The sequence below is a fragment of the Aplidium turbinatum genome, chromosome 17 (assembly GCF_918807975.1).
Source record: "Aplidium turbinatum chromosome 17, kaAplTurb1.1, whole genome shotgun sequence".
In the NCBI taxonomy this organism is placed as follows: domain Eukaryota; kingdom Metazoa; phylum Chordata; class Ascidiacea; order Aplousobranchia; family Polyclinidae; genus Aplidium; species Aplidium turbinatum.
In genome coordinates this window covers 9,593,192-9,851,004 of record NC_137488.1, presented here as the reverse complement: position 1 = coordinate 9,851,004, position 257,813 = coordinate 9,593,192, and the positions used below count along the sequence as shown (strand labels likewise).

Here is a 257,813-nt window from a genome sequence, read left to right as displayed (position 1 = left end):
GAGAATTAGCTTTCTGTTTGCCAACACAAATAGGCTAAGTACGAAAACAACAACTTGCACGAAAACAGTTTGAAACAAAACACTAATTTTGTAAACAGTAAATTTGATGTGGACGTTTTTCCTACTTACAAAACATTCAAAATTAGTTCGTGGAGTGTTCCATATCATGGAGTGTTCCTATTGCACAGATCGAAAATTCTCTGCCGACTCATTTAAAATTTTACGCAAGGGCAAATTCCAATTTGATACCAAAATTCAGGAAGCGCTGTTAATCAAACGCTACAACCCAAATTTAAACAAATAATTATTTGCTGGAGGCGCGTCCATTCTCGTCAACATTTACTTGATGTAGGCTATCACGTTCCCTGTGGTGCAATTTTTTGTCTTTTCCTAATGTAATTTTACGTTTAAGAAGTTGAAATTTATTGCGTTTTTATAAATATTTTCAGGTTCCTGATGAGGACTTAAGTTAAGTTGAAAACGTTAGACTGTTAAAACTATTTGTAAATATGTAAAATATAGGCTATTGTTATATTGCTCAGCTTTGTTGTATTGGTGTGTCTTATTCATATCTAATCTGTGAGCAAAAAGTATAAATGGAGAACATACGAAAGCTTTATTTTTGATGGCGGTGGTCACAGCGGTAAACCATAATCTCTTCGTGGGAAAATTGTAACATAAGATTCCCGAATCCGTTCGTCTGTATGTATCGACCGAAAAGAAACACTCCTTGAAACGTCTATTCAATAAGTGTATTCCTGTAAAATTAGCCCGCGGCTATCGAAATCGAGATGCAACGCCGTACACCTCTAAAAACTGTCACTACGATACAGATTACTTGGATAAAAGACGGAACTTTTGTCCAGCTAGCAAGCACTAAGCCAACAGTTAAATGTGCGGCCAACTTTCAAACAATCATTCTACGAATGACCAGAATAGATAGCAATATCTCAAACTCACATATGCAGTACTGTGACGCAATAATGAAAGACAATTATGAAGTCATTCAAACAGGTGTTTAAAGCTGATGTAATATTTCCTGTTTAAACAGGTTTCAAACTGAAACAGGCCCAAACAGGTCCAAACAGGTTTGACACAAGTCTTATGAACGATGGTGCAATTTTGGCACATTTTCTAGCAACTTCCATGACGTAATATTCAGTAGACTTGAACGGTTTTTTATATGACGTTTGATTAGGTGAACCATTGTCTGGAACATAGCGGCCCTAGTTATGACAGTCTGACATGGCATAACTAAAAAAGAATTGACGACAATTGTGAGCCAATGAATAAAAACACATGATACACAAATTGTTTGAATCACTCACGTTTAAGTTAATACGCAAATACAAAGGGCATGCAAAGAATGAACAGCAATAAGAATAAACACGACGATACATGAAATTGGTACCATAGGTACACACTAAAATGACGCTATATACAATGGTTGCGATAATAACCGACTGTTCCGGGCTCAGACAAGGGTCGGCCACCGCAGACAAAACCAGGCTCAAACCCTAACACTTAGGTGTTCTTTACGGGGGCGAGGCACGAAATATCCCTCAACACATAGTCTACTTTCACTTTCCCCGTACTCTCATCATAGTTGCAGACGGCAACTTTAGCTCTACGAACCACAGGCTTCCCTTTCCTAATTTGTGGAACTACCTCATGCACCCTCCCAAGTTGATACTTCCCACGTTTACCAATGTCCTGGAGAGAACCTACCACTACAAGTTGACCAGGCTCCAAATTCTCGGCCATTTTTAGCCATTTTTTCCGGCCCTGAAGACCTGGCAAGTAAAAATCGATCCATTTACTCCAAAACTGCTGAGAAAGTGACAAATTGAACCGATAATCCCTTCTTAATTGGTCACGATCATGTGGTTGCCCAACAGCACAGTATGGGTCTAAGTATGGGGTCAAAAGTGAGGCAGGGGTGATGACAGTAAAATCCCTAGGGTCGTCACTCAAAGGTACCAAAGGGCGTTCGTTCACGATCCGAACGGCACTGCCTGTGTACGTAAGCAGTTCAATAAAATTGGGCTTACGAATTGAAGAGTCCAAAATGTGAAAAAAGTACTTGGTCATATCGGCCACGAAACCAAATCTACTCAGCCGAAATCTAGCCAAGAGATCTGCCATAGGGTTTAACAAATCAGGACACGAAAACATTACATCATTAACACAAGTTCCTCGAAATTCAGACTTGCCATCGTAAACAATACGCTTTTTTAATTGTGACGTCACAAAGTATGGTAAATAGCATTCAAATCCCTTGACATTTCCTGCTTCACCAGCACGCTCAATATAGCCATTAGATTTAAGATCTTTCATGGTGTCAGTAAGGAAATCACGAAGTTCAGGTTGTTTTAAAGCCTTCTTCCTTAAAGCAGCAGCTCTATCTGACGCCAACACAAAATTGTTAGGTAGATCAATATCTTCCTTCAACGGAACAGGTATTTCAAATCGACCATCTTTCAACTCAATATTCGGTTCAACAAGTTCTCTAGCCAAAATGTCATTGCGAGACAATTCACAGGTTTCATTTTGCAAGGTCAAATCCTGAATGACTTTATTCAGGTCTGCTATTTCCATATCACGAGACTCAATTTTACGCTGAAAGCCAGAGATGACATCCGACTCTGAAGACGTCTGCACTCTGCACACGTTAGCAACACTTTCATCTAAGGGTGACTTACCACCACAAGCCAACCAGCCGAGAGGAGTGAGTAAAGCATGCGGTTCACTACGATTTTCACCAACACGTTCTTCTTTTGCCCACATCAAATAAGCGTTGTCGTTGCCAATCAGTACATCTACAGTACTACAATCATTCAAATGAAACATATTCACGTCATGAAAATGACGGAAACCATTTAAATCTTGTTTATGCGGTAAAGTTTTAACATCGTCAGCCCAAGCTGGGTTAACCACCGAAGTTATATCACAAAACAGTTCATCTGTCTCTAACGATTGGATGTTGAGTTTGACAAGGTCAGCACAAGTAGGTTTCTGACCAGCCAGAGTATCCATTTTAAACGACGCTTTATCGTACGGTTTAAGACCAAGTTCGCACACCAAATCACTCGAAACAAACGTCAACTGCGAACCAGGATCATGCTGACAATACACCAACTTCGATTTGCCAGTCATTGGATTCAAAACACGAGCAGCAGTAACGCGGTTAAAAGCTGCTTTAACATTTCCAATCTTAACATTACGCACAGGAACTCTGGCACCAGTATCATCTTTGCCGACCGAATCCAGATAATCACGTGACGTCACATAAAAATCATGCAGAAGAAAATAGTGTTTCCTATCGTTGTTAGGCCCACACTTACGACAGTTATTTGCATGAACGCAATCCCTAACCATATGCTGGCGCAAACAATTCAAGCATTTGCCAGCTTTCACAATGACATCTCTCCGATCTTTAGGTGTCAAGCGCAAAAATTCTTTACAATTAGACAAAAAATGATATTCAACTTGACCACGTGACGAACAACAAATACATGCCGGCAGGTCTTTACGTCTAGCCTCACCACCGCGCGGTGCGCCAACAACAGTCGAGTACTGCGAACTCCCTGACATCACATCATCATGGGGTTTTACGGACGTCTGCCTAACCGGACATGAAGGCAATTTTCCTTTGCCAAACTTTTTAAAATGCTGCGACTCACCAGAATCGCCCATTAGCATAATGCTAAAATCAGTCGACTTACGCGTTTCTTCTCGAACTACAAATTCAAACAAACTCTGAAAAGTAGGTTCCTCAGTGCTACCATACTGATCACCTAAAAAGTCAAGATAACGCTGCTTAGCGTCAAACGGGAGTCGCTTAGCCAAATCCAAAACAAAACGTCCTTCTAATTTATCACGCTGACCATAAGCTTGCGCGTAAAGCAGACACTGCGACAATTCATCTTTAAACTCTTTCAAATCACTGGAAGAGATTGAATTCAATTTGCTACCATAACGATACTTTCTAATTTCCGGTTCGGCGAAAAGACCTCCACGAACTCCAAAACGTTGGGACAAGCGAGCTAACGACATTTCTATCCTGTCTTCCTCTGACAAGCCAGGAGTGTCGGAAACCAAATTAGCAATCGTTTGCGCAGCTGTTCTAACACAAGCTGCTTGTAACAAAGTCAAACGAGTTCCTTTAAAGGGCGAAGCTGCCATTAAGGCCGTAACACGATTTTTAAAGAAGATAAATGGCATATTATTACCATCGTAACCAATCAAGGCCGCCTTATCGAAAAACGTCCTACTATTTTGGTACCGGTATTCAAAAAAGCAATCCTGCTGTTGAGAACTCGATTTAGCGGGAGAAGACAAGCTATATCCCTTAAGGGGCTGAGTGGGCTCAGTCACATGCACAGCCCGATCACGATCCTCACACACGTTAAAATCAGGAGACACGATACGCCTCTCACAACCACCCAAATTACGTGTAGCTGGGCGATCAACAACTAGCGGCGCAGAAAACTTTGAAGGGGGCAAAGCATTACTGCTAATGGCGGCCCCGTGATCTGTACGCTCTGGGGAAGGAGTTCGGTTGTAATTTGCAGACCTTGGCTCTACAGCCTTCGGAAGACCCTTAGCCGCGGCCCCGAGACCTCCTGAAACAGCTGGAAAACATGTGGATTGTACAGGTCCACTTACGGATTCAACAGGCGTCTGGAAAAGGTTAGGTAAATTAAACTGCGATTGATGTTCACTTCTGGAATGCCTAGAAGAGCCCTTCCTAGAGCTACGCCGGGAGCCCAACTCAGAACGACATTCAGCTAAAACTACCTCTTTACGTTGTTCGGCCCTCAACTGAGCGTCTTTGAGTGCGAACTCAGCAGCTCTAGCTTCAGCTTTCGCGGCGGCCTCAGCAGCTCTCGCTTCGGCCTCAGCTCTCGCGATGGCCTCAGCTCGTACGGCCTCAGCAGCTCTCGCAGCAGCCTCAGCTCGTATGGCCTCAGCTCTCGCGATGGCCTCAGCAGCTCTTGCTTCGGCCTCAGCTTGTATCTGGAGCTCCTCTCGTTTTAACTGTAGGTTAATTTGTGTAACTATCCGTGACGAGCTCTCAGACATCCTAGTGCTTACATTTGAGGCGCTATCCTCAGGATGTATGTCAGCATCCAACCTATCTGAGAACTCACTTTCTTTTTGTTCGAAGCCATTTTTTAACGAGTTAAATTCGGGATCTACCCTATCACGAAGTTCTGCCAAGATTGCAGAGTTAACAATTTTACTCAAAAGAGCATGGAAATGCCTTAATTCCTCTTCTAAAGTAGAGAACTTAGATCGAAAAATTAACAGTTCCTGCTTATCACTCAAAGAACCTAGGGCTACAGAAAGTTTCCCAATTTGAGTCAAAATATCCCGTCTAAGATGCCGGGCCTCTCGAACTGACTTAGCCTCATCGTTACTGGGTCTGGGTCCCTCCCCAGAATGGCCTGCCCAACCGCAAAGAACATCATCAGGCTTAAACTCAGTCGAGTCGACGGCGGTCGAGTCCCTGTCGCCACCGAGTGTAGACATATTAAATGTTGGGGCTAAATTTAACAATTAAAAAGTTAAATTACACAAACACACAAATTTAAGTTATAAAAAACTTAACTGTAAAGACCGTAAAAAATACAAAAAAGAATTTAAATGCACGATACCGTAGCTGTACGAGTATATGAAGTCCAAAAGTCCACAAAACTTGCTTGGATTCGCCCACTTGAATCTTCAAGCACAGATGGATTGTCTTTAATCTTCTTTCTTGCCAATGGATGTCAAAGTTAGTTTTCTTCAGTACCAAACTGTCCACAAAACTTGCTTGGATTCGCCCACTTGAATCTTCAAGCACAGATGGATTGTCTTTAATCTTCTTTCTTGCCAATGGATGTCAAAGTTAGTTTTCTTCAGTACCAAACTGAGAAGAAATGTCTTTACTTTTCCTTGCTTCTGTAAGAGTGTAGACTACCAACCAACAAATCTTCTTTTATTATTTTTTGTACTTCTAAGTAGTTCTTCTGCACTAGCTGACAACAAACACGTCTTTTATTTTTTTATGTGCTTTTGCAGCCTACCAACTGACAAGAACTCGTCTTTTATTTTTTATGGTCACAGCGGTAAACCATAATCTCTTCGTGGGAAAATTGTAACATAAGATTCCCGAATCCGTTCGTCTGTATGTATCGACCGAAAAAGAAACACTCCTTGAAACGTCTATTCAATAAGTGTATTCCTGTAAAATTAGCCCGCGGCTATCGAAATCGAGATGCAACGCCGTACACCTCTAAAAACTGTCACTACGATACAGATTACTTGGATAAAAGACGGAACTTTTGTCCAGCTAGCAAGCACTAAGCCAACAGTTAAATGTGCGGCCAACTTTCAAACAATCATTTTACAAACGACCAGAATAGATAGCAATATCTCAAACTCACATATGCAGTACTGTGACGCAATAATGAAAGACAATTATGAAGTCATTCAAACAGGTGTTTAAAGCTGATGTAATATTTCCTGTTTAAACAGGTTTCAAACTGAAACAGGCCCAAACAGGTCCAAACAGGTTTGACACAAGTCTTATGAACGATGGTGCAATTTTGGCACATTTTCTAGCAACTTCCATGACGTAATATTCAGTAGACTTGAACGGTTTTTTATATGACGTTTGATTAGGTGAACCATTGTCTGGAACAGGCGGGTTTTGGGGGGCTTGAGCCCCCTTAGCCTCATGCTGGGTGCGCTATAGACGCTTGATATCTGTAAGACATAGCCTAACTTCCCTGTGTAGGCTATATAGGCTAATTAGATTTCCGCAAGATGATGACGTTGTTTTTGCTTGTTTGCTTTTATTTGTTTTTGTCATTGTTTTGTATCGTCAAGTTGACACTAGCCTATTTTGTAAGTCGTTTAAGGCCTGCTGGTGCATTGCGCTTAAAACGGCTTTGCCCGTGGTAGGATTTCTTTGTGAGGTTTTCTTTGCCTGCCTTGCTCTTTTTTGCTATGAGCTTTGCTTTTAGTATCAGGGTTTAAATTAGCATGTATTTTTTGGACAACCATTGTCCATTGATCATTTGTGTGAAAAATACGCCAGATTGTACATTATTTTCAATCAAGCTGTATCCCCTCACACAGGTTTGTTTGTTTGTTTTATTATTATCTTTATCCTGCATTGCGGGAAAGCGGACTTGAGCGCTATGCATCGGTGTACGCCTTTCGACGTACACCTGACCCACGCTGCAGCCGACGGCAATGTCTGTTTCCGGTTGTCTACTCTACTTATGACTGAAATTTGGTACTACTCATTACTCGAAATCGATCACTGGGTAGAGGCAATTATCGTAAAGTTTCTTGCCCAGAGAAACAACAGCAAGTGCGGATGGCTGGAGTTGAACATGCAGGCTTTCGACTGCGAGCCCAACGCGCTAACCACTCGGCCACTGCTGCCGTTAACAACAAGAGCTCTAGCGTATGATAAAGTCTTCTGCTTTTGCAAAGTTGATTACCTTGGTAATTATAGGTTTAGGATCCCGTTCAAGACACCCTTCATTGCTTTACTGGAGGCAAAGTTTTGGATGCTAAGGCTCTTCGATAAATAACGCAATGAGTGTTAAAGAATTTTACTGTTCGTTTTCACCTGTAACGAAACCAGATTGCAGAACAAAGGCAACAAAAGCTCCTCTGCATAACAAGGCCGGATTTAGCCTAAGTGCTGCCCTAGGCAGATAAGAAAAGTGGGTACCGGGTCAGTTGGTCGACAGGACAATTGGTTGACAGACAATTGGTCGACAAGACAGTTGGTCGACAGGACGTTACGTCGACAGAACGATTCATTTTAGGGTTAGGGTTAGTTAACTAACCTTAACCCTAACCTAACTCTAACTCTAACCCTAACCCTAACCCTAAAATGAATCGTCGTCGACCTAACGTCCTGTCGACCAACTGTCTTGTCGACCAATTGTCCTGTCGACCAAATGTCTGTCGACCAATCGACCGTGCACCGAAAAGTGCCGCCCCAAAAAAATTTTGCGATGGTAATTTTCGATACAACACAGGCACTTGTTCTCATTTGTCCTCAATGCCGCCATTTTTATAAAACTTCATGAAACTAAAGTTCTTTCGTATACTAGTCTTACTTTTTGGCTTCTTTACATACTTTAAGCATCAAGGCAAGTACATAAAATAGCCTGCAACTTTTCCATCAACCTAACATAGACTAAAAACATTTTTTTTTGGCTTCTTCAAATTTACTAACAATGAAACAATCAAACAAACCGAACAAAGATTAATAAAAATTGCACAGACAAAGCCTAGTCCTCCATACTAAGCGAGACAGATAACTAAGGTGCCCTTCCCTAATAAGGCCCGCCTTTTTGATTTTGTCGCAAATTGATCATGAAGTAAAAAAGCGGGTACCAATGTGTGTTTTATTGTGTTTTAGCATCCTTAAAGCACTTCTTTGGAACGATTTTAATAACATATTGACCACAGTTTTAAAATTATAGTTGATTTGCTAATTACTTCTGAGTGGGCCTTAAAAGGGCACCATTGCCTTAATAAAGCCAGCCTTCTAAACTCAATTTTTTGAACCATAAATTGAGAAGAAAAAACAATACACAACATCAAAACAGTGAAAAATCCCAAAAACAATTTAGTTACCATAGTTTATTACAAAAAGAAATGTTAGACTTCACGTAGTGAGTTCATGTAAATTCTTTGCCAATCAATCGGAAGTTCGTGCAAACAAGGTTTTTTTCAATCACAAGTTCAAATAAATTTCTTCAAAGAAATTCTTTTTCAACAATAACTTAATACATTTACACATCACAATCAGGGCATACAAATTCATCATCATCTTTTGTTAAACCAACAAAGTCTTCATGGTTGCCTACCATATTGTGCAACTTTCACGTTGCCTCATGAGTCATGTCGGAGACTGTAGTTTCTAAAATACTGGGCAACGCCAATCTCTTACACTTGGACGTCTTTGCATATTTACTGTTTTCCCCTTTCGTTTTGCCTTTTCTCTCCCTTTTCCGTACGTGTCAAACAGAGACTTCGATACAGTTGTTGCTCGATAATTAATGCTCCTTTTTCTTTGCCCCCAGCTTCTTGCTTAGGGTATTTGCTGACGGTGTAGCCATAATGCTATGACAAGGTGTTGATATGAGGGGCTGTGTTGAGATCCCATGACTTCTTGATGGTTGAGGAGAGATCCCATGACTTGTTAACGATTCTGGAGACATCCCATAACTTGTTGATATTTGTGGAACCATCTCATGACTTGTTAACGATTGTGGAGACATCCCATAACTTGTTGATATTTGTGGAGACATCTCATGACTTGTTGACGGTTGTGGAGACATCCCACAACTTGTTGGTGGGTGTGAAGACATGTCATGACTCGGTGATAGCAGCTGAGATTGGTCACCGACTGTAATATGATCAATGTTGGTGACATCACTTGGAGCAAAGACATGGTCAGCAGTAGCCTTGTTATCAATAGAAAAAATTCCAAATCCTAATAAAAGCGAAACCCATTTTCGCAAAACTGGACACAGGTAAGTTATTTTGTGCCCTAACCACATGGTGGCGGTATTTCGATCTGAGGTTGTGCTTGTTAGCTGCCAGTAAGGGAGTATCAACTGCACTGTCTTTCTCCTGACAGTCCTTAGAAGCCCACAATTAAATGCCAAGGGTACCTGCCCTAATAAGGCCCATGGCTGATTTTGATGGGCCTTGTTAGGGCAACTTTTCACAATGAGTTTAACGTAAACTACCCAAATACACTATCCAAGAAAGGTTAATATGTCAATACATGTTGAAACTTTAGACCCTTTAGCATATTCTAAACCTCTAACAAAGGTAGAAAACAAACACCAGTTACGAAAACACGCCAATAGATTAAGTACTAAGCAAAATTTTATTCCTGCAAGATAGCTTTCAGAAATTTACAACTAACTCTGCTGGCATGTGGTTTCTTTTAGGAATCCAAATTACTTTTCTGTTCATTCGCATGATTATCGCAGCCAATTAGATTACAACAGCTGTTCCTTGCTTGCTTTGGTTTTTCAGATATGAAAGGGTGGGCCTTATTTGGGCAGAGTAGCCTACGTTAAAAGAAGCGCTAAGCAGCACATATTGTTGAAAAACAATCAAGCGTGAAGTAGCCTACTCTAGGGGCGATGACTTGCCATACATGACTTGCCGCACTGTTTATAAATGTGTGTGATGTGATAACATATTTATTAATTGCTATATATCTGAACATGGCCACCTGGAGATGCGGCCTGATTTGTCACATTTTGCAGATTTTGATTACAGCTACTGCTAGTGTTTGACTAACCTTTTCTGAGGTTCTATTACTTTTTGCTGTCTCCTAATGATAAAAAAGTATTTTGTTGCCTTGGGGAAGCAATAGCAAATGAGAAAAAGTAAGTTGAAAAACGCTAAATCAGACTGTTATTTAAAATTAACAGTCTGACTAAAATCTTCGAAATCATATTTTCTTTGTTTTTCAACATGTGAGGATGTTAAAACCTATTGTGTCATCTGGGGAAAGCAGTAATGAAAGTGTAGAAATATAATTTTAAGAAATGTTTATTTAAACATTCGCCCAAAGTTAGCAAAACCTGGAAATTTCTGCAAAATGTGACAAATCAGGCCATATCTTTAGGTGGCCATGATCTGAATATATCTGTTGTGAATTATTATATTCACGTACAGTATTATCAATGTAATATATTCGTATATTTTGCCGCCCCCAATAATTTGCCGCCCTAGGCAACTGCCTACTCTGCCTACTGGTAAATCCGGCCCTGTGCATATAGCCCTACTTGCAATTTCCAGTTCTTAAAAATATAAATGGCAAAAAAGATAGTTCATGAGATTAAAATTACTGCAAAAAGATTGAATATCGTTGGAAAGCTCCCCTCCTTCTGAAAAGTGGTTGACGCACCCCAAGGAGGCGTATTCCCGTTAAGAACCACTGCTATGGTTAGTGGCGGATTAAAGAGTGAGGGGATTGGACCAAACCCTTCCACCCTAAAACACAGAAAAGTAACTTCATTTACGGTGGATCTATTAAGCGTTGAATTCTTACAAATCATTGCATTTGCACTAATAGTCTTTTCATCATTTCGCAGCACACACGCAGGAAAAGTAGATATCGCCCTTAACGACACCATGCGCATAATCACTGGATGCCTGCGTCCAACCCCCACAGACTTACCACCAGTGCTTTCAGGCATCGCCCCACCAAAACTACGCAGAGAGAATTCCACCATACGGCTCGCATTAAAGGTAGAGGTCAATGATCGCCATCTCCTCCACAATGTAGTCCTTGACGCACAACAGCTCACACGTCAACGCCTGCCTTCCAGGCACCCTTTTTCCAGACCGCTGGGAAGCCATCTCACGGCCCAACCAGTTCCAAGTTACACCAGACACTACGGTAGCACCTGGCTTAGACCTGCCAAGAAATGAATGGGTGACTCTGAATCGCCTCCGTACTGGTGTTAGTCGCTTCAAACACAATATGTTTACCTGGGGATTGTGTGACTCACCAGCTTGTGTTTGTTTTTCATACCTTTATCCTGCATTGCGGGAAAGCGGACTTGAGCTATATGCATCGGTGTACGCCTTTCGACGTACACCTGACCCACGCTGCAGCCGACGGCAATGTCTGTTTCCGGTTGTCTACTCTACTTATGACTTAAATTTGGTACTACCCATTACTCGAAATCGATCACTGGGTAGAGGCAATTATCGTAAAGTTTCTTGCCCAGAGAAACAACAGCAAGTGCGGGTGGCTGAAGTCGAACATGCAGGCTCTCGATTGCGAGCCCAACGCGCTAACTACTCGGCCACTGCTGCTGAGTGGTTAGATGTGGTGACTGTCAAACAGCACAGCACATCATTAATAGGGTGGGCCGTTTTTGACTTTTTTTCGAAATTTAAAAACGGCTAGTCATAAAAAGTGGCACATGCATGAAAAAATTACGTGTGCAAAATTTCATCAGTTTGGGGGTACATCTTCTGCCCCCGCAGGGGGGTCAAACTTTCAATTTTTTGAAAAAAAATGGGAAATTTCACTTTCCGTTTTAACATATATTTTTTTATAATTTTTCTTCTGGCTAGTTATAAATTGTAAGTGGGATGTACCCAGAACTTTTCTATGTAAAGGCATCTTTGAAGCTTAAGGTTTAATGCCCCCGCATCGACGACCAAAATGCTGAATTTTCACCAATTTGAGATGCAATTTTGTCATTGCTCAATAAACAAACTTGTCGCAAAAGGGCGAGATAGTGTTAACGCTGTACGCTCATTTATGTTCTGTCCACTACCTTTGCAGCATGATACGAACTGACAAACTATAAGACGTAATCTTGCTTAAATTAAAAGCAATAGTAGGCTACGTTAGATCAGTTGCAGCTATAAAACGCAATACTATAATTTACTTCAGAATAAAAGCAATATGATCTGCAGGTTCCGTAAATGGAATGTACCGTACTGTACTGTTCCACGTGAATTGTTATCATGATTTTGTTTACACAAATTTGTCATTTACAAACCCTTAAACGTTCACTTGATAGGCTACTACAGAACCACATACAAGAGTAAACTTTGTTTGACAGCAATGTAACGATAAAAAACAACTTGTGTTAACAAAAAAAATCGAAATTGTGTCAAAAATGCAACAAACAACAAGGTCTTTTAGCCAGTTCACCAGATTTTGCTCAAATTTAGTTCTGGCTGAAGTCTCATGAATCATAAAATCTTGTTTCGACTGGAACCTAGGATTTTTTTTTTCTTGATTGTAATATTGCTTTGATGTAGGCTACCCATCTCTTTCAACGCTGTCCACCACATGTGATGCGCATCTGTTGTGTGTGGCAGAGAAAACGTAGAAAACAACTGTTGTGAAGGCATCTTTGTTTTGGTGTGCTTTTTTATCACATTGCTGTTAACACCACGCATCGCTTGGGAGTTCCGTAACTGGAATATTTTGCCAGTCTATCATCTCAAAGTAACGTTCGGAACTGAACTGCAATATTGACAGGGTGAATTTTTGCTGACGAGTGCTGTGAGGTGATAATATTTTTGCATTGAAAATTGTTCTTCATCCTAGTGCCCTTACATACTCTTTGGTATAACATATGATTGCAATCAAAATGTTTTCAGGATGGGCATAAAACACATTCCTCTATATTACTTTGTTGAGGATATTGCGAGCTTTATTTGATAGCTTCTGAGCAGAGTGTAGAATTTTAACCCTTTGAAGGTTGGGGGGGGCTGTCAATTCAACTTTTTTGTATCAACAGTTGTATCTCTAAAGCCACTGAGGCTGGGACTACGAGATTTCTTGACTTTTCCTAACTTTTATTCACCTCTATTGAGCTGAAATTTTGAGCGAATAAAGGTTATAAATTGAGAGATATAAGGCATTTCTCAGCACATCCTCTGAAATATTTCTAATTCTATTGTTCAAAATTTTCCCACCAGTTTGATGAAAGCAATTAATTTGGCCCATGTCTTGTTAATCAAATGATTTAAATTGAGATTATGTAAAAAAAATTTCATCACAACATTGCAATGCATGTTTTTCATTACTCTATCAAAAAATACCAAATAATTCAAACGTCATAAGTCACATCAACATTTCAACGTATATAAGCAGTTCTAAAATTTGCATAGTTTTAATTTTCGGATATGCTCTGCGTGAATAGTTTTACAAAGTGAATCCCAAATTTTGAAACCGTGCCTTAAAAAATAACAGAGATATCACTCCTAAAGCATAAGAAGAATCGACAGCCCCCCCCCAAACTGAGCAAGACTCCAGGAGCCCAACCGCCTAAGGGTTAAAGAAATGTTTTTGGCCATTAGTGAAATTGCTTTCCTTTATAATGGCAAACCATACTGGAATATAAACATTCATAATATAGTCCACACGTTCCACCAATACAGCTGACGCGTTAGATGCAACATATAAAAGTAGAATTCTACTGGCTGTGTTCAACCATCTTGAGTGGTTCATCAATCATCATACCTAGACTCCTATATGCGAAGTGAATTGATATATCTCCACTTTTCACTGCTCTGTGCATGTGTAGAAGATATTTTTGGTCGGGGCTGAGGTCATTTTCATCAATTTCAATCTCTGGTGCCGGAACTGCTCTATATTTTACAACATCTAATTGTGTGACAGTGGCTAGCTGCTTTATAATGGGCCCAGTGAAGCTATCAGGTCTGCTAGCATTGCCATATCTTTTATAAGATGCCTAAGAGGCAATTCATTACTATGGAGTAGGCATATTAACCATTAAAGTGGCTTTTGGAAATGATCTTCCAGGAGCTTTATCACGACGCCTTTTTGACCTGTGTTTATTGCGGTTCCATCGCATCCAATTGCCATTACATTATCGTAGCTAATTTTATTGGATCCAAGATATTCAAGAATCCCGGTAGCTATTGACACATTAGATCAGTTGGCTACAGTAAAATGACCAACGAAATGAGAACTTGGCTCCTCAGGTAAAGTAGCCTATTGTGCTCTTCAACTGCGAAATGTTTTCGAAGTTGCCCATCAATATCATTTTGTTTGATGGTTTAATCTTTTCGGCCATCAAAATATATGCTTTGCAAATTTAGGCACATGATAGGCCTACGTTGCATTTGAGTTGTAAACTACAATTTTTTTCTCGCCCTTCTCACTTTGCTTTTATCTATGACTGATTGAGATTCGCTATCCGTTACAACTCCCGCATCTTGTAGAAGTGATGAAGCAATAAGTGCTGCAGACCTATCTGAAATACCAGTACGATCGCATGATTCAGCAAATACTACTAAACTGGAAGTAACCTTGCTTTTTCTGGGGTTTTCCGAGGCAAAACTGGGTTGATAATCAAAATCTTCGCAGCGTTCTTCATTGGATCACAAAGTTTCTGAGATTGAATAAGAAGTTAAAGGTGTTTTAACCAAAGCGTTACTTGTGCCCAGGGCCTCTGAGAGAAATTTTCACTAGGGTTACGAAGAGTCATTCCGGGCCCCCCTCTCACTCCGGCCCAGAATTGGACATCTGTGCGCAATAATAGTATCAGGCTGCAATAAAACTATTATTTTGTGTTGTGCATATCATGTGATCTGTCCCTCTCCAACTTGTGTATCCTGCATTGAATTCGTGTGTCAGTTGTTGATGGTGCTGTTGAGAGGTGTCGCTTGTAGCCTACATCTTTAATGAAAAATTTTTTAATTCATTTTTTTATTTCTCTTAGATGTAACTTAACTTATAATTATTTCTGAAGAGGACACAACGTGGTGTCGAAAACGTTGGATTTAGTATCTTTTTCATGTTTTTTTGTGTGTTTAATGTTAAATCCGTTAACGTTATTGAGTGTTATATGTAGGCTATCTGGTACAAGCCAAGCTCTCTACCAAGGCTCAAACATAATATTCACCACATGCCCAGCACTAGCAGAGGTGAACGAGAGAAGTCACTGTTTTTTACTCCAGCTCCGGTCCTGCTCCGAAAGTATTCTCCGGCTCCTGTTCTAACCCCGAAATTCATTTTGAAGTGAAATAAGCGTGAAACTACCTTCGTCAAATAGTTGTTATAAAACACAAAAAAAACACCCGGGCTCTTTGCCCGGGCTTTTCTCACACCTGCTTTTGCTACACTATGCTCCTCCCCCCCCGGACAGGAGAATAACTAACTTTTATGATTTAATTTAGGGTGCTTTTAACAGAACACCTTTGCACGTAAAGCATTAAATTACCACTTTGGGCCCCTAATTCGCTCGCAAAGCACTCGATTACCTTTCTGAGCCCTTTTGCTAGATTACAGGCCCCTAGGACTAAAGAATAACAACTTTTATGCTTGAAATCAGTCATTTAGGATGGTTTTAACCAAACATTTTTTGCTCGTAAACTATAAAACCACAATTTTGGGCCCCCCAACAAACACAGGCCTAAGCCCTCAAGGGTACGCCGTACCCTCCGTACCCCCCTCTCATAGGCCCTGCTTGTGCCTGCTTTTGGGTCTTCACGTAAAGATCGCAATTGTTCTGATCTTGCGACTCTCCTCGGAAAACGTTTAAAATTAGATTTTGTGGCCGATTTATCATGTTTATCAATCACCATTATGCGAGTTGTTCTTTGATCAAGAAGGAACTGTTATTCTGTAACAGGCAGAGATGTACGTATGCGCCGCAAATTCTACGCCGCATACTTGCGGCGTATACTTTTTGTTTGCGCTAACGCTTGCGGCCACATTTTTTTGGATAGTTTGCGCTTGAGGATGCGCCGTAAAGTTTTCGCGGTTTTTTAGCGCATAGCGTCAACGCATACTTTTTAATGTCTTAGTTGTTGTTTGCAATTTTTTTTTGCCAAACTGCGAAATGTTGACGTCTTGCAATTGCCCATTGTTCTAGTGTTGTGTCACAGTGTCATCTATTGTTCAGTCAGCTGGAGTTTGTTTGTATATCGCACTACTGCCTTTGACGCTAGAGTCCCACGTGGAGACTGAAGTCTTGCAAAAAAAAAGAAAGAATTAGTTAAAACAACTTAGCCTTACTGCAAAATTACTTAGTAAATTTCGGATCAGAACAGGAATGTAATGTAAGCAAGCAAGTAGGTAGATTGGTAATGTCGCTCCATGTAAAAAATGTAAACAATGACTTGGCTTCGTAGTGTGAAGTTTTTTTAGTCAAGCAGTGTTGAAGGCGTTTGTAAGCAATTGTGAGCACTTTAATTTATATTAGTTAAGTCTTGCATTTTGGGGCAAATCAGAAACTTCTCAGGCAATGAGCACTCATTGAGCAGTGCAGCCTATGTATCTAAACAAACTCAAATATTTGGTCTCCGACCGTGATTGCTTGCATGATGTTGTACTCTGTATGTTATATGTAGTACATTACTTTGCCTTTGCCGGTTATTCTTGTTGTAGGCTATGTAGCGTAGTAATGTGTAGGCCTACATACAGTAGGCTATCAAGCTAAGGTAATTTTTACTTGACAATTTATACAGTCTGTTGCGTAAGTATGTAATTATATATGTTTTGTAACTTGATGAGCAGTTTAGCAAAACATGCATCCAGGGGCCAATTGTGAGAGGCTTTTGAGTAGCCTACTGCTAATAACACTAGTAATGCTAACTATCCCTGAATGCTAATAACAAAGAGTTGTGCAGTTCAGAATCTAAACTTGCTTGTGTCTGGCAGTTTTGTCTTCCATTAACCCACTTTTTAAAAATCTTATCAGAAAAAAGAATAGAGCTTACTTAGAGAATTATGGCATTAAAAGCAACATTAGTCTCATTCAAACGGAATCATTTTAAAAATAGTGTTTTTTATAATGGATTTTTAGGGAGCGACAGTTAGTATATTACTAGGAGCGACAGTTAGTATAATACTAGAATTTTCTTGATGGGCATATGCTACAGTTTCTTACACTACACTATTGTATTCAAGGAATAGCTTACGGTAATACTCATCTCCAAGTGAAATGGAGCATGATAATACAAATCCATGGCCCTACATGAAAAAGTATTTTAAGCTCTCTTCTTCGAAAGGCAAAAACTTATATTTTCAATGCCAGATGTGCCTTCAGGCCAAAAAGATAATTTCTTGTAACGAGAAATCGCGAAATGGCTTGAAAAGTGTGTTGTTTCGAGTGGTTTATACCATGTGAATATTTGGCACCTAGCAAACAAAATGAGTTTGCGCTAGAGTATGCGCTAACGCTGACGCCGCCAACTTTTTTTACAAGTTGCGTTGACGCATGCGGCGTATAGTTTTTCGAACGTTTGCGTTTGCGCTGACGGCGTCAATATTTTTTGTATGCGCGTACATCACTGGTAACAGGGACACGATTTTCCTGCGGGAAAGTACATTGCAGAAAATTGGAACACTCAGGCTACAACAACCGATTTCAAATATTTTTGCTTTGCAGATATTTTCATTTGGTCCAAATTTTGCTGAAATTTAGGCCCACCTCTAGAATTTGACTTCAAAAGGTTATTCATTATTTTTTTGTAACTCTTTATCATAAATACGTAGGCTACTGATGTTCGTACTTCATTCGTATCATCCTGCAAAGGTAGTGGACAGAACATAAATGAGCGTACAGCGTTAACACCATCTCGCCCTTTTGCGACAAGTTTGTTTATTGAGTAATGACAAAATAGCATCTCAAATTGGTGAAAATTCAGCATTTTGGTCGTCGATGCGGGGGCATTAAACCTTAAGCTTCGAACATGCCTTTACACAGGAAAGTTCTGGGTACATCCCACTTACAATTTATAACTGGCAGAAAAAAAAATTATAAAAAAAAATATGTTAAAACGGAAAGTGAAATTTCCCATTTTTTTAAAAAAAATTGAAATTTTGACCCCCCTGCGGGGGCAGAAGATGCACCCCCAAACTGATGAAATTTTGCACACGTAATTTTTTCATGCATGTGCCACTTTTTATGACTAGCCGTTTTTGAATTTCGAAAAAAAGTCAAAAACGGCCCACCCTAATCATTAATCACTGTCCAGTGTTTCGACCTGCAGAACATGTGGATCTCATAGACCCTGATATGAAGACATTACTCTGGTTGCAACAATTGAGAGATGTTGCCTGAATTGCTGCTTCATAAGCAAGAAGAAAAATTATTTCTCAAAAATTCTTTACATAATGTAGGCTATGTATAAAACAATAGAATTTAATCAATAGAATTTAATTTTGCGCTTTCAAAAAAAAAACAAAGTTATACAAACTTATACAGTGACTAGTGATGTATTTAATAATAGTTAGCTTTTTACCAGAGCAAAAGGTTGCATTATACAGTATAACAAACGAAAATATATTTTATAATTTCCTGAAATCGCTCTTGCAAGATACTTAATACTGATTGCTCACTAGGTTGTAGGCCTATTAATAGAAAAAATAACCTGGTTCAAGTAGAATACTCACAGAAGTATGCTGTTACCCTCTTGGTTATACTGCAGGCTAATTATATCATCATTAAATTAGCACTACATCAAGACTTGTGGCAAGAACAACAATGAGAAAACAGTTTGATACTCGACGAAAATCGACAAAATGAAAATAGTAAAATGAAAACCTCAAACTAAAATCAATAAACGAAAAGAAAAAGAAATATTGAATCAAAAAAAAGAAAAGAATAGGCCTACATCAACAATGCTAAACACAGTTTTTATCACTTGAAAAAATATTGTGCAGGCGAGCCTATTTTATCACCTGCTGAATTACATAAAAAAATGAAAAGTATTTGAAATAAACACGAGATTGGTAACTATTTTAATAATACTAAGATCAAACACAGGGTTAAAATTTAACTATAACAAGTAAATTAAATCAATCAGGTGCGGAAACTTGTATAATTTATTGATAAAGTTTTGGTCGCCATAAAAGTGGCTTCTTCCGTATCTGTAAAAGTGCCAGCAAATAAAAACATAAACATTTAATAATTGCTGAAATCAGCCGTGAAAATGTTGTTTACACTGTGAAAATTGTTTAAATCAAGAATTTCTAAACAGTGATAAAGCTGCACAATATTCTTTGCGAATTTTTATAAAATATTTTTCATAAATTTGAATCTTTTTAAAACTGCTTAGAAATAAAACCCAATTAAATGCTATAAAAAATTATTTTTTGTAAAAGAAAAACTTAACAAAAAGGCTAAAAAAATCTGACTGAAACCAATAGCCATAAACGTAATAACTAATTGTTCCGAGTATTCGTTTCGAAAATTAAAACGCTCTTTTCATCTGTTTGGAAAACCAAACTGTCACCGTATAGGCCTAGTAATAGCATTCAGCAATGCATTGTGGAGTGGAATTATCTGTTGTGGTATCGCTAAACTTTGAGTTTAAATACGATTGACGCCAGGAGAGTTAACTATACAACAACACGAACAGTGATTTTTCATATTTCAATCTTAAATGCGTTATCGTCAGTGATTAAAAATCAGGGCTATGGAGTCGAAGAGTCGGAAGAATTTTTGTGCGTTTGGAGTGGAAATCGGCCAGTTATAAACCGAGAAGTCGGGGTCGTATATTTTTCGCCCGACTCCACAGCTCTATCAAAAAGGCAGCGCACATCATCATTTTGACTGAACAACATATACGTCGCAAGAAAAAAAGATATGGCAAAACGAAAGTTTGCAATCAGTCTATACAACTATAAAGAAGCCGGGTAAACAGTGTAACCCAAAGTAACAGCTACACGTTCATTAGTTTCCACATCTATGGACACTCGCTTTCTGATTTCTAGTGATTTTTTAAAATAATCCTTGGCTTCTTTGTATTTGTTTGTTTGCAAGCAACAGAAGCCAATCTGTCTCAGAGTACAAGCCACATGTTTATCAGTTTTTTCATCTATTGACACTCGCTTTAGGATTTCCAGTGATTTTTGAAAATAATCCATAGCTTCTTTGTATTGGCTTGTTTCTAAACAACAGCGACCAATCTGTCCCAGAGCGATAGCCACACTTTGATCAGTTTCCACATCTACAGACACTCGTTTCGTGACTTCCAGTGATTTTTTGAAATGATTTATGGCGTCTGTGTATTTATATGTATTCAAGCAACAGACACCAATGTGGCCCAAAGTGACAGCCACACTTTTATCAGATTCCTCATTTATCGACACTCGCTGCAGGATTTCCAGTGATTTTTGAAAATAATTCATGGCTTCTTTGTATTTGTTTGTATTTAAGCAACAGACACCAATCTGTCCCATAGTAATAGCCACACTTTCATCAGTTTCCGCGTCTGTGGACACTCGCTTAGTGATTTTCAATGATCTTTGAAAATAATCCATAGCAATTTCGTATTTGTTTGTGTTTAAGCAGCAGACACCAATCTGTCCCATAGCAACAGCCACACTTTTATCAATTTCCTCATCTATTGACACTCGCTTTTTGATTTCCAGTGATTTTTGAAAATGATCCATGGCTTTTTTGTATTGGTTTGTATTTAAGCAACAGACACCAATGTGGCCCAAAGTGACAGCCACACTTCCATCAGTTTCCTCAACCATCGACACTCTCTTCTTGATTTCCAGTGATTTCTGAAAATAGTCCATGGCTTCTTTGTATTTATTTGTTTCTGAGCAACAGCGACCAATATGCCCCAAAGTGACAGCTACACTTTTATCAGTTTTCTCATCTATTGACACTCGCTTTTTGATTTCCAATGACTTTTGAAAATAATTCATGGCATCTTTGTATTTATTTGTATTCAAGCAACATACACCGATTTGACCCAGATTGATTGCCAAACTTTCATCAGTTTCTTCATCTATTGACACCCTTTTTTTGATTTCCAGTGATTTTTGAAAATAATCCATGGCTTTTTTGTATTTATTTGTAATTAAAAAACATAGACCAATCCACCCCAAAGTGACAGCCACACTTTTATCAGTTTTTTCATTTAGTGACACTCGCTTCTTGATTTCCAGTGATTTTTGAAAACAACCCATGGCTTCTTTGTATTTATTTGTATTAAAGTAACAGCGACCAATCTCGTCCAGACTGAAAGCCACACTTTCATCAGTTTCTTGATCTACTGAGACTCGACTATTGATTTTCAGTGATTTTTGAAAATGATCCATGGCTTCTTTGTATTTATTTATATTTAAAAAACAGCGACCAATCTCCCTTAGAGTAACAGCCATACTTGCGTCAGTCTTCTCATCTATTGACACTCGCTTCTTGATTTCCAGTGATTTTTGAAAGTAGTCCATGGCTTCTTTGTATTTATTTGTGTTTAAGAAACATACACCAATCTCATGCAGAGTAACAGCCACGCTTGTATCAGTTTCCTCATCTATTGACACTCGCTTCTTGATTTCCAGTGATTTATGAAAATAATCCATGGCATCTTTGTATTTGTTTGTATTTAAGAAACAGCAAGCAATATCATGTAACGATTCTGACAGACTTTCATCAGTTTTTTCGTCTACTGAGATTATTTTTTTGATTTGCAGTGACTTTTGAAAACTTTCCATGGCTTCTTTGTATTTATTCGTGTATAAGAAGCAATAGCCTATCTCGTGGTAGGATTCAGCCACACTCTCATCAGATTCTTCATTCATTGACATGTGTTTTTTCATTTCTAATGATTTTTGAAAGTTTTCCATGGCTTGCTCGTAATTATTCGTATATAAGTAACAGCGACCAATCTGGTGGTATGATTCAGCTGCACTTTCATCATTGTTATTATCTACCGAGATTTGTTTAATTTGTAGTGACTTTTGAAAATGTATCATGGCTTCTTCGTATTGATTTGTTGTTAAGAAACACTTACCAAGCTGGTAATGTGCAGCAACAACACTTTCAAAAGCGTTTGGATCTTCTGTTTGTTCCTCTTCGATTTTTAACAGATGTGTGTACTTTTCAATCGCATTATTATATTGATGTGTTTGGTAATGATCGTCTGCCATTATTTTCATTGCTTGTATTCTTTTGGATTCAACTATGGTATTACCTGTTGATGAATTTTCAGTTAACTTGAGATACTTCTCACCATATTCCAATGATTCTCTGTAATGCTTGTTGTTATGTAAAACTTCACACATATCAAAATACACATGGATATCTTCTTTGAATTGCACTTCGTTGGTTTCATTTTGAGTACCGGTAGTTTCAGTGTTTCTGTTTAATCTTTTGAAATTTTCTTCAAGCAAACAAAGACACGTTTCGAAATCCATAAGTCTTTCATCATTAGTTGGATTGTCAACAAATAGTTTCATCAGGTTTGAGGCTGAGAGTTCTAATTTGAGAAAGTTGCAAATTTGCACATTCAACAAAGTTATGTTTGGATAAAAATGTAGTTTACGCATTTCAAATTGTTTACAGATGTCACATTGCAAAGAATATGCAACTTGAAAAAAATTGATGCAACTCCTTTCTCCAACAGTACCAACCAAAGAAAGTGAATCGTTGCCTGCGACGTTGCTCGAATGAGTTTTTTCTAAGAAGTCGACTTGCCTTTTGTTCTTCATGTAAACCCTTAGTCGTATCTCACAAGCAGTAGCGACTGAAACTGATAACTTGTGTTTTGCGTACTCGCTGAGAACTTGTTGCTCATGAAGTTTAGTGACAATATCGAAGCAAGAATTTGCTGAAACATTGTGTAGTCTTTTCAACGCTGATAAAAACAACGTGACACTTCGATAGACAACTCGCTTGTGGTTAAAATTGTCTTTATCAGAAAACGTTGAAAGACTGGGCTTCGTTGCAAAATTTTCCAAATCTTCCTTGATTTGTTTGATGATGTTGTCACGATAAGATTCATCTGAAGTTAAATCATCTAATAATTTTTTCACTCCATCAAAGAATTCATCATATATTGTTATTTCCCCAGCAACAAAAACAGTTTCAGTAAGAATATCACCAAGGTGATAGCCATTCTTTAACGATTCTTTGGTGTTCATATATTGCAACATTTCAGTTACTGGCTTTATGAGCTCAGTCTTCCATGGTTTGTTTTTTGTAAGTTTTTGGCGACCCAGCGGAGATTTGCAAGCATGCGGCATCATGCCGTCAAAAGATACTCCCCTGGTCGTGAAAGCATCAAAAAACCAATAATCACCTTTATTGGATTTACTTTTCAAACTGTCAATATCTACACTTGGTAATATAGTTTCTTGTAAATTGATTAAAATAGTTTGATACACAACTGCAAACCAACGAAAGTATTCCAACACATCTTCATAATTATCAAGATTTTGGCAACCCTCTTGTAAAACGATGACATTTTCAAAATCCGAGAAAGGAGTGATCTCCTTTCTCGCCAAAGATCCCATCCCAACGATAGAGTACTTACAAGGTGGTTTTCCTAGCACGGATTCGCAATAGTCACTGATTCCTTTCATAATTGATGCATATTCATCACTTATCATGTCTTGAATAGATTTGATGGCTTCTGTTTTTTCAACTTCCAGTTTATACAATACGTCATCTTCAACTGTATTTGGAATTTGTTTTACGTCAAGCAAAAACTTATCTGTCGAGTCTCTCAATATTGTGAAGCGTGTCTTTACATCTCTTGCTTTTTCAACCAAATCAGCATCCTTCGTTTCTGCCTTAGATTGACAAAGAATATGTAAACACAATGTTTTTAAATCAGTTTCTACTTGAGATACATTGTCAGGATTTCGCGCGATAGAAGCGTTCAGTAGAGCAGCACTTTGTATCAAACTTACCTTGTCGGGAGTCCGTTTTTGGTAAAGGAGTCCCATTTGATGTAACACATTTGCTGACTTTGAAATATCTCTTTCCTTTCCATTTGCATAACAAGCATCCCTGAGAACAACAGCAAGATCGAATTCTTCTGCTACTGACATAATGTAGTTTCATTTGTGCCTACTCAATCCAAACTCTTAATCTTGACAGTCTTTTCATCATTTCACTTTTTTTTTTACGTAATGTATGTAAAACATATGTCAATAGAATTTAGCATTGCGCTTGTAAAAATAACAAAAAAACAAAGCTATAAAAACTAATAGTGACTAGTGATGTACCAGATGTAACATTTTGGCGGATGGAAAGAGAGAGAAAAGATGAAAAAATCACAGATTCGCAATCAGCACCTCACAAATAGCTATATTTGCATGTTTTCAGTAACAATTTTTTTTTTGGAGTTGAAAAATGTAGGCCATTGTAATCAGATGCAAACTCAAGCTCCAAGTTTTGTAAAATCTAGAGGGACTAGCCACTTCAGAGGAGCTAAAGAGGCGCATGCACTTCGGAGCTGCAGGTTGCCGATCCCTGGCCTAAAGCAAGACTTCGCTCCCATATTTTAAAATTATTTTTTCCCAACATCTTTTGCTTTGGAGTGTTTTGATTAGCCTATATTTTCCGATTTAACAGCTACCAACTCCAAAGTAAAGGGATTATAGGCTACGTAGCCTAGCCTAGGCCTATGTTTTGATGATCATCATGAAAGATATAACAAATTAAATATTACATGAACTTGTAACAATCAATGTAGACAATCTCAAAACTGCAATGAAACATTGAAAAAAAAATTGATGAAATAAAAATGTTGGCATAAAAACGAATTCTGATTTTTTTGAACGGAGTAATTTTCCAATACTTTGTGAATCCCTGGGCGATAAATTTTACTACTCCCTTGTCTACAAATAAGCTATAAATGTTGCTAGGAGCTGTTTATAACCTGCATCTGCAAAACTACTTGAGTTCAATCTTTGCATTTTAAGCTAAAAACGAAAAGTTATATTTGCCAAAATTAAAATAAGACTTTTCATGCCTTCAAGCAAAGCTATCTTTAACTTTACAGAAGGTCTTGCTTCAAGCTATAGACTAAGTATAGAGCTCATACCGAAGCAGTTTTCACTGTTATCAGTTTGGCCACTTTTTACAGCAGCAAGATGAGCCTGCAATGACCCTTATGATATATAGTAGCAATAGCTAGGCTACTTTTAGTTGTGTGCACTTGCAAAGAATAGCACTGGAACAGTTGCTTTAGACAAAGGAACGTTTGTCAATACCCTGTTACGATTGAACAATCCGGAATATGACACCTTATTTACACCGCGTTTTACCATGTAGCTTTTCCAACTCATTCATTCTGTTACAAAACATTCTGTGTTGTGTGTAGCCTACATTACAGACACAATGACTCTGCATGTCGGTTTTATAGCTAAAGACCAGGCTAAAGACCTTTAAACAGACTTGTTCCTCATAGAAACTTAATATGAAACTTGTTCAAAACTATACAGAAGAAAACAAGTTTCTATTTAAAGCAATTTAACGTCTTTGACTTTCAATAAATTTCCATTGTCATTACATACATGCAACCGTCCGTATCTTTCACTTGCCATGTCGACAAGTGACGTCTCTCCTCACAAGGCTTCAACAAATAGTTTTCGCAAAGGGTCGCTAAACAGGTCTCCATACCGGTTGAAAATGTAAGCATGACAAAATTTGCCCTAAGCATAACAAGATTTGATGGAACAATAAAAATGTTTGCTGAATTAAAAAGGAACAGTTTCTAAACATCAACTGAAATGCAAAAAGGCTACAACCACATGTTAGGTGAGCTAACCACGTGGCAGTAGCTAATCTAGAAAATATTTTTTCGGGGGAATAGCATCAAAGTTTAACGAAGTTAAACTTGTGAAACAATGTGAAAAGTTGCGGTCCGAAGAAACAATACAGTATGGTAGGAGACATAATTAATTCTAAGTCGCAGTAATAACCATTTTAAGCAGTGACAAGCCAAAAGTGTGCAGTCATAAACTGCAAAATGCGTAGTGATAAAATCAGGAATATATAAAGTATTTAGATATCCCTTGATAAAATAAGTATTTTTTGGCAGAATAATAAACAATGATAAAGCTTTGGTAGAGAGTTTGCTTTGTTGAACCATAGAAGACAAGCACCTTCACGTGGTCCCCCCCGTCAGTAACATACGAAACATAAATGAAACGTATGCGGAACGAAGCTTGTCAAACAAGAGCTAACGAGACTGTTCAGCGCAGGGTGGATAGGGAAATGCCCTTTTCAGGGCACAGCAGTGCTCGCACTGTCGAAAAGTACCGACGACCCACCGTACTGCAGCTGAACACTGAGGGCATCACGGCCAGCAAGCTCAGCATCATCGAGCACCTGGCTACCAAGCACCAAGCCCTCATCATCCTCCTCCAGGAGACCCATTGCACATCTGTGGATAAGTTGGTACTAACCAACTTCACACTCGCAGGCGCAACCTGCAGCAGGAAACACGGCCTCGCCATGTTTGTCCATGACCAGCTGAGCTGGTCCTTGGTTGATCAATCCCAAGCTCAATTGGAGATCGAGTGGCTTTGTGTAGATGTAGCAGGCTACAACATCGTCAATGTATACAAGCCCCCACCTTCATATGGACCATGTGCCTGTCAGGAACTTGTGCAAAACCGCAGCTTTACCCTTTCCACCGGTAGCGGCCGACAAAGTAGACTACGTCAACTCAGGAACGGCGTCCCACAGGGCTCTGTCCTGGCCCCCTTCCTCTTTAACACTTACATCTATGACCTGCCTGACACCATCTCCAGAAAGTATGCTTACGCAGACGACCTGGCTCTCCTACATCCAGGACATGTCAACTATATTAACATATCTCCAGAAATGGAAGCTACAGCTCAGCAAGGCAAAGACAGTGTCGGCGGCCTTCCATCTAAACAACAAGGAAGCAACACGTGAGATCAACATTACCACCGATGACGAACGCCTGCCATACTGCGTCGAACCCACCTACCTCGGCGTAACCCTGGACAGGTCACTCACGTACCGACGACACCTGGAGTCACTGCGCAAAAAACTATCTGCGCGCGTTGCAATTTTGAGGCGGCTGGCGGGTTCCGGCTGGGGAGCTGACGCGAAAACCCTTCGCACAGCTACCTTGGCCCTCGTCCATTCTACCGCCGAGTACTGCGCACCAGTGTGGTGCCGCAGCTCTCACACCCGCCGCATTGACACCGCCATCAACGACGCACTACGCACTGTGACTGGATGCCTGCGTCCCACTCCAACGGAATGCCTTCCTATCCTTGCAGGCATCCAACCGGCTGAGCTTCGCCGTAAAGGAGCCATGATTTCCCTTGCTCGTCGCGCACTGGACCCCGACCACCTCCTCCACAGTACATTCCAGCGCCTACCTGGAGAACAGCAGCGACTGAAATCAAGACGCCTATTTGCGCCGCCGCATGACAGCTTCTGAACAACGTTGAAGATCTTGGAATAAGTGCGGCACACTGGACGAACTACACATGGAACACGGAGTGGCAAAACAACACCTCCCGACTCCGTGATTTCCTACCCGACGTCGATCCCCACCCTCCGGGAATGTCCCTCGCAAGACTTGCGTGGGTCCGGCTTAACCGCCTACGAACCGGCGTCGGTCGCTTTCGTTCAGACATGTGCAGATGGGGCCTGGCTCCCTCACCGGGATGCGAGTGTGGTGCCACAGACCAGGCAGTAGACCATGCCGTCCATGACTGCCCAATCCATCAACCACCACATGGAACGCTTGGACTGAAGGCCCTGGATGATGAGACTGTCGAGTGGCTGATAACTGATGACCTCATGCCCAAACATATAGTCCGGAAGAAAGCTCATACGACGAAGAAGAACCATAGAGAAATAAAACAGAGTAGGCTAACCTTATCGGGTTCAACATACTTTTTTATACTTACTTACTAAGTATACTAACATACTTAATAAACAATGCATTCAAAACACAAAGTCGATTTCTTTTATGTCGTTAGTTTCTTTTTTTTTTCAAAAAAGTTTTACTAAGTTTGTTGCCACCGACAAAGAAATCAGACATATGCATAAATTTACTGCTCCGGACCTTAATTGACTTGGTAAATTTGTCAATTTAATTTCGAGAACTTCAGGATTGTGTTGAGAATTGAGATAAGCTTACTAAAAGAAAATCTTTATTCGGTTCTACGGAGTAGGCTATTGGAGACCGTGATGAATATAATACTTTAGCTCTCGTGCTTGGTCGCATTCTAATGTGCAAGCCTCATTGTGCTGATTGTGAGCAAGTCATCTCGCTGTACAACAAAGTTAAGACTACTTGCAGACAACTGCTAGTAGTCTACGTCAAACTATCAGTGACTGCTTGTACATCAACACTGTATGTATACGCTCTAATATTATCCAAAACCTGCTATTTTGAGGTGGATAAACGATAAAGATCGCAGAGCTAAAAAACGCCAAAGGCAGAGAAGCAAGAGTGGTTTGCAAAAGTTTTTCATGATAATGACTATGGTGCGATTTCAGACTAAGGAAAACAATTCAACGCAAATTTTGAGAAAGTTAATTTCCTCATTCTTGCGTAGGCTACAATAGGCTACCATACAATGTTCATTGACTTGACATCCGTTTCTTGACAACTGACCTATATAGTTCTTCTGCTGTAAACCTTTTTGCGATATCACATCAAAAGCAGTTTTAATTAAACCAATCAGCGCTTTGGCTGGCTTCAAACATTTTTTTAAAAGTAGCCTATTCACTATCATCTGTTTTACTTTTACTAACCAAAATGCAACTTGATTGGTTGTGACCTCTCCTCAATTTCACAAAAGAGTTGGATTTTGCACAGTAGCCTAAATGAAACTGTGATGCAAACAAAACCAAGAGCGAGGTAACCGGAAAAGCCGCTTTTGCTGAAGTTTGCAATTTCATAGTTTTCATGCCATATGCCATGGCATTATGCAGGCTAACTGTTTTTTTTTTAAATGTGAAGTAATAAAAATTCCTTAGAATTAAGTAGGTTATGCTAAAGGATCTGGAGGAAAAGGCCGTAACTTCGTCAGTTGGGGCTCCAGTGCACACATCTATTATGGGAATTTTTTCTGTGCATAACACGCGATTGGACTATTTTTCCCAATACAGGTATCGTTGTGTTTGTTCGTTTTTTCTAACAACTCCGCGGTTTAGTACACTTCCCAACTAAGTCATTGGCTGATTAGCAAAATTGCAAAAGCTTTTTACTAAAGAAATCTGGAGCATTAAACTCAAGTTGTAGGCAATGTGGGCGGAGACTTGCTGTGCACAAAAATCAAAATAGACGTCGTAGCCCGGTTAGCTGAGTGGTGAAGCGCCCGACTTTAGATCAAGCGGCGTTGATTCGGCTCTTAGGGTGAACGCATGAGCATTGAGCAATGGCATTTTAGGACTGCTTTCCATTCAGCGGCACTTAGTGGATAAAATAATTCCCCGGCAACAACACTTTAACAACTATCGGAAACTTCACACTGCCAATCTCGGTAAGGGAACGTTCAAATATTACGGAACGCTTTTTTTCCGAATTTTCGTCCCCCCCTTCCCCCATGTAACGCCAACGTAACGCTTTTTTCAATCCCCCCCCTCCCCCATGTAACGCTTTTTCACTACGAATTCAGCACAAAAAACTACCATTCCGTACTCGAAAGCGTTACGTAACGTTTTGCTTGAACCCCCTCCCCCCCGATGTGACGCTAACGTAACGCTTTGCATAAACCCCCCTCCCCCTCGAAGGCGTTACGTAATATTTGAACGTTCCCTAACTGGCCCTGCGCCAGTAGTTCAAAGCTTCTACAAATGCAACGGCAGGAATATCCCATCCGACCTGCTGAGCTTCGCCGAAAAGGAGCCATTGTTTAACTGGCTCGACGGGCAGAAGATCCTGACCACTTATTCTACGCAAAACTTAGCGTCCTACTTCAGGAACCTCCCCGGTGATTAAAGTCAAGACACTCCTTTGTACCAGCTGCCATTGAATTACTAAAACCATTCAGTAATCATATCACCAGTGCAGCACATTACATGGAAGACACTTGGAACACAGCATGATGTGCCACCGATACCAAACTCCATGGTTATATACCTCACCCTGTGGCACGCCCCTCTGGTGTGGACTTGGCCCAGCCGACACAATAGAACAGAATTCGGCCGCTTCCATTTCAATAGACTATGTACAAGTGAGGTTCGGCTCCCTCATTGACCTGCGAGTGCGCCGCGGAGGAACAAACTGCTAACCATACCGTTCTTGAATACCCAAGTTACAAAGCGCCAAATGGAATGCTTGGCAGAGCAGAACTGGACGAAGCCACACTTACCCGGCTTTCAATCACCTGCCCTAAAATTTGAACACTCTTATCTTAATCGAAAGAACCCACCCATCTAAAGCTTTGTCAGTCCGAGGATAAAGATTTAAAACCAACTAGATTCGTTTACATTGACAAAAAAAAAATAAGTAGGGGGAGATGTTGCACTAATGGAGCATTTTTCACATAGTCCTATTTGTTATTTTCTCTCCATGCTCATGCGTCCTCCTTTTCTGGTACAATAGTAGATCACATATTCTGGTATATTCACATTATTCAGTAATTTTTTTCTAATTTCCCAACTACTAAACAGCCAAAAATTTACTGTTAAATTAAAGCAAAAAGTGACCTGCGCTGCAGTGCTGTATTCGTAGGGTATACGGCGGTATACGCCGTATACTCTCTGCTTTTTCGAGCAACTTTACTACCCTCTGGTTTTCCAAATAGAGTGCGTATGTTATCCTTAGGCTACTGATTCTCAGTGATGTACGCGCATACAAAAAATATTGACGCCGTCAGCGCAAACGCAAACGTTCGAAAAACTATACGCCGCATGCATCAACGCAATTAGTAAGAAAAGTTGGCGGCGTCAGCGTTAGCGCATACTCTAGCGCAAACTCATTTTGTTTGCTAGGTGCCAAACGTTCACACGGTATAAACCACTCGAAACAACACACTTTTCAAGCCACTTCGCGATTTCTCGTTACAAGAAATTATCTTTTTGGCCGGAAGGCACATCTGGCATTGAAAATATAAGTTTTTGCCTTGAAAATATAAGTTTTTGCCAAGAAGAGAGCTTAAAATACTTTTCCATGTAGGGCCATGGATTTGTATTATCATGCTCCATTTCACTTGGAAATTAGTATTACCGTAAGTTATTCCATGAATACAATAGTGTGGCGTAAGAAAATGATTCCGTTTGAATAAGACAAATGTTGCTTTTTATGCCATAATTCTCTCTGTAAGCTCTAGCCTCTAGGGCAGGGATGGCGAACCTTTTTTAGTGCATGGGTCACAAAAGAGACCTAAATCTTGAAAAAGCAAAAGTGGGTCATACATTTAATGTTAATGCGAAACTACATGTTAATGCGAAACTTGCTGCTGCATCTTCTCTGCAAGTCTTATTATCCTTGGTTGGTAATCCGTAGTTTTTAACTTCACACATGCAGCACTCATATCTGAGCTGAGACGATTCGTGTGGTTGATTGTATAAAATTCATGTGCGAAAATAAAGATTCGCACAAATATGAAGAACCAAACAACGTTAACAGAGCTACCGCAAATCTTTTCATAGTTTCAAACGAATTTGGCAGGGAGTTCCACTCTGCAAGAATTATATTTTCAGCATGGTTTTCAACAGCAGGAAAGTCACAACCATCCATATCCGTTTTCATTTCAATTTTTTGTAGGAGATGATTTAAGTCTACAAATTTTGTTTTCCAACTGCTTCAACAACTGAGGAAAATATTTCATCTGACCTTGTTCAAGGTCTACAGAAAAAATAGCGAGTTTCTCAAATGCTTTAATGTGCCCAAACATGGATAGTACAATATTTCCACAGCCTAGCAATTCAGTATTTAACTTATTGTAATGCATTGTGAAATCAGCGAAAAAATGTGAATCATTCAACCACGTACTTTCGCTTAACTCTGAATATTTTTGATTTTTTTCAGCTAAAAAAAGTTGTACTTCTTCCAACAATTCAACAAATTGCTGTAAAACATTACCACAACTTAACCACCTTACACTGTTGTACATCAGTAAGCCATTAAATTTACATGAATAAGCCATTACTAGATTAAAATAGGCAATAGGGTAGGGCATTATTACAAATATTTAGTGAAACATTTATTCTTTGCTGAAATATTTGTTTAAATTTCATTAGACAAGTGGGTAGACTTGTTCAAAAGACAAGTGGGTCACTGAAAATCTGTGATGGGTCACTTCGTGACCCGCGGGTCAGTGGTTCGCCATCCCTGCTCTAGGGCTAGGCTATGCTTTTTTCTGATAAGATTTTTAAAAAGTGGGTTAATGGAAGACAAAACTGCCAGACACAAGCAAGTTTAGATTCTGAACTGCACAACTCTTTGTTATTAGCATTCAGGGATAGTTAGCATTAATACCGTACTAGTGTTATTAGCAGAAGGCTAATCAAAAGCCTCTCACAATTGGCCCCTGGATGCATGTTTTGCTAAACTGCTCATCAAGTTACAAAACATATATAATTACATACTTACGCAACAGAATGTAGGCTATAAATTGTCAAGTAAAAATGACCTTAGCTTGATAGCCTACTGTATGTAGGCCTACACATTACTACGCTACATAGCCTACAACAAGAATAACCGGCAAAGTAATGTAGCCAACTACATATAACATAGAGCTTCGGTAGCGAGTTTGTCTTGTTGAACCATAGGCATACGAAGCCGAGCAACGTGATCAAGTTTAACATCTTCAAGTTTATTACATTTACATAAACATAAAACTACGCAACAAATTAAGTATCGAACGTTTTCGACATCACAAGATGTCCTCTTCAGGAATAATATACATACAAATTAACTACATCTGAAAAAAATACAATGGTTAACTAAATCTATAAACAGAAAAAGACAAAAAACTGCACAGTACTTCTGACTAGCTCAAACTCAACGATATAGGCTCCACGAGAATCAAAGGTAACTGCATCAAAAGGTGTTAAACAGATCACATGATATGGTAGAAAGGCAAAGTGCGAAAAAACTAATTTTAAAATACAGAGAGCACTCGTTTGACACACAAATCTGGAGAAAACCCACCAACACTGGCCTACTTTTAAATTACAATGCTTTTTGCCCAAATAAGTGGAAATCTGGATTAATCTTATGTCTTTTATCTCGTGCCCGTTTGGTTTGCTCGACGGACTTGTTGTTCCACAATGAAACTAACAAGTTGAAAAATATGCTACATTTAAATGGATACCCGTCATACTTTTTTGATAAAATATTAAAAACTTTTTTGGATACGAAACCGAAAGATAAACCCGAAGAAGACGATTTTAGCAACTTTTTTGATATACCATTCTTGGGAAAAGATTCGGTAAGATTTTCAAAAAATCTAGCTAAAATTGTCAAAAAGAAATTTGATTGTGACATTTACCCTGTATATAAAACGTTCAAAGTAGGCAGATATTTTCAGCTGAAGTCGCCTACGCCCTTTGCTCTATGTTCTAATGTCGTTTATAAATTCAGTTGTTTGCGTGATGCAAGCCTGACATACATCGGTATGTCAACAAGACATTTATCGACTAGAGCTGGGGAACACCTGAATTTGAATTCTAAACAGAAAAGCGCAATTAAAGATCACATTTTTTCATGTACAGAATGCCAAAATAACGTTTCTATCAAGCAGTTTGAGATCATGTCTAGAGGCAGGTCTGAGTATCAAACTAAGATCTTGGAAGCCTTGTACATAAAACGTCACAATCCACTTTTGAACAGACAATTGTATGCTTGCCGCTCGTCTTTCTTGCTCTCTGTATTTTAAAATTAGTTTTTTCGCACTTTGCCTTTCTACCATATCATGTGATCTGTTTAACACCTTTTGATGCAGTCACCTTTGATTCTCGTGGAGCCTATATCGTTGAGTTTGAGCAAGTCAGAAGTACTGTGCAGTTTTTTGTCTTTTTCTGTTTATAGATTTAGTTAACCATTGTATTTTTTTCAGATGTAGTTAATTTGTATGTATATTATTCCTGAAGAGGACATCTTGTGATGTCGAAAACGTTCGATACTTAATTTGTTGCGTAGTTTTATGTTTATGTAAATGTACTAAACTTGAAGATGTTAAACTTGATCACGTTGCTCGGCTTCGTATGCCTATGGTTCTACATATAACATACAGAGTACAACATCATGCAAGCAATCACGGTCGGAGACCAAATATTTGAGTTTGTTTAGATACATAGGCTGTACTGCTCATTGCCTGAGAAGTTTCTGATTTGTCCCAAAATGCAAGACTTAACTAATATAAATTAAAGTGCTCACAAACGCCTTCAACACTGCTTGACTAAAAAAACTCCACACTACGAAGCCAAGTCATTGTTTACATTTTACATGGAGCGACATTACCAACCTACCTACTTGCTTGCTTACATTACATTCCTGTTCTGACCCGTAATTTACTAAGTAATTTCTCAGTAGGCCTAAGTTGTTTTAACTACCGGTAATTCTTTCTTTTTTTCTGCAAGACTTCAGTCTCCACGTGGGACTCTAGCGTCAAAGGCAGTAGTGCGATATACAAACAAACTCCAGCTGACTGAACAATAGATGACACTGTGACACAACACTAGAACAATGGGCAATTGCAAGACGTCAACATTTCGCAGTTTGACAAAGAAAATTGCAAACAACAACTAAGATGAAAATTGAATGAGGCTGTTCACCAGGCATTAAATAATAGGAGATGTTCTACTGGTGCAAATTGAGCTAAACTATCACAAGATGTATACAGTGACAGTTTACATTGATTCAACGTCTGCGGACGTTGGGTAGATGTAAAAATGACAGATTTTTGTCTGGGTTGTTAATTGTTAAAATTTAAATCTTTCCTTTTTTCTAACTTAATTCAAACTTTGCGCGCGATAATTTTGTCTAGAGTTGAATTTTCATTTTGCGTGTTTAGTTGGTTTCAACAACATGGTCCTGTGTTTTGCCATGCTAGACAGGTAGTCACTACCTGGTCTAGCCCCTGAAGAAGTCAGTCGTGTCTGATTGACGAAACGTCGGAATAAAAGCAAATTGTCACTGTATACATCTTGTGATAGTTTAGCTCAATTTGCACCAGTAGAACATCTCCTATTATTTAACAACTAAGATATTAAAAAGTATGCGTTGACGCTATGCGCTAAAAAACCGCGAAAACTTTACGGCGCAGCCTCAAGCGCAAACTATCTAAAAAAATGTGGCCGCAAGCGTTAGCGCAAACAAAAAGTCTACGCCGCAAGTATGCGGCGTAGAATTTGCGGTGCATACGTACATCTCTGCTGATTCTTGACAACTAGCCTACTAACTAACTACTTAACCCTTTGAGGACCAATGGTATACTGGTGTACAATGGTACATGGGTGTACCATGAACCCGTTCTGAGAGTTTTATCATTCAATCAATTCATTCAGAGCATTGTTAGCAGAATGCAAATGAGACTTTGTGCATATGCCGACACTAACAATGGTCAGCTACTGGTTGATATTGCTAACTTTGCAACCTGAAAAAATGATAGAAGGAAATTTGCGTCATGGAGAAGCAGAGGTGAGAAAAATTTGTACACGCTTTGACATTGATAAAATAGTCAATCCAAGGATTAAGAGACTTTAGTGAAAAAGTTGAAATTGTGCCCAATAATTTGAAGCCTCTCTTGACAGCTATTTCAACTTTCCTTGTTCTACAGCAGAATGTGAACGTGGTTTCAGTTTATTGAACGACATTATCACAAGTTCAAGAGCATCTTTGCTTATTGATAATGTGGGCTGTTCGATGTTTACTGAACTTAATTGCAATGGACCACCTGTGGCTCAATTTACTGCTAAAAATGTGTAAGATCCTGGCTGCTAAACCACCGATCAGCTAAGAATGCTAAATCCCAAATTTGTAAAGAGGATAAAGATGTAGAATTCTCTCGGCGGGCTGTTTGGAATGTAGGCATATTCATAAAAAATAAACAATTTTGTACCTCTCGTCCAATTTTGATGTTGGTAATTCATGTTATGGCAGAATAAAGATTAGTATTTTGCAAGTTGTGTATTTATCATTTCATCAAATCTGAGACAGTATACCCTGTGCTTTTTTTACGAATACAGCACTGCCTGCTGGTTCAAGTACTTTACCACCAACGGGCCACTGCTATTGGACAAACCGGCCACTTACTACATGGTAATAAGTTGATGCACTGAGGCTCAATTTAAACATTTAATGAATTAAACAACATACAAACATCACAACAATTTAAACAATGGACTAATAGTTCTTTAATATTCTTCAACATAACGAACCAACATTGTTCCTGGCATATCATATTTTTTTGCCGACTGTCGAACTGAAATAACTTGTTTCAAAACATTTTTGAGATTTTCAGAACTAAACAACCCTGTTTTGTTGTTATTTACTTTAATTGTTAACATCTTTAATCTCAATACAAAAAGGAAGACGTTGTTGAATAATCAACTAGTGGCCTGTTCGGTGGGACAAACGTTAATGAAATTTTTTCTAACTTTGAATTTATGATCAATATTTATCAACACAGAACCAAACAAAAGTCAAGCTGATTTTGGGACGATCGAGGCGTGTGCAATACTCTACTGTTGGTCAAACAAGGGTGGCCCGTTGGTCCAATGCATGATAATTCTTGGATTTCATGGCCTAGTTCAATGATGGATAAAATGCAAACAAACGCAAAAAAAAGTTCACAGGTTCTAGTCAAGAACATTTCCCAAAACTACAAAGTTTAATCTCGATACCACAACAACATTTCTCCTGTTTCCGACTTTTATTTTAAGATATAGTAGGGTGACCTGTTGGTCCACCCTTGTCCATTGGTGCAACATCTCTCCCACAAACCGGATTAACTTCATTTCGTGAACTAATTTAACCATAAGTTTTAGAATTTTAATTCATCAAACCAATTTGTTGGGACAATTGGAGCGCCATGTAGACCTTTCTAAACCCGGATCTATAATATATTGTATATTCCTGTAATTAGCTTCGCATGGACGATTGGACGTGGAGCTTTTCGTTTATCCTCTGAAATGGGAATAGTCCAACTTTCAGACAGATGTTTCTGATATTGGAGCCAGGTACAAGGGCCGAGTGATTCTAATAATTTAGGTACCAACCTGGACGAAAGAAAAGAAATGGGATTGAAAAAACCACAAATATATTTCAATTTTATTGGTCACGGTTTGACACGTGACTCTCTAATTTATTAAATGTAGTAGAAAAAACAACGCACATAAAAGACGAAAAACAGTTACCTACCGGCACTAACAATGACCATAGCTTTCAAATTTGATCAGTGTTTCACACAAAACAAACAGCCAGTAAGATACAGAGTGACTTAATTGTACGAAACCTTAATGTTTTTTTTTCCTAGCCCATACAATAATAGACAAGCTTTGTTGTGCAATTCCAGCAAGGATAAATTTCACCAACTTTCCGGAAGAAATTATGTGCTTTTCTATGAGAACGCAACGAACAGTATCGAAGTTAATGTTGCAATATCTTCATTCGGGATTTGAGGAAGACATTTGCAGAACCAGAAATTTAAAAAAAATGCTGTTTTGAGTACTTTGCAGCAAACGATTTGAGGGCAGAGTCCCAGACAGACAAGCAATCGTTTTTTACATTGAGTTGCTGTCTGGGGTAAAAGCTCCACGGAAATACCGTGTTGTTCACATCATTCAATTATGTGTTGCCTTTCTGGTCGGGTTATGCAAAATAAGAATCGCAAGCTGCTGTGCTCCAACAATCATATGGGATGTTTCAAGTGTTTGAAAAATAGGGAAAGGTTTGTTGAAAAACGTTGTTTTGACAATCGCACAGTAGGCTACAATAAACATAAACGCCAAGGCCAAAGTTTGCAACAGCAACAACATGCCTTGTAAATTCAACTAGATGCTTTTAAGGCTAATTCGTCAACATGGCAATGGATAAACGACAAAACCGCAGCATTACTAACCACTTGACTAGCTTAAAGTCTCTTTGATGCTTTATAGCTACTGCATTTGTACTGTAGATGTCAACATGACAATAATCACCTAATCGATGAAAATCTAACGTGCTATAGTTTGTATAGACAGGACAGAGAGCAATCCGCTGCATGTAACTTACTGTTCCAAATTTACGAGCTTTGTCCATATCATTCTACATACAAACATTGTCTGTAAACATATTTTAAAAGCAATTATGAAATTTAAAAACCGAACGCATCGAACAGTGCATTCCAGTGGACTAGCAGTTGCTTTGTATTTGCACAGGGAATCTTCAAAACCAAAAAATAAAAAGCTGCAAAACTTCCTTTGTGTGAGCGCTATTGTTTAACGCAGGGGTCACCAAAATTTTTTCTCTGAGGGCCGGATTGCTGCGAGATTAACAGCTGCGGGCCGGATGAAAACTGCGAAAAGATACAAAACTATTTAGAACCTCCATTGACTTCAATTGAGCACAATAAATAACAAAGTCAGCGGTGGAATAGCAAACTTGTGATGAAAATCGAAAGTTTGCTGGAAAACTTATCCCCTGCTGTGATACACTACAGGACATCGTGCTCTTGAAAAAACATTACATCTTTCCAAATTTGGCCTAGGCTGTCACCATTTGTGGTGGCCTAATGATAAACAGCAACGTCAGTCCTTTACAACAAGTTTGGTCACTTTTTTTCCTTAACAGTTGTAGTGCAGCTGTTATTTCTGCAGCACGTGGCGGGCCGTAGTTTGGTGACCCCTGGTTTAACGCATGCACAATTACCATTCAAAGCAAGACCGGCTCGCTAATCATGTTAGCAGACCAGTCCAAGCGAGCAAAGTTGGTCCTTTTTACATAGATTTAACGCTTGCAGACGTTGAATCAATGCTAAAAGGGACCGAATTGTTGGCTGGTTTGGCATAAAATTTTGAAAATGGACGATTTACATCCAGTTGTTAAACTTTTTTAGAAAAATACAGTATTCTCAAAACGAAACATTTTACAAACGTCAAAATGCACGCTGGCAACCACGATTCATGATTTAGCATCAACATCGGCAACAACTGGACTTGGATCCGTTTGTGCGGGAACTTCGAATGTAAACAGCACTCTGCTTTGTTTTTCAAAAAGTCTGCGAGTCACTTTCACCGTCACGTAGAATCCTGGTATCAAATCTTGTCTCGAACATGTGCACTGCACCGCGCCACACATGCTGCTATCTATCTAGTTGCGACAAGAGTTTGGCAAGCATCGGCGAGCAATCCATACCACTCATGGATAAATACGAAAGCAGTGGCTCGTGGCGTTGTAGTTTACTGTTGAAAAGATGAAGATTTAAGATGACATTTTTAAGCATAAATCTGATGTAAATGCATTGGAATAAAATTCAACCTACAATGCAGCAACCAAAGCATGCAGCATTTGCTGCCAAACAAAATTTAAACGTTAATTTGAACCTTGAGCTTCATTTCCTTTGAAATAATAACCTGTTGCAGACGTTAAATCAATGTAAAAATGGAGAACTTTGCCGTCTGGAAAAATGCTTTTTGAAGTCAAATAAACAATTAAAACGAAACTACCAAATTGTCTCACCTTCTCCCTTCGTCCGAGTAATTGCCTATGTTGATGAGGATTAGGACGGCTGTTAGGCGTACACTTCTGCTTATAGGGTCTTCTTTTTCATCCTACAAGATACAGATATGCATTACCAACAAAGATGGTATATGATACATCTCCATTCATACGAAAGAAATTACCAACCTTAAATAGCAAGCATGTTGATTGTTGACATTGACAGTATATAACGACATAGAGCGAAATCACATTACGAAATTATCAGTTAGGCTAGGCAGTAGGCACGCAGTGGTTCCCAAACTTTTTTAAGTGTGACCCAAATCTGAGTTTGGTGAACATTTCGCCACCCAAGACACAGACAACCTGTATGAACAGGTTCAGCACTCTATCGTTTTATCAACCTCTTTTTCTATCTCACTTAGGCGAATTTGAATCGTCCGTGAACGACCCATTTTCGACCATTTGCGACTCGACCCATAGTTTGGGAACCACTGGACTATGGTGACCCAGGAGAAACCATTGATAGTTTCAATGACATTTGATGTTCACAGCCGTTACTCACAGTTGCGTCCTCGAAGATGCATTTTCCGCTGTTGCGGTACAAGACCAACAAGGATGCATTCGGAGCCATGAGGTCAACTACAGGAGCTTTTCTTTGCGCTTGAACTTGAGAAGTTGGAGGAGTGGGATCTTCCGCAGCAGCAGAAGGATGTGATACGCTGGGAGGAAGAGCTGACGCCGCGGGATGATGGAAAGTAGTCGACGAGGTAGGGTTGGCAGCAGAACTGTGTACTTGTGGCAGAGGAGGAACCGCGGAGCAATTGTTAGTCGTTGGAGCAGGAGGAATCAGTGGTTGCTTTGTCAAAGGAGGGATACGGGGCTGTTCGGCAGTTTTTTGTATTTTGGCGGAAGGAGCTGCTTCAGTTGTACACACAGACGAAGGATGATTGCGCTTTAAAGAAACATTTTGATCAGCAGATAACGCTGTTGTCTCTGGCACATCTGGAACAGCAGCTTTTCCGGAAGTCACGGGAGCTGTTTGACCCGATGTGACGTTCGTACTTGGTTCAAGCTTTATCTGACTTTTAAGGTCGACCGATTTTTGACTCTGAGACTTGTAATGTTTCTGCAACTGATCTGGGTCAATGGGGTTCATTTGAGGAGACACTCCAACCTGTAAAATAATATAAGGATTTAATATCGGCCCAGATGGGCTTAGAACGGCTAAGGGGCTTGTAACACAAGAAACGCCAAGATCGTCAAAGCTGTTTCTGCTCTCAATATGTGCGCTTGAGAACACGACTTTAAGGACATCTTTCTAAACAGTAGCACCTGATGGAAGGAATAATGAATTGGCAAGAATAACAAGAAAAACGTCATACTAGCCTCGATACCAGGCCTGTGCCCATAGTCAAAGCCTTTATTGAATATGCGCACTTGCGCATCTATTACATAATTTCGCAAGTGGGTTTCTTAGTGAATGGTGATAAACCTTTGGCCAGTCGATCGATCATTACAACCGAAATTTGAATGAAAACTGAAATCAGAAAGTAACCAAAGAATAAGGCTGAAGGTTTTACGACACTTTTGACATCAATCATCCACTCAGCTTTCGTAACAAATCAAATCAAACTCGTTGCTACCTGGGAGGAGTTGGGGTGATGGTGCATAGAGACGGGTGGTTGATGGCTGATTTTCTGTGGCGGCAACTTGATTTCGTTCAATTTCCAATGAGCTACGCAATGATCTTGAGCGGTAGAGTTGTCATTAAGCACAGTTTCCTTGCAAGCTTCTGGCAAACCGTTCATATGGACCTTCCTTGTCGAGTCAACGTACGTCGTGTTTGGACCTTTGACAGGTAATCTGGCAAACAAAAAACCAAATAATTCAATGCTGCGTCAATTAATTAACAACACAAATTATAACTAAAAACAAACTCACTTTCTGTTGACTTCTGCGGACGACGGTAACTCTCCGTTACATATTATAGCTTCACTGGGCTGGGAAGCTGAAGAATGTTTTGAAATCGCTGGGGGAAAATCGTTTTCAGGCTTGAAAGATGCATTTTCATCTTTCTCTGAAACGTCACAGTTAAGTTTACCATTGTTGAGTTTCTTAGTACCATTATCATCACAGTGGTTCTTCTCAGCTAAACTTCCTGCTTTCAGGTCTACCTCCATTTTTTCAGCTGCAAAGGAATTTGAGTTGTTTTGAAGAGCACATTGGGTTGCATCTGGAACAGCTTTCGCACTTTCTTTGGGCGTGTGATGAGGTTGATGGTTTTGTTCGCACGAATTCTCTATAGCATCATTTGCTGTTGTATTTGACTGTGAACCGTTGGTAAGTGAGCTACTTTGTGGCTCTGAAATACTGTTTGGTGTCACTTGTTCTGTAACGTCATTCGAACCTGAAGGGACAGACGGTGCAGAAGCCGATGCTGGAATATGCGTTTCATTGACTTCTGCAGTTGGTCGAACACTTGTTTTAGTTTCATCGTTATTATATAAATGAGATGTTGTTGCAACCGATGTTGTGGCGCCTACAACGTTTTCAGAACGTGAGGAGGTGGACGCATTGCTCAGTGCGTCTGAATGAGGTGGTGCAGGAGTTGATTTAACGGCTGAGTTGGTAGGACCGCTGGGCGCTTTTAAGGCCTTGGAATGGCTTTCTGAGGTAATTTGGTTTGGTAGTGGCTTTGCACCGTTGGGTGGGTTTGAAGCTTGAGGGTGATGACCGGGCACAGGAAAGGGAGTTGGTCGTTTTCGAATCCCAGTGATGTGGTACAAGGGTTGGCCTTTTTTGTCTTTAAATAATCTAAAAATGATTCGAAGTTTTCAAAATCCATATGGGCTATCATACACGTCAAAATTTAACATTCGAAAGGACAGTGGAATTAAAAAGCTACGTTTACACTATGTACCTTGAAGCAGTGTGTGGAAATACCCTTTGGAGGCAACGACCGAATTCTGAAGCAGGCAAGACTTGTTTTGCTCCACACATCCCGTACCGGCTGGCAGCAGCGGCGTACTCAGCAAATACTTCAACTCTCGGCGTGCTGCCCTCTTCATTCTGACAAGACTCGAACGTCGCCCACACCCTATGGAAAACAGCATAACATTTCAAAGTTGATCTCGAGTTTCCAGTCATCATGCATTTGAGGAAATCACTGTCTAGCATTTTTAACGCGGTGTTGAATAATTTTTACTGAGCACAATTTAAAGGACAGATTTCCAGAGTACTCGCGAATTTTCGTCTTGTCTTGTCAGCAATTCCACGAAACCGGCACACAACTATTAGTTTTACTAAAAAGTATATCACAAAAAGACTTGGGCGGCTACCAAGGTACAGAAAACTTCAGTCATACCACACGGTGCGAAATGAACTAACAAAACGAGCAACTTTTCAAGACTTACCAGAGTTGAGCAAAAGATTGCGGACTTTTGTCAAGCACAATATCCGAGGGAGGGGCAGGGATATAATGATAAACCGGAGGAACAAACTGATGCTCTGTGTGAGTATACACTGGCACTACGTCAGAAGGTTGCGGTGTGGCATTGTGGTTGGTCTTTGCTGAGGAGGTTTGTGGGGTCGACGGACGGGGTTTAAAAGGTGGTTGGGGCTTGGGTTTGTGGACTTCTACTTTCTTATTATGGCTCGAGGTGGCTTCTGATGGCTGTTGTTTGTGTTGAGACAGCAAAGGACTTGGTTTTGGATTCGATCTTTCAGGTGGAGGATGAGGTTTTTTCACTTGCTGCGGGGTTAGATGGGAAGGAGGATGGCTGGGAGGTTGATGAATTGGAGGAGGATGATGATGCTGATGTTGATTTATCGGTGACGGTTGAACGTTCATTTGTTGTCGTGCGTCATGCATAGGAAACTGCTGCTGATGAAATTGCAAGTGGTTTGCAGGCTGAGTTTGCACTCGTGGAGGAATTGGGGTATGCGGTTGACTGGCAGATGGAATTTGTGAAGGGTGCACTGAACTTGTTGCGCCTAAAAAAATTATGAGTTTAAAAAGACTAACTAATTTGTTCTTTTTGGAAAAAAGGTTCTCCCAATGAAAGAAATGTAAACATTTGTTCGAAAAGATATCTGACTAAAATAAAAACAAGTCGTTTACCTGGATTATGATTTGGCGGTGGAACACCACGTGCCATTGACGGGGGCGCGGAAGGGTTTGGCATGACGTGTCTTGCTACTCGAATTTTGGACAATTGGTTTTGATCGAAGGTTCTAATGTTGATTGTGATGAGGCAAATGAGAATATCTAAACAATAAACGTAAATATTATCATCTAAAAAACTCTTTTCAACAGACGTGAGTTATATTTTACAGTTTAACATCTAGCGCAGTGGTTCCCAACATTTTTCAAAGCGCTAAAAGTTTCTAAAAAATGAAGTCTAAAAAATTTTGCGACCCAATAATAAACTGATATCTTACTTTAAAGGCATGCAGAAAAAATTGATGGCAATATTATGTGTTGATAGTGTTTTAGGTCAGTCAAAGCATCATGAAGTAAGAATGAAGGGAGGTACAGTCAATCCCGCTTAAACGGACTACGCTCCCACCAAAAATAGGTTTTATAGTTATCATTTTTCAATTTTTCTCAGTGTCTTTGGGCGAGAATACACGTCCAGAGTTGATGTTGGGCATTGTGCTATGTTCTCGCAAAACATTTGTGGCAAGGTTGCCAGATACTTGTTATATTTCTCGCCCAATCCTAACTAAACAGTAGCCGAAAAGTAGCCCAATCTATTTAAAAGTTGAGAAAAGCCCAAAAGTAGCCAAAAATTGGAAAGTTTCACAAATTAAGTCAAAAGCGAACTTTTGGCCAAAAATTGTATTTTGTGAAATTTGATTTGAAATAAAACTAAACAAAATCAACCACCACACAAACTGCGACTGCTAATATTTTCCTGACTGCTAAAACTTTAAGTTTAGTTTACCTCATCTTGTGCAATTAAGCAGCACAGAGAAGCAAGGGACAAGAGTTCAAGCTGTACTAGATAGAGGTATGATAGCAACACGAGGACGTTACAGCTCATAAGTCATAAACAATGAAGTTTGTTTTCATAATCAAACCAGTTTAGCTGGGTCCGACTCCCGATGAGGTCTGATTAAGCGGGGTTGACTGTAGTCAACTTTCAAAATAAGAATGATCAACGAACGCAGCTTCACTTGTAGGATTTCGCTTTGTTGCAATATATTATACTAAACAGTTTTCTTGTTTGAAGAAAAAACAAGAAACCCAGAAACTTTTTCTGGCAAGCCAACTTTAGGTCGTGACTAGAGATGGTTAAAAACGTTTTTTTAATCGTCTTTTTACGTTTTATTTGTTTTTATTCGTTTTTTATACTATTTCAAATCCTTTCATACATTTTTTCAAGTAACAACTGTTTTCATTTATCATAACAAAGAACTGCAAGAGAAAGTGTTCCATTATATACAGTTTGTAGAAAAAAAGATCGTTTTTTTTAAATTCCTTTTTTTAAATGTTTTTCTTTAAAAAAAAAAAAAAAAAAACGACTCACATCTCTAGTCGTGACTCATAGGTTGGGAACTACTGATCTAGTAACACTCAAAACCAATGATAGAAGTCAAGCAAAACAAAGCAATTATCAAAAAAGCAATGTAATATTTACCAATACTGCCAGGGATTAGCATGATACGGGTACACGATTCTTCACCCAGCTGTGACATGCCATACAAAGCATCAAGTGCAGCAACTAGCAATTCGATGTCACTGAGTGTAAGCAGATGAAGGGCGTGGGAATATACTTCATCACTGATCGTGAGGTTCAAGCATTCCGTGTTAGATGCACAGCGACATAAGTTTCCCAAAATTTCAAACCCTGACAAAGAAATTGAATATTCAAGGACAAATGTACGACCAAGTGCAAATAACAAATTATCATGCTGCAGATCGCGATTTAGGATATTGCATCCTATTCGGTACAACTTCATAATCAGTACAGACAAATTTACAGCAGTCCAGCTCAGAAAGATACAAACAAATTTAGTCTACGAGCAGTAATCACAACAGTTTTCATACAAACTATGAAGGGAATTAGGTCATACATCAGTAAACAGGAGTGGCAAACGTTAGAGAGGGATACTAGAGACGGCAAGCCATCTTCGCACTAAAGTGACTCAAAATTCTCCTACAACGTGATCCAAAAGAGACAGTCACTACTATCCAATCCATTACAACAAAACAATGGGGCAGGCCATTTATCGTATTAGAGAACTGCACGCCCAGTCAGTATCTTGACAGGTTGCAGTACAAACTCTGACTGTGACATTGATTCTGGGAAAAATGTTGCTTTGTATAAAGAAGATTCTCAACATTGTGTGTATCGATGATGTGATCAGAATTTGATTCTTGTTTCTGTTTCTCTCGACAGTCATTTTACATTAAGATAACGTCTTTCAAATTTCAACCAAAAAAATAAAGCCAAAATACCGGAATAAACTCACGTTTCATTAGTTATTTTTATTTCCGGTTGCACATTTGTTTCTTTTAAGTACAAACACTCAAACAGTCTACTTTTACTGCCGTTAATCGTCACTGTTATGAGTTTAAGAACCTTTTTCTATACCTCGGATTTGGTCAAATTTGTTTGCAGACAACACACATTGCTGTAGCGTTTTGTAAGTACATTCCAATATGCTGATGCCCAAATCCAATAAATCCATCTGCAAAACAGAAAGAGGAGTCAAATTTCCAGCGTAATTTATTCATAAATAAAGGATTCAAGATTGTCAGGGTATACGCTGCAATAATTAAATTACTGATTAAGAGGTTTTAGCACACAGCTGGAAGCGTGGAGCAAATAGTGGCAATGGGCAGGGATGACAATGAAGTACTGCACTATTTTCAGTAAACCTACCTTAATCATAAAAAAACTGAAGAGTGGCAACAAAAAACTCTCGGAAGTTGAAATAAACTTAGATAAAACCAATTTTTAATTAGGAAGTCGAGTTTCTTTCTGTGCTATGCCTGTCCCAGGATCTTGATACGTCAAGTTTATGAATTCTTTCTGAAGACAGAGGCGCAAAACTAAACGCTTACGCATAAATTTGGACTCACCCGAGACGATATATTACCAAGAATGTCCAACCCAGTTTGCCTCAATGAAGAGTAAGTCGAGTGGATGCAGAGAAAAACAAAGCGAAGAAGAGGTTTACTATGAGCCAGTATTAATACATTGAACTCTTCAAACGATAAGTTGAGCAGCACCAATGAGATCTGTAGAATGGGTATTACTGGTTAGTTTTTGCGACTTGCTTGGCAAATGATTGTTTATTGTTTAAGTACAAAATCATATCATTTCAAACACATTAAACTCAATACAAGAATATTACGATGTTATTGCTATATGCTGCATTCGTAAGCTTGGAGGGTGGAGGCAACGCGTTGTCTGAAAGAAGCATGCAGCGCCGAGCAGAGTACACTAATACATAGCACAGTAATAAGAAAACGTTTTACCTGCAGAACACGTTGTCCTTCATAATCTTGCACTCCAGAGGCGCGTTTGGACTGAAACAGTGACGACCACTTACGTGAATTGCTAGAAGCTTTGCCTGCAAAACAAACCAATTCGAATCGAAGAAGTCTTTTTGAAAATTCTGGGATAAACAATCCCAAAATGTAACGCTATGGACAAAATATCTTTCTTCAGCATAACGCAGTGGTTCACAAACTTTTTCAGCTTGTGGCACACTAGAAAAAATTATAAAATGCTCGTGACACACTTAGGCTACAAAAGAAAAGTTGCTTTAATTTTTTTTATTTTCATGTGTTAATAGGATGGATGTGCTTGTTTATATGACTGAAACGAGGTTGCATTGTTGACAAATATTACTCGCATTTCATCGTCAATTCAAAGCAGTCTCTCTCGTTTACAGCTTTTAATTTCAGTCAAATCAGAAAAGCCATGTTCAAATAGCCATGAAGATGCAAATGGCAATATAATTTTGATTGCTTTTGCACCGATCATGGAATAGGATTTGAAAGCAGACAGCCAAAACTCATCCAAGTTTTTTTGTGGAAACAGCGTTTGAAAAAACGGGTTCTTTCGTAAATCAATGAGCTGTTCTTCTTCTGCAGAAGGATTGCTTGATTCATTGCTTCCATATGGTGGGAAGTAATGTTGCAGTGCAAGCTGAAGTCCGGACAATGTGCTCATAATTTGCGGGATGATTTCTTGTTTATGAGTTGATTTATTAAGAGCAGGAAACGAATCAAAGACTTTTATCGAGACCTTTATTTTTCCCCTGCATTGAAGGACAACCATCAGTACAAACAGTCACGCAGTTACTCCATTTCAACTCAGAAAGCAAAATATTTTCATCTACCAATTTGAATATGTCTTCACCTTTGGCTGTGCCCTTCATTTCTTTGCAAAACAAACATTCATTTACCAATGTTTCATAGTTAATGAAGCGAATAAAAGCTAGCAGATGAGATTTTCCAGTTCTGTCAGTAGATTCGTTAACTTGTTAAGACCATAGTACAGATAGCTCCCTGTCTGTAGCAACAAAGTAGCCGCAAGCTTGATTCTTTTAGTTTAAATCTGAGGATAGCTCTTCTACTGTATGCTTCGTGAAATGGTGTTATTTGACAACGGAACTCCAACTTTTTCCGGGGCAGCACTACCAAGCATTTCTTCAACAACAATGGCTAATGCTGATCCAATTACTGATTCTGCATCTGTTTGTGATTTTTTACGGTTTTCCAACAAGTGTGCCACTTTGTAACTTGCAAATTGCAATCAGTCCTTTTTCCTGCAGCTTGAAGTAGACTATTTTAAATATTTATACAGTTCTTTTCGAAAATTCCAAAAAGATTCGCGGCACACTTGAGAATCTCTGGCGGCACACAGTTTGGGAATCACTGGATAACGTATAATCATTATTATACATTATTATTATGTTAATGAAAAAATATACATTTTAACCATACCGTCGCTGTTTTCATTGAATTGCCTCTTTTCCTTCGAGGAACCTAATTCGGTAACGTCGGAATTATTGCAGTTTTGTTCGCTACGACCATCTTCCACAGTCAGGCTGGGCAGAACATAACCATTACCAGTCTCTTCTTGATGTGGAAGTTGGATACTCTGTTGACATGAGACAACATATTTTTTCTTTATTAAAGCGAAGTCGAGAATGTTCTTGTCGGGAACGGTATCTTGCCAAAACTTGGAAAAATCGTGTCCAGTCTTACTGCTCCATTCATCCACAACGCCACCAAACGAATTGTGATCTGCACAAAATTTAGTTATTTTATGGAGCGAAAATAAAGTTAAAAGACAAACTAGAAACATAGCCTGTGTTCAATTTTTAAATAAGCATGCCTGACAATCTCAAAATTCTTCATGTAGTCACAGTGAAAAACTTTTAAAATTTCATGTCATTTAAATAAAAGCAAATTCAACAACACACCTTCAGAAGCAATCCCAGCATGTAGAAGCAAGGCCTCGAGTATTTGTGGGCACCGAGAAAGTCGGAGGACGTGACGCGATTCTCCGGACAACAGAGTACAAGCATTGATCGCAAAGTCAACTTCGTTGGGAAGGCATGAAGATAATGAAAACGCAAGCCGCTCATAGTTGCGTGACTCCGATGAAAATCTACCGTCAGTGAATTGAGTCAAGTTGAGTCCATACTGCTTTCTGTCGTTTTCTGAAAAATATTAAAAAACATGTTCAGCAAGCATCTCGTTTGAGTCGTTTGAAATAGAACATTTAAAATTTGACTCTCGGGGTATGCGCTTGAGCAACGCGTTTCAGGACTGCTCTCCATTCAACGGCATCCAGTGGATGGAATAATTCCTCAGCAACAACACTTCAACAATTGGAAACGTCACTCTGTCAATCTCGATGACCAGGCTTGCGTCAGTGGTTCAAAGCCTATACTGTACTACAAAGTACAAGTATACAAAACCGCCAGGATCAAGCTCTCAAAGAAACCTTTCCAGTCAGAGGATAATGATCAAACCAATCAATTAAAAAATAAAAAGGTGAAACTACGTATAATAACTTTACTTTTATTCAAAGCTGTAAATTCAAGTGAAATCTGAGACAGCACATATCAAGAACTTACCTGAAATCATGGTAGGTCTTCTGGACATTCGTATGGAAACGTCGTATCTTGGCTTTTTAGAGCCTTCATCATCTCCAAAGAAATGAACACGCTCATACGCAATAAGAAATCTAAAAACAATTATGGGACATGACAAGCAGTTGTTATGTCAAATCTACATCAACAAGCATCACAAATGACAAAAGATGCGACAGTGACATTTGTGATAAAAATAATGTATGTTGTAAAAATTTAAACATTGAGAAAAGATCTCCACAGCTTTGAAATAATCTCTTTAACATGTTACAATAGCAGTCTGATTCATCAAGAATAATGTGAAAAAGAACAGTTCATCTGCAGTCAGAAACACGTTGAATCAAGTTTTTTAACTTGTATTGTGTGACAAACAAGTCCAGCGAAATAAAGGTAACAAATAATAAATATACTAAAAAATTACATAATAAAATATTTATAACCTGTTATGATACAAGGTTTTAATTTGTTAAAGTTTGTACAACAGTATCTATGTTTAATCAAATAAAAAATTCTACAATTTCTCTGATAAGAAAATCTTCATCAGCAAAGGTTTGTGACCACCAGAGATGAGCAGGAGCCGGATTTCCGGAGTAACTGGAGCAGATGCAAAGTTTAGTGTTATATAATATTTTCTACCATATTGATATTTGATAAGCACTGGATGCAAAGATACATTTTACTGTAAACAACAGGAATGAGTTCGGCCAGGGGTGGAGCGAACGCAGAGCATGCAAACCCAGACTCCGATCACCTCTGGTGACCACACGTAGGCAAGGTAATATGGGTCTGCTACTATTCGGCGAGTCCGATTTGGCGAGTCCAATTTGGCTAGTCCGATTCGGCAAGTGCCCTATTCGGCAATTTTTTGAATTTTTTTTTAAAACTATCGAGTACCGTAGCCAAATTATCATTGCCGCTTTTACATCGTTTTAACGACGCTAAACGTTAAAGTAAGACCCTAACCTCCAACCCCTAACCTCTAACTCTAACACCTTACCCCAACCCCTAACCCTAAAACGGCAATGATAATTAGGCTACGGTACCCGATAATTTTAAAAAAAATTCCAAAAATCGCCGAATAGGGAACTCGCCAAAAAGGGCTCTCGCCGAATAGGGCACTCGTCGAATCGGACTAGCCGAATTGGACTCGCCGAATTGGACTCGCCAAATCGGCCATTTCGAGGTAATATACATTGTTGGGTGAAAAGGTGGCTAGGAAAGCTAATGTTGGAAGGTAAGGTGAGTAGTTCACAAATTAAAGATTATTTCAGACTCATATTAAACGTTTTGATCAGATCTCTTTTAGAGATAACTATAAATAAAATAACATTAATCAAACGAAAAGCGAACTTAGAATTTTCTATTGATTGTTTGAAAATTTAATAAGAAATTTCATTTTTTCTTCTTACTGCCCTATCATTGGTTCCAGATAAATAGGAATTTTTTATAGGTAACACCCGATTTGCAGGCCAGCATATATAGAGCTAGTGACATAATTCTCAACCCCAGTAACTTGGTTGGAAAAGTCTGTTTTGAATAAAATATTACAACTGCACATGATGAACAGTAGTAAGAATGAAAGTGACACAGAGGTGCTTTAGCATATATCAAAGTACACTTGCATATCGTCAGTTGACTAGTATGATGAACAACTGAACATTCAGCACTGTGCAATTAGCTACTAGAAATGCCATAAAATTGTCAGTACTTTCGATAAATGGTCTTCAGTCCATAAGACAATGTAGCAGATGAAGTTTGAAATTTGTATTCCTTCAGAAAGTCTTCCCAAAGCTCTTTTTCTGTTACCTGAAACATATCAGTGAAATTCACTACATAGAATTCAGTTACACAAATACATAACTTTGCTAACAGCATGGTAGACATCCCACTGACCATTTACAGGTTATTCATTTGATGCCAATCAAGAAGACAGGCTAGAAGTCTTAGAAGGACTTTTATGGCATGTCAAAAATTGGAGCAGCTGACTCAATTATTGTCTAGTGAAGTCTTTTGGTGCAGCTGCATTTCATGAGCTGTTGGAGTATTAAATTATAGTACATGTGCAATTGTGCACTTGTTGTACTGAAATATGTTGCCACAAAGAATGTATAGTAAGATGACTATTATCAATTTCTGAACCTCAAAAATCAATATATATCCACTCCAGTGATGTTACATTAAGCAAGAGATTTGTCAATTTTAAGCACAACATCCATAAAGCAAATGCCTGTTTCAAGACATTGGCCAGAGTTCAAATCTTAAAATTGAACCATATTATAATTAATCATTACTCAAATATCATCTATATACATTCTTCTATTAATACCCTCACCTTCTGATATCCTCCCAAAGCAGTTACTTTATTATACAACTCATGGAGATCTATCACTTTTCCTGCCAGCTTTGGATACGGAATAAGAATTTTTCTGAAACAATAAATACACTGTAGTAGTGTAGAATAAGCTGAAACCACAGTGAACATTTTTTAGTTATACAGTAGAAGCATAGTGCATCTTGTGAACCGTCAACAAATACATGTTTCAATATTATAGGCAGCAACATCTGTAAAGAATTGTTTCATATTTAAACCATGTTTTAAAATGACCCTACCTTCATTCCTTCACCTGTCAGTAATATATTTCATACAACTGCAAAATGACCTGTGACACTTTGACATAAATTATGTGATCATTTAATTTAGTGCAAAGGATTTTAATCAGGGGTCTTGACTTGTTCTTTGGGGAGGGGATGAATGCTGAAGCATTGAGGTTAGGTGTAAAATGGCAAAAGAAGCTCGACTTTTTACAAAGTTTCTAACCCACATTCTGCATTGCATGTAATAATCTTTTTTCCATCTAGACAGGGGTGCAATAATTGGATGGTGTTATGACAACAAAATTAAAAGTCAATGATTTAATGCCAGCCCAGTTACAGCAGTTCCTTAGCTTCGGCAAAAAATCAAAATAGCCTGTTTGTCAAGAAATAATGTTTTGTTTATGTATGCAATTGACACAATGCACGAAAATAGTTTGTTATAACTCTGACATTAAAAAAGTGCAAAGGTACCCTTTGTCTTCCAAATATTGCTTCAGTCCATTCAAAAATGCAATCTTCTCCCCTTCTGTACTTGATCTTTGATTCATATTAACCAGGCTCTTACATAAACACCACAACTGTCTTTCCACCTAATGTACAGCAATCTACATACAAAAAACATCTAATTTAATCTATTACAAAAACAATAGACCACAATCTTAAAATTCACACACATAACACAAACTTATTATTTCAACAAAACGTAGATTCAAATATGACTGATGGAGTAGCTTGAACCCTACTACAGGGGTTTTTCTAGCCTACAATCTTGCTGTATCAAAGCAGGGTTAGCAGAAGGCGGGCCTAAAATTCGGACAAAAAACGATCAATTGATCTAATTTCATATGCTACCATACCGTCTGATTAGCAAATCATTTGGAAATTAATAAAAGATTTTTTATTTTTTCTATACTAGGGGGGAGAGGTAATTTTAATTTCAACTTTAGCCTAGTTTTAGAATACAAGACATTCTTAGACTTCTGGAAAAATTTTTGAACTTTAAAATGTGTCAAATGTGCATTTATGAATAAAGGGTCAAGGTAGTCAATATCCATGACTGGCTGAGCTATAGAATCAAGCTGTCTGGGCTTCCACCTGTGTATATAGGCCTACAGGTTAACTAAAAACTGTAGCCCAGTGCTCTTCTGGGCTTGTGGGTCTAAAAACAATTGGGGGGGTCTGCTACCATTCGGTGAGTTCCTAACCTTAAAACGGCAATGATAATTAGGCTACAGTACCCAATAATTTAAAAAAAAAATTGAAAAAATCACCTAATAGGGATCGGACTCACCGAAACGAGCCATTCCGCAATTGGGGAAACACAGTAGGTTTCAAGAAAAACCAGTTTATTGATTCCTTTTCTTGCCTGGAGTGCAATATCATGCATTGCAAGAGGAAAAGGAAAGACCTTCTGAAAGTTCACCTCACAAGGTTAGCGCATTGTGTAGTGTCTTTTTGGTAGAGCATTCTCAAACCGTTTTTTTTTTTCGCTTTATCGGTCATTAACAAATTTTTTAGCAATATGTCTGAAAAAAATATAGTCAATTTGATCAAAATGTTCGAAAAAATATATAGTCAGTTCGGTCAAACTGTCCTTTTCGAAATAAAACGCGACGTTTCTCAGCGAAATTTAATGTTGTAGCTAGCCAGGAAGTGCAAATTTTGGTTTGTATCAGCTTGGCCTACTTGAAAGAAATTATTTTTATCAGAAAAAATGACCGAAATAAATAAAACATGACCAAATTTTTTCAAGTCATTTTGGACAAATGAGCAAAAAGTCTCAGCGAAAAAAAACTCAGATTCTCAACTACCACCTTGCGTCAACAACCATCCATTATAACAACTTGCTGTTGATAAGCATCTTAAGCAGCAGTTGTCAGTCTGGGGTTTTGATTAGGTTGTTGCAGCAAAAGCATCACAATATCAGACAATTAAATGCGAAAAGTAATTTTTGAGGTAGGGGGGGGGGGGGGGGGGGGGGTTGGACGAAAGTTTCAATTTTCTTTTTAAGAGGTCTTAGACTGTCTTGTTGTATTTTAAAACCAGGGCTAAAATTAGATTTGAAAAAACGCAGATTAATCTCCCGCCCTATCTATACGATTTAACGCCTTGTGTTTCCCATATTGTGAGGGTCGTACAATTGGAGGTTTGTCGTAAAATATCTGAAATTCAATTCCAAAATTAGGCTACTTGATAACCTTATATCAGACGATGAAGTGTCTACTGTCATATAAAATAACAATGTTTTAAAATAAAAAGGGCAGTGGCTATTTGACCGGCTCCGGTCTTTGAATCTGAAACACTATTTGACCGGTCATGACGTCACTACATAAGCACTTTTTCTCTTTCAAAGCAAAAAACGATAAGCGCGTTAAGTTTTAAATTCAACACGTTTTCTTCAACTGAGTCCGTGGCGCATACGTAACGTCTCGGGCTGCCATTTCAGAGGGAATGAGTTCGATACTATCCGGAAGCGTTCTTTTTTTTTTTTTTTTTTTAACTACAAAAGGATACAAACTGATATGAATGAATCAACAAGTGAATAAAAAAGTTTCAAAACGAATTAAAAAAGTTTTTTCTAGTCTTTATTTTTACAAATTCCTTTCATTTCTTAGCACAATTTCTCTGAAAAAATCACACCTTCTAATAGGCTGTAAGATTACGTTTCGCTGAAGTCCGAAGTTAAAAATTAAATCCAGTCTCATTGTCGCACAACAATCAGTCAAGTTTCAAATCATCATCTCAACCAACCCTTCAAGACAACTTTCCACTTTCAAAAATTTAGTTAAAAAAAAAAAAAAAAGAACGCTTCTGGATAGAACCGAACTCATTCCCTCTAGAATGGCAGCCCGAGACGTTACGTATGCGCCACGGATTCAGTTGAAAAAATCGTGTTAAATTTAAAACTTAACGCGCTTATCGTCTTTTGCTTTGAAAGAGAAAAAGAAAAAAGTGCTTATGTAGTGACGTCATGACCGGTCAAATAGTGTTTCAGATTCAAAGACCGGAGCCGGTCAAATAGCCACTGCCAATAAAAAGCCTTTAAGTTGTTTATTTTCAGAACACAAAACTGTCCCAAAATTCGTCAGAAAACTTAATAAAAAAAACTCAAAATTCCAAAAGGTAAATAACAAATTCATTTGGCTGTGCTTACCACAGGTATTGGCTCAAACATTCACCTAGGTTCTCATCAGAATAAAGTTAATTTCACTGCAATAGTTGACAAGAAAATAACTATGGCACATTATACTTTTCAATGTTTAAGTGAGTTTTCATGCTATGTTACAAAAAATCTCCTAACTTCAACACTTACTTGTTTGAGGATCTATGGACATACCAATGTTAAAGCGAATGTACGGTATCAACGCAAACAGCAAGAACTCAGAGCATAAACACTAACGCCAGTAAACACATGCGGTGAAACGCCATGCTAACTATCGTTCCATTTCTTTTCATCAGCAAAAGCTGTCTGCTGATCACCGTGACGCAAGCCTCTCTGAAAACACGATAACTTTCTAGCCTACGCTGACAAAGCTCTTGGTTCGAGACTCGGTGTCACTTCGCATTAACCGAAACAGCGGAAAGGTTTATTCTTTGTCTGGTGTTAACGCGGCATGCTCCAGCAAACTTCCTCGGCCAAACGCCCGCATCATGAAAGCGCACCTCGGTTGACAGTAATGGCGATTGTGTCACGTGACAATTGACGCGAGGTACGTCGCGCCATTAATCGCTTTTTAGTTGAAAAAGAAAAAAGGCAAATTTTTGATCACCCAACCATACAGTCTGTTTGTCTGTTTGAATTGCGGCTGTGCAACTTCTCTGGGACAACACGAACGAAGACAATAACCTACACATGTCACTGACACTGAGCAATGATAAAATAAAAAGTTGAGTGGCTTTGTTAGGTTGTCATTGTTATATTTTGTTACAAATATTCATATTTAAAATCTGAACACAAAAACAATATTTAAAAGTTAACATGAATCAAAGACTCAAAAGGCAAGACAAGTAGTCACTAGGCCTACTTGATCTAGCCCCCTGAAGAAGTCAGTCGTGTCTGATAGACGAAACGTCGGAATAAAAGCAAATTATTACCTATACATTTTGTGATAGTTCAGCTTAGTTTACACCAGTAGAACGTAGTCTATCATGTTATTTAACTAAATGGCTGGTGAACTTCCTTATTCAATTTTTAGTAAGCAAACCAAACCAGTCAAACTATCGCTCGCCCCGCTAGCTCAGATGTTTAGCGCTTGACTTTGTGAACGAAGAAGCTTCAAGATCAAGCGGTGCTGGTTCGACTCTTGAGGTGTGCGCTTGAGCAACGTATTGTAAGGATTGCTCTCCATTCTAATGGCACCCAATAGATGGAATAATTCATTCGCAACAACACTTAAAAATTTCACTCTGTCAATCTCAGTAACCGCACTGGGTCAAAGGCCTCTAGTCTAGAAGAATGCAAAGTTACCAGTAGGCCTAGTAACCAATCAAGGCTTTGTCATTTCGAGAATAAAGAAAAGATTCGCATATCCATACTTGCAGAATGTAGAGGCTTTTGACGCAAGGCCGTTTAGCCTACCAAGATTGACAGAATGAAATTTTCTGATTGTTGAAGTGTTGTTGCCAAGGAATTATTCCATCCATTTGGGTGCCACTAAATAGGCTACATGCTCTTTAGCGGTGTCGAACCGCAGCGCCCTTTCGAACGTCAAGCCAGGGCTCTCACCACGTGGTTATGCAACTTGGCCGTGCCGTGCTAATATACATACATAATAATAACTACATACATACCCGTACTCCATTAACCAGAGGTGTAGCCTATTATTAACAGGAGCCGTAATTTTGGAGTAGCCTATTGAAGAGCCCGAGTGTCGGTTTTCGGTCGGAGTGGAGCAGAAATTTAAAATTTTTGGCAAAAAGCGGAGCCGAAATCTGATTTTTTATAAGATGATAGCCTATTTTTAGCACAAATATATTTATGCTCTAGCCTACTTTTCGGTTCATGACTGGGGATAGGAAGGGTGTAGCCTAGCCTAAGTGTTAGGCGTTGTAGATTATAAAAAATCTGTATTGTGGCTATCTATGTTTTGCGTTTGAAGTCGGGTTGGAGTTTGGAGTCAATATTGCAAAATATTTGGAGCAGGAATGGATTTGGAGTCGTAAGCTTCGGAGTGAGAGTGGAGCAGGAGTACAGAAAACTTGACTTTGTACACCTCTGGCATGAACTACTATTCGGGCACGTTTTAAACCTTTCAAGATTTTGCAAACTTTTCCCATTCGTTGAAGTGGTTGCGTAACTAATAGGTTCGGCCCATTATAGCCTAGGGTAGCTATTTAGTAGGCTACAGTAGCCTATCTTTTTCGTCTAGGACGCGTTACTAACAAAAAATAAAATGATAAATTTGTGAGATAAACACGTTTGAGCTATAGCCAAAGTAGGCAAACTGGCAAATCATAAAGCTTGTGGAAAATGGTCGTCCGCTGCGTGAACGAGTGATGAAAATGTCTGATAAACGTCTTCACGAGAGCACAAGGCTGTGTCTTTGCAGGTGGTCTTTTGTTTCGTGCAGTTGTGCCCCTGAGTTATGCTTGTGTTTCAATTGAAATTAGAAATGATTATATGTAGCCTACTGCTACTAGGCCATGGGCGCAAAATGAAATGCTTATCTGAGGAAATTTGTGCCTCATGTCTAGAGACGTCATGTCTTTGTGGTTTGGGTCTAATCATAATAATTTATCTGCGTTAAACTTCTCCACATTTTTTGGGTTCGTATTCGTTTCTTTTAATTGTTGTCACACCATCGTGGTGTCCACTGTGTTTTTTCGTATTTTGTTGAAACCTATAGGCACTTCGGCGACCATCGTATCTTGGTCCTCAATCGTTCTGCTTAATGTTCATTGCTTTTTATTCAGAATGTCATCAGCTAATGGTTTTTCTGTCATGAAAGTGTAGGGTTTTATGCAAAAGTGCGATTTGCGAGTGATCCACATATTGCATTTAGACCATGATTTAGACTCAATAAGCTATGATTCATTGTGAGACATTAACAGTTAAAAAATATCTCCTCATCGAAATTCGAAATGCTGTTGCGCAAGATCTGCTGTGAAATTATTAACTGTATTAAAAGTCGCGCACTCCATTCCCGTGCATTGGTAAGTTATGTAAGGTGGCTGTGGCTCACAAAACCAAAGCTTTAAAAAGGCTTAAACCATATGTTATTAAGCCTGTGGTTATATCGACCGTTTGTCAAATCTGTTGAAACAGTTTTAGAAGTATTTTCTTCCAGAATTAGACAACACAAAATTAGATTGAATCCAAAACCCATTTGCAATACAAAAACAAAGTAGGCCTACCGAGCAACTCTCTCACAAATCTCAGAAATAAATTGCTGATCTATTTTCTGACACTAAGTTGCGGCTTGAAATTTCTGTAAAAAATTGTCACACTTTTTGGTTCGTTAGAGCGGAATATCTACAACTCTACAATTATCTCACTTAGGAGTGACGACACTCCTGCCATTTGTCCACGCGTGTCTGTGCAAATTAACGTTTTCAAAGTTAACGCAATCGCAAGAAAATAGCTTTCCAGACGGAACAACATTGAAACCGCTTTGAGAACAGCAGTGACAAACATTGAGCAACGGCTGGGTTTGCTCTGCAGCATGAAAGCAGTCGCATTCATCACACTAAATAAAGTGAACGACAAACCTCGGCGACTGAAATCGAGACACCCATTTGTACGTGCCGCACAACTCCTGATGGAAACTGCTGAAAACCAATCCATCAGTGCGGCTACCTGGGCGGACCACCAATGGAGCTCGGAGTGGAAGAAGAACTCCTCAAGACTCCAAAGTTTCATCTCCGACACCAGCCACCACCCAACCGGAATGCATTTATCAAGGAAGGCCTGGGTGCGGCTCAACCGCCTGCGTACTGGCGTCGGACTATTCCGCTTCAACATGCACAAATGGGGGATGGCTCTATCCGCGATCTGTGAGTGTGGCATGGAGGAACAAACCGTAGACCACACCATCTGTAACTGCGCCATCTACCATGCGCCAAATGGTGTGCGTGGTCTGCGCGAATTGGATGACGAATCAATTCAATGGCTGCTCGACACCTGCCCAAACATCTAGACCGCGTCGTCGCCACTGCCCAAGGGTGGTAAAAGGCAGAGCTCCTTGACCCCTGGAGTGGCGAAGAAGGTTCAAACGAAGAAGAATGTGTTTTCTGTTTTGTTTCCAATAGGCTAGTATAGTAGCAGGTTTCGAGTAGCCTACCGGTAGCTTATTTTTACTTTTGTTTTTTTCGAATTAAACTTTTGAATAAATTTCACAAATGCAGGCTACATTTTGCACTAGTTATCATTTCAACTGTAAAGCATCGCGGAAAGTTTTAGGAGATTAAAAGGTTGGGGTTGGAAAATAGTGAACCAAAAGGAAAGTAATAAAGTTTTAAATTTCTTTTTTTGTGTAATAAAAGTTTAAATCGCCCTTGCACTTGCAAGTAGTTTTTGTAGGATTATTTTCACAATTTTTTTTAATGTTTTCTACCTCTCTTGTAGGTTTGGTGGCTGCACAACTTTTAGATAGTGGTAGGTGATGGCATTGTTTTATCGATGTATATTTTAAACGTTTGGGTCTTTCCATCTTTCTCTTTTCTTGGTGTCAATTCTTTATCTTTAGTTTGCCGTTCTGTAGTCTACATGTTTGTGCCAGCAGCAAAAATTAAAATAAAAGTGGGATTGGGTTTCAAGCAAAGAAGTTTGGGAAGCCCTGACCAACATTTCATTAGGTAACAACTAGAACATCACACAACTAAGGCAAAAAAGAAAACTGAAAAAAGAAAACTAATCGGGAAATAGTTAAAACATCGCACTTTCGATTTTATTGGCGCTAAAAGTAACTACTTTCAATTCTCTTATTTTTGCAAACCATGATACCATCATTGTTTCCGATTAGTTTTCTTTTTTCAACTTTCTTTTTCGCCTGAGTTGTGTGATGTTCTAGTTGTTACCATTTCTTCAGTAGGCCTCTGGATCTGGATTTGTCAATTTTTTATTTTTTTTGTTCAATTTTTCAAACTAGAACAAGTGAACATTAGAACAATAGCTTTAAGCTTTTCTCCTTGTATCTTCAGCCAAGTCACATGTTGACAAGTTAATTAGTTTTCCAGAATTTTTTTTGTATGAGGGTAGCCTACACTTCACTTTTTCCTTGAGATTAATGGACAATCTCTAGCTATGTTCTACATTGACGTTGTTCAGTTCAGTTTCAGTTCAGTTTGTTTTTATTTCTGACCTTGAATGCATTCAAACATGACCAGCAAAACAATAAACTGAACTGACTATCACCAGAAAAAAAAACAACTGCGAACTCACCTACGGTAGGGTAGCTTACCGGTAGTTCATAAGTGTGTGTATGACAGCTACGTCTATCAAAAAATAAGTATATTGATTATTGTCAAGCAGTGGCGGAACCAGGAGGAGGCCCTTTTCATGTTAGCTCTTTTCAAGTAACCAACTGACTGATGTTCTTCATAAATTGAAATAACAGATCTGATCTACATACCGGTACTTTCAATTTATGAGGAACATCAGTCAGTTGGTTACTTGAAATGGGTTAAAATGAGTAGGCCTATGGCTGAAAACGTTCGTAATTTTTATTTTTACGTTATATTAAATGACGTCTGGTTGTTAGGTTTTATTTGTATATTACCGGTAACTGGAATTTTTGCTCAAATATTTTTACAAATAACTGCATTAGTAGGATATAGAGGAAGCAAAAAACTTCATAAAGGTTATCAGTGCCCAGCAGGCTTTTGAATCCTACCCATGAAGAAATGCAGCCTACAGCCCTACAATGTTAGTGAATAACTGTAATAAGCTTACCTTTGCTCGCCAATTGTGTACTTTTACGTTTACTTTTTAAAGATGTTGAATCAAAACTTATAATTCTGCCCAAATTGCAATATGGTACCGCCAGGGCTGCGATTTTTTCTTTCTGGTCAAACGACCAAAAATTCTGCGTTTGTCGAATAGTGGTATGACATCATAAGAGTCAGATTATAAGCGTTTGGCCACGAATTATGGTACTGCGTGATAGAGAATTTTTTCTTTGGTATCTCTTTAGTCTCGCTTAGTACGTTAATGTTTATGCACGGACCGGGTACGTCGTACCCGCATGCAAACACAGTTAGGAGCGAAACATGCAAGTTACCAAAAAACACAGCAAAGATAAAGCAAAAAATGAACTGCAGATAAAAAAAAACCGGAACAATACCACAATAATACAAAAAAACGACGTAATGCTACAGGCCTACAGCGTTAAAGGCATAGCCGTAGGAGAGTAAAACATTTTGGGGGGGCGAACAAAATTTGCCCAAATTTTTCAAATTTTGCCCAAATTGTGTCTTTGCGTAGGCTATATATTTTCAAAAACATAAAATTACTCACAACCTCTGAGATAGTGCAGTCTAAGAACTCCACAGTCATCAACTTGGCGGTGTACAAAAACACAGGCAGCAAAACGTTTAACTTAGCAAAACAAGGCTGAATTAACTTTAAACTAAACAAACCATCAAATTGAAATAATTTTCTTGTGGCACAAAAATATGTATTATATATATATTAAGCCTACCTGGATTCAACAACAATTTTAACTGAGAATTCAACAATAACTGGACAACAGTGGCTAAATATCCATGTCATCAGATCATTTCAAAATCTCTAGCTCAATTGCAATAAAAAGCCAGACAAAAAGTAGCTGAATCTTTTCATTATAATATAAAGATAGTTCAAAGTCAAGATTCGTAAATTTGCATTGAAAAAATCTCAAATGACAACCTATTTACTTATCAAACTAGTAACATTACTTAATCTATGCTACTTAAAACCTTACAATCTGAAAAGAATTCTACAGTTTATCATACTATGCACATCAAATTTGCACCTTTGAACAAACCTAAGTTGCTATTAGTATGAATATTGATCTCATATTACAGTGAAGTTATAGCCAATGTTTTTTCATTAACATTATTACTGTACCAACTACCAAGATATTCTAAGTTCATGATGATGCAACTACTGAAATCGCAGGCACTGAACTAAAATAACTCATATAGGTAATAACTTCAAACTCAATCCTTGCCAGAAAATACAGACAACATCATCAATACTGTCTACATTGCCTGATATTTTAACTGCATGAATTGGATGCCAAAGCAACATAACACTTGCCTATATATTTGATCATTAATTACTATAGTATGTACTGTGTCATATATATATATATGGTAAATAGCCGTGCATATCAACTCTAGGACTGGCAAAGACAAACAGCAGTTAATACAAAAAATAATCTTTATAGAAAACATTTCAACTGTAGCCCACAAGTTCAGTTCAGTTCACAAAAACATGAAAGCAAACACTGGAAAATTCACAGATACTAAACGAAGCATAGCATTCTCTACAAATTGCAACATACCAAATACAATAGTTTCCAAAATTGAAGATGGCACAGTTTACATTCATGGAAAAATTTTAATGTATTTTATACAAAATATTACAAGCACCTGCAGCTAATAAGGCCCGGCCAGTAATAAGGCCCACCCCCTGGATCTCCATTGTTACAAATCTTTTAAACAAAATTGGAAGCTCTGATTGCTGCTATGGTGAATTGAGACTAACTGGTAAAGTTTTACAGCCTAAAGTTGAGAACTTTATGAGTTATGGAAAGTTGAAGTTTGGGGGGACTGAAATTGAGTGGTTTTATTAATTTTCACATAGACTGTTCTGCAGTTAACAAACCGCTTTGACTTTCGTTTTTTTTGCATTTTATGTGAAAGATATGTGCATGCTGATGCAGTAAAACCAATAAACTTGAACTTTTTTTCTAATTAAAGCAAGACTGATAGTGATGATCAGACTAGGCTAATTTTGGTAATGAGGCCCATGGGCCCCTGGGATAACGTTGTGCACCCCTGGTTAAGAAAGTGAGGGTTAAAGACTTGAGTGACCTAAAAAAATCTTGTTACACCATTAATCCAATTTGTTATTGCAATGGAAATATCATAATTTCAGAATCAAAATACTTTATCATCCCTACCATATCTAAAAACACCATGTCGCTTTTTAAAAAATGGAGCATGGGGCGGGGGAGGGAATGGTTGTCTCTGTGTATTTAATTATATTAGTTATGTGCCTGTGTTGTCGATTAGAAGTTGTTTTGTGGTGTTGTTATTGCGAAAATACACCTTTTCCATCACTTTTGGTGCAAATTCAAACCGGGCCTTATTCACAACACGTGCATCTAATAAGGCCCGCTTGAGATTTTTTTTATTTTTTTAATATTTTACAACTCCTTTTACTTAGAAACTTGTTTCATAGATATGTTGTGTAGATAGACCCAAAGTATCCTCATTCCAAGTTTCGTTCAAAATTATGCAGTATTTAGAAAAATATTGAGGTTTGAAAATTAGCGGGCCTTATTAGCTGCATGTACTCACTATAACAAATATATATACAAAGTTTTTAAACTGGTAAGATGTTGAAAACTCATAGTAGCCTAAGCTTGATTTGCCCAATAACTGGTAATTTTTGCCCAAATATTTTTACTATATTTTTACTAAAAAACTAATAAGTAGGCTTTATTGTGTTCTTTTATTGTGTGCTTCGGCGATTATTTTCTCCTGTATCAACCACCTGCTTTAAGTTATATAACGGAAAGGAAATCTTAAATTTGTTTTCGTCATCATGCACTGGCTACATAAATCCATCATTGGTAAATCTTTCAAAGGATGGCATTGCAAGACAAATTTCCTGCAGATGTCCAGACTTCCCAGCCAGCAAACTTGTTTATACATGTCATGCATTGTGATGTAAAAACAACGGGTTTTGCTAGCCGGGTTGTGTGCTTTTGTGAATGTGCAAAATCGCCCATTATGTAATCACAGAAACTCTTTTAGTGGAGTTGCAACCGTGTTTATCTGTCTATTTTTTATTCACATTGCAAAACATTTCTGCAATCTTGGAACAATAAGTGCATAAGTCAGACATAAATACAAACTTGCAAACACGTTGTCAACTACAAGTAACCTACTTCAGTTATTTTAACTATAAAAGAAACCCGTTGTGTCGAATAGCATGAAACATGTGTGTCGAAATGTTTGATGGCAGGCGTTAGAACTTCGATCAAAGCATTTTTCCGCAGTGTTCAAAATGTTCTGGAAGAGAACTCCTTTCATAAAAATAACAGCTTTTTTAATCTGTATTTCTGAACATCTGGTCGGAAACTACCAGATGTTACCAGAAACTACCAGGCAGCCGTGGCCGAGTGCCTAGCGCGTTGGGCTCGCAGTCGAGAGCCTGCATGTTCGACTCCAGCCACCCGCACTTGCTGTTGTTTCTCTGGGCAAGAAACTTTACGATAATTGCCTCTACCCAGTGATCGATTTCGAGTAATGGGTAGTACCAAATTTAAGTCATAAGTAGAGTAGACAACCGGAAACAGACATTGCCGTCGGCTGCAGCATGGGTCAGGTGTATGTCGGAAGGCGTACACCGATGCATAGCGCTCAAGTCCGCTTTCCCGCAATGCAGGATAAACATAAACAAACAAAACTAGGCTGTTTTCTACATGTGAAAAACTTTCATAGCAAGTATCCAACAGTCATTTTACCAGAGCAGTATTGTTAATTGGCTCAAACGGTGAAATACAAACTGGCATAGACGTTGACAACTCAACGTAGCCTAGGTTATTTCATCTATAAAAGAAACCCGTTGTGTGGAATAGCATGAACCGTCTGTTGCGAAATGTTTGATGCCAGGCGTTGGAACTTCGATCAAAGCATTCTCCCGCAGTGTTCAAAATGGCGGCGCTGACGCCTTGGGAGTTTCTCGTGTGAAGCGTCGTTTTTAGACCTTGCTTTGAAGTACCTGGCGGCTGGCGCAAGAAAATTTACGTGAGTTGGCACTCTTATGATTGAATCACAGAATGCCCCCCCCCCCCCCGAATGTTCCTCGACCTGACGACGTTTAGCCCTTCCTCTGTTTTTTCCTTTATATTTTCCTTATTTTCCGTTTTTTTTTTGTAATGCACGGCGTTTGTCAAATAGTGATGGTGCGTCTGGGTTTTTTTTTTTCGCTGACACTTTTCGGTCATTTGTCCGAAATGACTTGAAAAAATTCGGTCATTTTTTATTTATTTTGGTCATTTTTTCTGATGAAAATATTTCCTTTCAAGTAGCTGATACAAACCAAAATTTGCACTTCCTGACTAGCTACAACATAGGCGCCAACTTTTTATGCTGTATTGATACATAAAACAATAGATGAACTAGCGATCGGCAGCAGGACAACATTTTTTGAATGCAAACTGCAACAGCTTCGCGATAAATAATCACAAGAACGAGTAGGATGCTACAATTCCACACAAGACAAAATCTGTCATTTTTACATTGATTTAATGTCTGCAGACGTTGAATCAATGTAAAAATGACTAATTTTGCTGCCTATGACATAGCAAAAATCTACCATTTTGTGTCGATTCGATGTCATCAGATGTTGAATGCACCCAAAAACAACATAATTTGCTACGTAGACGGAGCGTGCGTTTAGCTTTCTGCGCTTGCAAACAGACTCAATGTTGCTTTCGAAAGTCGAAACCTCTCACAGTGAATTGTCGCGGCAGTGAATCACTCGCTGTGAAAATGAACTTGAAGTCTCGGCACGACGTAACCACCAACCAACGCAACAAGGGCTGGTACAAACCGCATTGCGCACATGCGGAATAATCAACGCAACAACGGACTCGCGCAAACTGCATGGCGCACACACGACCGTTGCCATAGAAACCCGATCAAAGTCGGGAATGTGCGTATCTTTTGTTTCATCTGCAACACGAAAACAGGTCAGCCATAAAGTTGAAAGCAGGTCAGTCATAAGTTGCGATATTGTAGTGAAAAGGGAGCTATGTCAAGTTGAAAACTTAATCAAACGTCTCTCCGTAACTTTTTCAAGGGCTGTTTACGGAAGTCAGCAACTTTTAAATTTATTCAAGGTGACGTGCTGTTGAATTGATGTAAACGTGAATGATTTTACTTTCAACAGGTACATTTTCAAGCGTATAATCAAGTTAGTATTTGCATTCCATTTTCAAGACATTGTCATTCCATTTGCAGTATACCTTTTACTTTTTAGTAAACCTTTTCGTCTCTTGTTTCATGGTAATAAATCTAATTCGTTGCTAAACTTTATGTTGTGCTTAGCTTAAAGAGTCGCATTCCATCAACCGCTAACCTACGCAGACGCATGGCATGTGTTTGCTTAACCGAAGTGGTCGAGTTTGTTTATAATAATTAACGGTAGGTCGAACGTAGCGATAACTCCAAGTGTGGCAATAAAAGCAATCCTAGTGTGACGACATAATTATGTCATCCATCTGCGTGACATTTTTCTGAATTTACGTTGCTGCTGATGAAACAAGCTTTCGCCCCCACGGCCAAAAAAATAGTTAGGCGCCTATGAGCTACAACATTAAGTTTCGCTGAGAAACGTTGTCATGTTTTATCTGAGAAAACTTTCTTCAATGTTCATCAGCGAAACTCGACCTTGCAACACTCGATTTAACCATATATTTTTCGGACATTTTGACCGAATTGACTATATTTTTTTCGGACATTTTGCTAAAAAGTCGGTCAATGACCGAAAAAAAAACCCAGTGGTGCGTGTCGAGTGACCTCGTCACTGAAAAAGGCAAAAATCGCAGCCCTGTGTACCGCATGCAATAGTTTTCAAAATAGGTAATAATAAATTTTACATTATTTGGAAAATATCAATGTATTTCATAAATTGTTATAGGCAGTGGCTATTTGATCGGCTCCGGTCTTTTAATCTGAAACATTATTTGACCGGTCATGATGTCACTATATAGGCACTTTTTTTCCTTTTCTCTTTCAAAGCAAAAGACGAGAAGTGCCTATATAAGTTCTAAATTCGACAATTATATTCAACTGGGTCAGTGGCATGTACGATATTTCTCGGGCTGGTGTTCCAGAGGGAATGAGTTCGATACTACCCAAAAGCGTTTTTTTTTTTAAACTAAATTTTGATCAATATATCTTTATTAAACATAAATTCTAGGAATATATCTTCATTTGTTTTGTCAACCTGTTGTACTATGCCAATGTACCAATTTTTGTCATACAAAGCTGAAAACATCAATTATATATAGTTATATACCATGGTGAATCTTGCCTCAACGAATATATGAGAGTGTGACCAGAGTCAGAGCATAATATCACAAAGTGGATCTGATCACATTATAGATTAATATTTATATAATTCAGTTCTCCTTCTTTTAGCATTTCTTCTGATGAGCCCCTATGGGCGAAACCAACAGAAGAGAACTTAATAAAATATGAATCTATAATGTGATCTATTTCACTTTGTGATGTATATATATCTGATATGATTGCCAATACTGTAGATTCAGATTGCTCAATCATGATATAATCAGAGCGAAATACTGTATAGTTCAGCAAACCAGTCAGTTACATCATATGTATGTATATAGCAGACCATCAATGACAGGTAGTGTATGTATGCACACATGCAACTTATATGCATGTGTGCAGTATGTGTCTTCATATACGAGGTCCGGCTAAAAAGAAACGAGACTGGTGAATTTTAAAGTTTATTAAAATCCATAGCAAGTGAAGTTCACTTTGAATACGAAGTACAACTCTAATGTGACCTCTAACGGTCACCTTCAAAATATTCGCCATCGGCTTCCACGCACTTTGTCATTCTTCTTGACCATGCCCTGAAGCATTCTTCAAATTCCCTTTTTTCTATGGATTTGATGTGTGCTGATTGGTGAATTCACAGTTTTCCAATGCCACTCTGTCTTTTTGTCTCAAGATCGTATTGAAAAATCCACGATTCGTCTCCTGTGATGACCTTTTCTAATATTTTTTCATCTGCATCTGCAGTTGTCATTTTGCAAAATTGAAAACAAAATCACTTTATTCAATAAAAAAGTTTAATGGAAATTGTTTACAGATACTTTACCACCTTCACTTAACTCTCCCTAAAAACAAACGCAACAATGTCATTGTGACAACACATCTGTCGAACACTCAACAGATGTTATGAAACTCTGTGAAAGCATTGATTCGAGTGAGACTTTTGTATTATGCAATCTGTGGCGTCAGTCTCGTTTCTTTTTAGCCGGACCTCGTATAATGCCTGCATTATTGCTCAATGTTCTGACTGAGTCTCTTTCCATATTTCTTTATATATATTTAACTGTTATTTCGCTGTCCAATTACCCGATTCCAACCCTGAGATAACCATTTGTGAACTCTTACCTATGTTATTATTCAGTGTATTGTTGTAGGATATTTTTGATGTGTTAGTTTTGTTGTGGAAAAATAGGTCAAGAAAGACTATGTACCCGAAGTGACAAAATGTTGTTCTGGAATTTAGAATTTATCATTGTTGCTCAGATGAATCTATGGCTTAAAATGTTTAAGTAGCAGGACTGCAGGACCCATATTAGTTTAAAAACATAATTTTTTGGCACAATCTTGTTGTTGGCTCCTCTCCCTCAAAGTCATTGAGGAGGAGCCATTCCAAGTTGTTTAGTAGTCAAGCCATGGCCTCCCCCACACAGCCACAAGCTTGGTCGCTTTTGTGGGATTTGTCCATATGGTGGTTGTGTCCAGGCAAGTTGGGAGTTTGGGGCATTCAAATGGGTGTCTTGGAGGTGTGAAGGGTGGTTTTGCATTGTTTGGCACAATCTTCTTCAATTATAATATTTAATGAGCCTATTTTAAATTATAAATATACAAAACATCATTAGGGGAACTGGGCATAACACACTTGCAATTAAAAATAGTACTGATTTTCAGACACAAGCTTTTGTTTTCACTTTGAAGGTGAAATACTCAATAAGCCATTAATTTTATTTCTGATATCAATTCTCCTTGAAAATACCTTTAAAATGATGCATTGCATGTGATTGTAACTAGTGAGCACCATGAGTTATTCTAGATCAAAAATTATGTTCCGCATGATTGAGCACAATTGGGGCTACTAATAAATATGAGGTTAAAGGTCAAAGGTGATGGTCAAGAGCTTTAGTTTTGAGTGATATGGCTGAAGAAATATATGTCCTACAATACCTGAAAATATCAATCAGTACCATTTCTTATGAGCTGAGAAATATCTTCCTATAGTTAATCTTGTGAAAGCGAAATGGATTTTACGCTTCAGCGATCACAAAAAGCAGTCAACTTTAAGTGGCCGTAACTTTTGTTTTAGTTGACCAATTTAAAAAAAAACTAGTTTTTTGAAATCAGGAAGAAAAGTTTTATCAGTGTGTGAATTTTCATTAAAATCTGAGAGGGTGGGTTACAAAATCCCATTTTTCTGGATCACTTGACATGGAATGACCCTACTGCATTTTTGTGGTCAATTTTTAATTTGAGTAGCCTACAGCCCAATTTTTTATCTCTTTTCAAATATAAGTAGTAAAATTAGAGTTTTTTTTAATTTGCTGGAATTTGAGAATTTCTTTGGGTAATTTTCCGTTCGTCATAAGAGGATGTGACGGATTTTTGCTCTCAACAAGTTAGTTTGGTGGCTGTAAATAGTTATCTAGCTTACAATACTTCTTTAAAAAAAATGGTTGGTCATCAATGTCAAGTTTACTTTTAGGCAGTTTTTTAGCAGGCAATTTAGTTTGAAGTAAAATGTTCTGGGTAGGCCTAGTATCTAACTCATACCCTTGGAGATACCCGCCCGAGAAACATTGTACGCGCTGCTGATTCAGTTGAATAAAACTATTGAATTTCTAACTTGTTGAGAGCAAAAATATAATGCATTGTTCGGCAAACACGGTCACATCATCCTCTTATGACAAGTTCACGGAAAATTACCCAGAGAAAAAATTATTAAATTCCAGCAAATTAAAAAAACTCTAACTTTATTAAATTGGGCTGTAGGCTACTCAAATTAAAAATTGACCACAAAAAATGCAGCAGCCTTACGATTGAGTCACTTCGGGTCAAAGTTTAGTTGAAAAAGGAAGAACACTTCCGGGCAGTATCAAACTCATTCCCTCTGGAGCACCAGCCCGAAAAATATCGTAAGCACCAGTCCGAGAAATATTGTAAGCGCCACTGACCCAGTTCAATATAATTGTCGAATTTAGAACTTATATAGGCACTTCTCGTCTTTTGCTTTGAAAGAGAAAAAGAAAAAAAGTGACATCATGACCTGTCAAATATTGTTTCAGATTAAAAGACCGGAGCCGGTCAAATAGCCACTGCCAAACTTTTATCAATGACTCTGGTGCTGCTTCATAAATTTTTTGATATTTTGAGGGGCGATTTTATTGTTATCATACTTTTACGAGCATCATTTATTTAAAACTTAAAATCTAAAATTGTAAGAATATACTGTTTTCACTTTGTTCTCTAAGTTATTTAAATACATGGTACTGCTCAAGTGTGTTGTATACAATGCATTGCAGAGGCTATATTTGCCATATGTTATGAATATAGCCTCTGAAGCTACATTTCCCTGTTTACTCATGCAAGACGTTTGACATCAATATGTGCTCAAATGTGTTATATTCCTTAGCTCTGTATATTTTTGCAAAAATTTAAATTGCATATAAGCAGATGAAGGCGGCAACAATAAAACAAAAAAAAGGAAAATTAAGACCCTCAAATTACTTATGGATGTTTAAAACTTTTTTTAAAAACAAGTGTTATTAATTTTTATAGCCATCAAACTTATTTGTTGACAGCAAAAAGGTAGTGTGGCGAGACTAAACTAGGCTTGCAACTTTAAAAGAAAATTTGACTCAGTGATACAAACAAACAAACAGTTGTGTGGCAACGGTCACATAGAAGTTCGTTCGGTAAAGGTGGTCACATCCTCTTTTCATTAATGAAAACTTATCCAGAGAAATTCTCAAATTCCAACAAAATTAAAAAAACTTTTATATAGAAACTTTTTTACTTATATTTGAAAAGGCATAGAAAATTGGATTGTGTTCAAATTGAAAATGTGCCACAAAAAAGCAGTAACATCAATTTGGTCACTTCAAATTTGAATCAAAGTTTTATTTAAAAAAAGCACTTCCGGCTGTGTGGAATTGGGGAGCAAGTCTTTTAGGCGCAGACAGTTAGGCGCCGGTCAAATAGGCGCGCACACTGTGGCGTCTGGATATTTAGGTGCGGAGCACTGTGGCGCCCGTGCATTTAGGTGCTATTTCTAGTAAAGTCTGCAGATTGTATCAGCTTGGCAGGTAGAGCAATGCTTTTCACACAAAATGTTATATTGAACAGAAAAACATGATTTGTTAATGCGCGTGTTCGGTATTTATTTGTTGTTAGTCCAGGTTTGCGTCGGCGAAAACTTTATCAATAAATTATTCAAGTTTAAGAACATGACTGAGTTCACTTTTAGTGAGTCAAATAAGAACTACACTAAACATCAGTAAAAAAAATACCGTAGCCTATATTCAAGCGGGTGGTAGGCTTGAGTGAAGAGTAACTTAGTTTTCCGTCAAAACCCCGACTAGGATTAATAACGAGCAAAGTCGCACCATTATGCTTGCAACTTCTAGCCAGGGTACATACGCCCTATAGAAGTGTATTCATATAGCAGAGCGTTGTCTCATACGTACTCGCCACATGACCCATCCATCCCCAGTAGAAGTAATTGCGAAAGATAACAGATTAAGTAAGGTTCCATCTGGCTGCAACCTGTGTTCAGGATGCATAGCAAATGTCCTGTGGAGATGTGCTAATATCAAGAGTAGTAGAGCGTTGTCTCGCACCTCATCTCCACACGCGCATTAACAAATCAAGTTTTTCTGTTCAATATAACATTTTGTGTGAAAAGCATTGCTCTACCTGCCAAGCTGATACAGTCTGCAGACTTTACTAGAAATAGCACCTAAATGAACGGGCGCCACAGTGCTCCGCACCTAAATATCCAGACGCCACAGTGTGTGCGCCTATTTGACCGGCGCCTAACTGTCTGCGCCTAAAAGACGTGGACCCTGGAATTGATACCTGTTGGAATCTCAACTGCAGTCACAATGCACCAGCCAATGATTATAAAAATAAACTCTTGAGTTTGAGGTATTGGGGTAATATACCCACTTTTTCTGCGTTGTTTTGTCGTTTTTTGTTGTTCAAGAGAAGATGAAAGAAAGAAATATCTGTTATGCTCGAGTGAACCTGTAAATATAGGGCTCAGGCGTTATATTCACAATATACGATAAGAATAGCCACTGTGTATAAAAAATATATATTATAATTAACTACCATTTTTGCTTTTGCTTCTATATTAATAAAAAACATTGTTATTCATGTTTAGATTATACCTGTATCCAGTATTAAAACAAATTGATTGAACAGAGAATGCTATATTAATTACACCGCGACAATGAGTTCCAGAAAAAGTAAGTACATAGAAATGGTGTCCGACAAATTGTTCGTAAGCAATTGTTCGTAAAATTAATTCTTCGTAAAACAATTCTTCCTAAAGCATTTTTTCGTGCGTGCAGTTAAAATTTGATGTATACGAAGAAATGCTTTACGAAGAATTGTTTTACGGATTTCATTTTACGAAAACAGTTTACGAACAATTGTTTTATGAACAATTGCTTATGAACAATTGCTTTACGAACAATTTGCCTATAACCCATAGAAATTGCGTAGATAAACCTTCTGTTAAATGTTGAACAGCTAGGTCTATGACATACTGACATAGTTCTGTGCTTCAAAAAATAATTATGCACACTTTTTAGACTGTGCACTTGACCAACTTTTTAGACTGTCGGGGTGTGTGCTTGATCAAGTTAAGGATTGCTCTCCATTGCCGTTAAGGATTGCTCTCCATTCAGCGGCATCTAATGGATGGAATAGTTCCCCGGCAACCTTCAACAATCGGAAACTTCACTCTGTCAATCTCGGTGACCGGACCTGCGTCAGTGATTCAAGGCCTCTACAAGTATGTGAAACTGCCAGGATTAAGCTCTGCAAGAAGCTTTCCCAGTCCGAGGATAAATATTCAATCAATCAAGAACAAGGCCTGTGTTCCTTCATATACGATTTATTGCAGTTCCAAGCAGATACAACACGACTTCAACCAGAATAACAACATGTGATTAATTACATAATAGCATTCTGAATTCTAAAAATGGCAGGAAACAAGGAGAATGCCATAAGGAGTACAGGAAGATGACCTATGTACACTGTACAAGTGTACAGCCTGGAGTGGTTATACAGGCTCTTATAACAACGATAAGCTTGGAAAGTGTATCTAACATTCTTTTGGTTGTAGTCTAGGCTGCAGGCTTCTTGTCCCTTCCACAGTCTGATAGATTGTGTAGAGATGAGGTGCGAGACAATGCCCCCCTTCCTTTACAGGACATATTACAGGCAAATGGAAGTGGATGCCTAATTGCCTATCTGGCATGTGCATATGTGTCTGCACCTACAAATCATGCTCCACTTTTTGGCCTTGCCTGAATAGTATTCGACAATATGCTGTAAGTGCCTTCATTGTGGAGCAGTCTGTAAATCACATGTGAGGCAAATAAAAATGTATGCATTGCATTATGTTTGTGCAAACCCTAAATATTTCTTGTTTTGTCTAGTTATGGCTCTACAAGCCCGGAAAAAGAGATCAAAGCCAAAAAAGCCGATTAAGTTAAAGAAGAAGGAGAACACTCCAAACACTCCTTACAATCATTCTACAAAGTGAGCACTAAACTAAAACTAGATTTTCTCTACTAAGGCTTCATTAACCATAAACATTTGAATTTTTATGTTTGAAATAAATTAAAATAATGCTTGACACAGTGTGGTGTTCTACTCTTATGAGTTACCAATTGGTCCTGTTTAGTTTCTCATAATGTGCAAAGGAGGTAAGTAGGACTTGTGTAAGCTTGATGGCTTATGAAAGTAATGAGAATCGTATTATGAACAAGTCGGCTACATAGTAAAGGGTAGGAACTCTGGGACAATGCTTGAAAGGTCGCCAGTTCGACACTACTCAAGAGCATGCGACTGAGTCTGTTGGCAGGACACTTAACGGCATTCCTGAAGATGGAAATGAAGGTTGTCATCGTCGTCGTCGTCTGAGCTTCTGGGGCCGAGGGTCTATCCTTTTACCACCCCAAATTCACGATGTTCCCGGACTACACTGGAAGGCTGCTAGAGAGCAGCCAGTCTTTAGTTTCATCATCCATGACGCGCAGACCTTCCACTCCGTTAGGTGGCTTGAAGATGGTGCAGTCATTGATGATGTGGTCTGCGGTCTGTTCCTCGGCACCACATTCACAGGAGGAGGAAGAAGCCATTCCCCATTGGTGCATGGTTGAGGGGAAAAGCCCGACGCCCGTACGGAGATGGTTGAGGCGCACCCATGCCTGTCTCCGGAATGGCCCGATTCGGTGAGTCCGATTCGGTGAGTCCGATTTCTTAACGGGGGATTTTTTCAGTTTTTTTTTTAATTATCGGGTACCGTGGCCTAATTATCATTGCCGTTTTAGGGTTAGGGGTTAGGAGTTAGGGTTAGGGGTTAGAGGTTAGGAATTCACCGAATCAGACTCACCGAATCGGACTCACCGAATCGGACTCACCGAATCGGACTCACCGAATAGTAGCAGACCCGCCTGTCTCTGTAGTGTCAGGCCGATGGGGCGTGTGTCGGCGTTGGGGATGAATGAATGGAGTCTGGTGGTGCTTGACCTCCATTCAGAATTCCATTTATGATCCGCCCAAGTAGCCGCAGAGATGTCTTGTTCATCAGCTTCGTTGATCAGAAGCCGAGCGGCTGGCACGAATGGGTGTCTTGATTTCAGTCGACGGGGGTGCCCGTTTGGGAAGGCAGAGATCTTGTGGTGAAGAAGATGGTTAGGCTCTAGTGCCCGTCGACCGAGGGACAGAGTGGCTTCTTCGTGACGAAGCTCAGCAGGTTGGATGCCAGCGAGAATGGGAAGATTGTCCAATGGTGTGGAACACAGGCATCCGGTCACTGTGCGTAGGGCGCTGTTTATGACAGTGTCGATGTTGTGGCAGTGAGCACTGCGGCACCAGACAGGTGCACAGTACTCTGCAGAAGAGTAGACAAGGGCTAAGGCTGCTATTCGCAAAGTGTCAGCCCTAGCCCCCCAGCTAGAGCCTGCCAGGCGCTTCAGTAGTGCAGCACGGGATGTCAGTTTCTTGCGCAGTGACACCAAATGGTGGCGGTATGTGAGCGATCTGTCTAGTGTCACCCCAAGATACCTTGGCTCGGGGCAGAAGGACAGAGGTTTTCCGTTGTTGTGGACATGTAGCTCACGATCAGCTTCCCGATTGTGTAGGTGGAAAGCTGCCGCCACAGTCTTGGTTTTGCTGAGTTTCAGTCGCCAGTTCTGGAGATAAGCTGAGATGGTTTGCATGTCCTGGCTCAAGGTGTCTTCTAGATTTTCCCACAACTTTGTGGAGTGGAGAATTGCCAGATCGTCCGCATAAGCGTATTTTGCAGAGACCGTGGTTGGTAGGTCGTGGGTGTAGATGTTGAAAAGAAGTGGAGCCAGGACCGATCCCTGTGGGACGCCGTTTTTCAGCGTCTCAGTCTGCTTCGCCGTGGATTGCCGGTGGTGAGGGTGAAGCTTCGATTCCTGACAAGTTCCATAATCAATTAATCATATGGACCATATGTCGGTCAGGAAGCAGGCGAAGCAAAGGTTGTCATATCTCCTATTTCAGCAGATGTGCATCAACATGGGAAAAAGGTTGTCATATCCCCTGTTGATGCACATCTGCTGAAATAGGAGATGGCAACTGATGATGATTGATACTCAAATAAGCAATTAATTTTTAAATACGTTGTCTTTATTGGTTTTCCATGAATTACAATACTGTAATCATCTTAATTATTTTTGTATTATTTTCCAGTAATTGCGACAATTCGGAAACGGAGTCCCATGGTTCTTCAGACGAAGAAGATGCAACGGAAGAACTGCGAGGTTCAGATGATGATGAGCAAGAAGATCCTGCTGATTATTGCAAAGGTTTGTATTTTCTTACCTTGTTGTCGTCCAGGCAAATGGAATAATTGCACTCAACCCATTGAAAGGAATATTTGACATTATTAACCATAACAATCGATTTGGTAGTTTATAAATATGCATAATGTACGTACTGTGGAAATGACATGTTGGGCCTTGTGGGCTTGTAGATGTATTTATCAAGTATGACGTGTGATCGCATTTCTTTGTTTGTTTCTGACATATTTTATGTGGTAACATATAAACAAGGTAGGGTTTATCATGCCACTACAGTTTCATACGACAATGAATAAAACCAGATGAATTGAAACTTTTACATTTTATTAGCCACACATAGTACTCACTGTTTAGACTTTCTAGTCTACAATATCACCCCTAATTTTTGATAGCTGTGATAGAAAAAAAATTGTGTTATTTTTTCATTTGATTGCATTTCTCGTACTGCATAGATCACTGAAGATTTATTGTTGGTTTGGTTTTAACTTCACACGTCATTGAAAACTGTTTTTTATTGGCGACGTTTGTTGACTGTCTCAAATTTCCATTGTTTTTTTGCTTATTTACACTGGAACAATATACACCCCTCAGCTAATTAGAAATCAGCAGCACGTCGACCGTTTGACACTACAAAGTTCCCTGTGGGAAAAGATAATCCAATCACCAAAAGTTTTTTTTTCTTTTGACTAATCATTTATTAAGTTCACTCACGTCCTTTGTTATTTGCTTGCACCAAACAGACTGATCAACAACAACAACAACGACGTTGATAATTTTACGTGCCACATGCCTCAATGCGGAACCTAGTTTTTTTTTTTAATTTTCGCCATAACCCTCGACCAATTACGCAACGTCTTATTATTTTTCACAACAATTCCTGACTGAGTTTTTCATAATTATCTACCAAGCGTCTAAGTCAGGGGTGCCTAAAGTGCGGTAAGAGAGAACAATATCTGCGACTCTCATCTGGGCTCCACAATATACAATCCTAAAGCTTAGACCGAATTTCAAGGACAAAAGCGAATAAAAATTCAATGCGGCTGCTACGACTAGCAAAAAGTGAATTGCGGCCCGTGATTACAAAACTTTGGGCACCCCTGGTCTAGATGATGTCATTGAAAGTACTGTTTTGCTTGTATTTTTTCATCTTGTGTATAACATTACTAGTACAACAACTTAAAGTACTACTAGCATAATATGTATTACCTTTAAAGGTGGATACCACCCTGTCAAAGTTGGGGATCTCTTCAACAACCGCTATCATGTTGTTCGCAAACTCGGATGGGGCCATTTCTCCACAGTGTGGCTTTGTTGGGATATGAAGTAGGTTTGGCAATGAACAAAACTCTTGTTATTTCATGTCTTTTTTATAGTCTTGAAGTGTAAGTAAGGCCACTTTGCATAGTTAGGCTTAGAAGGACGGAAATGCCTTTGTTGAAGTTAAAGTAAGCCTTTCATGACTTGCTGATTTGTTTTATCACGTTTCATCGGCCATCGCACAATGTACAGCTAGGCTACTCTCTTAAGGTTAGTCAACTTTTTGTTCATTATGGTTGATTCAAAGTTTTCTGGTTTGCTTTAGCACATTCAGTTTCCAATCAGCTAGTGGCAAAGCGAGTTTTTTCGCGTCGTCAAGTTTTAGACGACTCCTGTAGTCAATCATACTATCCAGTCCACATCCACACTACCATATCATTGTAACCTGTCCCAAAAAAGGAGTCTTTCTTTTCTTTCGGATAAGGCAGGCAGGGTTTAAGTTTAATTATACCCAAAGAAAAGGTAACTAATTTCTGTAGACATGCATTATTGTCACACACATCAAATCATGTTTATTTATGTTGATGTGTCTTCAAATCTTTTGCTCAGAAACATTGTTGAAGCATTGCATAAATTTAAACCTTGTAAATCTCGGATCGTTTTCTCACTTCTAAAGGACATTGAATACCCCAAAGATAAAGACAATGCCATCAGCGAGCGTGCTATCTCTCAGTGGAGATGGACTTTAACTCACAAATCGTCAGGCTGACAATTGACAGCTATGGTTTTTTAATGTTTTATGTCACTGCTCGGAGCCGAACATTGTCTCAAACATTCTTGTCTCATTTCATTATTACTAGATGAAAAAACAAGGCTGGAATAATTGAAAAGAAAACCCTGTCGATGCTGAAATAATTCTGGCATTTCAATGACGAGTTATTTAAACATGGAACATTTTCCACATTTGCTCATAGTAGCATTGTTTGTTTTTCATGTAAAGCTTTTTGTTCTCCAATAAACAGAAGTGCTATTTGACTTATTGAAACTTCAATACTGTTGTGTTTAAAATTAAACAATCAGTATTTTAACAGCGTTTTTGGCTCGCGGCCAAGAGTATCAAAGATACAGTCAACCCCGCTTAATCGGACCACATCGGGACCAAGCCAAATTGGTCCGATTAAGCGGGTGGTCCCGTTAAACGGGGAGAACGAATTTCGTTATTTTTTTCATCGTTTTTGAAAATAGTTTAAGCATTTTACAATTGCGGCTATAAACACAACTAAAACACCATCAACAATCAAAACAAAATACAGTACTGTACAGTAGTCACTGGAAAAATGCATCAAGGGTCGTCTGTCTTTTGGCTTTATCAGCAGTTTTTCGGCTGGTTTTTGATTTTGTTAAGAATCTCTATTTTTTCTTTAAGTGTTCGATCTACGCGAGTTATTGCTGCCATTTTTATTCAATCACTAAAAGCATTCATTCGTTCTTCTGTACAGTACAGTATTCGGTGCTGCATCACAATTACTGTAATTCTGATTAGATAACAATTGACCTTATGACGTGACAACAAGCGTTTGTTTATCTGTAGCCTACTTCACTTTAAAATGGCTTAGCGAGAACGTAGCACGTTGCCCATCAACAACTCTTGAAGCCTCATGGGCGAAACACGTGTCTATCGCTGTCAATTCTTGCTACAAATCGGCTGCCGAGAAAAATAAAGGCCTATTTTAGGGCGGAGGGTGGTCCGTTTAAGCCGGGTGGTGGTCCGTTTAAGCGGGGAAAATTGTACAGAAAAATGGATTTGGATTCGGGACCAGTGCAAAATGGTCCGAATAAGCGGGTGGTCCTATTAAACGTGGGCCGATTAAGCGGGGTTGACTTGTATATGAAACAAAAAATCAAATATTCTTGGTATCTGCGTACCATTGCAACTGCGATAAATGGCAGCCACAAATTACATAGATTTTGAGTAATAAAGTACTTGTGGGTAATTGAAATACAGTAGGTTATATAATTGTTTTATGAATTAAAATTGTCTCAAACTTGAAAAATAATAATTTGAGCTATCAGTTTGCATGAGGTCGCTCAATCTCACTATCACAAATTCAACGTCTGCAAATGTAAAATCAATGTAAAAAAACTGGTTTGCTCTCTTTCACGCCCAAAAGGCAAGTTGTTTTGTTTCGCTTGAGTGCTTCCACGTCAGGCTCCTTCAAATTACAATCTTCTGGTTCAGGAACAAAAGATTTGTTGCGATGAAGGTTGTGAAGAGCGCTTCTCATTACACTGAGACCGCAGTGGACGAAATAAAGTTGTTGACTTCGGTATGATAATTGTTCTATTTGTGTTGGATTATTTTAAAAAGCAACTTGACTGAATTCACCTTACGTGGGTTAAGACTTCTACGACACTTGTGTAATGGCTACACCTAAATCAATATTATAATCGAATTTTTCAACAATTTTTCACGTATATATCACAAGAAGCCTTTACATCTATTGCTTAACAGGAATGATGCTTTTTGCTTGCACATTCTGATCAATATATCAATAACATCACCGTGATGCGTTTGTACGTTTCAGGTACGTGACGCTGACCCCACAGACCCCAATCGTGAACGTTGCGTTCAGCTACTGGATGATTTCAAAACTTATGGACCCAACGGAGCTCGTATCCTTCAGCTTATGATTCACTGACTGCTGTTTTTGTTGCCAAGCAAACCCACTTACTGAGAGCTATATAAATACACACAATGCAAATGTAGTTGCTACTTTTTCAAAAACCTTAACAGCCAGCTTCACTCTTATGAGTGGAACACCTATGAGATTTTCCGAATTCAAATACCATTCTGAACCTTCTTTTAACAACCGTCTGAAAATTTCACCAAAGGATCTTGTTAGAAAAATGTTGTTTGTGAGAAATATAATAAGAAACTGTGAGACCATTTCATTGTTTATATTTTTTGATTGATTGGGTCTGCTACTATTCGGTGAGTCCGATTCGGTGAGTTCCTAACCTCTAACCCCTAAGCCTAAAACGGCAATGATAATTAGGCTACGGTACCCGATAATTAAAAAAAAAAATTAAAAAAATCACCGAATAGGAATCGGACTCACCGAAACGGGCCATTCCGTGATTGGGTAGCAAATTAATTATTTATTGTTTCGAGAGAGAGTTTTCTTTCTTGTACCAAAGACAAGACACAGCAATGCAACAGGGTTGAGCGTTATAACAATATATTTTACATATTTACAAATAGTTTTAACAATCGAACGTTTTCGGCTTAACTTAGCCCTCATCATAAATCTGAAAATATTTACTTAACCGAACGACTTTTAGATGTTTGTATGGTGTTTGAAGTTTTAGGCCATCATTTGCTGAAATGGATCATAAAATCAAACTACCAAGGGATGCCAATACCTTGTGTTAAAGCCATTACCAAGCAGGTGACTACATTGCATTGTTGCTGAGTAATAAGTGTATGTTGTCAATGATTAGTTCTTGTGGACACTATGTTGTTAGGTTTGCAAAGCTGGTTTGTGTATCTCTGATATCATGATCCATCTTTTTACATTGATTTGACGTCTGTAAACGTTGACTCAATGTAAAATAGATGGATTTTGCTAGCCGGTGTTGGGTACGTAAAAGAAATCGGCGTAACGGCTCAGCAAGACCAGGATTTCCAAAGACATATTCATTTAACTTATGCAAGCTGCATTCTTTTAGTTTAGTGTCTTTTAGTTTTGAAATGTTTGTTTTAAATTTGACAGATTAAGTTAATGTAGCCTGTAAGAAGTGTTTCGTGGTTCGATGAAGGCTGAAAACTGCTTGATCACTCTAATAGTTGTTATTTAAAGCAATGTTCATTAAACTGTGTAGAGCATTGATGTGATTTATAACTAAGGTACCTTCAGCAAATAAGGCCCATTTGGTAACAAGGCCCACTTGACGTATCTGCTAAATTTAAACAGCACAAAATTCTATTGTGATTGTTTTTAAAAGTTTGACTAAAGTACAATCGATTGGTGAAGTAGAGTTGCAACTTCCAGTAGTTTTATAAATACAAGAAGTCTGGTACGGTCGTGAGAGCAAAATTTTCCAATTTACAAATTGTTTTTAATTATCGATTTTCCTACTTGCAGATTTTCTCTTAAATTCTAGAGGGTTGTGATGCATTGTCAGTCATAATAGCGCGGGAAACTTGCATATTTATGTGGCATTATTTTTTGCTGTAGTAAATGTAGTAATGAAGCTAGTTTTGTATGGTGGGCCTTATTGGGCTACTTTATTTGGTGGCCTCAAATATGGTGAGCCTTATTGCCAACGTATGCAAGTAATATAGCCTGGATGCTCCTTTTTTTGTACTTGCTCCTTTTTTTGTACTTGCTATAAGTTGAATTATAATAAATCAAGTTCAAATTTAAATATTTGCTAGGTATCTACCAACACTATATTCTTACCAAGTACGGTATGAACCAAAATTATCAAAACTCTTGTGAGATATGAGCAATCAAAGTTAGGTGGGTCTTATTAGCTGAAGACTCTTTATTTGTTTTGACTATTGTAGCAAGATATGTAACCTTTACAAATCTTCCATGTTTGCCTTATTTAATATAACATTGAAATGTTATTTTCAGGTCTTACAGTCACTAGACTATCTGCACACCAAGTGCGAAATCATCCACACAGATATTAAACCTGAAAATATCCTTTTATGCGTTGACGAACCTTACGTCAGAAGAATAGCTGCCGACGCCCAAAAGTGGCAGCAAAATGGAGGAAAACCACCTTCGGGGTCTTTAGGTAAAGTTACTCTTTGTTTGGATGTGTTCACCGTTTGACATAAAGCACGCAGTGACGGTCAGTACGGACTGGCATGCTTTCGTTTGAAAAGCTTTTTAAAAACTCAGTTGCAAGAATACGTTTTTACTTTGAATAGGTTTTGAAAATTTTTTTTTTGAGATTGAGCGACACTTAATACTCGCTGTGCAAACTGCGCCAGCAAAGTGATGAAAACAAACCTGTGTTTTGGCTTTGACCTTAATAAGGCGAGCATGTCAACAGGTTCTGCACAAGGACAAAAGAAAAGCACTTGAGTTTGAATCAGCAATGCTCAAATGTATTACAGTCACTCCGATAGTTAACAAAACGGCGTGCTATCTCTTTTCGAGGGTCCCGAAAACACTAATCTTAAAGTTAACTTAGATGGGTGGCAACTAAACAGATTGGAAAAACACTTAATTGTTTTGGGACTTTTGAAACTGTTTTTCGCTTAGAAAGCGTAGTTATAACATTAATCAATAAGAATCCAATTCTTATTCGATGTTTATTAGATTTGTGGTGTGTGTGGACTGTGGAATCATATTTATTTTACCTCTCAATGAGACTGTTGTTTGTCTTTTTAAACTGCTCCTTTGACCTGATATTTATATGTTGATTTTTTAGTGAGTACTGCTCCTCAACCAAGACCTGTGCAAGTAAGTCACGTACAACTGGTGTCATTTTACGTTTGTTAGCGATAGCTTCGATATTATGTGATCTGCTTTGAGACGAAACTAAAATTAAACGGCATCCGTTTGTGGAATCTTTTTTTCGGTAGCAATATTCTACTTTCAAGATAGTTATGACATGACTTTTGCTTGAAAAGATCAGTTTCACTGAATGTGTACAATTGCACGGAGTCTGAATGTTGTGTTCTTGGTGCTATTAGTTGGTTGGCATTTGGTAACGACATTGTTTAATTCTCAGAGCCTAGTTTCTTATTCCACCATCTCTTTGCTTTGGCTATAACTTTTTGTGATAAATTGTATTAGTTCAGTATTCACTTTCATAGTTTCTTAAACATAGCATAAAACACACTCCATCTCACATATCCATATTTAAGAAACTGCAAAAGTTACATAAAATATAACTTCCTGGGTGGCTGGATTCCAATCCCAACAGACCTCAAAAAGCAGACTTGCTGCAGTGATTTAACATTTTGTCTTTTAGTCCGGTCAAAAATTAACCAAAAATAAAAAGAAGAAAATGCGGAAGAAAGCCAAGAAGCAACAGCAGCTTCTGCAGATGCAAATTGAACAAATAGAAGCCACGGAGCGCGAAGGCAAACCACTGATGAATGTTAGTTTTTGTTTAGTTTTGATATCATAATCTTGTTTTATCATACAGCATTTAGTGCAGTCCGGTTGTTTTTACTATAATTTTGTTGCCAACGCACTTTGCGTGTTATCAGCAGACTATGTAATTGCTGCGACAGTCAACGTCTGACAGTGACGTAGCATAGGTTAGTAAAAAGTCTGTTTAATTTGGACACACCGTTGCAGTTTTGCTTTAAACCACAACCTATTGATGCTTTTAAGAGTTACTTCTTTTAAGAGTTGATTCAGCTGAAAAACCTAACCTTTGCTTCATGAGTAAGTAAATATGAGTAGGTCTACACAGAACCACTGAAATAACTTCTCGTGGTGATCAAATTACAGAGGCGGATAAATCGGCATGTGTGTGTGGTCGACATTTTCATCACAACGTCATAAGCCACTAGGCAAAAAAAACATCCTTCTGTTCACCGCATCAAATTTTAATGAAGCTATGAGAACTGAAATAACTTTTTAATTCAAGGTTTACTCCACTGACATAGCAGGAAATGCAGCTGATGCGACTGAGTAATGACTTAAAAGAAATATAGTGGCAGAAAATAACTGTTTCGGTTTTGTTAGTCTCACCAGCGCCGCGTGCTACTTTGACCATGTAATATAGACCACTAAGAAATGAGGTTGTTGGTACGATTGATTTCTAAGTTGACAATCTACATCTGACAGCTGAGTGAAGATCTTCACTTTTGACTTTTACCGGTTTCAGAAATCGGAAGCACCACTTGCCACACAAGCTCCAACAGCCCACCAACCTGACCTAGCATCTCCCGTCACTAATGGCGACGTACTGATCGAGGAAGACGTCATTGAAACTTACGACAACGAACATTTTGCGGATGCCACAGGAAACAACGGCGATTCATTGTCAAATGACATCGATTCCCTCGATCCAGTTCGTGGTGACGTCAAAAACGAAGCCGATAGAGAAGAAACAGACAATTATGAAACAGCAAACGAAGAGAAAAATGACAGTGAAGAAGCATTGCTCAGCAAAGGGGATCACACCGCACGCCTGATCAACGGTCAAACCGGTAAATAATAACTTTCCATTTTTGTGTTGCCAATTTAACGTATTTACATTTGCTTGAGCAATCGCCATCGTGAAATGTGGCGACAAGGTTAAATCTCTGCTTTTGTTTACACGGATGTCGCAATGTATTGCACCACGCTATGTATGTAATCAATTAATTTTACTTTTGCAGAAGCAAGTGATGTTTTGAACAACGAAATGAACAAGTAAGTTATAAAAAATATATATTTTCTTATAGACAACTTGCTCAAGAGTTACATTACTATATGCAGTATGGAGTATTTACTAGGAGTGAATACATCTTAAGATGCAGTAAGAAGTTTTGGTTTTGTAGATATTCCTTGGTCATGATTATGATGTCATTGATGTGCCTGTTTGATTGAATGGATAATGCCATGGTGGCTTTATACGAACCTGTGCGTTAGATTGGTTGTAATTTGATCAATGTCTGATTTTCTAAGGCCATTTGCTTTCTCAAAACCTGACCCAGGCAGCCTGACCTGACCGTTTTTTTACATTGATACATTGTCTGCAGACGTTGAATCGTGTAAAAACGGTTGATTTGCTGTCTAGGAATGCATTTCTTTTGCCTCATGCGCTTACAAAAGTTGTGCATTATACCAGGCTTGCATTGAGCGACGATATCGAAACTGAAAACACGACGAAAAGGGACAGTCCCCTTCAAAACGGGGTCAACGGGAAGCCGAATGAAAGGTTTGCTTGGCTGCTTGTGATCTCTCGTAGGCCTATCGTATGAATTGCTATACAACAAGACACATTTCATGTTTGTGTGAATCCTCAGTCTTTTCATAATGTCAGGTTAACCTTTATTTACAGTTTTGTAATTTGAATGCAAATACTTCAAAACGCGTCATAAAATATCATTCATGCAAATCAGAATGATGTGTCATTGAGAGCTGTCTAGTCTTCGATTCAACTTTAGGCCTCTTTTCTGTTTCGAGATTGATTTCGCTTTGTAACGTCACTTCCCAGTCAGCAAATCAGTAGCTTTTTCTATTGATTTAATGACTGCAAGCAGGTTGAAAAGGGGCTAGTTTCCTGGCTGGGTTAAAGTCATGTTTTCAGCTTAAAGCGACCTTACCATGTCATGAAAATCTTGTCTCAGATTCTTAATGATATAGTTGTAATTTGTAAATGTTCTAAATGTAATCTTTTTTTTATCAACTTCAAGTCTTTCCGAAGAAAAGAACGAGAACTTGAGATCAGGTCGAAGTGACGAAGTGGCTGACGAAAACGATAGAAATGGAAGGGGAAATTCATCGGACAGGTTTGTTATTCATCCATCTATTTAGTGACTTACCGAAAGTTGCCTTGTTTACATCCTTTAACGACGTCTATCGACGTTAAAGCGATGTACGAAAGGCAACTTTTGCCAGCTGAGTCGGTGCGTATTTACAGTTCATGTTTCAAGCGTTCCTTGCATAGCTGGTTTATCAATAAACTCGTATGCGTGTGGCACTGCAAGGCGTGCTTTGCGATTAATCCCATTGCCATTCAACAGCCAAACATCAACAAGCAAGGGCAGCGACTGGAAGACTTCAAGTTCAGCGAATGACTTGCTTGTCAATTTACTGGATCCGCTTAGCGCTGATCAAATCAAAGTGAAAATTGCCGACCTTGGAAACGCTTGCTGGATTGTAAGTGTCTTGTCACTGACTACTGCTTTTCAATTTTAGGCTACTTGTCAGTACTTGACATTTTCACTGCATTTGTACTGTTTTAGACCTTCCCAGCCAGAAAAATCAGTCCTTTTTTACATTGATTCAACGTCTGAAGACCTACTAATTTTCTGACTGAGTTACTGCTAACACTCTCACTGTCAAAATAACTTGACAGCTGCATCATTTTCATTGAGTGACGTCAAATGACATTCGAACAAGAATGATGCACCCAGTCAGCATTTCAGTCTATTCTACATCAATTCAATATTTGCGGACGTTAAGTCAATGCAAAATTAACATATGTTGGCTGCATTACCACGTTTATTTTTCGGTAAAAAATGAGTTTATTTTCTTGCCAGCTATGACACTTGCAATTTGATATTGTTTTTTTTTTTTCCAGTTAATACATGTTATCTTTGTATATATCGCATCAACGTCTTTAGATTTTGAAACAAGGTAAAATCACCCAGTTCTGTTGGCTGGGTTAGTCTTTTTGCAGACCTTAAACACACTTACACACCTATGATTCCGTTTTACTCGAATGCGTTTTGCAGAACAAACACTTCACTGAAGACATACAAACCCGACAATACAGGAGCATAGAGGTTTTACTTGGTAGCAGTTACAGTACACCAGCTGATCTATGGAGCACTGCTTGTATGGTGAGTAAATGCCAGCCTTATTACGTTGATACGACGTTAGCATAACATACAGTTTGAGTGCAGCTTCAAGATGTAGGCTGGTCGTATTAAGATGCTCCACCACATTTCTATCTTGTTGATCAATTTTTTATTTTGTGTTGAATGTTTGAGTAACTCTGTCCAAAACCATAGTACATGATACACTCTGCATTCCAAAAGCTTAAAATTGCCAAAAAAGGTTGTGTTGATAAGCATAACAATTTGCTGTATGTTGACAAGGTTTTGCACCAAGTTCACTTGTAAAGTTTTTCAGTATCTAGTTCTAAACGCGTGAGTTGTCCTTTCCTGCATTTAGATTCGTTGTTTCCTGCGCACTTTTGCAGCTTCATTCATACAATGCGTCAAATACACCTCATCGGTGATAAATGTTGCGAAACTTTTTATAGAATCAGACTGCGCCACTTGAAACATTTGTAAGGAAGTAAAATATGTTAGAATTGTGTTTATTAAGGTCTGATTATACTGAAATAGAATGAACAATTTAATATCAAAAAGTTGTGTGTCATTCGCATTAGTCATTGTTTCGTTCCAGACAGCAAAATCCTTCATGTTTACATTGATTCAACGTCTGCAGAGGGATTTTGCTGTCTGGGGCGATTGTAACTCTACATTTAAATTTCAATCTTTATATGCTATTTTGCATAATGGTCCACTAGGCCATTTGGTTTACTTTAATAACCATCTGCACTGATAGTAACGGTTTAAAGTTGTCTTAATTTCTTGTATATATGTCCCAGCTGGTAAAATCGATCCTTTTTATTGGTTCAACATCTGCGGACATTGAATCAGTGGTAGAAACACCAATTTGTGCTAATTTGAGTAAAATATTTCTGCTAGACCTTTGAACTCGCCACTGGGGATTATTTGTTTGAGCCCCATTCAGGAGAGGATTACTCAAGAGATGAAGGTGAGGATATGGGATGTTTTTTTGTATCACTTCTTTGTGTTTGTATCCCAGGCAGCAAATCAATCATGTTTTACATTGATTCAACGACTACAGAAGTTGAATAAATGTAAAAAATGATTGATTTGCTCTCTGGATATACACTTATACAGCATTAAGCAATAGATGGAGTTTCGCTTTTAGCAGCATAACTGTTGCTTACTACATTAAGTTTGTTTTTGTTTGTTTGGTCGACAAAGCTTCTAGCTGCAGATTTTGACATGAGTTGATGCATTGTAGTTGCAGTTTCACACCATTTGGGTTTTTAGTTTAACTTTTACCGCGATCAAACGTCCGAAAATAGAAAATTTAAAATTGATGGTTTTCAATATGTTAATTGATCACTAGAACCCGATCGTCTCAAAATAAGTCAATAAATTCAGTTTTATTGAACGAACGTTTGCCAAGAACTTATTGAAAGCGTTTTTAATGTAGCAGCTGCTTTGCTGTGTCTTCAGGCTTCAGTTCTACCCCGTGACGTACATAACTTGCGATCAATTTAATTGCCATTGTGCAGTCGCAGTTTCAAACTGTGACGCCACATTCAAATGTCCTCAGGTTATATCAGACAACACAAGGCGTGGTTTTTCGTTAAATCTATGCAACATGACGGTGACGGCGAAGATTACCGCTTTCGATTTCTCAAACATTAAGTTCTCGTGTTGAATCTAACACCAAACTTCATCGTTTTCTTTCCTCAATTGCTGATTTTCGAAGGCCTGTTGAGATACGTAACTGCACAGTGCACATCAACCCAATTTCTGACAAGTTGTTATTGATTGGTTATTAACGCGCAACAATTTGAAGGTTTGTTGTGTCAACACGCCATGTCGCAACCTTTGCCTCTCTTTGCTTTGTCGTTTTACGTCATAATTTGAGCAGCAGCTATATTCAGTTGTTATCGTGATCGATATGATGCGAATCTGTAAACTGAGCAGGATCGTTAAATGAGCATTTCTCAAAACACTTGATTTAACACTGCTTCAAAACGTTCCTCAAAGAACCAGTTTGAATTAAAACGTAGGCTTTTTCCAGTTATGAGTTCTACAATAATCTACATACAGTACATACACGACTTTGCCAGTTGTGTTTTCACACAACGCTTTTCAACTCGTGCTGTATGAAGAAAACAAAAACGCCATGATGCCTTATCTTAGCAATTTGTATTGTTATTTGCTTTTTTGATAAATATCTGTTTTAAAACATTTCTTGCATTTCACTGAGCTTGAAAAAAGGGGTTGAGGAAGCGCATTGTTGGCTCAAGAAGGTTGAGCAGCACTGTTTTATTTCAGATAACCTGTTTTGTTTTGTACTTAGATCACTTAGCGCAGGTTAAAGAATTGCTCGGATCTTTACCAATCTACTACATTCTAACCGGAAAATTGTCTCACCTCTATTTCACGAGACGTGGTAAAATTGTATTGGCGTGCTTTGCCTGTTTTGACATCAACTGCTTTTGCATGCTGCAGATCATATTGCTCTGATCATCGAGCTGCTTGGCCATGTACCTCGGAAGTTTGCTGCTAATGGACAATATAGTAAAGAATTTTTCAATAAACGAGGTACCCAGAGTTTTTAGTTCACTTTATATATGTACAAGTTTCACTTTTTAATAATTTCTTTGTTTACTACAGAATTTCACTAGGCGACTTGTTTACAATTGGTGTGCTGTAACTGGATTTTGAGTGGTTGTGTGTTTTTGAAACGTTTCGAAACATTTATTTAACGTGAAAACTATAGAATTTTGTTTGCGTGATAGATATGAGGGATTATGAATTTGTGAGTATGGATTTATGACAGACATGCACGTGTAAGGATGAATACCAATCGGACTTAGACAATTCGAAGTGCTTGATGAACAAATTTGACTTGTTTTTATACCACAACCATTTGTGTCAACGTAAATTTACTCTAAAAATTTTAAGACAAAAAGCCAATCCATGGAACGATCTTGTCATGTTAATTCGGTTTGCAAACCCCCCATTTTTGACATTGATTCGACGTTCGCAAACGTTGAATCAATGTACAAAAGATGCATTTCACCTACTAGAAATTCACACAAAACTTTCAAGCCATAATTTTGTCGTCAAATCCATAGAAATCAGGAAAATTTTCAACAAGAAGTATCGAATTTGTTAAAACTGGATTCCATTGCAGCTAGAGTGTGTTTCAATAAAAAGTTTGAACTAAGTTGATGCATTACCCGTACAGCAAAATCCGTCATTTTTACATTGATTCAACGTCTGCAGACGTTAAATCAATGTAAAATGTAGGATTTTGTTGTCTGAGTGCTCACACATCGCATGCTTAGATGAGATTGGACTGTGGTTGTACTATGAAGCATTTAGCCGCCAGGAGAGTTATATAATAGCGTTAAAGGCATAGCTCTGTATTTTTTCTGTAGCGCTGTTCGATGTGTTGCAGTTTAATGAAAACTTTCTGAAGTTTTTACAACCGTTTGTCATTAAAATGTTAAAGCTGCTATTTAACAGTTAATTTGTACGCAGGTTGAAGTGCTGAGTTATCATTTCTACCAACATGAAGTAGATTTTCTTAAGAGATTTAAGGCCTGGTTTAAAATTGAACACGATGAATAGAATTGCGTATTTCGTACACAGCCATATGCCTCGATTCAAACCTGGTTTATAATTCTGTTCGACTGGAATAAAACATAATGTTTCATCTTGCCCAGGTGAATTGCGCCACATCCACAAGCTGAAGATGTGGCCGTTGCGCGAAGTTTTAATCGAAAAGTACGAATGGCCTTTGGAGGAAGCCGAACAATTCGCATCGTTCTTATTGCCAATGCTTGAGGTTGTGCCTGAACGTCGAGCGACTGCTGCCGAATGCCTCAAGCATCCTTGGCTTTCAACATGACGGATGTGATCGGTGTTGTTGGGCAATTTTAGCTGTTTTTTTTTTCATGTCAATTCAGCGTCGTTTAGACTTTGCGTTGGTGTATTTCACCACGCTTTGCTGGTAGTTATTGTTGCTAACTTGCGCAGTTTTTAGTTTGATCATGCCGTAGCACAGTTGACACAAAACAACAAAATACTTAGCTTTGTACTGTTTTTTATCGGCATCAAGTTTTCGAAAACAACAAACTCGAAGATCTTTTAAATCGAAAGCTTTTGTATTATCACAGTGCCATAAACAATAGTGATGTCAAAACAAGGGTTTTGTAATGATGTCTAATGTCCTAACTTGCTGATTGGGTTCTCAAACATACCCACATACAAATATGTTGGCACACGCCGTTTTGGCTTCACTCTTCAGTTTTTCGGTGAGTTGGATTGGTAAAGCCATAAGGTTTGTCAAAAAGATTAGAAAATCGACAGGAAGCTGTTTTGGAATATCCATTTTCAAGTCTACACGGTGCCCACTTTGTTTCTTTATGTTAAGCTGTTGTCACGCCCCAGAAAAACTATCATTTTTAATACTATAATAATTTACACAGAAAAATCAAGAAAATACTCTTCTATACAGTATAATTTGTCCAATCCACAGTGTCAGCTAAGAAAACAATTTTAACTTGCGCCTTGTCCATTGTTTCTGACGTACAATAAGTTGCTCTGCATCAGACATTCGTCTTTGGTTGGTGGAAGTTGCCGCTTTGTTTAATTTATTGCTACCAAACTTTTTCTTTCAGGTTCAAACTGTGTCCATTATCCCATGTCAGTTTTGTTTGAAGTTGCAAAGTATTTTCAGCTTATGAAGTCATTCATGAAATTTACCATCCTTTTTGCCCACGCTGATATACCTGGTCATCCAACGTTTTGCATACGACTAAAGTAGGCCTATAAACAATTTGCATCGACTTTTTGACCTCATTGTAATAATGAATAGCCCCGATTTTCTTGTTGATTACATTACATAACTTTCTCACGGTTTTGTATTCTTGGTGCTAAACTCTAGTGTATGCTTATATTAGTGTATGCTAGTAGTGCTATACAGCAGAATCTGAGTATTGTTGGTCGATAGCATAGTACGCGATTAAAGTTCCGATGTTTGAGTCGAACTCGTTTTTCTGTGAAAGTTGATTTTTATGAATTCATTCGGATCAGAAACTGTAAAGTATACCACCCTTGTAGTCCAGTTTCACTGCAATGTTTAATACGATATGGTTCGCATACTCAAAAAAGTGAATGTTGCCGTGTGTATTGTGTACTAGAAAGGGTAAAAGAAACTTTTTGAATTCATATACCTGACCTGTTTGTATCAACTATGATATCAACTTCAAGAATTTGTACAAGTTTTGGTTTGACTGCACTGCTGCAAGTAGGCTACGTGTTGTTTTGCATGTTTACTCCATCAAAATCTTGCTTGATTTCTTACTTTCGAGCACATGTTATTAAACGAGTCGGGTTTTGTTGCATACTTCGTCAGCTAACAGTTTGTCGACAAGTCTTCAAAGAACAGCTATCAGCGATTACTTGCAAGTTGTCTTTCCATCGAATGTTTATCAGTGAGCTGTATTTAGCTGACGCACAAGCGTTGATTTTATTTTGAACATGACATGCTGGTGTAGTACTGTAGGCTAAACCAGTAAACCTACTGCCTGGAAGTGTTTGCACCCTATCCTGAAGTAGCTGATCACATGTTTTTTTCATAGCTGTTAAATCAATATTTAGTTAATCTAAATCTTTGCACAATAATCCTTTTTGAAAGTATTTTGTGTAGTTTATGGCAGTACCAAAACTCAGTCTGCGCAATCACAACTTATTCGTTGAGAACAAAACAGGTCACGGCCAATCGACGATCGTTTAAACACGGTATCTGTAGGCCTAATCACAGAAAAATATTTCATAAGCTACTTCAATTGGTTCGCATATTTGAAAAGCAGAAAGAATACAGAACGTTGAAGTTTTTATGAATGATAACGATTCTAGAAAGCACAGATTGTGTTGTTTCCTGCAATAATAGCTACAGTCACATAATAGGCTAAGTGATTGACTGATTGCCCGACTGTTCGATCTGACCATCAAAGCAATATAAGCATGTGGCACGAAACAACTAAGTCCGTTTTGGGGATTTTGCTCAATTTCGGTGTCACAAACCTAAGTTGTTCCTGACAGGACACAAGGGTCGACTTTCCTTTAATCAAACCCGATATCGGAAGCTCGCGCGTAAGACAACGTCGACCAACGGGTGTGAGTACTAGACAAGTCACCTCCCCTGCAAGACAACTTGCGATAACTTAGCCTGGGTCTAAAACTCGCAGAAGCAGGGGTAAGACTGTCAGTCGTTTTGGTGTTTTTCATTTGGTGCTCCTGTTGCCGGAGTTTTGTTATTCAACGCCAAGCTTGTTAGCCTATGTTGAAATGAATCAGTAGCGAAGATCATCGTGTCCTGATCACTTCTCGCCATAATCATGCCCAGAAGTGTTGTAGTCCCATCGACGACTTTTCAAATAGAATATTTATCAAGTATGTTTTTTGCCGCCTCTACGAGTCTCCCCTTGGATTTGTTCACAACATCCACTGGGTAGCTACCCCACTGCTGAAAGAGAAAAAAACTTAACACCTTCAAAACCTTAAAAAGTTGGCCTATAGGCTACATATTAAATAAAGCAGCGTTTCTTCACTTTTTCTGACTCTAGCACCCCTGTAAACAGGCCTGAACAATCTAGCACCCCCTAACTATCGTTGACATACGACTACTACAGTGCCGACCAAAAGTTTCGTAGAGGCCGAAATATTGACATGCCTTTAGATCGCTGGCGATATATTTTGTAATGAAGTCTCTTGTTGTTTAACAAACTGTGCAGTTGTTTTAACGAAGTTGATTCAGGATTTGGTATTTGGCTTGAAATTCAAATTACAAAGTAGAACTCGGTTAATCCGGATTCGATTTGACCGGCGATTCCATCCGGATTAACCGATGACGGTTCTATCAAGCCTGACGTTACCTAGATAGAAGGGAATCGGTAAAAATCACCGAAATTGAATGCATTAGTGTGGTCATCTGCCAATTCCGAGACGCGCGATCACCATATTAGCGATAGAATTCTTTTGTAATGCAGTAGCCCAGTGGTTCCCAACTCGTTTTAAAGGCGACCCATTCTAAAACAAAATTCAATTTGGTAAAATCTTGCGACCCAAGCAAATTGTCGTAATATTTTAAAAGCCATACAAGATTGTATTGCAAACAAACAGCACTACAAAAGCAGTAACTTTTTCCGAAAATAATATGTTTATCAAATCACTAATGAGAAGGCTGTGCTGGCTTGCTGTCAGTGAGTTTTTGAAATCGAGGCGTTATATGTTGCTTAGGCATAGCCGCATGTCGGCTTTAACTTCCAGCCGGTTTTGCTGTTCAGTTTTCAATACACACATGGCGCTAAATCCAATCTTACAAAGCCAAGTTGTTGCAAATGGAATCTGTTTTTGAATCCCTAATTGTGAAACTGTGGGATACACTTTGTACATGAAAGCCCAAAGATGGATGTTTGCAGAATCTTTGAGGTATTTGTCTTTGAAGGACGCAAAAGAAATACGGTTTGCTACTTCTGTCGTTATGTCCATAAACTGTTCTGCAACATGGGTGGAAAGTTGAGGCAGATCTTTTCGAACAAATGGATCAATTATCCAATCATTTTGGTTATTAAGTGTTAGAGATTCTCTATAGTAGTGCACAAACTTTTTGGCAAACTGTTCCAGGTGTCTAATTATCGTTTGCTTAATATCAACTTCATTGCCACAGATATATTGCGTTAGCTGAGGAAATATATCGTACTCATCTCTGGTGACATAACTTTTCCAGAATATGAGTTTTTTGTGGTAACCAGAAACTTTTGCGGCATGATCTATCACCGTAAAACCGTTGCCTTGCATACATAAATTTAGACAATTCAGAGAGTCAAATATATCGCAAGGTAAGCAACTTTTGCCTTGAAATCTTCTTGCAAAAACTTCTCGACTAATTTTACACAGTTCTGTTGTCTCAGGAAAATAGCAATCTCTTCTCGCAAATTACAAACTCGCTTCAGGACACGACCTCGCGACAACAATTGCACTTCTGTGTGCAACAGCAATGCTTGATAATAATAATCAGAATCCACAAAGACGAAAACAAATGCCCATTTAGTGGACTTGTTTTGATGAAGTTTACACACTTCACATCATTCAACACTTCGTGCAGCTCTTGAGACAGCTTTTTTGCAGCAAAGGCCTCTCTGTGGAGAAAGCAATAAGTCCATACAGCACTTGGGGCTTTGTCTTTGATGCGTTTTACCACACCAGACTATGCGTGGTCCAATGTGTGGAAAACTTTGTCATAGTTTGTCCGACATAGCGTTCGTGACATATAGTGCACGTTACAATATATATCCCGTAACTTTGTCAAGTTAATTTATGTTTGAGACTGAAATTTTTGTTGGGTTTACATTTAATAATAATAATAACAATAATAAAAGCGAAAATTGTTAAAACTTCTTGCACTACGATCATGCTACAAAGCTTTCCGATGTCTCGACATGAAACGCTTCATGACTTGTGTTTATATTTTCCAGTTTTGTGATCGATCTCATCACGTTTTAAATTTTTTTTATTGTTATTTTTTTCGCCCAAGATACAATATGCCTGAAAAACAAGCGACCCAAAAAAATTATCAGGCGACCCAACTTTGGGTCGCGACCCATGAGTTGGGAACCACTGCAGTAGCCTATGCATGTAAAACGATTGTATTTGTAGACTCTGCGTCTAACGCAAGAACACACTGGCAAAAGTTATATCTTCAGACATGCGTGTAGGAATAATCTGTAGTCACTCAAAACTTTTGAAAACAGTTACGGAAGACGAGTTTCTTTGGAAAACTTACAAAAAATCAAACAAAGTCTTCTATTGGAAAAACATCACCGACATACCGCCGAAAATTCCACCGACATCTTTTCAAGTTACAGTACGAGTTTGGGCATTTGTGTAGGAATTTTGCGTTAGGAGGGATTACTGTTCATGAAAAGAAGAAATCCGCAATAATTTATTGCGTCACATTAACGGAACAATAGATAAGAAATTTCTCGCAATAAGCCACGTTACGTTTTAGCATAAAATGGCAAAACTGTCTGGAAAATCCGGATAAAGCGATAGAAAAAGCGCAACTTTTGTCCGGAATAGACGAAGATCCGGATTAAATAATCCGGATAATCCGAAGCCGTTTCTTAAGAAAAAGATTACAAATCATTTGTACTTCCAGTTTCATCCGGATTAGGCGAAGATCCGGATTAACCGAGTTCTACTGTTATAACCAGGCGCGAATCTAAGAGTTTTTTTTGGGGGGGGCCAGAAAATTTGAAAATCAATTAAAAAGAAAGAAAAAGCTAAACAGATATGAACAATGATACTACGACTGTACGACATATACGATATGCTAGAAAATAGACATTAAAACAACCATTTTCATCAATTGTGATGCCGAGGGACTAATATCAGCTGTTTAGAAGCATATCATACCATTTGATGCGGAAACATACAATTTTTCACGATCAAAAAGCATGTCAAAATTTCGGCATCGCCATTAAACTTTGGCCTGCACTATTGAAAGGAAAGCGATGTGCAAATTAATCATTTTGTTTATTCTTCAAAACTACTGTCGTCATTGGTGATAAAAGAAAGGGGTAAAAGAACATGGACAAACTTAAGCATACCGTACTTAAGTTTCCCAGCTGGGTAACTACTAACTAGTTACACATTTACACACGTATCAATGTGATTTCTGTTGTTGCTTATGTGGGACCTATTTCTTTATTCGAGGCTTCGTATTGGTCAAAGCCACTCGCATATCATGGAGCAACCCATGTTGAAGGCGGTTCCGGCCAATTGTTTTGATTTGGAGTATGGTGGAGAACGCCATTTCACACACACAGGTAGGTGGTGGGAAATGGAACGACCAATTCCAATGCTGCTCGTGATAATGCAGGCTATTCTGTCAACTGATCACACCAGAAATCAGCAAGCGGAAGGACGAAATTTTGTCCGACAACTCTGATTCACCTGCATGTCAATCAACCCCTCCTTTAGTCTATAAATTATCATCACTCATGTCTGCCAAGAAGGGCTGCTGTGTCCACTCTGGATATGAGTGATGGCGGTTTCTAGAAGCGAAAGGTGAGCAACAATATTACAACAAAGCACCCACCACCACCAGGTAAGTTCGCACAATCTACTCAGGATCAATTTTGAGTACTTGACTGGGAGATGACTACAATTAAATAACAGCAAATCATGTGGGGCGTAGGCTACTTCGAAACAGCAATTATTGATATGACAACTGCTGATACTGGCAGAAAGACGAAAAAATGCAAAAAAGTAAAAAGGCATTTTTTGATATTATACTGCATGCATTTAGCACCCCCTACAGTCTGTTCCAGCACCCTCAAGACTGCTCTTTGTCTAATTGGGCTCTCGCCAAATGCGAACAAATCATTTTATTTTCTGTTCCCTTTTTTCTTATTCACTTCGGGAGCAGATTACATGGAAAATTACAGAAACACTACGAATTAAATTTAGGTTAAACTAGTTCATTATAGTAAAAGGCAGGAAAACTTACATGATGAAATAATGGATCGCTACACTAGCACCCCCGGTTAAGAAACGCTGAAATAAAGGTTTTGAATTAGCCTCGGCCAAACCTGCGTTTTAGAGAACTCAACACAACTAAGACAATTGAGCAATTAAACAGCCATGTGTGCTAACGGTATTGATTTTACTGATTTATTGGGAGAAAAGGATAGGCTACCCAATGCAACCTAAATTCAATCCTCCAAGTCTCACCTGAAACACAATTTCACTGCTACCACATTTCGACACACAGGCCGTTCGCTCAGTGCTAGTTAGACCTAGCTCAGTTGAGTTAGCTCAGTTATGTCCGCACCGTTAGCTCAGTGGTTACGCGGTCGATTCAAGATCACGTGGCGCAGCTGGCGCTGGTTCGACTCTCGGGTGTGCGCTTGAGCAACGCATTTCAGGAATGCTCTCCATTCAGCAGTAGCCTACCTAGTGAATGAAATAATTCCCCGGCAACAACACTTCCACAATCGGAAAACTTTACTCTATCAATCTCGGTAATTGGCCCTGCGTCAAAAGTCTCTACAAGTATGCGAAACTACCAATCAAGGCTTTGTCAGTCCGAGGATAAAGATTCAAACCAACCAACTAAAGTTCATGACCCCTTCAGGCCAGGGCCGGATTAAGGTTTTGGTGGACCTGGGGCTATATGGTAATCTGAGGCCTATATTTCATTCCCCTCATTGTACCAATCAGAATTAAAATGAAATAACAAAAATTATACCCGAAGTACAGTATTTAACATTTTTACAATAACACATTCAAATGACATATTTTTTGGATTTAGACAAAGCAAAACTGTTAATAACATTACCGGTGTATATTTTTCCAAAATTTTGTTTTCAATGAAGAGTAGGCTATGGCTAAGGAATGCAGCCTTTTCTGGCCCATGGATGAACGCAGTTGATTCTTTACTCTTTGAAGCAATAAAAATGGGTGCAGAAAAATAAATCATCTTTTCAGGCAGTGATTCTTCTAGAATCTAGATCGTCTGGATAATTGTGAAGCAATGTTTTAGCACTCTCTTCAATTTTACAGTTATAGAGAGAGAGAGAGATGTTTGTTTATTTGCCTTTCTAATACTAATACATTGTCTAGACTTGGTGTTTAATTCCGCCAGAAACGAAAGCTTATTTGAAGACGATCGTATGCTGCTATTGGGATTTCATACACAAAATAATTTGGTCAATGATTGGCAAATATGAGTCTACTTTGAATCTGCTCGATGGATCAAGTGATGTGTCTTCAGATCCACCTTCGCTATCCAAGCATACTTTTCTTCTCTTCTTTCTTGAAATTTCTTCAATATAATGATGACGGTCACCTACTCTACCCTTTTCTTCGAATTCTTAAATTGGGATCTTAATATTTGAGCAAAGTCATGTAGACCAATTTTGTTGCTTTATTCAAAGTAATTTTGCTATCCTGCAGCGTTGGCTAGTTTTACGAAACCGTTCCATTATGCACGACCATTACTCAATTAAAATACCGGTTTCAAGCTTTTCCGTTGACAAGATAAACCCTTAGCTGTTTCTTGAGTCTGGATTGTTTGTCATTGTCATTATAGGCTACATTGCTTTCAAGACTTGAAGAACTGCTTGATAACCTTTTCTTAGCGCATGTATAGCGTCATATCGTGTGCTTCCCAACGTGTATCAAACAATGGTTTAATTGTTGGCAAATGAGTTAAGAACCACTGGTTTACACAGTTAGCATTCGTTCTATGATTTTCGTCCTTTATTCTTTCGATCCTGATAATAAGCATGTCAGTTGCTCTTAGTAAGGTGTTATCGGTGGGCCTATTTTTTTGGTGGGCCTGGGGCTGCAGCCCCATCAGCCCCCGCCTTAATCCGGCCCTGCTTCAGGCTACAGTAGGCCAAGTTGCTTGGTAGATTAATGCCTGCAAGTAGGTAAAAGTTGCAGGTGTTGATTGTCCATTGACTATTAAACGGTTTAAAATATAAAATGTTTAGAAACTTGAAAAAATAACTTTGATGTAGTAGTAACGTGGTAGGCAAAGTCAAATGTAGCATTGTTTGTTTCCGCTGTGTTTACAGTAGTGAGTAGGCCATGACTGTTTTTATGTGGCTTTTGTTGAAGTTTTTAATTTGTCTATCTGAACAATATAGTGTTATATTGCGACTTAAATATATATCTCTTACAAAAACTCTGTCAATAGCTTCAGATATTTTTTAAAGAAACGTAATGCTACAAGTTTATTCACTCAAACCCACAACTTCTTGCACCTTACTCTCGCTGCTCCTGGCTAATCAGTTCAGTTTGGTTTTATTTCTGAATCAGATTGCATTGTTGAAAACTAATTATTTTTAAGAATTTCTCTATGTTTGTGAATTATATGTTGTTGTGATGTAAACTTGTTGTGTACTATTATAAAATCTGATTGGCAAGTTATTACTCTCTCTCCCTTACAATAATTTGGCGTAGTAGAGAGACCTCATGTGGATGTATCTTGTGATTTCTGATGTCTGACTCGACTGGAATGAATCTTTGTCAATAAAGATAAAGAACTTTTGTTGTGGGCGGTTCAGTGTGTTTATGGGATTTGCGTATTAGTCGATAAAGTAGAGTAGCGTTTACAGTTAACTTATCTTATAAAGGTTTTTTGTTATTGTTAAATAAACAGGATACATAGTTGTGGAATGAGTGATCAAAATTTGAGTAGTGAACCTAAAAGTTTGATGAAAGCTAAAAATGACAAAACAGCTTTAAATGACTTCACACGAGTTGCTCAAATTAATGGAATTGTGAAAAAGGGTGTTTATTCATCAAAAGATAAACCAATGAATCTCCAAGAAGGTATTTTAACAAAACAATACAAAGCCATTGACTCCACAAGAAAAGCCAAGCGAAAAACCAACAGGTGAGTCAAAGAATTTTATGATATCAATTGCCGTAGTGTGTACCGTAGCCTACATAAAAGGTGTTGGTTAATTTCATTGTTGATTTAATTCCAAAATAGTTTATCTCCAAAATTGTGCAGAAGATCAATCATATGGCCAACAATCTACATCAACAGTTCATGGGTTTAATACAAGATTATCAGCTAGTTTGGGAGTATATTTTGTGGAACTGGTATACAAATTACAAGTCCCCCCCCCTTGGTACCGTAACTCATGACAAAGACAGGACTCCACCAAACCTATAGGGTGAAACTACTTTACCTTTGCTTTACTGTTCACACACTTTAATCCACATGTTTTGGTCAATTCCTTTTTGTCATGAGTTACCAAGGGGGAGGACTTGCATACCAGCTTCCTTTGATAAAAAGTAACTTATCAATATTTATCTACTATGAGTGTGGCAAATTTAAGTGCAATGAATATATATATACTAAAATCTGAATAGTGTACATTTAACTGCTAACAGTACACTTATGATTCAACATTAGATATGGTAATATTTAAGTATGCCATCAGACTTTGTTTTGGTGATGGACTGATGGTGCTAAATCATTTTTGATTAGTTTCTTCATTGTAGTTACGAGTCCAATCATTCCATGTGTAGTTTTAACGTTTGCGATGGCTACCATTTACAATAGCCATAGCCTCAAAGTTCATGGTGTCCCTGTCACTCTAATTTATGATCCATATCTTTCTCTTGAGAAACTTGGTTAAACACATCAATTGGATAATCATCTAGAAAATCTACATTATATAATTGATTTCATCTATGTTTTTTATTGTTTTATTACTTTTTAAATAAAACGTTGCACTCATATAGTTAACTGCTTTTTATTTAGAAAATGAAAAAAGTCGACTTATTTGTCCGTTAACTTGAAAAAGCTCAGCTAATTGTTGTTAAATTTTTAGAAATAAGCAATATTGCTCCTTCAGCATGTATTTATACCTCCGTACACTAAAAGAGTAATGGTGAAGCACAAACATAGGCGCCGACTCCGGAGGGGCAGAGGGGCGGCGCCCCCCCGTGAATTTAGTTCGGGGTGGCTGCCCCCCGGCAAATTATTTTTTTTAAAATCCTAAAGCAAATGTTTGTAAGTTCAAATTTGCGTTAGTTTGACCTTCATTGCGGATCGATCTCAATTAAAAGATCTACTTGTTGCAACAAGAGCGCTGCTCCTAAGATAACAAAAGTACGGTAGCTGATAAACGCCAGCATGGTGCCGTTGAAGCATAATAACAATGATTGAAAAACTTTTTTTTTGATTTATTCTGCTTTGTTTTTTCTTGAGAGTGTCAATAACGAGGTGCAGTTTGCTCAATTTTAGTATCTACGCATATTAAGAGCTAAAGTTCAAAGTGACTAGCATATAATTCGAAGTAGCCTACAGGCCTCGAAATTCATTTTTGTTGACGGCGGACAAACGTGTCCGGTCTGAGCAGCTATCTCGGCGGACAAATCAAGTCTCACGGCGGACACACCAGTTTTAGCCGTCGATCGTCATGCTTAATCACTTTATCTTGATAATAATTCTTCGCCATTTCAGAACTATAACTACGGTTTTAGAAGGCTTTTTAAAAAATCAGTCAAGTCACTCTGAAAGGCTTTCATCAGACCAATGACTAGCGCTTGAAGAGTCAAAGCGCCGTGTAGCTGGTCAATACGTTACGTCACATAACTGATTAACTTCCCCCAAACGAAGTCGTGTGGCTTATTGCGTCACAATACTCTGGGCAGGAGCCGGAAAATTTCTACACCAACGCTACTAGTTTCTATAAGTTTGCGTGTCATGTGAGCGAAAGTGAATTTTTCTTGGGTCTTTTCTTTCTTACTGTAATACCAAAACTTAACAAATTTTGTTGCATCTTGCTGTAATAGCCTACTCGTATAATCTAATTTAGTAACCAACCTTGCTGTATCATTATTACTCGGAGATCAGAGCCAGACATTGTGACGTAAAACTTGAACTAAATTGCGCGTGATTAGTGTAGAACAGGGGTGGGCAAAGTTGTTCAAAGAAAGAGCCGCTTGCGGATAAACCATAAACACCTGCGAGCCGCAAAATCAGTTGACACCAAATACATAACAGCAATAAAAACACAATGATTGTTTATTCGTATTAGTTTTGTACTTGACTCGCTAAACTCTGAAAATTTGGACGATAAGTTGTTAATGCTGTGCGGATTAACTCTTCCAAGCGTTCATTTGTCAAGGTTGCACGATGTTTTGATTTTACAAAGTTATAAATTCTTCTAAAAATGAATAAGTAAATTCCGATGCTACTTCTAAGCTTCAACGGCTGCAGCGTGGGTCAGGTGTACGACGGACGATACGTCGGAAGGCGTACACCCATGCATGGCACTCAAGTCCACTTTATATGAAAAAACAAGAACGCAAAATGAGCCAGGAGAGGCACAATGTTGCTTTTGCAACGTCACAAATCCATTGTTTAACAATGGCTACAGTAAAAGAGAGACTCCTTTTTGATTTTTGTATTGTATTAGGTGCAAATTAGATTTTAAAGAAAGTGTAAGTAACAAATTTTAATTTTTACCAACCGATTTTCGCGCCCCTATCAATGCGAGCCATGCCTGCCATACCCTAGATATGCCACTGCCCGGTTGTCAGCGCGAGATAACATATTTATAATGTATAATCTTAATTTTTTTTGTAATATTACTATTGAATACAAGAGCCGCAAAATTTATGTTGACGAGCCGCAGTTTGCCCATCGTTGGTGTAGAAGTATTTGTACTCCTATCGATTCTTAGCGAAAAATTCACCTTTGCTACGCTGATTTAATGTCATCAATCGTTGAAGCAACGTAAAAATCGAAAGTTTTCCTTCTTGAATGGAAGCTAAGGGATACAGTATTCACATTTTCTAGATGCGCGTTAGAATGCGCTGGAAAATTTATTATTGCAACAATTGTTCGTGCTATGCAATGACGATTTGTATCGCTAGTTTCTGTGTTATTTCTCGGTGGACAAATATGTCCGATCTAGATGGTACTTCCCGCGGACATCACATGCTGTGACGTGAATTTTGAGGCCTGAGCCTACATTATAAAGCTTGGCGATATACAATGGCAGATAGACGCAAACAAACATCAATGCTGACAAACAAACATCAGCATTTTGAATGTAAGCAATCAGTCGGCTAGAAAGTTTGCCCCCCCCGGCAATTTTCAAAACCCGGCGCCTATGAGCACAAATGTTAAATACAGTTAAAACAGTTGCATTAGCATAAATGGAAAGTTTAAAAAAACTATGCTCAGGTCTCATAGCTCTTCTTCAGTATAAAATTTGTTTTCAGATTTAAAGGAGTGACGGAAGAGGAGCTGATGGCAAGATTTTTGCCAGATCGAATCAAACATGGATTGGACATTTTAATCGTGAGTCAGAGAGGTTGTTGCTGAGTGTACTTTTGTAACTTGTGGAAATTACTAGAGCAATATCAAAGGATTCTCACCAATAATTGTTTCTGATCACGTAAAATTATTGTGTTTTATTTTTAAGATTTGTAAAGACCCAGTTGACTTGTAGCCACCAAGCAATCTAAAGTTTATCTTTATTGAAGACTCTTTGTTGACTCCCTTAAGCTACCGTATTATATGCTTTTTATCTAGATTCAAACTAAGAATGGCTAATGGGAGATTACTGTGCAGTTGTTTGCACTACATAACCCAAATCATCGAGGTTTGATTGATTGAGCAAAGGTGTGGTCTTGCTTCTTATATGAAAGTTATGTATTGTTTGCATATCATATAAAATAAACCAGTGGTTTTCAACCTTTTTTCTTGGTGGATCCATTTTGGTGCCTTCGAAGCAATTACGGAGTACGGACTCCTAACAAAGTTTTATCTGAAATAGTACAGTATATAATATATCCCTTCTGTTAACTTACCAGTACTGTGTGTTAGTGCATCTTTTCGGAGCTACCTCTTCCTCTGGCTTCTTTTTTTCGGAGCTACCTCTTCCTCTGGCTTCTGTTGGTTTCTTTAATGGAAACAAATGTTTCATAAGTTTTGAAGCGACGCACTTAGAAGAATTTTGTAAACCCACAACTATATACTTATGACATTTGATAACATTGATGAAGTTATGAGGTATTTAGTTATGAGCATTAATATGTAGGCTATCAATATTTTATAATTTAATGTTTTTCTATAAATTTTATTGAAAATTAACGGAATGTCTGCAACCTTTATATACAAAAAATTTTTCATTTGTGATTAAAATTTTGTTGCAATCACAGTTATGGCAGCACTGTGAGTGCTAACAGGATGTAGAGTCTTGTAGACGTTTCCATCTTCGAATTAAGCATTGATCAATAATCTGCTGTCTAAATGAATCCACTTGAACATACATGTAGCTTTATAAAAAGATTTAACTTTTTTACATAACATTCTTTTAAATTAGGAAACCAAATCTTTGTGCAATGCCATTTGAAACTTCAAACGACGCACCAGAACATCGCAAATACAGTTTGAAAATCACTGTAAATACACAAATAAAACATAAACAATATTTAAATGTTGTAATTTATCAATCATGCTGCAAATTTAAAAACTTTCATAAACTCCCTGAAAACTTTTCACAGACCCCGGTTGAGAACCCCTGAAATGTACAATTATCCCCGCTTAATCGGCCCGTGTTTAATCAGATTACCTGCCTTTTGTAGAATGAATGGATGCTATTGGCGCATCGATATAAAAATGGCTTCCAAAAATCGCCTAAATCAAACAATAAAGAAAAATATATATAAACTTTTAACAAAATGAAAAACCAAGCTTCGGGACTCCAAAGACAAAGTTTGCCTAAACTATTTAGTTAGCTATCAAATAACTAATAAACTATTTACTTAGCTACCAAATAACTAATAAACTATTTAGTTAGCTACCAAATAACTAATTATTAAAAAAGGAACAAAATGAAATTTGTTCTCTTTGCTTAATTGGACCACCCACGTAATTGGTTCAATTCGGCTTAGTCCAGTTGCGGTCCAATTAATCGTGGTTAAGCTATTCATATCTTATTGGGTGCTACATTATGGTTATCATTGTTGAAAATGTTTAGATCGGTATCAATCCAGGATTGTTCTCTGTGTATAAAGGTCATCATTATGTTGGGCCTGGAAATCATTTTTGTAAGTAAAATTGACTGCAATGTCCCATGTTGTACACTATATATATATAATATATATTACATGCATTAATATGTGGTCTTTTTTATGTTTGAGGTCGTCACAGATGCTGTTGTTAAATCTAGACACATCAGCTGATATTTTCATGTTTGTCAAACGTTTTAAGGTCTATTTGGCGATTGAACGTAAAATTGTGTATATTTACTAAAAATGTATATATGTACTAAACGTAAGTCTTTTAGTATAATAATTAGCATTTCTATGCACTATTTTATGTGTTTCAGTTGGTGTAGGCTACATAAAATAGAAATAGTTCACCCACGTTAGTTTTAAACTATATAAATAGCAAATTTCTTTTCCATTGCTTCACTGGAATTTGTTTACGATCACCTTACTTGGTCAGTTTATGTGCTAACTTATTGTATATGTGTTGAATTTTGCACCAGGGAAGTGCTTGTACTTAGCTGGTTTGATACCATTACCCCTCACCGGTATGGAAGATTACAAGGCACTTGACTTTGGTGTCGGATTCACTAATATAGTTCCTCGTACTACTCCAGGAAGCAAAGATTTGACCAGGTAAGTTGCTCAAGCATTTTAGTATATTTAGGTTTTGTTTGTTTTCTTCACTTTTTTAAAAAGAATTTCACTCATTTTCTAAGCAATTAGGAACAAGTTGCAGAGTCAGGAATTAACACGAAATTAGCTTTACAAAATAAGGAGATTCAACCATCAAGTTCCGTAAATACAAATTAGTCTTAAGTTAGAGAAAAATGCAGTAGCAGCTCACATGCTATAATACTATATAGTTGCTTTACCTCTGCCTTGAAATGAACGTGGGTTTATAATATGCAAGTGTTATAAAGCTTGAAATTACACAATAATGGGCAATGAATGAAGATCTCCAACACAAGTGTCAGTGTCCACAAATTAAATCAATGTACAGTAAAAAAATGGATGAATCAGAATGTCTCTGCTAAAAGGATTGTTTTTCTTTTTTGTTTTGTTTGAAAACTTGACGGTTTATAATACAATATCAGCAACACACATCAGTTATGGTTACTGTGCGTGCTACAACATATTCAAAAGCAGGTAGAGATTGACTTATGGTTTGAATCGTTGGTTGCACTTTTCAAAATTTGTATTCAATTTTAAAGACAACAAACATCTTTGTATTTTACAGTTTTGAGATCCGTGAAGGTGGAAAGGAACTGATCGAAAAGATTAAAAAGTACCGACCTAAAATTGCTGTATTTAATGGCAAAGGAATCTATGAGATTTTTAGCAAAGAAATGTTTGGTCAAAAAAAGAAAGATTTTACTTTTGGAAAACAAAGCAATACAATTCCAGGAACAGACACAGTAAGTCCAGCAGATAACATAAATAGCATTGTATTATGCAAACTAACGGAAAAACTTGGTTATCCTTAGGGACCATTAAATTAATTACTGCCGGTAATGAATAACTGTTGAATTTCGTTTAATTGTCCTCATGGGTGGTCGATTGCAACACTACACTGCTATTGATTTTCATGCCCTTATTATATCATAGTTTTTTTTTGAGTTATAACCATTTTAGGACAACTTAAACAAGTTCCTTTTATGTCTTTAAAACTTAAGGTGTATGCTACAGTAATTATCTGCAACCAGTCATGAAAAACGCTTGCGCTCAATGAACCCAACCACTTAATAAATCTTTTCGCTGGTGCCAAATACATTTGTGCTGTTTTTGCCATCTTATGGGTCTCCTTTGTTAATTAGAACAGTTTGACTTGGTTTTGGTATGGTCCGATTAAACAAGTTTAACTGTGTTGCAATTTGAGTGGAGTTTTTACAATCATCTTCTTCTTGTGCCTGTATAAACTGTGGTTGGATTTTTCAAAAGACTCAAACTCTTCAAACTCGCCGAAAAAAACAAATTTTAAATCCCGTAATAGATATGTACACACATCTTCCGAGAAGTCTTAGCTGGAATACTTGCTTTTTTTTACTTGTTTTTGATCTCTATCATTAATTCTTTCGTATTACCGTACGTTTTACTTCGTATGCGTTTACATTCTCAACGTCCAGTACCTGCAGGTTTAAAAGTTGTAAAAAAGATGTTTCTGGGTACGGTACTTGGCATAAGTGTTTTCCTGCAGACTGCATGTTTGGAATCAACCAGGGTTGTAGTGGATAACTACCCGGGTACACGGTTAGCTACCCGTCTGGGCTGGGTTTTTCTTAAAAAACCCGGGTGTTTTCTAAAGAACGTGGCTAGATCTACAAAACTAGTGTTGCCAGGTAGGGATTTCTGCTCCAATTTGAGAAAAATCTTCAAAGCTGTTCAAGAAAAAAACTTATAGCAACATCTGTGAAAGAACAATGCTTTTTCTCAAAGCTTTTAAAAGTGTTGTTTCAATAACTATACATAATCAAATAAATACTGCAGCAGCAAAGTTTGGGTGCTCATCCAGACTGTAATCTTTTGTAGCATTAGTTTTGTTGCAACTAATGCTAAAACTAAGCAAATTCGTGTTACATTTAGCCGATTTGGCAACCAGCAACTCACTGACTAGGAGCATGGTTTTTCATAATAAACAAATTCCGCCAAATTTTTATTTCGATTGTTTTTACGTAATAAAACCGGTTTTTGCCCATAAAACCCATTAAAGCCCGTTTTTGCCCTTGAAATCCGGGGTGGGCTGGGTTTTATTTAAAAAAAAATTTTTTTTTTACAACCCTGAAATCAACCCTTGATTTTTTTAATTTCAGTTCATCTTTGTCATGCCTTCCACCAGCGCGAGATGTGCACAGTTTCCACGGGCTCAAGACAAAGTTCATTTTTTCATTCAAATCAAAAGGTTACGGGACCAGTTGAAAGGAGTCCAAAGTAACACTGAAGTTGTCGAAACCAATTATACGTTTGACCTCCACAAAGCCACAGGTACAACATACCCGACAGCGGTGTCCGACGTTTTCTTCGTAAACAGTTCTTCGTAAAGCAATTCTTCGTAAGCAATTTTTCGTAAAACAATTCTTCGTAAAGTTAATTCTTTGTAAAACAATTCTTCCCAAAGCATTTATTGGTGCATGCAATGGAGATTTGATGTATACGAAGAAATGCTTTACGAAAAATTCTTTTACGGATTTCATTTCACCAACAACTGTTTACGAACAATTGTTTTACGAAGAATTGCTTACGAAGAATTGCTTTACGAAGAATTGTTTACGAAGAATTCGCCTATAACCCCCGACAGCAAATCAACCGTTTTTACATTGATTCAACGTCTGCAAACGCTAAATCCATGTAAAAAATGGCTGATTTGCTGTCCGGAATTACTTTGTGAACGATTTTCAGTTATGGCAGTAAATGCAGTGAAAGCTATTTAGCTAGTCAGTGCTCATCATGCCTGTCTTTAAAGCCAGTCCAGGCGAAAAAAGTATTCACTGGTAATATAGGACAGGCGTTATCTTGGTTTATCAACCTATTCTAATTCGACGTGTACACCTTGATATGAAATGAATTTGTGTTTAGAAATGTGTCAATTAGAAAGTGTTAAGCAAGAAATCCATGACCCCTCATACGACGAGGGCAGGCACATGGCCCCATCTTCATTGAGGGTCGCAACCACTTCTTCGTCGTTCCCTGCCAAAGCTTATCACAGTGGTCAAGTACTAATACAAGCTGGTCAAGCTACAAAGACTAGTTTGCCACAAGGTGCGTTGATAATAATTTTTTTTTAATTTGTGTTTAAAACACGCTTGAAATTATACAAAAAAACGTTTTCCTTGCAGACCGCAAAGCACAGTTCGGGGGAGTTCCCGCTGCTTCCTCACACCCAAACCTTGTCAAGTTTCTCTGTCAGAACGATGATGTCATAAAGCCAAGTGAGTTGCTCTTTTCATCTCATTTTTTCATACGTCGCACTTCAGTGATAGAAGGTTTCTTTCATATCTAGACGTAGCAGTGAGGTGGTCCAATCAGGCACAGCGTTTAACTTCCAAGCAAAACCATTCTTTTTAGACACCCGCCTAAGTTAATTTGTTAAAGAGACTGCTTACTACAATCCGAGTTCCACGGCTGATCTATCGTCTTCGCACGAATCGGTGTCAACAAAGTTTATTTGGCCACTGCAGCAGGATTGCAGCATACCATCTTATTGGCCTGCGCAAAAGAGAAATATGTTGTTTGTTTTCATGAAGACCCCTCTCATACTTTTTAGCTCCACCGCGCGTGCAGCCTCCAGTCATGTCCAACCTGAATGAAGTTGTCAGCGAGGAACAGAAGAACGAGAGAGTTGGACTTTGGATACGGACCCAAATCAACCAAGACTATGAAAGTGATCCTCCCATGGGGTACGCAAAAAGAAGGCTGTTTGTTAGTTTGATCACTTCCCCCACCAACCAACCTTGTGGTTTTGGAGTTGTTTACGTTGCATTCACTTTGTAGTCCAAAATGAATTGTGCTTTTTGTTAGTGGTTTGAGAAGTATGAAAGAAAATCTATTACTGAAAACCGTTTCAGTTCTTGCACCCTTTTCAATGCCGCTTTCAACAGTCAATTCGCACAATCAAAAAGTGACATCTGATGACATTGTGTTTGAGAAAAAGGGAAGTTGGTAGCTTTGATTAATCTGTGTTGTTTTCAGATATGAGGAACGGCAGCGGGAATTTGAAAATGCGGAGCAACCGGAGTCCGACCACGGGAGCCATCAAAGCATGGTGAGTGCCGGGGTGAGCGGCTCTTTGTCCACAGGTTCAACATCCGGATACGGATCGATGGATAACAACGTGCCTAGTCAGGATAGAGTCGAACTGTGGGTTCGTGAGCAATACGTCCGCCATTTGAATGCTCCAATCGGTGTGAGGAAGCCATTGCAGCCACAATTTCTATGCGAAGAAACGGAAGAAAGCCGCCTTCATCGCGGGACTCTTGCATCCGGACCCTCTTACGAACCTTGCAACAACCTCGCTATGCATCAGCTCTTCTTCCCAGGAACCTTGCCAGGGTCTACTGCGATGGAGGGTGTGTATCGGCCGCCAGTTCCGCTTTATAGCAGCTGGGGAGGCAATGAAGCGGATCACTTTTCCGCACTGGCAGCCAATTTAAACAACAGTGTTATACAGCCGCAGTTTAATATTAACTCATTTATCCCTTGATATTTTCCGTGGTACGAGTGCCCTGTTATCTCTCTGTACGCTGCTGTCGGGGAAAATTTTTGCTGATCAAGAAACTTGGTTTTGTTTATATGTTTGACCACAAGTTAACAATTTTTACTCAATAAATTTGTAACATTATTTTCAGCGTCATGGGCGTGAAATAGCGGTTTGTGATGCAAGACTAGTATATGCTTAAAGTCATAAGCAATTGCTGTTTTTTGAATGGCGTCGTTTAAAGTGAACAAAATTACTTTCAAGCAGCCTAATGTCATTGAGACGTTTTATGGGCAAAGCTTTCTTCTTTCACTTGCTAGTGCTTCCGATTTGTGCCCTTCACTTGTTTCTCATCGTGCATTTGACTTGTTGCGTTGGAGAACTGCATACGCGTTGTTTACGAAATCTGTAATTGAGTCAGGTTCGATTTCTGAGCTCTTTTTTTTAATGGAATCTTGTAAAAAGCTAGGGTAAATACTATTTTAAACTTCGATTTCCATTCAACGTTTAATAGTGGTGGGAAACTAAACCGCGAATAAGACCTATTGTACATTCAAGTATTACCTACCGTGAAAACCATTGTTTATTGGGTACAACCATCTGAATATGATTGATTTCTTTAACCCAGACAGCAAATCAGTCGTTTTTTGCATTGCTGCAACGTCTACAGACATTGAATTAATGTAAAAAGCGACTGATTTGCTGTCTGGGCATTTTGCTTTTGCGGTAGTATCAGAATTTCTTTCGTTGATTGAAATTTAACGTTGTGCGTCGAAGTATTTCGATTATCATCAACGAACAAGTAGTTTGTAAACCTGTTGATTAATTGTTGTTTGTTTTCCTTGAAATTCGTTTCGTTTTTTTTGCGTGCTATGTCGTATTCATATTTATATACTTTTAACAGCAGCTGAGAAGATAAAAGTTCTTGCATTGGTTGAAAGTACAATGCTACATGATACTTCTCAGCTGGAAATCATGTTTTCATATTCTGCACTTTGTTCATGGTATTAACACTCAAGCTGACAAAACCAACCAAACGGCATTTAACATAACATACAGAAATAAACTAAAAAATGCGAAAGTTTCCTAATTTATTTTTGTACATTATGTTAAACATCATGTGGTTGGTTTTATTTGGTTTTGGTTCAACAAAGTTATCTCTCTATCAAAATTGTCTGACAATATTCCCTCTGCAAACCTTTGTTCATGCTGAAGAATTCCTTAAGGAGCCTGATAGACAGTTTTAGTTTTAACAATGGTGACAATGTCATGGCGTCAAGTTGTCTCGTTAAAATATTTGACGTTTGGGTCCAGGTAGGTTAAACCAAATTATCGCTGTGGGTTATTTGTAGAATCATCGTTCCACTTCAGTTTGCAAAGTTATCGAATTTTACATTTTTTAAACAACAGCAGACCTTGAAACGATATAACAGACTAATATTGTTGCTAGCTTAATCCCAGCTAGCGCAAGTTGTCTTTTCCATTCTGTACACGTTGAAACGATGCAAATAAAGGTAACCGTGGCTGGAACAGGCCTGTCATACCATCTTGCAAGCAATTTTCAGTATTTCAACAATTAATACACCGGTTGGTTTTTCTCATTGATCTGAGTTTGCACAGCTGACTATGTGCTGGCTACTTCATTAAATATTTATTTCAACCAAACAGCATTACGTCTTCTCGACTTTCAAAGTCACGATATACATTTCCTGCTTTTACTTTAGGAATGTCATACGAAAAACCTCAATAGCATCGCTGCTTTCCCGATGAATGTGTTAAGAGATTCCTGCATACTAGTTTTATATCCGTGACAATGTAAACCTCTGAATGTTAGGGTATTCATTTTTTAAACTTCAAAATAACGTGTGTACTGAACGTATTGGTTGCCGTAATTTTACAAACAATAAAAAAACCACAGTGATTCACGACATTTATGAGATTGTCCCGCTTTCTTATGAAGCAGATGTTTTAAAGTTAACCGTGTACGGTAAAAAACGAGGTCAGGGTAGCACCAGAGGTCAGCTGGTGCTGCTATAACATGCACCAGTTGCACCCCTTTTTGGTACCTGTAGAAAGGACATTCCATGTCGACATTGTCAGAAGTTTTGTTTCTCCGCTCTGGCAGCCAGATCTCGTTTGTACTATCTGAAGTGTAACATAGGGAGAAGAGTCATTACAATCTACATTAGGCCTACCTATTTTTTGAAGATGGAAAAATAAAGGTTAGCATTGCATCGTTGCTTGATAATACCTCCTTGTGTTTTCAGCCTGCGAAATTTTGCCCGTCTGATTTATCCGTTGACCACGTTTTGTGGCACGACCCGTTTGACCACGACCAAAGTTTTGCCCGACTGTTGACCACGTTTTGCAATATAAAGTGACAGCTCTTGCGTTTTCGGAGGTTTCCTTCAACCCACCTACCTGAATCAGGGTAATTCCAGCCGCGTAACTTTCGTATGTGAAACGTTAGGTGTAATAATTTAACACCGTCAGAATTATTGTTGATATATTGGATGTTGCCCCTTTGCATCTGCAACACACGAACTGGTGTGTGTATTGTCACGTGTCATTCAAGTGTCCTTGTTGCGCAATCTGTGTTACGTTTCGTTCTGTCAGTTCAGTTGCTATTTGTCTCGCCAGGTGAACGTTGTTTTAGCCCGCATCAAACCCAATAAATCCCTGATTGTGTCTTTCAATAAATAGAGACGACAGCAATCAACATGGTGGCAGCGAGGATTATTATGAAATGCTAAATTGATTAAGTTCAGAAGACAAGCAACTACAATGAGCTTAGACGCGAGAAAACCATCATTGTTGGATATACACAATGCAAATGTGGCGCAAATGTTCCCAGATTGGAAGACCGAAGTAGAAATCTACATGATAGCCAGTGGAGCGTCCAAGAAAAGTCAGGAAGTTCAAACAGCAACAATACTCAACTGTGCTGGTCCTGAGGCAATCAAAGTTGCAAAGCAATTTACATAGGCTACTTAAGTGAAGAAGACAAGAAGAATCCACAAGTCTTGCTGGAAAAACTGCAAAATTTTTGTACGCAAGCAGAAAGCGAACTCGTTCACACTCGAAGATTCTGGGAAGCCAAAGTAAGTGAACCCTTTAACTTTTTTCTGACTGATTTACGAAAAAAAGCAGAACTATGCAATTTTGCCAACTACACCGAACGGATGATACGCGATAAAATTGGAATATCGGTATGTAAGATAAGAAATTAAAAAACAGAGAAGAAAATCTAAATTTGGATACAACAATCAAAATTTGCCGCAATTTCGAATTAAATCACCGAATTGTAGAAGAAACCGACTATTCTGAAACAAATGTGCACAAGCTTGATCGCAAAAGTAAGGAATACGTATACAACAAAAGCGCAAATAGTCACATCGTTGCTGAATGTAAATTTTGTGGTCGAAAACATCGAAAAGGCAAATTCTTTTGTCCCGCCTATGGAAAAACTTGCACTCACTGTAAAGGAAGAAATCACTTTAAAGTTGTTTGTAAAAAGAAAATTCACCAAGTCTATGATGACGCAGTGAGTGAAGCAATCGTCACACAACGAACGTAGTGCCGAGAGCGTATACCTTCATGGAGTGAAAAATGAAATTAACTCGAGGCTAACAGCACTGCTGAAAGTAAACTCTTTCAATGTTCGATTTCAACTAGACACAGGAGCTGATGTTAACACGATCTCAAAGAAATTTGTAAATGAAGAGCAAATATCCAAATGCACGAAAGAACTGACTATGTGGAATAAAACATCGATGAAACCCGTTGGAGAAACTACTTTAAACGTTTGTAACCTGAAAAATAACAATGTTCATGCTGTTAAATTTATCGTAGTAGATAATAAGTACAATTGTCTACTAGGCTTAAGAACTATCCAAGAAATGAATCTTATTTCTGTTAATCATGACGTTTTCATTGCTAATGTTAATTGTGATGCTGAACTAGGTGATTTGGGCACTGTTTCTTTGCAGATTGATTCTAATGCTTCTTCGAAAATTTTGCTCTGTAGAAAAGTGCCAATTGCTTTGAACGAGCAAGTGAAAACTGAGTTAAAACCTTGCAACACAAAAGAACCTTTAAAACAACACAACGAAGGAACTTTTCCTTTCGAAAAATGTGGTGTTGATTTGTGTGAATTTAATGGTAAATCTTATCTAGTCACTGTTGACTATTACTCTAATTTTATAGAAGCCGACTTATTGACATCCACAACCGCAATGTCTGTTGTACACTGTTTAAAAAAATATTTTGCACGATATGGTATTCCAAAATGTTTGAATTCTGATTCTGCTGCTATTTTTATGTCTGCTGCATTTAAAAACTTTTGTGCTAACTGGAATATTACGCACACTGTTTCCAGCCCTGGTCATCAACGAGAAAATGGTAAAGCGGAATCCGCAGTAAAAACTTTAAAAAACATGTTCAAACGTACTTCTAAAAACCATGACGATCAGTATTTAGCTTTACTTGAAATCCGTAACACTCCTCGTTAGGATGTTGGTGTTAGTCCCACTGAAATTGTATTTGGACGACAAACTCGCTCTGTTCTACCTGTGATTACCAAGCACTGCAAATCTGTGGAACACTGTAAACGGCAAAAACGGAAAAATAGCATTAAGAAATACTATGACAAAACTGCCAAACGTTTGCCTGCATTGCTTGTTAACCAAAAAGTATTTTATCAAAACCCAGAAAAGAAAGAATGGCACAGTGGTACAATTGTGAGAAAACTATCGTCACGCACTTACATCGTTAAATCTATGAATGGTGTCACATACAAACGAAACCGTGTTCATATTCGTATTGATCGCAGTGAAAACCAAAGCCGAACGGATGATAATGAATTAAATGCACCGTATTTCAATTCAAGAGCCAACAACAATAATTATGTACCTCCTTGTAACAATGTACTACCCAATGCTGATAGGTCTACCCCTGATGAAAGACCACAAAGAAATCGTAGACCTCCAGTAAAACTTTGTGATTATTTTTGGTGAAGATTTTGTGAATGGTGTTATATTATTTATGTTTGGTAACTGTTATTTTGTACTGTACAAACACTCATGTAAACAAGAAGGGATGTTGATATATTGGATGTTGCCCCTTTGCATCTGCAACACACGAACTGGTGTGTGTATTGTCATGTGTCATTCAAGTGTCCTTGTTGCGCAATCTGTGTTACGTTTCGTTCTGTCAGTTCTGTTGCTATTTGTCTCGCCAGGTGAACGTTATTTTAGCCCGCATCAAACCCAATAAACCCCTGATTGTGTCTTTCAATAAATAGAGACGACAGCAATCAACACCCGATATATTTGTACGCTTAATTGATCGCGTTCAATCACCACTAAGACATTCTTTCGTAGAGCTGGGTCTCTGTCCGTGTGAATTTAGTCAGAAAAAGTTTCTCTTTTGAAATTCGGGCAAACACTTAACTAAAATTTTACGGATTGAATGACACTCGAAATTTATAAGCAAAGATTGAAGTTACTCGTGAGAGACATGCTTACAGATGTCATATGCCTTATCTGAAACATCATGTTCCGCATTTTCTTTCGCGCAGAATTGCGTGAGTGCGCTTCGAGCAATAAAAAGTGGCTCCTTCCAGAAGTGTTGCTGACTGCTGAGGACAGATCAGGGGAATTCTAAAAGTACTGGGTCGAAACTACCTTCTCGTGCAAAATTAAATGCATGTATGTATCACAGGACCCATAACATGTTTGATTTGGAATGATGATTTACAGAGGCTTTCTTTAGGTAGGCTATAATGCAATGAAAAATCTTCTCTAATTCTATCGGTCAAGGGGGAGCAAACCATTACAATAATATCAAAATGAAATACATCAAGAAAAAATGTAAGTCATTGTAGGCTTGTAATTGAAATTTTAAAGCGATTTTATTATTATTCTTTCATTAAATTGCTTCAGGGTTTCGTGGGCCGCACAGAAAATTTTGTTTCGGGCCGTAGCTTAGTTTGTTCATCTCTGCTCTAGCCCTAACCCAAACAGCTGACTACCAAACAAACGCCTAATTTGCTTTGTATCATCTGCTTTTTGCGCTTTTTCACTTCACGGAAAACGTAGCTTATGATTGGTTCCAGGCAGGCGCGAATCTAAGAGTTTTTTTCGGGGGGGGGCCAGAAAATTTGAGAATCAATTAAAAAGAAAGAAAAAGCTAAACAGATATGAACAATGATACTACGACATATACGATATGCTAGAAAATAGACATTAAAACAACCATTTTCATCAATTGTGATGCCGAGGGACTAATATCAGCTGTTTAGAAGCATATCAAACCATTTGATGCGGAAACATACAATTTCTACAATTTTTCCCCCCCATAAATCCGCGCCTGGTTCCAGGTTTAAGTGACAATGGTAAAATTTTGTCATGTAAATGTGTCTACCGCACCCAAAAGCTCAAACGAAAATTCCGTTCAAAATAACACTTGCAGGGGTTGAAATGTTCGCAATGAAAGTGCTACTTATAAGCTTTAACCACCCTAAACTACGTAAAAACGTAGGTTACCTTACGGTAACAATTTCATAATGGAATCACTTTCGATCGTCAGCCATAGCTCTTTTGAAAGGCTTGTAGCGTGGCCTATACGTTTGAGATATTATTGTGAAACGTTTGATCAGCCTAGTCAGGAAGACGCGAGTTTCGGTGAGACCATTTTCAAAACAACATCGACACAACGCAAAAAACGTTTATTTAGAAATGTACAGCAACGTGCTTCTTGATATTGAAAAGCAATGTTCGCTCTCTGCAGAGCTTTGCTTGTGCACAAGTAACAGTAAGCAAAGGCGTCGCTTATGAAGTAAAGAATTAAAACGTTTTTTTTTACCTGCGTCTTCAACCACTATTAGAGGATTTAATGATAAAAGCTCGGAGGAAAATGGATTTCAAATGAATACGGTTGCATGATACCATACATGACTGGCCCCGTTGTGCTTATTCCATCTCGACCAAAATGTCTACATTTGAGGCATCTCATCAATGTTGCATTTTACTTGGAAAAACTGCTGAGATGATCTTTGTCAAGCACAAGACGGTCGGGCATGCCTGGTAGGCTACGACGGAGCTTGTTCAGCAAACGATCGTGTAATTCCAACATTGAGAAAGATACAACATTATCGAAGAAACGAGTGCAAGGCTACGTTGCAAAAAGTGATTCCACGAAAGGCTTACGTACAGTAAAAGCCGTCTTTTTTTACATTGATTCAACGTCTGACGTAAACAACGTCGGTCGTAAATATAGAAAAACGTACCAATCCAACAAGTCGACATCAAAACAAAAAAGTACCATGAGACCTACGTATTTATTCTAGAATATTTCGTCACATCCATCGCTAAATAATAAAGATGACATGTCTTTAAATCTGCAAGGCAGCAATTCGAAAACTTTTGAGTTGGAGGCGACGAGTTAGGCTTGAATAAACACTAGAGGTTGTTGTGAGATTGTTGGAAATATACAACACATAAAATCGCTTCTTACAATATGTAAAAGGGTTAAAAGTCCAAAAACAATGAGCAGGTAATACTGAGAAAATAAATATACGCACCTAGTACAGAAGTGAAAGGCACCGAGAATGGGTGAATTTGGGGCATGACAGGAAGAAAGCACACAGGACAAAAAGCACGGAGAAAAAACAATCGTACAAAGCAGAATATTGAATAGCAACCTCGGCAAAAATGGAATTTTTTGTGGAGTTAGCAAAAGTAGACTTTCCATATGATGGAAATAACGTCAATTTAAAGTCAAGCGGAACGCGAAATCAAGCAACAAGTTTGTCGGTCTCCGTGACGTCAGAGAGGCTGGTGCTGCCGAGAGCTGAACTATTGAAGTGGACTCCGTTGGATGAACTTTCTCGGGAAGAAATCGCCTTGTTGTCCCCGCCAGCTTGGTTAAAGTCAGATCGTACCTTCGCCTAAACGTATGAAAAACAAAGTTTAAAATCGTTCCGACTGCGCTACGACAAACAGGCTCAATTTTACGATCAGTTTTTCAAATTTCCAGCATTGCAACCAAAAACATTGCTTTTGATTGGCAGTCATACACATTTTAATCTTTTTCATTGCATGTGATAAACCTCAATTTTTCATTAAAACAAAGCGCATTGTGCAGATACCTCCAATAGAACGGCTTCATATAAGAACTTGAGATGCGCCGGGTCGGTGAATACGCGAGGCCTCATCTGGCAAGCTACTACTGACGTCTGGTAAACGTCAACAGTGTTTTCGTTATCCAACTGGCACTGCATGCAATGCCAGCAGGTCAGCTGCGCCGCAGCAGTGGCACCGAGCCTGGAACATTGAACAGTTGTAATGGAATATCTTACAACGCTAGCCTTATGCAATCGAATATTTATGTGAAGACCATGGGTTTGAAAAGTTAAGTGAGAGATGATGAATGATGATGGTACTATGAATTGCGAAGTTCGATCGAAACGGCAAAGTCTTTTCTACTTCGTTATTGTAGGCCATGCCCAATTTCGCAAATTCCCAGAAAAATATGAGAATATTTATATAGCAGCATGGAAGACAAGTCTAAATTGTTTTTTGACGAAACTCCTACCTGTCCTGTACAACCGTCGGTCCCTCTGTTGCAGACGTGTGCTTGACGACGGCGCCGACAGCTTTCAGTTGCGCGATTGTCGGCACCTCCTTGTTCCAGTCGCTCAGCTGGAACTGCATCACTTTTAAAACGTAGTCGTCCTGGAAGAAGTCATTGATTAGCGACCAGGTAAAAACGCCAGATGTCCAACATACATCTATTGCAGTCTCGAAATACGACCAGTATATCAACAGCTGAATATTCCTTTTACGTCACACGAAAGCACGTTGTTCCAGTCAAAGCGACGTCTTACCTTTGTCGCTTCCAATATAAATTCTCTGGTCACAACTTCACAACCCTGGTCCTCGGTCATAATAGCGGTCTCAGAACTGAAGCTGACGTTGAAGGACTTGCAATGGTACGGCTTGTCAACTATAGGCCAGTACGGGTCGGCGTCCGGGTTCTGAAAGAGGATTTTGTAGCGTAATCAAGCATTCTGCATCAATTGAAAGCTGAATAAGGTATTGTCCAAGAAAACCTGTACACCATGTTGACCTTATTCACCACTTGTGGTAAGAAAAGCAGCAATAAAGCAAAAGGAATTTAATTTCCGCCCAACTTACACCTGCTGAATCCACAGAATCAGAATTAGCAGGGAAAAAATGGGCATGGCTATAATTTTAATGCAAGAAAATCATTGGCTTAATGATATCGCTTCGTTGAAGACCTTGCATACCATTTCAAGGCAGGTCGTAAGCGTCTCAGCCGTAATGAGTGAAGGTAATTGTCAAATAAACTTTTCATACCAACAGCTCTACAAATTAAGTTGTTTGATAGCTCAAATGCACGTTGAAAACCGAGCTGACGGTATTGGACGACCAAAACTGACATCGAAATGCAAATTTCAACCTTTATAGTTCTATATACTATAGCGTATGCCGAGAAGGTAAAAATATTTCAGAAGGCAGCATCCCAACCAACTGCTCGCTCCAGCAACGCTGACATGAAATAGATAGCAGGGTTACTGTTTAGTTTGTTAAAGCAGGCTCCTCACCCATTCTTGATCCATGATAGTGACGATGGTCATGCAGTTGTGGTCCCAGATCAACTGCCAGAAGTCGTTTCTTGTGTTCGACAGAGGCAGTTGCGTGATGATGAACTCATGACTGTTCCGATAACCCTTGAAGAAGCGGTGGTTAGAGATCACTCATGAGATAAGGCAGTTTAAAACAAAAATATGAAAAGTGCTTCGACATGCAGCAATTTGCTTCAATATCAACTCGAAACGAAAACAAACCGTAGGAGAATCTCTAAACGCAGAAAGCACATAAAACTTAAAGTTCAAAATTTTAACCATGTTCTTAAAAATTTTTCAGATAGACGGGTGTTCAATACAGAGATTTTGTGCAGCGAAATTTCATTTTGACAAAAAATCTCCTCGGTCTTGATTTCTTTGCAAATTATTTTCCAGTTTTGTTAGTTCATTTCGACAAAAATAAAAATCGTTTTAAAGTATAAGTTAAACTGTGTTTCTATATAAACGAATACAAGATATCGACATAAATGCAATGAATAGAAACTGTATGCTTGAATAGTTTCAACAAAAATTCAAGTAACTGTCAAGATAAGTCAAAGTCGCACTTAAAAGACAAAAAAATTAGCAGACATGATTAAATACAAAAATCTAATCGCTTTTCTTTGTGAATAACATCAGTAGCCAGTCCTCGAAATCTGTTTTTGACTACCTGAACAAAGGATGCATTGATGTAGTCCGATCCTTCGGCGCTCGTGCGATTGCAGAGAGGCACGCGGGAGCGGAAGACGGGAAGCACGGCGGAAGGTCGGTTCTTCCGCTCGTTCACCGAACGAAGAGCGAAGTCACAATCCAACAAGTCGCTCCGGGAGTAGACCACCTTCTGCGGAGGAGGAGAAATATTTTAGCATCACTGACAACAGAAGGTAGATGAGCTATCCAGTTACCTAGTATGCTCTAAGTCTAGAAATTCACTTGACAAAATAGCGTTGTTGTCAGTGCACTTGTTTAAGCTGGTTCTCTCGGAAACCACACTCATAATAGCAAAAAGAAATAAAAAACAATTTCTTAATTAGAAACTTGTGTCCAACTTGCCATGAACTGCTTTTCCAAACCGGACCTCAACACGGCGCGGCCGACATCTCCACCGGCTTCCGCACCGGGCTGGACGCCGTTACCGACGCCCTGCACAGACGCGACCAGCTCCTGGTAGTAAGGGGCGAGTTGCAATAGCGAGCACTCGGTGATCCCGCTCACGATGTACTCCAGCAGGGCATCGTGCACGAACACGTACTGGTCCTGACACAAGCAAAAAAATAATCAAAGATTGATAATTTTCTACGTGAGGAGCCGCGCAATCTATAACTACATAGGCGTTTCGACCAGTTTCAGTCAACAAGCGGAAATGTTCCTTTGTTGCTACAGTAAAAGCAAGAATCAAAAACTCCATCATGATACGAAACTACCAGAATTAAGCTTACAATATTAGAAATAATTCACCACATATTCCACGCATACGATCTTGCAATTAAAAGCTAATGAAAACGAAATAATTTGGCTACGGAAATCCACACGCAGCTTTCGTATCATTGCAACTAAAAAACAGTACTTGGGCCAACAGATTTCAGCGGTCCATACAAGAATATCTGTACACCATGTTCACCTTATCCGCCACTTGTGTTAAGAAAAGCAGCAATAAAGCAAAAGGAATTTAATTTCCGCCCAACTTACACCTGCTGAATCCACAGTGTCAGAATTAGCAGGGAAAAAATGGGCATGGTTACACTTTCAATGCAAGAAAGCAATCCTGACAACCCCATCCATAGTTAGAAAGCACATCAATCGTTTTTTACATTACATTGAATCAATGTACAAAACGGTTGCTTTGCTGTTTGGGAAAAGATAACTACAATGCGAATTTTTGAGGAGGTCTTCACTCAGGGCTCAGTCTTTGGTCTTGTCATAATTTGCATACCGCAGTTACTTTGTAACGTTGAAAAGACAAAAGGTGTAGTTGTGCGCCAAAAACAAAACTGCCAAACATTAAAATTTACCTCAGTTTGAACGAGGTGGTTCCTCTGCAAGCGGATATGACGTAGATATTCCTTGATGTTGATACTTCCGGTCGCTTGTAACATCTGGATCATGCTATGGATGACGATGTATGTTCCTGTGCGGCCAACACCGGCACTATGCGAAAAAAAGACAGTTGGGACACTCATGGTAACAGCTATCAGAAAAACTTGCATGTCATGGACTACTACTTATGAATGCAAAAGTGATACAATTTTTCGTCAAATTTTCAAAAGCAGCTGAGCGTGTCTGGCCGATGACTTAATGCACCGACGCATGGCATCGCAAGACAATGATACCACGGCAGACAGATCCTTTTGAACGGTTGGTGTTTCGATTGAAACTAGACTTAGTTAGGGTAACAGTTGCAACAATACTTAATGAGGAAATCCTTTACCAGTAACTTCCCTGTGTAGGGCAACAAAGTTAATTTAAGCTTCCACTCATTCCATGACGGTTGTCCTTCTTACGTCGTTAGACGTTGTAGTTAGCTCGTAAGATAAAATGATCCGTTCGTTGCGTGAATACAAGTATAAGCCACATAGTTAAAATATAAAAATAATCAGGAACAGAGATTTTTGTTTCGGATGAAAACTACGGGAAGTTCACAATCCAATTGGAAAATCTGAAACAAACAGTTTATTTTCAGCTAGCAAAATCTGTCATTTTTACGTTGATTCAACGACTGCAGACGTTGAGTCAATGCAAAAATGACAAATTTTGCTAGCTGGGTGGAAAGTTTTCAGTTATTGAATCAATGGTGTCTCAGTCTCACTACAAGCAAAATTCTTATGTACCTGCAGTGAATGACTATAGGACCCGCATGGGAAGGATTGGCACCAAACGATTTCCGGATGAAAGTGAGGACAGGAAGAAGATACTCCGGAGTCCCATGATCAGGCCACTCTGTGAAGTGAAACTGGAGGACTCTCCTTTCTCCACCTCTGGCCTACAAACAAAAAGTTTGGATTCTAGGTTAGGGTAGACATCATTACAAAACTAATATGACACGCACGAAAATCTTCTAGATGAGAAAAGAGAATTACATAGGTAAAATTTTGCAAGAATTAAAAATAAGATTAAAGAGGACACAAGAATACTGTAAGTGAAGCAAGATAGGGAGATTAAGAGGCGAAGAGCTTGGATAGAATCTAGTGGAAGAGCGCAATCCGAAACGCTGGTTCTAAATAAAGTGGATGAATCCAGAAGACATGAGGTTGTGGTATCCGCATTATTTTTCAAGTACAAGCTTAGAAAACGTATTTTTATTAAAACTATCCTGTCATTTCTCAGTTTTGTGTTGAGTGTAACTATTCAACAACACAAGTTAAATGAGATGGACTTTGAACAGTTGCATTGGTAAATCTTGATCCGTGAGTTCTCTCATTTGTGAGTTGCTATCACATGATACGTGATACCAAAAAACTTTTCAACAGAGCGGAAGTTGCTGCAATAAACGGACCTGACATCACTGTCGTGGCATTTAACGTCCACAGTTTAATCTCACAGGCCTACTACTTACATTACGTCTTGTAAGCTTCGTGTTCTTAATAGAGAAAGTTCGAACAGTGTAGTTTGAAAACGACTCGGTGCGCTTCAGAGCCACGGATATATGCTTGTACTGCTCCTTGCCTTCTTGCGGCCAGTACTGATCACACTTTCGCTGCAGGTGAATAATGATACAAAAGTTAAAATAAAGAAGTTTTTTTTTTCTAGTATTTTGGTTGATGCCAGCAACTTCAACAAAGGGTCAAGTATGGAATTTTACCAATTATTGCATAGCGAAGTATACATGTTATATGTACGCATAAAGTTAAAGATTGATTAAAAAGGACAAAAACAAGGAATTACAATTTTAACAGAGCCAGTCCAACGGCAGCATTCAACAAAACAAGTTATAAAAGTTGGATATTTCTGTGGCTACGATCAATTCAACAACTACAATCCAGAAACATTGCTCAGTTAAAAGCGTCCGTAAACGAACAGGTGTCAATAGAAATTTAAAAATAGACATACCCTTCCTTTCTCCACAAGGTTAGTTATCATGACTATGGTGGCAGTGTTGTTTTCCCAAATCATTTTCCAAAAGTCGCAGAACGTTGAAGGGAGTGGACCCTGTCGGTAGTGTAAAACTCAGCTTGTTGAATGCAAACTGACGTTAAAAAACGTAACAGTTTTGTTATTCATGTCAGTGAAAATGAGGTTTAAACGCTTCATCTCCAGACTGCTTGTCTAAACTTGGCAGGAATTCTTGGTCATAAAACTCGTTAAACAGCCAACAGAATCACAATCGGAAAGACATGAGACGTTTGAGCTGTCACTTTGTGAAATTTACGTCACAGACCCAATAACGCCTCGTTAACAATGGCCCCTCGCTTTCCGTCAAATTGCTGATAACAAACAACGGCTGTCATTGATCTGACACTGACAGGACGTTGATATACCTCAAAATCAAACAATATTAACGAAACACATATAGTAGAATGTTCTGGGTGCGTTGTAACTGTTCTGTTGCTTTACATTGTGCAAACGTTGTCGAGAGTCAATTGCTTTTTCCAAGGCGAGAACCGGGCACTCAATTTTTCAGTGATAATTATCACTGCAATAAAAAGGCGCTATTGATAAATACACGTGATCAAGGCAAGGCTTCCTCTCTACCAAAGCTGCAAGTTGATGGCAAATGACGTGGTAGCAATGCAATTCTAAGAGATCTCACAAGAAAACAACCTTTCAAACAATAGCAGCGCAATGCGGCCCTTCGTACATTACTTCAACAGAAGTCAAGCGCCGTTCAATGTCGGTAGACGTAGAAAGAAGGGTTGCACTGCTAGCCGGAATGCAACCATTGCAAATGAGACCAAAAGCTGTGGAGATGCGAGGCACGAGTTAAAGCTGAGAAAGAGCCAATGCAAGCCAAAATGATCATGTGACAGACACGGCAGCACGTGATACCATAGGTGGGCGTGGCTTGGATCAAAGTAATTGCAAAATTGCAAGTTTGTTACTGTTGGCAACTTGCAAACCTCCGAAGACAAGACGTGGCATGTTCCAGCAAGAAGAACAGTCATTTTCAGAGGTTGAATTGATGTAAAAACGACATTTGCCGGCTGGGATGTGATAATTTTCACATGGGAGGTTGCATTGTTGGAAATGCTTTGAAGTATCTGGCGCTTGCAAGCTGCAGACGCGTTAACATTAGCCGTTTCTTATTCCTTCACAAAAACGACGCAGATTCTGTTTCTATACAAATCCTTTTCTAATACATTAGCAACTCGGGCAGCAGTTTCAATAACAAGCAGCAATGCATTGCAAGATATATCCTACAACAAATCACTGTTCAGCCAGTCTGGCACGTTTCCACGAATTATTGTTGGCTTTTGTTGCATTCTTTCCGGTAGTGCTAGTCACTTTTGGTTTCTGCAATGCTGGCTAATAATCTCGACGTCACTTAAAGCTTTCGAAATATCATGTAACATATTGAGCAACACAACAGATTTCAACATGGCACAACAACAAAGTAATTTGTTGCACATACAAAGGCTGGAATTGAACTCATGTAATAACTTGGACTACCGTACATAAACAAGCGTCCCAGCTTGCAAAAACCCTCCTTTTTAGGTTCATGTAACGTCTGTAGACGTTGAATCAATCAATGTAAAAAAGAGGGATTTTGCGAGCTAGGGAAGATGTTAGTGAATAAATCGCAACATGTTTCTCACAACCCTTTCACAAATTTATTTTTCCGAAAACGTGTAGCTTTACAGTCACTATACAGGAGTCTTTATACAAGTGGTGCCCAACTCGGGGTCCACAGACCTCAAAAAGTCCATGGAAAGTTTAGCACTAACGGCCACTTCGAGGCTTTGCAAGTTTGATAGTAAGTTTTAACAAAAGTTCGATACCACTGGTTTGCAGAAACAATTAGGTTGGAACTACTGGTCTACACTTTCAAGAACGAAGTCTTCTCCTAACTAAATCAAGGTACTTCATGTCCTTAGAAATTTACACTTTTAAACGTTTACACTTTACAGACTGCAGTGTACGCCATGTAAAAATGTAGGATAGCCTATGTTCTTTCAAACTGAATTCAATCATGTTTAGAATCGGAAGTTGAAACTAACCTGACACGCAATGTACGCTTTCGGTTTGAAGTAACTTGATACATAGTTTGCATTGATGTAATCGGAGTCTCTGTGCATGTGATGCGGATGCCTGTGCTTGTGCCTGTGCAACCGCACACGGCTGTGGTCGTCTGTTAGCAAAAATAAAAACGTGATTTTAACATGTGAAGTAAAACTCAAGCTGCTGTTGCAATGTTAATGCCTTTCAATCAAACTTTTCGAATTTACCAATGAAACATCGTGAAAGGGACAACTTGCGGGCTAGGTATCCAACTAGAAAAATTGATCCTGTTTTTAAATTCGGCAAACGTTAAATCAACGTAAAAAAACAAACTGATTTTGCTTGTTGGGTAAAGACAGATTTTTCCAAAAACGTGCAAAACTTAAGAATATTCTGAACAAGGTACACTTTTTCATTCGTGTCTGCTAAAATATAAGCATATAACGTTTCATTATTTTGATGACACCTGTCAGAAGATAAACAATAAAGATACTTCATTTTCTTCATTCATTGTTTTGTTGACGACATACCGTATCGAAACAAGAGTAAAAGCACTTACATGCCACGATGTTGGTGTATCTGTTTTTGTCTTTATTGTCGGTCATCATCGAGGCCTCCCAAGTGATGCGTGGAGCCCCCCAATTTTGAATTTCCTAAATCATCGAAACTCAATTGAATCTATTTCACAAACACCATTTCGAGAACGCATTCACAAAATGCAGGCAATTGGTTGCAATTCAAAATTGCACTAAAAATATTGAACGTTAATCAACAGCATCATATCATTGCGCTTGCAGCAGAGTAACTTTCACATACTTCAAACTCCTCTATGAACCGCTGGTCGTTGTTGTTATGACGGACTGCGACATATTGAATGAAGTCTTCAGCAGACACAGCTCCATTCTTGAAGCTTGCTATAGAGGAAAAAAGCAATCGCAAAATTAATCTCTCGTCATTGCAAACTGCTTTAAATCACAGTGACATTGAAATGCTAGTTTAGCTGCGCCGTAAAAGGTTCGCGGCTGTTTCAATAATACGCAATTTACGTTTTGCGTGTGAAACCATGAAACTGTGCTAAGAACAGGTGACTGTGTAAGGCAGTCAAGCATGACCAATAACCGTTCAAAAGAAAAACAGGTGCTCAATAAGCAGGTTTTATTCGTATCGATCTAGCCTCAAACGAGCAGTAATCGAATGATTTCTGCATTAGAAGAAAGCGTTAAAATCAGTCCAACTTAGAGTAATGACAAACAGCAGTTGCTATTACGCACATGGTTGTGGAAAAGAAGGAGTGTAACAGACACTTCCCTGTCTGCCCGCCATCTCGTAATCGCTCCCACATCCCTGCTTATAACGCCTGAAAGAAACCAAATTATCAGAAACATATTAACGTGGTTAGTATGTCGCAGTGCTTAATGTGCGATAAAACGTTATCGTTCAGTAGAAAACATTTGTACTACGTATTCCACGTAAACAATCTTGTAATTAAAAGCTAATGAAAACGACATGATTTGGCTACGGAAATCCACACACAGCTTTCCTATCATTGCAACTAACATACAGTACTTGGGCCAACAGATTTCAGCTGTCCATCCAAAAATATACATGTATATCTGTACACCATGTTCACCTTATCTGCCACTTGTATTGAGAAAAGCAGCAATAAAGCAAAAGGAATTTAATTTCCGCCCAACTTACACCTGCTCAATCCACAGAGTCAGAATTAGCAGGGAAAAAATGGACATGGTTGTGTTTTTTTTTTCTTTCTTTACAAACGTATGTCGATAAATAAAGTGACTTGCGTTCTTCTGGTGACTATAGGCTACTAGGTTACCTCCTGATGTTAAGGATGATGCTTAGCTTTTATTACCGATGTTTCGTCAGATAGAACGACTGCCTTTATCAAGGGGGCTGAAACAGGTAAACACAACCTGTTCAGCAACAAATGGCAAAACACAAAAACATACTGACGAAATAAACAAAGTAGCAAGAATCAGAGTTAAAAAACCCAAAAGATTACCGCTCAGTTTAATTGATAACGCAGTGATGCTTAAAAACAGTAGGCTACTATCCGGCAGCGTATATTTATTCTTTAAGGCCAACGTCAAGAAACGTTGAAATAATATGAGACAGACAGATATGACACTATCACTTACAACGATAGTGAAAAAGCTCTGACAGTCATTCTGGTTAACCCGTCGTGCATTTTGGTTTATGTACCAACTTTCTGTAAACGATCTTTTTGTATAATCCTTTTCAGTTCTAAAAATAGAAGCGTTGGTTCAAATAATTTTATGGTCTGAAGTTATAGTGTTTGCGAAGAGCGGACTTCTCTGGACGTTGAAATTTAAAAGCTCTTTGGTGCTCATTGATTCTTGGTTTAGGATCACGTTTAGTCTGTCCAATATTAAATCACAGTCATGCAACGGAACTTGGTAGATCAACCACGAAACTTCACCCTCTTTCATGGGGTCTTTAGCCAAGGGAAGGTATTTACCTATTGTCAGAAAGGGTTGCATCGCGACCTTTATTCCTATGCCATTGAGGATACCTTGAATTTTGTCAGATACCCTCCATATGTAAAGAAGACAAGTAAAAGATTTATGAGGAAGCGAAGGTTTCGGTTTGGGTCGCTGCATGCAAGCAAGTTTTCGTGGAAATCCGTTGAGCAGTGAGGTATTGTAAATGTTTTTCTTGTGGTGTGAACGTTCGGAATCATCTGTTATGGGAGTGTCCAGTCTGCTGCACAATGTTGTGGCCACTGTAAGTTTATGATGCTTGGGGTGATGTGAGTTCAAATGCAGGTATCTGTCTGTATGTGTCGGTTTTTTGTATATGGTAGTAGTAGTTAGTTTTTTTTGTTACTAACTATGGCGAACCACTTTTAACACCCAAAAATGAAATTGTGCCGGTGACTTCATGTTCTGTGGTAAATTGAATGGACGATGAAATGCTGTTAATCCTTATCATCAGGAGGTAACCTAGTAGCCCATAGACACCAGAAGAACGCAAGTCACTTTATTTATCAAATGCCTGGTGAACAGTTTCACTGTTTTTACAGTATGTCGAGTTAACGCAATATTTTTAGCTCATTCTGCATTGCAAAACAATGTGTTTTCGCTACTATAGACAATTTGGTCTGCAATAAAATAAATTGTAATAAACCTGGGGTTCTTAAAGTGTAAATGACTAAACAGAATGCAATTACTCAATAACGGTTTGCAAATGCCGAGTCAACATCACACAATCTAAATCATTTATCAGAACAACAAAGAAAGGTACGAAACAAAAATCGCTTCAGTTTGAAGCAGTAGATAATATGCTTTAGAGTCCATTACCTTCGCAGGAACCAAGCACCAATGAACACTACGAGAAGGCACACACATGTGACGCCAACAATGATAATAACTGTTTGCGAAGATGACGGGTTTTCCTTTGGTGGCTCTGTAGCTGGTGGTAGATCGACTGAAAAGCACAAATATCGTGATAGGATCGCAAATAACGTTGCATTTATACATACGAAACGCTTGCCCAACATAGGTTACTACCACAGAAAGTAAAATCCATCATTTTTACATTGATTCACGTTGAATCGCTGTAAAATGGTGGATTTTGCTGTCTGGGGGCGGTATTATTGCGATACAAACTGATCTAATTCTATGTCTAGTTACAGCCAGCAAATCAGTTCTTTGGCGTTGATTCAACGTTTGCAGATGTTCAATCAACGTAAAAAAGAACTGATTTGCCGGCTGTTGCAAAAGGAAAGTAAAAGAAAGCCTGAAAACTTTTGGTTTGTTTCATTATGGCATTATCTCGCCAGAGTACTTTTGTTTGGACTGACCCTTCAAATAGAGTTAAAACTGTAAGTGAAAAAGTGTGTTGACATCAGTTATCTGATACACAAATCTGCACTGAAGTGTATTCGAAGGTATAAACACGATTCCTTTACCGTCTTTGCAGTTTTCCGTTTTGCAGCACTTGTAACCAGCTGCGAGAGAGTTGTCGATTAAGCAAAAATGACTTGGTGGACAAGTATTTTGCTTTCCAGAGCATTGCTTGGGATCTTTCTCAGAAATGGAAGTGTTTTTTATGGGAAAGGTATTAATTGGATAATCCAAGAAAAGATCTTTTTCTGAAAGTCATAATCTACAGCTTAGTTGGTGACATGAAACATTGCTCCACAAAATGAGACGCTGAAATTGTATTCAGAAAGTCAAAAATCATTTCAAGTAAAAAACTAAATCTAAAAAAGTTTGCTTCAAAGACCATGTATGCGGCCGCAATTGCTAGTTTAAAGACGATTTTCTCTACTGCATAGTTGCTTATTATACCAAAGTGGGGATATTGGCAGCTAGGGCAATCGACTGGTTATTGCATTTTCAAGGCTTCATAATCACTTTCGCTACACGATAACTAGGGTGCTTGACTTTGTGATGAAACCAATAAATTTGAAGTTCGTGGTAAAATTTTGTCCGAATCACATTTCATTAGAACATTTTCATGGAAAAGATACAAGTATTGATTACGATGCCAGAGATAAAAAACAAAATAAAAAGCAATATTATCGCTTTAGAAATAAAATATAAATTAACTGACTGGCCATGCCGTTCTGCAGTTTAGTAATCTTTATGGGAATTTATTCAAATATCACCTTTCGTGTCGTTGCATGTCGGGTTTAGATCGTTCCACTTTCCTGATCTCATGCACTCTATCGTGACAGGTTTTTGAGGTTGGTGTATGCAATAATATATTATCGCTTCGTCGGGCTTGAAATTCTTTCGAAAGCCCGTTCGTCTTGTCGGTACACGAGTGGCGTTTTCAACTTCACCTGGATCCTCACAGTAAAGACCTTCATCTGAGGACAAGCACATAAAATGTTCATTGCATTGTGAGGCAAAAATGAACTGTTCTCAAATTACTTCTCAGGGAGAAACAAGCGTTTATACAGATCATCTTGTCATCAATTTTCAACTGCAATTCCTTTCATCATCATCGGGTTTTATTTTTTTAAAGTGCAGGTTTTGCGGGGCAGTTCTACACTCATAGATCCGACTCCAGATGATGCACGCATGGCAGGTTGCACATCGGATCGCCACTTCTCAAGCCATAATTTAACTAAATTAATTTTGATACCGAAACACGAGTTTAGTATCTGTACAGAGTATATACAGCTTGGGCTTTTTATTTTTTAATTAGATTGATCACTGATCAGGTATTCTAACCATTTTGATCCTAATTCAATTTTGATGTTAAAGTACAAAAGACATGATCTATTTGTTCGTACCCTCATCGCATTTTTCAGTCTTGCAACATCGAAATCCAACGGAGAAAGACTCGTCGATGACGCAAACACGATTTGATTGGCACGAGTACGATTTTCGAAAACATTCATCGACAGAAACGTTTTTTAATCCAGAAGCAGATGAGTTGTCCGTTGTGGTGACTACATTTGTCAAATCCAGCAAGTTCACACTGTTCACTGCAATGCATAATGACGTGTATTTATGAGTCAAGCAGTTTGGAGAGGGATTTAAGCTGAGGAGCAAAATGGTTTAAGCTTCTTGACAAAATACATCAAACGATGTGAAGATTTGCAATAGATTGAGTCTCGCTTTTAGCAGCATGGTCGTTGCTTACTTCACAATGTAGCTTCACTACACATAAACTTGACAGACAGCAATCAAGACAGCAGCCTCAAGCCAAACAAAAGATTAGAACCGCATAAGACAACGACACACGGACTATAACACCATTCGTCATAGCACATGACTAGAGAACTGTGTTCCGAAAGCCAGTGCAATTCGCTACCACAGCGAACTCGCAGCATCAGGCTTAAACAGGACGTTAGCATTATCTGCTTTGTGAAGATTTCTTGAAAGCACTGTAGTTTTCGTTAAAGAACGGTAGTTTAGAGGTTGAAGTAACTGCGTAGTCAGAATTAGGTCCTGGATTCATTTTATGACCTTTTGAAGCTGGAAAGCGCAATAGCAGCTATCGTTGTTTCGAGTACAAGCTACTAGAGTTCCCTATACTTTACTCCATGTGAGATCGGAGAATAATTTTGCTGAACATTGCTGAATACTGTTACATTTTTACGGAATGGCCCGATTCGGTGAGTTCCCTATTCGGTGAGAGCCTTTTTCGGTGAGAGCCCTATTCGGTGAGTTTTTTTTTTAAATTATTGCGCGCCGTAGCCTAATTATCATTGCCGTTATAGGGTTAGGGGTTTGGGGTTTGGGTTTTTGGGGTTAGGGGTTTTAATTAGGCTACGGTACCCGATAATTTTCAAAAAAAAAATTTAAAAAAATCACCGAAAAAGGCTCTCACCGAATCGGACTCACCGAATAGTAGCAGACCCACATTTTTAGGTAAAAAGTTAATTTTTTTGTGCAGACATTTATCTTTGAATAACTTCTACACCGATGTAGGCATTTCACCATACTGAAAGTGCAAGACTGTGTCGGATCATCATTGTTATAAATGTAGAATTTTAGATCATTATGAATGTTATGTATAGAAAAAGTTTACACGCAACCAGTAGGTTATACACTTAATTACAATGCGACACCATGAATTTTTTTGTGAAAACCTAAGTGTCTGACAATCGCAATGAAAACTGGAGAAGTAACGTTATTTCAGGGTTGATCTCTAAGTGGTCAAAACTGGGTTTTGACCACTAAGCGGTTTAAACCTGGTTTTAACCGGTCAAAACTAGGTTTAAACCGGTCAAAACTTGTCAAAACCCTGACCTGACTGGTCAAAACCCTGTAATGAGTTGCTTGATCGTGTTCGCCAGAAAATCACTGAAAATGTAAGGGAGATGGTAGAAGGTGAGGGAGGAGGGAGAAAGAAAAGATGAAATTGACTGGTGAATGAAGCATTTGAATATACTGGAGAGACTTGTTAATTCCAATTGTTCAATTGAGGTGTTCTACATAAAGTAGATAGGCATAAGGCATCACAACTTGTTCCTTTTCCGATAATCCTTTCTTGGCTTGACGTGTACTTTGCTTCAAAGAACGAATCATAAACTATCCTGTCTTTAATTTTTAAAGCATCTTAGAATATGCATTCGCATTGTTTTATTTTAACTGGATAAAATTTGATGGCAAATGTTTTTCATAAAAAAAAATTGTTGGAATAAATTCTTGTACTTCAGTTGGCTGTGCAAATTGTTCATCGTTCTACCAAGCATTTTTTGGTTCATCAGAAACTTATTTTTAGAATTTGAATTTTCTCAGTAATTAAAATAACCAACTGATTGAAATATCAAAAACAAACAGAGAAGTTGAATATTTTCTGTTCCAGATCCAGCATTTAGGTTATTGTTGATCAAAACAAAATATAGTTGAACATCATTACTAATAACATGGAGGATAATACTTTTAATTCAATTGAAAAGCAACTTGATTCATACACTAAAGGGTAGGGTGGATCAAAAAAAACGAATTTTTGAGTTCAGCTTAGTGCATCTGCCAAAAGATGCAGTTTGGGCTATCTTTTACATTGGTACTTGAAAAAACATTTTTTGACCCCGTTTGACCCCTATCCAAGAGCGCTCTAGTGGCCGCCAAGGCAAAATTTCTTAAATTAGCCATAATACTTTTTCTAGTGGGTGTAGGCTAATGATTTTGGTGTCTAACCCCACTAAATCAAGTCTTAGGAAGTCACTTCTGCAGTCTGAAATGATGCATGGGCAGCCAAAATTGCATAATGACATTTTTGCTCTAAAAAAGGCATTTTATGGGAAAGAAATGGCATTTTTAGATATTTTGGGCAGTTTTATGGATGAAATACTAAAAAAAGTGTAACCTAGGTAAAACACACGAGGATGTGACCATTTGTGTGCAAACTGGCCTCTAGTCCAATGAGGTGGTTGAGGTGATATGAGGTCCAATAGACTATAGAAGCATACGATAGTGCAGCTGCATGCCGCATATATATTTATTTATTTGATAGTGTAAACTTAACTATTGCATTTATTACAGCTTTAGATATTGTTTATTTCAATGTTTGTAAGTATCCGATCACACTTAACTTAATTGAGTTTATATAATGTTTAATAGAGGCAAAACTTGCATTTGGCTTCTGAATAAGCATCCCATTGAACACATCCTGGGTAGTGGGCACTCAACCCCCTTGTTTTTTACTTTTTTTTGTACTATTGACTTGTAGATTTGTGAGATTGTTCCACTAGCCAAGAATCTTTGCTGGTCCAAAAATCAGTAGAATTGGGCACGTTTATGTGGGCCACCATCCCATTCAAATTTTTAGGTTTGCCATTAAGTAAATATTGAATTACCGGTATTTTCACGCTTCTCAACAGAATTTGTATGTTTCAACAAAATAATATGCATAAAACTTTTGCCTGTTTGATTATCTATCGTACAGGGAATTAAAAGAATATGCTTGTCTATACGAGTTGTCTGTGAATTCACATTTTTTACGCGTTGGAATAGCTAAAAATACAACTCCAGTGAGCGGAAGTGGTCTAAAATTCTAATTTCACACTGGAAATAGATCAAATACCTTAGAAAGTTACCAATATAGGCTAGTAAGTTTGCTACATGAAAGCCTGGTATTGAATCTGTATGTATACAGTAACTGTAAACTTTTACTAACACATTTTGTCACAGAAGGCAATGTGATCGACTAGTCTAATCTGTGCAAGAGGATATTAGTTTTTTTCCTTTCTCAAATTAGGTGTGTCTTTTCTGTTAGCTTCCACTATTTGTAAAGTGTTTTGATAGTGTTCCTCGTTTCTGGCACAATGTAGGTAATCGGTGCTCAGTTTAACTCCATGTTCAGCCACATTGTAAACAGCTTTCTCGTACGACTCTGATTCAGACCATTTCTCTACTGATAAAGGAAGAAAATCATCATTTATCTCTAAAACAGAGAAAAAGAACCGAGAGTCCTTTGTGATAAAATCTGTCAGTTTTGATTCCAGATTGATTTCTGATGGAAAACGTGGTCCGTAGCTGGCCAGTGCCAAACCGATCTGCTGGTGTAAAAACAGGATCTGTAGGTTTTACATGTATAAGTTCATCAGCCATCTGATGTTTACCTCTTCCTGAACTTCAAAGCTGAACAGTGCCAGTCCAGTGGTACCATCTCAGCAGAGAGATATCAAAATTGACGTTTGAAGCTACGTTTAGCAGCATCTGATATCAACTTATGCACTGCTTCTTTCAGTTTAGCCACTTGTGAACCTGATGTGATAGTTCCCTTAGGTAACTTAGCTATTTGATTTTCCAGTAGCACCAATTAATAGGAATGAATCAATTTGGCCATCCATCTGGCCTTGTGTGTGGCCCCAGAACGGTAGAATTTCACATTTTGTAGACCAGGACTGATATAAGCAATGCACATTGCACAAGTTCATAAGTTATTTATAGTCGCTTCAAATGAACTTGTATTTGCTTTGTGCAAGTTGAACAACGTCATCTTTGAGGTTCTGAATGAGATCGTGTGTTGTTACTGGAAAGCTGTTGATATCCAGTGTACTTAGCAGTTAGCCACTGTGGAATAGAACCCCAGTTATTGCAGAGTCTTATGAAGATGCTCATTTCTGGTTATTTTAAAACCTCTAGCTTCAAATCTTCAAAGATACATGACACAACGATTTCACCAAAGTGATGTAAACAACCTGACCAGAGAAGTTCCTTATCTTAAGAGCTACAGTAGAAGCAGTTTTTGCGTTTCTTTTTTTTAGAGTGTTTTTGTCGTTTTTCTGCACTAAGAATCCTACTTTCTTTCCTTCTGACTCGTGCGAATAAAATAGAGTCAAATCCAGCTATTGTGGCTGTCCTGTCTGTCATCATTCCTTTTAAGAATGATATGTCTGCAGGATTTGATATAAGCTCCTCAACAAAACACTAACTCTAACATACTGATTTCGCCTGAACCCGTTGTCATGCATTTTGTGTCCATTACTGTATTGCTATGGATAATTGGATGCACAAATTAAAGGCAACATTTTTGCAATTAACTTCATACGGTAATTGTTTGCTTTTATATGTTTGCTTCAGTGTATTAACAGCAATACCTTTAGAAGCATTATGAATTTGTTTTTCTTTGCCCTTTTAAAAAAAAAACAATAAATTTCCAACTTTTTCAAGCATTTTTGCTGAATAAAGGCTCTGATGTCATTTTGCTAGCCCATAGATGATTTTAGACTGCAGAAATGACTTCCCAAGACTTGATTTAGTGGGGATAGACACCAAAACCACTAGCCTGCACCCACTAGAAAAAAAATTATAGTCAGTTTAAGGAATTTTGCCTCGGCGGTCACTAGAGAGCTCTTGGATAGGGGTCAAACGGGGGTCAAAAAATGTTTTTTCAAGTACCAATGTAAAAGATAGCCCAAATGGCATCTTTTGGCAGATGCACTAAGCTGAACCTAAAAATTCGTTTTTTTTGATCCACCCTACTAAAGGGGTTTTGATCAGTTTTGACCAGCAATAGGTGGTCAAAACTGCCTGGTTTAAACGAGGTTTTAACCGGGCGGTTTAAACCGATCAACCCTGCGTTATTTAAATGATGGTAGTACCTAAACGCAAAAAAAAAACCAAGACAGTAATTTTTCTTTGGTTTAATGTCACCTACGCAGTCTACCGGCTTGTTATGCAAATAACAATCTCCAAAAATCATGACAGACTTTAGACTTTATATTGCAGAATAATCGACTGCCCAATGCTTTCCAGACAAGCGACTACTCAAATACACCAAGCGCTTACCTAACAAATAGTCCCCCTTCAAACATACAAAGAAAAAATATTGGTATGTTTAAATAATATTCAGAGAGTTAAAGCCACAAGGCTAGTCAAAAAAAAAATGTGAGTTTTCATCATCATCATAATCCATCGTCGGTTTGTTCCCCACTAGTTTCCAGGAATCCTGGGTAAAATTAGTGACTGATTTTCAGAAGAAACTTTCACATAATTTGACTGGCACTGCCAGCCCTTACTATATGAATTTATCAAACAATGAAGTTTCTCACGTTTTTGGGACGACTGTAAGCTAGGCTACCATAAGATGTTGTTAGCAATTTCAATTTCCGGCGATTCGTCAGTCAGCAGGAAGCCGCTTGTCTGTCGGAAATAAAGCTTTTTCAGCATCTTGTGGTGGCCTGGCGACAGCGTGCAGCCGTGCAGTGATGCACAAGCTCATTCTAGATTTAATTCAGTGAAAGTAAAGCCTTTGGCCTGCTTTTCGTAATGGCGGATCTGAACATCCAGTGAGCTGGACCACAGCAAGTGGATGCTAGATGCACAATTGCACATCGCCACCACAGTAAGGAGATGATGCTTAAGTCAGAGTATGGAAATTTCTTTATTGAGGCCATAATTTTTACACGCGACCGGTTAAATATGTTTTCCTTTATTTCGCTATTTGTTTTCGTCTGCTAAAAAAAAAACTTTCCCATTTGAATAACGGCCTAACCTTTCGAAATATTGTGTTTTATATAAACTTGTAACAGAAATTATTAGATGATTTTCTGCATAAACGAACACTTCTTTTGTGTAGAAAGCATTCGGCTTATGCATTTTTTTTATCAGTTTGGTAGCTAAAAGCAATTTCTATCCCATTATTTCTCCCCAGACTTGAACATTGCTCAATCCACTGTATATGTATGTAGGGAATTTGTTAAGGTAGCACATCAACCTGTACTTTGTAAAGTCAGAGAGAATTTTTTTGGTAACATTTGTTTGAATGATGAAAAATTCCGTTTGTAAAATAGGTTTTATGAATGGTTTGCAGGCATTGTTTAATGTTTAGCTGTCTGGGAATAAGTTTGTTTTGATTTACAACCATCATTAATCACACATACATACATGATGCAGCATGTTTAAATATTTAAACCCAGTAACCTAGCCAGAAAACTGTTCCAATTTTTACAAATTGATTTAAAGCCTGCGGATGTTGAATCAACGTGAAAAAATCTGATTTGTTGGCTGTAGAGGCATGGAAATTGGTGGTTGCTCCGGGAAAGTGAGGGTGGACAACTACATGACATTCTTTTAAGAACCTGTTAAAACTTTACAGATAATACAGCGCTGGATGTTTTCATACTTTTTCTGTCTAATTTGATCAACCAAGCAAATATAATTTTATTCCATTTATATTTTTACTAAAACTTGTTTTTGTGTTTTTTTTTTCTATTTTAAGTTAACTATCCTTTATTTTTTAATATAATTGTGCAACGGCGTATCCAATGCAGAAACTAGTTTTATGAAAAAACGTTCAAAACAAAATCATTTATAAGAAACAGTATAATATTAGTAAACCTTAACATGTTCAAAAAGTGCAAAATAAACTGCCATACCTGAAGAGGATAAAAAGAAAATCCAACAATAAAGAAAGCACCCTTTGAACATGGCAACTGAATCCAAGAGATGTATCCACTGCACCTATTGTGTCAATATTAAAAACTGTTGAAGCAATGTGCACAGTACCTTGTGTCATGTTGACTCATTGTTAACAAGTCATAATGACCCTTTAATTACAGTTCTGTTATATATATATATTAAAAACATTTCGCAATACTGATATAGCAGCAAAAATAGCAGACTTGTGAAAGCATGTTAAGCATACAAAACAATTCAACATGTGTACTGCTAAAAATTTCAACATGTCTAACAAAAAAAATTCAACTTAAACTCGCTTTCCAATCATACAATGCTGATTCGACTGCCGGCTTTAGCTGGTTGTTGAAGTTGGGTGGGCACAGTTGCTGAAGGTAAGGTGGCCGAGAGAATGGCACTGGCCAGTGGCCACCCTACTCTCGTTAGTGCCAAAGGCTTAGTGTAATGAAAACTTGATCTTCTTATTCCCCAATGCTTGACTCACCTTTACCTTACTGCAAGTTTTTACCCAAATTAGAGTACCAGTATTGAAAATATAGTACTTCTGCAAGTGACATTGAATTGTCAGCCTTTTTTTCTTTAAAATTTTCTTATGATAATATATTTACACTTCTTACCTGGGCTTGCTAATTTTGTTCACTGTATAAAAATTGTTGAACAGTTACAGTTGTCTTCTGCAGAAAGCAGCACATGCAGTACATTAATACCTGGTAGGAAGTGATTACTTAGTTTCCAACCAGTAGCATATATACAGTATATATGTCTGTTAATGCAAAGGTGAATAATTAACCATGCAACGAGAATTATTAAACTATGATGTATGTAGTATATACACAATTAATTATGGTTACAACTATGATATATATACTCAAAAATAAGTTTTGTTCAGATACAAATGTCCATGAGTTCTTGGTACCAGCAAAAAAAAAAAGGTTATTGACAAGAGTGTCTGCAATGTATTGTATACGGTTCTCAACACAACGCTACGAAATGGCAATGTACTACAAGACACTAGCAGAAGTTATTGCAAACTCAAAATTACATTGGAATAAATTCTCTGCACTCTTACAATGAACTTTTTTTACTGTCATACAAAATGAGTTGTTAATGGAAAAGCTTTAAATCAAAACATGGATGATGCATAACAAAATGGAAATGGTAAACGTGTAACACAGCACAGTAACTACAAATAATGCATTGAGAAGGCAAACACATATGGTCCATGTATATATGTCAATTTTAAGTTAAAAAATAGCATATCAAACTACAACTTCAGTGAGTACATGTACATTTCTCAAATATATTGTATTTCTGGCTTCTTTATTTCAATACGACAAATACGGTACAGGAGGATTGGGATGCTTATACAAATACCAAATGATAAATAGGTTGATCTATCGATATAATTTAACAATGCTTGATGAAACATTTAACCTTCGGTTTGAAGAAAAGCACTTGCATTTCTTAAATGAAAAAAAGTCAAATATTATGACACTACAAAACTGCATTTTTTTGGTGATTCTTAACATGTAAAAACAAACCATGCAGGTCAGAAAAAGCATATTGACTTCATGCAAGTATGACTCACACAATACATATTTGGTGAATAAGAAATGTATAGCCACCAAGGTATCATCATTGTGTTAATAAAGTAGTAGTTATGTTTCTAATTCTTAAGCTCCTTTTTGGGGTGTTAGTACTACATCTACCATACAATGTCAGTGGCAATAGGTCTGCATCTAGAAAATGGACCTAATTGTATTTTATGACTTATCCGCAGCTTTTATCAAGTTGTGGAAATATTTATCTTCACCAACATATCTGTGTGAAGAGCGTACTATTTCATCTCACACTGAAAAGGAAGCAGACAGCTAGAGAACACAAAAATTGAAATTTGGACGATGGCTGTGGTTTATAAGCATGTCTCTATCATAAGAGGTACTTACATAAATATAAACCTATCACTTATTATGAGCAGGGCTGGAAAAAATGCTTGGCTTCCCGGGAATCTGTTTTTTTGTGAAAAAATTTCCCGTGGTTTACAATCACGATAATGACGTCATAATTACACATTTCCACGTTTTCTGGCGAAAAACCTCACGCAAAAATATACCATGGACGCCGGACGGCCATCTGTAGCTTCATAGTTCCAATAAATAATCTTGGCATCGTATTTTATTCGTAAGCAGGCATGACGCACTGTTTGTGCCTGATGTGCCCACTTTGATCGGAATAAATTGGAACAACAATAGGTTTAATAAATTAGATGTCGCATGCTTACAAATTAGATCCACTGACTCACTGACCACCGTGTGAATGTCATGAAACAATACGCCATCACGAGCCGCTTGTTACGTGCTTGACAAGTTGACAATAACAACACTTCATGCTCGAACGGGTAACGAGTTGATAGTTTGTATACTATGTGCAATGTGCATGAATAGCATAACCAATTAGGAAAAATGATATAGGCATATAGCACAAAAAACAGCCAAGCAGATGAACAAATCAATGCACAACAAGTTTCGCTGACTAACATAAGACATAGCGAAAATTAGTATTATAACTTACAAAATAACCAGTCCGCTACACGGAGAATAACGAAACGCCATTAACTTGGCAACAAAATTACAACGCTAAAACAGCTGTTTTTTTAAATCAAAGAAACCGCAAGCAAGTTTCGTCCATGCGAAGTTACTACAAATAATACAATACACTACTGGGACATAAAAGATAGTGACGATTTCTCGTTGTTTAGTCTATCTACCACAGCAGACACTTTGTACATTTTTGAGCGAACGTCACTGGTAATAAAATGCCATGGTTTTCCTTATTGTAGATCAAGAGCCTGTTTCACGATGCTGTTACACTTGCTTATGTGTGGCCCATTCCAGTGAATGAGCAGCTCGTCGCTGATGTCTTTAATATCTTTTTTATTCGTGGATGTTGCGCTTCCAATAACTCTACGTTACTGTCTTCGACTTCTTTACTACTAGCAATAACACCTGTTTTGTTTGTTTTTTTGTTGTTGTCCTTGATTGTTCTTCTCGTCTTGGGAATGTGGTCTTTTCCGAGTGGATGAGGAAAACATTTCCGTTAAACTTATTTGACCATATTCTTTAATAGGAAAACCTCGATGTTGCTGACGGGTATGTTCGCTAAGCCTGTCCCTTCGCATAGACACTCTGCATTCTGCAATAGCCACACCTAATCGGAAGCTTTGATTTAAACGTTGGTGTAGCTGCCATTATTTTATCACCAAGAATTACTGAAAATACACGCTGAACTGACGTGAATATAAGGCTAACTTGAGTTATGCAAATAGTAATGATAACGCCAACACGGGCAGTCGAATAGCTGCTTAGCATCGGCAAGCGTTAATAGACGCAGGCGCGTTTTGCTTGCTTCACTGGGCAAGCGTCTATACACGCAAATTTTTGTTGCTTAACATTGGAACAGCGTTTATGGTCGTATACAACTTGTATATATCGCTTCGGTGAATTCCCTAAAGCTTTTGTTATCTATCAGAAATAGTTTGGCTTCAATAAATCATTGTTATGGTTTTGCTTCCTAAGGAAAAAGCTGGTGTGTTTACAAGCAGGTTTGAGAAATTCAGTTCAAACTGGCTATTCAATGAGACTTTTCACGTTGATTCAAGGCCTGGACACGTTGAATTCATATTACAGCCAAAACGCCAACAAAAAATTTTGCAAAAAAAAAAAAACGCCGTTGGCATGGCACCATAACGTAAGCGAAAACGCCGATCCTAAGTGGATAGAAGGGAAAAACTTTCCGCTGAGAAATTAAATTAACACTTTCACTGCGAAGGCTAATCCGCTAAAAGCATCCATTGACTGCTGAATTTTTTCCCGTTGTGCAAGCGCCAGCATATTTTGATGAATGCAAAATAGCAGTAGGCCTACCATTGGTATACTGGAATTTACAATTATGACATCACAATACCAAACTTTATTTCGTAAATAACGTTTCTTGTAAATACGCATTTGGGACGCTCGTATGAAGACGTTAGTAACGTGATTTTTACGGTAAAAATTTCCCGCGAACCGGCAAATTTCCCGGGAATGTCATTCCCGGATTCCCCATTTTTTCCAGGCCTGATTATGAGTAAGATCATAGTTTGGAGTGGAATGGATGCCTTTTTCCATAATCGTTCTAATTTTTTTACGTAAAACTCTATGTACTGAGTAAAAATCATGTCTAACAAAGTTAGTAGTTGTCTGTGTTAAGACCAAAAGAAGAAAATTTTGGGAATAGAAATGCGGTGACATTTGGCATTAAAAAGATAAACCATGATTCTTAAATGTATACACTTATTCATTCAAAAATCAAGGGCATGAAAAATATGCAGAGAACAAAAGTGAAACAACCTGATATTCATTTAACTTTTTAAATCACACAAAAAATTAAGGCATTGATATACAAATAGCAAAGTGAACTTCAGAAACTGCTTGTTGTACAGAAAATTTTTAAATTGGGAATGAGATATGATACATGGTAGCCTGAAGAGTAGAGGCCATGCATAAACTTAAGGACAAAAAGGGATGAGCACAAAATAATTATGTATGGCGACAAAACAACATGGTGCTTGGAAAAAAGATTTTGACAAATGTTTATTGGAGTAGGATAACTATGAATCAAACTTTACTTCAGAAAGGAAAAAGCGTTAGAAAAGTTATACAAAAAAACATTTTTTTGCATTGGTGCATTAAATTCAAAGCCCCACGTAACTGTGGCTGCTGGTAACGTAACACTAATCCAGCTGATGTTTTACTGACCAACATTGGAGGAAGTAAACTTCAAGATGTATGTGTACAACACAAGTTCAGTTACAAAAGACAACTATACCAAAAGATACTTCTGACTTCAAAAAAGCAATTCAATTTCTACAATAGGTGACACTAAACCCCCAAAAAAAGCATGTGTGTTTGTGTAAAAAAACATTCAATAATCCGGCATGTTACCCTTAATACAGTATTGACAAATTAAAGCGAACAAAGACACAACAAATAAGACACAAATGCAAAAACTAGTCCACAAATCCAAGGACTTAGTCATCTTTTTGTTCTTGTGACAGTGGTACATCCTCACTGTCATCTGGTTTAGCTGAAACTTCTTCTTTCTGGTCCGGTGAAACCAGCTCTTTGTCTTCCACTTGGTTTTCTTGGGCTGGTTCTGTCTCTGATGCTTCTGGAGCCGGTGCATCAGCACTTTCCTGTTCAACATCTGCATCATGCTTAGGAGAAGCTTCAGCTTGCTGGTCTGGAGCATCTTTCTGTTCTTCATCATTTTTACCTTGCTCCTCTGCAGCATCATCTTCCTTCTTTTCAGCCTCTTTTTGATTAGTTTCCTCAGGAGGAACAGCAGAAGCATCTTTGCCATCAACAAGATCTTTGAGCTTGTTTTGTTTATGAAGAGCACTGGTTTCATTACCACCACCAATACACTTTTGATGGACAAAAACTCTTGGAACTGTTCGAGCTCCTGTCATCTTCAAAAGGACATCTTGAATAACTTGCATGTCTGGCCTCCCGGAGAGCAACACTTCCTCATATTTAACATTAATACTTTTAAAAGATGAAGTAGCCTTGTAACAGTAGGGACTGAATCTTTTTGTAAAAAGCACTACAGGATGGGCTTGAACAGTGGTCTTCACAAACTCTTCAGCTTCCTCAGGAGTGTTGTAAACTTTTCCTTGATAAGAACCCATTGCTTAAGCTTAGTTTGTAAAGAAATTATCAAAAATTTGTTAAAATTATATAATGAAATGAATAACAGCTGCATATAAATAATTATCATAAAATAAAAGGCAAAAAAGAAAAAAATGTACAGTAGGCCTATGCTGTTGTCTAAATCCATAATCTGTATTATGAATAATTAAATAGGGTCCATGTGCGTATTTGCGACCATGGATGTAAATTTGTAAATGTGTCCACTTCATAAATTTGTAAATATTTTGCAATTGAAAATAATTTGATAGTTTTGTACGTTTTATCTTTTTACGCCAATTATGTTAAATAGGCTACTTGTTTTTTAGTTTTCAAATTATGTTATTAGGAAAACTTTGTTTCTTACGAAAAAAAGGCATCCTGACTTTCAAGCAACAAAAAAATGAATAGGCCTATGTCAACAACTGTTTCTATCAGGGTCCGCAGGTTGTTGCTATCATCGCACTATTTACAGAGCGTTTTTTACGAATTGTTATTACTGTAGGTGAATCGCACAGAATTATTACGCTAGAATGAATGTTTGGACACATTTTGATTCAAAATAATAATCACAAAATGTGCTATTGTAATTTTAAGACACATAATACCACCAAATTATTAGCCTAACATGCTTTAAGACGATGAAAATATCTTTTAAATAGAAAAAGAGTAATTGTTTAAGTTAGATTTTTAGAGCTCTATGAAAAAAATGCACGCAACTTCACAGATGGACTATACTGCACATGAGTAGAGAATGATTTTACAAAGACTATTTTAGAAAACTTGATATTTTTAAAACCTTTAGATGACCATATAAAAAATGCTTGAAACTTTCTTCAATGTTAAACTAAACCTTGCAATTCTCACAAAATGTACGGTAAGAATAACTTGGTTAAATAAAAACAGCGTTTTCATCTGGCATCAGTAACCATCGCATAGTTGAAGAAATCAGCAAAATAAACTAAAAGATCTCCACGTTGCATCGTACCGTACAAGTCGAAGAGGCTCTCAATCTAGCAAATACCGTACCCAAAGTTTCAATTCTTTCTATTCAAAGCCTAAGCTAGTACATTACTTACCACTGCAAAATCCAACTGATTGACATTTTTGCAAAGCTGAGAGTTTAATACTCACTGTATTATGCCTAATGCACAAATTTATCAACAAAAAGAACCTTTAATCACAATCCACGAAACACACACCCCTTCCATTAAAAAGTATAAAAAAAGATAAATCAATCAAGCAGTGTTTCCACCATTGAAATTGACAAAGCAGGGTAAGGTTTGTGAGTTTTTTTATGCAAGGGATCAAACATCTTTTTTGCAAAAAAGCCATTCTGCTTCATCTTCTAGCATAGGGGTTCTTAAACTTTTTGAGCCGCGCCCCCCTTTGACGTGCCATCCAAACTTGCGCCCCACCAAACTACAAAATTAGCAAACATTAAAGTGTAAAGACTGCAGGAATTTAGATTTAGCTTTCATCAATGTGAGGGATGTAATTGTTTTTCGGAAACCAAAAGTTTAATTCGAGGGTTTGTAGCTGATAATGCACACCTCAGATCGGCTTCACAATCAATAAGTTTGTTTCGATGTTTTGTTTTTATGTTCAAAAGTGTAGAAAAGCCACTTTCGCACAGATAAGTGGACGAAAACGGAAGAAGTGTGCGTATCGCCACGCTACCCACTCCCTTGTACTACTACTTCCGCAGATGACGATTTGCGAAAGCACTCGCTACTCGCAGTTTTCATTTTTTTAAATGAGTCTTTCTTGCTTTGAAAAAAAGCCAAAGGTTTATCTTTATGACCAGGGTGTTTTGTCTCAAGATGACGCTTCAAACCACATGGTCGCAATGCATCGTTGCTCAGATTTTCAAAACACATCACACATTGTGGTACGACTTCACCATTCGCTGTGGCATCTATAAAGCCATACTTCAGATACTGTTCATCTTTTTTTTTTTTTTTTTTTTTTATCGATACGCTAGTTTATTCTTGCTTTGTCATAAATTGTGAAACAAATATTATACCATTATTGATAATACATAAACTGCGCTTTGTTCGGGATAATTAACGTTGTAAAAACGTAAGAAAGTTGACCAGTTCCCAGGTGGTGGCTTATTTGCAGTTCGGCATAAAAATTTCGCACGCAGGCCAATTGCAAATAAATTTCTGTCGACAAGCACGTACAAAAGATTACAAGCCAAGTCGCTTTAGCCGTGTTATCAATTGTTTTGAAAGTAAGCTACAGGCCATGAAAATCTGAGTTTGTCTAGCGGTTTTAAATTTTGTATAGCTGAAGGATAGATTACATAAACGGGGAAAAAATGTTAACTATTCACATGCTGTAAAGTAATTTAGATGTTGGAATCATAAAACGGCTTAAAACTTGTTATAAATAGAAACCAATGCGCACGATAGCCGTATTAACCAACTTTTACAAGTTCATCAGTAGGGAAAGAATGTTCTGGAACTTCGAGGTTAAGAGGTGCCGGCCCCCGTCGAATACGACCCGATGCGTCATAATGCGAGCCATGGCACGGACAGTAGTAGCCGCCATAATCACCAGCATCGGCAATGGGCACACAACCAAGATGCGTGCACACGCCGATTATGACGAGAAACTCCGGTTTGACAACTCTGTCGTTGTCGTGTTGAGGGTCTCGAAGCTCACTGACATTCACGCTGCATTCCCGATCGATCTCGTCTTGCGTTCGATGTCTGATGAAAAGTGGTTTTCCTCTCCATTTGAAAGTGACGCTTTTGCCTTCTGGTATCTCGGAAAGAGCGATTTCAATGGAAGCGAGAGCAAGCACATCTTTGGAGGCGCTCATCGAACTCAGAAACATTGTGACTGCAGACTTAGCTGCATACACACCTCCCATTGCTAGGCCGGCTGTAATCGCATAATTAAAACTCTTGTTGTCAATCCTGCGTTGGTCTTCATCTTTCCTAAAGTTGCTGATTGAAGCTTTGCTCCGGTTTTCAATTCTGTAATCGTCAAAGTCCGGCACGGTGACGTCAGAGTGAGCATAACGAACGCTCATTGGCCCAGTGAATGACACGGTAGATGTTATTGTTCCAGTAACTGGCTTTTTTTGAAGTGTCAAGTATGTTTGTGGTAATTTTATTTCTGCAGCCTTCAATGCAACTGGTGCACAGCGAGCTCGGGTACTACATCCAATTATCTGAAATGTAGTTGACACAGCAGGGCCAAAAGTCCTAGCAATGGAAGACATCTTTTGATATTAGCTGTCCAAACAGAAAACACAAAAAACAACCAGCCTGAATACGGTATACAGCACTTATGTGTCAATGCTTAGACCAGCTTGATTACATCATATTTTCTCTTTTTTCCTCTCATTTTTATGTCAGTATATTTCGAGTACTTACTAAAATTTAATATTTAAATCAATGCTAAAATTAACAAAATCGAAAAGTTAATTATAGGCTACTTCGATGACAGGCTACTGTTACCTTATACCAGGACTTCTCAAACTTTTTTGTTCTGCGACCCCATTTTGAAAAATATATTTCTATGCAACCCCATTATGGGGACATCCACGTTAATATCCCTTTGTAATTTGGAGGCTTTCAGGTTTTCCGTAGATAAACTTTTATTAGAAATTAATTAACATTGTTACTACATGAATCTACGGAATCTAACCACTGATCCATACTCAATTAATCTTGTACAGTAACTACTAACTACTTCAAACTTAGTCTAGGTTCCTTCAGAAACTAGTTGCTAGGCTACTTTGAAATCATACTGCGAGCGGTAAAGTTACTTTTGGTCAGCACGTTACAGCAATGATAGCGTAACAATGCATCAATTGTTACGATTGGTTATATTTTATCGTTCGACATTTCATACCGACGGTTGCGGTCAATTGACATCATGGCAAGACTACAACCTACCGGCACTGGACTAAATTAAACTATTTCATTACAACCCCAAAATTTCATTACGCGACGTTTAGTCACATGCGTTTAGTCACATAGTTTGACAACGCTCGCGCCCCCCTTGTGAACCTTTCGCGCCCCCCAGTTTAAGAACCGCTGTTCTAGCAGGTATGACGAGCAGAGAGTCACAGAATGTAGTATTATTCAATTTTTAGTTTGGCTAAAGGCAAAGTCTATTGCTCAACCACCCAAGCTACCCCGAGGGTGAAGTCATCGTTTCTAGATTTTGTCATTGCTTTGCTAACGAAATCGGGCACTCAACCGACTGAGCTATCGAGGCAAACTCTATTGATATTGTTCCTCTGCCCCGTTAGCTCGGTGGTTAAGCGTTCAAGATCAAGCGGAACTGGTTCAATTCTCGGTGTGTGCGCTTGAGCAACGCATTTCCGATCTACTTTTCATTCAACCAGATTCAACTGCACCCAGTGGCGTAGCCAGGGGGGGGGGGGGGGGGTTGGGGGTTACAACCCCCCTTTGGCACGCGTGTGACGTCACGATATTGAGAATGATGCTTTCAGTCTAAAAAAAATTGCCTAATTTTAAACAAAACTGCATTAAAAGAGCGAGTTTTGCCAATATCAAACATTTAAACATCTCAGCTAGGAATTAGCAACAAGAAAACATAGAGACTTAGCTTTATTTCCGAAAAATGCCGAAGAAAACATAATCTTATCCTTTTGCTATGCCACCGGACAGCACCATTTTACAGGAATATTCATACCCACATTTTTGTTGAAAATGCTCTCAGAATGCACCAAATTCAAAGTAATTTTTCAAAATTTTCTGGGGGAGGCCTCCCAGACCCCCCGCCGCTGGGTCGTTAAACCCTCCCCCCCCCTTCAAAATTCCTAGCTACGCTACTGACTGCACCTAATGGATGGAGTAATATTCCAGGCAACAGCATTTCAACAATCGGAAACTTTACTTTGCCAATCTCGGTAACCAGCCCTGCGTCAAGAACCTCTACAAGTATGCAATACTACCATGAATAACCAACCTAGGCTCTATCAGTCCGAGGATAAAGATTCAAATCCAATCAACCAATTTTTACTCTTGAACTGAGAAAGATTTTTTGAAGTATCGCATACTTGCAGAGGCTTTCATCGCACTAGTGACTAAAAAATTAACACCTACCAAGGTTGAAAACGTGGAATTTCCGGTTGTTGTTGATAGTCTATGTCAGTGTTTCCCAAACTTTTTTTTAATAGCGCCCCCCTAGACAACGAACAGAGTATCAAACGCCCCCTTCGACAAAAATAGTAAAACCAAAGTTATGTTCGATTCATCACAGCTTAAAGTCCAACTTCGTTGAGACGGATGAGGTTTGTGCAATGTCATCAACCTCTTGATATCGTGTTTTAGTTTAGATAGGAACAATCTTAAGTCTCACCGTCTAACTATGTCGACGGTTTCTTTTGTGATCCAGAAGCGTTGTCACGGCACTGAAAGCATGCTCCACCAAGTATGAGTTGGGAAAGGCAGTGATAAAACTTTGACCCGATTCCACACGTGAGGATATTTCTCTTTGATTTGGTTCTGTAGCAAGAACGATTGATGCGAGACATTGAACTTCGGTTTGAGTGCAAAATCGCTTTGCAATGTTATCAGTTCCTCCTCAAGAATTCCAAGTTCGGAAGTATCACAGATGGGATTGATTATTCAGTCAGAGATTTTGGAATCGAACTCCCGCGTCTGTGTACTTCTTGAAGATGATTGCTGTACGTCTCTACAGCAACATCAGATATGCCTCTGTCACTGGTATAAAGTTGATGCAAGCTTGAGAATTGGAAAAATTCTCATCTAGCTAAATTGCGTTGATACAACACGAGCTGATGACTCAACCCAGACAGTGGCGATTTCACCTTGATTAGATTTACTTCGTTACCCTGAAGGGATAAATTCAATTCATTAAATTTGGAAAATATGTCTGACAAGTAGGCGATATCATTTCTCACAACCAGGACGTCATTCGCAAGGCCAGGGTCACAACTCAGTAGAAATTCCACGACAGTTTCATACAGCGAATAAAATCGTGCAAGGCAGTTTCCCTTGAAAAGCAATTGTACTTCGGTGTGGAGTAGTAAGCGCTCAAAAGCTTCATCATTCTCATTGCATACTCGTTTGAACCATGTAGCCTACTTCCAGAAGTAGCCTACATGGTTTGAACAAGCGTGTGTTCAGAGCGTGCGCTTTAATTTTATTCACTGCTTTGATGACAGTCTTCAAAGATAGATTAAGACGAACACTCAACCAAAATACACTCGGATTTGGGTAATCGCAGTGCTTCAAAGTAAGTCATGGTTACTTACGACCTCAACAAACTTGTAACGCATTGCGAAGCGATGTTGCCAACATAATTGCCACAATATCTGCAACAGAGCTCTTATAGTCACCCTCTTCTTTTGTATTTCTTTGAAGAGAAACATGACAAAAATGCTTTGCAATCCTCTTCTTGTAACTGCCCCGATTTACTCTCAGCGCCCCCCAACCGCCCACTTTATAGCCAGCGCCCCCTTCATGGTCGCAAACGCCCCCAGGGGGGCGCTGGCGCCCACTTTGGGAACCACTGGTCTATGTGAATTAGTATTCTACCCACTATAAGTGCCGCTGAATTGAAAGCTATCCATGAAGTGTGTTGCTCAAAAACACTTCCCAAACGTTGCCCATTTGTGTCCTCTCTTTGTTCACAAACTCGGTCACGATGGTGCATTAGCCAATTCAGCCATTTGTGGAGGAAGACGGGAGTTTAAAAGGTTACATAAAAAGTTATGTCGTCAGACAGGGTGCCCTGTGAATCGATTGTTTGATTGTGGCCTTGTGGGAATCTTTATCCTCGAACTGAGAAAACTATTTTGGTTCCGGTACCTTAATTCTGGCAGTTTCGTATAGGCAGGGCCTGATTAAGGCTCACGGGGGCCCGAGGCACAGCTAATTTTAAGGGCCCCTATTCAGGCCCGCAACCAGCAAATATTTTCGGGGGGGCATTTAATTTTTATCAAAGAACAAACATTAAATTGATGCATTGTGACCATGCACCAATGGGGAATGGCCTCTTCCTGTGAATGTGGTGCCGAGGAACAGACCGCAGACCACATCATCAATGACTGCTCCATCTTCAAGCCATCTAACGGAGTGAAAGGTCTGCGTGTCATGGATGATGAAACCAATGACTGGCTGCTCTCTAGTAGCCTTCCAGTGTAGTCCGGGAACATCGTGAATCTGGGGTGGTAAAAGGATAGACCCTCGGCCCCAGACGCTCACACGACAACGACGACGACGATAGAATGTGTGGCACTACCATGTTACGGTTCAGTGGTCATAACTTATGTCAATCACGTGTTTGTTTAGTACAGCATTAAAGGAAACTAGCCTTTGTAACTTTTTCTCATTTAGCTATGACTACCCAAGGAAGAAAATTACGATATCACAGTAATGTGTTTAGTCGATTACAAATAAAATACAACATCTGTAGGCTACGAACTGCATTGGCACGACTGGAGTCATAAATTAATCAATAACATATATTTCCATCAACATAGACAAGCAGATACATATGAATAAACTCAACACGGTAATTACAAATTACAATCCTGAAACATTTTGTTGGCTCAACAAGTTTTTATGTTTGTATGCCCAAAGAAGTTGACTTTGCAAATGCAAAATGACATTTTAATTTAGAGCATAATGTCTAACTTTCTATTTGATTTGGCAAGTTCGTTTAACACCAATTCCGCGCTTGGAATTTGAGTACGATGGATTTGCATGAGAGCTAGTCCAGAAAGCCTGTCCTGCCCATAGTGCTTCTAAAGTAACTTTTCAAGCGTCGTAGACAGCTAAATGTTCTTTCTGCAGAAGCAGTTGAGACTGGAAGTGTAGCCAAAATTATCAAGAGTTTGTAAATGTTTGGATAAAACTCTTTTTGGGATTCTATTGCTGACACCGCATCAATCGCACTTGCTGGCCTTTCACTTTCAAGAATTCATTTAAAATCAGATTTACAAACGCCTAAGCCCAACTGAGTAGCTTATTCACCACGCTATCGCAGCTGCTTTTGATCTCGAATTATTTAGTTGTTTTTAAACGCTTTTTAAGGTGATGACGAAACAGATAATGAGGATGCCAGCCTAATTTATCGAACAAAATCGTTAGCATAGCTTCCAACCAGCATAGCCTACTTTCGGTTTTGATAGCCTACACTCTACCACAGTATGGCTGTACGTGTACGACGTATAATACATTTCATACTGCATAGAACGCTTAAAAAATTTTCAAAAAATTTCGTAGGGGGCAAATGCCCCCAATGCCCCCCCCCTGGTTGCGGGCTTGCCCCTATTGGCAATCGCTTTCGATGCAGAGTAGCAGTGCTCTACTTTTGCCTAGCATTGCCAGTAACTTCGCCAAAAGCGTGACTATTCGGAATCGTTATTCTATTTAGCAATCGTTACACAATTTGAAATCGTTACTCAAAAATAACAACTGTGCACACACACTGGCACAACAAACTTTCACTACTTACACTACTAATGTAAAACAAATTGGGGGCCCCTAAAACCAGGGGGCCTGAGGCCTGTGCCTCGTGTGCCTCATGGTTAATCGGGCCCTGCGTATAGGCTACATTTAGAGGCTAAGACGTTGCTCTCTAACCGATGAAGACGCATTATAAACTTATGCTACGGTACTATTAATTGCATATAAGGGGAAGGAATCGTAGACTTTGATTGAAATTTTATGTGATTAGGCTACAATTAGCAAGTAGGCCCAGCCGTAGTGGTAATGGATGACGTACACGACCATTGCAATTAACCGATTGCTGATATGAAAATGAGTAAATGTGGAAAATAGGAGTAAGATTGCTCTCATCCTTCCTATAATAAAATCTTCATTTCTATATGATACCTTAAAAATTCAAAAAAATTACTGTGTAATGAAGGTAGGCTTACTTTAGGGCATAGGCTATAATATTCCTTCATTCCAATCTATAGCAAGCCTTGTGTGAACACTTCGGGTAAAGTTTGTGTTAAATTTATGGTTTCCTGATTGTAACTATAGGCCAGTTGACGTATTTTATGCAATTGACTAATCGCTTGCTTATACTGTAGCCTGTAGGCTACCAGTATGTCATTAATATCTTATGTGACTAGCCACGAAACGCTGTATCAGCACATTGTAGTGTGGTGGGTTGCTGGTCGATGTCGTTCGACAGCGCACAAGTTAATGTACAACCAGAGAGAAAACCACAAAGTAACCACACAGAGTCATGTAGAAAATATCGAGCTTTAATTTTTTTTCAACGTCGGGTAGATTTTATCACAGCTAGAATCACAGCACAGGTCGTCTATATGAAGCCTTTAGGAAAGCGTTGAAAAGTGGAAGTTCTTCTTTGTTTTGAAGAACCGCGTAGTTAGTGCTTAGTTCATAATTAGGCTCCGCGTGGATCAAAAATCCCGTCATATGGTGCAGCAGCAGCACTCTCTCAACAACAAAGTTTGAAAAACAAATTAAGAAACATCTCTTTTTCTCTAGGAATTTTGTGCATCAATTTTGTGATTGCACAAACTTCTGCCTTTCCAAGTAGGTTGACTTTATCAAAATAAACTGGCTATAGTTCAATAACCGACATAAGATAACGTCGAATAGGTGAAACGCGGCGTGGTCAACAGAGCCTGCAGAAAGAAAGAACAATAGAGTGTTCAAAGGTCACTGCAGCAAACCAAACTCTTAAACAAGCACGTTAGATTTGCTCAGTGGTAGTCATTTTCTCATTTACAGTGTGGTATAAATGGTCTGTCTGGTTTGTTAAGTGATTACGGTAGGCTACTATGTATAATCACAATTGCGATGGCAGTTTTTTCATAGCAGCAATAATACGCCTAAAAAGAGAAGTTAACACTCTCCTCAGACAGTAAATCAATCTTTTTTGCACTGATTCAACGTCTGCAGACTTGTTGAATTAACATAAAATTGAGGGTCTTAAAACCTTCAACAAGCCCCGATTGATTTCCTGGCTAGATAAGTTCACTTGAATAAGGCTTTTTGCGATCATAAGTTCTGATGGTTTGCAGAAAAAGTTAGGATGAGATTACTTTACAAAAAGAAGATTTTATCATGTTGACTTGAGTGGTTGAAATTTTATTTACAGTTAGGCATAACTTTCGCCAATACAAACAAAATCGGTTCAAAGATGACTTTAGATTTATGGTTACAAAAATGTACGAGATTTCAGTGAACTGCTTTAGATTTAAAAAAAATTACAAATATCTGCTCCCTGGGCCCAGTCTTGTTGATGGAGGTTTAAATTAAGTGAACGGGAAGGCAATAAGACAGCCTTTTTGTCCACCGAGATATGCCTTTCAGGGTTTTGCCAAAAACACAATCGCATGCTTTTCAGCGGTGTAAAACCGGCACCCTTTTGAACGTCGAAACCAGGGCTTTCGCCACTCGGTTGTCTAGCCAACATTTATGCAGTTACTTAACCTTACCCCGCTCAAGTTACGCTGCTCGACAGCTTCTTCGAAAAGAACTTACAAAGCATCTAACAATCGAAACACCTAACAATGATGGTTCAACTTTTGGTTTGTATGCTGAAGCTTTATGAATGGCTCTCCATTACCAAGGCTGTGAAATTGAAATCGTTTTAGCGTAGAACAGTGGTTCTTAACCAGGGTTCGATCGAACCCCTGGGGTTCGACGAAGCTGTTTGAGGGGTTTGGGGAAAACGCCCGAACGTTTGGAAACATTTTTGAACCACACTGAAGTACGACGTCTATCGAGAGGGAAAGTGATGAATCGCGTTTTTGGTTTGCACACAGAATTATTGGAGTTCTTGAAAAGTTTCAACCATTGGCGTTCAAAACACTTTGAGGACTCAAGTTTTATCCTTAGTTTGGCTTATTTGGCTGACATCTTTAGTGCTCTCAATCAGCTAAATTAACAAATGCAAGGAGGTGGTAAAAATGTATTAGAAGCTGAAGAGCAAATGAGTGCTTTTCAGAGGAAATTACAGTTGTGTTGGCAGGCGGCAGCGATTGGAAAATAACAACTTCGCTAACTTTCCACGTCTGGACAAGGAAGTAAGTAGTTCCGATACAGCAATTAATGGCGAAGTTGCAGAAGTTCAGAGGATTAAGCCAGTATTACTGAGCATTTACAGAAGTTGCAAAATTCATTTCAAAACTATTTTCCTGAACAAACGCAATATCCAGAATGGATACGTCACCCATTCGCTTATGATACTACAACAGCAGATATTAACAGTCCATACTTGTTTCTCGGCAGCCGATTTGTAGCAAGAATTGACAGCGATAGACACCGTGTTTCGCCCATGAGGCTGGGCTCGTCAGTATCGCACCACTAGTGTTGAACTGTTATATTCGCATCAGTAGCTCACGGTACAAAAGATTGACACGGTGAGAGAGTACAAACAAACATAGCCAGGTCGAAGACTTTAGGAAACCGGCCTGCCACACCCCGCGGCGGCGGGAAGCGGCGTGATTTATGGGGTGACGATGCACCCGGAGGGTTAAGTCCACCAGCTTAAGTCGCGAGGGCCAGGCTGGGGAGTCGAGGTACCTGTGGAGGGAGAGTGTGGATCGAAACACTATATGGCCCGTCCACAAATTTAGAATGGTGGAGCGGGCCAGGGAGACAGGCTCTTTCTGCATAGCCCAGAATGAAGCCCTGCGACGGACCGGGCGACCCATCGCGTGTGGACGCTGGAACCGGCAGTAATTGACCGCCGGGCAGCGCCCACGTCTCCTTCACGCGTCCTCGCGCAGGTACTTTGACTCTTATACCCGGTCTGCCAGTAGGCAGAGCGGATAAAATTGGGATCTCCCACGAGGAAGAGAGTCGAACCATTTAAGGATAATTTGGCTCTCGTGGCAGACGAATATTCAATAAAAATGTGGAGCAGAGGCTCGATGAATCAATATACTGTAATAAAAAAAAAAAATATATATATATATAGGTGGGAGTGTAATTAATACTCACTGGAGAAGAGTAAGCTTTCATTCGGCGAGCACGGATGTGCACTGGCCAGACCGCCAGACGTTGAGGCAGGTTCGCCCAGCTGGGTCGGGGAGGCTAGCGATCGAAACCAGAGGCACTGATAGGCTACATTACCGGTAAAAATAGAAGTGTTAAACTGTTTTATTTGCATCAACAGCGCACGGGTACAAATAATTGACACGGCGAGAGAGCACAAACAAACATAGCCAGGTCGAAGACTTTCAAAAACCGGCCTGCCACACCCCGCGGCGGCGGGGAGCGGCGTGATTTAGGGGTGACGATGCACCCGGAGGGGTAAGTCCACCAGCTTAGGTCGCGGGGGCCAGGCTGGGGAGTCGAGGAGTTTTGAGGCTGCATTGCAGGGGATTGTGTTGATCAATGCATTGAAAGGTATTCGATCACCGCTTTACCAGTCAGTTTAACTCTTATCTTTATGGAAAGAAAAGAGCCAACAAAACCAGCAGGCGCCAGGGCAGGGCAGAGTCCATACTTGGATGACATTATCGAGTTTCAAGAAAGCGAGATGCAAAAAGAAACTTCAACACAACAAATCTTCAAAGGTTTTGGTGCCCACAAATTGAAAGTTATCTTCTTATTACAAAAATTGCCCTTGTCGTTCTCATGCCCTTCGTTACTTCGATAGTATTCATGCGAGCATGCGTTTTCTGTTCTAGTTAGGGTTGCCAGATGTTCACTATTTTAGTGAACAAATCACTATTTTAAGAAAATGTTCACTGTAAATTATTATGCTAATAGTGATAGTGAACATGTTCACTATTCTGCTATTCTTAACAATTCTGTCAACAATTAATTTCTGTCAACAATTCTGTTAATATATTTTAGCCAATAGCCATGGATTAACCAGTAACCACACACTTCTGCTGCTTAGAAACTAAAAGCACATGAGTCTGGTGCTTTGGGGAAAAAACCCTACGATGCTACCTCAGTGTAATTTTCCCAAAGCCAGGCTTGGCCAGCGCGAAGTCCAACAGTGGATGGAGTGTACACCGTAGTGTACAGCCTAGGTAGCTTACAAACTGAAAGCCACCAGCCAGAGCAACTAACAGTCTAGAAGTTTGACCATTTAACTGTTAGTTTATAGTCTATGTAGGCCAGGGCCAGCTACTTAATCATGTGTGATGTGGCTAATAAGTTAGGCTAGTTGAAATTTCGAAAAGTGCTGATGATGTGAAACCTGCCATAACTTACAGTCTACAGGGCAGTAAGCTTTAAACTTGTTAACTTTGCAAGAGTGGTAGGCCTAATACAAGAAACAAATTTGCATCTGTTAAGACAAGACGATCTTCAATTTTTGCCGATACTTAACCCACACAAACTCTAACCCACCTTAAATTCAAATTCATTCCATGTGAGAACACATAGTGGCAACTGTCTTAGCTTAGAATTTAGATGATTGATGATTTTACTTGAAGGGTATTGGGCTACTGACCTTAGCGCGTACACGTTAAATGTAACCATCAGCTAATTATAGCCTTTTATAGGTCTAGCTAGGCTATAGACTACACACTCACTAGCCTACACAGCTATACAGGGCCTTATGCCCAGATACTCCCCCAAAAGTAAAGAAAAGACGAAACTGTGTGTAGCCTATAGGTTAGATTGGGACAAGGATTCCACGTTTTCATCTTGGTTAAGAAAGTGCGATAGTGATCTACAGAAAGCAGGGTGCTAGCTGTGTAATGTGACTTTCAGCATTTCATGCAATGGTGTAAATGCCTAATTATAAATAACATAGTCAAGCACGTAAGCACACAAATATTGTAAAATCTGCTGCTGCATCACAACAGATGAATGCGTCGTTAAATTTGTGTGAAGGTTAATACCGTACTCCGCAAGAGGAAAATGTGGTAGCCTAGCTGCTGAATTGACTTATATTTTTCATAGTCTCAAACACGAAACACCACATTTCCTTTCATGCACAAGACTATGGAATGAAAGTAATTAAACAGATTTTTGGAGATGAAGGATTTGCCAAGGAAATGACTGCTGGACGAACGAAAGCTTCTGCTATAGTAAATAATGTAGTCCAACTGTGCCCATTGTCTACGCAGCTTGCAGTAAAAGACTTAAAAACAAGAATTCCTTTTTCTATATCTACTGATGCCTCAAACAACAAACAAATAACTTAGAAAAATGTTTCCCGTGGCTGCGCAATACTACACAGTAGAGGAAGGACTATGTTTTAAAATTTTGGACTTTTATGAAAGCCCCTTTGAAGACTCCCGCTCTAGCAACAGCTCTGCCATGTAGTTGAAGAAAAAGGTTCAACATGAGCAAATGTTTCTGCCTATGGTGCAGACAATGCTTCTGCAAAGTATGGAGTAAATAACTCTGTCTTTCAGAAGCTAGTCCAGGAAGAAATTGGAAACATTGTTGCTGCTCACTATAGCAACCATATATTGCACCACTGTGTCAAAAATGCTCTGAAGGTCTTGCCCCTTGACATACAAAATCTTGTGTTTAAGGTAATTTCTGAATTTTCTAACCCTGCCAAAAACAGAGAAGAATTAGAAGAATGTTTCTCATTTTGTGAAGCTGAATTGTGTCAGACAATATCACACATAGTAGCCTATTGCAACAATTTTTTGCATATTATGCAATAATTCTTTGCATATTTGGCGTGGTTGCGCACATTTAGGTGCGTGGCTTGCGTTAGAGGGTGCGGTCGCGCGTGTTTTGGCATGCTTTTGAGAACTTTGAGGGTGTGGCCGCGCGCTTTCGAAATGTTCACTGTTTTGAGAAAAAAAATCTGGCAACCCTAGTTCTGGTGGATGTTAAAGCAAAAAACAAAACAGGTTTGCATGCGAAAATGACAAGAGAATTACTGTTTCCGAGACAAAGCCTCGAATCTCATTATTGGTCTCGGAAAAACAATAACAGAAGTCTCACTGATACAGCATAATGCATTACTATCAAATATGGTAGATTTTGTTTTTTTGTGATTTAGCGAAAATAATGGGGTTCAACGAAAGCTTGCAGATTAGTGTAAGGGTTCGGCAGGTTAGTAAAGGTTAAGAACCACTGGCGTAGAATAAGAATGTGTTATAGCTGAGTAGGCAGTGCCGGATTAACCATTAGGCAAAGTAGGCACGTGCCTACAGGCCAGTCAAAAATCCAGGCCACTTTAAAATCAGTAGAAATTTAGTCATGTTTCCAAAATAATTAAGTTACTTTTTAAACTAATAAGTATTTATCTTAATAGCTCTGTTTTTCCAGATGAATTAAAGGTAGCAAAATTCGTTAAAAAAGACGAATTGAAACATGTTGCCACTTCAAAACAATATTTTGCAGCACTTCAATACTAGTAGCAAGTTGCTTCAAAGTTCCACTATCGAACTGACACCAGCCATTGGTCATCTGAAGAGCTTGGATAAATTCTTGGATGAATGCAGAGAGAATTTTGACTGTTATGAGCAGCAGGCACGTGATCGCTGTGGCAGCAGCACCTAAATCTGAAAGTCAGCGAGCACCAAAGCGACAGAAGCATGTCCGTGATGGAGCTGCTGCAGATGATGTGGAAGGAATGTCGGGCCAGCAAAAATTTAAAATCAACACGTTTTATGTGATTATCGACTAACTGAAGAGCGCACTACAGAAACGTATCGATGCATATTCCATGGTGCTGCAGAGGTATGGAGTTTTGACTGAGTACGACTCCATGTCTGTTAAAGACATCGATGTTGCTGTTGCAGGTCTAGTTGATGTGTATTCAAAGGACCTTTCTTCCGACTTCCCATCAAAATTTCGTCAGTTTATGTGCTGGTATAAAGACTATAAAGAGCAAAGACGCGATGAAACAACAGGAAGTGCCCAGAAGATGCTTAAAATGCTGCACACTACTGGTGTTTATAATGCCTTTCCGAACACTGAAGTAGCACTTAGATTGTACTTATGTCCAATGGCTACGAATTGCTCGGGGGAACGCTCGTTTACACAACTGAAACGAATTAAAGACGTTAAACGATCAACAATGTGTCAACAACGTCTTGGTACATTGGCACTTTTGTGTATTAAAAACTATCTACTCCGTAAGGTTGACCTTCAAAAACTAGTTAACGCGTTTTCAATCGCAAAAACGCGCAAAGTTGTTATTTAGTTAGGCATATGACCAAGTTTTTGCACGGTATCCTGTGTTATAGTTGCAACAACGATCTTTGTAACAATGATTTGACAACACTGATAATTCTAATGTTTTAGTTGGCAACCCTGATTTTCGGGCCACTTATAAAATGTGCCTACAGGCCAGCGGACCCTTAATCCGGCACTGTGAGTAGGGAGCGGGGTATCATAGGTAAGGCGCTACAGTCCTGATAATTAATAAGCAGATAGGTTTAACCTTTCAATAGCATTTCAGATAGGTTTAATCTTAAGATATGTTTAAACCGTTTAACCTTTCATTAAATTTGATTTTTGTTTTAATAGAGGTGTGACATATGTGATATTGAAAATCACTTCCATTATTGTAATGTAGCTTACAATTTAAAAGCAGGAGGTAAAACACTGAGAAGTGTAACTTATAGAGCCTAATCCACAAAAATATGCAATCAATATTTCAACTGAATACTTGATTGCATCTATTTGTTTACAAGTCCATCAGTTTTGCAAACAGCAATCTATACAAACAACCAGTGCTTCGATTGATGGTTTGAATCGATATCCTTTGACTGAGAAAACCTCTACCTCTTTGTAATCTTGATCGTGGCAGTTTTGCATGCTTCCAGAAGTTTTAACCAACGGCGGGACGACGTCATCGAGATTGACAGGAAAGTTTCTGCTTGTTAAAATGTTTTAAATGGTATCCCAGTCAGCAAAGCTGGTCCTTTTTACATTGATTCAACGTCTGCAGACAATGAATCAATGTAAAAAGGACCAGTTTTGCTGGCTGGGATAGTTTAAGAAAAGGCAAAACCAGACCTAAAACAGTATTCCTTACTCTATCTACTGAAGAACAGGGTGCCAAAACTTATAATCTATCTTCTTCTAGCTTTATTCTAACTTCAAGTGGGGTCGCCGGAGTATGTTGCAGTCCTTCTCACTACTCTATCAGCAGCATCCTCTTCTTTCACTCCTGCTGTTTCAAGGTCTTCTGCCAAACTTAAATAAGTTTAAGTTGGAAGGAAAGGGACCTATTATGATAAAAACGTACCGGTGTCCACTCTAAAAAATGATTACGACACGAAAGCTGATTTTCATTTTGATCTTCTTTGCAGTTCCATTTTCTCCAACCGCATCTTGGTTGGTACACATTCAAGACCACAACCGAAAGAGTTGACAAACACCATACAATCTCGTTCTTGGCAGCGAAAGTCACAAAACCGTCACTGAAACCCACCATGAGTTTTTTTGTAGCATGCTGTAGTATTTGTCCACTACCTTTGAATTGAATTGCAAAAACTTGAAAATCTAGCTACAACTACTTAGTCTTCTTTATCATAAAGTACACAAGTTTGGTAGGACAGGAGTCCAGACAAAGCTTTCAAATTTTGCTTGCAAGCCGCACACAGGCCGCGGGCCGCACTTTTGGCAATCCAGACCTAGAAAGTATTTTGATCTCAAAACCACGGTCACAAATGAAAAAAGAAAGAAGCCAAAATCAGGCTTTTAAAAGTTTTATGGAATGTGAAATTAAAAATAGTCATAGTCAAACTACTTTGCAGTGCTGTTTATGAAACGTGTTTCAATCTAGGCTTAGAAAGCTTAACAGGATCAGTGAAACAACTTCCAGACATACTAAATGTACTTGCAACTGTTTTGTGTTTAAACAAATTTTTAACTTATTACTTGAAATGAAATTTTGATCCTTGTAAAGGCTATAAACTAAATGAAACATATTATGAGAGTTTGCATCACTCAGTCTGAGCGTTCTATGCTAAGGCCTTCGGTATAGTAGAAACGTGTTTCACAGTATGCGGATTGCTGGTTTTTAGTGAAAAAAAAACTACTGCTGTTTGGTTAATAGGCTACTAAGCACTCGTACTCATCTGATTAACAAATATAAGATTTTTGTTTATTAGAAGTCTCAAATACACGTAAAAAGGTGCTAATCATTCAGTTTTACTTGTGGGAACTGCAATTGTAGCTTGCAAGATGTTTGGGTTTGCTCCTTTTCGCATTCCCTTGAACAGAAGACTTCAAACATTCGCTGTTTCACATTTTGTGTTTGCCTTTTTGTTTTTGGGTGAGTTGAAACCGAACTATTGCAATTATTAGTTTTTGTTTTTGTTTTATTTTTAAAAGTTATAATTTTGGTTGATTTCTTCTGCATGAATTAAAACTTCCAAGATTAAGATTTTCCGGATATTTTACTTCTTACCCCTGGCATTTCAGAACAAATTATCCGAGTCTCATGATCGCAAAAATAAAATCTTTGAATTGTAAGATCAGTATTTTTTTAGATCCCAACTTTAGTCAAAATAAATAGTACCGTAGTCTAATTGTTTTCTGTGTGCCGTAGCCTAAATACTACTAACTGTATCTTCATTTTTGTAATGTCGTTTTTTTATTGTTTGTGTATGCATTTCAGCTCCGTCTGCCGTGATACTTTTCATCTATCTTTTCTTTTTCACGAGTTTTTGGCCTCTAGTTTTGGCATACCTTGTGTTTTTGTATTTGGACCGAAATACACCTGAGAACGGAGGCCGAAGAAGTATATGGGTTCGCAATTGGAAATTATGGGAACACATGTCAAATTTTTTTCCTACAATGGTAAGTCAAAAACATTCATTATTAAAATACTGTTGCTATGTTGCAAGTAAATGATTAGAAATTTGTGTCTTCCTTTCGCGTTGCATCTATCTTAGAATTGTTTTCTCTCACCGTTTTACACGGCAGGCAGTTTCAGCTCATCCGCACAGAGGCGCAGCCGAGCACGTTATTTTATGTCCGTTCTCAAAATGTTGAGTGGAAAACAGGAACAAAAATTTAGTTTTCAATGATTGTTTCCAATTTTTCAAGGTAATAGAAAATATTTATTCAGTTGCACAAAACCGAGGAACTTGATCCAGGACGCAACTACATCTTTGCAATCCACCCCCATGGAGTCTTATGCATCGGAGCATTTACGCATTTCTGCACAAACGGCTCCTGGTTCAACGATATATTTCCAGGCTTTAAGTCTTACCTTACCATGCTTCCATTCTGGTTTCGAATACCAATCCACAGAGATTATATAATGAGTGGAGGTGTGGTACTTTGTTTCTAACATTGTTTGAAAGATGCCCAGCGCAAGACGTTTACTACAGACTACTGCAGTTTTCAACAATTTGTTTTAAAAGTGACTTGCAGTTGCACAATTGTATGAGCCTATTTACTTCTATAAAAATGTTATAACAAAAAAGTACATTTTCATCCACTTTCGGAAGTAAAAGTTTGGGAATGACAAGTTTAGTTTCTTGTTGCCGGTAATCTTTTTGGTGTATAATGGGTCAATTAATTTGATTGGGCATGCAAATTTTATTCTTCTGCTAATAACCTTTCTTCTGAAGTTTAGTCCCTGTAGTGTGTATACTTAAAAAGATCTTGACCTTGAACCACTAATACTGATCCTGTCAGCCACGTTCAACGTACTGCCTTTCCAGCTTACAGAATACGACAGGTCTTAATTATTGCGCTTGTTCAGATTTAAATAGACCACAGTACTTATATATTATGAATGCTACCACATTGATTGGTTTTGGTAGCCGTGCTATATTTAAAAACAAACTATATTTTTGATGTAACAACTTTTAACAAGGCACTGCATCTTCTCAGGTTTAATTCCATCGACTAAGAAAGCTGTTTTGAATATTCTGAACAAACCAAACGGCGGACACATATGTTGCATAATACCAGGTAAGTCATGTCACGTATAAGTATGAGGACTTGTTTCTTTCTAAGTTCTGTCTTATATTTTACAACTGAGTGTAGTGCAATGGGACTACAATTTTCCATATTATCAACACACATATTGATTGACCTGAGAATTCAACATAGATGCACACGTTTGGCAATCATGCGCATGTCTATTGTAAACTAACAATGCTATTTAAATAATGTTGCTTGTTTAGTTTCTTTTTGTCGTGTCCAGGCTACTGGCCGGTTAGCAGAAGATTCGATTACGTAACATATACAAGACAAAAGTCAATGTTCTTATTAACCTTCAAAGGTGTCTTTCTGTGCCTTGGCAAAGACATCCACGTGCTCTTGAGGGGTATTGAACCAACGTCTATAGTTTTAATTATTCACGTGCCAAAGGGAAACTATATCAGCGTTTTCATTATGCCAAGTCTTAAAGGGCATTATACTATACTGCCGCTCAGTTATAGATGAGACATATATGTTTTTTCTTTAAAAATGTGCATAAATAGCTCTCCGAGAAAAACGCAAACTTTAAATAAAAATTGAAGGTAAAATTAGATTGACTGCAGTCGTAGACAAAACGCTCACTTGAGACGATTTTAAAGCTAATATCTCGAAGGAACGCATCGTGATAGGGTTGGCATTTCTCGTCCGCGACAGTCATGATAAGCGTGTAATCATTTGGCTTCACCAGCAAAGGTTGACTTGAATTATATCCTTGTCTGCACAGCTGAATGTTTGAGAAATGCAATTGTGCTATCACAGTAAAGCCGTTATGTAACAACTTTTTTATTTGTTGTCTAACACAATCATTTATATACACGTTATCTTAAAATTTGAGTTATCACATTTTGTATGAGCTAAGCAATAGTATACAATATATTTGATTATAAAAACGCGCAAGAATAACGTTTAAACGACGTTAGGTATGCTTATTATTACCTAGCAACATACTTTTACAATATTATTGTATCACGCCCAGTGTAACTACTGTTTTTTCTGATAACATTGAGCAATGATACAGCCCAAGTCTAATTAGTGTAGCGACTTTGGATGTTGTACTTTGAATACTTTCAATGAACAAATAATATTTTTCGCAGGAGGCGCACCAGAGTCTTTAAATGCAAGGCCTGGAGATGTAAGAATAATTCTGAAGGAACGATATGGATTTATAAAACTGGCAGTGACTAATGGGTTAGCAGTCTTTTTCTTTAGAACAAGGATTTGCTGTGGCAGTAGGCCTATTATTTCATTACTGGACGATCCCAAATATGTTATGAACTTAATCTAAGATGTAGGCAGCGATACACAATTTAAATCATGTTATACAATATATTTATTCTTTTATTTGGTTTAAAAAAGGAACATTTGCTAATTTAAATCCAAAGAATGTTCTTACTCAACCCCCAAACCAGTCATTTTTGCATTGATACAACGTGTACAGGCGTTGTATCAACTGGTTGGCTGCCTAGAGTCACAATGTTCCTGTTGCATTTTGCACACAAGCACACGTAAATTTTCTAAACAATTTTTGATCTCTTTCTTCTACAAATTACTGTTTTTTTTGTGATGAAGGATACCGTTGGTTCCTGTGTTTTCTTTCGGAGACCATGCACTATGGGAGCAAGAAAAGAATCCTCCTGGATCGTGGCTTCGGTTTTTTCAAGATCACGCGCAAAAGTGGTTTACTTTCGCTCTCCCGTTGTTTCATGCCCGTGGCATATTCCAATACAACTGGGGCCTGATACCTTACAGGAAAGCTGTTCATACCGTAGGTGAGATTACCGCTTAATAGAAAACTCTTGAATACAATCCACTGTATAAAGCGAATTTTGTAGAAACAATTCCAGGTGGCTGCCTAACTTTCTGCACTTTAAACCAAGCGAATGTATTTGCTGTAATCCGTAGTAAAGTGGTAAGCATTGAGACTAAGACGAAGTGATTTAGAAAATGGAGTGCTTTGTTTTGGGGTTGGTTTGTTCGGTCGGGATAACTTTTCTTTTTGTTATGAAACAACACCAAAATGTACGATTAAGTTTAGTTTAATAAACGTACAGCGTTGTAAGGTTTTGAAACACACAACAAAACACAATAAATAAATGACACATGAAATCACTTTTTGCTATACAAACGTTGGTTTGAGGAAGATTTACGGCAACATTTCATGAAAAGCAAAAAAAAACAACTTTAAGGCAACCGTCAAAAAATGCTCATCTACTGAACTTTGTCTTATCAAAGATTTTGATTGCAAACTGATTTTTGGTCATTTTCTTTTCAACCTTTTCCTTTAGAACTTTTATAATCTACTACTACAAGCACAATTTTTTAACAAAAATTTTCGAGTAGCCTACAAGCAAGACCGTTTGTATCTAACTGTGTAATTGTTTTGCAGTTGGAAAACCAATTGAAATCAAAAAGAACCCCAATCCAACCAAAGAAGAGTTGTTTCAGATGCATGAGCTTTATGTCGAAAAGTTGCGTGAGCTTTTTGATGAGCACAAGAGTAAATACTCCCCAAAAGATTGCAAGCTGGTTATTGAATGAATTGGCTTGTTGCAAGTTTGCGTGCTCAACAGAACAATTGCTTGTTAAACGTCAACTTTCGCATTACATGTAGCAGTTTTTGGATGAATGTTATTTTATATTAGAGAATGCATAAATATTGACATGTACAATAAAAATAAAACAATTTTAACAAAACGCAATAAATAATGCAAATCTGAAATAATGGCACAAACAAAAAAGTCAGAATTCACGTGTATTCAAATTAGATTAGTAGGCTAGTAAATAAGTTAGCGATTTGCATACTTTCTTCAACCTTCTTACGATGATTTATTCAGTCAAAGGTGTAGCCATACTGAAGATTCCTTCAAACATTAAGTAATTAGTAGTTACAAATGGGATATATATATTTTGCAAAAAAGCACTCTATGTTGAAGCTTTTGAACCTTTTAAAAACAAAGTAGTAAGTTTGTCAAAATTCCACTAAATTATGGTAAAAAAGAAATATGGCTTGTAGACGTCAGCTAACTTCGTTTACTGCATAAACGATATTTCGCAAATAGTGTCAATTTTCAAACTGCAACGTTTCAATACAGAAAACAAAAACAAGTTGAGCCTCAGCTTCAATCAACAAAAAACTAGAAGTTGTGACTCATTATCCAAACGGTCTGACGAATCCAAGTTTGAAAGACGAAGACGTTTGTATAAACGCCAGATGTTCCTTGGCCACAAGGAGCTCTTCCAAATGAAGTGATGCCAGCAAAATAAAAACTGCAAGGAGTGTTCCTTTCACTTCTTCTTCTGCAAGTCAGCGCGCCGCCGGAGTCACCCTAAAAACAACGTATATATTAAGAACAAAGAAACTTTTGTAAACACAGATGCTTTAAACCTTTACTTGAGATGATCTACTCGGAAAAGCTACTAGTGATCAGACAGCACATTGGTCTCACCGCATCATCAAAATTAACTTTTGTTTTGAGAATCCTAACGTGATGCAGAACCACCCCTCCAGACAATACCTACAATTTAACGAGAAAGCAAATTAATTATCTAGTCTTCTTCTTACCTTGCACGTGTCAGCAAATCCAGGTGTTGTGCTTCCTGCGCAAATGTTTGTGTTAGTCAAGCGGTGTCCTGGGTAATATTGTTGACATTTATGCCTTGCAACCAAAGGTACCCGAGCCACTCGAAGTATTGTTGAAGAACTAAGGCTAACTGAATCTGCAATAAAGGCATAGCTGGTTAGATTTAGAAAAGCCGTTCAAATAGAAAAATCGTAATAGGCTATTGTAACCGTAAAGAGCAAAATTATCAACAAGCGTGATTTGTATTCTTGTTTATGATTTAATGTTATGCTTCATTTGCAATATGACTAAAGAGTAAACGGAACGCAGGTAGGCTACTGCACACACACTTGCAATCTAGTTGTGCATAAAAAAGAGTTAAAATTAGAATAAGTTCTAATGCTGATCTCTAGCGTTTTTATGAAGTACATTTGGCTTTAGAAAAATTTACCATCTTTTCCAAAGCCCGTCACAAAACAGTCATCCGTTGATAATGGCTGTCGGTTTTCTGGAAGGCATAGCGGTCGCACATAATATCCATCTACATCTACGGGCCGGTCTAGTTTCAAAACAGCGATGTCATTGGTGGCGTATCCGGTAGCATCTCTGCACAAAGTAATACAATTCATATTTTATGATCATCCAACTCGCATTGGAAACAAGAACACTGCTACATCCATGAGTACCCTACTTCTCTACCGCATTTAACAATGTAGTTCGAGGAAACCAACTTACGTGTAGTTGGGGTGTCTGAGAAGTGTTTGAATGTTTCGAATTTGCAGATGCGGATCAGCGTTGTTTGATAAGTTAGTCGCTCCCAAAGCAACCAGCTTTTGTCCAGGCAAATGGTCAAGAGCACCGCTGGTTGGACTGAACAAAAAATATTGCGTTAACAGTAAAAGAACCTACTTTAAAGCGTTAGGAGTAACATGTCTCAGATAGGTAGGCTATAGCGCTGTTATACTGTACTATAAAATTCACATTATTATGATATCTGTTAGAGTATCTATATTTTCAGCATAGCAGCCTATAGTACATCAAATTGCAATAAAAGCATGGAAGAATATTTTCAACTAGAAAAACATACTGGTCGTTTTACATAGTAGGCCGCCTCAATATAGTCTACTCATTTCTACTGCATAAGATGAAAGAATTTTATAACTTTACAAAAGGTATAATGTAACGAAATACAAGTGAAAACATATAACTCACGCAAGGCAATGAGCAGCTGTAATGACGTATTGAGGAGCAACGAGAGTTCCTCCACAGAGTTGACCTTTGAAGTAAACCACTGCGTGCCACGGCCATTTAGCAGAGTCAGTTCCGACACCTCCGCAAACTTTTTTAGTGATTCCTGTCTTTTTAGGTTTCGCGACATTCAATTGCTGTACCTAACAAAAGAAGCATGATAACGTCAGATTTCTGCATTTTGAAAAGCAGCAAGATTGGCCTAGGTGTTGCTTTTTATTTTTTGAAAAACTACAAATTTGAAAATACATTTATCAGTCTAAACTAAAAGCTCTTTGATACAATTAAAAGCATGGCATCAAAACTCACTCGTCGGAATCCATCAATGACTGTGCATCTTTCGCTGACGCCTGCTTGTTGTTTGCAGCCACAGGTCATCCTGGAACTATCAGCGTTTGGGTGTTGTGACCAAGAAAGTGAATTTGCTGAAATAGAACGAGAACAATAATTGCAGGCAAAGAATATATGACATCTCCAATTAGGCTACGCACAAATAGTTAAATTTACGTTACATATTTCGAGCTTTGTAAAATACGCTGATACAACTAACATAGTTTATAACTAAGAAGCTGAGTGTACTCGTTGTCTACATATAGCTTAGTTGGTGACACAAATACATGGATTATATCAAAATTAAAATAATATTACGTTGCGATTAGCAACAGAACTGCTAACACAGTTCGGTTTTGCATAGGCTCTCAACCAGCCCGATCAGTTATGGCTTATATTGATTCAACGTTTGTATACGTTGAATTAATGTCAAGCAAGGACTGGTTTTCTGGCTTGATATTGTTGGTGGCCTTCTTTATCTCGAACAAAACCCTGTTGGCAGACGCTTAAAGACTCTTACAAAAATAAAACGTAACATTACATTGCACTTACGTCGAGAAACACCAACATAGTGCACAGCCGCAGCTGCAAGGATAGCCGCTGTGAGTCTCGATGGCGCATGGGGATTTATGACAACTTGCTGTTGCTGACGCTCTCTTCTGTCGCCTCTGGGAGCCTGAAAGTATTGAAGTAAATTTGAATTCAGTGGTGCATTGGTATTTGCAAAACGTGATATTTAATGCATTTAACTGACATATCATACATCATACTCAAGTGAAACCTTTTTAAAGAGTTTGCATGTTTTGCTCACAAATGCAAATCTTCAGCAACTGTTTGATATTTACCTTTAAGTATGGATTGATTGGAGTTCTGATGGAACGAAAGCAACGGGATGGATAATTCTGAAAGCAAAAAAACGAATAACATTAGTTGATTTAATTTTGAAGAAAAAAATGATAAAAGTCTTTCTATTTAAAATTTTTCGTTCACAAGCATCAGCAACCAAAGCGCATTTCACTGCATTTCAATGCCAAAAAGTTCAAAAGACAGTGAATGCAATTCATTTTAATCAAGGTGTGAAAGAAAGCAAAAAAAAAAAAAATGAAAGAAAGCAGTGTCAAGATGTGGTAGATAGATTACACAAAATGCACTGTTTTGTACATACTTTAATTGAAGTGTTAGGACAAACACATCAACTCAAAGCTAAAATGTTTGTTTTAGGTAAGCTATTTGCGTTATCTGCAGCTGAAGTGAACATTTTCCTTTTTCATTTGGCGAGGTAGTTTTAAATAAAACAGCTTCAATTGTTTTTCGCTCTGCTCTCTCGAAAGGAACTAACAACCCGGGTTTCATTTGGGTGAGCAGATGGCCCGGGAATAACAAGCATATGAAGAAAAGTATTTACATTTTCTTCATTCCAACAACATCCTTGCCGTACGCAAACACTTCGGCTAGCATGATGGATCCGGCACGGTGTACGATCCTCGATAGGCATGCTACAGTAACTGAACCGCTTTAACTGAGCATTGTAATCTGTAATGTTTTAAAAGTTGGTTTATTACCCATATTGCTAGTGCACACTGCACAGTGGTCTATTTAATAGTAAACTACCCTTTGGTTAAAATTAAATTAAAGTTTAATTTGAGGCGAAAAATGGAATAAAGCGGATTGTAATTTGTAACGTTTAGTGTTGTAAGAAAAATTCGGTTTTAGATGCAGCAATTCGGTAATTTACTGACAATAGATTACAAAGTTATTCCACTGCACCGGATTTGCAACTGACCAGCGCTACAAGAGCGATGCATTTTAAACATTTTTAAAATCTTTTTATTGTTGATCTAACTTGACATAACCAAGATTGTAGAATACTTACTGTTATTTTCTAAAGTAGCTCTTTGAATTTCCCGGGTTCTATTTTGAGTGATTATTTCTGCAAATATGAAGCGTTAATTAAACAAACTGCACAAACGATATTGACAATTAAAAACAGCACTTTTGCTTAATGTTTGGTTCCAGTGTTTTACTGTAAGTATTTTAAAACACTTTTCAAGCCTACCTGTGCAGGTCATAGATTCTTCAATTGTTGCACGTTTAGGTACGTTGTCATGGGTGAGCAAATGCCAAGAATGGCCACCCCCAACATCGTTAGGAAAGCACCAATGTACCACTGGTTCGGTGGGATAAAAGCCGCTTCGACAAGTCATGGTACAATGTGAAAACACTGAGTTGTTTTTTGAACATTCCACATCACCGTTTGCCACTGAGGGCAGAACAGTACATACAGCAAGTTGAACAGCAGCTGCAATGAATACATATTTATTAAAGCTTATGCTTAACATGTTAAAAAAATTTGATTCATTTGAAAAAGCTTTTTCATGTAAAAAGGGACTTGAAAATAGGCTTACTACCATTGAAAAACATATTTTTTATTTGGTGCTTATAGAGGAGGTAAGAACACTAAGCTGGCTTGTCTATCAACCCGAAACCTGTTCCTCAGTCAAAACCGATACCGCGACAGTAGCAAAAGTCGTAAAAGTGCACTGGTTTTCCGCCACTGGATTTCTTTCGTTACCTTCACATCGAAATTCTTCAGTGGGGGTCCACACACGTTGTGAAGGATCGCATCGTTTTTCAGTGTTGCCGACCGCCCGGTATCCGCTGTTGCATTCCATTGTACACACGGAGCCGACAAAAGTGCTATCGCTGCAGGTCACTCTTCCATTCTCCACAGCAAACAGGGAAAGCGGACAAGTTGCTATGTAAAAGATTATTTTTTGTTATAGCAATGACAAGAATAGCTAGCTTGGTTATTCAAACGTAAATGAATTAATTAATCATAGGTCCCATAGATAAGGGTATTCTGGATTTTCAAAGGGGTTATGTGTGAGATTGCCTATACGCCATTCCAACTTCAGACAATTATTGATGAAAAGAAGGTTAGAATTTCGAAACTAAATTACAAAATCACATTTTTCTGGAATTTAGCAACTTCCAAAATGTTGAAACACATTACCAACCTTCACAAAGATATGGAACATCCGGCAACCAGGAAGAACTCCCAGCATTGCATTTTTTCTCTGTAACTCCTCTTGCTATGAAACCACTATGGCAACGAAGCTTGCAAACTGAGCCGTCAAAGTCTCCTGCTGTGCACATCACCACTCCATTTGGGACATCGATGTTGATGGGAGGACACTTTTCTGGAACAATGTAATTTTTCATATAAATGTGCTTGCCCACTAAAAGATTATTTCAACAACTATTATAAAAGTTTTTATGAACAAAAAAATATTGAAATGCTTATTTTAATATAAACAAACCAAGTGATGAAGTACAAACTATTGTAACATTAAGCTTGTTGCAATGCGCATATAGACAGTAAACATTTTTTTTTTAAATCTTACCTTTGCATTTCATGTTTGTCACATCGTCACATCCTACATTGACGTTCGCTGGTTCTTCGACTTGATTTCCGACCAAGTAATTGAAACGTGGGTATGGCACACCTTGTGAACAGCTGAGCAAGCACATGCTGACAAATGAGTCCCTTCTCAGAAAAGAAATGCTTTTGTTCTGGAAAAAGTGACAAATATTGCAAGCTATGTTACATGTACATGAGTTCTACTGTATAAAGAGCGTTGAAGAACAAGATGAAACGTAGCAAGTTCCTATTGCTACTCAAAATGGTAACAAAGAATTTTTGACACTACATAGGTGCTCAAACCAGTAAAATTAAGAAAAATGCAAAGTTGGAGTGACAGTGTTTTTTTTCCATTTCGTAGCATGTTGATGACGTTTCAATATTGTAACTTAGATGTACTTTCTCTTTTAAACTTAAAAAAAATGTTTAAAGTTTTGACTGATAAGTGATAACTCGTTTAAAGTTTTTGACTTGCCTCTCATAAGATTAAACCATTGCCAACAAGGAGCCAAGGTAACACTTATCCCTCCACCAGAGCACTAGTGTGTCAGGTCATATCCCTCGATTGCTTTTTTTTAGGAACTACTACGCTTGTCAACCGAGTTGCATTGTTGAAGTAAACTTAAGATAAACGGCATGCTTAGATGCCAGTTCTATCAAGTTAGTTTGATATTTTAAACTTATTAAATCCCAATCTATCTGCAATGATGCTAAATACTTACTCTTGCTGCAATCAGCACAGGTTCACTGGTCAAAATTTCGGATGCATAAAGGTGTTGAAAAATCATTCTGTTCACTTCTGGAATATTGAATAAACAGTAAACTGTGACTAAGCCACCAGGAGTGTATACTTGGAAGCGAGAAGCGGCGGTTAGGCGTGTTTGGAGACAAAATCGATCGTATCCATTTGCTGAAATAAGTGCAAAGTTTATTGTAACAATATCGCCACGATAAATGAAAAGAAAAACGATATATTGTAGTAAAAAGTAGTTTTTTTTTATTTCTTAGGTTTTACAATCAAATTAAAGTCTATGTAGCTTGATCATGTGCTAATCTTAATTGTTTGAAGTTTCAAAATTGTACAAGTGCAAATGTTTTTATATAACCAATTCGACAAAGCTTACAAAACAAAGTAACTTCAACGGATTTAGCATATTTACTCTACAAAGAAATAGGACATCAATAAAACAAACTCAAATGTTTTTGACATAAATAATGTTACATCCGCTAAAGTTGCTTTGCTTTGTCCGTTTATAGCTAGTTTGTTTACAACAAGAGCATAAAACTAAACCTGCTGAAAAAGAATTTTGTTTTTTCCGAACCACTACAAAAGGTCGTGTTCAGTTAAAGGCGTGACTGTTTATGGCACTTATCACGATAAGGGTCAAACGGCTAAAAGTAAGCGGCAAGATTGCCAAGAGACACGCGTCAACTAACATAAATGTATGATAACTGATCAAGACATTGAAGTATCTTCTGACAGCTATGATTGAACTGACTCGTGTGAAAATAAAAATCTTTGCATGATATATAACTGATGTATAAAAGATAATTCTGATGCTGAATCGTTCGCTTTGCGTCATATGGTATGAAGTTAACATAAAAGTGATTTGAATGATAACGATTTGTTAATCTGCATTTGAAAAACAACAATCAGTTGGACAAGGTGATTTGCAACACCGCTCTAAGAAAACCTTGTTTCTTCTTTTTGATTATGTTAGCTTGAATGGACAATAATGCTTTGTGGTGTTTCAAAACATTTGCTAAGGAACTTGCAACATTTAAAAAATGTCGATTAGAATCAAAAATGTTTTCAGCTTATGAATGCCGTCGTTAAACTACTGAGAAATTATCCATAGGATAAAGTTTAAAATAAGTGCTCAAGAGCTTACACATAATTCTTTAGAGTTTCATCTAAATTTGCTAAATTGGGAGCCCCAAACTACTTCGCTATCATGTCTGTAAATTTCTACTGTCTTTGTATTTTCAATTTTTATTAGTTTTTTTTACGTGATACCAGAATGTCGCGCGTTTATTGGAGTGTTAATATTCAAAAATAAATTTAATTTAATCAATTCTTCCTGAAACTAGAAATATGCTGTAAGTTGATTCCATCGGATGTTTTGAATTGTGTTCAAAAATGTAACCTGTCTGCTGCAGATGCATTGCATCCATAAGCTTACTTTGGGTTACAAAAAATAGTATGTGCTGCCCCCACAAGGTAGATGAAAAAACTGCAATAGACAAGCAAAGACAAAACAGATGGTTACCGACATTGTCTAATCATCAAAATGTAAAACGTGCTTGTGGTTGTCATGTCTTTACGAAAGTTGTGAAGTACTTTATTGCATTGAATTGGTTACTGCCAGACCCCTCCAGTAAAGTAAGATATATATATCAGCGATTTAAATTTATGTAAATATTTCAATGGGTTGACTTTTGCTTATGGCGTCCCGATGCGATTGTCTGAACATGCACCGTCACTTTTGGTCGATCCACTCATTGGATTCGGTCGTTTTGCCAATTATCGTTTTATAAAAAAGGTATCCGAATTATAGGACTCGAGTTGTGACGACCAATTTTGTCTGGTGGAAATGTTGCTGTCATTAGTCTTGCGTAAGTTGTTTTAGTCGCTTTTTATGAGAATGTGGATTCTACTGTAGAGATGAAGTTTTCATAAGAAAGCATTGAAAAGAAAAACCGGCAGCGGAATGGATAAATTGCTTTTCGACACATCATTTTCTTTCGTGACTTTTTAGTAGTGCCGCGACTCAAAACAGTTTCTCGTATCAGAATGCCAGCTTGTAATTTAACCTCTTTATCAAGAATAAATTCTATTTAATCGCTCTTTAATATTTTAATTTTACAATAAGTTGTATTTTAAGCTTGCTTTTTTATATTAGAGTAAGTAATAACTTGCAATTTTGTTACAGCGCTCCCAACTGAGATGGTGATAAACATCATAGGTAATATGATGTCAGAATAATCATCTAATACCACCTCAGAAAGTTTTGCAATAAAAATATCTCGAGGTATCAAATTACCGACAATTTTTACAAACTGTATGCTTTATAACTTTATTCAGATGTTTTAATTTACAGTTTTGAAATTTCGCTTGAAGTACCCTCCCCGGTTTCAAAGCCGTCACCAAAATACCACCTCCTTTAAGATATCAAAACAAACATAAATGGCAATGCAGTTGTAGTAAATTAAATGTATAATTGAAACAATTTACATAAGGCTTGGCAAAACGTTTTCTCTTACAGAATTGGCAATTTTTTCTGCTGTTTCGTGTGATGTTGCCACGGCTGATTGTAGACTACTTTTACGTCTCTTTCCCTGCTCCTTCTTACGTCATATGTCGTTGTCTTATAAGTTTTTGTCTCATTTTGAAAAACCAATTATGATGTCACTCATTAAATAGAAATATATTAAAACTTAAAGAAACTTCAAATTTTTCTGCTTCATTACATGTTCGTTTATTCCTTTTATTTCAAATTAAGAAATGTCCAATTGAAATTGGGTATTGTCTTAAATGTTCAAAAGACTGGTGTCAGCAATGCTCCCAGTTCTGGATTCCGATAATGAAACACTATACTAAGTTAAAGTGCAACTTCAATTCAAATTCAGAATATTTGAGATTTAAACCACGTAGCGTACTGCATGTATACGTACGTTGATTTCCTAGAACATCAATGCTTGAGGTTTCTGCTGCGTTGGAGCCAGCAGTGTTTCCATTTTGGCTTTCTGAATTACTGTTTCCACCACCGAAACCGACAGTTGATCTTGTAAAACTCAGACATATTAACAGTAACGATGAAAACATTCGTAGCATTTTTCTATTAAAAATTGAACAATCTATATCGGCAATGCTATAGTTCCAGCTTAAGGTTTTACTTAAAAAACTGAAAGAAAATATCTTCTGTTATATTTTGCACGATGTTGATCGAAATAAATCACTGTTACTCATCAACATTGCATTAAACATACCGCTAACCTTAACGACAAAGGGTAATGTATTCATACCTCGTTTATTCAAAAAAAAATCAACCGGTCGGTAGGCACGACCAGACACACGACACATGATGACTAAAAGACACGTTTTGTTTGAAGTCATTTGTAAATTTACAGCTGTCTTTTTTGCGAAATGGGATGATAGGTTTTCGTTCGATATGTTTGTCAACCACTTGTCACAATTCGTGCAAAAAATCAAGCACATTGCGATAAACTATGCAACCGTTAAATCGACGGAAAAATTTAGAACAGCTCTTTTTTATTTGACATTTGACAATTTTGCGACTCACTCTTTTTAGTTTTGCTCAGCTACAGTTGTTAGGTTTTAAAGTAAATTTATTTACCGTAAAGTAGGCTAGTAGGCTATGACATAATTAAGATATTAGCCTGCAAAATATTTTTGAACTCTTAATAAAACACTAATACTTTTTAAAAATTGTAATCTCGAAATCAAAATATCAAGTACCTTGCTTTAGGAATCCCTATCAATTCTACTCTTTTTGCAACAGCTTTTGATTTTTCTTAAAGTATCTTTAAACAATTTACCTCGATCTTTTCTCGAAAGAAAAACAGCAATCAAAAACTGTTGATACTTTAGCAAACATGATCATGATATTATCACTCATATTGTGACATAGTCATCTTCACGTTGTGCCTGATTTGTTAAATTTTGCTCGCTGCTGTTGCCGGCAGTCTGATGAAAATGATACCCTGAAAATCACATTTTCTAATTTTGTAATGCCTTGTAATGTTGAAAACCTGTTCTGTTGCCTGGGGGAAGCAGTAAAGTATAAGAAAATATGATTTTCAGAAATTTCACTTAACAATAGTCTTTAAAATCTCCTAATTTTGAAAAGCTTGAGAAACCAGGCCGTATTCCTAGGTATTTAGGATTTTGACTGCATGTTGCCTAAAATTGATCGGAAGGCAATTTTACATTAACAGCTTTAACAAAAACATGACACGGCAACATTAAAGAAACTTTGATGATACTGCTTCGTCACTGAGCGCTTGTGCGTGTCGAGCACAAGAAATAGATGAAAGAGAGCTTTGCGTGGTCGATTTTATAGCAGAGTTTTTTTTTTCTTGACCAAAAGCGTCACCCTATTATTAGAGGGCGTGACAAAATAATAAAGATTGCAACCTAGATAGTGTCCAAGCTTACAATGAAACTAAAAACAAACTCAACAAATTTTGTTCTTTTAGTTGTGACATTGATTATGTCACTTGCAACGGTAGGTCTCAAAGAAATCTTCAGATGATAAAAGTAATTATAAGAGCATTTAGAAAGCGCAGCAACTATCACAAGAATTATGTTAGTAAAACTTAGACATGATAATAGGAAGCAAAACTCATTTAGAATTACGTATAATGGCGAATAAAATAGAACGTTTTCCGACAAGTCGTAAATTTCTGCTCAGTTTTCTGCTTCCCTATTAAAAATGAACACAATTCTAGGAGCCAGCAAGCTGGGAAGCTGCAACTGCCACAGTACGTTTCCTACGAAGGATTGCGTAACAACCACTGATGAAGTTGATGATGAAGAGTTTGAAAATATGTGACTGCTTGCACGTGTTGCACGCCAATATAAAAAATTTGATTGTGTGACCGAGAGGTATGAGCGACGCTCAAAAAACATCAGTTTGTACCCCATAGCTTCGTCTTGGCAAAACACATGCAGGCATGTTACATTAAGTTAGAAGATAGATACGAAAATCGTCTTGCTTACCCTTCCATTCCACATCTTATGTCATCAGACCTAATCTTAAAAATGTTACTGTGAAAAATAAAGAACGGGGTTTTTGTGTTTGTGTTCAAAGTGCTTTACCAAAGAAAATTTCACAAATTCTTTTCTAAGGCGTCAATTGCATAAAGAGTTTTTTTTCGTCAGTAGGCGGTGATGATTTTATCTGCAAGCATGCATGCACACAAGGAGCAGAATTTTTAAAACGTATTATTATTTTAAAAAGTTTGGTGTTGTATACATTGCAACAAGTTAGTATTCCATGCAAACATTTTCCAATATTTTTTGAACATAAAGAGACGTTCAATTGACACAACAAACCTCTAAGTTGTTGTGCAAACGTTCAAAATTTAGATTAGGACAAGATACTGCTGAAAGATAAATAAGTTCTCAGTGAAATTTATATTGAAGGTTAATTTGCCAGAAAACCAGTGCATTAGTACATGAGTTAAACGTATACCGACTTTAAATCATTGTAAAAAGGCTGATGGGCTGGTTGGATTAATCTGCATGCTAGATCTTGCAGAAGTATCCCTGGAGCAATTTAAGAACAAGAGTACCATAAAGAGCTTAAATTGAAGAAACTGTAACTTCTTAGAAAAATCCAGTAATACCTCAGCAATAGCCTACTGGGAACCATTCAAAGTCGCTATTATGTGCCTATACGTTGTGTTGACACAAAAAAAATTAATATTGAAAGCTTTGCCGATTAAAACAAGCTAAAATCAACAAAAAATACGATGGAAATCTTTAACCTACTTGTTTCAAACAACAGGGTGCATTTTTAGCAGCCTAATTTTTAAAGATACTTTTTAAAGATTAATTTTTAAAGAATTTTTAAAGATAGGAGCGGCGAGCAAACAAAGAAATTAATCAATTTCTAATTTTCCGCTAAGTCATTTTCTGCCTTTTTACGTTTCCGTTTATAACCACATAATTTCTCGTTCGGATCGTATCGTGAGAAACTAAATACTTTGGATCAACGTTTATTTTGCGCAATTGCTTTTCCAGTGCCAGTGGGTCGGACTTTTGCGTTCAGAATCGTCATATCCTTCGATTACAGCAAATTTAGATATCACATCATGAAAGCCTGATATTTGCTATTTTGGTTGACGCAAGCAAAGAATCTTCTGCTACCTTCGATTTAAATTTAAACTGTTGACCTCAGCTTTGAATTATCTTGACTCTTTCAGCGCAGCTATCGGACAATTGAAACAAAATCAACTTCACGACAAAGATCTTAAAACACATAAAACTTTCATTTAGCCTGACTCAAATGGATATGAGTCAATTTGCATTTATAAATTTTGTTTAGACAATCTATAGTACCTTTGTTTGCTAAGAGAAATTTGTAATATTTGTCACCACGTTAAAGACTTCAAATTGCTTTGTTTTGGAATTTACAAACTGGTGATTAGAACACACGTTATCTTAGAAGTAATCATAACGTTACTACGAGACTAATTGCCGCATACCAAAACTGTTCAATTTCTCCTCGATTGTCTATTTCCAATTTGCAAACAGGAGAAATAAAGACGTTGAGTAATTGTCATCAGTTGACTTAAACTCAATACTGTTGATTGAACGCTATCATTTACGTCTTTTTAAAGGGAATCTCGCTTTTAAAAATTCCCAACGTGTGACGTAACTACGGACGTGATGTCATCAATCCAGAAATTCTTTTAAGTTTTAAATTTTTACTTTGGAAAATCAACGTTTTTATTTTTAAGTTTAAATAGCCGTTAAAAGGAAATTGACAAGCTGCAAGTGGTCTTGTTTCCTGAATGCCAAGCTTTTATTGGGGATATGACACGCTGATTTGCGTGTGGCACGTTCAATACGTCTTGAATACGCATGAGAAAAGTGTTGCTTTTGATGTTTTAGTGCAGCTAATGTTTTAAAGTTGTTGTTTTTGTTTTTTGTTTTTTTTTATCACTATTATAGGGTAATAGACAATTGCACTGCAACTCTTGTGAATATGATCATTTCGAGTCAACTTTGATTATTTTATGGCAAATTCCAAAAAATTATTTTTAGACAAAAAGTTTTATGTGTCTTACTAGTTTAATTAGTGCATTGCCTACTCATTTTACTAATAATTTAGTATTAGTTTTATCGCAGGAATTAATACTAAAGAATTGAAATGTCACTGTACAGCTCAACACAAATATGACCATAAAAGCCAATAAGATAAATGCATTAGTTAATTTTTCCACATTAAAATCAAAAAGGCTTTTGAAATAAGAAATGTTTGATATGAAAAGGTTTTTGAAATAAAAAATGTTTAATATACGGGTGTTATAGTATGTTAATAATGATTAGTGTCTCTTTCTTCTTACATGCTGTCGACATGAATTTACATAAAATGTTTAAATAATAATAGCTATTTAAATAAAAGAAACAATTTAATTAGAAATTAGAATTTTGGTTGTTTAGGGTGGCAACAATGTACATCAATTAGTAAACAACAGTTGTTTGAACAAACTTAAGTGATGATGTCACTTAAAATCTAACTATATCTTATATGCTAAATATGAAATGATAACAAAACTTTTTTTAAATCTATTACAAATCACATTGAAAACTACGGAAAGCCTACCCTTAGCCTTATCTGATGAATCTTGTCTCTGATGAATCTTGTCTCGTAAACTTAGACCACTATTTAACGTTTGAGTTGTTGTAAAACTAGAAAACACAAAAATCAAAAATTGAATCAGGTTTGCAACTTTCCTTATGCTTGATTCTGTTGATCATAGGCAGGGCCGTTGAAAGGACAATTTGAGACCAGGTATCATTGAGAGGTCTAGACCCCCATAAAAGACACCTTTAAGCAAAAACAATACAATTACTTTAAAGAACATAAGTTTTTTAGTTTTCAGGCCACCTGAAAACACTCAGGCTTCTAAAATGGTCTTAGGCCAGGACTCAAAACTACCTCCTGAACTCCTTGACGCTGCTTGTGAGAGGCATATGTTTGATTGCGTTTCAAACCAAAATGTGTAGTGGATAACTAAAAGTGATTTCTGTATGTGGGTCTAAATCGATTAAACTGCAAAGTAGCCTACTTCCTGCCAGGCTGAGTTGACACTTGGGCTAGCAAGCTATCCTTTCAGCTCGTGACTCAGTCACTTTTGCCATGTGCAAACATAGTTTTGTTGCTTGTGCACTGCTACAGTTGAAACATTAAAAAACAAAATATACGAACAATAGGCCAAAGGTATCACTTTATTATAAATTTAAAAATAGATTACATCACAACGAGGCAAAACCTTATTAAGAATGTTCAGCTGTGTTTCAATCGAAAGATTTCCCAAACCGCTGATACGATGGATTTCAAGTAAATTCATTGCCACTAAAAAAAGCACAAAGAAATTTTGTTAGACGAAAAGCTGTTAGGCCCACAGCAACTTTTATTATTCCAGTGTTTATCTGCAACAGGTATAAGAAGCTTCAATGTCGATGTTGCAGATTTTCTTTTGAAACGACAAAACAAAAAGTTTATTTCTAGTGCACGATAATAGCGTTCGCATGGATTCATAAATGTTATCAGGCTATTTATTCTTTACGCCATTTTGTTTAACTCGTTTTCTGTCTTTAGCTGATGCATTAAAGGTTGTAGCCCTTTTTAAAAGCAAATTAAAAATAAATTTGGCCGCGAATGCAGCGCAAAATTAATCGTAAAATCGCAGCGTTTTATGATCAAAACGTGATATACTAACAAAAAAGAAACAGTAAGAAAAAACCGAAGAAGCTCGCTTGGTACACCCTACATAACCTATGCAAATACCGAAATTGCAACGTTATTTCAATCCCAGGCTATTCGCTGAAATCGTTGCCAAACTTATTTTACCCTTTGTTTTTCCAGCTACTTTACGTAAGCTGTTAATATCAGACATATTAAAGCAACTTATCATCCCTGACATCACCGTATAATAGCAGTGTCATAACATTTCAGCAGACTGTGGATGAGACTGTGGATGAGACTGCAACCAAAATTTCTCAGACACTGCAACAATCTTTTAAAACAGTTAAAGGAGCATTTTGAATATGCACTGAGCAATATTTAAAAGTATGTTTTGTTAAAATCTAATCCATCGATATCACAATTAAACAACGTTATTACAAAAAACGTCAAAGATAGTTCAAGTCTTAGCAACAGACATTGCTAACTTTTCTACAAAAATCGTTTATTGAAACAGCAGCAAGACGTCGCATTAATATAATTCCCTGGTTTTGGAATTTTAAAATTTTCTCATGCCATTACGTTCACCAAAAAGAAACTTGCTCAATTAATTATATACATTTGCTTTATTAAAATCTTAAATAGAACTTGCACAATTATGAACTTGCTTTGCTTTCTACCAGCAAGATATCAAGGCGCCTCGACATCAGCCTTGCCTTAGCAAGCTGTTGAACTGGATTTGCTTCCAAATTCTGACCCACTACTTGACCGCTGATCATGACCGCTGATCATGACCGCATAAAAGCAATTCTAACCATGTTCAAATTGTCGGTTTTTGACACTGCTGCAGGCAATCCAACATTAAGATAAATGACAGTCTGCATTGTTTTAAGTACAGCCAGACGATGTCAAAACGACGTAAAAAAGACAAATCTTGCTAGCTCGGAAATGGCCATCGATTTTGAAGCATTTTTATGATGTTTTTTCAACAGTATTTTTCTGTACCACATAAGAACTGTGTTTTACAAGTTTCATTTACGTTGATAAGTTTCAAATTCGTTGAAATAATAGCTGTTATCAATATAGATGACAGTGCGCAACGCGCATAACCTACATATTATGCACGACCCAGTCAAGCATCAACAAAACTTTTAAAATAAGAAATTAGTTACAAAATGGGTGTGCTGGAAAATATCATGTTTGGCAATCACTGCCGTCAATAGCATTAACCTTGTGCAGGTATGGAGAATTTAACACCACGTAAAGGAATTCAAACTTTGTATTGCAAGAATTAGAATTAATCCTGTATCTTAACGTTCTGGTTTGTTTTCATTCGCATAGATCTTCATATAAACTTCTTTTAATCTAGTTGTAGCCCACCGTTTCAAATCACGCAACATAATTTTATTGTTGCACCCAACAATCAAAAAATAATTTTTAATTACTCTAAATAATCTATGTTCTTGAAAGGTATTGGAGGGCTAATCCAGGTGTTCCAAATTCCATCACATAAGAAAGTAACCTGCAATGGAAAGGCGTTGGTGGAATGATTAAACTAAACCGGAAAATGCAAATTTTCTATTGATAAAGTGTTGTCCATCTAATGAGGTTTAGTATAATATTACTCGAAAATAAGGCTTACAAACTCTTGATTGCAGTTTAAATTTCTTTCATGTTTAGATAAAAGGAGAACATATATATAATCAGTTGAAATTGGGTGTATGAGAACCAAGTAATTATCTAAATGAAGAACAAGCACATTCTCCAGAACATGAAAGGTATACGGAACGAAGATTCTGTAGCCTATAGCTATTGCTGAAATCGCATATAACTGCATTTGGTGTTCTAAAACGCTTACTTATTAACAATTATTGATAGATGGTTTGGAGATTTTCAAAATTCAACGCATCTTGCTAGTGATACCAAAGTGCAAATAAATAAGCAAAAAAATGAACAACTTGTCTTTGCAACTGCTTGCTTAGTAATGTGTGACCAGTGTATCATTTTGATTACAACCGATAAAACTAACCAAGTACCGAAATAAGTTCATTTATGTTCTCTTGACCTACAACGTGCGGTAAAGATAAAATATTCTTTAAATACATAACCTATACAAAAAAACATGACCCCGTTTTTAAAAGAATAACTTTTGATATGTTTGCAAAACAATAAGTTAAACGCATCTTGGTTGTTTCATTTGCAGTAATTTAAGAAATAAAAGCAACATTTTGATTTAGTCATGGGTTCTTAATCAGGAATGTACACATCACTAAGGAGTGCGAGACTTGTTCCCAGAGGGTGCGTGGATGCTGAGTCATCATGGTTAGCCATACAATGACGTAATGCTTGTTCAGGGGTCTTTTAACCAACAGTTTGAATTGCAGGTCATTATTGCTTTTTGCTAGACATTTCTGGAAAGGGCAAGATAACGGATCAGTGATTTCAAGAAGGAAAAAAGTCAAGAACCACTGCGTTTAGTGATGTAGGCCTATATTTAGCTGTCCTTGAGGAGTAAGATATCAACTAAGTTGTTTTAATAACGCTTTTTAATGCTGTAGTTAAAAAAATGATTTCAATGGCATTTAAGTCTTGATTCCCTGGTCGTTACTATAGTCCATTAATTTACGAGCAATGATAATTACTAATAATTTGTTTAGAAAAAGCTGATTTTTAGTACAGCCCGGTTTCGTTGCAGGCCTAGAGACTTCGCGGAAGGCTTCGTAAAAAAGGTGTGTCATTTTACTCACTCATCATACACTCTAATCACTTCAGTTGTCTGGTTTCACAAGAGGTCATAGCATTTGCACCGAACATGTGAAGCTGGATTTCAAGTCTTTGTCGCAATCAGAATAGGCGTTTTTTTTTTCTTAAGAATGTTTTCCAGGAAATCTATAGTAGCTAATGTACTATTAACACCACATGGATATATGATTAACATAAAATTAACGGTTATAAGACATTGATTATGCAAATATTTATGAGGTTAAGGTGGTTAATTGAAGCAAACACACATCCTTATTAAAGTGTGATTCAGCAATTTAAACTCAAAGTTTTTATATTTTCTCATTTAATTCCACTTAAAACCAATGTGTGATATGCATTTAATTAAATACAGTAATTACTAATTTTTGTCAAGTAGGCCTGATAATTACGCTACGAATTTGTGTCAACGTAAATTAATTAACCCATATTTCATATGGGCCTTTGGACAGAGGATCAACCAGTTATATTCTAATCATTTAGACTCTAATAGTCTAAATAGTTTTGTTGTTTGGTTTTACATTGTCAAAACAGAAAATTAAACCTCTGTCAATGACATTGGTACCCATCAGAACCAAACAACTATTACCACTTGATCAGTATAGGTACAAAAAAAGGCAAATGCATTGTGAAGCATACGAGACACAAGCTGAATATGTTTTCTCGGACCAATATAAATTACATAACAATACAGAACTACAGTTCGGTTTCCATAAATAATTAAAAATACGCTATGAACTATAATATCTAATTGCTGCCATTGCCGTTAGATAAGCAGTGTCCGTACTGCTGTTTTTGTAAAAACTTTACAGCAACCTATTAAAATAAACTTGGTAAAAGAAACCATCAGTGTTTGTTTCTGAAACTAAAGAAACTATTTGTTTCTCAAGCTATGACAAGATGATCAATTTGTGCTCAGGAAGCACTTTACCGAAAGTAGATTTTAACTACCAAAAATTCATTTTCAAATATTTAATTGCAAACTAAAATTCCGGCTTTGTGATTGTTTTCATATTAAACAAGTGCATTCGTAAACTTTCTTTTCAGTAAAAAGACATTTGTTTATAAAATTATTATGCTATTAAGATTTAAAGATTGTTTTTAACCTTCAAGAATTTGTGGTTTTCGTGCAATACTTTACCGCTAATGCAATTACAATTTTACTTTTGTAAAGTTTATGCATATGAAGTATTCAAACATTGAATAAAAATGGTATTATTTTTCCAAATTAAATAGCAATTGCGTATCATTGAACAATTTGGCCTTAATAGTATACTTGGCCTATTTTGCAATTTGATAAAAAACAAAATATAAAATAACTTTTTCTGTCTTAGTTACAAAAGTTAATGTGAAAAATTATGTAAAAAATCTCTTCAATCTTAAGATAATTTTTTCATTGTCAGTTCTTGTGTATATTTATTTTTCCATTGTTCAATGCTGATATGGTGATTTTTTGGCAACAAATTTTTCTTGGATTTTGCAGAGTATAGTAATGCAACAAAATAAATGACCCAAACTGTCCCAAAGCAATGAAATTTCAATTTTGATAAAACTTTAAAAATGACTGGTGACAAAATATACCTTTCGATACGATTACCTTTAAGATTATTTTTTATAGCTCTGTCTGTTAACCGAAGTTCTTCTGGTCCTGGTCTTACATCAACAAATGTGTCTAACTGTCTCGTACGCATTGACGTGAGAAGTTTTCGACAGAAAATAAACATTAAGTTTATCACAAAACGAAATAGAATGGAAATAGATCTTAGACACGTTAAAACATGACAATCTTTGATTGATTTCTGTTTAATTCGTTTAATATGCAAAAAAAAATTTACGACTGTTCTCGCTTTAAAACTAATGAATCTTTGTCTTTAGACAAACAGACCTCAATCCACGAGTGTAGACGAAATCTAAAATTATCAGCACACGCTGTTTCCACGTTTAAAGTTAGAGTCTTTTTTTGACAAAAACGTTCATCACTGTTACAAAGTTGTAATGGCAACTGCTTTGATCACGTTGCCAAATAACCAGAAAAACTAAACTTAACAGATACAAGCATGACTTGTGGGATCAACGAACACGGATGCAAGACAGACCATAAAGCAATTGGGCCGCCTACAAGCTAAAGAAAAGTGGCTATGCATTGTGTATGACCCCGCTTTTTGACGTATATCCGTGTTTGAGACCCTAATTTTTAATCAGTTAAATGTTACATCGCTAGATGTTAAATGATCAAAAATGACAACTTTTACTGACTGGGTAAGACGTTTGAAAGGTGCTAAAAAGAGAGTAGTGCATGAATGGGAAGCTGACAAAAATGTAACGTAAAATTGAGCGTCTGCAGTGGTTGAATCAACGTAAAAAGATCAAGTTTGTTAACTGGGACTTGCGTGGGCACGTTTTGTCAAAAACTTGATACTTTAAAAATTCCAAAAACAGATTTATTGTACGTAAAAACAACAAGTTTTACACAACTTACAACAAAATTCCACAATACAACATTAAGCTGCTGCACTTTTGTTCCATATTCGGACACAATCGTCTACCTTGCATTTTGATATTTTTTAAAAATACCAAACGTGACACGATCGACTTCCCACAATGTGTCGACGTCGACAGCATTATGGGAACGTAAACGTGATTACGCAGCATGCTAATAATAACGGCAGCGACACTTGCACTACGTGACTACTTCCTGCAGACGGTTATGACGCATTTTTGCATGCATTCAACACTTTGTGTGGTTTGAGTTTTTGATTAAAATAATTGAGCAATCCCGTTTTAAGTCATCTGCATTGCTCACAAATAAATAACCTAATGGAAAAAATTGTTACGTTGGGAAGCCTGAATGACATTTGGGAGTGAAATATATATATATTTTTTTCCAGACAATTCTAAACAAGAGATCGACCTTTAGGTTCGATGTAGGGTAAATGCATTAGTTGTGAAACTTCTGAGAAAGGTTCATTAGGCTAAATTACCTCAATGTCAAATTACTAAAATAACCAAATTAAGATTACTTGAAACATCATGCTAAGTTTTAAATAGATAAATAATTTAATGGACATTTTTTCAATGCACAAAAATCAAAGAAGTTCTTTTTAGGATCTTTGTAATAAAGGTATGGATATTCTAAGATAAAGTGTAATTGTTCTGCAGTAAAGGTTGAGACATGAAAAGGTTGCAAAATGCTAGAGTAAGGTCACATATTCTTGCGCTTAAAAATTTATCATAAATTGACAAAAGACTGAATTCATCCAATGAGCAACGTTTTTCGAAAAAATGGCTTTGGCTAACTGACCTTAAATCAAAGACCAATCAATTGGCCAGAGAAGACTATTATAGACCTACATAAGAATGTTTTGTGCATGCCAACTGTTATAGGTTTGCAATAGCACTTTTAAGACCACAATTTCACGTAGGGCTGCTTACAAAATATCGTGAAATTTTAAAATTTGTTCCTGAAATGGCTACTGCAAGGTATTAAGATAAATCAAGTTTAAAGTGTTTTATTTTTAAAAACTCGTGCACTGAAATTCGTACCCGATCTGGATCATATAAAATGGTTGTATGGAAATCCACTGGCCACGCATGAGAAAGCAACAGTGGCATAACTGAAATATCGATGACTTAGTGAAAGCTTGAGAAACAATTGACCAATCAGAAGGCAAGCTCGCGGCTGAAAGTAAAGTAAAAAAAATCAGTCAGGTTAGGAAACTTGTACAATTTATTGATAAAGTTTTTGCCACCGTAAAGGCAACTTCTTCAGTATCTAGAAGAGCACAAATAAATGAAAGCATAGCAATTTAAAACTGCTTTACCAGTGAGATCTACTGTACTGTGAAAACTATTTAAAACAACTTTATAACAGTGTGAAGTTACAAAAGATATCGTAGAACTGCATAAAATGAAGGCCTCGCTAAATGCTGTGAAAACAGTATAGGCTAGCCTACATATTTTTTATAAAATAATAATGAAATGAATAACAAAAACACTGAATAAATCTTTCTAACCGGAGCAGTCTAACACATAAAAATTAGAGGCCTATTCCTGAGTGCTCGTTTCAAAAACTTTTGTTGCATTTTATTTTTCAAAACCCGCCTTCAGATTCTTCACAAGTTCAAATTTGACAAAAAATGTTGTTAGAAACCTGATCTCTCAAGCTTTTTTTCGGCTGGGTTAAATGCTTCATCTTACCTCCTGATTGGTCAATAAACCCTATATGCTGCAGATTACAAACACACAACCCAGCCAGAGTAACACAGGCTACGTTTGCATTTTTTTGCTTCCACCTTTTTCTAGACCTCAACCATTGTTTTAGCTTTGATGGTCAAAAATAAAAGCAATCTAAACTGGAATTTGACGTTTTTTCACTTTTATACATCCCTGGAGATCTCAAAATAATGTTTGAGTGCTAACATACGACAGGAGACTACATTGGTGCCTCGAAAAAGTGTATAGATGACCAAATGGTCTTTCGTTGCTAATCAGATTGAATTACCGTATTCAATACTGAGCGTACCTACTACCTATGCGTTCTTCCGTGGCGACTCATCCTAAAAGGCCGCAGCCTACCCTCGTTAAAGTGGTAAATGTCGATATATTTTCGTGTCAAAAGTCCTGGCAGGCGCGGATTTATGGGGGGGGCCCGGGCCCCCCCCCCGAAATTTTGTGAAAAATTGTATGTTTCCGCATCAAATGGTTTGATAAGCTTCTAAACAGCTGATATTAGTCCCTCGGCATCACAATTGATGAAAATGGTTCTTTTAATGTCTATTTTATAGCATATCGTATATGTCGTAACTTAGTATCATTGTTCATATCTGTTTATCCTTTTCTTTCTTTTTAATTGATTTTCAAATTTTCTGGCCCCCCCCCCCCCGAAAAAAACTCTTAGATTCGCGCCTGAGTCCTGGTGCACACCTGTATACCATCATAACATAAGTGCGTAATCCAATTCACAACGATGCTAATCCTTGGTACCGTAGTAGGTTTTCAAGCTGATTCAGTAGGCTAAAACATTTGCGCAGCCTATCCATTGAAAACAGCCACGAGCCGCCATTGCGTTTCTCCATGTTTATGAATAAATTGTATGTTAGGCCTATTGTGATGTAACTGTAAGCTTATTGTGTACCGCACTATTATAGAATCTGATTGGCAAATTGAAACAAAGTTATCTTAAGTTGAGAATCGGCTAATAAACTGGGTGTGGTGGGCAACAGAAACACAATAACAAACGAAAAACCACTTTAATTCGTATCAACAATGACTCAAGTACAGAACAGACGGTAAACTATTCACTCCAAAGTTTAGGCCACCAACACGACGATATGCCACAAGCAGATGGAAAATGCAGACAGACGAAGACTACATTGGATTGCAACATCTTAAAAAACGGAGCAGGTAGAACTTTTGAGCACAGTTTCTTTACAACGCAACAATAACAAGCTTTTTTATCTTCAACGCAACCGACAACCAAACAGTGTTGCCAAACAAGTGTAGGCTACCAATGGCTACTGAGTAGCCTACTGACCCATGACTTAGTGAAAGCGGGATATTCCAATATGTAGGCAACCACTAATTCAATGACTAATATCGACTGTTGGTATATTATGCTCTTGAGGGCAACATTGGAGGGATTCAGCCAATTCATTCGAACCTGTTCTTGGAATTTTAATGGCCTTGGCGAACCGGTTGTTTATAAGCGTATGTACACGCCAATGTTAACATTATATCGGGCCAATATAGCATGCTGGTAATGAGAACCTGTGGTTTGAAGCCCACTTCCATAGAGCAAGGCTTATTTTCACTGCTTGACGCACAGTAGTAATTCACAGTTTTTTCTTTGACCCAATATTAACGTCCTACTTTTTCGAATTGCAAGTATGGAGTTAGCTCTGCTAAACAATATTTACAGCTTGGCAAGACCGTAAGACGACGAGGAAAAGGTCAAAAGTGTCAAAGCTAAAGCATGGTAATATGAAACAGGGCATAAACTATTGTTCCAGCTCAGCAGCATCATCTGGAGGACAAAGTTTAAACAGAAAAAAAGTTAAACAGCCGAATAAAAAGAAAGTAGGCCATATGTCAGCCCCAGAAAAGCAATGTATTCATTTACATTGAACTTTAATCCAAAGGTCTTCGATGGACGGAAGAAATAAACAAAAAAACAGTATGGTGAAGAAATATGCGACTACGGTAAGAAAAGCAACAAACGCGTGAAGATCAGACTGAAGAGCCGCGCCTTCCTTCACCAGAATCAAACCTCTTTGCGCCTTCAATAGCTTCTCCTCCAAGGACACCAAGAGCATTGTTTAATTCGTAATCCAGCGAGGCCTGAAATGATTAACGATATGTTAGCAAGTTTTAATAGGTTTTATTGTTGCACGCATAATTCTAACCGATTACAAGCGATGGCGCGATATTGCAAACAAGAAACTTAATTTTACCGTAATTGTATGTTTGGTTTTTACAAAATCAAAACTGAAGTGTAGTTTTCTGACCTTAGAAGATATGAGTCAGGACCACATGCAAGTTAAGACAGCACAGCATAAATAATTTCACATCACCTCAAAGTCTTTTAATGTTACAACACAATTTTCAATTATAAAGCTAGGGTGCCAATAAAATTAAAATACATTAGCCTTAACCGAAACTATTTATGAAATTACGGTAGTCTTCGAAAATGAAAAACTGTTTTTAACTCATGTAGTTTCGTGTCAGCTGTTAATTCATGAAGTGAACCGCGCTGTATCAAGATGACTTGGTCGAGGCCTATGCCTAGCTGTTATGAAACATATGGCACAAAAATGTTCTGTGAGAATGCAAACCACTGTGTTCTCATTGACACTGCTAAAACAATCCCCTGCAAATCCTATTAGTTCCAATGCGAGTAATTTTCAGTTCAACAGTTATGTTACTTGATTGTTACTGCTACTCGGTTGAGCTATATCAGTGCCTCAAGCAAAAGCTTGTACATATATTTTCAAAATATCTCACCCTGGCAAACGTCAGTTTATTGCATGTGGCAGGTGTGCTGGTGCAATCACGTATGTCCTTTGGCTTGCAAAGTTATTTCATATCAAAAGTAATCATCTTTTCATACGCAATAAACTGCAACTTTTATGCGTGGTCAGAAATCGTGAGGTTAGTTTTGAGAAGCAATATTATTTTATGGTTTTGCATGTCGAGAAACAAACACACGGAAGTAGCAATGTCAGCCAATGAATTTGGTTTGAAAGCGCAGTTCACACGTGATCTGACAGCTAGAACGTGGGAGTGCTTAACCGGCAAAAGCTGTTCTGCAGCTATCGCTAGACATCAAATATGCAATTGCAACCTTTTCATTTGAGAATATTAAACGCTGTGCCAACTACGTTTTTGTTCAAAATACAGTCCAAATAACATCAGCACATTTATCACTGAGCTTTCAAAAAGTTTCGTTTCACAATCGCTGTGATACGCAGTCAAGCTATGAGGAAAAGATTTCCTTCTCAGCTGATAAAAAAACAAAATGAAAACAGAAAACAAAACAGATTTCCTTTTCAGCTGATAAATGCTTCTTACATTGTTTTAAAGTAAGCAGACGTAAACTCAATGCGAAAAAATACTTATTGCGTGATCTGGGTTTTAACACCATACACTTGTGAAAGACCACGGCGACATGATTTACCGATTGACATGTTCAGCATTTAAGTACTGTCCCATCCACCACGGTCGCTGTGTTGCTGAACAATACACGACATTGCGCGTGTCTTGTAAACTATCTTGAATCTTCTAGCTTCTCATGTTAAAGAGAATAAACTCGTACCCAGACAGCAAAATTCGTCATATTTTTGCACGTTGAATCAATGTAAACATGACGGATTTCGAAGTCTGAGTAACAACGCTCACTTGTTTAGATTCAGAGTTGTAGACCGAATGATAGAGCGAGTTCCTGTCCGCACGGAGACAACCTTGCGGGTAATGAGATATTTCGTTAGCGAGCGCAACCGCAGCTGACAGGGCTGAAATACAAACATAATAGTCCACTAAAACTTATCTTAACAACATATTTCAAACGTTTATAAAATTGTTTAAAGCTGGAACTGCATCCTTGAACATAGTTTCCGTAAAGTAAACTCACATAGCTTCTAACACTTAATCCTGACAATTGTGAGTAAAAATAAGAAGTTGAGAGAGAATTTTAATAATTATTGAACCACATCTGATAGGTTGCTTATAACCATGTACATTGAACTAAAGCAGGTCACAATTAAGTGGAAAAATCTATTGATGACAAAGCACATGCTACCCAAAAGACACCACGTTAACAACCACAAACATCACTCGGTCACCTTCTCCATCCTCCACCACACGATTAGCCAAACCAAGTCTCTGCGCTTCGCTCGACTCAACAATACGACCAGTGAGAGTGAGGTCCAAAGCAGCCGATAAGCCAATCAAAGCAGGTAAACGAACCTACGCGGGGGTCGATAGAAAAGAAGATAGATAGGTTATACTGGAATGGCGGCGAAATGATAGCCTGCGTTTTAGAGCTCAATCATGGCAGTTTCGCATACTTGTGGAGGCTTTAAACCACTGATGCACGCCCGCGTCGCCCAGTCACCAAGTTTAACAGAGTGAAGTTTCCGATTGTTAAGTGTTGTTGTTTGTGAATTATGCCATTCACCAGGTGCCGCTGAATGGAGAGTGATCTTTGAAGTGTTTTCGCTAAAGTGCACATTCCCAGAATTATCTCAATGACGTTGCTACAATGGGGTCAAGGTTCAGCACGAAGTAAATAATCGGTTGTTGGTACAAAATTTGAAGATGATGAGGAGAAGGTGTTTTATTGCTCGAAGTACTTCCTTCAGCGAAAAGAACTTCGAGCAATGATATATCTTCTCAATTAATCAACTTCAAAACAGACTCAATTAAATCAATAATAAAGTAAATGAACAAGAAGCTTTTTGCTTTAGTGTGAGTTAATTGCAAAATAAACTTTTTTTTACTAAAACAAACATGAAAAATTCACTATACCGTTCCTCCATCTATAAGTGGGACGCCAAACCGGCGATTCAATACGCCAACTTTGGTAGACTTTTCAAATACTCTTAAGTCACACAAAAGTGCCAATTCCAATCCACCGGCAACGGCATATCCGGATATTGCGCCAATAACAGGTTTGTTGAGATAAATCCGAGTAGGGCCCTAGAAAATGAATAAGCTACATTAAATATTTATATGAAACATCTTGAAAGAAAGTTGTATATATGCACTTGATGTAATGTAACATTAAGCAAATTGATTATTTACGCAAAGTCTTACCATGGCACCATGTGTGGTGATGTGAGCTAAAGACTCTTCACTTAAAATCCATTTACTTCCACTTCTAGCCAATTCTTTCAAGTCGTATCCAGAACAGAAGTGATCACCTAAAAAATTTAAGACCAAGTTTGATCGTGTTCTCCAAGCGCGGCCGACCCGCGGAGGCCGGCACCAAGCCGATGAGAGGACCTCACTATCAAGACAAAAATGTCGCACTTTTATGAGATTTCAAATAAAGATTGTAGAAGTGTGTATCGAATTGAAAAAGTACATAGAGAAATGTACGGTAATAGGTTGATGTTAAATCTATGAAGCAGTGTCAAAAATGGCATATACACATATCTGATGTAAGCTAGCAAATGGCACTACTATGGACCTCAAACACATTAACTTAATAACTATTCACATATAATACTGGCATACAAACAGTTGTTTACACAATTACATATGTTTTAAACCTCACAGGGCATGACTACCATTCCGGTTCATTGACCATGACATGCTAGTCTATTGCAACTGGTATGTTCTCCTTTTGGTACAAACACGTTAACAAAAAAGATTAAGCTAAAATTTTTGCAAGATTAAGCAAAAAAGATTTCTTAGACTATTTTTGTCTAAGAAATCATAAATTTATCTGGGGATGTCAACTATCACATAAAGCACATTTGAGAATAGCCTACTAGTAAACACGATATATCATTCTGACTGATCATTGGTCCTAGAAAACAGAGGATTTTGTAAAGTGTGGCAAAGTTTTTGACAAAGCTTTTTAGTATGTTTGAAGCAAACAAAATTGACTCCATCCGCTCCTTATGCAAAATCTCCAACCATCAAGCATTTGTGTGATCACATTAAAATTACCTTTAGCATGTAAGACTGCCACGTTACTATTGGGGTCATCTTCAAATGCTTGGAAAGCAACTGTGAGTTGGCGAGCCATATCTCTATTGACTGCGTTTCTTCTGTGAGTACGATTGAGGCCAATCAAAGTTATGCGGTCGCGTTTATCAATGATGATAGGATCTACCGCTGGCTCTGAAAAAAAGTTACCGTATTGTAACTAAAAGTTGACAAAATTATTTATCAACAGACCTTATTACAATTATTTACATAAATTATTGAAAAAATATATTAAAGGCAGTGGAAATTTCGTTGATGCTGTAGTAATTTTGGTAGGATTCCAACACTAAATGCTTGCTACAGATTTGTTTGGTAATGTCAATTCTGATTTCTGGCCTTGACGCACGACAGTATTTTGTCATTTTATTGACATCTATGAATTCATCAATGATTGAAACCTTACTGGCAAATTTAATATATTATTTATTTGCAATCAGACTCAAAGTCCATAGAATTCAAATTTTTAACAGTCATCACACAAAATATCAGACTAACAGAACACCAAGCAGGCTACACCAAACAACGTACAAAATACTGTTGTAGTGAATATAAAATGTAGAATTAAAATAGTAATCAGAAGACATAACATTGCGCAAAAGTGGATTAATTGATCTTTTGCAACGTTCTACAAATGCATAGCAATTTTTTCTTAATAGAGCATCAAATGTTAACACGTCGTTCTGTACCTGATACACTCTAGCACTGTCGCATCTCGACAAATTGTGAATAATTCTGTATGACGAGTCAATATAAAATATAAATACTTTATTATGGTACAATCTAGCATAAAAATGAAGCTTGTTTTAATTAAAAACAATAAAAAAACATAATGTTAAGCAAACAATTTAAATTTTCAAAAATATAAATCCAATGTCAGGCCTTAAAGCTCTCGGCAGCCAAGGCTACTGAGAAGTCAGTAAATGCACATTTTGCAAAAATACATTTAAATTTGAGTGCATATCATACTCAAGTGACATAAAAGAACTGAGACCTCAAAGGCCATAGTTCCAATATTAGGCTAATGCTATAGTTACCAGTTGTTAGCCTTAGCCTAGTTCATAATTTAATTTTGAATATATATACTGTATTTCACTGAATGACATTTGCTTTCTTATTCAACTTCAAAAGTCATAGCCATGTAATTGTAAGGTCTACCAATTTTAGTTACCATGTACTTTTTTATAGTAACTAGTCCCAGGTAATTGTATTTCTTTAAATGTATCAGTAAGTTTTAAAATGGCAGTGGCTATTTGACCGGCGCCGGTCTTTGAATCTGAAACACTATTTAACCGGTCATGACGTCACTATATAAGGAACTTTTTTTCTCTTTCAAAGCAAAAGACGAGAAGCGCCTATATAAGTTCTAAATTCAACAACTTTGTTCAACTCGATCCGTGGCGCGTATGATATTTCTCCAGTTGCTATTCCAGAGGGAATGAGTTCGATAGCCTACTACCCGGAGGCCGGAAGCGTTCCTTTTTTTTATTTTTTTAACTAAATTTTGACCCGAAGTGCATTTTTTTAGTCAATTTTTAATTTGAGTTGCCTACAGCCCTATTTTTTATGTCTTTTCAAATGTGAGTAATAAAGTTAGAGTTTTTTTAATTTGCTGGAATTTGAGATTTGCTCTGGGTACTGTAATTTTCCGTTCGTCATAAGAGGATGTGACCGTGTTTGCCGAACGACGCATTACATTTTTGCTCTCAACAAGTTAGTTATATACAATGCTTCTTTAAAAAAAATGGTAATGGTATGTAATGCGTCGCTCGGCAAACACGGTCACATCCTCTTATGACGAACGGAAAATTACCATACCCAGAGAAAATCTCAAATTCCAGCAAATTAAAAAAACTCTTAACTTTATACTCACATTTGAAAAGACATAAAAAATAGGGCTGTAGGCAAGTCAAATTAAAAATTGACTAAAAAAATGCACTTCGGGTCAAAATTTAGTTAAAAAAATAAAAAAAAGGAACGCTTCCGGCCTCCGGGTAGTAGGCTATCGAACTCATTCCCTCTGGAATAGCAACCGGAGAAATATCATACGCGCCACGGATCGAGTTGAATAAAGTTGTCGAATTTAGAACTTATATAGGCGCTTCTCGTCTTTTGCTTTGAAAGAGAAAAAAAGTTCCTTATATAGTGTTAATTATTGAGATGACAATGATATTCAAATATCAAACCTGATTCAGAGTCAAACGAGATGCAGCGTTTTTCAGGTATAGAACAAACACTTGTTCTGTTGGAACATAATTGAAGTCCACAGCGTGAATTATGTTCTAGAGCTGTCAATCCTTGTTGCAGCAATCTTCGCAGTATGGTCATGATGCTTATTTTGCAGTATCAAAAACTTTACCTCCAATAAGTTGCAAGAAACTTCTTATCACTACCTGCAAATCAACAAAATCTGTAAACACTCACGCAGCAACCAACCTACCAGTACCCAGCACCAACTAAAGCTGTGTGATTGCAAAAAAACTGTAATGACGACAATTTCGTACTTGGTAGAATTGCATGCTTGAATGACAATAATATCCTTCAGTGTTGCCAGGCGCCGCCCAATAAATTTCCCAACCTCTGCTATGCAAATTTCTAATCGCAGCTTGGTTGGGTGGTTTTCAATCAATCAATGAATCAATGGTTTACTTGCCACTTGCCAGTAACAGGAACATAGTACTGTACATGTTTGAAATATGAAAGTCATATACACAATGCAAAAGTTACACAAGTTCCCATACCGACAGGGGGACAACGAGACATGGCCGTTGACAGGATTTCTCGGGCCCAGTACCAATTTATTTTCGAGCCCCTTAATCGACAATGTTATGAATATAAAGGTTGTGTAGGCCTACAAATTTTTATTGATGTGCTGTTAAAATGAGGATGACACATGCCGTTCAAAGTAGAAAATTAAGAGGAATATCATTTATATATCTAATATTAATATTCTCAAAGATTTGTTGTATCCACGAATTTCCCCAACTGCGCAATTACGCATTAGGGATTTCTTCGTAAACCGCAAAATCCTTGCTCTCAATCACGACCTTCGTCGGTATGTTTAAAGTTGTTGGAGTTTTCGGCTGAAATTAATTCTTTGTTAAGTAGATGCAAGTACTGTAGTTAAAAGTGATTATCCTACCACCAAAAATATATATATACTGTATTCAGAATTAAAGAGTGGGTGAAGAAAAATATTTCGTGTTTTTGAAAAATAAATCGTGGTTAGGGAAACCACTATACCCGGAAGGGTGGCCGGTACTTTACCATCTGACGGCTGAAGTGGCTGTTTTAACCTCTGATGGCAATTCCTTTAGATCTCATTATATTAAGATCTTGATAATGTTTGAAGTCGCGGGGAATATTTTAAATCCGGGCCCCCTAAATATTCCTGGCCCGGGTCCAAAAGTACCATCTAGACCCCTCTGTCAACGCCCCTGCAACGAGACGACCATACGGTCTACTAGTCAATTATTGCCACCCTACGGAAATTTTTGTGAGACTTTGCCTACCTTATTCAAATGGCTACCCCTGGTAGCCTATAGGAGTCTTTTTTCAGATAAATCTCTTATTAGCTGCACTTTGCAGGGGGAAAAAGGGGGGCAAGCAATTTTGCAGAAGGCAATTGCCCTCCTTTGGTTACTCCACTGGTTACAGTGTGTAAAAGTCAAGTAACTTTTTATGGCGCCATATAATAAAGTAAATGAAACAATGCGTTGCGTAGTTGAATGTGGATGGACGGAGCGAACCATCAGCCAGTCCATAAAGTTAAATCGTAATGAAACCAGACATATCTATCAATATTATTATTTATTTGTATCAGACAAGGTTGTCCATATTAAAACCAAAACACAAAAAACACAAAAAAACAAGACGTAAGGAGTCACTTGGATGACATGTGCAACATATCATTGTAGTGCTTAAACTATATCTAGTTATAGGTTATAGTCAGAGGTGGGCACCCGCTACTTTTAAAGTAGCGCGCTACCCGCTACCGCTACTTGGACCAAAATAGCGCGCGCTACCGCTACCCGCTACCAATTTACAAAAGTAGCGCGCTACCCGCTACCGCTACTCGGACCAAAGTAGCGCGCGCTACCGCTACTTCTTCCGCTACTTTTGTCTAAAATGACACTAAGTTAGGAAACACTCTTCAAGTCCCTAGTGACGCAAAAATGACCTTGAAAACGAATGTTGTCATTTGTTTACACTGTCATTTTAACGTCGTTATAGAAAACACATTCTAAGGAAAATTTATTGTTACGCATCTTTCAAAAACACGAGCATTTCAAAATGAGAGTCACTAAGTCCTGCCGCTTTCGCTTTAAGCACATCTTTTCCAACAGAGAAAAGTCTCTCCACCGCAGCACTGGAAGAAATTGGGGTGTTGTATTTAATGAACAGATGTTTTAACTCGGTATTCGAAAAACTCAAGGACTTGCTCCTGTCCGAAAAAAAGGCGTCCACAATTGCTGTTTCCTTCTTCACCGACGTTTCACGGGATGGCGCCAACACACCAACAAATTCATCCTCGGAGTCGTGACTGGTGTTGGTGTCACTCTTCTAAGTATCAACCTGGCTTGATGTCTCTCGTAACAGTCGAAATACATCTATCTTGACTTTTTCTCGCAGTGCGTCAGCATCATCCGTGGAAACGTAGTGCAGAAATTGTAGCCACGACGTCTTGAAGGAGGGATGAAGACATGATGCCATAATGTATTTCATGTCGTTGAAGCACTTGTTGAATCGTTTCTTCACCCCTTCAAGGACTTTCACTCTCAACTCCTCACAGCTCACAAGATCACTGATCTCGGTCAACTTCTTCGCGCAAATTGTAATGGTTGAAAGCAAGACTCCGTAATACGTCTTGGACTCGCCCTGGAGAATGTCTAAAGCCTGGAAGATGGGCTTCATCACACGGAGATATTCGCCGAAGTAGTTGACGTCAGCTAGAAATAAATGAGCTGTTTAGAAATAAGACAAACTACGTTGTAACTTCAAAGTTGTAAGCAAAACAAACCAAATAAAATTACCCTGTAATGATTTCTTTTAACAAAAACAAAAGCCATCGTGTAAGAAAATTTTATCAGCAACAAATATCTTAGCTAACCATTTGTCAACAGTTTTACTTTAAAGGGGTATTAAAGGAAAAACCTGACTTGGCGATTTTCCACGTTCTTTGTGTTTAACATGCTACCATAAAACGATTTTCAATAAAATTTTGCCTCATTGCGGTCTGACCACCATTGTGCGCGTGCTTTTGTCAGAGCTTTCAAAACGATATTGGCTTGAGCAACGAAGCGTGCGACTGTAAAAAACGTCATAAAGTCTACGTCATAAAGTCTAGCAATCAACCGATCACGCAAGAATTGTTACTGCGGGCGATTTGACTGTAGGCTATGTATGTATTTACATCAAAACTGCACATTTTAACATCAAAACGGCAGACAGTTTGCTCAAAACATCAGATTGGTAACGTGGTTTTTGTTATTGCTGGACTTTATGACGTATTCTTGAGCTGTGTTTGCACGTTTTGGTCATTTTGAAAAAAATGAAAATAAATGAAACACTGGACTTTGGGCCTTGCCAGCGCCATTGAAAACAAATTTTTTTGGGTAATTGTTTTTGAAATGTATTCTTGAATGTTCAGTTTACTCATTTTAATGCTTAATTCCGGTTTGAAATTTTCCTTTAGTATGCCTTTAATCAATACGATAAAACCTTATTTTTGGATATCTTAGCATAGGTGATGACTGATGAGGCAATGCTCACTGCATGTAGTCTATATTCTATAAACTATATACAACTTTACTTCGGCTATTATTAAAATTAAAATGAACATTATCGATTTCATACCTTGATTGCAGCATCCCAGCTCCACACCAGAAAACGAGATTCCCAAATAACCGAAACTTTGCAACCAAACCGATCATATAGGATTATAGGCTATATAATATAACTGCTTGACCACGCCAGTGTTGCGAAAAAAACGAGAATTTTTTTACTTTAAATTAAAAAGTAGCGGGTAGCGGGAGTGCGACTGAAAAAAAGTAGCGCCTCTCCCGCTACCGCTACTTTGGAAAAAAAATAGCGCCGCTACTGCAGCCGCTACTCCAACTAAAAAGTAGCGCCGCTACAAAAGTAGCGCGCTACTGCCCACCTCTGGTTATAGTTATAGGTTCTAGTTATAATAATAATTTATTTGCCTCAGACAAAGCTGTCCATATCCAAAACAAAACAACAAAATAATACACAAACTGCAAATGCACAAATAACGAACAACAACAACGAAATAACATCAAAAAATAACAAAATAATACACAAACTGCAAATGCACAAAATCTCAATAAATAGGCTATCTACTGTTACAAGTTTACAGACAATGGTACGGTAGCGTTACAAGTTAGAAGAACTGAAAGTATTGAGAACGATAAAAACAATCAGATGACATGGCAGCCATCAAAACTAGTTAATAGCATACATAGAATTATTATAATGAAGACGGTAATTTGATATACGATGGCAATCAGACCTCATCAGGGAGGCAACAATAGAGTTAGACGATACTTCGCATCTTCCAACAAAAGAAAAAACATATTTACGAAGTAATGCATCAAATGTTATGATGTTACACAAGACTTGATGTTCACGTACGCTATAGTGTTTAGGCAAATTATGTATAATTCTAAACGCATTATTGAAGGCAACACGCAGACGATTAATGTCACGTTGATGATAATTTTCCCACAGATGACATGCATACATTGGAGTACAATAAGAACGGAATAGAACATTTTTAATATCACTGGAGCACTTGTAAAATTTGGATTTTAATTTGTTGGCAGAACAGTAGATTGATCGCACTTGTCGATTTATATCCTTGTCGTCACACATTGCCGTGTCAAGAAAAACACCCAAATATTTGACACTGTCTACGAATTTGATCTCACTTCCATTGAGCCGTACAATTGGATTCATATTTAACTTTAAGTGTTTTGTTTGGAAGTACATAGCAAATGACTTTTTGCGGTTAAAAATGACATCGTTAGAAAGCGCATAATCTTCACACACATTCAAGATACTCTGCAGACCATGAACACTTGGAGAAATACAACAAATATCATCAGCAAACATGAGATGATTAACAAGTGTATTACCTATGTAACAGCCTGCCTTGGTTTTGCTTAACACAGTCGATAGATCATCCATATACACGGCAAATAAGTAAGGACTGAGAATACCACCCTGTTTGACACCATTGCTGACAGAAAAAGACTGTGAGTAATGACAACCCCAGCGTATGTACATCCGCTGATGGGTATACCAATAAACTACTAGACGAACAAAACACATTGGCACTCCTCGTTGAATTAGTTTCTTGAATAGGAGGTTGTGGTTTACCCTATCAAATGCTTTCGAAGAATCTAAGAATACAGAAAAAACAGGACTTCCACGTTTTCTGTAGTAAGACACAGCTTGCTTAAGTACAAAAATGCACATATCTGTGCTATGCTTAGGTTTAAAGCCAAATTGATTATCGTTTGTTGTGAGATAGTCATTAATAAAAAAAAGTACAACATGTTCAAATAGTTTATAAATGACAGTAGCAAGAGCAATAGGTCTGTAATATATTTGTAATATATTATATATTTCTACTTATAGGGATATCTAGTTATAGATATCCCTGAATGAAACTATAGCGGACGTTGAACAGTCCAAAGCATCCGCTCATAGGCTACCTAACTTAGCTGTAATTATTGCAGCAACATCTCAATAGCACATCGGTGGTGGAGATGATCGGACAATGATATCTTGATTTCTACAAGTAGGCTATGAGTTTATTGCAAGAAAAAAACAAATCTTCAAATCATCAGGGGGCATTATCACAAAAACTTGCAAACAAAAGATGCTAGTTAACGGGACGTGATGAACTGAATCATGATTTGGAACATAAAATTAAACTACCACCACAACTGAACTGGTACCACGACTTTCAAGAAAAGAATCCGTGGTGAACTGACTGAAAAAATGCAAAATGCACCATCCAATGACTGTGAAAAACAATACTGATTCTGGTTTCACGCTAGACGCGTTGGTTTAAAAGAAACCCAATGTGATTGAAATACTCCAAGCGACGCACCCAAGCACAATGTGGCAGATGCACAACGCTAAAAAGACGTAAAACTACGTGTATATGCATCAAACTGGAGATTGTAAGAGAACGCAAAATTACTGCTAGCGTTTCAAATTTCTGAAGGTGTTGCGACCGTGCCAAACTACTTCGGTCACAAGTACGTTTTAACGTTTGCGTTTTGTTGTTTCTACTTTTTTCACGACCTTTGCTGTGTTGACATGTATTGTTTTTGCTGTGATGGCCAGAAATAAAAACAACTACACTGAACTAATAAACGACACAAATTCTTATATCAAAACGGCAATAGGCCTAAGATGCAAGGAAGCATAAGAAAAGCCGCAGGAGCTTCAAAACCATACAAAACAGAAAGAATTTTTTTGCAATATTATTACTTTGATCCGATATATCTCAAGCATTTGATTTTGATTTATTTCATTGAGATAATATGTCGAATGCATGTGCAAGTAAACCGATTGAACTACAAAAGACTTGAAACTTGACTGATAGATTAAGATTTCGGCTGCTTCGAGACTAAGAAGGTCATATCGGTTTCTTTCGACTTGTCTGAAGCAACTTTTTTACAGCAGAATATTATAACAACAGTGGCAATTCAGGTGTTTTCAGTTAGTCTGGCTGCTATTCTGAAGAACCTTTTTCACTAGATGTTTTTGGAATAGTTTAATTCATTTTTATGATCAAACACAACGTTATGAAGTTTGAGAAGCAATTTTTGAGAAAGCTAGGCTATTTGAATGATAACTGTTTTTGCAGGTTACCCTATCAAGTCAAAACCATATCAGCAATCCACTGTCACAAAAGTGAAGGAGCATGCAGATGTATCGGCGCAATGAACATGATCAGCATCACACTATCCACAAAAGAAGTTAAATATTGTCAGATGAAATCATAGACAAAGTCTAAAATAATTTTTTTTTGAGTGTGACTGAACTGAAAAGAGCATACCGTAAAAAATGGTACAGAAAAATATTTTTGTTCCCTTATTTCTTAAAACCACAGCACACTATTTTAAAGACAGAGGCTATAGTTGCCACATACAGTATAGTAACTATAGGTTTTGAGGCTATGATCACTGCACAGCACTTGAGCATGACATCGTATGATCAAGCACAAATTTCATAAAAGCAAAACTTCATTATTGATAACGCATTATCCAAATTCAACTAAAAAGGTCTGATGCAAATAGTCGAAAGAAAAATATTTTCGACATGCATAGCAAGAAAATGCATTAATTCTCAAAGGTTCTAAAAGAAGAAAAAGCAAATCAAGATTAGTTTAGACCACAAACACTATCAGACTAACAAAATTAATTTACAAAAACACAGCTCAATTATATTCACCAGAATAGCAGCCTTAGCCTCTGAGGCTATGCTCACATGGTCATTTCAGCATGAAAAGCTGCTTTTTTTTTGCTGACTCTTCAACAATGACCAAAAGCTGACATTAATAGTTTTGTAACTTATCATTTTGTGTCAACTTTTATAGCTTATTCATATTGCCTGCATGTGGGACTCCGTAGGTGCTTTGTTATAGGAGCAACTTGAATCTAAACAGTGCAATTAAATGGCAATAAAATTTTACATCATTCACAATAGTTCTTGTTTGATAAAGTCTTGTACGATATGATCAATGATCATACAACAAATGTGAGTTTAATTTGTACGGTATGTCTAAGACATTTTCTTGAATTTGAATTGTGGTACACTATACACAAGTCTCAAAAAATTAAGCACGCACGATTCTGAAAGTAGTTCGTTTAGAAATAGGACCTTTTATTGCCAGAGTTCTGATACTAAAGTCCAAAGTACACAAACTACACATGGAAGCATTACCTAACCATTAACTGTTCTTTTGCCCATTTTTTACAAAGCTCAAAAGGTACATTGCCAACTCACTTGTTTTTTTCATACTCACACTAATACTGTTTGAAACAAATGATACATTTTTTTAGTGTATTACTGTACAATTTGCTTATTGCTAAACTTGTAGCCTATGTTTCAGTGGTGTTGTAAAGGTGCATTTTTGCTTGTTCAAAGATTGAGTGCAGGGCAGGTTGATTGGATGAAATAATATTCTTGGAGTTGCTGGTGCTTTGTAAGTTTGTTTAGTTTCTTAAATTGGTTCTATTTTGGTTGTAGGCTGCTGAAATGTTTACTTACCGTATCTAATTTATGCCAATCAATAATTGTAATACAGGCAAAACAGTCAATCGTATACCATACCTGTTAAGAGCATAGATTATTAAGCATAAATTTTATTGCTTAAAATTCATAAATTCCAAACCAGGAAATAACTTATCTCATTCGCATAATCGCCTATGTTGGCAACCACATAAAAAGCTTGTTAGATTGACTGCAATTATCCAGCTTCATGTGTATTGGTAATTATTATTAGTATATATATACCTTTGTATGAAACATATATACTTCATATTTTTTAGTATAAAAAACACTTTCTATTTTGCTATATCTCTAAAACATTTGATCACTGTCACAATCAATTAATGCAATATGCAATTATGCATATTGCATAGTTTGCATGGCAGGCTGCATTATTGTATAAGAATAGGTGAACTATTTTATTGTGTGTATAATTCTTACTGAGTTGTTATTGTTGAATTTTATTCTGAAGTAACCTTAAATCGTGCAATCTTTTGCTGCGAAACTTACCACTAAAAGATTTTGCATTGTGTGCAATTCTCGAAACATTAACTTGTTGACCAGAAGAATGAGTTCTTGTGTAATGTTACCCTAGTCTCTGGAAGCTTTTGGTGAAGCAAACCTGTCATAAATAGCTGCGTGATTTGAGTATGATTAATAGAGTTGTATAATGTCGGAATGGCCCGTTTTGGTGAGTCCAATTCGGTGAGTCCGATTCGGCAATTCTCGAAACATTAACTTGTTGACCAGAAGAATGAGTTCTTGTGTAATGTTACCCTAGTCTCTGGAAGCTTTTGGTGAAGCAAACCTGTCATAAATAGCTGCGTGATTTGAGTATGATTAATAGAGTTGTATAATGTCGGAATGGCCCGTTTTGGTGAGTCCAATTCGGTGAGTCCGATCCCTATTTGGTGATTTTTTCAATTATTTTTTTAAATTATTGGGTATCGTAGCCTAATTATCATTGCCATTTTAGGGTTAGGGGTTAGAGGTTAGGAACTCACCGAAACGGACTAACCGAATCGGACTCATCGAATCGGACTCACCGAATAGTAGCAGACCCGTATAATGTATAGGCTATTATAGTGATTAGAAGTTGCAACAAAAAGTACTTTAAAAAGACGATTGTAGAGTTCTAGCCAATATTGAAGAGATTGTGGAAGTGGAAGTTATGGCCAATTATAAAATAGCTGTTACAAGTAGTAGTGTAGATCTACTTTTGAAATCGACAAAGATGTTTGCTGTTTAAAATTTGATTTCTTTACGTGCTGGAACTGGTGAACCATTTGTTAGTTCAAGGATTTCATCTTATCATCTCACTAGTACAACTATTCGACCATTTATTTGACTGTTTGATATTCCAATACACTGTAAGAAAATTAACAAATGATGCTTAGACTTTTAATACACTGGTTCAAGTGGTAGGAAAGAAACCTCACTTCACTTCAGGGAATTTTATAATGGTTTAGTTGGAATCTTTGCTGCTTTTTTCATACTAAAAGTTTAAAATTAACCATTGCAGAACAACAGCTCTACATGGTTTCTTTATAAAGATGTACGATTGTAGGTGTATGCACTGGCGCTGACTTACGGGGTTACGGGGTGGCCATGCCACCTCGTAGCCGCTGTGGCGGGGTGGCAGCCACCCCGGTTAGGTTACATTACTTACTGCAAATAAATGTAATTTGAACGGACGTTTAAATCTTTTTTGATCATTGGTTTTCGCTTCAAGTCAACGTAAAGCAAGAGGTGAACCAACACAGTATTGCGAAGAAAATGATTGTTTTTGTCACAAGCATGATACTTGAGTAACATCAAGCAAGCTACGTGAAGATTACGCAACACACGGCTACGAGTTTTTTCCTTGTTGTTGTTGCAATCGTTTTATTTGTTACTTGTCATAAGTCATTGTTACATTTGTTACTTGTTAGGTTTACAATGTGATTTATTAATCAATAAAATACGACCTTTCCCTTGCCTCCCTCAAAAATCTTTTTTGAAAATTTTTAAACTACTCATAATATCGCTATAAATTATGCCAGCTATAAAATACTTGGAAATAAAATTATCTGGATGATTGATAGCTCCACCCCCTAAATGAATATCTATTTTCAAATTTCATTAAAAAAATGCAATTTTCGAAACTTTTTGAGTTTTATTTAAAAAGTACACTTAGTAAAGTAGCAGTTTTAACGTTCTGCAAATTTACACGTGTACATGATTCTATTCGAGGAAAGCTACACCCCCTGCCAGCAATTCCCAATAATAAAAGCAACCTTTTTCAATTACTCAACATTTTGCATTTTGAATTATTTTCCGATTTCAATTGGAGTGTACTGTCATCTACTTCATGCTTTAATTTCTACTTTGTTGTCTACTTCATGCAGTAATATTGCGTCACCGTGTCAATGCGTGACAAACTGTGAGGTGGGAATTTATTGGTCTGACACAGGAGTTGCTTGTTACATCCAGGGCTGCGATTTTTTCTTTCTTGTCGAACGACCAAAAATTCTGCGTTTGTTTGTCGAATAGTAATGACGTCACAAGAGTCATATTATATAAGCGTTTGGCTGCGAGTTACCTCACAAGTTGTGTGGTATCAGAGTCACTTACTTAAGCTTTTAATCGCACGCTGGTGGAGTGATTGCAAAGGAGTATCAAGCGCTAAGTTATGTACCTACCGGACATGTATACTGCCCTCGAAATTAACTTCCATCTACGACGGCAAAAACATTGCCGTCGCCAAACCAACAAACCGTGGATTGCGGCGGCAATTGCTGTATGTTTGATCAAACGAAATTTTATGCACTTCTTCATCGCGTGTCACACGGCGGTAGCCCAGAGCATCACTCAAGCTATTTTATGCGCTGACATGCTCTTGGAATTGTAAAAAGTTTGCAATTGGGAAAAGGTAGTGTGGTATTTTGCAAAATTTGTAAAGAATTTTATGACAGAAACAAATCGGAATTAGAAAAGCTACGGGGTCAAGTTAAAAAAGTAGTACGAAATTCGATAAATGGTTCTTTGGCAGTAAAGTAATGCTTCCGACCATATGGCATCGCACATTCATGAACGGGCAGTTTTGCGTCTTCAAGTATTCCAGTGACGACGCGACAACCTCATCTTCCGATACAGCATCTGATGATTCCGATTCTGACAGCTAGTTCTCTAGCAAACAGACTTGTGTTTACTCGCAGTATCCCAGTTGTGCCGAAATTATGTTAGTGTAAACGTAAATCGAGGCAATCATCTCGCAGTGAGCTATTAATTTGTTACCGGTACCTGGTTGAGCAATTAAAGTTATTTTATGATAATTCAACGTCGCTAGATGTCGAGTTAATGTAAAACAAACGTAAATTTCTTCTTGTGCATTGTTACGCAGGCAGCAAAATTCGTCATTTTTGCATTGACTTCACATCTGTAGACGTTGAATCAATGTAAAAATGATGATTTTGCTGTCTGGGTACGCAATATAACCTGCCAGGAAAATTAAATCGATTTGTGCTGACTCGAACGTTGAATCAACTCAAAATTAACCTACTTTTCCCTCTGAGTTATTTAACGTGAATTAATGTAACAGCGTGCGTAACGCTACTTTTGGTATTATTACATTACAACAAATCATACAGTGCGGTCGTGATAGACTACTCTTGTATATTTTTCGCTTCTCGTTTTTTTGATTCAACGTCTGCAGACGTTGAATCAATGTAAAAACGACGGGTTTTGCTAGCTGGGTTGTGGGCTTTTGTGAATGCAAGTGCAAAATCGCCCATTACGTAATCACAGAAACCCTTTTAGTGGAAGGAAGTCGAGTTGCAACCGTGTTTATGTGTCTACTATTCTTTACATTGCAAAACATTTCTCCAATCTTGGAACAAGTGCATAAGTCAGACATAAATACAAACTTGCATAGACGTTGACAACTAAAAGTAGCCTACTTCGGTTATTTTATCTATAAAAGAAAGTGAGAAACCCGTTGTATCGAATAGCACGAAACGTGTGTGGCGAAATGTTTGAAGCCAGGCGTTAGTACAACTTCGATCAAAGCATTTTCCCGCAGTGTTCAAAATGTTCTGCAAGAGAACTCCTTTCCATAAAAATAGCGGCTTTTTTCATCTGTATTTTGGAACGTCTGGTCGGAAACTAGGCTGTTTTCTACATGTGAAAAACTTTTGTAACAAGTATCCAACAGTCATTTTAACAGAGCAATATTGTTAATTGGCTCAAACGGCGAAATACAAACTGGCATAGACGTTGACAACTAAAAGTACCGTAGCCTAGGTTATTTCATCTATAAAGGAAACCCGTTGTGTCGAATAGCACGAAACGTGTGTGGCGAAATGTTTGATGCCAGGCGTTAGAACTTCGATCAAAGCATTCTCCTGCAGTGCTCAAAATGGGGGCGCAGACGCCTTGGGAGTTTCTCGCATGAAGCGTCGCTTTTAGGCCTTGCCTTGAAGTACCTGGCATAAGAAAAGTTACGTAAGTCGGCACTCTTATGATTGCATCACGTGATGCCCCCCCCCCCGATTGTTCCTCCACCTAATGACGTTTAGTCCTCTCTCAGTTTTTTCCTTTTTATTTTCCTTTTTTTTTTCGTTTTTTTTTCGTTAAGGCACGGCGTTTGTCGAATAGTGATGACGCGTGTCGAGTGACCTCGTCACCGAAAAAGGCAAAAATCGCAGCCCTGGTTACATCATAGAAAAAATTACGAAAAGTCGTCCAGTAAAAGTTTTCGCCGACAATCCAGTTTTATTCAGCTTAAAGATGCCACCGAAAAAGCGTTCAAAATTGCAGCCCTCCATTGAGTCATTTTTTGTTGCGTCTACCGTCTAGTCAGGATTTCAGCCAGCATGAAAGTGACCAAACGCCTGAACAAAACGAAAGTGTGCCACTAGGGGTGTTCAATTTCGATATTCGATTCGATTTCGATTAAGGTGATACAAAATTCGAAATTCGTTTTTCGTATCGGACATATTCGAAATTATAGCCGCCCTTTCGGCTGAACACGGTTAAAAGTAACGCGAGTGGCGCGAAATCTGTCTTGTCGCATTTTGCAAGCGAAAAAAGACTTAGACGCATGCGCATCGTCGATCACGTGACTATCACACGCTCTCGCGGGTCCAACGGCCAGTCCTGCACCAGGAATGCCAGGTTGGCATTTTTAATGCCAAATTTCACAAATTTCTCTCAAGAATGAAGATAGCTAGGTTGTGCAATAGCAGAAAGTGTAGGCTGAGCTTTGTCGCAGTTTTATCCATTTTTGCCGAATCCATAGGCGCCTAAGCCGTGGGGGCAGGGCCGTAGCCAGACCGCAGAGCAGGGGGGCAACTTTTTTTAGGGGGGCCGAAAAAATTTAAATGGGCAAATCATTATAATTGTAGCTGTTGCTCGGGAATGTTGAAATTTTGCCAAAGGAAGCGAAATTTTTTTCAGGGGGGGGCGAGGGCTCCCTGCTGGCTACGAGCCCGCGTGGGGGCCAGGCCCCCACGCATATTTCTGTGTGGGGGCAACTTTTTATGCTGTATTGATGCATAAAACAATAGATGAACTAGCGATCGGCAGCAGGAAAACGCTTTTTGAATGCAAACCGCAACAGCTTCGCAATAAATAATCACTAGAATGAGTTACGATGCTACAATCCAACACCAGACAACAAAATCTGTCATTTTTACATTGATTTAATGTCTGCAGACGTTGAATCAATGTAAAAATGACTGATTTTGCTGCCTGGGACATAGCAAAAATCTACCATTTCATGTCATCAGATGTTGAATGCACCCAAAAACAACATAATTTGCTACGTAGACGGAGCGTGCGTTTATGCGCTTGCAAACATACTCGATGTCGCTTTCGAGTCGAAACCTCTGCAGTGAAATGTCGCGGCAGTGAATCGCTCGCTGTGAAAATGAACTTGAAGTGTTTGAGATCCCAGCGACCTCGGCTCCAGCGGAGCGATCGTTTTCAAAAGCTGGCCTGACCGTCACGAAGCTGAGATCCCAACTGATGGGTGGCCATGTCGATCAGCTTGTATTCTTAAACACCAACATGGGCCTGGAGCTGTAGACGTTATTTTGTGTTCTTTTTTCGCAAATTTTCATGGCTTTTTTTCGCGTTTTCTAGCGAATTTTCATGTCGTTTCATTCAATAAAATCACTATTTGCAGTTTGGTGAATAGTTGTGATATTCGAAATCGAAATTTGGAAATCGAAAATAAATTGAATTTCGAATATTCAAATAATCGAAATTGAACACCCCTATGTGCCACTGCCAAAAGGCGTTAGCATTATCAGGGAGATGGAAGAACCGAGCACGAGCAGGATAATCGCTGTTGAAGGGAGGAGCTATCAAAAATCGTGGGAGAGCCAAAAGGCGTTAGCATTATCAGGGAGATGGAAGAACCGAGCACGAGCAGGATAATCGCTGTTGAAGGGAGGAGCTATCAAAAATCGTGGGAGAGCGAATTCCCGTGGCTAGAATACGATAGATGCAAAGATAGAGCATTCTGTCCGATTTGCAATTATGTCGCAACTGCTTGATCTATTTGCAAGCAATGAAACAATTTCATTAATGCTTCCAAACGTGGTCTGCATTGTGAAAATATACTTATCGTTGCCTTCCACCACCTGCGAGGCGATCGTTTAGTGCACTCAGGCGCATAAAAACCTACTTGCGATCTACCATGACGCAACAGCGATTGAACCACGTCCTAATTTCAAATGTTTATCAAGCTGAAGCTTCACGGTTACAACTTGACCAGTTGATTAACAGTTGGATTGACAGAGCTGCTGTTCGCAAAAATACTTTTGCCAAATGTTAAGTGTCAGAGCAGCAACGTAACAATAAAATTCACGACATACCTCCTGTGCTTTGTTTTAAAGTTGCTTTGTAAATTATCGAGCTACAAATCAGGTGTGAAAAGACAATTGCATCTACGAAACACGCTTAGTAAAAATCAAACAAAAACATGCAGTTTGAAAGTTTTTAGATTGCCATATTGTGCTATCCGCCACCCCGTGCAAAAATAAAAGTCGGCGCCTATGGGTGTATGGTAGTGCTTTTCTAGTGTATTTGTTTCAAGATTGGTTGGTTTTACCATGCTAGTACAAGAATGTATTTTAGTACCGGATGAAGCCAAGCCAAGTCAATTACTAGAATGTATATTGTATATTATATGCAATATAATAGACTAAACATTAATATGTAATGTAATCTAACACACTTCTAATCATTTGGTGATGTATTGCATGTACCGATAATGGGTAAGTATGGTAAAGTGAACAAAGGTGCAATCACACCATGGCTTAGCTTACTTTTAATTAAACCTTTACTTTTATGCATTTTGAATATGATACAGACATGTTTTAACATTTGACTTGCCATCTCAGGTTGGATTTTGGCAATTTGTCAAACTTTGAATTTTCCTTGTTGTAGTTATAAAAAAGTGCAATGATGAATGGAAGTTCCTCAGGTATATATGTTTGCAATATGGTACACTTTATTCTTTCAGTGCTTTAGCCTAGTCTATGAGATAATTTGTTGTTTTGAACTACCGTATCTATATTCATTATCGCTTGAACTTTTCAATAGGACAAGGTCACTGGGTAATATGAAGATATTATGAAGTGTTTTTTTTGTTTGGAGTGTTACACTAATACAGTGTTCAAATTTTAAATACGGAACTTTTGAAACAACATTTAATGACCATGACCAATTTTTCCTGTTATGATGTCTAGTAATCAGACATGACATATGAAATCCAGCATTTTTTTGCTTACACAGTCAAAAGCATCTTGTGTGCTAATAACTGTAGGACTGTAGGTGTTTTCTCTCTTTATTGTTGAACATGGTTACCTGATCTTCTTACTGGGAGAAGGGCAAAGAGTGTATTCAGGGCTGCGATTTTTTCTTTCTTGTCGAACGACCAAAAATTCTGCGTTTGTTTGTCGAATAGTGGTATGACGTCACAAGAGTCGGATTATAAGCGTTTGGCCGCGAATTACTGCGTGATAGAGAATTTTTCCTTTGGCATCTCTTTAGTCTCGCTTAGTACGTTAATGGTTATGCACGTACCCGCATGCAAACACAGTTAGGAGCGAAACATGCAAGTTACCAAGAAACACAGCGAAGAAGCAAAAAATGAACTGCAGATAAAAGAAAACGGAACAATACCACGATAATACAACAACGGCGTAATGCTACAGGCCTACAGCGTTTAAGGTGTGCCGAGATGGCAAACAAGCCTCTTCGTACAACATTGCAGCAAACTACATACAATCACGTAAAGTAACACAAGAACGAATTAATTAATAACAGTGAAAAGGAAAGAATATTAGTAACAATACAAACATTAATGCCAGGGCATGCTTGCTGCTAGATCTTGATTTTGCTGCCTCTGTATGACTTTAGACAGGAGATTTCAAATGCTTTGCGACGTTAGGCTACTAAACGCTATTAGCTGGAAGTTTACCTGAATTATAAGTTCCAAAGTAACGTGGCAATGCTTCTCTCGATAGCTCCTTCGAACAGATCCCGCACTTCACTCGCTGTTTGTTGAACCTTAACCGCTTCTCGGTAAGACCGACCGAAGCTTTTGCCATCCGTGTTGTCGGAGGATTCTTTCGTTTTTTAGTCATTATAGGATACTGACTAACTGAAGACCATCCTATCTGTAGTTGGGCAAAGCTATGCTGTTCTTACGACTTGCCTATTACCTTGCCTTGTCCACTCCCAGTGACTACTTACTATTCTTCTAGAAGCGAACTCTTATATATAGCGACCTTTCTTATCTGTGTTTCTGATTCTGAACATCTGGTCGGAAACTAGGCTATTTTCTTGATGTAAAAAACTTGCGTAATAAGTAGGCTTTATTGTGTTCTTTTATTGTGTGCTTCTGCGATTATTTTCTCCTGTATCAATCACCTGCTTTAAGTTATGTAACGGAAAGGAAATCTTACATTTGTTTTCGTCATCATGCACTGGCTACATAAATCCATCATTGTTAAATCTTTCAAAGGATGGCATCTCGCCTGGTGCGAGACAAATTTCCTGCAGATGTCCAGACTTTCCAGCCAGCAAACTTGTTTATACATGTCATGCATTGTGATTCAACGTCAATGTAAAAACGACGGTTTTGCTAGCTGGGTTGTTTGCTTTTGTGAATGTGCAAAATCGCCCATTACGTAATCACAGAAACTCTTTTAGTGGAAGGAAGTCGAGTTGCAACCGTGTTTATCTGTCTACTATTCTTTATTCATATTGCAAAACATTTCTGCAATCTTGGAACAACAAGTGCATAAGTCAGACATAAATACAAACTTGCAAACACGTTGACAACTAAAAGTAGCCTACTTCGGTTATTTTATCTATAAAAGAAACCCGTTGTGTCGAATAGCACGAAACGTGTGTGGCGAAATGTTTGATGGCAGGCGTTAGAACTTCGATCAAAGTATTTTTCCGCTGTGTTCAAAATGTTCTGGAAGCGAACTCCTTTCCATAAAAATAGCGGCTTTTTTCATCTGTATTTCTGAACATCTGGTCGGAAACTAGGCTGTTTTCTACATGTGAAAAACTTTCATAGCAAGTATCCAACAGTCATTTTACCAGAGCAATATTGTTATTTGGCTCAAACGGCGAAATACAAACTGGCATAGACGTTGACAACTCAACGTAGCCTAGGTTATTTCATCTATAAAAGAAACCCGTTGTGTCGAATAGCACGAAACGTGTGTTGCGAAATGTTTGATGCCAGGCGTTGAACTCCGATCAAAGCATTCTCCCGCAGTGTTCAAAATGGCGACGCTGAAGCCTTGGGAGTTTCTCGTGTGAAGCGTCGCTTTTTAGACCTTGCTTTGAAGTAGGCTACCTGGCGCAAGAAAGTTTACGTAAGACAGCACTTTTATGATTGCATCACGTGATGCCCCCCCCCCCCGATTGTTCCTCGACCTGACGACGTTTAGTCCTCTCTCAGTTTTTTTTTCCTTTTTATTTCCCTTTTTTTTTTTTTTCGTTTTTTTTTTCTTTTTTTTCCGTAAGGCACGGCGTTTGTCGAATAGTGATGGCGCGTGTCGAGTGACCTCGTCACCGAAAAAGGCAAAAATCGCAGCCCTGAGTGTATTGAGTTATAGTTTTGGACTTGGTTGCATATAATATATAATTTATTTGAAATTGTTTTAATGATGACTACAGTTGACCTAATAATTAATTATTATTTTCTTTGGTTTAAGCTTGTGGGAGCTTCATAAATATTCAAAAGTTCTAATCAGAAACATCTTCAAAGCTTTCATCTTAAACTTTTGCTTGCTTATCATATAGGGCTTCCTGCTGCTAAACATGGTGACCAGCCAGACTCTGATGCCATCAAAATGTTTATCGGGCAAATTCCTAAAACATGGACAGAAACTGAAGTTCGCAAACTGTTGGAAGTGTATGGACCAATTTACCAACTAAATATCTTGAGAGAGAAAGGAAGTACAGTCAGCAAAGGTAGTGGGTTTTGATGCACAGTAGCTTTTGATACACGTTTAGATTCATTTTCTGTTGAATGCACATTGCACAAATTGGGCTTTGCGTTTACTTTGGTTGTCAGCAGAAAAAGCACATGCACAGATCGCTTACCGTACTGTTTTTTCTTAAATGTTTGAAGGCATTAGTTAGATTTATTATTAATATGACACCTTTGGTCCTTTATGGAAGAATAGCCTAAGCTAGTTGAAACGTATGTTAGTGATGTATTTTCTTGAAGTTTATGCATGTATTCCTCCTATTTGGTTGGAAAAGAGGTACTGGTACATCAACAATTCAACAATCAATATGCTAAGCCATTTTGCTTTTCTACAAATTTTCAGGTTGTTGCTTTGTGACTTTCTACACTAGAAAATCGGCTTTGGACGCACAAAATGCCTTGCACAATGTTAAAACCTTACCTGGGGTAAGTCAACTTTTCTTTCAAGCACGCGCTGTCAAGCTAGTGCTTATTGTTTTGTGGCTGTGCTTTCAGCACACATGGTGTTGGTAATTACCGGATAAAAATGTTTAAGTATTGCTTTTGTGTCTAAAAGAGTAACAAGGTCTGCCAGAGTGGTGCCTGTGACATACACTGACTTTGGGAAGTAGCTGGAGGACATGAAACACAAAAGTAACATCACAATCACATATCAAAGTGAAATTCACTTCGTAACACAGCGTTTTGCTTCCAAAGATATCTTAAGACTTCACTGTCATATTTTCCTGATAGATCTTAATTCTCAACAAGAGTTTGAAATATCAAAACAGATAAACATAATTCTCTACAAGAGTTTGAAATTTTAAAACAGATAAGTTTATCTGTTTTGATATTTCAAACTCTTGCTGAGAGTTAAGATCTAACAGGAAAATATGACAGTGAAGTCTTAAGATAACTTTATAAGCAAAACGCTGTGTTACGAAGTGAATTTCACTTTGATACATATCAGTGTGCAGTTCCTAACTATGCAAGTACACTAGTACAGCCAAGAACCCACTTAGCAAGCTCTTTTGTTTGAACAGGTGCATGAGGTGTAAGGATGAAGATTTTCATTTAGCATTTTGTTATGCCCCCCATCTAAAAAAATTCTGCGTACGCCACTGTCTGCAGTATTACCATCAAGCACCTAATGAAATAGATTGTACTGGGAATAGACACTTAAATGACTCAGCGCCGCTCCTAAATATCCTGACGCCACAGTGTGCGCACTTATTTAGCAGGCACCTTACTGTCTGCACCTAAAAGACGATCTCTGCATCATGTATCTTTAAACAGGTGCACCATTGTGTTCAAATGAAACCAGCAGACTCTGAAAATAAAAGTGAGGATCGCAAGTTGTTTGTCGGGATGCTTTCCAAAAAGATGACCGAGCCAGAACTCCGACTCATGTTCGGACCCTTTGGAACTGTTGAAGAATGCCGGGTATGAGATAACTGGAAACTCAGCTGCTTGTCTTTTCACGTGGCTTTAAAATCCGCACGGCGTTGAAACATTGTAAAATGTCAACTTTTACTAGCTAAAAGGAAAAAGGAAAGATATATTTTTATCATAGTCACATTCTCCATAATTTTATAGGTACGATTTCGTCCTGATGGAAGGTTTGGAATTTATTAACCTAAAATATAATTTCGTTTTCATATGTGATCAGTGATCATGTTTGTAGCGGTTTAACTGTAAGACTTCATAAAAACCTTTGCTGCTCCACCTAATCATGCCAAGTGAATTTTTTCCTGTGTGTGACGTTTTCACATGCACTTACAGTATTATCTTTTAGATTTTGCTGAACCCGGACGGTTTGAGTAAAGGCTGCGCTTTTATAACATATGCTAAGAGAATCTCTGCGCAAGCTGCAATCAATCACATGCACCAGAGCATGACAATGGAGGTATGGCAATTATCACGCATACTCGAAATAGGAGTACGAAGTAAAGCGGTCATTGTTTGACGTTGTGCAGTATGTACTGTTGTTGTGAAATATTGTTGCATATCAAAGTTTTCATTTCTTTGAGCTAATTTAGATTTTTTAACATTCAGGGTTGTTCTGCCCCCATCGTTGTGAAAATAGCCGATTCCCCAAAAGACAAGGAACGCAAGAAAACCCAATCCCAGTTTGCCCAGCAACTCAATCAGCTTTCAAACCAATGGAAGTCGCTCACAGGACTCGCTGCTTTAGCTCCCGTGAGTTCCAAATCAATCTCTTGTTTTATTCCATGCAAATAGAACGATAATTCTCAAAGTACTTGACTTCCGTTTTTGGTGTTTTTTTTCAGTTTGTTTACTTTTAGAATTTTACAAAAAACCAATATGAATCTCGCCTACGCAGCATCACAAACTCGCCAAAGGTTAAATTTAAGCCATAAATTTCTTGCATTTTTTGTTTTGTTACAAAAATGTTTATCTTGCTGCCTTGAGTCAATTGAAGCAAGTAAGCCGGCAACATGTGAATCTGTTGCAAGGCTTTGCCCTCCAAAATTGTTGCGTAACCCAGCCAGCAAAGGTTGCATTGATGCGATGTAAAACGGTAATTTTTTCTAGATTGATAACCTTTTTTTATGAAAAGACCGCAACGAGGTATTGTGCATGCAAGTCAAGAAACAACTCACATCCCGTGTTCTGTTTCTGACTCATTGCCAGTGCAGCTTTGCTTGTAATGTTTTGCACAACGATTACAAAGACAATGGTGGCGAAGGGACAAAGTTTGCAATGGGTCTCAGGCAGAAAATCAGTCGTTTTTTACATTGATTCAATGTCTACAGACGTTGAATCAATGTAAAAAACAACTGAGTTTTTCCCTGAGGTACTTTCCAAGTTTAATACCGCAACCTTATCCATGCTCATTACCCGTGTTAACAAAGTCATGTCGCAAAATAAGATTTTAAAGTATAGCATCCTTGTGTATTCTACAACAAAACAAAGCCATTTTTGCCGCACATTATTTGTATATTATACTGCTGTTATTTTTTTGCCATTGATTGCATAAGTACTTTGGCATGCAGAGTACGACAAATTGTGATTCAAAAACGGCTCTCAACTAATGCTTCCAGCGACTTGTGGGAAATCGGTTACTGCCAAACTTGAACTGAATTTATTCAACCTTTTTGATTTCTGTCCTAACAATGAAATTCTTTTTTCAGGTTCTGCAAAGCTTGTCAAACTGCAATAATTCAATGGGCATGGCAAACAGCAATGGCGGAAGCCAGTCTGGAGGTGAGAAAAATATCACTTTCTTTTTTTACATTCTTAAAACATTGCCCTAAAATTACATTGCAGTTACTATACGTTTTACGTTGTTCTCAATCCAAAGCATTCTAGAAAATCAACCCTTTTCATTGAGCCTTTAACGTCTAAAAAAAGGTCTGATTAGCTGATTGGGTTGGGGTGCTGTAAGAGGTTTGCAAAGCTCTTGGACAGTTTCTAGAAGGTTCTTTAGTTGAAGTTTGACATCGTTTATTTAATCTCTAGCAGGTGGGTTGAACCAAGGTACAGTGCAGCAGGCGCTAACAATTGCTGCAGCGGCTCATACCTTGCTGAATAACTCCCAGTCTAGTCTCAATTCAATGAATGCGGCCGGTGCTTCATCCAGTCATTTGGCCTCAACGATGGGCTCGAGCCCAGGTAAGAGATTTTAAATAGTTTTTCAATTATTTTTGTTTTGTGCCTATTGCGATAACGTACTATTTACTACATTGCGAATCACTTTTGCAATACAGCAATAAGCTGGAAGCATGAAGCAGCGATGGGACGTAAGTCGTATAGTTGATATCGATTCTGCTGCTACCAATAATTTTTGACCTGTCATTAAATGTCTTGTCGCTGCACAAGCCGCGTGCTCTGGAGCGGTGTCGAACCACCATCCTTTCGAGCTTGTGCAGCGTTATCACCACTTGGTCACGCAGGCGACAAACATATGACAGAACTTAGGTCAAAATACTAACTAATATTTCAAGTGAAAGTATCATTGATTATTGAATATACTTAGTAATAGTAAATGCATCAAAAGCCATCCGTAAGAAAAGTTGCAGGTTTTGCATGTCGTTGCAAAGTTAACATATTTTGATTTTGCTCTATTAACTACAATTTAGCATGTGACCGAGTTGAAAGTTTGCTTCCTTTGCAGTTCCCTATCCCAGTGGTGCTATGAACAATGGATTTGGATCTGCTTGCTCCACGAGCACGAGCCCACTGGACCAGATTGGTCTGTCACTGAGTTCGCAGAGCGGTCTCAATCTTGGTATGGACATGGGGCAATCACCTTCAGCGTCGTCCAGTAATTCAATGAATCCTGCTGCAAGCATGTTGGCTAATATGGCGGCCCTAACACAGCCAGGCTGTAAGTTGAATTTGTTGAGAATATTGTCTGTTGACTTGCAAGTGTGCTGACTTCTCTCCCAGCTAGACAAATCCACTTTTCACAGTGGTTTATTTTCTAACAACGAGAGATTTTTCTCCATGTTCAATTTAATTGTTTTAATAATTGAAAAGTCGGTAACGTTTTCCTTTGCTCTCGCAGCCATGTACAACCAAACGATGATGCCTCATCAGAGTAATTCGCCAGCCGGAAGCCACAAAGAAGGTAGCTTGTCCAGGATCTAATTTTATCATCTCTTAATTTTTTTGCGCTCCTGCAATAACGTTTTTACTTTTATCTTGGTTTTAATGACTTTCTTTAGTGTTGTGTAAACTTGGCGACAATTATGTTTGGCTTGTGAAATTATAACGAACATGTCATCATGGTTTGAAATAGTTTAAGACATGCAATAGTTTAAACTTTAAAGCACACAGGCACCAAGTTGTGTGGAACTATGTCTTAATTGCAACAACAAGACACCATTATCCAAACTACATCCTGCTACAACTTTTCCTCCAACTGTCTGAACAACATCTTTTATCATTATCCCACTTTGATTGCATCTGAGCTGCCCCATTCAGTATCTTTAACGATAACTTAACGATAATTGCCTCTACCTAGTGATCGATTTCGAGTAATGGGTAGTACCAAATTTAAGTCATAAGTAAAGTAGACAACCGGAAAATAGACATTGCCGTCGGCTGCAGCGTGGGTCAGGTGTATGTCGGAAGGCGTACACCGATGCATAGCGCTCAAGTCCGCTTTCCCGCAATGCAGAATAAAGATAAACAAACAAACAAACAAATCTTTGAAAGCATAATTCGAACTGCATCAAAATTATGAATAAATGTTCACCTGGATTGATCGTTTAATGTTATTGTTTCAGGGCCCGAAGGAGCGAATCTGTTTATATATCATTTGCCGTCACAGTTCACTGACCACGATCTCATGAACACTTTCTTGCCATTCGGGACCGTTATTTCCGCCAAAGTCTTCATTGACAAGCAGACTAACCTCAGCAAATGCTTCGGTAAGCGATTACGCTTTGCTCAACACGCAGTGACAAAACCAACTCAATAGGTTTCGTCTTCTGCCAAAGTGACGTGGGACATGCGACTTTTTGCTTCTCGGCGTATACTTCTTGCAGCATATTCCACCAGTGGTGCTTATTGAGGGATGGTATAGTATGAGCTGTGATTCGCTTTTCCATGCTGAAACGTAACTCGGTGTTAAACCGGTCGTATGTTTCTAAACGTTTGATAGAAAGTCTTACAGAACGGATCGTAATCTACAAATCACAAGATCAAGTGATTGTTTGTCAACAAAATATCCATTGATTTGAGTTGTGGTACAAGCCTGTTGTGAAACGTGCTTTCCTTTTTCGTGTTTCAAACCATTTCTTAACTGTATCAATTATAAGAGCCTTGTGTATTTTAAAGGTTTCGTCAGCTACGATAACACTGTGTCTGCTCAGCAAGCCATTCAAGCCATGCACGGATTCCAAATCGGGATGAAGCGCTTGAAGGTTCAGCACAAACGCAGCAAGGGAGACAGCAAGCCGTATTAATGCTTCGATTTTCAAAACTTTTAACCGGATTTACTTAGGTTTTTGTTCGAATGTTTGCACAATACCCTTTCTCATCAGTATTAACAGACCACTCTAGAATGAGTTTATTTTATATCTATTTTATCTAAAGTATTGGATTTTTACAGCCTGGTTCAATTTCTGTAAGGTTTTACATCGCTTCAGAAGTGAAATTCTTTGGCTACGTTTCATTCGCAAATGTCGTAGAGAGTTTTTATCGAACGCATTTGCCAAACGTCTCTAAAAAGTGAAGACTACAGTAAAGTGGTGACATGTTGCAAAATCTGACTAAGTTATCGTCCTCTGTCCCTCGACAGAAACTTGCGCCATAACTCTGAATAGAAGTTATATTTTTAAACAAGACTTGCTTGTCACATCGTCTCTGCTAACGTTGAAACGATGTAAAAACTCCAACTTTTGTTGGCTGGGCATCTCAATAAAAAAAATCAGCCTTTTGTCACGTTTCCAGTAGTAAATCAGTCCGTCCGTTTCAAAACGGACTCATTTGCTGGCTGGATTGCTGCTGGACTGATTTTGGACATTTCTTTTCCAACTTGCATAATTTGTCTTTTTTACAACGTCTGGCAACGCTGAAACAACGAACATTTCACTTGCTCCGTGTATGAGACCCGAAAAATATCGTTTTACGTGTTGTTGCAACCTGCGGATTCGTTCCGCTTTTTTACATCAGCTCTATGACGCTAAACGCAAAACATACGTAGATATAAGCTGTAATTTGTTTTTCCACTTAGTTGATCCACTGAAAGTTCCATGCTGCTCGCACCCGACCCTCTGTTCTGCGTTTCTATCAAACCAACGTTCCCACCTTGCAAAATCCATCCTTTTTACATTCGTTCAACGTCTCAAGACGTTGGATCACGTTGTATTGAATCAAAATTTAATTACATTACATTGATTCAAACTATGAACGCTGAAATCAAAGTAAAAAGGACGGAATTTGCTAGCTAGGTTTATGCTATCTATTTTATCGTTTTTGTCGCCAGAAGCCAACCTGTTTTTACGTCGATGTCGAGTCTGGTGACGTTGTCACAACGTAAAATGACAAAAATAATTGTTTTGTTGTCCAAAGTGGTATTGTCTGATGCTGTTGTTGTTTGAAGTTGATTGTCCTTAGTGAGGTTCATCTAGCTGTCAAAAATTGTTTTAACTGTATTACGTGAATGCAGAACCAGCGGTGCACTGAAAGAGCCTTGCATAAGCTTGTATTTTTGAAGAAAGGATGTTTCTCAGCTAGCAAAAATCTGTCCTTTTCATATTGATTCAACGTCTCTGATTCAATGTAAAAAGAGATAATTTTGCTGAATGAACTGAAGGTTTGCGATGATAAAGCATAAGCAAACAGCAGAACAACGCCGAAAAAACATTTGGCGTTTGGAAAAAAGAGTAACGTTTTGCACTTTTGCAAACACAACCTTTGCTTTGCGCGCTTTGACGCCTATTCACATCAAAATCACGTGATTTGTTGTGGGCTACGTCTGGAATTTTCCTATCTCAGTGTAGCAAACTGTTGTTCTGTGCTTAATAGATGTCCAGCTTCCTTGTTCTTGGCTACCTAAGGTTATAATTTATTCCTGTTCTATTTAAATATAAAAAGATCTATCTACAAATATATATCCTGTTGGGAGAAATTTCCTTTATTTTTTGTTGCGTCTTTTATTTGTGTTTTTATATTGCGATGGTAAAGTTGTATAGTGCTGAGTTGCAGTTTAATTTGAAAGTCTGCTTTTATAGCGTTGTATCAACGTTTTCAGACGTTGAAATGGCATCTGAATAGCAGTTTTTTCGATCTTGATGTGGAGAGATCTCGGTTGGAATTGCCAATCTGTATACGGTTCTCAGACAGCAAATCAACCGTTTTTGCCTCAATGCAAAAATGATTGACTTGCTGTCTTGGTTCTGTTGCTATTGACTACACGCAGACAGCAAAACTTGCCATTCTTACATTTCAACGTTGTGCAAAAACGGCAACTTTTGCTGGCTGGACCTGCTCATGTGTATCACATACGTTGTTTTATTGTTTCTTGAGGGTAAAAATAGACAAGTATTTGAATCCGCAAGGAATTATCTGTTGTAGAAAGTTTGTTCATCTGACGTTGAAACAACGTAACGAGATTGTGTGACATAAGCGTTCTAACACTGTATTGGACTTCAATGGGTGTTGTTGTTGTTATCCGTCTGATCTATTTGAAGTGGCTAGTTTCGTTTTGCAAGTTATTGATGCTGTCCTTTCATTCAACAATCGCAACATCGCTATGACGTTGATTAAATGCTTTCAATAAGCGCAAAATATCAATAAATGTGACACCATTCCTGCTGCTCACAGAGCAGGAAGCAAGCATCCACGAAAGTTAAAATCGGTCTTTTTTATTTTTGTTCAATGTTTGCCGACGTTGAATTGATGCAAAAAGATCGATTTTGCTCGCTGACATGGCCAACCATGATGGAGATGCCAGGCCAATCATATATCTGCCGTCGACTTTCTTGCAATATGACGCGTAGAACTACTCCTGGCAATGGGTTGCAATGCGAGGAGAGCTAGAAGGTTATGATCAAGCGGGCCAGAAGATACCCGTCCTGGCCCCATTTCATTTGTGCTCAAATATATATATTATATATATCTCTAATAGTATTTATTTTTTCACCGTTTTATGTTGTTTTAATGTTTTTAAAGATTGAAAATAGAAAAAAGGTTTTTGAAAACAAACGAAATCTCAACTCGGAGTTACAATTTCAGACAACAAAATCGGTCATTTTTACATTCTACAGACGTTGAATCAGTGTAAAAATAATGATTTTGCTGTCTGGGGAAAAAGCTATTGTGTGTTTGGCGGCATTCATGTCCACTGACCACAAGAGGTATCAGAAAGCAAAGCTGTCAAAAAGGAGATCTTATAGGCGAATGGTTTTCCAGCAACGCAAATCTATCTCTACTGCGTCATGTAAACGCTTCACGATTTCAACTTCAACGCGAACTGAGAAATTTTGCTGACTGGCTTATTTATTACATCGTTCTACGTTTTATATTAAGTTGGGTTTGTTTTCCTTATATTTTACTGTAGAAGGTTCCTCTTGTTTTTTTTGATTTGATGTTTTATGAAAATATTAATATTCTAATATGGCTTGTTATTGTTGTGTATGACGTGTGTGTTCGTGTTGTCTTAATAATAAAAAAGTTTTCAAATTTCTTGACTGAAAAGTTAAGGCAAACACGCTCGAAACACAAGCCAGCAGAGAGATGGGATTTATCAGTAAGTTCAACGTCAAAAAATGGTAAGCTTGCCGAAATGGTTATCTATATACCGGTAGTCTTTTGTACTGTAGTAAGCAAGGGGTTCACTGCTCAGTGCTCATATCCCACCTTAAACGGCTTGTTAATGTTCGGTAATCGCTGTACCATGTGTAGCCTTATCCTTACAGACGGTTTTGGAAAAAAAATAAATCAGCAAAAGCGTGAACTTGAAAGTGAACTCATTCGTTGCGGAAACTATTGATCCAGCCCGGTTTTTCTCAATTGCTTGGTGATGGTGACATTCTGAATAAACTTTTACAGCTTCCGTGTGAATACCCTAATAGAAGCACGGTTCAAAATTGGTTGTAACTTATAAACCCTGCTTTAGTATTTGGATGACTGCAGGCCTACTTTCATTGGCTTTTCAAAATAAGGTATTTTTGTTAAGTTGGCGATTGGTGAAGCACAATCAGTATTTCTGGTCCGAAACAACACTGTTAGTTTTGAAGGAGTAAATTTTGTGCGGTAGTAACAGTATTTTTGTTTTGATAGAATAATTTATTTCACTCAATATGCTTTGTCATGCGGCTAGCTAGGCAAACGACATGTGTTGACTTTCCTATAAACAGACGCTTTTGCAATCATGCGATAGGAGTTGATTCAACAGCACAAGTGGACTTTGGCCATCAATTATCCCTAGTTTTATTATGTTCAACAGTGTTTATTGCGTGTTGGTTCTTTTCGTAAGACAAAGGAACTTGCATCAAAGCTTAATTAACTTACATATTTAACCACTTTAATAATTTCCTTTATATATGACCACCTTTCTGTAATTTTACCCTTTTGTTTGACTTTTTGTTTCTTGCAGGATAGCCTGTTGTCAAGCCCAACTGTGGCTTCTACATTTCATTAAACAACTCAGTAACTTGCTATTGGTGTGGCAACCTTGTCGCTTCTAACTTTTTCCGGACCCCTGCGATGTTTGGCATAGATTGTTTTTCGTTGTTGTGATGTTCAGAAATAAAAACCATCCCTGATAAAATCAAACTGAACCTCTTATGAAACTATGAAAGCTTAACGTAGACTAATAATGAAGGCCTTAATATTACTGTTCTCCATAAAAATTATAAACAGGTGAAGCCTGCTAAAAGTTGCATTTAAGAATAAGTATCTAGAGAAATTAAACAAAAAAATATAGTTGTATATGTATATTATTCCTGAAGAGGACATCTTGTGATGTCGAAAACGTTCGATACTTAATTTGTTGCGTAGTTTTATGTTTATGTAAATGTAATAAACTTGAAGATGTTAAACTTGATCACGTTGCTCGGCTTCGTATGCAGGCCCGGATTTAGGGGGGGGCAGAGGGGGCAGTTGCCCCGGGCCCCCCGACTTTTGAAGGGCCCCCCTATGTGGAAAAAATGTGATTTTGTGTTATTTTTTTCCTTTTGGCCTTTAAAGTTTCTTCAAAATGCTGTGCAGTACTGGACTGATGCTACTGTAGACGCAAAGATGGTTTTTCGCACGGGGGCCCCCCGATCTAAAAGTGCCCCGGGCCCCCCATCAGCTAAATCCGGCCCTGTTCGTATGCCTATGGTTCAACAAGACAAACTCTCTACCGAAGCTCTAAAAAAATATAACGTAGTTAAAATAAACTTTAACGTTTTTGACACGTACTTGTGTCCTCTCATCAGGAATTGCAAATCTGCAATACAGCCTACAGAAACTGATATGATAAATCTGACTATGCACTATATAACTGTAACGACGCTCCGAAATGAAAAACATTACGGTAAGTAAACCCATTCAAGTTATTTGTATTATCTGTCGATGGTTCAACAAAGCAAATTCTCTACCAAAGCTTTTTTAACTAAAATTGTCAAAAAGTTTCTACACCTCAAGTCAAGCACAAACGCGGCTACAGATCACAAAAATTAAAAAGTGTAAGTTCAAAGATTATTTATTGATTTGTTTCGGAAAATTGAAAGGTTGTGAGTCGTCTGGTTTACATGGCTAAACAGGATTTTATTAAAAAAACTCTTTTTCGGCCAATCCTACACGGGAACAGCAGCTGATTGCGACATGCGGGATTTTGTTTTACTAATAATGGCTTTCCCCATTTTGCGCTAGATAAAGTGCAATTTGCACAAATACTAAAAAAAGAATAGGTACTATTTGTCGCATTTATGATTAAATTAGAAAATAGGGCTCTTTATTCTACGTGACTTTCTTGAAGTTGTCCCAAGCTAAAGGGATTCGAGAAATTCTTTGCACTGACAAAGTTTTATGTTCAAATAATTTGTAGAAAAACTGAAAAATGCAATGCTAGTTTAAGATTCAACATAAATCGCTTGCATTTTGACGAGATGAGTTCGGTAGCCTAATAAATGAAGTGACACATCCAGTGGCGTACGCAGGGGGGGGGCATGCCCTCCCCCCTTAAAAATGGTTTAGTAGTTAACGACGTAGATTAAGGCATTTAATATGTTTTGCATTGCTTTGTCAAAGCAATCACTGTAACAATGTTGTTTTATAGACTAAGCCAATGCGAAATACATGGCCCAATCCAGTAATCCACCTACCCCACCCTAGGTACCGTATGCCAATGTAGCATAGTGTTCTGTAAGCCTATTATAGTGATTAGTGAGAGAGAAATGGATAAAGTCTAAACTAAAACCATACTGGGGTATCATGAAGACATCTGGGGTTTAATGGCCAGTGGCGTAGCCAAAGGGGGGGGGGGGTGGGGGTTACAACCCCACTTTGGCACGCGTGTGACGTCACGATATTGAGAATGATGCTTCCAGTCTCTTTATGCTTGGGAATGATGCTTTCAGTCTAAAAAAAACTTGCCTAATTTTAAACAAAACTGCATTAAAAGAGCGAGTTTTGCCAATGCCAAACATTCAAACATCTCAGCCAGGAATTAACAACAAGAAAACATTGAGACTTAGCTTTATTTCCGAAAAATGCCGAAGAAAACAGGATCTTATCCTTTTGCTATGCCACCGGACAGCACCATTTTACAGGAATATTCATACCCACATTTTTGTTGAAAATGCTCTCAGAATGCACCAAATTCAAAGTAATTTTTTAAAATTTTCTGGGGGAGGCCCCCCAGACCCCCCGCCGCTGAGTGTCCTCTTAAGAGAAAGCGCTGACGGGCTTCGCCCGCCAGTCGTCAAAAAACCCCCTTTCAAAATTCCTAGCTACGCTACTCTCAATGGCCCCCCCCCCTTGAGAAAATCCTGCGTACGCCACTGGACACATCTAAGAAATCTATCAGGCATATAATATTCTACACTCAGAAAGTCTATCCATTGTTCTTCTATCTAACAGTAATTTGCGAGAAAAGTATTCGTTTTTTTGGACCAGGTTTGACTATTAGCCTACTCCCCATGTTAATGTAGGCTAGATGGGCATGCAGGAATACAAATTAGCCTTCTTGCAGCATAGGCGAACAATTGATAGATTAATCACAGGCCAAATATGTTTGTTGTAAATTTCATGCCAAATAGCCTACGTGAGGAACTTTTAGCCTTGTGTTCTTCCAGAGAGCAATATCATTGATAGGGAGTCCAGGGGTTACTTTTGGAACCGGACCCGAGATGATTTTGGCGGCTTGTCACCTTTCCTAGGTGTCCAGGCACTTCCGCATTTTTACATTGATTTAATGTCTGCGAAGAAACTACCGCGTAATCTTCGGATATTGTGCGCTTTTCTTAAAAGAGTCTTAATTAGGAGGCCAAACGTCTTGTTGATACTGGGCCTAAATTATCATTAACGGTCCTGCCCAGGGCCCACAAGAGGGGGGGACAACCGGTGCATTGCACCGGGGCCCGGTGAGTTTAAGGGGGCCCGACAAAATGTCTAAATTCACGCGATAAAAAGACTGATTTCAACGATTTTGCATAAAATATTGTTTTTATATTAGTTCCGTATGTTGAATGGGGCCCCCTTATGGGTAGCCTAGGCTATGCCCTTTTTTAAAATTACAGAATTTTCAATTTTTTTAGTTTAGGGGGGCCCGACAAAATGTTTAAATTTGCGTGCTCAGGTCGATTTTGCATAAAATATTGTTTTTTATATGAATATTAGTTTTGTATTTTGATTGGGCCCCCTCATGGGTATGCCCTTTTTTAAAACAACAAAATTTTCATTTTTTTACGTTTAGGGGGCCTATAAAATGTTTAAATTTGCGTGTTAAGGTCAATTTTGCATAAAATGTTTTTGTATTTTGAAGTTGGTATTTCTTATATGAAGTTGGTATTTCTTAATGTCGTGAACAATAGCAATGCCATCATCCTAAGTTTGCTGCCCTAGTCTCTGCAGATTTCAAGGTCAGAAATGGTATTGTATATTAATGTAAAGCTGTATGCACACATATGCAATGCAGCCAATGCTACGTCGGATAGTATTGCAATTTTTATCTTTGAAATGGCTGATTTTACCCACTTGTTGCCATGGTTACAATCAGGTGTTGCCAGAGTTAGGAAGGGTTAGAGTTTGGAAAGGTTAGGGTTTTGATCTTTGCCCAGGACTAAAAAAAAAAATCCAAATTATGTACAAGTTTTTGTTTTCAACAGCTATAAACTTTTCCTCAAATTAGGGCAGAATTCCATATCTGACAATGCTATTGAGGCTATATTTACACTATGTAGTGTTTTAGCATTTTACAGTATTTTATCTTTGTGTATAACTAGTGTGTATCTGTGAATTTAAAGTTATATTTACAATAGTGCATTGTTTGTGAAATAATGGAGTGTTAATACTTTAACCTAATTTATTCTTTGTAAGAACGCGCACGGCAAATTTTGCTTGTGATTGGTGAGATATCACGCGACATGTCGCGCTGGGGGGCCCGGCAGCGAAATTTTTTTCCCACGACATTTCTGTCTCATTGATTCTAGTCACTCTAAAAGTAAGATTTTCCGGAAGTGTTTTGAGAGATTGGTTGATTCAGATTGCGAAATAACTATTTGCCAATGAAATTCTGCAATGATAATAAAATATAAACTTTCCCTAACCCTACTTTTTTTGAAAAGCTCTTGTGCACCGCAAAATTTTAATTTAAAGAAAGAAAAAGTTTGACTACGACGGGCGTCGAACCCTCGTTCTGACGATCACTAGGCAGACGATGAAACCACTGAACAAACCGTGCCAACGTCGAAATGTTGCATTCACACGGTTTTAATACAAACTTTTACCAAAATATGCAAATGAGACATGAATGTCGTGGGAAAAAAATTTTCGCGCCCGGCTGCAACATCTGCACCGGGGCCCAGCAGGGCTCTTGGAGGCCCTGGTCCTGCCGGAAAGTTGGCTCTTAAGCTCTTAGTGATAGACTGATCGGTGGAAAAAGAAAATGCTAACGAATCTACCAAAACACTTATTCAGCTATGTGTGGTTAACTTACCGATTGCAGGGATTCCTGATGGAGCAATTATGGAAACAAATTTATATTATGTTTGTAATTACGATGTCAGTTTCGCAAAATGCAATATAATACAAAAGAAATCTGCAAACTCTAGCCCAAAAATAAATCATAAACTCATAGAAAAACGACACAAAACATAATGATTTGTATGAATTGAATTAATTCAACATTTTACCCTCGCTGAAAGCTATAAACAAACTCAACAACACAAACATCACTTTTATCTTTTAAAGTGGGTAGTGTGGGGCTGTAAGCAGTGGTGGGATTCAATCAAGTTAGCAACCGGTTTGCTTTGACTAAAATTAGCCGCATCTGGCAACCCTGTGCACGGTTATTTTATTAGGTCCAAGTAGCCTAGTTGGCCATGAACCGATTTTGTGAACATTTTTATTTTTCGCAAGCGGTTCTGCAAACCGGTTGAATCTCATCACTGGCTGGAAGCTTTCGTTACCGCCACAACAATACTTTGCTTTTGCCTTCTACTGCATTTGCTTTTTGCTGGACAGTGGCTAAACGCAATCGTGTGCTTCGTTGTTCAGTTACAACCACAAGAAGAAACAACCATATTTCGGTATTTTTTATACACAACATTTGTCTTATCGTTGTAATAAAGAACTGAAATTGATTCCAAGGCTGTTGGTGAGCAACATGGTTCTGGAATCTTCATCTTAGGTAAACTCAGATGAACGAGAGACTGAACTATGGCGTGGTTGGTTGCGTTCATTTGAGCGTTGAGGGGAAAACTGCACTCCCCTGAACACTGGTAGGCAGGATATCCAGGCGGAGCAATGATCCAATTCTGCAAACACCAAATGAAAATAGTTAGAGGTCAACTCAATCAATTAAATAGAAAAACGATTAAAGAATGCAAAATAAAGTGAACTGTATTCAAAGCGTAGGCTAATATTCAGTCACTGCACTTGCTAAAAAGTAAACGACTGTGCAACAGTAATTTTCCTTGGTCGTATTTTTGTTAGCAACTTATTTTTGCACATCTCTACAAGCAAGGCCATGGCCCATACACTCAGTATTGGTTGAAACATCAGCATACATTTTTCAAATTTTACTTTCCCGACACGAATTTATTTCTATCATCAAAGAAAGTACAAATTTTCGCATTGATAGCTTTTGACACGCTTCACTGGCCAAATTACGATGACGTTCTATCAGAAAGTCGTCCTGTTTGTTTAAGCACGATTACTGTTATATTGGTCAAAATACCGTACAGAAATTAGGCAATTTTTTTTTTCAAAAACATGGCTAAGTGTTATAGAGGTCTAATTGCCTGGAACGAAAGAAGATTTATGAAAGTGACGCTACAACTTATTCAAGCGTTTTCGGATGACGCCTATGCTAGTGACATCATTTGGTATGAGCAGAATTACGGCATTTTAACCATGAACACTCACATCCCATCCCAAGTCTTTGAAGTTCACATACAACGGCTTTCTATGGCAATGTTCGGCTTGTTTCCGCCTTGATGAGTTTTTGGGCCGTTTTCTTCTACGATCTGAAAAACAGTTGCATTGCAAGTTTGAAAAGCGTATCCTTCTATTGATTTCCAGGGGACATTGTTTCCTTTATAAAACGCTGAAGAACAACGCGTATCTGCAATGGATACACTGCTACAGTATAAAAAAACGCACATTATTATTATTATTAAACGTCTTAATTTAAGTTTTAATTTTCCAAACGGTCTACAAAAATATATCATGAAGCTACAAACTTTAAATTTAAGTATGAAACATGAAATTAGTCAGCACCACGCGGTAGCCACTTTAACAAGTCGAAATTCTGCCACTGAAATTGACTACAATGCAAGCGCCAACCAATCAGAAAGTGTTATAAGAGGCTATCGTCCAATTGTGACCCTTCTAGCACTCACCCAGAGAGTTAATGCTTGTTTTGAACTTTATTTGGTAATTACAGAAGAAAAAGAGCAATAGCAGTGGTGAGAATCGAACACGCGTCAATGAAATTATTACTTTCTATCCCTAACCCTAACCCCTAAGCCAACCAGCTGACAAAAAATCCATCACTTAATTTGCTTTCTATGATCTTCTTTTTGCCATTTTTTACGTCACTTAAACCGTAGCTTATGATTGGTTGGCGGTTTCATTCTAATCAATTTCAGTGGCAGAATTTCGACTTGTTAAAGTGGCTACCGCACCACGCAATGACAATTGTAGCTTACATTTACCGGTTCATTGGTTTTCATGTTTTACTCTTTGATTTTAATCCAATATTTGATTATTCAATTTAGACTGAACAAAATGCATTTATTAAGCAAGGTTTTGTGAAGATGTGGTGGCTGTGAAGTAGAATATTTTTGAACTGGTTTGCCGCAACATGCAAAGCGATCTTTTGAATGTTCGGTTGGTGATAAGGGTAAACAATGGGCTGTGTGTTTCAAGTTTTTCGAAAAAGGAAAAAAACTGTTGGTTGTATGTTGAATTAACATTGACTGATGTAAAGTGCACATGAGAACCAACAAGTTTTCTTCCTGAGCGCGACTAAAATTTTAAACTTATGCGTGGTGCTTGAGAATGTCAAAATAATGCCCTAAAATATATTTTTAGATTGCATTCCTGCATATCAACAATTGATCTATCTAAGGATTTCCGTTTGGGATCAAATCACCGTTTTCCGCCATTGTTCTGAGATGGTGTTAAAAAGTGTTTATCTGGCGGCCTTGAAAGTTAATTCATTTTAAAGTTTATTTACATTGGCAAATGGCAAAACCTACAAAAGGTTCATTTCATTCAAGTAATTTGATCGGAAAAGGTAAGCTCAAAACTTGGCGTCTCCATCCGTAATCCACTAACTAGCCAAGAAACGAAGTAGATTACGTTGACATGTAGCTTGCTATAATGCAAGCACTACAGAAAATTTCAGATTTTGCTTCACTGTCATGCACGTCTGCAGATGCACAATGGTACTAATTATCAACATATGTTTTTAAAAACAAATAAAATTCAAGTAGCCTACTCGGAGATCTTAGAGGAATTTAATGACAGAAAAGGAAAATACGCTTAAGCCGCATATTATGCCTGGCTGTTTCAACTACTCTGTTATTTAATCTAGTCTCCAGTTACGATTAAGTTTTTTGACTTGTCTTCCAGCTCAAAATAAGTAACTACATTTTTTTACAAGATAAAATAATTGAATTCTCAAAGAACGTATTGTTCTTTTACCGGAAAAAACAACTGATGTTTCGAAATCAATTTAATTGCATGTTGTTTTTGATAAGACATTCTTTTAAGTTCTGGCGTTTCTTGCTGGCAAGATGTTAGTTTTAATTGCGCAAAGTTTGAAACTTTAATGCTAAGTTCTAAAATAAGAAAGTGAAATTTTAGAAAAAAACATTTGTCACTGCCTTCGCTGCGTGCAGACATTTGTTAGGTTTGTACCAATCCAAAGTTTCAGTCAAGGCTTGATAGGCTAGTTAAATTCTGACATGGTTTCACCCATTGGCCAGCGATCTCAAATTTAAGTGGAAAAGACAAATGTCAATGACTGAAAATTCAAGGCTCTCAACGGTGGGCAAACTGCGGCTCTTCAACATCAATTTTGTGGCTCTTGTATTGAATCGTAATATTACAAAAAAATTAAGATTATACTTTATAAATATATTATCTCGGACTGTCAACTAAGCAGTGGCGTACCTAGGGAATAGCAGGTATGACTCGAGCCATGGGCGCCACATTGATAGGGGCGCAAAATCGGTTGGATAAATTAAAATTTGTGACTTAGCCTACACTGTCTTCAAAATCTAATTTGCGGCCAATACAACACAAAGATCAAAAAAGAGTCTCTCTTTTGCTGTAGCCACTGTTGAACAATGGAATCGTGACTTTGCAAAAGCAACATTGTGCTTCTCCTGGCTCATTTTCAGTTCAGTCAGCAACAATTGGAAGTTTAGTAAAGTCTCTATAAGCAGCGATTAGTTGAAGCTTAGAAGTAGTACCAGAACTTACTTATTCATTTTTACAAGAATTTATAACTTTGTGAAATTAAAACATCGTGCAACCTTGCCAAATGAACACTTAGAAGAATTAATTCGCAACAAGTTATCGTCCAAATTTTCAGAGATTAGTGAGTCAAGTACAAAACTCATATGGATAAACAATCATTGTGTTTTTATTGCTGTTATGTTATGTCAACTGATTTTGCGGCTCGCTGGTGTTTATGGTTTATCCGCAAGCGACTCTTTCTTTGAACAACTTTGCCCACCCCTGCAGTCTAGTGGTTCATCTCTGATTCAACGAAAAGGTCCATTAATGAGTATGATCAAGAACCACTGCTGCTTGTGCACAGTAGCATTACATCTACACCAAGATGTTGTAGTCGTGTAAACTGGTTCGCAGGTTTATCAAATTTGTAAAGGGGAACAACAGAGAAATTGTAACTTCTACAACAAATACCATTTACCTCATGTGCACTAATATAGAACACGAGATATAATAGAAGAGTGTAACCTTTGCAGGCCACATGCGACACAGACATTGAATTATATCTATTGAAAAAGACAAGTAGATATAATTTATAAAAGAAAACAACAGGTTGTCAAATGTCAAGTGACCTATTCATATAAAAAAATCAAACTTGTTTTGGATTATTGTGCAAAAATCACTAACTATGTACGACCTAGAAAACCCATGAGGTCTGCTGGTCCAAATACATGACACTGGGTGATATTGTTGTAAGCATGGTCTTTCATAGCCTTTAACTGGAAGAGGGTTATTTGAGCAACTGCGGTTGTGTAAAAAATACTTAGCTGACTTAAAAGTACAGCTGCTTTTTAATCGCATCATGCAATCATCATCATCATCATCTTGTAATAAAAGTCGTTACTAAATTGCAATTCCACACGTTTTCATACAATTATTTCAATGTGCAATTTCAACGACAAAGGAACAATGAAAAATGGTAAAAAGCTTTGTCTCCTCCGTGATATCTTAAATTTCTGTTTAAATTTTTATGACGTTTGTTTTCAGGTCAAAAAATGACCTGCGTATTGCCGGCCAGAGCATCAGGTCTTTTTGTTTGCATTGATTTGACATTAAATCAACTGAAGTCGCTGGTTAAGTTTTGTTTTTGTCACGGTTGTGTACGCCATCGGAAGTGGTCATGAGGAAAAAACGAAGCTTGAGGAAATAGGCTTCAACGCTGAGAAATCTATTTGTAGAGCAAAAAGTATATGTGTGCTTGTTCGTCACTTAGCGAGGTGGGTTTGCAAAGCTTTGCCTTTGAGGATCAAACACTACTTGTAAGCGGAAAGCAAAATATAGCGCTGAAATTTGGAGTAGCAAGGGTCAAGAAAAATCCCTTTTTCTGCAACCGTCTACTTTTTTAAAGATCGAATTACAACTGTGGGGTTGTGGTGACGTAGTTACGACAATGTTCTCTTTCCGGAGCAAAATGCCACCACCGAGTAGCCTACAAGTACAAACACATCACTTTTTGCGAAATTGGGCGCAGACAGTTGTTTTTAAACTTGTTGGCTTTCACATTAAGCGCAACAATTTTCACAAACAGTTTCATCAGTAAAACGAAACAAAAGCATTTATCTTTTACTACTGCATGTCAGCTTTTGATGCATCGAAATTTCACTACAGACCAGGTGTTATTTTTCGACAATTATTGTTATTATTTTCTAAAATTTCATTATTAAGTTACAAATGTATTAAAAATTCTACCAGTTTTAAGCGTTATAGCCCGATATTAAAAAGAAAATAGATTCTCACTAATAAAACTTAACTAAGCGTGTATGATGGATCTGTTGGAAGTCGTTCAGCGTTTGTGCAAATGATTTCAGTTTGCGTTCAAAATTTTATGAGTTTCATGCTACCCCAGATAGCAAATCAGTCGTTTTTTACATTGATTCAACGTCTGCAGACGTTAAATCAATGTAAAAAACGACCGATTTGCTGTATGGCATTATGAAACACGATACATCATTATCATTTTCTCACAGGAAGAGACCCTTTCTCTTGCAGATTATTCAATTATAATCAAACAACTCGATAAATATGAACCTCGGATGACGTTGACGTTCTGAGGCTGAATTTGTATGGTCGATTAATCTTCAGTTGCAGATGCCAACTAACTTTACAGTCAAATTAAGATCATGTTCATAATATGCAAAAACTGCATAAGCTATACTGTTTTGTCAATCGCTGTTCAAACTTAAGTCACGACAAAAGCAACAGTCAATATTCTAGAATTAACTCAAGTTTGCAAATTCATCTCCATCGAATAAAATTAGAAATAAATAGAAGAACATAGATGTTATTGTGTTATTGAAACAACATACTTTTCTTTTTCGGTCTTTGGTCTTTTGCTCGCGTTCTTCTTCTTGAGACCGATCTTGTTCCCTCACTTTGAGCAGAGCTGCTTATTGATTCACTGTTGTTCGTTGTGAGTCCATCTTCTTCAGTTTCTTCATTGTCCTGCTCTTCGACTTCTTCCACATCAAATATAGATTCTCCATTCCTTGAGTCATTGACAGTTGGATTTCCCTGCTCTTCATCTGTGAACAGAAGTGCTCTTGTAGTCAAAAGTAACTTGTTGACCTTAGTGAAGGTGAAGCATTATGTTTCCATGGTTGTTCAATCAGTGATAAAAAAATACGTGATTTACAACAGAGAGAAAAAAACTAATCTAAAAGTTTACAAAAGGGAATTTTCTTTACCAATGCAAAAGTAAAAGAACTTGTAGTTTATTAAATTCACTACAGGCTTCCAAATACCATGATGATTTCTTCTTATTGAATCTTGGATCATAAATTTTTTATGTATCAAATTCAAATCGACAGGGAATTAATTTGCTTTAATAGGTGGAGTCTACAAAGTTCATAAACTACAACTGTCAACAGTGTTCTTACCTTCCACAATGTCGCTGTCGTTCATTTCGCTTTCATTGTTCTCTTCTATGTCGCGATCGCTACTTCTTTTCGCTCTTCGTCTCAGAAGATGTGAATGCACCCTTGGCTGTTCGTGCTGAGTAAAGAAAGCCACCATGAAGGCTTGCTTGGTAGGGTCTCCTTTCCTTCCCACAATTCCGGTCTTTGTTGCTTTTAAATACTTTCCTAAAATTAAACTGTAATATTAAGTAACTTGAAATAAAACAAAAAAACATTCACAGAGTGATACAAAGAAAGAATTAGAATGTACTTCAACAGAGATATTTAAAAAAGAACAGTTCTATGATCAGGTGTGATAAAAAAAGCTGAAATACTCTTTACCAAAGTAGGCTATAGAATTTGCAATAAGTTATTTATGAATTTTGATAATAAAATACAAGATGTCTTACAACTGGTTGAAGATTGATACTGCCATGGAATGAAGGACGTTAAACCGTAGCAACAAGAGCGCCTTGAATACATCTTGGGTTTATCTTTCGCTTTTTTAAATAGAATAATCCCTTATCTTTTCATTTGAGCATGATTCGAATAAAATCGTATATATAGGAAACGAATACCCAAATCGATTGCTAAATCCTTAAACTGCTTTCTGATTGCCGTAACCTTAATAGAAACAACTTTGAGCACTGCTAAAGATATTAAATCAGCTGATTTCTAATCACAATTATAGTGCAGTACCAAGCAACAAGTTCAAAAGGTTATTGCGCAGGCTAAGCAGTGCTTGTTATGAGAACTTACCTTCCACGGTTTCAGCTGTGACTTTTAGACCAAGATTGCGATCAGGGCGCTCAATCCATTCTTGCAAGGTGCTGGTCACATCATATACCAACCAGCCTTCTTGATTAGACTCAACTAATCTACTCCCAAGTAGGTACACACTTGCACTGAAAAACGATTATCATCTTATGAAATACTTAAACTCTAAATGCAACGTAAAGCAGACAAATTTTTTTAAAACTGCATATTGTTTCTACGAACATTCCATTGGCCGAGTGCTTTAAGGTTTTGAAATACAGTTTTAGTTTTGAAATTGAAATTTCAAAGGCAAGTTTGTTTTTTTCATACTGCACTGTAGTGTTAACAAAATTTTTAGGAAATCTGTAAAATTTACTTTTTTCTCCCATTTTATGTGATAGATGTTTTCTAAATATTCATTAAATTTAGCTGTATCATTTTTTGATCGAACTCCATGTGATGGTGATCATAGCCTGAAAAGTAGGGATAAAATTTCGATGTCACTGAGATGGATGTATTCTTAAAGATTGCGATATCTCAAAAACCAACACGAAAGCCAACTAAATGTTACATTACAGCTGAACAGAATTTCTTATCTAGTCTTAGTTCTAAACATATTTTGTTTCAAAATCACATCATCATTCATATTTTGAAGATATCTGGACTTCAATTAATCCAAAAACAAGGGACTTTTCAACAAAATACATCATTGTTATTTAATTATATTCCAATATATCAGAAGAAGGCATTGGCTACCTTCCATCTGAACCTTGTACTGCTTGATAAACGTTGACACGTAGGGTCTGGTTTCCTATGCTGGGATCACTTTTCTCCTTGTAAAGTCGAAATTTCGAAGCCGTCAGCTCATCTTCCGCTGTGGCTTGGTTTACGTCGAAGTAGAAAGACCGATGTCTTCTTAAAATCACTCTCAGTTCCGTAGAAGGGACTAAGTTCGTGGCCAGGCCTTTGTGAGAAATATAAGATTATGTTATATTTTTCACCTTTATCTCTGCGAAACTAAATTGTTTATACAAACTATACGCTATTTGGGTAAACTGTTTGGACAGTGGTATTCATACAAAACCTGGTGAATCAAAGATAAAAGGCTACTAAAGCCGAATCAGGCAAGGCTTAGTGTGTTTCTTGAGTTCCCATAGGAAACAAATCCTTCAAGGATATAGTGAAAACTTTACGTTTATTTCCAAGCTTTAATCTTACTTCATGTTTTGAATGGAAAACGTTTTTCAACCACATTGAAGTAGCAAAAAGAGGTAGCTGATTGTTTTATAAAGTACATACGTGCCCTAGATTGTACAGGAAAAAAAGAGGAAATCGCCAACAACGGCAGAGGCTACAAATGACATAATGCGAGCGACTACAAGTTGCTTAAACCAACATTCAGATTCCAAACGCAAAAATCAGATAACAAAGAGCATAATTTTTCATGTTTCAAGACAAAATTTTACATTACAAAACGATTTTATTTACGAACAATTTGTGGTTCACAAAGAACACTCTGAATCATCAAAGCGAGGAATATTTTTGGCAAGAACATAACTTTTTTATAATCTCAACGTTAGTACCAGTTGTATTTACGTTATAATAATGCCAATTGTGCACCATTTAACTCAGACAAGAAGACAATAATTTCTACAAAGGCTTATGATATCTGAGAGAGGCCGATACATCTTCATAACCTTGTTTCAGAAATTGTTTTTCTGTCAATACATCAAACACGTTTGCTGAGCTAAAAACAATTTTCCAGTTGTGTATTTTCAACCTAATGACAGATATTATTGTTTTGGAAATCGAATATTTACTTGGCACCACAAAAGTACATGATCTTATTTAGTTTATGATGATAAGCTGTCCCAAACTAGACACCAAGACCTAAACGTAACGTTACGTGAACACTAAGAATTTTCTTCTTTGTTGATTACAATTTTGCAAACGTTTTTACACTCTGAAGGTAAATGCTTTTGAGCTAAGCTTTTGCAGAAAGACCTCACATCATGTGCAAGAATAAAAAGTGTATTATCCTGAGCTTTTGAGTGTTTTTAAGATTGAACTTTGAACAAAATGGCTGCCTTGATGCGCAAATTGATTTTGCACACTGTGGACGCTTGGAAATTTGAAAGAATGATTGCTCTGTCGCAAAGATTAATTATTAGCAAAAATGGAGTCGACAATCAATGCTGGCTTATTTTACGTTTTCTTCATCAAATCACAAAACGTTTAAATAGTTTCTGCTTGGTTTTTATTTGTCCTTGTTGAAAAAAGTGCCGATCAAAGTTTGAAAGTCATTAATGGAAGTTTTGCCATTTTTAATGAGTTGGTAGTTTTTACTGCAAATATAAATTTTAGTCCCGTGTATTTTTGTAATTTGTTTTTGTTTGGTGTTAGACTAAGTGTCTAGAATACATCCTTGTACGGCAACTTATAAAATTTACATATTTACCTCGAACTCGATTCTAGCAATGAACTTTTGACAAGATTGCAAGAGCATTTGTGTTTTTCTGATACTAAGCACGAATTCCTATTGACATTTTTCTGTTAGCAATTTTTAAAGTAGCTGTTAAGCTTGAAAGTAGTTCGATTCAACGCTACCCCTCCCAGGTTTCTCGACATGCAACAGAAAGGATGGGACCGGTGTCATAGAATTTTATCCCGTTTTGTCCAAACTGCTACTACTCATCATCGATGGCGCTTTCAAAACTCATCAATCTGCTCAAATTGAGAAAAAAGCAGAAAAACTGTTGAACATTTGATTTTAGACTGCCCATGGACTGCACTACCCGGTGGTTTCAACACAGTTTACCAATGCGGAAACATATTTAAAAAATGGCTAAGACAACGAGATTAAATATGAAAACGTCAAAGATTCACTTGCGTTTAACAAGGTGGATGCAAGCGATTTTAAATTTGAGAGAATTGGAGACATTTTTTTTTCAGCTTATGAAAAACTGTAAAATTTTAACAAGAGCACTTTTCTTCATTTATTTAATCTTCATGTGCTATACTCTGGAGGCAAAATCTCCTCCCATCAGCCAGTCCGAAGTGGTTCATTTGAAAGTGTGCAAGGTGTGAAACGCAAAATAATCGTGGATCAAATGTTTTTTTACACGTTTTCTTTTAATCTTTTCCTTTCAGATCCGCAGTTCAATTTTTGTTTTCAAAAGTAGAAATGTTCGAAATATATTTTTCACGGTAAAAATTGATCGAAAGAAACCACAACGAGAGATTCAAAATAAAATGAAGCAAGATTAAAGTTGTCACTGAGAAGTTTAATTGATGCAATGAATTTTGAGTAAAAAAAGCTAAATATGGGTTTTGTTTCAAAATATTTTGTATAACTTCTGGAAAAAAGCAATTTTGCTGCTGTACTATGTAGGCTACAAATGATTAACAACAAAGTAATTGAATTTAATATCATTATTCAGGCCAACAACAAAAACAACAAATAGATAAATTCGATCGTTTTTGAAACAAGGATTTGTCCTGCTTGTCAGTTATCATCAGTTTTCCTGATAAGAATTTGAATTTGCTTGAAAACGAAAACTCTCAAATTTGTTCTGCTGCTGGATTTGCGATTGTTTGAATAACAATTTTGTTCTGAACTGCCCTAAAGTTCTGAAATAATAGTAAGACTCGTGATTAAGGGGTTGCCATGTAATCCGGGAAAACCTAAGACTACATTAGTCTGAAATTCAAATATTTTAAGAAAAAACAATCCTTTTTTATGGTTCACTGATATTAAAAGAAATTAAAACATTGGCACAAATCAATGTCCGAACGATTTGCTGGCCGTCGGATACACTGTATAAAATTAAGCCAAACTAACTTTTTCTGTCCGAATTTTAGATCACCTGGCAAACCTAGGAATATGATAACAGTCGATCGAACAAAGTTGAAAGCAAACGGTTTAGGATGCAGTTCTATCTTGCTCAGCTTGAAAGCAATTCCTGGCCTACAGAAAAGTTGTTCATCAAGAGTAGCCTACACTGGATGTCATTACTGAGCAGAATCATTGGTTGAGGAAATATGACAAGTTTGTATAGATTTGGTTTAAAAAGTGGTTTCTCGTTTCAAACAAGTATACCAAATCCTTTAGTACTTTCAGAAAGTTTACTAGCTTGCTGTTTCAACAATTTCCACATTCGGATCAAAACCCAGAGAGCAAAATCTGTCATTTTTGCAACAATTTAACGTTTCAGACGTTGAATCAATGTAAAACTGACGGATTTTGCTCTCCCAGAATGAGCTTGGTGAACAACTCTAAGAAATTGAACTCTTCTCTTGTGGAAACGCCTATTGCTATAAATAGCACATTGTCATTTGTATACCGAATACACGTTTACGGATATTTAGACAATGGTAACAACCTTTTATCTGACTGCTTGAAACAATGAACAGAACTTGTCTTTTTCGAGATCAAATAAACGCAATTTGTTGTAGGATTAACTTCAAAACGTCGTTTTCGCTTCAAAATTGGTTAAAAAAGAGAAAAATTACGCAATGCTATATCCAGTTGCGTAGATAGCGATCAGTCGTCGAACAACGTTCGAAGCCATCTATTTACTTCATTTTAATGTTGACAGAACGTCGGCCGTCTATCCAACCCACGCCAATGACAAGATTTTCTCACAAAGTATATTTTCCATTTGTTGCATTCCTTTTTGAGAAAGTGATAGTAAATACCGGAGACCGAAAAGCAATGGCGCCAGGAATAGTTTGATAAGCAATAATTCATGCTGACTGTCGCCATAAGCCTTCCTATGAGGGTTAAGTATAGAAAATAACTCTGACGGAAAAATAAGACTGTTTCCCTGTCCACACATCGCTCTTCACTTTGGTCTGACTTTAAAGTACCATCAAATATTTGGTGTGTTCATTGATTTGAGGTAATTTGTAAAAAAGCGTATGTCATACATTTGGACAAAACGTGCTATCCTGGCCACCGAGTCAGTCTTTTTGCACGGTTTGTTAAACCTATACAGACGTTAAATCGACGTTAAAAAGGACTAACTTAAGAATGAACATTGGATAGTTGACCGTTACAAGCAAGCTCGAATATTTACCCAGACAGAATGGTCTGTGGGGACTATTAACAATCTGAAAGTCGTTGGTTCGCTTCCTGTTGAAAGCACAAGGCTTTTTTTTTAAAGATACTTATTGGAATGGTAATGGAAAAGGTTGACTTCATGAGTGTATGCTTGTGCTTGCTTCTTGCTGTTTGTTGTATTGCATCTGGAGGCTTTTACGTTGCACTATGTGCAGTAGCGTTGACAGGGAGGTCCAGGGGGTACTATAGAACCCGGGGTCAGGATGATTTTAAGGATGCGAAAACGCAAAACCACCTTAGGCTATGTTATTCTGATGTTAGTAGGTTTTCCTGAAGTATCCTAGGGTCCAAAAATGTCATTCGTACAGGGTCCGAATTATTCTCTCAACTGCTCTTTGTATAAGATGGCGGAGGCAAAATAAAATAACATGTAACAAACAAAAACTTACCTCGTTGTTGCTTTGTGTTGATAAAGCTAATCACTAAATCTGATTCGTCGAGAAGTTCTTTTTCACCCTCATTGGTCGCCAAGCCGTAGTTCCTTTCATGGCGATCATCAAACGAAACTGGTCCTCTGAGTTGCTCGAAGTTGGTTTCAAATATTCCGACCTCGTTGGTTAAAATTCCGCTTTCCTGAATGTACTGATTCAGATCAGGCGCTATTCCATTTGGAAATCCATCTGCCATCGGATCGAGCGTAAATGGACCGCTTGATCGGGAAGCAAAGCGCTTTGCCGACCGGGTTTCAAGTCTCGATTGCTGGCGATGAGTTTCTCTTTCCTCGATGTCATTTTGAAGATATGGTCGATGTGAAGTCTGATCATTGTACATGGCAGTTGAGACGGAGCTATACAACCCCAACATGTACAACGGAGCGGAAGATCTTCCGATAGGTTTCTGATTGTTTGGGTGGGGTCGATGATTAAGGCCCAGAACGGACAAGATTTCGCGTTGAACTTCCCGCCTTTCCTTGCCGGCAAGTCTTCTGTGTAAATATGTGTGCGCAGCTCCATCTTGAGTTAGCACATATGCATTTGTGGTTGTGGTTTGCGATAGAAGAAAAATGACCAACACCACATAAAATAACTGGCAAAAACTAAACGCATTCATAAATAATAAATAACTTGGAAGAATTCTAGGTAGAGATAATAAGTTAATTTTAGTAAAATCAAAATACGAAACTGCATCTGCATAGCCGGTTTTGTGTCCGTCACGATGCTGCATATGCACGTCATTTCTTTCTTTGTTGTCTGAGGAGCTTTTATTTTGCTTCAAGCAAGCACAGGGAGAGGTTGTCGGACTTCTACAAACTCGAGTCGAAGCGTTTTGGACGCTCCACTTCGACTGAAGTCTTTTTTTCGTTTGTATACTTTGTTCGTTTTTTGATCTTTGACCGCTGATCTCCGATGTTTGTAAGAAAGTCTTGAAATCATACTTGCGAATGCCACAAGTTAGAAGAGTTCCTTGATGACTCTCACCTGATGAATCAGAAAATGTTCGCATTTTTCTTCTACTAAAGTACAACAACCAGCTTATGAAAAAGCTTTACTCCGGCATCGTGTGAGGCAAATGCTTAGAATTTGTTGATTTTCTCAATTGAAAAAAGGCTTATAGAGATCAAGCTCGTATCCGCAGAATTTGTTTCTGTTTAAGTTTGGTTCAAGTTTTCAGAAGAACAGTGATGCACACCAGGGAAATGATTTTTTCGTTTATAAAAAGATCGAACTTTCCCAGCAAATCTTGATCTTGTTTAACCCACGCTGAAAGATGTTTTGCACAACTAAATCACTTGGGATTATTTATGTTAAATTTCAACTGCAGTTAGTTTTGGTGGATAGAAAGCTGAAAAAAATAAAAATATTACAAGGCGGTTTGGAAATACAAAAAATCATTTACGACAGAAGCAGCAATTTCATGTGAAACCGGTTCTACCTTTTCGCTGCACAGCTTTCTAATCACACCCTGTCATCTTGCAAAGATCGCATTTTTGTACACATGATGACAGATAGAATTTAAAAGCTTTTTACAAACGTATGATACTCACACCCACTCAGCAAGTTAAGTTGTATAATCAGAAAAAAAAAACTTTCTCACCAATGTTGCTTTCTGTAAAGGATAAATCTGCAAACTATTTTATGAATGGCGTGTGATTCAAAATTTTATGCCTGCTCTGATAGCTCAGTTGGTTAGCTCTTGACTTTATGAAGGGAAATTGGCAAGTTCAAGCAACGCTGGTTCGACTCTCGAGCAACGTGCTGTTGAGCAACACATTTCAAAGACAGCTTTCCAGTCACCGATATCTAATAGATTGAATAACTCGCAAACAACAACCTCGTCAAGCTGGATCTTCACGCTGTCAATCTCAGTGACCGCCTACGTCAGTGGTTTAAAGCCTCTAGTCTACAAGTATACGAAATTGCCGGGATAAGCTCTCAAAGAGAATAAAGACTCTCACAATCAATATCTACCATGAAGAGAGGGAAACTGATTTCTTGCGACTTTCATAACATTTACAAGGTTTTAGAAAAGCAGAACATGATAAACCGAGACTGAAATGACACAATTTTGTGTGACAGGACTGTTGTATGAGAATAAGCAGTAAAACCATGCAACTGAACAAAATTAGTTTGTGCAGTTATTGTGGGACTTCAATGAAAGTTCAAACAGCAAGACATTTACACAAAGGAAGAAACAATATTTCACTGCTAGCTGTCACACCGCCTACACAATTAGACATGTTTTTTCTGTAGATCGACTGTTGGCTTTCACATAATTCATCATAGCAAGACGCAAATTGCAAGTCGTAAACCATTTGACTGGCAATAGATAAAACAAACATTAACCTCTTTTTTGTCTATGAGACCTTACGTTCTAATTGAAATTCTTGGGCATCATTTTTTGCCAATGAATCGGTGTACTTACGTCACTAATGGGATTTTCCTTGCTGTCAGAACCGATTAGATTTAATGACACGGCCAAGCAAAAACATACTTAACTCTATAAACATCAGTTGTTTTATGTAGCCTACTCAATAGACTTGCGTCTAAAATCGAAAAAGAAAAAATATACTTTTCATGTCTCATTACCATCTTCCGGTCTAGTACTGCATTGCAGTAAAGTTGATAACGTCTTTGTTGGGATTTCTTCGGCCTGTGACGCAACGGTCACTTGCGAACTGTGATTATTTGTCAAATTACTGGTATCAGTATCCTGCTACTTGTAAGCTGTCATTGCCATCATTAGATTACGAGACCACCAAACCACAAGGTCCAATGGGAAAATCTTTCAATTGTTTATCTCAAGAGGCAGCTGTATGAAGTATATGAGAGTTGTCACCTACATTTCTTACAGTGTTGCTCATCTTTACAAGGAATGATATAATTATTGTCCTAATAAATTTATGGACAGTTGTAGCAATTCTGGTTATAGTAATCATAATTTCCAAGGAAGAATTTGAAAATGAAACCGCGTCGTTTGAGACCAAGGATGATGATCCTGGCAATTTAACGTTTAATCTGCATTGGTATCAGCGATCTTCTTGTTATGTTCATTCGGAAAAAAACTTGCTTTTAAAATACAACGACAATTGGAAATAAATTAAATTATATGGGTTTTTGTTTCAAACAAAACTTTTGACCTTGCATTTCGTCTACTCTACACACTTGTCGTTCATAGCCAATCATTAAACGTAAAAAATGCAAAAATGAATGTAAAAGTTTGACTGCTGTGAGCGAATTATTTTTGCATGGATTTCTGGCAGTATTTTGCGTCTCGTTAAAGTCATGATTTTGTGCCACAAAGCGCACATGCCAAGTTTTAAATCTTCAAAAAATCACTGCTTAGGGACGTATTTTTAAAAATCAGCAAAAATTGGGAATGATAGTTGGTCAGAATACTCGGAGCTGCAGTCCTTGTTACTTGTGGTTTGTTGACTACTACAAATATACAAGCAGCGAGCACATGCGTAACAAAAGCACACTTTTTGCAATCTTAAATCACACAAGAACTTGAAGTAGCCACTTGGACAAGCTTGATGCCAACTGACAAAACTTTAGCAGAGGCCTATAAAAAGTCGCTTTTGTTTTTGTAGGTTATCAAAATGAACTTAAAATTATAAGATATTCTTCGTGATGTCCGTTCAATGCTTCAAATATTCTCCTGGTGATTTGTACTTGTCGGTTAAAATATTTTGAGGAACTAAATCTCTAGTGCAAATATTTTTGACCTTTGCTCTTTTTCATGTTTTTGAAACAACACCAATTTGCAAAAAAGTATGTTAACACCGGGAGCTATATAGTTGCGTGAAAGCTGCCAGCAAATTCGATACCTCAATTGTTGTGGGTTTGAAGAACTGCTGCAATTTTACGACCAGCAAAAGTACTTTTTATTCCTTTTAATGGTGGATTTTGAAAAGTTTCCGCGATTTTGTTATTAATACCTCTCATATGTCCCGAAAAGCACACTTGACAGCTACTGCAAACAGACAGAGTTTCGAGGACAAATACATTTGCATTCTTTCAAATTCTGTCAACAATAAGCGTTGTGCCAACGTCTTTATGTATTTTATTGATAAAGCACTGCTGGAATGTGAAGCCTGAATGCAGCAGCATCACCATGCTATTGACTTCCGAGAAAAACTCAAGTTTCGTTAATCATTGTCATTACAATGCACGTTTAATCACTAAACTGAAAGTATAATTTTAAATTGGGGCATTAAGTGCTTTTATGCCAAGAAACTCCAACCCTGGCATTGATGATGCTTCTAAAGCGTAAAAGATCTACACGGGGAGCTCGACGAATATCGTTAATTTGCTGAATGATATAAAAGCTACGTGTTTTGAAATTTTGATTATATACCAAGCACAAAAAACATGAGATACTATATTTAGTACACTTGGCGCTAGAGTGGTTGTAGTTAGTTTCAAGAAAAACTTTTAAAGTTTTGCCTGTTTACCTTTTACATTAGCTATCCTAGGTGGCTCTATTTTGAATACTGAATTTTGCTACCATTTTTGGATTTCATGTCGATTCAACGTTACTTAATCTAAAGCCTATGTTGCAAAAGTTTCAGTGTTGGTCTATTGGCACATTGCTCGGCTGGCTAAACCTCAAAATGAAACAAGTTCCAAGCCCTTAATTGAGCGATTTTTTTAACGTTTCAAGACTAATATGGGAGACTTAAACCAGGAAAGATATTTGCGTCATGGATGTACGGATGGCTGCTTGGACATCAAGAAAAACCGCTCTGATGGCGATAAACTTGTCTATGTTAACATCGGTTTAGCATTTGCAGATGTAATATTGGCACAAATGTTGATAATTTTAAAGTCAATCGCTTTGGGTGAAAAAATTTTTGACGAATTAAGTTCAGACAAAATTAACGAATCCATTCAGTAAATTCCGTTTACGGTGTTTTAGTTTTGCCTCACAACAAACCGACTTGCTCATAATTGAAAGCACAACTGTTTTCCTGAGCTTTGCCAGGCTTCGTTTCAGACGCTATAGGTTTACTGTTGATTATCATTTTAGTTTTCTCTTGATTTTATTTTCTGAAAATTAACCTTTGACAGTCTGCTGGACAAATACCAGAGTTCGGAATTATAAGATTGGATTGGATTTAAATTGCACACAAAAATCAAACAAATTTTTTAAAAGTAAAAACAGGTTTCCACATCAAAGCAAAGCCTCTAACGTCAGTAATAATAAAAAAAAACACTTGAAAAAAATGTTTACAAGTTTTAAAAAAACACCATTCAAGTATAAAAAAAACAAAAAAAAACGCAGCCACCATTCATTTGTCTTTTCACCTGAGTTTGCTACACGCAACCTTTAGCTATTACCTTCGCTTAATGTCTCGGTTTTCTTGTGAGGGTATTTGATAAAGCAACCTGAAGCAAAACTATCTTGGGCAAACGGGCTGGCGCCAAAGCGATATTCTGCAAACAAAATCTCGGTATATTGGTTATGAAAAGTCTAGACAAAAGAGCCTTACCATTTCTATAATGACGATATTAGAGCGGGCCTGCGTCAATTCGTTTCATGGAGCGAGGATTAATACAAAATAGTGATTTGTGGCCACAGGAAAAACAGTTTTTAAAGATTCAATTTCATTCTCCTGAGATCAACTACAAAATGGCAAGTTTTATCTCATACTTACATCGTTATACAACAAAATACAATAAATACCCTTAGGCGAATTTTTACATTGCCAGAACGAAACGCATTTACCGTAATCCATACGTTAATTCCTTAGTATTTAAATGATAACTGTGAAAAGAAAGTTGTTTTGAAATCAAATATGCGGAAACAAATAGAAAACATCTTTTTAAAGATTCTGTTGTCAACATGGATTTCTTTCAAGTCCACGTTAACATTTAAAAAATGACGGTTAAGACAAAAAGTATGCGATTCCTTCATTCCGAGACCAAATGCAACGCAAGAGTGTAAAATTTCGTAGCGATTTTACCAGAGTAAAGACAACGATTGTTATGGTTTGCATATACAGTAATTGACTGCTTGCCGAAGTCAAAGCAGTGGTCAAAATTGTTTTGGTTTCTTGATGTGAACAGACGATGTGGCAACAAAAATGAAACGTTGTTCTTTTGCAACAAGGCAACAAAAACCAAAACAAAACACTTTTAATTTCTTAATGAAAGACATAGATGGCCATTTAGAAAGACAGATGCCGAATGTGAATGCACTGAATAACAGATAAAAGAATTCAGGTAGTAACAGAAAAGCATGTGAAATCAATCTTAGTTAATGCATTCACGAAGACCCAAAGAATGTGAATTGAAATGCATGCTCCCACATGTCCAATACTGTCGGATAGAAGTTTTTAACCTACAAGATCGTAGACTACTGCAATTGACTGTTGTATTGTATGCAAAAGTTATGTTATTTTATACCAAAAACAGACAAAGACACAGCAATACAACAGGGTTGAGCATTGTAACAATATATTTTACATAGTTACAAAACAGTTTTAAAATATTTTTTGTATTGCTTTGTCTTGACTGTCTTTGGTACAAGAAAGCAAACTCTCTCCCCAACCTAAATGTTATTTTACCAAACAAAACTTTGACCAAGTTACATCACGTAAAATCTACCTAATTTGAAAAAATGACATAAATTTAACGTTAAAATAGCTGTATAAGAAACGTGGTCGTAGTCTTCGCGGAGACGGGTGATATGACGCGTAAGAATTCAACAAAGCGTTTCATTCACGACAAGTGATTGGAGATAAACACATTTTCAACCGACCTTGGCGCCAGCACACCGGCCGATTAATATCGACTTTGCCCGGAATTTATGGCGCTTCTTACGCCAACTTAATGTGAGGCGATAAAATCTTTACAGTGCCTCTTCCAGCTTGAGCTGGTTTTAAATTACGAATTAAAAGCATAGAATTATGACATTAAATATCCATAGTTCATAATGCATACAAAACTATTGGTTTACAGGACACAGAATACGTTAGGTAGCAGCTGAAATTTTACTGTGCAAAAATACTTAAAATTGGAATTCTTTTTTATTGTTGTTAAGTATTACACCAAAATGGCCGAAGTAAACATTTGAATACGAGTTTCAAGCATTTTGTATTAGTTCAACTTGATGTTACGTCAATTTAATGAAAAAAACAAATTCTTTGAGAAAGTTTGTGAAAGTTGCATTAGCCTTGGGCACTCAGACATTTCGTCATTGCTGTAAGGGTCTAAACTCTAAACTGATTTCATCGTCAATTAGTGCGTGGTTAATGGGTTATAAAGATGTACTAATGTGCTGTACAAACAAATTGTCACAGGCTAATCCATTCAAATAAACCGCAAAATGGGAAAAGATAAAGACGTTTTTCATACTTATCAAGTGAGGAAAGGTTGAGTGATCATAACAGTGCCCATCACGTACTAGTAGTGCTTCCATTAATTTTTTAAACTATTTAGATCTAAACCGTTTCCATGCAAAGTACAAGAAGTTTGATACTGATGTTACGATTTTATGTGCAGTTGATTATATTTTGACGATTTACTTGCCAGGTTTAAACATTACCTTTTGTCATTCCAAGGCTATCGGGCAATTGAGTCTAGGTATTCTGAAGTTAAACCATATCCAATAAACCTCCACAAGCTACCAAACTATCATCTGTGTTTAGTAGTCATGAAAAAACTTTTAAGATTTTTTTCAAAATTTTATTTTTCTCTTGCCCGAACTCATTTCAATTTTCTGGCAGAAGAATGCACACAATCGGGCTTTATATACTTGATGTAACTTTTTCTTTTCCTTCTGACTGTAAAGCCTACTTGTATCAACTAAGCTCTTGAAACATAACTAAATTACTTGTTTATTAAACTCTATTCAAAAGCCTTTAAGTCAAAAGTCTAATTAAACAACATATCTTTTCTTTAATGTTACTGAGTACTCTACATTTCAGGCTTAAATGGCAAACGAAGGTCTCGATTTTATTTCAGTTTTTTATCCCTGTGGCGTCGAATGTCTGCCGAGAACGAACTGACCTCGGCAAGCCTTCGGCGGAGTTTGTGTCGTCCATCGAAACTGATTGAACTGCGCAGCAAAAAGTCAGTTGACGATGTTTTGAGTGACATCTCAAAGAAACGCATTCATTTTTTCTCGGCAACCGGTCCTTTTCAAACTCGTTATTGTGTGATGCAGTTTTGTTTCAAACGTTACTCAAACTTATCCAACGTCTGCAAGAAAGTTGTGATTTGAAAAAAATATTCACTGGCTATAAGAAACAACAACTGATTTACTGTGAGGTTAGAATAAATTTTAGTTTCAAAAGGCTGAAAAGACATTGTTTAACGATCCATTTAACGGATGTATTTGGTGTTTCACATCATATTTATTAAGTGCAGGTAGGTATACGCTTACCGGAATAAGCACGTTTGCAAAACATTAGATTTGTACAACGATACTTTTACACATGCTTAAAAAACTTCAATTTCTGTTTGAAAGTTTTTTAAGGACCATTGCCACCGTTCAGGTCAAATGCAAACGGTAGCACCGCGGCCTTTTTGATACGGCTTTCATTTGGCCGAGAGGTATAAGCGTTACAGGGCACAAACTAAAACAACTTTACAAAGTTTTGTTGATATAAAAAAAAAATTAATCTCACATTTTTTCCATAGTGTCGGAGCTTTTTATTGAAATTTTGTCTTTTTTCTGTTGATTATTCAATCAGTTCACATCACTAAACAATTCAGAACATTTTAACGAACGGAATCTCTATACTGTATGCTGTCACATCCCCTTAAAGGCTTCCACCTAGCGACAAAAATAGACAAGTCGATAATAAAGTTTCAGGAAACATGTCTTTGGTAAAAACGGTACCTGGTTGATGACGTAATGTCTCAGACATTGAATGACATTTGAATGTAAAAAAATCAGATGCTTTTACATGAGACTTCTGCTTTCATGAAACTAAGACTCAATTCTTCATCGCATCCACCATGTTCTCTTCTCTTCATTACAACACTGAGTTCTTCAAACCTCGACTTTACAGCGGGAAAAATTCATTCATTTCACCTTGCAATTCAACTTCGAAAGATGTTAAAACAATGTAAAAAAGACAGATATTGCGAGCTGGGTCTCGTAGATTATTGATTTCTAAGAGTGATTTTGGCTACGTTGAATTGCTCTGCTCCAGTCTGTGTTGTCTTCTGCATCTTCTTCAACAAGCTGCCATCTGGTTTTTCTAGGCTAGCAGTGGACAAAGCAGCTAACCACAGAGAATGAAAGCAGAACGGGAATTTAAAATATTTGTTTTCGCATGTTCTCTGATCAATGTTGGCACGCCGTTTAACCAATGGAATAATTAATGCTTCACTGACGAAAGGTCACGTGGGTTGACAGACTTTAAGCTTGCTTGAAATTATGTTAACGATTCATTGCTTTAGAAGCTATCCCAAACAGCAAAATCCGTCATTTTTACATTGATTCAAAGTCTGCAGACGTTGAATCAATGTAAAAATGATGGATTTTGCTGTCTGGCTTTAATTATGAATCAACGTAAATCCTAGCTTACTTTTCTTTCTTTACCTGCAGATAACTAAAAGAATAAGCTGGTTACTCAGTATTGCCATTACAAATAAACTTTTTTTGCTTTTCGTTGTTGAAAGAAAATACCACAAAGCTTGCACAAACTACAATAATGCCAAACGGACGTGTAGCAATGTTAGTACAATGCAAAACTGTAATTAACATGACAGTTTACTGTTGACTAAACATCACTCTGGAATTGATAAGATGTCAGAAAGCGAAGTTCCGGACGCTAATTCTGACTGTTTTAAGCTCATGTGACACTAATCTCATAGAAAAAATGCAATTCATAGTAATATTATACAAAGAATGTTTAATGTTTTATTAAAAGCCTGGATGATATATCAAGAAGTAATTATTATGAAAGGAAACTTTGCTTTTCAAAGCTGTTTTTCCGTCAGTATTAAAAGCTTATCTTATTCGAGCGTAGGAGGCCTGGCCTACTTTTGGCAAATCATTTGAAAAAGTTTATGTGACCTTTTATGCTAACTCAATGTTGCACAATGACAAAAAATTTAAATCAAATTAATTTTTCATTATACATTTGTCATGGTGATAACAGCATAACGTCGTTTTTATTGACAAATTCTCCCTTCTCTTGTGTCTTAACTCGATGTAATACGATTAAAGATATTGCAGCCCCTTGTTTTTTATCCGATTTATTATTGAAATGCTTTGACGAAACAATTGCTTGCAAACCTGGCTCTGTAGCTTACAACGACGATTCTAAGCGCCTTGACGCAAATTTGGATTAAAGAAGTTTGAAAATGTCATGTCCTACTTCAAGTTTTTATACACGTTACTTAATCTTTTTCTTTGGACCCGCATATTGGTTCTGACTTTTGGCAGCATAACTAGGGTAGACTGGTGTCTTAAAGTCTTTGGCCTAGCTATGTTTATTGTGCTCATTTTGCCGTGTCAAATTGTCGTACCCGCGCGTTATTGATGCAAATAAAACAATTGAACAACAATTTAAAACAACATAATCTTGTCCAAGGTTCAGTTATTTCAGTGGCAACCACTTACAAGGTGAAAAGAGAGAACAATCCAGACAACTGATTGAATTGAATCACAGAACGTTGACTCCAAATGAGAACGTGCATAAGAGAATCCTTTTACTGGTGCCTTTGTCACAGCACAATCTGCACTTGAATGGCACAACATCATAGGCCTACATTGAATTTTCTAATGTACTGTTTTTATCTGCTTTTGCTGTTAATTTATCAGATGGAGATTGCATACACTGCTACAAAAAATATAAACCTGTTCGTATAGTCAGCCATCAGTTTGTGCTGACTGCATATGGCTTGTGACGATTACTTCGCCTATCAGATATAGTTGTTTTTGCATCGTTTTAACGTGGGAAGATGCTTAAAGAATTTAAAAGTTGCGATGTTTACCAGCTTACACAAACTCAGAAGCAACTTTCATAAATAAATTATATTTGAGTACTTTCGATGTTTTTTTAAACTTGCGTGATAGTACAAAGTTTTAAAACCAGAGAAATCCTTTATAGAATATGACCAAATATTACAAATCATCATTTTAAATAAAAAAAACGAGTAATTAATAAACAAACACTCTTTTATGTTTTCAGGCGCTTGGATAAAGCTTCAAAACTTTTGATAGCTTATAGAAGATTAACAACGCGTTTCCGAAGCCGTGTCAGCTGCGACAATGTTATTGAAGAAGATAAACATATGTGCTTACATTGGGCATATACAATTAAAGACATCACTTTACACAGCATATACTTCGCTGTGATGCCATTTTAGTATCTAAATGAAACAAAAAAAGAAATACAAAAATGGTTTAGTTTTAACCTTCAGACTGTTTGAATAAAAAAACAACTCTCAAATTTCATTTACGTTGCATTCCTGTGACAACTGCAAAACCAACAATTTTGATTTAAATACCATACAATCATACTTCTCTGTGTTTCAGATCTTTTTCCAGCCTATAGCCTGCATTGTAGGCCATGTTTTTTGTACATAGGTAGCCTATGATTTTAAGTGCACAATTGGTGTAAACTCATATCGGAGAGTATCAAGCCATCAGCTGTCGGGATTTCCATACGTTTCTGAAAAGTTTGCATCACGGATCCTTTGGAATTTTTGATAATATGCTGCTCTTTAAAACAATCAGTAAGAAGTTGAAAAAATCACAGAATAGGAAAGCACGCTATAACCTAGGAAAAAAATCAAAGAACGCTACAGGAAAAATCCTACAAATACAATAGCCTACAAAAAAGATAAAAGTAACAAAATCATCCACTGATAGAGTCAATGGAAGCAAAGCAAAAACTATCAAATACAATTAAAAGTTTAACGGGATGGATGCACCTGTTTTTTTGCAATTTTACAATGTAAAATGGTTTGGTTTGTAAAATGAAAATCGAATTGAATTCAAGTGACCAGTCTTCTCGCTTTTGTTAAAAAGAGGGGTAACCGTTCATTTTCCATTGGTGAAATGATAGCCATAAGCTTGAAATAACTTAGACAGGTCCTGGTCGTTGGCGGGAGCATAGTTAACTGTAATTAATAGCATGCTACCACCAGGGCCTGATTAAGGCTCACGGGGGCCCGAGGCACAGCTAAGTTTAGGGGCCCCTATTGGCAATCGCTTTCGATGCTAAGCAGGGGTGCTCAACGGTTACTGAAAAATCGTTACACAATTTGAAATCGTTACTCTAAAATAGCAACTGTGCACACACTGGCACAACAATTTTCACTACCTACGCCTACGGTAGGCTACTAATGTAAAAAAAATTGGGGGCCCCCAAAACCAGGGGTCCTGAGGCCTGTGCCTCGTGTGCCTCATGGTTAATCAGGCCCTGGCTACCACAATCGGTTACAGAATAATAATAATGTTATAGTATTATTAACTGTTAAGGTCTTCTAGCGACAGGACTCATTATTAATTTTGCATTAAATTTACCATGTCACCACATTATTACTCGACTTATCTCCACTGCGTTATACAAGAAAGTAGATAGCCTAATCGGTATCTTTTTTGTTCGGTATGATCCGACCTGGAATCGATCTAAGATTTACCAGCACTTGAGCCGAAGGCGATAACCACCTGGGCACTGAGCTCAGAAAAAATGCTAAAACAAGCAGCACGATCATTTTGAGCCGTTATTATTATTTCCAATGGCTTGTAGGCTGGTTGCTTTTTAGCTAGCCTATATAGCCTGATATAGTCTACGCTTCAAATCAATCACATCATTAGAAACTAGACTACTATGTTAGGCAATAACTGCTCACAATTATCGTAGTGGCTTTTATGAATAATAAATTGCTCCCAATTTCAATATGACGTGCTGCAGCTACTAATAAAAAAAATAAATATCAAATCAAATTCATTAAAAAATATCAATAATGATGAATGATGCTTGTTTTTATACAGCGCTGTATGCATCGCAGAATGCGTTGCTCCTTAGCGCTTTACAAAGCAGACAGTGTCAATGCAGCCATATAGAGGCTCAACTGAGTGCATTATTCCTCGAATCCATACTATTGCTCAGTGCCAAGCAGGAATTCGATTCAGTACCACTTTTAAAAAGTCTTTGGTATGACCCGATATGGTATCGAACCCGTACTCTCCAATTCAGAGGCGAACGCACCAACTACTAAGCCACTAAAAAGGTTTCTTTAGCGAACACTTTTGGTTCGCAGCATCATCGGACCTATA

General features: G+C 37.8%; 9 protein-coding genes and 2 pseudogenes across 13 annotated transcripts; 4 read left to right on the top strand and 7 right to left on the bottom strand.

Annotated features, from left to right (window-relative positions):
• Positions 1 to 37,519: 37,519 nt before the first annotated feature.
• Positions 37,520 to 53,190, bottom strand: LOC145786765 (uncharacterized). The gene is made up of 18 exons (XM_082598501.1): positions 53,080 to 53,190; positions 52,346 to 52,439; positions 51,722 to 51,819; positions 49,999 to 50,108; positions 49,339 to 49,578; positions 48,857 to 49,159; positions 47,381 to 47,475; positions 46,982 to 47,140; positions 46,491 to 46,587; positions 45,534 to 45,743; positions 44,012 to 44,158; positions 43,305 to 43,884; positions 42,812 to 42,988; positions 41,833 to 42,705; positions 41,535 to 41,754; positions 40,454 to 41,065; positions 39,910 to 40,001; positions 37,520 to 39,632 (listed from the first exon to the last, which is right to left on the bottom strand). The coding sequence occupies exons 1-18, from the start codon at positions 53,154 to 53,156 to the stop codon at positions 39,533 to 39,535; spliced, it is 4,284 nt and encodes a 1,427-aa protein (XP_082454627.1). The 5' UTR covers positions 53,157 to 53,190; the 3' UTR covers positions 37,520 to 39,532.
• A 19,814-nt stretch (positions 53,191 to 73,004) lies between these two features.
• On the top strand, positions 73,005 to 92,831 carry LOC145786079 (SRSF protein kinase 3-like). 2 transcript variants are annotated; one of them, XM_082597723.1, is made up of 19 exons: positions 73,005 to 73,091; positions 74,292 to 74,394; positions 76,579 to 76,694; positions 77,903 to 78,011; positions 80,185 to 80,272; positions 80,531 to 80,618; positions 81,288 to 81,394; positions 82,586 to 82,751; positions 83,394 to 83,425; positions 83,940 to 84,068; positions 84,807 to 85,131; positions 85,303 to 85,336; positions 85,755 to 85,844; positions 86,323 to 86,418; positions 86,653 to 86,788; positions 87,367 to 87,474; positions 88,351 to 88,420; positions 89,926 to 90,018; positions 91,149 to 92,831. In XM_082597723.1, exons 1-19 carry the CDS (start codon positions 73,076 to 73,078, stop codon positions 91,331 to 91,333), a joined length of 2,091 nt encoding a protein of 696 aa, XP_082453849.1. In that variant the 5' UTR covers positions 73,005 to 73,075; the 3' UTR covers positions 91,334 to 92,831. The 2 variants fall into 2 exon arrangements, with proteins under 2 accessions (XP_082453849.1, XP_082453850.1); XM_082597724.1 differs by lacking the exon at positions 89,926 to 90,018 and adding an exon at positions 89,774 to 89,866.
• Positions 92,832 to 100,667: 7,836 nt separating this feature from the next.
• On the top strand, positions 100,668 to 113,882 carry LOC145786717 (uncharacterized). The gene is made up of 10 exons (XM_082598440.1): positions 100,668 to 100,900; positions 104,254 to 104,332; positions 106,017 to 106,086; positions 106,530 to 106,662; positions 107,267 to 107,444; positions 108,837 to 109,008; positions 109,600 to 109,782; positions 109,860 to 109,952; positions 110,288 to 110,420; positions 110,713 to 113,882. The coding sequence occupies exons 1-10, from the start codon at positions 100,680 to 100,682 to the stop codon at positions 111,221 to 111,223; spliced, it is 1,773 nt and encodes a 590-aa protein (XP_082454566.1). The 5' UTR covers positions 100,668 to 100,679; the 3' UTR covers positions 111,224 to 113,882.
• A 4,045-nt stretch (positions 113,883 to 117,927) lies between these two features.
• LOC145786950 (receptor-type tyrosine-protein phosphatase gamma-like) lies at positions 117,928 to 146,307 on the bottom strand. Of its 3 annotated transcripts, XM_082598698.1 has the most exons (22): positions 146,193 to 146,307; positions 140,005 to 140,094; positions 139,348 to 139,432; positions 132,304 to 132,498; positions 131,671 to 131,874; positions 130,969 to 131,151; positions 130,358 to 130,484; positions 128,291 to 128,376; positions 127,836 to 127,933; positions 127,579 to 127,672; positions 127,019 to 127,149; positions 124,914 to 125,012; positions 124,420 to 124,560; positions 123,695 to 123,846; positions 122,879 to 123,014; positions 121,920 to 122,123; positions 121,537 to 121,707; positions 120,846 to 120,971; positions 120,105 to 120,254; positions 119,813 to 119,952; positions 119,367 to 119,541; positions 117,928 to 119,165 (listed from the first exon to the last, which is right to left on the bottom strand). In XM_082598698.1, exons 3-22 carry the CDS (start codon positions 139,397 to 139,399, stop codon positions 119,013 to 119,015), a joined length of 2,817 nt encoding a protein of 938 aa, XP_082454824.1. In that variant the 5' UTR covers positions 139,400 to 139,432; positions 140,005 to 140,094; positions 146,193 to 146,307; the 3' UTR covers positions 117,928 to 119,012. The 3 variants fall into 3 exon arrangements, with proteins under 3 accessions (XP_082454824.1, XP_082454826.1, XP_082454825.1); XM_082598700.1 differs by lacking the exon at positions 140,005 to 140,094 and having other exon boundaries at positions 146,193 to 146,279; XM_082598699.1 differs by lacking the exons at positions 140,005 to 140,094; positions 146,193 to 146,307 and having other exon boundaries at positions 139,348 to 139,637.
• LOC145786951 (uncharacterized) lies at positions 140,150 to 145,177 on the bottom strand. The gene has a single exon (XM_082598701.1). It carries the CDS (start codon positions 145,113 to 145,115, stop codon positions 144,456 to 144,458), a length of 660 nt encoding a protein of 219 aa, XP_082454827.1. The 5' UTR covers positions 145,116 to 145,177; the 3' UTR covers positions 140,150 to 144,455.
• Positions 146,308 to 147,083: 776 nt separating the features above from the next.
• Positions 147,084 to 148,507, bottom strand: LOC145786421 (cytochrome b-c1 complex subunit Rieske, mitochondrial pseudogene; annotated as a pseudogene).
• Positions 148,508 to 161,990: 13,483 nt separating this feature from the next.
• Positions 161,991 to 167,949, top strand: LOC145786400 (2-acylglycerol O-acyltransferase 1-like). Its single transcript, XM_082598046.1, has 7 exons — positions 161,991 to 163,278; positions 163,624 to 163,805; positions 164,077 to 164,281; positions 164,850 to 164,930; positions 166,037 to 166,130; positions 166,512 to 166,711; positions 167,329 to 167,949. The coding sequence occupies exons 1-7, from the start codon at positions 163,188 to 163,190 to the stop codon at positions 167,478 to 167,480; spliced, it is 1,005 nt and encodes a 334-aa protein (XP_082454172.1). The 5' UTR covers positions 161,991 to 163,187; the 3' UTR covers positions 167,481 to 167,949.
• Positions 167,950 to 168,012: 63 nt separating this feature from the next.
• Positions 168,013 to 174,289, bottom strand: LOC145786161 (uncharacterized; annotated as a pseudogene).
• Positions 174,290 to 190,933: 16,644 nt separating this feature from the next.
• Positions 190,934 to 198,296, bottom strand: LOC145786535 (putative enoyl-CoA hydratase echA8). The gene is made up of 7 exons (XM_082598205.1): positions 198,094 to 198,296; positions 195,872 to 196,045; positions 195,011 to 195,117; positions 194,723 to 194,893; positions 194,038 to 194,161; positions 193,595 to 193,707; positions 190,934 to 192,037 (listed from the first exon to the last, which is right to left on the bottom strand). The coding sequence occupies exons 1-7, from the start codon at positions 198,233 to 198,235 to the stop codon at positions 191,927 to 191,929; spliced, it is 942 nt and encodes a 313-aa protein (XP_082454331.1). The 5' UTR covers positions 198,236 to 198,296; the 3' UTR covers positions 190,934 to 191,926.
• Positions 198,297 to 206,059: 7,763 nt separating this feature from the next.
• Positions 206,060 to 225,851, top strand: LOC145786747 (CUGBP Elav-like family member 2). The gene is made up of 13 exons (XM_082598477.1): positions 206,060 to 206,153; positions 213,607 to 213,689; positions 216,533 to 216,703; positions 217,066 to 217,148; positions 217,998 to 218,144; positions 218,497 to 218,607; positions 218,757 to 218,900; positions 219,857 to 219,929; positions 220,185 to 220,337; positions 220,840 to 221,052; positions 221,233 to 221,295; positions 221,957 to 222,100; positions 222,510 to 225,851. Exons 2-13 carry the CDS (start codon positions 213,668 to 213,670, stop codon positions 222,635 to 222,637), a joined length of 1,452 nt encoding a protein of 483 aa, XP_082454603.1. The 5' UTR covers positions 206,060 to 206,153; positions 213,607 to 213,667; the 3' UTR covers positions 222,638 to 225,851.
• A 5,463-nt stretch (positions 225,852 to 231,314) lies between these two features.
• On the bottom strand, positions 231,315 to 245,901 carry LOC145786471 (bone morphogenetic protein 5-like). 2 transcript variants are annotated; one of them, XM_082598135.1, is made up of 8 exons: positions 244,772 to 245,901; positions 244,514 to 244,723; positions 239,759 to 239,966; positions 239,006 to 239,151; positions 238,229 to 238,432; positions 237,659 to 237,874; positions 232,752 to 232,852; positions 231,315 to 232,141 (listed from the first exon to the last, which is right to left on the bottom strand). In XM_082598135.1, exons 1-8 carry the CDS (start codon positions 245,565 to 245,567, stop codon positions 231,878 to 231,880), a joined length of 2,145 nt encoding a protein of 714 aa, XP_082454261.1. In that variant the 5' UTR covers positions 245,568 to 245,901; the 3' UTR covers positions 231,315 to 231,877. The 2 variants fall into 2 exon arrangements, with proteins under 2 accessions (XP_082454261.1, XP_082454260.1); XM_082598134.1 differs by having other exon boundaries at positions 244,514 to 245,901.
• Between the last annotated feature and the right edge of the window lie 11,912 nt (positions 245,902 to 257,813).

Coding starts and splice junctions, on each gene's coding strand:
- LOC145786400 (XM_082598046.1), top strand. CDS start 163,188: ATGTTTGGGTTTGCTCCTTTTCGCATTCCCTTGAACAGAAGACTTCAA. Junction 163,806..164,076: donor CAAATTTTTTTCCTACAATG/GTAAGTCAAAAA, acceptor ATATTTATTCAG/TTGCACAAAACCGAGGAACT. Junction 164,282..164,849: donor AGATTATATAATGAGTGGAG/GTGTGGTACTTT, acceptor GCATCTTCTCAG/GTTTAATTCCATCGACTAAG.
- LOC145786950 (XM_082598698.1), bottom strand. CDS start 139,399: ATGTTCAAAGGGTGCTTTCTTTATTGTTGGATTTTCTTTTTATCCTCT. Junction 132,499..139,347: donor TTTCTTTTTATCCTCTTCAG/GTATGGCAGTTT, acceptor TATGCATTGCAG/TGAACAGTGTGAACTTGCTG. Junction 131,875..132,303: donor GACTGAAAAATGCGATGAGG/GTACGAACAAAT, acceptor GCTTGTCCTCAG/ATGAAGGTCTTTACTGTGAG.
- LOC145786717 (XM_082598440.1), top strand. CDS start 100,680: ATGAGTGATCAAAATTTGAGTAGTGAACCTAAAAGTTTGATGAAAGCT. Junction 100,901..104,253: donor GCCAAGCGAAAAACCAACAG/GTGAGTCAAAGA, acceptor ATTTGTTTTCAG/ATTTAAAGGAGTGACGGAAG. Junction 106,663..107,266: donor GGAAGCAAAGATTTGACCAG/GTAAGTTGCTCA, acceptor TGTATTTTACAG/TTTTGAGATCCGTGAAGGTG.
- LOC145786471 (XM_082598134.1), bottom strand. CDS start 245,567: ATGCGAACATTTTCTGATTCATCAGGTGAGAGTCATCAAGGAACTCTT. Junction 239,967..244,513: donor CAACACAAAGCAACAACGAG/GTAAGTTTTTGT, acceptor TTTCTCACAAAG/GCCTGGCCACGAACTTAGTC. Junction 238,433..239,005: donor CACAGCTGAAACCGTGGAAG/GTAAGTTCTCAT, acceptor GTTTAATTTTAG/GAAAGTATTTAAAAGCAACA.
- LOC145786079 (XM_082597723.1), top strand. Junction 80,273..80,530: donor AAATAAAGTTGTTGACTTCG/GTATGATAATTG, acceptor TGTACGTTTCAG/GTACGTGACGCTGACCCCAC. Junction 90,019..91,148: donor AGAATTTTTCAATAAACGAG/GTACCCAGAGTT, acceptor CATCTTGCCCAG/GTGAATTGCGCCACATCCAC.
- LOC145786535 (XM_082598205.1), bottom strand. CDS start 198,235: ATGACCATACTGCGAAGATTGCTGCAACAAGGATTGACAGCTCTAGAA. Junction 196,046..198,093: donor CTCGTTTGACTCTGAATCAG/GTTTGATATTTG, acceptor ACTTTTTTTCAG/AGCCAGCGGTAGATCCTATC. Junction 194,162..194,722: donor CACTTATAGATGGAGGAACG/GTATAGTGAATT, acceptor ACCCCCGCGTAG/GTTCGTTTACCTGCTTTGAT.
- LOC145786765 (XM_082598501.1), bottom strand. CDS start 53,156: ATGAATCAAAGATCAAGTACAGAAGGGGAGAAGATTGCATTTTTGAAT. Junction 52,440..53,079: donor CAATATTTGGAAGACAAAGG/GTACCTTTGCAC, acceptor TTATTGTTTCAG/AAAAATTCTTATTCCGTATC. Junction 41,755..41,832: donor TCCGCAGAAGTCAACAGAAA/GTGAGTTTGTTT, acceptor TTTGTTTGCCAG/ATTACCTGTCAAAGGTCCAA.
- LOC145786951 (XM_082598701.1), bottom strand. CDS start 145,115: ATGGGTTCTTATCAAGGAAAAGTTTACAACACTCCTGAGGAAGCTGAA.
- LOC145786747 (XM_082598477.1), top strand. CDS start 213,668: ATGATGAATGGAAGTTCCTCAG. Junction 219,930..220,184: donor TGGCGGAAGCCAGTCTGGAG/GTGAGAAAAATA, acceptor TTTAATCTCTAG/CAGGTGGGTTGAACCAAGGT. Junction 222,101..222,509: donor TAACCTCAGCAAATGCTTCG/GTAAGCGATTAC, acceptor TGTATTTTAAAG/GTTTCGTCAGCTACGATAAC.